The sequence below is a fragment of the Callithrix jacchus genome, chromosome 6, assembly GCF_049354715.1.
Source record: "Callithrix jacchus isolate 240 chromosome 6, calJac240_pri, whole genome shotgun sequence".
Lineage (NCBI taxonomy): Eukaryota > Metazoa > Chordata > Mammalia > Primates > Cebidae > Callithrix > Callithrix jacchus.
The window spans coordinates 36491067-36728817 of NC_133507.1; the positions used below are offsets into that span (position 1 = coordinate 36491067).

Genomic DNA, 237751 nt, shown 5'->3' on the forward strand with positions numbered 1-237751 from the left:
ATATTTCCCAATGGGATGAAGGAGAGCAGAGTATAGGACAATAAGAAGCCATCCAACTGAAAATCAATGCAGTCATCTCATCCCTCATGTATTGAAAGTTTTGCTTAGACCCAACCAGTGACCTGAGAAATTCTTGGCTAGAAAGGTGATACATCAAATGTTTCTGAGTAAAATAATTTTCAGCAAATATTATTGCCAAGCATAAGCACTGTACTAAGCAGGACACAACTGCAAACCAGATACAGATATTCTGTCACAAACGAGCTTAACGGGGAGATGAGTTCATGAGTAACCAAAACGTGTAGTGCTATGGGAAGGAATATTTGAGCGGGAGGAAAGAGCCAGAGCCATGGAACCATGGTGGGAAATGTCAGATGTGCACAGGAAACTGTAAGGTTAGCTTGGTCGGAAACTGGGTTGAAAGTATAGACTGGAGTCGGAAGCGGTTCATGATGCTTTTGTTACCACAGGCTGGAATGACATTAACCTTTTAAAAGCTAACATGTTGGCCTATCATATAGAGTTTTTGGGCTGGTGGAGGCCTCTGGTAGTCTGAAGGTCCCCAGGAGGCCATATCCTAGCTGGATTGTCTTTCAATAGTTTTGAGATACTTATTGAACACCTGTGCAAAAGTATTCTACAAGGCCTTACAAGAGACGGTAAAAGGAATCACTTTTGAGGATCTTGAAGTGTGGAAACAATTATAAGTATCTTAACAGAGGTCCAAGAGGCATTTGGTAAATGTCAATGTCTGTTTCTTTTATAATAAAACTCTTTGAACTAGAAAGAGAAGGATGGGTTTTTAATTTGATAAAGGATAATTATGGGGGGCATTCACTAATCCGCAGCAAGATCCTATAATAACTCTTCAATTCTGTGAAGGCTGAGAGTGGTGCGGACGCTGCCAAAGAAAACCCTGAAACTAGCAGAAACTGGTTCATGAGGTTTAAGGAAAGAAGCCATCTCCATGGCATAAACGCTCACGGTGGAACAGCAAATGCTGATGCGGAAGCCGCAGCCGTTACCCGGAGCATCTAGCTAAGATTACTGATGGAGGTGGCTACACTAAACCTCAGATTCTCCATGTAGACAAAACAGCCTCATAGAGGGAAAAGATGCCATCTAGCATAGCTAAAGAGAAGCCAGTGCCTGGCTTCAAAGCTTCAAAGGACAACCTGAGATTTGTTTTTTTTTTTTTTTTTTAGATGGAGTTTCACTGTTTTTGCCCAGGCTGGATTGCAATAGCGTGATCTCAGTCCACTGCAACCTCTGCCTCCTGGGTTCAAGCAATTCTCCTGCCTCAACCTCCCAAGTAGCTGGGATTATCTGTGAGCACTATCATGCCCAGCTGATTTTTTATTTTTAGTAGAGATGGGGTTTCACCACATTGGTGAGGCCGATCTTGAACTCCTGACATCAGGCAATCCACTCACCTCAGGCTCCCAAAGTGCTGGGATTACAGGCGTGAGCCACCCTGCCCAACTTTTCTTTCTTTTTTTGAAACAGGGTCTCACTGTGTCACCCAGTCTGGAGTGCAGTGGTGCAGCTGACCGTCTAGGTTCAAGTGATCCTCCTCCCTTAGCTTCCCAAGTAGCTGGGACTGCAGGCACACCACCGCCACACCTGGCTAATTTTTTGTATTATTTTGTAGAGACAGGGTTTCACCATGTTGCCCAGGTTGGTCTTGAGCCCAACGAGCTGAAGCGATCTGCCCATCTAGGCCTCCCAAAGTGCTTAGGATTACAGACGTGAGCCATGGTGCCCGGCCACGAAACAGTCATTTTGACTTTCAAGTCTTATTTGAGAAATACATTTCATAGGCTATAGCTGCCACGGATACTGATCGTCTGATGGATCTGGGCAAAGTAAATTGAAAACCTTCTGGAAAGGATTAAACATTCTAGATGCCATTAAGAATATTTTTGTTCATGGGAGGAGGTCAAAATATCAACAGCAACAGGATTTTGAAAGTAGTAGATGACTGAGAGGTTGGATGACGTTGAGAGGTTCAAGACTTCCGTGGAGGAAGTCATCAATTGCTGATGTGGTGGAAACAGCAAGAGAACTAGAATTAGACGTGGAGCCTGAAGATGTGACTGAATTACTGTAATCTCATCAGCAAACTGTATGGAGGGCTGGGCACGGCAGCTCACGCCTGTAATCCCAGCACTTTGGGAGGACAAGGTGGGTGGATCACTTGCGGTCAAGAGTTTGAGAACAGCCTGGCCAACATGGTGAAATCCCGTCTGAACCAAAATTGTAAAAAATTACCCAGGTGTGGTGTCCTGAGCCTGTAGTCCCAGCTATTCAAGAGACTGAGGCAGGAGAATCGCTTGAACCTGGGAGGCAGAGGTTGCCGTGAGCCGAGATCGTGCCACTGCTCTCTAGACTGGGTGACAGAGACTCTGTCTTAAAAAACAAAACAAGGCAAAACAAAACAAAAAAACCTGTATAGATGCCGGGCACAGTGGCTCACGCCTGTAATCTTAGCACTTTGGGAGGCCGAGGTGGGTGGATCACTTGAATCCAAGAATTCGAGACCAGCCTGGGTAACATGGTGAAAACCCATCTCCACAAAAAAAAACAAACAAACAAAAATTAGCTGGGCCTGGTGGTGCATGCCTGTAGTCCCAGCTACACAGAAGGCTGAGGTGGGAGGATCTCTTGAGTCTGGGAGGCAGAGGTTGCAGTGAGCTGAGACGGTGCCACTGCACTCCAGCCTGGGTGACAGAGCAAGACCCCCGTCTCAAAACAAAAATAAAAACAAAAACTGTATGGATGAGGAGTTGCTTCTTATGGAATAAGCAAAGAAAGAGCCTTTTTTTAAAAAAGCAAGATCTTGCTCTGTCACTCAAGCCAGAGTGCAGTGGTGTGATTACGGCTCCCTATAGCCTTTACCTCCTGGGTTCAAGTGATTCTCCTGCCTTAGCTTCCCAAGTAGCTGGGACTACAGGCACACCACCACCATTCCTGGCTAATTCTTTATTTTTCATAGAGACAGGGTCTCACTATGTTGCCCAGGCTACTCTCAAACTCCCAAGCAGTTCTCCCGCCTGAGTCTCCCAAAGTGCTGGAATTACAGACATGAGCCACTGAGCTTGGTCAAAAGTGGCTTCATGAGATGAAATCTACTCCCAGGGGGCTGGGCACGGTGGCTCACCCCTGTGATCCCTGCACTTTGGGAGTCCAAGGTGGGTGGATCACCTGAGGTCAGGAGTTTGAGACCAACCTGGTCAACATGATGAAACCCCATCTCTACTAAAAATACAAACAATTAGCCAGGCACGGTGGCGGGTGCCTGTAATCCCAGCTACTAGGAAGGCTGAGGCAGGAGGATCACTTGAACCCGGGAGATGGAGGTTGCAGTGAGTCACGATCGCGTCATTGCACTCCAGCCCGGACAACAAGAGCAAAACTCCATTTCAAAAAACAAAAAAAGAAAAATCTGCTCCCACGGAAGATGCTGTAAACATTGTTGAAATGATGAGAAAAGATTTAGAATATGACATAAACTTAGTTGATAGGGTTTGAGAGGATTGACTCCACTTTTGAAAGTTGTGCCACCATGGATAAAATGCTATCAAACTGCCTTGCATGTTGGAGAGAAATCTTTCACAAAAGGAAGAGTCCATCAGTGTTGTAAAAATTATTTGTCTAATTTTAAGAAATTGCTGCAGCCACCCCAGTTTTCAGCATCCACCACCCTGTTAAGTCAGCTGCTGTTAACAAGGCAGGACCCTCCAGCAGCAAAAAGATTGGGACTTACCGAAGGCTTAAACGATCACTAGCATTTTTTAGCAGTAAAGTATTTTTCATTAAGATATGTACATTGTGGTTTTTAGACATAATATTATTTCACACTTAATAGATTACAGTATAGTGAAAACAATTTTTTTGAGATCGGGTGTCTCTTTGTCATCCAGATGGAGTGCATTGGTGCAATCATAGCTTACTACAGCCTCAAACTCCTGGGCTCAAGTGATCTTCCTTCCTCAACCCCCTGAGTAGCTAGGACTACAGGCATGGACCACCACGCCTGGATAAGTTTTTCATTTTTTGTCCCACTGTGTTGCCTAGGCTGATCTTCAACAGCTGGCCTCAAGTAATCCTTCCATCTCGGCCTCCCAAATTGTTGGGATTACAGCCGTGAGCCACCACACCCAGCCAACATAACTTCTATATGTCTGGGAAACAACAAAAAATTATGTGACTCGCTCTATTCCAGTATTTGCTTTCTTGTGGTCGCCTGGAATGTGCAATGTCTCTGAAGTATGCCTGTACAGAGACATACAGCGGTGATTTCACACTAGTATATGAGGCTGAGTTATTGCTGTGCAGCTGTCTTTTTCACTGTACAATTTCTTTATCAGTGTGTAGAGATCTGCCTGGCTATTTTTCCCAGCTGTAGAGTTTTTCTTATATAAACACGTCATAGGTCCCCCGTGGTGGCTCACACCCATAATCCCAGCACTTTGGGAGGCCCAAGGGGGTGGATCACCTCAGGTCTGGAGTTCGAGACCAGCCTGCTAACATGGCGAAACCCTGTCTCTACTAAAAATACAAAAATTAGCCGGGCATGATGGTGGGTACCTGTAATCCCAGCTACTAGGGAGGCTGAGACAGAAGGATCTCTTGAACCTGGGAGGCGAAGGTTGCAGTGAGCCAAGATTGTGCCACTGCACTCCAGCCTGAGCAACAGAGAGAGACTCCATCTCAAAATTAGGGAAAAAAAATCAACACAAGAGTTTATTTTTTTCTTTTTATTAAAAAAAATCAAGTGGCAAAAATTCTTTTTGCATCACAAATAATGGTGCACCTGGTATTGATGTTTTGTGCACATATGCATGACAGCTAGAAGCAAGGTTGTGACAGCTCTCCAGAGGAAGCTGCTGTTAACAGCTGCTATATGTCCTTCCAGTCTTTTTTTTTTTTCCAAGCTGTGGCATCCGGACAGAAAGTACACAAAGAAATACATACACACAGAGGAATAGATCATAGTGTCTGTGTAGTACTGAAAGCAGAATCACGGTTGGATGTTGACAGATGTCACCAAGTTGCCTTCCAGAAAGGCCACACCACCGCTTCCCCACTTCTCCACGCTCCCTTACACCGGGAAGTGTCAATGGTTTTACCTTTCACCAGCCTAAGTTGGAAAAGTGTTCCAATTTACACCTTTCTGGTTGCCAAGAGGATCGGTCATCTTAGTGTAGTTTATTAGCCGTTAGCATTACTGGTGCTATGCATTGCCTATTCATGTGATGGGGAATTTCTTTTTTTTTTTTTTGTCTTATTGATTTGCAATCAATAATCTATAATCACTCTAGAGATTAACCTTTTGACTGTTAAAAATGTTGCAAATATATTTCCCAAGGTAGAACTTTCTCTTCAGCTGAGTTTTCCTAATAATTTTGCTCTGTCCTTTTAATTCACCATCGCGTTAGCAAACATTAACTATAATGCTATCATCTCACTTCAAGAAAAAACAAAAACTAAGTCCCTAATTTGCTGTCATTTAAAAATACCAGGTTCTCTTATGTCTGAATATGAAACATTCATGTAAGTTAGCACTTCCAAAAACCATTTCTTTTTTTGAGACGGAGTCTTACTCTGTTGCCAGTCTGAAGGGCAGTGGCCCAATCTCTGCTCACCGCAACCTTCACCTCCTAGGTTCAAGCGATTCCCCTGCCTCAGCCTCCCGAGTAGCTGGGACTACAGGTGTGTGTCACCACGACCAGCTAATTTTTTGTATTTTTAGTAGAGATGGGGTTTCACCGTGTTAGCCAGCATGGTCTAAATCTCCTGACTTGTGATCCACCCACCTCAGTCTCCCAAAGTGCTGGGATTACCGGCATGAGCCACCGCACCTGGCCTTCTTTTATCTTTTTTATGAAAGGATTTCACTCTGTTCCCTAGGCTGGAGTACAGCGGTGCAATCACAGCTCACTGCAACCTCAACCTCCTGGGGTAAGTGATCCTCACACTCAGCCTCTAGAATAGCTGGGACCACAGGTGTGCACCACCATGCCTGGTCATTTTTATTTTTGTGTAGACAGGGTCTTGGTGTGTTGCTCAGGTTCGTCTCAAACTCCCAAGCTTAAGTGATTGTCCCACTTCAGTCTCCCAAAGGCACGAGCCATTGTGCCCAGCCCTGAGACTGGGACAGTTCATTCTTGATCTCTAATGTGTGTATTTTGTGAGTGTATTACATTGACCTGATGTACCTAGCAAACGATGTGTGTGACCTCTTATCCCTTGCAGGACCACAGTGATGTGAGAGGGACAGGGGCTCCTCAGCACCTCTGGTGGCTAAACATATGAAATTATTGTTGAAGAAACATGTGGAGACTGCCTGCCATTATGTCTGCCTTCTAGCAGGACCTCAGCAAGTGACAGATGTCACTATTGTGCATGTTAATGTATATTTAATGTATTTTCATGAGAACTTAGTTGTATGATTTTACCTCCTCAAATTAACAATACAACTAATTGGCATCTGAATCTGCACATACATAATTTCCTGCTGACATGCATATCCACAATGGAGTACTAGTCAGCCATAAAAAAGAATGCGATCCCTTCGTTTACAAGAACAGGGATGGAACTGGAGGTCGCTATGTTAATTAGAATAATCCAGGCACAGAAAGACAAACTTCGAATGTTCTCACTTATTTGTGTAAGCTAAAAATTAAAATGATTGAGCTCGTGGAGATAGAGAACAGAATGCTGCTTACCAGGCTGGGTGCAGTGGCTGATGCCTGTAATCCCCACACTTTGGGAAACCAAGGTGGGCAGACTACTTGAGCCCAGGAGTTCGAGACCAGCCTGGGCAACATGGCAAAACTCTGTCTCTATCAAAAAACAACAACAATAAAAATTACCCAGGCATGGTGGTGCACACCTATAGTCCCAGCTACTCAGGAGGCTGAGGTGGGAGGATCACTTGAGCTTGGGAGGTTGAGGCTGTAGTGAGTGAGATGGCACCACTGCACTTCAACCTGGGCAACAGAGCAAGACCATGTCTCAAAAAAAAAAAAAAAGAGAGAGAGAGAAATAGAAATTTAAAAATAGTGTAATTGGATTGCCTGTAACACAGAAAAAGGATAAATGCTTAAGGTGATGGATACCCCATTTACCATTACACATTATATATCTGTATCAAGATACATCAGCTGGGCCCGGTGGCTCAAGTCTGTAATCCCAGCACCTTGGGAGGCCAAGGCAGGTGGATCACCTGAGGTCAGGAGTTCGAGACCAGCCTGGCCAACATGGTAAAACACCATCTTTACTAAAAATACAAAAATTAGCTGGGAGTGGTGGTGGGCGCCTGTAGTTCCAGCTACTAGGAAGGTTGAGGTGGGAGAATCACCTAAACCCAGGACATGGATGTTACAGTAAGCCAAGATCACACCATTGCACTCCAGCCTGGGTGACAAGAATGAAACTCCATCTCAAAAACAAAAACAAAAACAAATCTCATGTACCCTATACTATGTACCCACAAAAATTAAAAACAAAATTTCCTGCTGAGTTTCCTGAAATGTCCAGGATGAGATGTTGGCAGTTTATAGATAAGAACAGCTTCCATAAGACATAAAAATGCCATTAGCTTAATTTTCTTAAGGTCACTCAGGAAAACCATATTTGGCACCACTGTCTTGGCACCATCGTTACCAGCATTAAGCTTAATGTGAGGACATGGCAGCTGTAACTGCAAATGATTTCCTTGAAGGCAAATTGTGAACAGCGTTTCTTGGAGAGTTGGTGTTCTAGAGCAACGTGGAAAGCTTCAGCTGACAAATGCAGAGGGGTCAGGAGCTGTGGAGAGCCTTGCTTTGCAGCTGCCTGCTGACCATGCCAGTACGAGCCTGCCTGTCACATTGGCCATCACAGTTGAAGCCATGAATAGGTCCATTGGACGAGGCTGCCAACTGCAAGGCAATGGGGCTCCCACATCCTCACCACTGTGCTTACAGCTTGCTGAGCTGTCCCGTGTGTGCAGCTCCTTGGGTGCCCGGATGGCAGCTTCACATAGGTCATTTAATCTTGACAACTCACCTGTTAAACAGTCAGTCATTAATCAGATGAGGAGGCTGAAGCTCGGAGTGGTTAAGTGACCTGCCTGGTCAGTGGAAGAGCATAAATGCAAAGCCCCAATCTGTGCCCTTCTCTCCTGTCACCATTCTACTCTTCCCTGTGCACTGATGATTCTGTCCCTGCCCAGTGTGCTCCTTGGCATATTCACTTGGACTTTCCTCTTTTTTTGTTTTGTTTTTCGAGACAGAGTCTCACTCTGTTGCTTATGCTGGAGTGCAGTGATGCGATCTTGGCTCACCGCAACCTCTGCCTACTGAGTTCAAGCGATTCTCCCGTCTCAGCCTCCCAAGTAGCTGGGATTACTGGCACATGCCACCACACCTGGCTAATTGGCTAACTTTTATATTTTTAGTAGAGACGGGTTTTCACCGTGTTGGCCAGGCTGGTCTCAAACTCCTGACCTCAGGTGATCCGCCTGCCTCAGCCTCCCAAAGTGCTGGGATTACAGGCGTGAGCCTCTGCTCCTGGCCCTGGCCTTTCTTCTAATAGGCAGAGGAGACTTAGCAAACAGCTCTGAGAGTGTCCTCTGTGCTGAAATGTCAGGTGCCTCACATATGTGATCTAATCCTTGCAATTCTAATCGGTCACGTTTGAACTTTTAATGTAAATTGTTTATTTTTATGTATTTTTTTTTTTTTTTGAGATGGAGTTTCACTCTTGTTGCCCAGGCTGGAGTGCAATAGTGCAATCTTTGCTCACTGCAGCCTCTGCCCCTCAGGTTCAAGCAATTCTCCTGCCTCAGACTCTGGAGTAGCTGGAATTGCAGGCACCCACCACCACACCTGGCTAATTTTTTTGTATTTTTAGTAGAGACAGGGTTTCTCTATGTTGGTCAGGCTGGTCTCAAACTCCTGATCTCAGGTGATCCACCCACCTCTGCCTCCCAAAGTGCTGTGATTACAGTTGTAAGCTCATGACTGGCCATTATGTATGGGTTTTTTGTTTTATTTGAGATGGAGTTTCGATCCTGTTGCCCAGGCTGGAATGCATTGGTGTGATCTTGGCTCACCACAATCTCTGCCTCCCAGATTCAAGTGATTCTCCTGCCTCAGCCTTCCAAGTGGCTGGGATTACAGGCATGTGCCACCATGTTCGACTAAATTCATTTGTATTTTTAGTAGAGATGAAGTTTCTCCATGTTGGTCAGGCTGGTCTCAAACTCCCGATCTCGGGTGATCTGTCCGCCTCAGCCTCACAAAGTGCTGGGATTACAGGCATGAGTACTGCGCCCAGCCTATGTATGTATTTTTTAAGAGATAGTCTTGCTGTCACTCAGGCTGGAGTGCAGTCACACAGACATGGCTTACTGCAGCCTTGAACTCCTAGGTTCAAATGATCCTTCCACCTCTGCCTCCTGAGTAGCTCAGACTACAGGCACACACCACCACACCCAACTTTTGAAAAGGTTTTGCAAGGCCAGGCATGGTGGCTTACGCCTGTAATCCCAGCACTTTGGGAGGCCAAGTGAGGTCAGGAGTTCGAGACCAGCCTGGCCAACATGGCAAAACCTTGTGTCCACTAAAAATACAAAAAAAAAAAAAAAATTAGCTGGGTATGGTGGCACATGCCTACAATCCCAGCTGCTTGGGAGCCTGAGGCAAAAGAATTACTTGAACCCGGGCGGTGGAGGTTGCAATGAACCAAGATTGTGCCACTGCACTCCAGCCTAGGCAACAGAGCAAGACTCCACCTCAAAAAAAAAAAAATTAAAAAGAAGTTTTTTCTCTCACCATGTTACCCAGGCTGGTCTGCAGCTCCTGGGGTCCCGTGATCCTCCTGCCTTAGCCTCCAAAAGTACTTGGGATTACAGGTGGAAGGTATCATGTCCAGCCTGGATGTTGTTTATTTTGTGAGTAGTTACTACCTACATAAAAGAACACAAATCCTAAATATTCTGCCTGTTGGATTTTCACCAAGTGGACACACCTGTGTAATCACACCCAGCTCAAGAAACAGAACATTACCAACACTGCAGACACTCCCAGCCATTAGTCCCAGCTGCACCCCAAGGATAGCCACATACCTGGCCCTTAACACCGTAGATTTGATGCACCTGGTTTTTGAACTTTACGTAAAGTACAGTGTGTCTACCTCTTTTGTTCAACATTATATAAAATTCACCCATATTGTACATGTTATTTTATACTTTTGTCTCTTTTTTTCCCCCAGAGACAGGGTCTCTGTATGTTGCCCAGGCTGGTCTTGAACTCCTGGGCTCAAGTGATCCTCCTGCCTCGGCATTCCAAAGCACTGTGATTATAGGTGTGAGCCACCGCGCCCAGCACATTCTCGTTGCTTTTGTCCCATGTGTGAATATGCCACAAACAATCTACCCATTCCACTGCTGATGGGCATTTGGGTTATGAGATAGTATGCCTAATATTTGCTGGATGCTGTGTCCCCAGGACTTCTGTACTTCTGATGGACTGGGTACAAATCTGGGAGATGCCCGGGCATTTATCCTGATTTAAGGCCAAGGAAACCTGACACCCAAAAAGACTGAGCAATTTGGCGAAGGACCCAGAATAACTAGATTTGAATCCAGCTCTTCACATCATATCACAGCATTACCTCCCAGATGAATTCAGAAAGCACATTGAGCTAAAACTCTTGTCCAGGCGCGGTGCCTCACACCTGTAATCACTCTCAGCGCTTTGGTAGGCTGGGGTGGGTGCATCACTTGGGGTCAGGAGTTTGAGACCAGCCTGGCCAATGTGGTGAAACTCCGTCTCCACAAAAAATACCAAAAAAAAAAAAAAAAAAAAAATTAGCTGAGCATGGTAGTTTGCTTCTATAGTCCCAGCTACTTAGGAGGAGAGGCAAAGAATCACTTGAACCTGGGTGGCGGAGTTTGCAGTGAGCCAGATCATGTTATTGCACTCCATCCTGGGTGACAGCGAGACCCTGTCTCAAACAAAACAAAACAAAAAACTCTCTTTGCCTCTCAGGTACTCAGATTAGGTGTAAAGGAGAGTAGGAGTTTCTGTTAAACGAACTCTACATGTTATGAGTAGACTCCAGCGATGATCTCAAGCCTCTGGACGCCATCAGGTAAATTTGTGCCCTGCTGGACTTTTGTGGAGTTGACAGTCTTCCAACATCACCACCTATTCTGACAGCTTAGAGACAGCTCAGTGCCTGGCGTACTGCAACTCACTTCCGACACTAACCACCCACGGTAATGAGCATCAGCTCCACAGCTTTAAGAATATGGACCCTAATAAGACTTTCCCACTGCAGATGCCACCCACAAGCAGGGTACCCAGGACATCTGCACCTCTGACAGACTGAGTAAAATTCGGGAAGATTCCCGGGAACCCCATCAGGCTTCATAGTTCACTAGAATGACTCAGAACTCAGGAAAGCACTACACATACAGTTACAGTTCAATTATAAAAGATACAACAAGAACAGCAGAGTAAGGAGCCACGTGGGGAGAGGCCTAGGAGGTCCTGGATGTGGACCTTCCCTACCCTCTCCCTGTGGAGTCAGGATGCAGCGCCCTCCTGGCACACTGATGTGTTGACCAACCTGGAAGCTCCACCGAACTTGGGGTTGCACTGTGTAGGCACGATTGATTCATGATTGGCCACCGGAATGCTCATGCTCTACAGCCCCCTTGCCTCTGCAGAGTTCAGGCTGGATCAAACCCCAGCCCTCCAATCACATGATTGGTCTTCCTAGGGCCAGCCCCATCCTGAACCCTCTGCCTTTAGCATACACTCAGGTTGTTTCAAAGGGGCCCACAAATAACAAAGACATTCCTATTGCTGAGAAAATTCTGAAGATTTAGAGACTCCCTCCCACAAATTGTTTATTATACAATATTGTGTCTCGTGGGGTTTGTCCTGTCATGGGACCGCCCTGGTGTCATTTTTTCTAACAGAAGTGCCTGAGCCTCACTCAGTGGCTGTGGTTATGCTTATTGTTTTTGGCCAACCTGCCTCCCCACCCAAATTCACTTGTGGAATTCTCAGCCCCAGTACCTCACTATGTGATTGTATTTAGAGACAGGGGCTTTAAAGAGGTAAGGTAAGGCCAGGCGTGGTGACTCACGCCTGTAATCCCAGCACTTTGGGAGTCTGAGGTGGGCAGATCATGAGGTCAGAAGTTCAAGACCAGCCTGACCAACATGGTGAAACCCCGTCTCTACTAAAAATATAAAAATTAGCCGGGTGTGGTGGCGCACACCTATAATCTCAGCTACTCGAGAGGCTGAGGCAGGACAATTGCTTGAACCCAGGAGGCAGAGGTTGTGGTGAGCCAAGATTGCACCATTGCACTCCAGCCTGGGCAACGAGAACAAAACTCCGTCTCAAAAAAAGAAAAAAGAAAGAAAGATAAGGTCAAATGAGATCATGTGGGTGGGTCTGAGTCCAGTGTGGCTGGTGGCCTTGTAAGCAGAGGCGATTAGGACACAGACACCACAGAGATCCATGAGTGACTGTGTGAGGAACAGCAAGAAGGCACCAGCTGCAAGCCAAGGGTAGAGGCCTCGGGAGAAACCGGCCTGCTGGCACGGTGTTCTTTTACTTCCAGTCTCGGCAAATACATTTCTGCTGGTTAAACCACAGTAGCAAACAAGTACAGCTGTCCGATCCCACATCAGCGTTTTCCTGTCAGCTTGCCTAACATCTGCCAGGTGCTGTGGGCCCAGCACTGGGTGCCTGTGAACACCAGCTCAGCATTGGTTCAGGAGCTGCCCTCCCACGGGGCCATGAGTTGGATCACATTTCTCACGTTCTCCTGTTTTACCTCCATCTTCACTGGGCTTTTTTGGTTTTACTTTTTAGACAGCTACTCCCCCTAATTAGTTTGACTATCCCATAATTTGATTTTTCATTTCATTTATTTATTTAGAGATGGAGTCTCACTCTGTCACCCAGGCTGGAGTTCAGTAGCATAATCTTGGCTTACTGCAACCTCTGCCTCCCGGGTTCAAGTAATTCTCCTGCCTCAGCCGCCAGAATAGCTGGGATTACAGGCATGTGCGACCCTCCTGGCTAATTTTTGTTTTTAAAAAAATTTTTTTTTTTGAAACAGAGTCTTGCTCTGTCTTGCCAGACTGGAGTGCAGTGGTGCGATCCTGGCTCACTGCAACCTCTGTTTCCAGGTTCAAGTGATTCTCCTGCCTCAGCCTCCTGAGTAGCTGGGATTACAGGCACACACCACCACGCCCGGCTAATTTTTTGTATTTTTAGTAGAGATAGGGTTTCACCATGTTGACCAGGATGGTCTCGATCTCTTGACCTCATGATCCACCCCCCTTGGCCTCCCAAAGTGCTGGGATTACAGGCGTGAGCTACCACGCCCAGCCTTTTTGTATTTGTTTTTAGAGACAGTTTCACCATGTTGACCAGGCGGGTCTCAAACTCCTGACCTCAGGGGATCCGCCTGCCTCAGCCTCCCGAAGTGCTGGGATTATAGGTGTGAGCCACTGTGCCCGGCCCCCACAATTTATTTATAAATAAGGAGCAAGTGGGGGTTGTTGCTGTCACCTGCCCTTGCCTTGGGCATTCACTGTCACATCCGCTGCCTCCCACTTAGCTCCAGAGTCTGGAGCGCAGAGCGCCCTGCCCCTCCTTCCAGAGCCCTTCAGGCTCTGGGCCCTTCACGGTCTGGCAGGAACAGGTTCTCACACAGGCACAGCGTTTCTTCCTGGAGCACTCCTTTTTGTTTTAGAGACGGGGTTTCACTCTCTTACCCGGGCTGGAGTGCAGTGGCACAATGATAGCTCACTGCAGCCTCGAACTCCTGGGCTAAAGCAATCTTCCCGAGTCACTGGGACTACAGGTGCACGCCACCACACCTGGCCAATCTTTTAATTCTTTTGTAGAGATGAGGTCTCACTATTTTGCCTAGGCTGGTCTTGAACTTCTGGTATCAGGTGATCCTCCTGCCTCGGCCTCCCAAAGTGCTGGGCTTACGGGTGGGAGCCATCATGCCTAGCAGAGCACTTCTTTTAACTTCTTTCTGTTTTAAACTATTATAAATGTATGCCCATTATAGGAATGGAGAGGACAAATAAGCCTCTTAAAACCTCAGGAGAAACACTAGTAATATTTTATCGTCGCTCACAGCAATAGAGCTGCTATTACTTGTTATGTGTGCAGCCGGCACTGTTGTGATGTTTTGTCTCCATTACCACCCACACCCATTTTTCAGGTGCAAATACTGAGACTCACTGCGGTGAATTGACTTGCCCCAAGTCATACAACTAATATAATGGCAGAGATGGGGCTTTGACTTTGCATCTCCACAAAGCCCTTGTTTGTGGCCATTATTCTGTTTCCTTCTGTCTCTTTAAAATATGTATATGACTGGGCATAGTGGCTCACACCTGTAATTCCAGCACTTTAGGAGACCAAGGCGGGCAGATTGCTTGAGCCCAGGAGTTCAAAACCAGCATGGGCAACATAGCAAAACCCCATCTCTACAAAAAATTTTTAAAAATAGCCAGATTTGGTAGTTCACGCCTGTGGTCCCAGCTACTCAGGAGGCTGAGATAGGAGGATCACTTGAACCTGGGAGGCAGAGGTTGCAGTGAGCCAAGACTGGCCACTTGAGTCTGAGTGACACAGCCAGACCCTGTCCTTAAAAAAAAAAAAAAAAATATATATATATATATATATATATATATATATATATATATATATATGCCTCTTTTCTTTTCTTTCCTTTTTTTTTTTTTGAGATGGAGTCTCGCTCTGTCTCCCAGGCTGGAGCACAATAGTAGTGCGATCACGGCTCACTGCGACATCCATCTCCCAGGTTCAAGCGATTCTCCTGCCTCAGCCTCTCAAGTAGCTGGGATTAGCCACCACACCCAGCTAATTCTTGTATTATTAGTAGAGACAGGGTTTCACCACATTGGCCTCACTGGTCTCAAACTCCTGACAGGTGATCTGCCCGCCTCGGCCTCCTGAAGTGCTGGGATTACAGGTGTGAGCCACTGCACCCGGCCATAGATGCCTTTTTTCATAGTTGTGATCAAACTGTATATAAATTTTTTTATTTTTTCTTAACCTTACATCAAAGACACAGTTTTCTGTATCATAGAATGAGTCTTTCCAGCATAAGTTTTGATGGCTGAATAATGTGATGGAGGGAACACTTGTAATATCTTGAGGGTTTTTTATGTTTTTTACTTTGGGGCTTTATTCCTCTCTCTCTTTTGTTAGCTGACTCCTTTACAGTTAAGGGGAAGCTCAGCCATGTAGTTTTTCTTGAACTTGAGAGATTGGGTGTATTCTGGGGTTCCTTTCTCATCCAATAATAGCCAAGCCAACATGGGAAATGGCTGGCAGGCAGAGCAGGGCGCACACAGGATGATATCCTCTGCTGATATGATAGTGTCCACCCTGGGGGCTTTCAGAGTGGCGTGTGTATCATTCATCACTATTCCAGGACATTGGGCACCAGGCCAGCCTGCCCCGCCACAGGACATAGGAACGATTTCTCAGGAGCCCCCAGGTGCAGGAGACTGAGAAGCCTCCCCCCTCTCCCTTTTCTTCCCAGGAGGCTTGACTCTTAGTTGTTCACATCGGGAGTCCACAGAAGAGGGTTTTGCTTCTCCAGAGTTAAAAACCCTAAATTTAATCCAATTCCTTTATTCTGCAAATGAGGAGACTGAGATCAGAGCCGGAAAGAGTCTTATTTGAAGGCAAAGCAACAAAGCTCGGGCACAAATCCAGGCCTCCTGATGTGAAGGCCAGAGCGGTCTGTGCCAGAGCTGAAATTTCCCAGAGTTCTGGAAGCAAGGCTTCCAGAGAATGACCGTCATTGTCTGACCTTGAGGATGTGTTCTAAACACAGTATTGGGGAAATTAAACGGGAGTGCAGATTGGAGAGTCACGAGTCTAGAATGAGGGTCTCTTCTCCGTAGCTGATAGAGACCTTTTTCATTTCCAAAGCTGTCTTAGCCATCCCGGGCTGCTATGACAAAATCCACAGACTGGATAGTGAAACAACAGGCATCTGTTTCTTGAGGTTCTGGAGGCCAGCAGTCCAAGATCAGGGCGCTGGCCAACTCGGCTCTGCTGCAGACCCTCTTCCTGGCTTGCTGGTGGCAGCCTTTGCCCTGTGTGTCCCTGTGAGGATGGGCAGGACTGGGGTGGGGGGGGGACAAGAGAGAAACGGAGATATTCCTTCCTCTTTTTTTTTTGAGATGGAGTCCCACTTTGTCACCCAGGCTGGAGTGCAGTGGTAAGATCCCTACTCACTGCAACCTCTGCCTCTGTGATTTAAGTGATTCTCCTGCTTCAGCCTCCCAAGTAGTTGGGGCACCACCACTCTTGGCTAATTTTGTGTTTTTAGTAGAAACGGGGTTTCGCCATGTTGGCCAGGTTGGTCTCGAACTCCTGACCTCAGCCGATCCACCCACTTCACCCTCCCAAAGCGCTGGGATTACAGGCATGACCCACCATGCCCAGTCACCCCTTCCTCTTCTCATAAGGCACAGTCCTGTCAGATTAGAGGTCCACCCTGATGGCCTCATTTACCCTTAATTACCTCCTGAAGATCCTTCCTCCAGATACAGTTACATTGGGAGGGAGGGCTTTAACCGACAGATTGTGTGGTGCTGAGAAGACATAATTCCATCCATAACAGCAGCTCATGCTTCTCAAACCTTGGTGGCTTTAGAGTCCCCTGGACAGGCCAGGCATGGTGGCTCACGCCTGTAATTCCAACATTTTGGGAGGCTGAGACGGGTGGATTGCTTGAGCCCAGGAGCTCAAGACCAGCCTGGGCGACATGATGAGACCTGTGCCTATAAAAAATTACACACACACACACACACACACACACACACACACACATATGTTTCCGCCGGGCACAGTGGCTCACGCCTGTAATCCCAGCACTTTGGGAGGCCCAGGCAGGCAGATCAGGAGGTCACAAGGTCAAGAGATCGAGACCATCCTGGCCAGCCTGGTGAAACTCCGTCTCTACTAAAAATACAAAAATTAGCTAGGTGTGGTGACGCGTGCCTGTAGTCCCAGCCACTTGGGAGGTTGAGGCAGGAGAATTGATTGAACCCAGGAGGTGGAGATTGCAGTGAGCCGAGATCGCACCACTGCACTTCAGCCTGGCCACAGAGTGAGACACCATCTCAAAAAAAAAAAAAGGAGGGAGTTCTGAGGCATGCTTCAATACGGATGAAGCAGAACCTTGAGGACACATTATGCAACGTGAAATAAGCATATGATTTCACTTTGTGAGGTCCCTACTGCAGTCAAATTTGTAGTGACAGAAAGTAGAATGGTGGCTGTCAGAGGCTGGGGGCCTGGGGACAGGGAGTTAGTGTCCCATGGGTGCAGAGTTTCTGTTTCACAAGAGGGAAGGAGATCTGAAGGCAGAGGGTGGTGGTGGTTGCACAACATTGTAAATGTGCTTCACGCCACCAAACTGTACACTTAAGAACAGTGAAGATGGGCGAGGCGTGGTGGCTCACACCTATAATCCCAGCACTTTGGGAAGCCGAGGATAACCTGAGGTCAGGAGTTCGAGAACAGCCTGGCCAACATGGTGAAACCCCATCTCTACTAAACATACAAAAATTAGTCAGGCATAGTGGTACGTGCCTGTAGTCCCAGCTACTCGGGAGGATGAAGCAGGAGAACTGCTGGAACCCAGACGGCAGAGTCTGCAGTGAGCTGAGATCACACCACCGCATTCTAGCCTGGGCAACAGAGCAAGACTCCACTTCAAAAAAGAAATAGTTAAGAGGGTACATTGTACATTGTTTTTAATCATAATTTTTTTTTTTTTTGAGACGGAGTTTCGCTCTTGTTACCCAGGCTGGAGTGCAATGGCGTGATCTCAGCTCACCGCAACCTCCGCCTCCTGGGTTCAGGCAATTCTCCTGCCTCAGCCTCCCCAGTAGCTGGGACTACAGGCTTGCGCAACCATGCCCAGCTAATTTTTTGTATTTTTAGTAGAGACAGCGTTTCACCATGTTGACCAGGATGGTCTCCATCTCTTGACCTCGTGATCCACCCGCCTCGGCCTCCCAAAGTGCTGGGATTATAGGCGTGAGCCACCGCTCCCGGCTCCTTTTTTCTTTAAAAAAAAAAAAAAAAAATAGAGATGAGGTCTCACCATGTTGCCCAGGCTGGTCTCATGCTCTAGGCTTCAAGTGATCCTCCCACCTCAGCTTCCCAAAGTGCTGGGATTACAGGTGTGAGCCACAGTGCTCCGCCATGCAGAATCTTCTGTGATAGTTTTTGTTATCAGGAAGACAAGCCAGAACCCTCTCTTCATAGCCTTATCTGATTCTATGTGTCAGGGTTTTCTAAAACACAGGTGACTTCATTTTTCTCAATCATGCCACATGATTTTTATTTTTTATTTTATTTTTTCCTTTTTTTAATTTTAGGTTTCGGGGAACATGTGAAGAACATGTAAGATTGTTGCATAGGTACACACATGGCAGCGTGATTTGCTGCCTTCCTCCCCTTCACCTGTATCTGGTATTTCTCCCCATGCTATCTCTCCTCAACTCCCCACCCCCCGGTGTCCCTCCCCTATTTCCCCCCAACAGACCCCAGTGTGTGATGCTCCCCTCCCTGTGTCCATGTGTGCTCACTGTTCAACACCCACCTATGAGTGAGAATATGCGGTGTTTGATTTTCTGTTCTCGTGTCAGTTTGCTGAGAATGATGGTTTCCAGGTTCATCCATGTCCCTACAAAGGACACGAACTAATCCTTTTTGATGGCTGCATAATATTCCATGGTGTATATATGCCACATTTTCCCAGTCCAGTCTATCATCGATGGGCATTTGGGTTGGTTCCAGGTCTTTGCTATTGTAAACAGTGCTGCAATGAACATTTGTGTGCATGTGTCCTTATAGTAGAATGATTTATAGTCTTTTGGATATATACCCAGTAATGGGATTGCTGGGTCAAATGGAATTTCTACTTCTAGGTCCTTGAGGAATCACCACACTGTCTTCCACAATGGTTGAACTAATTTACACTCCCACCAGCAGTGTAAAAGTGTTTCTATTTCTCCACATCCTCTCCAGCATCAGTTGTCTCCAGATTTTTTAATGATCACCATTCTAACTGGCATGAGATGGTATCTCAATGTGGTTTTGATTTGCATTTCTCTAATGACCAGTGATGATGAACATTTTTTCATATGTTTGTTGGCCTCATGTATATCTTCTTTTGTAAGGTGTCTGTTCATATCCTTTACCCACTTTTGAATGGGCTTTTTTCTTGTAAATCTGTTTGAGTTCTTCATAAATGCTGGATATCAGCCCTTTGTCAGATGGGTAAACTGCAAAAATTTTTTCCCATTCTATTGGTTGCCGATTCACTCTAATGACTGTTTCGTTTGCCGTGCAGAAGCTGTGGAGTTTGATGAGGTCCCATTTGTCTATTTTGGCTTTTGTTGTCAATGCTTTTGGTGTTTTGGTCATGAAGTCCTTGCCTACTCTTATGTCCTGAATGGTTTTGCCTACATTTTCTTCTAGGGTTTTTATAGTGTGAGGTCTTAGGTTTAAGTCTTTAATCCATCTGGAGTTAATTTTAGTGTAAGGTGTCAGGAAGGGGTCCAGTTTCTGCTTTTTGCACATAGCTAGCCAGTTTTCCCAACACCATTTATTAAACAGGAAATCCTTTCCCCATTGCTTGTTTTTGTCAGGTTTATCGAAGATCGTATGGTTGTAGATATGCTGTGTTGCCTCCGAGGCCTCTGTTCTGTTCCATTGGTCTATATCTCTGTTTTGGTACCAGTACCATGCTGTTTTGATTACTGTAGCCTTGTAGTATAGTTTGAAGTCCGGTAGTGTAATGCCTTCAGCTTTGTTCTTTTTGCTTAGAATTGACTTGGCTATGCGGGCTCTCTTTTGGTTCCATATGAAGTTCAAGGTGGTTTTTTCCAGTTCTGTGAAGAAGGGCATTGGTAGCTTGATGAGGATAGTGTTGAATCTGTAAATTACTTTGGGCAGTACAGTCATTTTCACAATATTAATTCTTCCTAACCATGGACATGGAATGTTTTTCCATCTGTTTTGTCCTCTCTTATTTCGTTGAGCAGTGGTTTGTAGTTCTCCTTGAAGAGGTCCTTTATGTTCCTTGTGAGTTGTATTCCTAGGTATTTTATTCTCTTTGTAGCAATTATGAATGGCAGTTCGTTCTTGATTTGGCTCTCTTTAAGTCTCTTACTGGTGTATAGGAATGCTTGTGATTTTTGCACATTGATTTTGTAACCTGAGGCTTTGTTGAAGTTGCTTATCAGTTTCAGATTTGGGGCTGAGACAATGGGGTCTTCTAAATAAATAAATGATTTTTAATTACGCGTAAAGATCTAACATATCACCCAGAGACCACATGATTTTTATTTACGCATAAAGATCTAACATGTCACCCAGGGACCATTTCACCCCCTGCTCTGTTTGGCTGCCAGTCTTTTGTCTCTCTTTAGCAATGGTGAGGCAGATGCCCTTTCCTTGGGGAAGAGAAATCCATGGTTTGTTGCCCTTGCCAATAACAAAAATATTGGAAAGTCGAGTGGCAAAGCTGTCGCCATTGGCATCTTTCACATGAACTGCATCGAAAGATCCAGGGTGCCTCTCTCTGTGGGTGATCACACCAATTCTTCCCAAGTTAGCATCCCCAGTCACCATACACAGGTTACCAGTGTCAAACTTGATGAAATCAGCAATATTGCCAGTCTCCAAATCAATCTGAATGGTGTCATTCGCCTTGATGAGGGGATCAGGGTAGCAGATGGTGCGAGCCTCATGAGTCACCAGATGAGGGATTCCTTTTGTGCCCACAAAGATTTTTCATACTTTGCACAATTTGTACTTGGCTTCCTTACGTGTAATACGATGTACAGCAAAGCGATCCTTGGTGTCATAGATCAGACGGAAATTCTCTCCTGTCTTGTCAATGCTGCTGACATCCATGAAACCAGCAGGGTAGGTTATATCAGTTCAGACCTTGCCATCGATCTTAATGAACCGCTGCATGCGAATCTTCTTTACTTCATCTTCTGTCAGGGCATACTTAAGTCTGTTCCTTAGGAAAATGATGAGGGGAGACACTCTCTCAACTTGTGAGGACCAGTGGATGGACGAGGAGCAAACATACCAGTCAATTTACCCAGCATCCAGTGCTTTGGAGCTGCCACCCGCTTCAGATGCTTCTTGGGACCATGAGCCATGGCTGCGTTAGGCAAGGAAAGAGGACCTCCGTCTTCTGGTGAGTGTAGTGGTGACTTCATTTTTATCATGACAACTTTCACAGTACTAAAATCAGTATGAATAATAGAAAGCATAAAGTGTCAATTTTTGTAATCTTCTTTAAAAAGCCTTTTGATTGATGGCCAGGTGCAGTGGCTCACACCTGTAATCCAGTAGTTTGGGAGGCTGAAGCAGGCAGATCACCTGAGGTCAGAAGTTTGAGACCAGCCTGGCCAACATGGTGAAACCCTATCTCTACTAAAAATACAAAAATTAGGCTGGGCGCGGTGGCTCACAGCTGTAATTCCAGCATTTTGGGAGGCTGAGGCGGGTGGATCACAGGGTCAAGAGATCGAGACCATCCTGGCCAACATGGTGAAACCCCATCTCTATTAAAAATACAAAAATTAGATGGGTGTGGAGGCACGTTGGAGGTTGCAGTAAACCGAGAATGCGCCACTGCACTGCAGCCTGGCGACTAAGTGAAACTCTGTCTCAAAAAAAAAACTAGCCATGCATGGTGGTGGGTGCATGTAGTCCCAGCTACTCAGGAGGCTGAGGCAGGAGAATTGCCTGAACCCAGGAGGCAGGGGTTCTAGTCTGCTGGTGTCATGCCCCTGCACTCCAGCCTTGCTAACAGAGCAAGACTCCATCTGAAAAACAAAAGCCTTTTGAATTACTGAATCAATAAATAAGCAGGTGCTGAAACATATCTTCAATCTTGCCTCTTTTACTGTAATAAAGGAATTCAAGGGGTATTTATCTATTTATTTTGAAGCAAGGTCTTACTTTGTGTCCCAGCCTAGAGTGCAGTGGTGCAATCATGGTTCACCGCAGCCTGGAACTCCCAGGCCCAAGCAACTCTCCAACCTCAGCATCCTCTGGTAGCTGAGACTACAGGTGCACACCACCAAACCCGGCTCATGTTTAAATTTTCTGTAGAGATAAGGTCTCGCTATGTTGCCCATGCTGGTCTCAAACTCCTGGGTGCAAGCTACCCTCCCGCCTCAGCCTCCAAAAGTGCTGGGATTATAGGCCTGAGCCACGGCACTAGCCAGGGGATTTCTTTTCTTAGAATCACTTCTTTTATAATTATTCGATAAGGTGTTTAATTAGGATACCTTGGGACAATTTCCTCCCCCTGCTAAGGTTCCTGAAATAGATCAAGAAAAGCATCCCTTTGTAACAAGAATTTGAGGAGTAACTGTCTGCTAAAGTGGTTGAAGTCTATGGGACTTAAGTATAAAATCCACTGATACAGCTTGTTATAATACCGTAGTTTTAGGGGTGTCAAGGAGGAAAAGCTTTCCTCTCCTCTTAGGTTCAGTGTCTGCTGGCCTGTGGATTAAAATAACAAAAGGCAGATTAACAGGAGAAAAGGCACATCGTTTTTATTAATATTGTGTGTAAGGGAATTAACAGAAGTGAAACTCAAAGAAGTGGTTATACTGGAGGCTTTATACCCTTTCAGCAGAGGAAAGAAGATTTGGCCTTCAAGGCACAATAAGCTGTGGGAAAGTGACCAGGAAATAGATGAGGGAATTAAAGGAAGTTAAGGGCTTATTTATTTATTTAGAGACGAAGTTTTGCTCTTGTTGTCCAGGCTGGAGTGCAATGGCACCACCATCTCGGCTCACGGCAATCTCCGCCTATGGGCTTCAAGCGATTCTCTTGCCTCAACCTCCCGAGTAGCTGGGATTACAGGCATGAGTCACCATGCCCAGCTAATTTTGTATTTTTAGTAGAGTTGGGGTTTCTCCATGTTGGTCAAACTAGTCTCGAACTCCTGATCTCAGGTGATCTGCCCACCTTGGCCTCCTAAAGTGCTAGAATTACAGGTGTGAGCCACTGAGCCTAACAAGGGCTATTTTAATAAGGTCTGTTTATTTAAACTCATCTTGGTGTTAATTAATTTCCTACCCTCAATGATAAGAATTCCTCTGCTCTCCCTGGTACAAAGATGGGGCTGGGTGGCCTCACAATTTATATAGCCACTCCTACCTGACACCAATGCAAACTCCTTTTTTTTTTAAATTTTGCTTTTTGCTAAGTTTTTTTTTTCACTTTTTATTTAGAAATAATTATGGATTCACCGAAAGTTGCAAAGAAATAGCATTTTTTATTGGTCCCATGGGCCAACCCACTTTCCCCCATTGGTTATGTTTTCCATAACTATATCAAAAGCAGGAAATTGACACTGGCAGAAAGAGTATGTGTATTTCAGTGTAATTGCATCACATAGGTAGATCAGCGTGACTACCACCACAGCCAAAGATCTCCCTTGAGTAATGCCTCTACAGTCACACCTATACCCTCTTCTCCCTACCATCCCTAATTCCTGGCAACCACTAATCTGTTCTCCATTAATTTTGACCTTTCAAGAATGTTATATAAAGGAAATTACACCCTATGGGTGGAGATGTGCTTTTTCACTCAGCTTAATGCCCTTGAGATCCATCCAAGTTATTGGGTTTATCAAGAGTTTATTCCTTTTTGTTGCTGAATAGTATTCCATGGTGTGGATATACCAGCTTGTTTAACCACTCACCTGTTGAAGGACATCGGAGCCATTTTCAGTTTTCTGCTATTACAAATAAAGCTGCTATGAACAATTATGTAAGGGTTTCTCTGCAGACATAAGTTTTCATTGCTTTGCGGTAAGGGTCCAGAGGTGCAACTGCCAGGTCATATTGTAGTGTATGTTCAGGTTTTAAAAAAATGTTGGCCAGGCACAGTGGCTCACACGTGTAATCCCAGCACTTTGGGAGGTTGAGGAGGGTACATCACCTGAGGTCAGGAGTTTGAGACCAGCCTGGCCAACATGGTGAAACTTTGTCTCTACTAAAAATACAAAAATTAGCTGGGTATGACACTGAGCACCTGTAGTCCTAGCTACTTGGGAGGCTGAGACAGGACAATTGCTTGAACCTAGGATGTGAAGGTTGCAGTGAGCCAAGATGGCGCCATTGCACTCCAGCCTGGGCAACAGAGCAAGACTCCATCTCAAAAAAAGAAAAAGACCAGGCGTGGTGGCTCACGCCTGTAATCCCAGCACTTTGGGAGGCTGAGGCAGGCAGATCACAAGGTCAGGAGTTCGAGACCAACCTGGCCAGCACGCTGAAACCCCATCTTTACTAAAAGCACAAAAAAATTAGCTGGCGTGGTGGCATGCACCTGTAGTTCCAGCTACTTGGGAAGCTGAGGCAGGATAATTGCTTGAACCTGGCAGGTGGAGGTTGCAGTGAGCTGAGTTTGCACCACTGTACTCCAGCCTGGGCGACAGAGCAAGACTCCATCCCAAACAAAAACAAAAACAACAACAAAAAACAGCTGGCTGGGCAAGGCAGCTCATGCCTATAATCCCAGCACTTTGGGAGGCCAGCCTGGGAAACAGTGAGGCCTCATGTCTACTAAAAATTTAAAAATTAGCTAGATGTTGTGGCCCACACCTGTAGTCCCAGGTACTCAGGAGGCTAAGGCAGAAGGATCGCTTAAGCCCAGGAGTTCAAGGCTGCAGTGAGCTGTGATCAAGCCACTGTACTCCAGCCTAGGGGACAGAGATCAGGACCCTGTCTCTAAAAATAAGGCTGGGTGCACTTTACGAGGCCGAGGCAGGTGGATTACATGAGGTCAGGAGTTCTGGACCAGCCTGGCCAACCTAGCAAAACCTTGTTTCTACTAAAAATACAAAAATTATCTGGGTGAGGCAGCACATACTGGTAATCCCAGCTACTCGGGAGGCTAAGGAAGGAGAATTGCTTGAACCCGGGAGGCTGAGGTTGCAGTGAGCCCAGATCACACCACTGCACTGCAGCCTGGGAGACAGAGACTCTGTCTCAAAAAAAAAAAAAAGCCAAACAGTTTTCGAAAATGGTTGTACCATCTTACATTCTCATCAGCTGTCTATGAAGGATACAGTTTCTGCACATCCTTGCCAACACTCAGTATCACCAACGTTATTTCAGTTGTTCTGAAAGGTGTGTAGTAACATGTCAGTGTGATCTTAATTTGCATTTTGTTAATTGCTAGAGAAGCAACTTTTCACATGCTTCATTTTCTTCCATATATCCTCTTCAGTGAAATGTCTCTCCAAGCCTTTTGTCCATTCTCTTATTGGATCACTTGTTTTTTTACTGTTTTGAGAGTTCCTTTTTTTTATTATTGCATTTTAGGTTTTGGGGTACATGTGCAGAACATGCAAGATAGTTGCATAGGTACACACGTGGCAGTGTGATTTCCTCTCTTCCTCCCCTTCACCCACATCTGGCATTTCTCCCCATGCTATCCCTCCCCAGCTCCCCCCGCGCTGTCCCTCACCTATTCCCCCCAATAGACCCCAGTGTGTGGTGCTCCCCTCCCTGTGTCCATGTGTTCTCATTGTTCATCACCCACCTATGAGTGAGAATACGCAGTATTTCATTTTCTGTTTTCATGTCAGTTTGCTGAGATGATGTTCTCCAGATTCATCCATGCCCCTACAAAGGACACGAACTCATCCTTTTTGATGGCTGCATAATATTCCATGGTGTATATGTGCCACATTTTCCCAGTCCAGTCTATCATTGATGGGCATTTGAGTTGGTTCCAGGTCTTTGCTATTGTAAACAGTGCTGCAATGAACATTTGTGTGCATGTGTCCTTATAGTAGAAGGATTTATAGTCCTCTGGATATATACCCAGTAATGGGATTGCTGGGTCAAATGGAATTTCTATTTCTAGGTCTTTGAGGAATCGCCGCACTGTCTTCCACAATGGTTGAACTAATTTACACTCCCACCAGCAGTGTAAAAGTGTTCCTATTTCTCCACAACCTCTCCAGCATGTGTTGTCTCCAGATTTTTTAATGATCACCATTCTAACTGGCATGAGATGGTATCTCAATGTAGTTTTGATTTGCATTTCTCTGATGGCCAGTGATGATGAACATTTTTTCATGTGTTGTTGGCCTCATGTATGTCTTCTTTTGTAAAGTGTCTGTTCATATCCTTTGCCCATTTTTGAATGAGCTTGGTTTTTTTCTTGTAAATCTGTTTGAGTTCTTTGTAAATTCTGGATATCAGCCCTTTGTCAGATGGGTAAACTGCAAAAATTTTTTCCCATTCTGTTGGCTGCCAATTCACTCTAGTGACTGTTTCTTTTGCCGTGCAGAAGCTGTGGAGTTTCATTAGGTCCCATTTGTCTATTTTGGCTTTTGCTGCCAATGCTTTTGTTGTTTTGGTCATGAAGTCCTTGCCTACTCCTATGTCCTGAATGGTTTTGCCTACATTTTCTTCTAGGTTTTTATGGTGCCAGGTCTTGTGTTTAAGTCTTTAATCCATCTGGAGTTAACTTTAGTGTAAGGTGTCAGGAAGGGGTCCAGTTTCTGCTTTCTGCACATGGCTAGCCAGTTTTCCCAACACCATTTATTAAACAGGGAATCCTTTCCCCATTGCTTGTTTTTGTCAGGTTTATCAAAGACTGTATGTTGTAGATATGTTGTGTTGCCTCCGATGCCTCTGTTCTGTTCCATTGGTCTATATCTCTGTTTTGGTACCAGTACCATGCTGTTTTGATTACTGTAGCCTTGTAGTATAGTTTGAAGTCTGGTAGTGTAATGCCTCCTGCTGTGTTCTTTTTGCTTAGAATTGACTTGGCTATGCGGGCTCTCTTTTGGTTCCATATGAAGTTCAAGGTGGTTTTTTCTAGTTCTGTGAAGAAAGTCAATGGTAGCCCTTACGTTCCTTGTTAGTTGGATTCCTAGGTATTTTATTCTCTTTGTAGCAATTGTGAATGGCAGCTTGTTCTTGATTTGGCTCTCTTTAAGTCTATTATTGGTGTATAGGAAGGCTCGTGATTTTTGCACATTGATTTTATATCCTGAGATTTTGCTGAAGTTGCTTATCAGTTTCAGGAGTTTTGGGGCTGAGACAATGGGGTCTTCTAGATATACTATCATGTCGTCTGCAAATAGAGACAATTCGACTTCCACCTTTCCTATTTGTATACCCTTTATTTTTTTTTCTTACCTGATTGCTCTGGCTAGAACTTCCAATACTATATTGAATAGGAGTGGTGAGAGAGGGCATCCTTGTCTAGTGCCAGATTTCAAAGGGAATGCTTCCAGTGTTTGACCATTCAGTATGATATTGGCTGTTGGTTTGTCGTAAATAGCTTTTATTATTTTAAGATACGTTCCATCAATACCGAGTTTATTGAGGGTTTTAGCATAAAGGGCTGTTGAATTTTGTCAAAGGCCTTCTCTGTGTCGATCGAGATGATCATGTGGTTTTTGTTTTTGGTTCTGTTTATGTGGTGAATTACGTTTATAGACTTGCATATGTTGAACCAGCCTTGCATCCCCGGGATGAATCCTACTTAATCATGGTGGATAAGCTTTTTGATGTGCTGTTGCAATTGGCTTGCAGTATTTTATTGAAGATTTTTGCATCTATATTCATCATAGATATTGGCCTGAAGTTTTCCTTTCTTGTTGAGTCTCTGCCAGGTTTTGGTATCAGGATGATGTTGGTCTCATTAAATGATTTGGGAAGGATTCCCTCTTTTTGGATTATTTGGAATAATTTCAGAAGGAATGGTACCAGCTCCTCTTTGTGTGTCTGGTAGAATTCGGCTGTGAACCCATCTGGACCTGAGCTTTTTTTGTGCGGTAGGCTCTTAATTGCTGCCTCGACTTCAGACCTTGTTATTGGTCTATTCATAGTTTCGGCTTTTTCCTGGTTTAGGCTTGGGAGGACACAAGTGTCCAGGAATTTATCCATTCCTTCCAGGTTTACTAGTTTATGTGCATAGAGTTGTTTGTAATATTCTCTGATGATGGTTTGAATTTCTGTGGAATCTGTGGTGATTTCCCTTTTATTGTTTTTTTATTGCATCTATTTGGTTATTCTCTCTTTTCTTTTTTATCAATCTGGCTAGTGGTCTGTCTATTTTGATGATCTTTTCAAAAAGAAACCAGCTCTTGGATTTATTGATTTTTTGAAGGGTTATTCGTGTCTCTATCTCCTTCAGTTCTGCTCTGATCTTAGTTATTTCTTGTCTTCTGCTAGGTTTTGAGTTCTTTTGATCTTGCTCCTCCAGCTCTTTCAAGTTTGATGTTAGGGCATCAATTTTGGATCTCTCCACTCTTCTCATGTGGACACTTATAGCTATATATTTTCCTCTAGAGACTACTTTAAATGTGTCCCAGAGATTCTGGTACGTTGTGTCTTCATTCTCATTGGTTTCGAAGAACTTCTTTATTTCTGCCTTCATTTCATTGTTTATTCAGTCAACATTCAAGAGCCAGTTGTTCAGTTTCCATGAAGCTGTGCGGTTCTGAGTTGGTTTCTGAATTCTGAGTTCTAACTTGATTGCACTATGGTCTGAGAGACTGTTTGTTATGATTTCAGTTGTTTTGCATTTGCTGAGGAGTGATTTACTTCCAATTATGTGGTCAATTTTAGAGTAGGTTTGATGTGGTGCTGAGAAGAATGTATATTCTGTGGATTTGGGGTGGAGAGTTCTGTAAATGTCTATCAGGTCTGCTTGTTCCCAGTCTGAGTTCAAGTCCTGGATATCCTTGTTAATTTTCTCTCTGGTTGATTTGTCTAATATTGACAGTGGAGTGTTAAAGTCTCCCACTATTATTGTGTGGGAGTCTAAGTCTCTTTGTAAGTCATTAAGAACTTGCCTTATATATCTGGGTGCTCCTGTATTGGGTCCATATATATTTAGGATCATTAGCTCTTCTTGTTGTATCGATCCTTTTACCATTATGTAATGTCCTTCTTTGTCTCTTTTGCTCTTTGTTGCTTTAAAGTCTATTTTATCAGAGATGAGACATGCAACTCCTGCTTTTTTTTTGCTCTCCATTTGCTTGGTAAATCTTCTTCCATCCCTTTATTTTGAGCCTTTGTGTATCCTTGCATGTGAGATGGGTTTCCTGGATAGAGCACACCAATGGGTTTTGGCTTTTTATCCAATTTGCCAGTCTGTGTCTTTTGATTGGTGCATTTAGTCCATTTACATTTAGGGTTAATATTGTCATGTGTGAATTTGATACTGCCATTTTGATGCTAGCTGACTGTTTTGCCCATTAGTTGATGTAGATTCTTCATTTTGTTGATGCTCTTTAGCATTTGGTATGTTTTTGGAATGGCTGATACTGGTTGAACCTTTCTATGTGTAGTGCCTCTTTCAGGAGCTCTTGTAAAGCAGGCCTGGTGGTGACAAAATCTCTGAGTACTTGCTTGTTTGCGAAGGGTTTTATTCTTCCTTCACTTATGAAGCTCAGTTTGGCTGTATATGAAATTCTGGGTTGAAAGTTCTTTTCTTTAAGGATATTGAATATTGGCCCCCACTCTTTTCTGGCTTGCAGGGTTTCTGCCAAGAGATCTGCTGTGAGTCTGATGGGCTTCCCTTTGTGGGTGACCCGACCTTTCTCTCTGGCTGCCCTAAGCATTTTCTTCTTCATTTCAACCCTGGTGAATCTGACAATTATGTGCCTTGGAGTTGCTCTTCTTGCAAAATATCTTTGTGGTGTTCTCTGTATTTCCTGGACTTGAATATTGTCCTGTCTTGCTAGGTTGGGAAACAGTTCTTTGTATATTGGAGATATGTGTCCTTTATCAGTATTTTCTCTGTCTGCAGCCTGCATTTTTGTCCTCTTTTAGGGACTTTCACAGAGCAAAAGTTTTGATGAGGTCCCATTTAATGATTTTTTGTGTGTGTTGTGAATTGTGCTTTTGGCATCATGTTTAAGAACTATTCACTAGGCTACAGGTCCTGGAAACTTCCTGCTACATTGCTTTTCTAAAAGTTTCATAGTTTTGCTTTTTACATTTAAGACTACAATCCATTTTGAATTTTACAAAAGGTGTAAGGTTTAGGCCAGAGGTTTTGTTTTCCCCCTGTGGATTTCTAATGGCTCCAGCATTAGTTGTTGAAAAGACTCTTTTTGGTGGTGTGCGGTGGTTCATCCTTGTAATCCCGAGGACTTTGGGAGGCCGAGGTGGGCAGATCACCTGAGGTTGGGAGTTTGAGACCAGCCTGGCCAACATGGTGAAACTCCATCTCCCCTAAAAATACCAAAAAATATCCAGGTGTGGTGGTGGTGCCTGTAATCCCAGCTACCTGGGAGGCTGAGGCAGGATAATTGCTTGAACCTGGGAGGTGGAGGTTGCAGTGAGCTGAGATGGCCCAGCTGCACTCCAGCCTGAGCAACAAGAGCGAAACTCTACCTCTAAATAAATAAATAAATCTCTTTTTGACATTGAACAGTTTTTGCACCTTTATCAAAAAACGATTGGTAGCCAGGCACAGCGGCTCATGCCTATAATCCCAGCACTTTGGGAGGCCAAGGCAGGCAGATCCCTTGAGGACAGGAGTTCGAGACCAACCAAGCCCATGTGGGGAAACCCCATCTGTACTAAAAACAGAAAAAATAGCTGGGTGTGGTGGTGTACCTCTGTAGTCCCAGCTACTTGGGTGGTTGAGGTAGGACAATCACTTGAGCCTAGGAAGTAGAGGTTGCAGTGAGCTGAGATTGTGCCACTGCACTCTAGCCTGGGTGACAGAGGGAGACTGTCTCAAAAGAAACAAACAAACAACCCCCCTGCCCCAAAAAACGAATTGGCTGCACTAGCATGGGCTCTCTCTGGGCTCTATTCTGTGATCTCTGTGTCTGTCCCTCTGCCAATACTACACGGTCTTGCCTGCTACAGCTAGAGTGAGACTTAATATCAGGTAGAGTGAGTCTTCCCACTGCTCTTTTTTTTTCTTCCAAAATCATCTTAGCTATTATAGTTTCCATGTCTTTCCACAGGAATTTTAGAATAGCTTTTTTCTTTTTCTCTTTTTTTTTTTTGAGATGGAGTTTCACTCTTGTTGCCCAGGCTGGAGTGCAATCTCTGCTCACTGCAATCTCTGCCTCCCAGGTTCAAGCAATTTTCCTGCCTCAGCCTCCTGAGTAGCTGGGATTACAGGTGCCTGCCACCACACCCAGCTAATTTTTTGTAAAGACAGGGTTTCACCATGTTGGCCAGGCTGGTCTCAAACTCCTGACCTCAGGTGATCCACCTGCCTCAGTCTTCCAAAGTGCTAGGATTACAAGCATGAGACACTGCTCCTGGCAGAAAATCCTTGGTAGAATTTTGATAAAAAATGTGTTAAACATTTATGTAGATCAATTTGGGGAAATCCAACATCTTTATTACATTACCTTCCAATCCATGAACACAATGTCTCTTCCCTCTCTAGATCTTTTTTCAGTTCTTTCATCAGCATTTTGTAGTGTTCATTATATAAATATTTACATCTTTTGTTAGATTTATACCTGGATAACTTTTGAGAATTGTAACTGATACACATTTTTAATTTCAGCTTCCACATGTTCATGGCTAGTACAGCTAGCCCTCTGTATCTGTGGGTTATACATCCACGGATTTAACCAACCTTGGATTGAAGATATTCAGAAAATAAAATTGCATATGTACTGAACATTTACATACTTACCTTGTCATTATTCCCTCAACGATGCAGTATGGTCACTATTTACAAGGCATTTATATCTTATTAGGTATCATAAATAATCTAGAGATGACTTAAATTATACAGGAAGACGTGTGTAGATTATACACAATTACTGTGTCACTTTATGTCGGGGATGTGAGCATTCCTAGATTTTGGCATCACAGGAGGTTCTGGAAACAATCCTCCATGGATACCAAGGGACTACTGCAAACAATTGATTTTTGTGTCTTGTAGTTTTTTGGTTTGTTTTTTTTTTTTTTTTTTGAGACGGAGTCTTGTTCTGTCATGTAGGCTGGAGTGCAATGGCACGATCTTGGCTCACTGCAACCTTCACCTCCCGGGCTCAAGCAATTCTCCTGCCACAGCCTCTAGAGTAGCTGGGATTACAGGCATCCATCACACTCAGCCAATGTTTTGTAGTTTTAGTAGAGACAGGGTTTCACCATGTTAGTCAGGCTGGTCTCGAACTCCTGACCACAAGTGATCTGCCTGCCTTGGCTTCCCAAAGTGCTGCAATTACAGGTGTGAGCCACCACACCCAGTCTGTATCTTGTAGTCTTGCTGAACTCACTTATTATTTCTAGGAGGTTTTTTTGTAGACTTCTTGGGATATTCATGTGGATAGTCATATCATCTGCAAACAGGGACAGTTTTATTTATTGCTTTCCAATCTGTATTCCTTTTCTTTTCTTTCTTCTCTTTTTCTTTTTTTGTCATATTGCACTGGCTATTTCCAGCTCCATGTTGAATACATACTTTACTTTTAAAATAGAATTTTTTAAAATCTTTTCTTTCTTTTACAAGTTACAAAATACTTTCCTTCTAAACCATCTTCAGCATTTAAAAAATATATCTGTTAGGCCGGGCATGGTGGCTCATCCCTGTAATCCCAGCACTTTGGGAAACTGAGGCAAGCAGATCACCTGAGGTCAGGAGTGTGAGACCAGCCTGGCCAACATGGTGAAACCCCATCTCTACAAAAAATGGTGGTGGGTGCCTGTAATCCCAGCTACCTAGGAAGCTGAGATATGAGAATTACTTGAATCTGTGAGGCGGAGGTTGTAGCGAGCCAAGATCGTGCCACTGTACTCCAGCCTGAGTAACAAGAGCAAAACTTTGTCTCAAAAATAAATAAATAGGCCAGGTGTGGTGGCTTGCGCCTGTAATTCCAGCACTTTGGGAGGCCAAGGCGGGAAGATTACTTGAGGTCTGGAGTTTGAGGCCAGCCTGACCAACATGGTGAAACCCCATCTCTACTAAAAATACAAAAATTAGCCAGCTGTGGTGGCATGTACTGTGATCCCAGCTGCTTGGGAGGCTGAAGCAGGAGAATCGCTTGAACCTAGGAGGCCAAGGTTGCAGTGAGTCAAGATCACACCACTGCACTTCAGCCTGGGAGATGGAACAAGACTCTGTCTCAAAAAAAAAAAAAAATAAGGTAAAATAAATAAATAAAAAGGTTTACATTTACTGAGCATGTACTCTGTGCACACCTCTATGCTGACAGCTGAAGGATGGAGGTGAATGATCTCCTTCGTTTTGAAACAGCTCTTATTCCAGAAAGAGAAACAGACAAGAAAGCCCAAAATAGCCCTCCTGGAAAATACCAGGCCCCCAGACGGTAGATGCATGATAACTGCTCAAAGCATCCCATGCTCCCTCCTCTCCCCCTTCCTGGTGGGGTAAGAAGGGGTGGTGAGAAGTTGGACAAGAGGCCTGCCGAGTGACCTGGCTATTCCTCCTACCTCTACCGGGAACAGCTCTTCCACATGAACACAATGGATTCCATGGTCTTGGAAGCCCAAAGCCTTATTTGTTTGGGGTTCTTCAAGTAGTATAATTTTAAAAAATGAATAGAGGAAAACTCAGTTCCGTCTTGGGGGATTTTTAAGTCCTTCCTCTGAGTAGGGCAAGAGATAGAAATATGTAGTGAAGGTCTCGTGTCTAAATCAGGCAGCTGGCAGAAGCTGAGCTATTGTCGTCCCTCACGGTGCTGAGTCAAAAATACCTCTGTGCTTAGAAGGCTAGAAAAACCAGATTCATTCCCGGTGCAAACGGGACAATGGGCCCAGGGCTGCATGCACGTGTGCCTGTGCTCTCCTGCCCTGCTCCAAGCAGACACGGTCTGTCCCCAGTGCTCTCTGGGGCCTTGCTTCCTATGGCTGGTGCCAGTCAGAAGAAAGATGAGTGTGGACTTGGATGTCTGGGCTCTCTGTTTCTCCACAGAAATGTGTGTCAGGGTTCTAAGGCTCCAAGGCTTAGGAACTCCATTTCTCCAGAAGTTACGATCGCTGCCCTGGGAAGAAAATATTCCTGAGATGTTCATCAGCCCATGGAATTCACCCATTTATTCACTCTTAATCGAACAGCCTTGCTGTAGATCCACGGAGCTTCCCACTCTGATGTGTCCCACAAGCGTGGTGTGGTGGGAAAGCCTTCAAGTATTGTTTTTTTTTTTCTTTTTTGTGGAGACGTAATCTCCCTCTGTTGCCCAGGTTGGAGTGCAATGGCATGATCCCAGCTCACTGCAACCTCTGCTTCCCAGGTTCAAGTGATTCTCCTGCTCAGCCTCTCAAGTAGCTGGGATTACAGGCATGCGCCACCATGCCCAGCTAATTTTGTATTTTTAGTAGAGATGAGGTTTCACCTTGTTGGCCAGGCTGGTCTCGAACTCCTGACCTCAGGTGATTCGCCTACCTCAGCCTCCCAAAGTGCTGGGATTACAGGCATGAGCCACCACACCCAGCCAGCTTTCACGTATTCTGATGGGCTGGGGGAGACAGTGGGACCAGCGAGCCAGGAGTCCTGAGGCCACCAGGCAAACCCAGTTTCTTTCCCTTTGCCTTGGTGTCACCCTCAGTCACTGGACGGTTTCACTTTCTCTGTGACTGTTCAGTGATTTCCATTCAAAGGGTTACTCTCTGTTGTCCCCAAGAAACCTCAAAGCTTAGTGTGGCTGTCCTCTATACGTATCATGTCCATGCCTGCAGTTTGTGCTTCTCACCAGCCTCTTCCTTCTGGTCCCAGGTACTGGCTTTCCTTCGGGGGTTAGATGTCAATTGTTTATTCGCTCACACTGTTGCCCCATCGCGTCTGCACATCAAGGCCTCCTACCAACAGTGAGGGTGAATAAAAGTCTTGTTCTCATTTGTTTTCCCTTTTCTGAACTTAAACTCACTATATTAAGAGTCCTTGCAACATGTGTAAGGCATTAATTCTTGGAATGAACCTCATTGACCTCAGAGAGGGTTCCAAAGGGAAAGCATGGCTGAGACGGGCTCCTTCCTCCCCCTGCTGCATGCTAGGAACCAGGAGTCCAGGAGCACAGCAAGCCCTGAGCTGCCAAACAGTCTAGGGACGATGACAGTTTTCAGCATTATTAGGAGTAGGCCCAGAACTTCCAAGGTTTCAACCAAGCCCGAAGGAGCTGCTCCTGGCATATTGCCAGGAGAGCCAGATGCAATCTTCTCACTCTGGTCCCACCTTGAGGTGATGGCTGTGCCCTGATTCCCCTATTCTTGCTCAGGCCACACCCACTCTTCTCAACACTGGGCCAAGGAGTCTACAACTCCATTTCCCAGATACTCATGCCACCTGAGCTCCTTTTAGATTCCACCAGTGGGAGGTACTGGGGAAAGACCAGACAGTGGAAGCAGAAAAAAAAGGACATCTCTTCCCGATTTCAACGAAGGCACCCCTCCAGCAAGTGCAGGAAGTACCAGCTCCACTCCTCAGGCTCTTCCGCACTGGCCCAAGTTCCCAGGTGCCAGTAATGCCCGTTCTTCCTTTTTGTTCTCCCAGCCCTAAGGGTGCTAGCTGCTTCTTACAGTTGCTCCTTTTTGGGTTACCTCAACATCTCCTTCATTCTTTTAGACTTCTAACCATGTGACCAAAAATCTGCCTTTGTTTGAAATGCCTAATGCGGTTTGTTTTTCCAGGACCCTAACTGATACAGTACTTGGAATAAGAATTAGAGTTTATTTATCACCTTCTGGAATACATGCGGTTTTCTTTTTCTGTTTGTTTGGTTTTTTTTCCTGAGGTGGAGTCTTGTGCTATTGCCAGGCTGGAGTGCAGTAGCGCAATCTTGGCTCACTGCTATCTCCACTTCCCATGTTCAAGCGATTCTCCTGCCTCAGCCTCCTGAGTAGCTGGGATTACAGGTGTGCACCACCACACCCAACTAATTTTTGTATTTTTAGTAGCAACGAGGTTTCACCATGTTGGCCAGGATGGTCTTGATCTCCTGACCTCATGATCCGCCTGCCTCGGCCTCCCAAAGTGCTGGGATTACAGGCGTGAGCCACCACACCCGGCCACACGTGTGATTTTCTAATGAATCTAAGGTACTTACCATTTCCTGCTCATTGAGTCCATTGAACAACATGGCACCAATGTAATCAATCAATGTGATGTTTTGTGGGATGTCAGGAGGTTTAAAGTCTCTGCAGGTAAAAGGTGCATTGCTATCTCTGAAATAACTCCTTCTTGACTAGACCCTGGTGGATACAACAAGCATCTTTATTTATTTACTTATTTTTATAGAGATATTGTCTCACTATTTTCCAGGCTAGTCTCAAACTCCTGGCCTCAAGCAATCCTCCCATCTCAACCTCCCACACTTCAAAGGTATGATCAGTATTTATCTGATTAAAAGAAACGTTTGTATATACTGATGTCTACATGGGTTGAATACTTCAGAGATATAGTTATTTAAATTACTCTATAACTCTGAAATACCTCCAGTATTTTGTTAAGTCATATTACTCTGAGAAGTTTTTTTTTGAGACGGAGTATCATTCTGTCGCCCAGGCTGGAGTGTGATGGTGTGGTGTCAGCTCACTGCAACCTCCGCCTCTTGGGTTCAAGTGATTCTGCTGCCTCACCCTCCTGAGTAGCTGGGACTACAGGTGCATGCCACCACACCCAGCTATTTTTTTTTTTTTTGTATTTTTAGTAGAGATGGGTTTCACCATGTTAGCAAGGGTAGTCTCAATCTCCTGACTTCGTGATCCACCCATCTTGGCCTCCCAAAGTGCTAGGATTACATGGGTGAGCCACTGTGCCCGGCCTCAGCCCAGTATCTTTGATTTTGGAAATCTGAGAGTGATCTGCTACATTTAGTGTGCATGAAGGAACTGTATCTTTCCTACCTTCCATCTCAATCCTCTCACTGAGGGTGTAGAACAACGTGAGATCATGTAAAAAAGCTTAAATCTCTAGACTCAGGGATGAGAACAAGATTGCTTTAAAAATAATGCTGGATAAACAAATTGTGGCATATCGTTCAATGTGCATCGAATGGCATAGTATTCTGTGCATCAAAGAAAAAGAACTAACTATAGTTGCACATAAGCAAAGGGATGAATTTCCTAGACATGTTGAACAAAAGAAAGCAGGCACAGGCTGGACTCAGTGGCTCATGCCTGTAATCCCAGCACTTTGGAAGGTCAAGACAGGGAGACTCACCTCAGGTTAGGAGTTCAAGACCAGCCTGACCAACATGGAGAAACCCTGTCTTCACTAAAAATACAAAATTAGCCAGGCATGGTGGTGCACGCCTGTAATATCAGCTACTCGGGAGGCTGAGGCAAAAGAATCGCTTGAACCCAGGAGGCAGAGGTTACAGTGAGCCAAGATCATGCCACTGCACTCCAGCCTGGGCAACAAGAGCAAACTCTGTTCAAATAAAAAAAAAAGAAAGAAAGAAAGAAAGAAAGAAACCAGACACAAGAGTATAGGCAGTATGAGTCTATTTGCATGTCCATGAATTCAAGAGCAGGCAAAACTATACTAATAAAAGTCAGAATAACGGTTATCTTTTGAGGGGGGATTAGGAACTGGGAGAGGCACGAGAGCCTCCTGAGCTGCTAGAAATATTCCACATCTTAAATTGGATGGTGGTTACATGGATGGATACTAATGTAAGAATTGGTCAAGCTGTGTACACTTGAGATGTGTGAATTCTAAACATGTATGTCCTATCTCAATAAAAAAGCAATATAAAATGCCTGGTTACCGAGTAGCCATTTAGAGAGTATTTATAGAATAAAGGAAATGTGTGACTTGAGCTCTCCCACTCCGTTTCATTTATTTTATTGGTAGTACTGGAAGTTCAGAACTTTTTTAATGTTAAATTCCGTACCCAAATGACATACAAAGTTTAAAACACATCTTCTCAGGCTGGGCACAGTGGCTAATGCCTGCAATCCCAACACTTTGGGAAGCCAAGGTGGGAGGACTGTTTAAGCCCAGGAGTTTGGAGACCAGTCTGGGCAACATAAGGAAACCCCATTTTCTAAAAAAATACAAAAATTAGCTGGGTGTGGTCCTGTATACATGTGATCTCAGCTATTTGGGAGGCTAAGACAGGAGGATTGCTTGAGCAAGGGAGGTCAAGGCTGCAGTGAGCCATAGTTGTGCTGACGCTGTACTCCAGCCTGGGCAACAGAGCAAAACCCTGTGTCAAAAAAAAAAAAAAGCCAGGTACAGTGGCTCATGCCTGTAATCCCAGCACTTTAGGAGGCCAAGGCAAGCAGATCACGAGGTGAAGAGATCAAGACCATCCTGGCTAACATGGTGAAACCCGTCTCTACTGAAAATACAAAAAAAAAAAAAATAGCTGGTGCGGTTGCGCACACCTGTAGTCCCAGCTGCTGGGGAGGTTGACGCAAAAGAATCACTTGAACCTGGGAGGCAGAGGCTGCAGTAAGCCGAGATTGCGCCATTGCACTCCAGCCTAGACAACAGAGCAAGACTCTGTCTTTAAAAAAAAAAAAAAGAAAAAGAAAACCTTCTCAGAGTAACATGGCTTAACAAACAAAACACTGGAGGGCTTATTTGTTTATTTAAACTACTTTATACCTCTGAAAGATTCAACCTTTGTAGACATCTGTATATACAAAGATTTCTTTTAATCAGATAAGTACTGATCATACCTTTGAAGTGCCCAAGTGGACGAAGTGGTGGAGTACACACAGGAGACAGGTGCCATTTCTGGAGTCTCTCGGGGCCTGCCTTTTGTGGAAGGGAGAGCACAGATGCAGACCAAGGCCAGGCTTACTTCAAGTTGAGAAATGGGACAAATGGGACAGATAAAATCTACAACACCCACCAAAATCCTGTGTGAAACCTTATTTCATTCCTATTGGTTACCAAATGCCTTTAGCTTATCATGGAGCAAATCCAGAAGAATGTATATGCCCAGTATGCAGGCTACCTCATGCGGATCTCAACTGAGCTCACAAAGCTCAGTTACTGAGCATTTCTGCCATGCCAATCTGATAAGGTTTATAATGTACAGACTTATTGATATTTAAATCTCTTAACCTCCCTATGAGGCAGGAATGCTATAATCCCCATTTTACAGATGATAAGCCCGAGTCACTGATGAAGTTACATCAACTGAACAAGTTAGTTCACAGGTATTCACTATTAGGGCTGGAATTTGAAGCCACGCAGGTTGATTCCACAGTGGAGTCTCTTAACCATTACTACATATTCTTAACCATTCAAGATAGGAAATAATAAAAGCTGTATATAAGGGAGGCAGACAATTCATTTTGGGGTATTCTGATGAGTAGTACAGCTATGTCACAGCAGATTGGTGTGACATGTGAGGATCATGCAGAGGTCTTGAGCCACCCAGCTCCTTTGCAGTTCTCCTTTCCCAAGTATATTATCTGCCCGCTGCTTCTTGGTTTCCTTCTTCATGTATTCAGTCAGGCTACAAATAATATGCATGCCTATTACATACCAGGTTTCTGTATTATGCACAGGAAATGAGAAGATAAACAAGACACAGCCTCTTTCCTATTTATGGTAAAAACTACCCTCATTTTAGTTTCTTCCTCCTGTTCGTAATTTCATTGTTTATTTTTGCATCTGTTCAGACTGTTGCTTGCTGATGCGAGGTGACCTCTAAGTGACTTTCTGAAAAGTCCTGACCCTCTGCCTTTCAAAAACATTTAAGAACAGCAACAGCATCTAGGTATTTTCAGTAAAATGCCTTTTCAACAGCTCAAAGCAAGGCTTGTTTTTGCTTTAATTTGAGAATGTTTCAAGTGAAACTTAGTTCCATCATTTAGTTCCTGGCAGCCCAATAACCAGGGAGCAATAACTCCCTTATCTGTGGGCTGTTTAATGACTACATAGTACCACCCTGGGAGCAATAGACTAGGGCCTTCTTCCAGATGCCATGTTTTTTTTTTTTTTTTTTTTTTTTTCAATCAGTCAGCATTTATTGGTCAGCTCTCCCAAATAAGCCAGCCCTGGGGTTGGGGGTCTGGGCCTCCATGAGGAGTGGTCAGTCAGTGGGCCCGGGGTGGCTCATAATGTGCCCTGAGCCCTACGGGTGGTCCTGGGGTCTGTCAGTCCTTCCCCAGGCTTTCCAGGTCCAGAAGGGCTTTTGGGGTGTGGCGCTGTGTCAGGCTAAGGAAAGTTGCCTTGGTGGAGGAGAGGGCTTGTGGAGAGAGGTCAGACGTCACACATGCAGCCTTAGAACCTGCTAAGTCCAATGTCAGCATGTGACAGGAGGGGAAATGAGGCATGATGGCAGAACCCAGGGGAAAAGGTGGCAGGGGGTCTGAGAGTGAGATTGGGAGGACCAGCATCTTTCAGGCCCTGGGCAAGAAAGGGGTGATCAGTCTTCCAGGTGTCCCTCCCTCCTAGCTTCTGGAAAGGAGAGCAGGGGAGGGGGCTCCAGTCAGTCAGGGCTAAGTTCCATGCTATGGGGACTCTGCAGGACAGCCAGGCTTGGGGCGCCACTGTGCCTGGGAAGGTTCTGCAGGCTCCCGGGCTTGGTCCCTGCCCTGGAGGGGAGGCAGAGAAGGGGCTGGCAGCCTCATCCCCGCAGGACCTTCACTGAGTCTTCTTGGTCACCCTCTCACTCTTCAGCATCATGTAGGTGATGAACAGTCCCACAAACAGGAGTAGCAGGAGGCCTGCGGCCAGCGGGATGGCAACAGCATAGGCACGGGGCAGGAAATACTTGTGGATGACATGCTGGCTGTCGATGAATGGCAAGAGATCACCCAGGCGGTGTAGTAGGTGAAGATGATCTGGCTAACAGCGACGAGGCCGAGTCCCACCACCTGGTCTGTCCCTGTGGCCATTTCCCCCGGCGCTAAGTTACTGGAGCCACAAGCAACCCAGATGCCATGTTTTAAGGCTTTCAGCTGGAAAGACTTTCACTCTGTAAAATTTATTTTGATTATTTTAAGTCAGGATTTGGCCTTCTTATTCGGAAAAAAAAAAAAAATCGGCCTCTGGCTTTCTGCCTCCTGCACTTCTGGCTCTAGGCCACATGATCATCTAATTTCTAGTTTTTCAGGCGGACAGAGAAGGTTAGAAACTGGCAACCGTGGCCTCAACAGCAGATAAGCAGTTCAAGTCTGTGACAGGAATTAAGAAGACTGCCATAGAAAATTTTTTAAAAAGTCACCTCCTGTTCCACGAAGCATAGCTGTCTCTTCCTTCCTGTCCTCCTTGCCCGTTCTCTTTGAGAAGTCCAGGTCCCAGAAGCACCAGACACTCAATTGACTTGGGTTTTGCTTCCTATAGGTAATTATGCTAAAAGTCTGCAGAAGATCTTATTATGCTCGCATAATTATGCATTCTAGAGCAGAAGGTTTTTGCTGGAAAGCTTCACTGTTAGATATGATTTGCATTTTTTACTAGATACTTGTCTTTGGTCCTTGAGGACAAACATATTAAGTATTCCTTTGTGCATCAACAGAAAAGCAAAACACAAAACAGCCTGTGTGTGGGCTTTAGGCCATCTTTTTACACAAGAAAGGCATTGCTCTAGAACAGGGCTCACCTTGCTTCAGGGACTAAGTTTATTTTGGAGCCGTTTAAGAGTAAGGGAGTAGGTCAGAAACAACTTTTAGTGTAACCCCATCTGTAATTTAAAATGCTCTCATAAGACCAAGTCTTATCAAAAGTCAGTATTTAAATTTACCCCCAAATTTCTTTCAAAAACATTTTGTAAATTTACCCCCAAATTTCTTTCAAAAACATTTTGTAATGTTCTTTTTGAGAGAAGCCTTTGCCCTGCTAGAGGTGAAGAATGTGCTTAATCGGCCTGTTGAGTAATCCTGCAAAGTGGGTATTCCGCCGAAGCCACCTATAGCTGGGGGCTCGGGAGCGAAAGACACAGCTGGGCCCCTGCCGCCCCTCGAGCCGGGTGGGCGAGCCCGTTCCCGGTGCATTAGGAGGCAGGCCCGGCCAGGGGTGAGTGGCCAGCACCCAGCCCCGCGCATCTCCCCGCGGGCGGGGCCGGGCCTGGCTGTCATCGGCTCGATTTAAGGATGGTCTGAGCTGCCCCTTCCAGGCTGCTCTCGAAGGCTTTAGCAGGTCAGGCGAGGCGAGGCGAAGCGGCGTAAGCGAGGGTGCTTGGGGAGAACAGCCGTTGGCAGCTCAATGCTGGGTGGCTAACGCGCGACTGGGCCGAGCAACAGCCCGGCGGACAACTTAACCCGTATGCCGAGCTGCTTCGCGGACAAAGCCGCGCGCCCGGCCCGGACTACGACTCCCGGCGGGCTCTGCGACCGCTCCGGAGCGGCCCAGAGCGTACTGCACTGGCCAGCTTGACAGCCAGGTGCCCTGCTCGGCCAACTCTGCGCCCCGCCAGGGACGCTGGCCTTCTCGCGGTCTTCCCCGTGTCTCTTTACTCCAACTACCTGAAACTCGGCCCCACGAATGGCAGGAAGCGTCCGAAATTCAACCCCGTAGAGCTAGCGCCAGCCAATAAAGCGCACGGATGGAGGCCACGTGACAGCAGTGGGCCGGCGCTCCAGTTGAGCCCTGATCTCTATGGTTTCCGCGGCTCGCTAGGAGTGTGGTCCACTGGAGGACTCCCTACATTCTTCCTCCATTACCTCACTGCCTCCGGTGGCTGCTGGGATACCGGAGGACTCGGATCCCGGCTCGACTCAGTCCTCCAGCCGCCCGGGGAATACCTTTAGTTCTTCCCGGCCGCCGCCGCCCCGCCGCTTCCTCCTCCGCCCGCCGGCCTCCTTCGCCCCGCCCCGTCCGCGCCGCGCGTCCGGCCAGCCTGCGGGCCCGCTTCTCTCCGGAGCCCCCACCCAGGCGCATGGCTCCATGAAGCAGGAGGAGGAGGCAGAGCGCGAGAGGTCCCGTCCGCCCCAGCCGCGTCTGGGCCAGGAGAAAAGGTGGGAAACTCAGGCTGCGCCGCGCCCTCCGCCTCCTTGCTGCCGGGCCGGGCCTCCCTGGGGCCGCCACCGCCGGGCCCGCCTGGCCTGTTCTCGCTGGGGCGGGCGGCAGGGCCGGCAGGGAACCCCGCGGTCCTGGGGCGAGGGTCCCGGGGCAGCGTGGGGGAGGGGTCCTGGGTGGCGGGCAGGGCTTCGGGTCGTGTCCCGGCGGAGGGCAGGGGGTCGGGAGGCACTGCCGGGGAGGGGCGGGCGGCGCCGTACCCCGGGCCGCGAGGCTCGGCTCTGGCTCTTGCTCCTTGTCTGCACTCCCTCCAGGAAGCAGGCTTGCTCGTTGTAAAGTTTGGTGGTCTCCGGCGCCGCCTGGTGGCCCCCACCCATCGTCCCGCCGCCCCCTCCCCCGCCCGATGTCTGGATTCCACCCCCGCGGCTCGGCCCAAGCTGCTCTACCGGTCGCTCCATCCTCTCCCCAACTCCCCAACTCCCCAGCGCCCCAGCGCCCCGGACCCTCCTTCCTCACACCCTCGTTTCTCACCTTTCACCCTCTCCCTCGGCCTGCTTGCCCCCCCTACCCCCCCGCCCCGCTCTGGCCTGTCATTTTCTTGCTTAACACTCTTCACAAGCGCGCTCCCTCCGCCTCCTCCTTTTTTTTCCCACCCCTACCCTTGGGCCCCCCTTCCTTAACCTCCACTGGCCCCCAGTTCCGTGATCCGTCCACCTGACACTCTGGGTTTCATTCCTCTCTCTTTCCCAGGCTGTGGGTTTTGCCCTTCACTCCTTGCCCTCCTCCATTCCCTGTCCTGATCTGAACTCCTCTCCTTGCCACGCTCCCTCACCCTTATCCCTCTGGGCCTTATCCTCTTTCGCTGCCCTCTCCTAGGATAGAGTGGGTGGGGCCTCTCCCACCCACAGAAGATGTAAACAGTCTCCTGTTTACTTATATCTTTGGGAGTAGCTCAGTTCTCTAGTAGTGGGGAGAGTTGGTGAAGAGATCAGGAAGAGCTTTCTTCGATTCTAAGAGTAAGGATGGATGACTCTTAGCAACAATGATCTCTTCCTCCTGGCATAGCAAGATGGCCTGCCCTCAGGTCCCTGCCTCTGACATGCTGTCCAGTAATTCTTCAGTGCTATCTGTGCAGAGGATTGGGAAATTCGTTTGTGTTCTGAAACCGGCGGAGAACCTTTAAATGGTCTCTCCTGGCCTGAGAGCAACTCTTCCTCTGCATCGGTGGTGGGGAAGTTTTAATGTGCGTCTCATGCTCGAGTTCAATAAATAAAACCTTTGATTCTCAGTGTCCTCCCCTCTTGCTGATGACGCTAAGGATGAGATGATACAGGGAATGGGACTGCACTGCTGCCTCAGATTTAGAGTTTGAAAGGTTTGGAAATAAGAATCTGTTCTCTAGCTATATGTGCCACCCCCCTTCCCCCCCTCACGAAATTGCTCTGTCGAGTTGTGATTTTTCAGAAACCATATCTTACCTCTGCACTACCTGGGTGTGTGTTCACTGCACCTGCATTTCCGTCTTAGGTACAGGAAGAAGGAATGGAATCGGAAGGAAAAAAATTCATTCCAGAGACAAAATAGCTCCCCTCCTCTGTTGTAGCTGTTCCTCTGGCAATACAAACTTTCTGCTTTCAGTGAGTATTATCTCTGACATACGTAGAATAGAGCTTCATTGTTGTTTTTGGCTTTAGGACTTTGAGATGTCTGTGTATTTTGTTCGTTTGTATTTTTCTTCTTCCATGAGGGGGGTCCTAATGTTATTGAAGGTTTTCCACTTGTTCTCTTTTAAAGTAATTTAAATATGCAAAGACACGTTTGTTTTCCATACTCCCATTAGAGTGAGCTAGCTGGGTGGTGGTGTGGCATGATCTTTCCATTATATTTCTGGCTCCCCACCCTTCCCAAATTAGTTTCTCAATACAGCCAAAGAGATTGTTTTAACTTTTAGGGTAATTAAGTCAGAGGTTAATGCAGTTCCTGATCAAAGTCAATGATTGGTTCTCTTTTCTATAGTTTCAGTCCTCAGAGACTTTTGGAACATTTGTCCTAAATTCGCCATAGTGATAATATTTTCTTGAAAATCCCATCACAGATTTGAAAATAATTACAATTTTACACGGTAAACTTAAAACAAAGTTCTGAGGTAAAAATTATGACTGCTGTGTCCCCTTGAGTTGATTGATGATAGCATGCTGACACTTAGAAGAGAGTTTTCAGAGTGCTTCGCTTCTCAGTGGAGCTTCCCAGCCCCTCTGATGGATGCAGGGGATAAATGTTTTTATTTTACAAATGAAAGAACTGAGGCCCAGAAAAATCTGGCCACTTGCTACAGATCACATAGAAAACGGAGGGGAGGTGAAAAACAAAAGTTTCCACTGGTAGATACATGTTTTTCTTTAAGCTAAGTTGAAATGAAAATGTATAGTTGTATAGTTCTGGCTAGGCGTAGTGGCTCACGCCTGTAATCTCAGCACTTTGGGAGGCCGAGGCAGGTCGATCACGAGGTCTAGAGATCAAAACCATCCTGGCCAACATCTTGAAACCCTGTCTCTACTAAAAATACAAAAATTAGCTGGACGTGGTGACATGCGCCTGTAGCCCCAGCTACTCGGGAGGCTAAGAAAAGAGAATGCATAGTTCTGCATGTTTTTAAAAATCTGTAAAGCTGAAAAGCAGTTGTTGCCCGGCACGGTGACGTGCATCTGTAGCCCCAGCAACTTGAGAAGCTGAGGCAGGAGGATTGCTTGAGCCCTGTAAATAGTCGCTGCATCCTGGGCAACATAGCAAGTCTCCATCTCCTTAAAAGAGAAAAAGTCTGGGCTCAGTCGCTCATGCCTATAAATCCCAACACAGGGAATCCAAGGCAGGAGGATTGCTTGAAGCCAAATTGAACAAACCAACTTAGTCTCATACTGAGACCTGTCTCTACAAAAGGAAAAATTTTTAAAAAATTAGCCGTGTGGTGGTTGTAGTGTGTGGTGGCTGTAGTCCCACCTCAGTCTCCCACTTGGGAGACTGAGGCAGGAAGATCTCCGAACACAGAACTTCAAGGCTGCAGTGAGCAGTGATAGCACCACTGCACTCCAGCCTGGACAACTGAGGGAGAGGAGACCCTATTTCCAAAACAAAACAAAAAGGAACAATTGTATAGGTAGATCTGTGATTTGTGGGGAAATTTTTCACACACCAACTGTTTTGGATGTGTGTATAATGAGATTTCAAACATAAAGAAATGATTATTTGGTATGGTTACCAGAATGTGTGTGGGTTTTTCCGACTGCTTCCTGGAATAGTTCCATAAGTAGGACAGAATTATAGCTCAGGTGCCATTTCAGTACCCATAATGTAATTATTAAGTTGAATTTCAACTCAACTCTGTCACAAAGGAAACAACAGCTTATTCCCTTCTGTGGAAAGCTTGATTTGAACAAACATCTAAATGCTAAATGATAACAAAAGAAAATACAGAGACCCCCTTTTTCTTGGCCTCTTTCCCACCTCCCAAATCTTTATAAGGTCGTGCCCTGGAATAAGCTGTTTTGAGGCTTGTCTTCAAAATGTGAATCTAGATTTTTTCCCCCCACCTTTAGGCTTTCCTAGATATTTTAATCTGGTGTTGTTTGACGCTTACTACTTTGACAACAGTTTTATTGGTATTCAATACATATCAAGATGTCTGCAATAATAGCACATTTAGCAAGTTTAGTCTCTTTCTAGTGTATGTTTAGAAGCTTAAATGAGGACTCCAGTGGAATAAAACTGTACAACTCTCAAGACAGCCAAGTGTTTTTCTCTGTGTTTTCTGGCATCTCAGGATGAAAAGAAACAGTAGATAAGATTTATTAGAAGCTGTTGCTCTCCAAAGAGGTTATGAGATAAGTAATCCCATGTTAATAATGTGCTCTTTTAGATTACAAGGCCATTCTTAATGGAATCGCATTATGAGGGCATTTATTTCTCTAGAAATTGTAAGCACTCAGAGCTGTGTTATTTTTATAACCAACGTTACTTTTATCAGTGGGGTAGGGTAGTATTGGTAAGAGCAGACACTTAATAGATAGTAGTTATATGCCACAGAACTGCCAGGTGCTTTTCATGTCTTTCACAGCTCACAGATAAACCTCTGTGGCAGCAGGACCCCAAGTCCATGGAGATGTGAAAACTTGCCTGAGTTGTGTAGCTGGTACATGGCGAGTCAGATTTGGGATCAGAGATGAGACTGTAACCTCAGAATCTAGGCTCTGTACCCTGAAGAGGGGAGCTGCTCTGGGAAACTGTGAGCTTGTTTTCAGTGGACTTAGTAGCCTTGGAAGGGACCCACAGTGTGAGAGGAAGGTCCTTTTGCCCAGCCAGACAAATGAGTGAGAGCATCATCACATCTTCGTGTCAATACCAGTCTCAGTAGCTGGTTGGTAAATATTAGCTGTGGGAGAAATAGTCTGTATTAATCCCTGTAACCACAAATGGCCACACAGGCAAATAAGCTCTCTAGTGGGTAGTTCTTGTTCTTCCTTTTTTTATTTTTTATTTTATTTATTTATTTATTTATTTTTCTTTCTTTTTCTTTTTCTTTCTAGTGGGTAGTTCTGAAAGTGCTCCATCATTCAAAAAGGAAAAAATAATTCTTCCCAACTGCAGTTTAGATTGACCTATCAAAGGAAAGCCACCTAGAAGTGGCACCCGAAGCCAGTTCCAGAACTGACAGCTATTGGTATGTTTTAGCAAAGATGATAGCTACCAGCATACATTGGACCAAGAAGTTAATTTAGGTGATATTTGACCTAATTTTTAAAATGAATTATCCACAGTGGCTATCCATTTTGCTATGAATAATTATTAAACTATCCCAAGAGGGAAAAAAAAAACTATCCCTTGGTTTGAGTTGAGTAGATTGGAGATTGTTGATAAGAATAGGCACTTGTAATTCAGTCATCCCCAGGTTCTGCAGTACTCCACTGTTAGCCGGCAAACTTAAATAAAATTACTAGAGGCGTAGATAAGATTGTTGGTGACAGCAGTGTGTGTGTGTGTGTGTGTGAACGCATGTGTGTACTATATGTAGGGCACATGTTAGGTGCCATGAAAGATGAAACAGATGCCCCGCGGCTTCTCAGGATCAGGATGATGCCAGTTCAGTGCAGGCTGAAATTTTTAAGTTTTAAGCTGCCCCAGATAGCAGGCCAGTGCTCAGTGTCCCCACAGAGAGGGAGGAAGAGTTACTGAGGGGCCCTTGTTGTGGGCCCTAATGAAGTTCAGGGTCCCCTTGAGTGTTGTACATCAGGTGGAGAGGAGAGAACCTCCTGCAAGCACAGGGCAGATGAGGATGCCGCAGCATAACTGAGGAAGGCTGGTGACTTTAAGCACTAATGGCACATTTTATTTGGCACCTGCAAGGTTGAGAGGTCTTAAGAGGTAAAACAGTGGTTCCTATGATTTTGCCTGCTTTTTGTTGACGTATGAGTATTGTTTCCATCTAGTGGAAGCCTAGTTTTAACTAGCTTATTTTTATTGGTGGTCGTAATGGATGAACAGGAAGAAAAGGGGATTACTACTGCAGTCTCTCACCATAGCCCTTGACCTGAGCTTTGTACTAGTAACCAGCTGAAGGCCTGGAAGTGTCTTGGTTGTATATACACTTAATTTAAAACTTTGTCTTTTTCCTTCCCTTTTTGTAGAGAACGGGACCTTGTTATGTTGCCCAGGCAGGTCTCAAACTCCTGGACTCAAGCTGTCCACCCACCTCTGCCTCTAAGTGTAGAGATTACAGACATGAGCTTCTGCGCCTGGCTCCTCTTTATTTTGGATCAACCAGATTCACAGTAATTTGTACAATGCTCACAGTATCCTTGGTAGTTTTATGAGGTTTGGCAGGGAAGTTTGGTGGGCACAGATTTAGAAGAAGTAGAGTTTGTCATTGAGTGGAGCATTTGATTTTAGCTGGTCAGTTGGATAGTTAGTATGATCTATTAGAATGCTATTATTCTGAAGTATCTTACCCTGTACTCAAAAAGCCGGGCTGCTGGAGGACAAGGTGTCTCTTGATCCTTGTAGGGCAGTGCTGAGAGCTTAGTTGGGAAATACTTAGTTGTGATGAGATGCCTACTTTGTTGGAATAGAACTAAAGAATCTCAAACTGAAAGAGAAAATTCGGATGAAATTTGTTGATAGTGGTTGATATTTAAAAAGCCTTTGTTTATTACCAGTATCCTGGTTTACTGCACATTCTTTGCCTGTAGTTGTTATGTATTAGGTCATTCTTACATTGCTATAAATACCTGAGACTGGTAATTTATTAAAAAGAGAGAGATTTAATTGGCTCAGGGTTCTGCAGGCTGTACAGAGAGCTTAGCAGCATCTGCTTCTGGGTAGGCCTCGGAGCTTTGACTCATGGCGGAAGGCAAAGCGGGAGCAGGCATGTAACATGACCAAAGTAGGAGCAGGAGAGAGGTGGGGGGAGGTGCCGCACACTTTTAAATGACCAGATCCTGAGAGTACGCACTCACTATCATCATCACTATCAGGAGTACAGCACCAAAGGTCGGTGCTAAACCGTTCATGAGAAATCCACTCCCGTGATCCAGTCAGCTCCCACCAGGCCCCACAGCCAATGTTGGGGATTACAATTCAGCATGAGACTTGGGTGGCGACAAATTTGCAAACTATATCAAGCTAATATTTGGTGTATGTTGACAGGTAAGTAGAATATTAGCCCCCTCAAAAACCTGCTTTAAATAATTCTGTAGAAGGATGGGAGATGGAGCGAGTAGGTAATGCACAGAGGTATAGATGAAATAAGATTGGTCATAGGTTGGAAATCGTTAAATATTGGGCTCATTATACTATTTGTGGAGTATACTATTTTCTCCAGTTTGTTCACATTTGAAATTTTCTGCCAGGCGCAGTGGCTTACTCCTGTAGTCCCAGCACTTTGGGAGGCTGAGGCAGGCAGATCACCTGAGGTCAGGAGTTCGAGAACAGCCTGACCAATATATGGTGAAACCCTTTCTTTAAAAAAAAAAGAAAAGAAATGAAAAAAATTTTTCCATAGATTTTAATTTATGGAATCAGCTTTTGAAGAAATGCCTTCTAATATATTTTTGATGCAGAAAGTATCTAACTCTGCTTTTGGTCACTAAAACTCAACTGAGACTATCAGTTGAATTTATTACTTAGTGGCCTCCAGAGAAATGCTTGGGCCTAAAGAGCCAAGATTTTGGTTGGTTTTGTTCATTGCAAATCATAGTTGGAAGACGTGGGGGAACTGTAAGCGCTAGACATCAACTGTGGTTATGCTCCAGTGCGGATCAGTGACTGTATGTGGTGTGTAGGCAGAATCTTCTAGACTTGCACTGGTAGGGTTTGAAAATCCCTTCTGTTGCTCTGTTATAGGATGTTTCACCAGCCAGGTGATACCACCTGCCAGAGAACACCGGAGTTGTTACCTCCATCTCACAACATTTAGCTTTTCTTTCAGGCGTGGTGTGATGTAATAAGAATGATGAAAGGTTTTTTAGCTTTTGCATTTCATCCTTTCCCTTTGATTCTTTGAATTCTGAGGCTCTAGAGGTACAGAGCTGCAGGGCCCTGTTAAAACACCAGCTCTCTGGGGATATGGTCCTGCTGCTTTATTTAACCTGTATGTGTCTCTAGCTTGCCGTGCACAGTTCCTCACAAAGTAGAGGCAAGTGAGAACTTAGACCAGTGACACCCATTGTGGATTCAAATGACCCTGGGACTGGGGGATAATTTTCCAGGTGATGGCTGAGATGTTGACTTTGGGCTTGGTTTTTCATATTTTTTTCCCAGCTCCATTTTTGTTGGCAAGAGTCTATAAGTTGTTAGATTAGTTCTTAACATACCCTAGAATTAAAATTTTTATTTATTTATTTTGAGACAGGGTCTTGCTCTGTTACCCAGGCTGGAGTGCAGTGGTACAAACATGGCCCACTGTAGCCTCGACTTCTTGGACTCAAGTGATCCTCTTGCCTCAGCCTCCTGTGTAGCTGGGACCACAGGCACATGCCACCATGCCCAGCTACTTCTTTTATTTTTTGTAGAGACAGGTATCTCACTTTGTTGCCCAGGCTGGTCTCCAGCTCCTGGGCTCAAGCCATCCTCTCACCTCAGCCTCCCAAAGTGTTGGGATTATAGGTATGAGCCACCACACCCAGCCCAGAACTTGATTTTTTTAATCCCACCCTAAAGAAAGAGACTGAATCCAGTGGATATTATTAGAAGGATTCATTCTTCCTTGTGGTTGGTGAGAAGGCCCAGGCTATAGAGCCTGATGCATAGCTTGTGATCTAAATCCTAGCTCTGGCCCAGACGCAGTGGCTTATGCCTGTAATCCCAGCTCTTTGGGAGGCTGAGGTGGGCGGATCACCTGAGGTCAGGAGTTCAAGACCAACCTGGCCAACATGGTAAAACCCCATCTCTACTCAAAATAAAAAAATTAGCCGGGCATGGTGGCAAGCACCAGTAGTCCCAGCCACTCAGGAGACCAAGTAAGGAGAATCGCTTGAACTTGGGAGGCAGCGGTTGCAGTGAGCCAAGATCACCACTGCACTTCAGCCTGGCGACAGAGTGAGACTCTGTCTCAAAAAAAAAAAATTCCAGCTCTGCTACTTAGTGGCAGTGTGAACGATGTAAAATGATGGTGGCATCATCTGCCTTGCTGAGTGCTTTAGAGGATTCAGTGAAACCCTGTTTGAAGAGTGTATCCTCTGTGCAAGGCCTGCTTTGTTGACCTTGTGATCCACCGGCCTTGGCCTCCCAAAGTGCTGGGATTACAGGCATGAGCCACCACGCCCGGCCTAAGCTCTGTGCTCTAAGTCCAGAGTGCATGGCCAAATACTGGCCCCCCAGGAGTTGCCCTCCTAGACAGCAGTGGAACAAGATCCCAGATGATAAGAGCAGCTAAAAGTGTGGATGCTTAACACATACCAGTCACTGTTTTAAGTCGTGTGTGTGTGCGTGCACACGCGTGTATACTTTTATTTCTTTTTTGGTAGAGACTGGTTCTCCCTATGTTGCCTATGCTGCTCCCAAACTCCCAGGCTCAAGGGATCCTCCTGTCTCGGACACCCAACATGCTGGGATCTCAGGTGTGAGCCACTGTGTCCAGCCAGCGGCAGTGGTGGATGTGGGGGTTCCTCCCTTGTGGCCAGGAATTTGAGACCACCATGCTGGGCAACATAGCCAGACCCCCGTATCTTTAAAAAAAAAAAATTAGCTGGGCATAGTGCTGCCCACCTTCAGTCTCAGCATTTTGGGAGGATTACTTGAGTCCAAGAGTTGGAGGCTGCAGTGAGCTATGATAGAATGAGACCTGTCTATTAAAAAGAAGGAGAGAGAGAAAGAAAAGAAACAAGACCCTATTTCAAGCCAGAAAAAAAGAAAGAAAACAAACAAAAATAAATGAAACAAGCCTCTATTTCAAGCCAGACATTGAAGTGTACAAGCTATTATTCCTTGGCTACAGAGAGCTTTGATCTCAATCAGAAATGTCCTAGGTGTATATTTTGTTATGGATCAGCATATATGAAGAATATAAATAATCCTTGTAAAAAGTGTATATCATTCAACATGAAGTGACAAGTTGTTTAGAAATAATGGCATTGCAAATGGGTGTGTAAATATTTAATTTGAAATTTAAAAGGTTGAAGAATTTACAACTGAAATACTATTTGTAGATCAATGCCTAAAAAGATAATTATGTGTTACATGTCCAAATCACAGGGGAAAATTTACGTAGCACAATGCAGAACTCTCTCTCCCTCCCCCCGTCTCTTTCTGGCCAAAACAATAACATACAATGACTTGAGAGAAAACTTAGTTTTCTATACTTAGAAACTTCAGTGCAATCAACATTGAAATAACTAGGCTCTATTTTCCTGATTCTGTTGAGGAGTGACACTTTTCAGACAACAGAGACGACCTTGGTACTGTTATGGCTATACATTTTTACTTTGGGTTTTTAAAGACAAAGAACAATTTAAAACCCTTAGCATCATCAGCTAGGAGGAGGCTGTGGCTCCCCAGCCCATGTGATACCACATTTTGTTAAGCTGGGTAGCTTTGTATCTGTCTGCCTGGCTATGACAGGGCAGAAACTGCCACCTCACAAAAGGGCTGTGAAGCTTGGGTCATTCATGTGAATAAAGGTTTCTGCAAGGTTGCAGGTTTTTTGAATGGGGTCTTGAAAGGATAGGGAGATGTATAGAAATTGGAGTGAGTTCATGGGGAACCAAAGAGAATGAGGGGGCTGGAGGAGGAAAGCTGCAAAGAGAAAGGTGGGAGCTTTGTGTTAGAAGGTGTGCCCTCTTCAGAGTGACAGGCAACTGCTTTTCATCCTTGCTGTGGTTTGGGGCTGCAAGGACGAAGATAGATTGAAGTTAGTGATGAGGAAAATGCAGAAGGATGTGGTTAAGAAAGAAAAGCATGAAAGTTCCTCTTGAGTTCTTTAAAAATAGGATGGTCCAATTTGGAGCCTCTAAAAAAGGTAGAGACATCATGATGATGAGTCTGACAGGTCTTGTGCAGCCCTCCAGGCGGTCTGGAAATGTCCTCAGGCAGCTTGGTGCTGGTTGCTGCCCCACCCTGTCTTCTGCCCTGGGGAACCTTAGGGAACAGGGAGCTGCTTGGTGCCTGCCTCCATCCATGGTAGTCATATGGAAATTTTATGGAAAATGAAAATTATTTCCCCTTTAGGAAAAGGTTAGGGTTTTCTTCTCCTGGTCTGTGACCCTTTTTGACCCCATGACCTAGAGATGGCAGTGGGAGAAAGAATCTGACAGCTCTTAGCCTCTCCATGCACACTCTTTCTCTTTGATGTTTCTCTCCTTTTAACTAACCATCGAAATTAATGCTTAACTTCTCATTTTGGTTAGGGTTCTGCAGCATTCCAGACCTCGAGCACCGAATCAGGATGGGAAAAAGACGTTGTGTTCCTCCACTCGAGCCCAAGTTGGCAGCAGGCTGTTGTGGGGTCAAGAAGCCCAAATTATCTGGAAGTGGAACACACAGTCACGGGAATCAGTCCACAACTGTCCCCGGCTCTAGTTCAGGACCTCTTCAAAACCACCAGCATGTGGACAGCAGCAGTGGACGGGAGAATGTGTCAGACTTAACTCTGGGACCTGGAAACTCTCCCATTACACGAATGAATCCCGCATCGGGAGCACTGAGCCCTCTTCCCCGGCCTAATGGAACTGCCAACACCACTAAGAATCTGGTGGTGACTGCAGAGATGTGCTGCTACTGCTTTGACGTCCTCTACTGTCACCTCTATGGCTTCCCACAGCCACGGCTCCCCAGATTCACCAACGACCCCTAGTGAGTAGACCGGGTGCTGGGCTCACTGATGAAGGCATGGTGACATCTTGCTGGGATGATTCTCTCGAAAGGGTCTTCTGCTTGGAAAGCTTTATCATCATTTGAGGAAAGGGTAATGGGAAGAGAATGATGAAAAATGTCCAGACAATATTTAAAACACTGAGTGGATTCAGTAATGGAAGGGAGTAGTTCACATTTGGAGGAGGCTATAGGTTTGTTGTTAAAGGAGTGTTCTGGAAATCAAGTGATTTCATTCTTGGCTCTTCTGTTGTTTCACATGGCAGTGGGTAGGTCATTTAACCTCTCAAGTGGGGAAGTCACACCATACCACTGGGGACCCCAGTAGTGTTGAAGTCCAGGTGAGTTGGAAGTCTGAGGAGCAGGCTGGAGACCAGGAGCTCTCATTGACTGGGATCTGTGATTTTGTTAACAGGGGTTTCCCCTCACTTTGTTCATGAGCAATCCCTTGGTAAACCTGTAGGGTTACCGACGTCCCATTAAGAAAGTCAGAATCTGGGCCGAGTGCGGTGGCTCACACCTATAATCCCAGTACTTTGGGAGCCCGAGGCGGGTGGATCACGAGGTCAAGAGATCAAGACCATCCTGGTGAACAAGACGAAACCCCATCTCTACTAAAAATACAAAAAAATTAGCTGGGCATGGTGGTGTGTGCCTGTAGTCCCAGCTACTCAGGAGGCTGAGGCAGGAGAGTTGCTTGAACCCAGGAGGCAGAGGTTGCGGTGAGCTGAGATCGTGCCATTGCACTGCAGTCTGGGTAATAACAGCGAAACTCCCTCTCAAAAAAAAAAAGAAAGAGAGAGAGAGAGAGAGAGAGAGAGAGAGAGAGAGAGAGAGAGAGAGAGAAAGAAACTCAGAATCTGCTTCAGGATTTGTAATTCTAAATTCTTTGTTGCTTGTCCCAAGCCCTCTACTGGTCTCAGTGACTTAAATAAGCAGTATGTATAAAGTGAAGAAATCCATGCTAGCATTTTCGTCCTCAGAATTAGAAGCAGCTCTGAGCTGGCTTTGCAGAGCATTACTGCTTTTTTGTTTTCGTTTTTGGGTATGCTTTTGGAGCATTCATTGATGTGAAATTATTCATTCTCAATTGTTGGTTGCCATACGGAGGCTGTGCAAAACCTTGGCTGGGGCATGGAGAGAGTGTGAAGAAGAACCTCTTCCCCCTGGGAGACCTGTCAGGTTGGCACATGAGACATGCACAGAGCTAAGGGGAGTTGTTCCTCTGCGAGTATGTCAGAGAGAGGAGATGTGGAGGGAAGTTGTGCTCAGTGTTTAGGGAAGTGTCACCCTGGGGTAGCATGGTTAGGAAACACCTCACTGAGCAGGTGGAGATCCCAACCCTAATGAGATCCAGGCTGCCCCATGAAGACGGAGATGCAGTTGGGAAGAACAGGCGGTGATGTGGGTGTTTGGGGAGGGTTCAGGGCTTTGCGTTTCCATCCTCCAGGCAGTGGAGGCCTCGAAGGGTTTTTGAGTAGGCTTCGGGACTGCAGCTTTGGCCGGCGCTGCGCAGGTGCTTTATTGGAAGGAAGAAAATGGCTAGATGGGAGAACTGCTGTGGGAGCCTTTGTAACAGTGATCAAAGCAGATAACTTGGAAAACTTAAGTTACCTCTAGAAATGATTAACTCAAGAATCTAAGAGGTAAGGGCGTTAGGAGTGTGGAGGGGTTTCAGGAAGAGGGAACAGTCCTTGAAACTTCTTGTTAAAAAATCTGTGACTCTCAGTCTGATACAGCCTAATGAACTATGTTTTTTCTTTTTGAGACAGAGTCTCACTCTTGCCCAGGCTGGAGTACAGTGGCATGATCTCAGTTTACTGCAACCTCCACCTCTCAGGATCAAGTGATTCTCCCACTTCAGCCTCCTGAGTAGCTGGGATTACAGGTGCCTGCCACCACACCCAGCCAATGTTTATATTTTAAGTAGAGGTGGGGTTTTGCCATATTGGCCAGGCTGGTCTAGAACTCCTGGCCTCAAGTGATCTGCCCGCCTCAGCCTCCCAAAGTGCTGGGATTACAGGTAGGAGCCACCGTACCTGGCCTTTTAAAATCTTTTTAAAAAGCTTTCTTTAAAAAAAGGTTTTTTAAGGAAACTTCTTTTTTTCTGAAAATTTATAAGCAGAAATATTTGTACTTGTCTGGGGCAGACATGATCATGGAAGCAACGTGGGCTTGCAGATGAACGGGGGACTCTGCAGGTGAGGTATATGTCATGAAAGCTGGGGAGCATGGCTGCCTGGATAAATAGACTTCGGGAAGAAGAAACTGTAGAATTTGATGGAGAAGTTGAGTCTTGGGCAGAGGAAGAGGAAAGCAGCATGTAAATGTGGTGGCAAAGTGAATTAAAGCTGTCAGCACGGAACGTGGGAACCACTACACAGAACCTTTCCTGCTGCTTTTGTCGGTTTCCTGTTTCCAGCTGGAGTCTTTGCCATTTCCAGAAAGGCAGAGAGTCCTTTGGGTAGCTGGCAAGTCTAAAAACAGGGTTTTTGTCAATAACAGAAATGAATAGGGACAAAGCCAAAGGTTTTGTTCTTACCCACGATTAATTTGGGGCTGGAGAATGTTTTGTGTTTTGCTTTTTTTAGTCCGCTCTTTGTGACATGGAAGACAGGGCGGGACAAGCGGCTTCGTGGCTGCATTGGGACCTTCTCAGCCATGAATCTTCATTCAGGACTCAGGGAATACACGTTAACCAGGTAATGACCCCAGACATTAAGAACTGTAGATAAATTGGCTAGCATCAGAAATAGCTGCCTGACTTTATTTCTTCTAAGTGATGTATTTTGAGCATTTTCTTTTTTGGTAATCAGGAAATATAAGGGGCTTAATCTGGTGAGTCACTTATCAGTGCAAGTACAGACAGTTAATAGCATCAAGTTGTTTTTAATGTGTTAGTGTTGATGAACAATAGATACTCTCTGCATAGTTTAAGATTCATAAATATGTGGGCTCTATGGCACCTGATGTTGGCTCCTGACTCCAGAGCAGCCTTACCTGTGTTTTCTGTCCCTCCCCAGTGCACTTAAGGACAGCCGATTTCCCCCCTTGACCCGAGAGGAGCTGCCTAAACTTTTCTGCTCTGTCTCCCTCCTTACTAACTTTGAGGATGCCAGTGATTACCTGGACTGGGAGGTGAGAACAGCCGCATTTGGAACTCTGCATCTCTCGTTGCATTTGGGTTCGGGTTAGTACATGGCAATGTATCTCCTTCATTGAGAGAGAGGGCATAGGAATGTGAAGGCTGAGCTTGGAACCAATTGTGGGCAACATAGGTGACAGAAGAGGTGCTGCTATACCAGGTGTAGGCAGAAATGTCAATGTAAAGGCTTTCTTCGTCTGTTTCTCCCTAGTCTGCTTGGTTTACATCCTTCTCCCGTGTCTAATAAGAAATAATGGGGTAAAAGAAAATATTGCAGATTCCTCTTAGCAAGCCCTGGAGTAAAAGTTTTTATTAAGAATCAGATACGAAGAATCATGACCCCAGATAAAAACCTTGTGGCATGCTTATTTAATGGGATAGGGTCAAGGTAACATACTTGCAATTCCTGGATGAGTTACTTAAAGAATTCATTTCTACTACCTTCATATTCTCAGAGGTGGCTACACATACTCTCGACCCTTCCCTAAAGCAGAACTTTCTTTGGCCTCTGTACCTCCTGAGATAGAATTAGTCGTGAAATGCAAGAAGCTCTCCCTTTTCCAGGCTTGTGTTAAGCTGGTCAGGGGACAGTGTTGATTTATATGTGGGGACTGAAGTTCCATTAGAGTAAGTAAATGCCATTTACTTAGTTGTGTTTTTTTCTGTAGGTAGGGGTCCATGGGATTCGAATTGAATTCATTAATGAAAAAGGTGTCAAACGCACAGCCACTTATTTACCTGAGGTTGCTAAGGAACAAGGTGAGTTGGATGAATGGGATTTTAATGACAAGTATCATTCACACTGGTGCCAATTAAAGGGCAAGAAAGTGAAATGTATCATCTTTAAGCCCAACTACAAATAAGAATGAGGGCCTTTCTTCCTCTTAATACCTGTCAAATTCCTATTGAACCAACAATAAACTTCCGAAAAGGTCTAGGAGCTAGGAAAAGAAAAAGGGTAAATAGTTCACTTACTCTCCTTCAAACACTTCAATGAGTAGTTTTGTTTCTTGGCCTCTTGAACTACAGTGGCAGTTGTAGCAAAATACCACCAGTCAACCTGACCATATTGTAGAATTCCGTAGGTATCAAACTTCGGATCACAAGTAGTTAAACAATGTTATACATGGCAAAGGGTGTAAACATAATCCCTACTGTTTTTTAAAGAACTCAGTAGTCAGCCAGGCGCGGTGGCTAACGCCTGTAATCCCAGCACTTTGGGAGGCCGAGATGGGCAGATCATAAGGTCAAGAGATTGAGACCATCCTGGCCAACATGGTGAAACCTTGTCTCTACTAAAAATCCCAGGTTCAAGTGATTCTCCTGCCGAGTAGCTGGGATTACAGGCGTGTGCCATGATGCCCAGCTAATTTGTATTGTTAATAGAGATGGTTTCTCCCTGTTGGTCAGGCTGGTCTCAAACTCCCAACCTCAGGTGATCTGCCTCCCTTGCCCTCCCAAAGTGCTGGGATTACAGGTATGAGCCACCACACCCGGCCTGATGAAGTTGGTTTCATCTGTCAAGAATGATACTGGGCATGGTGGCTCATGTGTGTGATTCCAGCACTTTGGGAGGCCAAGGAAGGTAGATCACTGGAGCCCAGGAGTTCAAGACCAGTCTGGGCAACATGGCAAAACCTCCTCTCTCCAAAAAGTACAAAAATCAGCTGGGCATGGTGGCATACACCTCATAGTCTCAGCTACTTGGGTGGCTGAGGTGGGAGGTGGGATCACATGAGCCTAGGAGGTGGAGGTTGCAGTGTGTTGAGATCGCACCACTGCACTTCAGCCTGGGTAACAGGAGTGAGACCCTGTCTCAAAAAAAAAATGTGGCAGAATAACAATAGTATATGCACAAACAACTTCCTCTTCCTCTCTTTCTCTTCTCTTTTCATTTCTTTCTTAAGATGAAATGCATCTTATCACCCAGGCTGGAGTGCAGTGGTGTGACCTGGCTCACTGCAGTCTTGCCCTCCTGGGCTCAGATTGATTCTCTCACCTTAGCCTCCTGAGTAGCTGGGACTACAGTCACATGCCACCACACTCAGTTAATTTTTGCATTTTTAGTAGGGATAAGGTTTAACCATGTTGCCCAGGCTGGCCTCGAAATCCTGGGCTCAAGCGATCCTCCCGCCTCAGCCTCCCGAAGTGCTGGGATTACAGGCGTGAGTCACTGCACCTGGCCAGCTTCTTTCTCACTGTTAATTTTTTGCCATAGAAAACAGAACTCCTAGAAATCATTAAATTGGAGGAAGGTCACACAAAGGAATATAAGTTGCAGAATTTAAATTCCTCTCTTCTCACAAAGCAGCCTTGGGTACCAGCACTAGGCCAATAGGCTGGTCTAAGTTGGAACCATGTTTGTTCCTAGATAATTATATTGGGGTAACATCTGACAGGAAGGACACAGGAGCAGGGAGCCTGGGGACAGCCATTATGGCATGTTTTGGGCTGTCGTCTCATGTCTCAGAGTCTCCACGGGGCTGTCAGACAGACTGGACGCCAGGTACGTGGGGGTCAGTGCCCAGGGCTTCCTCTGCCCTACCCTTAGCAGACTCAGCTGCTTCTTGAGTCCCATTTCTCCTCTTGCACCGGCCACGTGAGAGCATGCCTTACTCTTGCATGTGTGCTGACCTCAGTATGGTCTCTCTCCTCAGACTGGGATCAGATCCAGACAATAGACTCCTTGCTCAGGAAAGGTGGCTTTAAAGCTCCAATTACCAGTGAATTCAGAAAAACGATCAAACTCACCAGGTATGCCATTGTCTTGTTTTCCTTGTCATTTCAATTTAGTTGGGGTTGAATGGAGGATAATTTTGATGGGATGAGGAAGAAGAAGTTTTCTCTATGAATGTCCCTAAATCAAAGTAGTATGGGTGAAGTTCAAGTTTTGAGGAAGCAGCAGCAGCAAAGACAGAGACTCTCCCAGCATCCTGTGCGTCTCCACAGCTGAGCTGGGGGCACGGTTGGAGCCTGGCAGGCCTGCTGAGCAGGCTGTGGATGGCTTTGCCAGACCCACGTGGTTGGGAGGCTGACGGGGAGATTGTGGTTAGGAGACAGGGCTCTCTGGAAGTCCAGGGTCAGTTGGGGTGCTGCTTTCTGACCACACATGCAGTCAGGCGGCAGGAGATGCAGGAGAGTCAGATAATGCTTTTTACAAAAAGCTAAAAGGAAACGCCTCTCATTTGGGGGGAATACTTCTAGGAGGAGGCTGCCTAGTATAGTAGAATGCACATGGACTTGGAGTCGGAATCCCAGCTCAACCTTTACTAGCTGTGTGACCTGAGCCAGTTATTCTACTGCCTGAGCCTGTTCCCTGTCTGGAAGATGTGAATGATAAATACCTTAGAGTTGTTTGAGGCTGTGCTAAGGTAATGTATGGAACATTTCTAGCCTGGGGCCAGGCAACATTGTAGGTGATCAGTAGACGTTAGTTCTCTTCTCATCCTTACTGAAAGCTAAACTGAGTGGTTTAGCTTCTATGGGCTTTTGTGGGCCTCTTTTGGGCCCTCATCTATAAAGTGCCGAATAATCATGTAATAATCTCACAGGTCTGTTTGGAAGATGACCCAGTGTTTTTTAAATGCTTTGGATTCCAAAAATTTTTAAACAGCAACAAAAAACTCTTCAAATACAAAGCATTATTATTATTATTATAATTTATTTGAACAGCCATTTCCCTGTCAAAATTCAGGAATAATCACCTTGCAGTGGAGGAGTGATTACAGTGGGAAAGAGATGGCTCTGGGTAAGGATTGTCACACCCAGCTCCTGTGGTCTGTAGTAGGCTCCATAGGTTTGTAACACCCCATGCTTCGCATCCTGACTCATGGCTCTTTCCAGAGCAAAGCCAAAGTGCTATGAATTCTGTTATGACGACCCTGTGATACGGCATATTCATCTGGGGAGTGAAACCTATCCTATATAGCCCCAAGGATCCTTTCACCTGCTTCAGCAGAGTTTGACCCAGAATTAGGTATCTGTGTCCCTTTTAGTTATAAAAACTTGTTTGTTGCTCTTATGCAAATGGAGGTTGCATTTCTGTTAAATTTATCACCTTTAATCTGAAAGTAGATATGCAGTTTGCACTGGGTTTTGGTGCAGCCATCTTCCAATCTGCCACCCGTGTAATTTGACCTTGAAATTCTTCATCCAGACCCCAGTAGCTGATTGCTTACGAGCAGCCTGATGATGAGCACGTGTAGTGTTTCAAGGTGGGATGTGCTGAAACACATTCTCAGGGGTGAATTGTGATTGTGCTTTTTCATCTTGTTCATTTGTAATAACAACATTGTTTTCTCGTGCTGTCTTTCATTTTCTGTAAGTAAGATTGCTCTTGGTCTTCCATTTTATTCTTTCAAAATGTGGAATAAGCTTTTGGTTTTTCTCTGCTGAGTGACTTTACAAAATGAAGCGTTTGGGGTTCCTAATACTCTTTCCTGTTTCCTCATACAGGTACCGAAGTGAGAAGGTGACAATCAGTTACGCAGAGTATATTGCTTCCCGACAGCACTGTTTCCAGAACGGCACTCTTCATGCCCCACCCCTCTACAATCATTACTCCTGACACACGGCTGCATGACCAGTCTCACCCCCCTGTGGCCACCAATGGCTATGACATCATTGGAGCAGATGCCTCCTCTTCCTGGTCCAGTTACTTCTATTACTGCACCATTTTATGATGCTAGCTTCCGTTGCCAAGTCTGCCTCCCGCTGACTGAGGGAGGGTAGGGTTACCTTGAATGAAACAGAACTTGAGGGGCCCAAGCCTTATCTCAGCCTTTCCTCAATATGGGGTTCCGTTGGATTGGGGCTCCTCCGTGACTAGTGAGAATTACTGTGTGGGTTCAGAAGACCCTTGTCTGGTATTTGCCACATGGGTGTTGGCCACACACTGGAAGCTGAAATTGATGATCCCTGAAGGTTGAACCCACACACACCCCTGCAGCCTCCCCAGATGAAGTAGGTGTATTCCCCTGGCAGTCTGGGCAACGGAGACCAACAAGAAACATTTTTAGGTTGTTTTAAATTCCTTTTTTTAAACTTCCAGTTTATTGCGTACCAAGTTGATTAAAACCTCCATGCTTCACAAGTGGACGCCACGTCAGGGTTGGACGTGGGCACCGTGAGTCCTTCGAGGCTCCTGGACAGAGACCCACATCAAGATCGGAAGCCCTTTGGATGGCGTTGCAGATCTCGTTGTCAGTAAGCCGTGAAGATTTTCATTCTCATCCCACTCTCAGTTGGACTTTCTGGCACTCTTCCTGCATTGAGTCTCCTGATTACTGAACAGAGCTCCGTGATGTAGCCCACTGAGGAATGGAATGGAGCTACCCATGGGAGGTCCTGATGTCATCACTGCACACAGGTGTGAAAGGAGAGCCCTCTTCTGCACCACCTGGCTACCTCACTCCTCTGCTGGTAGCAGTGCCTATAGCTGGACCTAGGTTCTCAGAAGCACAGATGTGCAAACAAGCGATTGAGTTGGGCTTCAGGGGAGACACATCATAGGAAAGAATCCAGGGCCTCTAAGCTGGTTTTCTTTTCAGGCAAACATCCTGAGCGGGATGCTGTAAGCAGGGGAGTTCCTTTTTCTAGTTTGCCTGTAGAAGTGGGAAGACTGATGTTTCTGTCCTTTACAGGACTTCAGAAAACAGTTGTATAATTACACAAGGTGGATCTTTATCTTGCCTAACATGCTGGGAATCTTCACCCCACCAGGGCAAATTTCCAAATAGCTCATTTTATTGTAGGTCTTTCAAACTTTCATGTGACATACTTCCCTTTCCCATTGTTGCTGATTTCCAAATAGCTGTCAGCAAGTTTTTCCTCTCCCCTTGCCTATTCTTCACTCATTTGGTGGCAAAGTTAATAGAACTAGGGGTCTTGGAAGATGCTTTGAAAACATTGTTACAAAGGCACTGCTGAAATGATTCACAGGAAGGGTGGCCAGTGGAAGAAGGATCCTGAGGATGTGACACTGGTTATCAACAACATGCTTAGAGAACTCTTGAAGTGGATTGGGTGTCAACCCAGTGAACATAGTGTTTTGATTTAATTTATTTTTTCAAGTTTATGTGGTGATGGTGTGGCTTTCCAAAATGGGAAAATATTCAAAAGATCGTTTGCATTTTCTTCTGCCAGGAATGGGGGAGGGGAGCGGGGGCACAATCTGAGAAAGAACACCTGTGCTGTTCTATGCATCGCTGGCAAGTTTGTGGGAAGGGATGGGCGAGGGTGAGTGGGTTTGCTCCACACTGTCCTGTGCTGCTTGAGAGGACCTGGGACGTGCGAGGGAAATGTGGGTGACAGGGTGCCCAGGCTGTGGTCCCTCACTGCTGTGCTGGGTTCCTGCAGCCTGCCACGTTTCCCTTGGGAGTGTAAATGAAGATGGAGGGGTCATTTCATGATTTCCTGCTGCTGAGAATAAATGTCTTGTTAAAAACGTGGCAGCGGTTACTTGTAGGTGCCATGGATCGATGTCGGGGGTGGTCAGCTCCGGACTAAGCCACCCACCTCCAATTTGTACAACAGTATTGATACATAGGGCTACACTCATTACTGTTCAAGTGTTCTATGTTAAAAGTTGTGTTTAATTTCTAAAGATTAAAAAAAAGCAAAAAAATTGGTGCTAAACCTTCACCCCTGAGCACGCTCAGTGAGACTGGTCATGCAAGCATTTACAGTGCCATGCTCCTCAAGCCGATTTTTTCTTGTGGAAATGTTGCCCTATTTGTCTTCCCCAAGGTATGGTATTTATTTTATTTTATTTTATTGAGGGGGGTAGGATACCTGCCATTTAAAAAAATGAATAGAAAACTTTAAAACCCAAGAAATGGGGAAAAAGAATCAGTGCACAAGAATTGGGCTGGTTAGGCCCAGCACCACACTGAAGTGGGCTCAGTGGTTTTTGGAGTGAAGAAGCCTTACTCCCTGCACATTCCCTCATGCTCCCACACGAGTCCAGCAGTGGAAATGCTTGGGTTCCTCTTGCCGTGTCAAGGGGACTCAGGAATTGACCAAGGGAAACCATTTGGCCCCAGGAGGAATGGGCATTGTCAGTATCCGTCCTGAACGGGGCCTAGTCAGGAAGCAGTCTAGAAGTGTATGGTCATGGTCGCCTCATGAAAGTGTGTGGTAGGTGGCTCTCAGGAAAAATACCAAGTCTGGATCATCCATGTGGCAGCTTTGCATAGGGAGAGGACAGCTCCGAACTGCTACTGAACTGCCTTCTGCACGCTTGACCAAAGCAGTGATGAGGGTGGCCAGTACCTTTGGTGTGAATGGTAGATTTAAAGAAAAGGGAATGTTTTCTGCTGAGTGTTTCCTTTGTCCTTGGGCTGCTCAAGCTGGACAGTAGGTAACCACTGTTTTCAAGGAACCAGCCCAACTTCTCTGGCTTGGTTCGGAGTTTGTTTCATCCCTAGCTGTGAGTGCCTTTTGGTCTGGAAAGTTGGCTTGTCTCATAATACCCACAGCTAGGACATTCTCTCTGTAATTATGAATTGTCCTTGTTTTACATTAAAAGAGGATGTCTTTGATCACTAGAGTTCTTCAGTGTTGGATTATTTCCACTGTGAGATTCTTAAAACTTTTTCGCTTCATAAAATAATAAAACAACTCATGTTAGAGACCCTTTCAATATGAAAGGTTTGTAGTTGAGACATTACATATATTTTATTGTTTATAATAAAAAATCATCTATACAAAAGAAGTCCTGGGTGTTAATATTTTGCACAAGATCTGTTTTCCATGATGTGTTGACATCTACAATTTCACTAACTGTTGATGTTATTTTCTATTGAGATTCTGGAGCCTAGGGAGCTATGTGTTCTTTTTGTTCATTTCGTTCTTTTTTTCCCTGAAGCAAGAGACTATATGGCCTTCAGTGCAAAGACTTCAGACCAATTCTTTGTATTACACTTGGTTGCCTCTTGGCTATATAACTTCTGAGTGCAAATCATTGAACTCTTTAATGAAGTATTGTAGAGAATAAATCATAATGGATAAAAATCTTTTTGTCCTGCCTCTTTTTTAAACCTGTGGCTTGATTCATATGGAATGTTGGTAACAGTTGTCTTATTTTTTGAAGATAGCCGACAAGATAGTATTTGGTCAGCTTGGATATTTTGTGTGGTGCTCATAGCCCCACCCTTGTGTATATTTTTGTGGTTGGTAGCAATGCCACCGGTGGCATAGAGCTAAGTTTCGTGAGAAATCATTCATTAGCCGTGAGCAATCATTCATTAGCCCTTTAAGATTTGGGTTTTTCCAAAAAGGTTCATTGTTTTCATTCGATTTTCAGAGACTGACCTTGCCAAAAAAGCCAAAATCTCTTGAAGAGGGGGGAAAAAACCCATTAAAATATGTATCATATATATATATGTATATATATATGTAATAATTAATGGTGATATGAATTAATTCAGTCAAAGACCCTGGGACATACTGGTGCAGTCTGACCTAACCAGTGAAGTTTTGTTTTTGGATGGCCCAGGAAAGATGAGATGTGTTTGGAAAAAAGGACATATTCAGTTTACACTTTTTTTTTTTTTTAACTTGGTAAAAATAATTCAGTATTCCATTTGGGCAGCACTCTGGGGTCTGCTTGTCCCTCCCTGGCTTCAGTCCCCTAGCCCAACCCATCCAAAGATCCCCAGTTGACACTATTTGCAGAGAAGTAGAGTTTCTTTTCTTTTTTTTAGGGTACTCAATTCTGAGGCCCTTAGCACTTAGCAAAGCTCAAAAACATGGCTACAGATAAAAACGTGCTGTCAGGGTTAGGTGATTTCAGAAATTGACTACAGGCAGCTGATTAGATGTTTATATGCTTGGTTAATAACTGGTGTGTGTGAAGAGGAATTCTTTGTTCAAGAGAAATTGATGTTTTAGAGATTGATGTTTTAGTTTACATTCCATAGTACTTGTAATAGTACCTGTAATTAAACAGCGTGGAATTCCCTATGACTGATTTGGGGGGAATGGGGAAGGTTTGTTAATAAGGCAAAATTTTCAATTTTAGCCATCACTGTTGACTTCTGGAGTGTGAAATAAACCATCTGATCAGAGATCAGTGGTGCTAATTCTTGTGGGAGTGGGATTGGGAGAGGTGCTCTACAGCTGCTTCTAGATAAATCTAGACTGAAAAACTAAGTGGGCTGGTTGAAGGGCTTGACTGAATCAATACTGTACGAGAATCAGAGTAGCAGCCTCAGGAATGTAATGCAAGTCCTATCCCTTCTGTGTCTGCTTTCCTCACTAAAAAGACAAGGATTCGAGGGTCTCTTCCTGCTGCTTATGCATTGTTTCTACTCATACAGGTTCTGTATGCCCTGGAAAATTGGGGGGAAAACCTCCTATTTCAAAACAATGAGAGAGGTCTCCAGTTCACCATTGGTCCTTCAAGTTCCTGCTGCCAATCAGATCCCCTGCCCCCAGTAAGGCCATTCTGTGATCACATCCTGGCTCCCAACCAAAGAAATAACCCAGGGCGGGTGACAACTGGAATCTTCTCTGGCTGGCAGTCCCTCAGGCCTAATCTTGGTCCTGTCATTTATAGAGCATTTCCTGCTTTGTGACAGGACTGTGAATCTTCAAGGTAACCTGACCTTGGAGAGGTCATATGTAAAAATAGTAAACGTTGTCCAGGTGGAACATCAAGCATCTAACCCTCCGGAACCTTCAGTTTCTCTGGGCACATGAAAGGGGGTGTGGTCAGCCCTTCAGGTCTGGACATGTTCCCTAGAGAAGCAGTGCTGAAGCAAACAGCATGCTCTGGAGCAGGGAGCTTCTCAGGTGGAGGGAGACCACGGTGCTGGCACAGCAAGATGGCAAGACGCGGTGGATGAGCCCTCCCAGGAGGTCAGACTGCACTGGCCAGACACTATTCCCAGGACAGCCTTCTAAAGGTTTTCTTTTTCTTCAGTTTTAAATTTTTAACTTAATTTTTAAGGCTTTTTTTTGGGGGGGGGCAGGGTATCTCTCTGTTGCCCAGAGAGTACAGTGCCACTGGAGTATAGTGGCGCGATCATAGTTCACTGCATCCCTTAAGCGATTCACCCACCTCGGCCTCCCTAATAGCTGGGACTACAGACGCGGCACGCCCCGCTTTCTTTTTTTTTTTTTTTTTTTTGAGATGGAGTCTTGCTCTGTCGCCCAGGCTGGAGTGAAGTGGAGTGATCTTGGCTCACTGCAACCTCTGCCTTCTGGGTTCAAGCGATTCTGCTTCACCCTCCCCAGTAGCTGGGACTACAGGTGCGTGACACCACACCGGGCTAATATTTGAATTTTTGGTAGAGGTGGGGTTTCGCCATATTGGCCAGGCTGGTCTCGAACTCCTGACCTCGTGATCCACCCGCCTCAGCCTCCCCAAGTGCTAGGATTACAGGTATGAGCCACCGCGCCGAGCCGATTTCTATAGTTTTTAGAGGTGAGGTCTCACCGTGTTATCCAGGCAGGTCTTGAACTCTGGAGCTCAAGCCATCCTCCAGGCTCGGCCTCCCAAAGTGCTGGAATTACGGGCCTGAGCCACCGTGCCCAGCCCAATTCATTTTTTATTAAATCAACAGAGTTTACAATATGACCATCTAAATAAACATTGTTGACTAATGAGCCGAGATTGTTGACTAATAAGCTATGATTATTTCCTTTATTGTACAGCCTTTTGCCCTTTCTCCAGTGTTGAAAACAGCATCACTTTTCATTTGCTTTTTCTTTTTTTTTTTTGAGACAGAGTTTCGCTCACTCGCCCAAACTGGAGTGCAGTGTCGCAACCTCCACCTCCCGGGTTCAAGCGATTTTCTTGCTTCAGCCTCCCGAGTAGCTGGGATCACAGGCGCCCACCACCACGCCCGCCTAATTTTTGTATTTGTAGTAGAGATGGGGTTTCACCCCGTTGGCCAGGCTGGTCTCAAACTCCTGACCTCAGGTGATCCGCCCGCCTCGCCCTCCCAAAGTGCTGCGATAACAGGCGTGAGCCACCGCGCTCAGCCGTCATTTGCTTAATTTTCTACGCATCATCCAAATGTTCCAACAGACGTGTGGTTAAAGCCTTCGAATATCATTGTCCGCATGCTCAGAAGTATCAAATATCCCCCAGAAATCAATACAGTTTTAAAAGTTTAAGTCAGTAAAGGAAATTGGACCGGGCGCGTTCTGAGGCGCCAATCCTGCTTTCCATCAGCAGGCGTTCCTGCATCTCATCTGACCCTCTCTGCCCAGAAAGGCTTAGGGGCTGCCCCAGGACGTCCGCGCGGTGAGGCGCATTGGAGAAGAGAGAGAGAGAGTGCGGCGGACCCCAATCCCGCGCAGGGTACCCCTCGGCGGCTAGGAGTTTCCCAGACCTCACCAACCCGTCCTCTAGTCGCGCCGGGCCAGGCCCACCCTCGGCGCCCCGCCCACCCCTCGGTGCCCCGCCTGAGGCCACGCCCCTTCTGCTGCCGTTCTCCGCGCTTCCGCTTCCGGCAGCGTGGGTGGTGGCGGGCCGTGCGGTGATGGCGGCTGGCGGCAGCGATCCGCGGGCTGGCGACGTAGAGGAGGACGCCTCACAGCTCATCTTTCCTAAAGGTTGGGCTCGGGCTGCCAGACTCTCCCGCGCCACTTTGCGTGGTCCCCGCAGGCCTGGCGTTAGCCACGCTTCGCCCGAGGCCTGGCCTCAGCGGCGGCTCAGGCAAACCCTGGCGCGTTGTAGTGCTGGGGAGGAAACATGGAACCGGGAGGGGCCGCCTGGCCAAGTGGGTTATTTTATGTGATAGCAGACTGCGAAGTTCCGGCGGGTTGTGTTAAAGATAAATAAAGCCGGACACTCAGGTGGTAAGGTCAGATTTTAAACTAACTGTTGCGCTATGGAAAAGAGTCCAGCGTGAAGCGAACTCAGCTTCGATTAGTACAAAACCTCTGGGCGTTTTAAGGGAGAATTAGGGAATAGGTTGTGGTGAGCGGGGGCTCAGGGGAGTCAGGGAAGTGAGATATTTAAAAAACCGGGAAGACGAGGCTTGGTCCGTGTGAACCCACAGTGGTTTGTTTACTGGCGCACCTATCGAAGTTAGGCCCCTACCTTCCCCCTGAGACGGAGAGACAGGGCTGTCTTCAGCTGTTGGGTAGAACAAAAAATTATTTTGGTAGCCTTCAGTTTTCTCAGGCACGCACTTTAAGCGGTTTATGGTGATCAAGGGGAGGCTATTCTTAGGGATGAGGTCTTCAGCTCAAGAACTTTACAGTATATTGTATACAGCTATCTTACTCTTTATTGATTGTTTGAGATAGGGTCTCGCCCTGTTGTCTAGGCTGTAATGTAGTGGCAAGATCAGAGCTCACTGCAGCCTCAACCTCTCTGGCTCAAGCGATCCTCTCACCTCAGCCTCCCAAGTAGCTAGGACCACAGGTACATGCCCCCATACCTGGCTCATTAAATTTTTTTTTTTTTTGTAAAGGCAAGGTCTCACTATGTTTCCCAGGCTGGTCTCAAACTCCTGAGCTCAAGTGAGCCACAGCACCTGACCTATCTTATTCTTTTTTTATTTTTCCCCCACCCGAGACGGAGTTTCGCTCTTGTTACCCAGGCTGGAGTGCAATGGCGCGATCTCGGCTCACCGCAAGCTCCGCTTCCTGGGTTCAGGCAATTCTCCTGCCTCAGCCTCCGGAGTAGCTGGGATTACAGGCATGCACTATCATGCCCAGCTAATTTTTTGTATTTAGTAGAGACGGGGTTTCACCATGTTGACCAGGATCTCGATCTCTCGACCTCGTGATCCCACCCGTCTAGGCCTCCCAAAGTGCTGGGATTACAGGCTTGAGCCACCACGCCCGGCCCTAACTTACTCTTTTTTTTTTTGGAGACAGTCTCGCTCTGTTGACCAGGCTGGAGTGCAATGGTGCGATCTCGGTTCACTGCAACCTCCACCTCCTGAGTTCAAGCATATCTCCTTCCTTAGCCTCTGGAGTAGCTGGGATTTCAGGTGCGCCCAAGCCCTGCTAATTTTTGTATTTTTAATAGAGATGGGATTTCACCATGTTGGCCAGGCTGATCTTGAACTCCTGACCTCGTGATCCGCCCACCTTGGCCTCCTAAAGTGCTGGGAGTACAGGTGTGACCTACTGCGCGCACCCTCTTACTCTTTTAATGGGCTAGGTAGTACTTATTGATTGTACCTTAATGCTGTTTTTTTGTTGTTAGAGATAGAAGTTACTTCCAGTGTTTGGAGGGTTTTCTGGGTTTTTTTGATTTTTTGTTTTTTGTTTTTTTTTTGAGACCGAGTTTCGCTGTTGTTACCCAGACTGGAGTGCAATGGCACGATCTCGGCTTACCGCAACCTCCGCCTTCTGGGTTCAAGCAATTCTCCTGCCTCACCCTCCCGAGTAGCTGGGATTACAGGCACGCGCCACCATGCCCAGCTAATTTTTGTATTTTTAGTAGAGACGGGGTTTCACCTTGTTGACCAGCATGGTCTCGGTCTCTTTTTTTTTGAGACGGAGTTTCGCTCTTGTTACCCAGGCTGGAGTGCAATGGCGCAATCTCGGCTCACCGCAACCTCCGCCCCCTGGGTTCAGGCAATTCTGCCTCAGCCTCCCGAGTAGCTGGGACTACAGGCACGCGCCACCGTGCCCAGCCAATTTTTTGTAATTTTTAGTAGAGATGGGGTTTCACCATGTTGACCAGGATGGTCTCGATCTCTTGACCTCGTGATCCACCCGCCTCGGCCTCCCAAAGTGCTGGCATTATAGGCGCGAGCCACCGCGCCGGGCCGGTTTTCTGTTTTTTTTTTTAAGAGACAGGGTCTCACTGTGTTTCCCAGGTTGGACTGCAGTGGTTATTCACAGGCTCAGTAATAGCACAGCCTCAGACTCCTGGGCTTAAGCAGTTCTTCCGCAGCCTCCCAATAGCTGGGACTGGTGGTGCCCAGCCTCCTTTCAGTTTTTTATTTATGGAATGAGGGTCATATGTTTCCATAGGTAGATTTATGAAAGTTTTTGGCATGATAGAAATAATAGTTTCTTTTTTAAGGGATAACTAAAAAGATGCTTTTCTTAATTTGATGATACACAGATTTTTTTGTACTTGGGTTTTGTGTAGGTACTTTTTGCTTAGTGAGTTTATTACACTCTGCATATAATTTTTGATGAAATCAGGTAGTGTCTGGTACACATGAAAATTTTGCTGAATTGGATACAGTTGACTGTGAACAACACAGGCTTGAACTGCACGGTCCACTTATACGCAGGGCTTTTTCCAACCAAACTTGGATCAGGCTGTGAAACTGAGGATACAGAGGGCAGGCAGGCTTTTTGTATGCGAGTTCTGCAGGGCCAACTGTGGGACCCCTGTATGCTTAGAATTTGGTATGTGTAGAGGTCCTGGAACCAATCCCCTGATTAGACTGAGGGCCAACTGTGGGACCCCTGTATGCTTAGAATTTGGTATGTGTAGAGGTCCTGGAACCAATCCCCTGATTAGACTGAGGGACAACTGTAATTGGACCTTAGATCCTATTGAGTAACAGTGCCAGAGTTCTGTCTATCTCTCTTTAGTGTCTCATCTGATATAGACATATGAAATGTTTATTATATAAAGTAAAGACGGGGCATTGGTGTTGGATAAGCCTAGGCAACACAGGAAGACCCAGTCTCTAAAAGAAAGTGAGTGGTGGCATGCGCCTATGGGCCCAGTTCCTCAGGAGGCTGAAGCAAGAGGATCACTTGAGCCCAGGAGTTGGAGGCTGCAATGAGCTCTGACCACACTAGTGCATTCCAGGCTGAGTAACTGAGACCCCTGTCTCTAGAGAAAAAAAAGAAAAAATATATGTGTAGTTAGTTATAAGAGATGGAGTCTTGCTCTGTGGCCCAGGCTGGAGTGCAGTGGTGCAATCTTGGCTCATGTCAACCTCTGCCTCCTGGGTTCAAGTTATTCTGCCTCAGCTTCCCAAGTTGCTGGGACTACAGGCATGCACAACCATGCCCAGCTAATTTTTTGTATTTTTAGTAGAGATGGGGTTTCACTATATGTTGGCCCGCCTGGTCTTGAACTCCTGACCTCAGGTGGTCTGCCTGCCATGGTCTCCCAAAGTGCTGGGATTACAAGTGCAAGCCATCATGCCTGGCCATCAAGTGATTCTTGATTCTCCTGTCTCAGCCTCCCAAGTAGCTGGGATTACAGGTGCGCACCACCACACCCGGCTAATTTTTGAATTTTCAGTAGAGCTGGGCTTTCAGCATGTTGGCCAGGCTGCTTTTGAACTACTGACGTTTTGAACTACTGCTTTTGAACTACTGACTATCTACCCAGCTCGGCCTCCCAGAGTGCTGAGATTACAGGTATGAGTCACCACACCTGGGAAAATAATTTTAAGATTAAAACATTTCTGCCCTCTAAAATAAAAATATAAAAATGAAAAAAGGTTATGTATTTTTTAGATTTTATAGTTTAGTACTTTATAACTCACTTTTTTAGTTTTTAATTTATTTAATTTATTTTTAAAATATTTATGGCTGGGTGCGGTGGCTCACGCCTATAATCCCAGCACTTTGAGAGGCCAAGGCGGGTGGATCACGAGGTCAAGAGATCGAGACCATCCTGGTCAACAAGGTGAAACACCGTCTCTACTAAAAATACAAAAATTAGCTGGGCATGGTGGCACGTGCCTGTAGTCCCAGCTACTCAGGAGGCTGAGGCAGGAGAATTGCTTGAACCCAGAAGGCAGAGGTTGCGGTGAGCCGAGATCGTGCCATTGCATTTCAGCCTGGGTAACAAGAGCGAAACTCCGTCTCAAAACAACAACAACAAAAAAAATATTTATTTATTTGAGACAATGTCTCACTCTGTCACCCGGGCGGGCTGGAGTGCAGTGGCACAATCTCGGCTTACTGCAACCTATGCCTCCTGGGTTCAGACAATCTTGCCTCAGCCTCCCCAGTAGCTAGGACTATAGGCACCCCCCACCCACGCCCAGCTAAGTTTTTTTATTTGTTTGTTTGTTTGTTTTTTTAATTGAGTCGGAGTTTCACTCTTGTTGCCCAGGCTGAGTGGGGCATGATCAGCCGACATGATCTCAGCTTACTGCACCCTCCACCTCCCGGGTTCAAGCGATTCTCCTGCCTCAGCCTCCTGAGTAGCTGGGATAACAGGCCTGTGCCACCACACCTGGCTAATTTTTGTGGGTTTTTTGTTTGTTTGTTTGTTTGTTTGTTTGTTTTTTGAGACTGAGTCTTACTCTGTCGCCAGGCTGGAGCACAGTGGTGCAATCTTGGCTCACTGCAACCTCTGCCTGGGTTCAAGCGATTCTTCCGCCTCAGCCCCGGAGTAGCTGGGACCACAGGCTCGTGCCACCACGCCTGGCTAATTTTTGTATTTTTAGTAGAGACGGGGTTTCACCATGTTAGGCTGGTCTTGAACACCCAACCTCAGGTGAACCACCCACCTCGGCCTCCCAAAGTGCTGAGATTACAGGCATGAGCCACTGCGCCCGGCCTGGGAGGCATCTCTTAACATTGATTTTTCCAGGACCTGTAAAAGCATCAAAGTTCCAACAAATGGATTTATAACTGATTAGCTGCTGCTTCCACTTTTTTGTGGCCTGATGTCATTTGTTACTGTCACTTCAGAGTTTGGATGTCCTGCAGTCCTGATAGAGAATGCCTTTTCCTCTACTCATTGCTGTGAGGCAGTTGTTTCTTCTGTACCTACACTGCCTCAGTGTTAAAGATTAAAAGAGGTAACTTTCCTGGTGTACAAATAGGTATTCACTGTCGTACATCCCCTATTGCAAGCTAGAAAACTGAAAAAGAAGATATTCTGAGGTTTTTTATTTTGAGACGGAGTTTCGCTCTTGTTACCCAGGCTGGAGTGCAATGGCGATCTCGGCTCACCGCAAGCTCCACCTCCTGGGTTCAGGCAATTCTCCTGCCTCAGCCTCCTGAGTAGCTGGAACTACAGGCACGCGCCACCATGCCCAGCTAATTTTTTTTTTGTATTTTTAGTAGAGACGGGGTTTCACCATGTTGACCATGGTCTCAATCTCTTGACCTCGTGATCCACCCACCTTGGCCTCCCAAAGTGCTGGGATTACAGGCTTGAGCCACCACACCTGGCCCAACATTTTTGTTTAAACTCTCCTGCACTTGGATAGAAAATAGCTTTTGGTTGTCTTTTTTTTTTTTTGAGATGGAGTTTTGCTCTTACTGCCCAGGCTGGAGTGCAATGGCTTGATCTTGGTTCACCCCACGACCTCCGCCTCCCAGGTTCAAGCAATCTTGATTTAGCCTCCCAAGTGGGATTACAAGCATGTGCCCCCATGCCCTGCTAACTATGTATTTTTAGTAAAGACAGGGTTCCTCCATGTTGGTCAGGCTCGTCTCGACCTCAGGTGATCCACCCACCTCGGCTTCCCAAAGTGCTGGGATTACGGGCGAGAGCCACCGCACCCAGCCTAATTTTTGAATTTATAGTTTAATTTTATTTCAATAGTGCTTCATCTGTATTGGTAGCCTATTATATTCAGTAGCAATGAGTACCTTTCAAATAAAAATACTGGGCTGGGTGCAGTGGCTGAGGCCTGTAATCCCAACACTTTGGGAGGCCAAGGTGAGCAGATTACTTGAGGTTTCCTGACCAGCCTGGCCAACCTGGTAAAACCTCTCTCTACTGAAAATACAGAAAAAATTAGTCGGGTGTGGTGGCGCATGCCTGTAATCCCAGCTATTCAGGAGGCTGAGGCAGGAGAGTCGCCTGAACCCGAGAGGGGAGGTTGCAATGAGCTGAGAAAGTGCTATTGCACTCCAGCTTGGGCAACAAGAGTGAAGCTCCCTCTCTAAATACATACATACATGTATGCATACGTTTTCTCCTGACCCACCACCAAACCTGTCTGTGTTCTGAAAGTAGAATGAAGCTCTTGTCAGTTACCTGGCTTGAGAAATGGGAAGGCATTACTCTGAGGGAGGTGTTAGTGATTTCCCCAAAAGAAAACAGACCCATAGCACATGTGAATGTGAAATTGAAAGTCATTTTGGCTTTTCCTCTGTTGCTTCCTCTTCAGTGTGGGAGTATAAACATGAATTCATGTTTTTGAATGGTGCCTACTCTAGGGGAACTCATTGTTAAGGGAAAGGCAGATAAAAACTCTCTCTGATACTTTGAGACAAGCCTTAGGAACATAAGATTCTGCAGTACCATAAGGGAGAGAATGATTTTCCCAAGGGGTAACTGCATTTTTTCACAGAACTATTCTGGAAATGTAGAAGGTAGCCAGCCATATATTATGAAAAGGAGTCATGGGTTTCTTTTTCTCAAACCAAATTCTTAAAAATTGCTTATAACATTTGTGTGGGTACAAATAGAATTTAGGATACGTTATTAATATTTGTTTCCAGACACTTGGCCCTATTTAATATGTAACAATTCTTAAAATTGAGAGTATAATATTAGCTTTATTGAAATAGGAAGATGATGAGCTGATACAGGCTAGAGGGAAGTAATTGTCAGTATACTCTTGAAATAAGTAACTAGTCTGTGTCATTATTTAATTGCATGTCTAGGTCAGGTTTTTGGTCAGAAACTGGCTCAGACAAGCTAAAAGGAACAAAATCCTGTCTTGTAGCAACATGGTTGGAGCTGGAGGCCATTAACTTAAGCAAATGAACACAGGAACTAAAAACCAAATACCTCACATTATTTTATAAGGGGGAGTTAAACTTTGAGTACATGTGGACACAAAGAAGGGAACAACAGACACTGAGGCCTAGTTGGGGGAATGGGTGGTATGGATTGAAAAATTACCTATCAGTACTATGCTTATCACTTGGATGACGAAATAGTCTACACCAAACCCTCATAACACCCATTTCCCCTATATTACAAACCTGTACCTGTACCCTGAACCTAAAATCAAATAAAAGCTGGGAGCAGTGGCTCACACCTGTAATCCCAGCACTTCGAGGCTGAGGCGGGTGGATCACAATGTCAGGGGTTCGAGACCAGCCTGAGTAACATGATGAAACCCTGTCCTACTAAAAAAAAAAATTAGCTGAGCGTGGTGGCACACACTTGTAATCCCAACTACTCAGGAGGCTGAGAGAGGAGAATTGCTTGAACCTGGGAGGCAGAGGTTGCAATGAGCCAATCTCAGGCTACTACACTCCAGCCCGGGTGACAAAGTGAGACTCTATCTCAAAAAAAAATAAAGTTTAAAAAAAAATGTGGAGTGGGAAACCACTGGATTTCTGCAGGGCAGAGAAATGTTCAAATGCAAAATGAACATTTAGAAACAAACTTTCGAAGGAGTATTTTCAGCTGCCATTTATGCTTCTCACAAATAGAGTTTGAAACAGCTGAGACACTTCTAAATTCAGAAGTTCATATGCTTCTGGAACATCGAAAGCAGCAGAATGAGAGCGCAGAGGATGAACAAGAACTCTCAGAAGTCTTCATGAAAACATTAAACTACACAGCCCGTTTCAGTCGTTTCAAAAATAGAGAGACCATTGCCAGTGTTCGTAGGTGAGTGCTTAAAGGAAATTTTTATTAATTCATACCATTAGACAGCTGCATGTAGAATGCTATCCCCTTGCCCTTTCCCAGGTGTCACCTGTGAATTTAAGTAAAATAATGTTGGGCTGGGCATGGTAGCTCACACCTATAATCCCAGCACTTTGGGAGGCTGAGGCAGCAGGTCACTTGAGGACAGGTGTTCAAGACCAGCCTGGCCAACATCACAAAAACCTCTGCTAAAAATACAAAAAATTAGCTAGGTGTGGTGGTACACACCATTAATCCCACCTACTCAGGAAACTGAGGCGGGAGAATCGCTTGAACCTGCAGGCCAAGGTTACAGTGAGCTGAGATTGTACCACTGCACTCCAGCATGGGCAACTCTCAAAAAAAAAGTCTTAAAAATCTAAAAATTGCTTTTAAGACCAAAATTTCAGCCAGGTGTGGTGGCTTACACCTGCAATTCACACTTTGTGGGGCTGAGGTGGGCCAGTCAGTTGAGGCCAGGAGTTAGAGACAAACATGGGCAACATGGTAAAACTCCTCTCTATAAAAAAATACCAAAATTATACAGGTGTGGTGGCAAGTACCTGTGGTCCTAGTTACTTGGGAGGCTGAAGTGGAGGACCATCCGAGCCTGGGAGGTTGAGGCTGCAGTGAGCTGTGATTGTGCCACTGCCTTCTAGTCTGGAAGCAGACTCAAATGTGAATCTGTCACATAAGTCCAGTATGTGTGATCTAAATGGTACTATTAGTAGGTAAAAGTTTTTTTGTTGTTATTTTTTTTGTAGAGATGGGGAGACTTACTATTTTGCCCAGGCTGGTCTCAAGCTCCTGGCCTCAGTTGATCTTCCCACCTTAGCCTCCCAAAGTTCTGGGATTAACTGGATGTAGTGGCTCATACCTGTAATTCCAGCACTTTGGGAGACCAAGACGGGCAGAGCACTTGAGGTCAGGAGTTTGAGGCCAGCCTGACCAACATGGTGAAACTTCATCTCTACTAAAAATACAAACATCACTTAGCTGGGCATGATAGCACATGCCTGTAGTCCCAGGTACTCAGGAGACTGAAACAGGAGAATTGCTTGAACCCAGGAGGCAGAGGTAGCAGGGAGCTGAGATTGCTCTATTGCACTCCAGACTGGGTGACAGAGTGAGACTCCATTTAAAAAAAAAAAACCCAAAAAACAAAGCACTGGGATTAGAGGTGAGCCACCACGCCCAGCCTACATTTTTTTAAATAATAGTATTTGTACATAGGTATGAGGTACATGTGATACTTTGTTACTTAGAATGTACAATGAGTATGTTAGGGTGTTTAGGGTATTGATTATGTATTAGGAACATTTCAAGACTTCTCCTGTAGCTATTTTTATTTTATGTATGTATTTATTTATTTTAGAGACCATGTTGCCCAGGCTGGTCTTGAACTCCTGGGCTCAAGTGATCCTCCCATCTTGGCCTCCCAAACTGCTAGGATTACAGGCACAAGCCACTATGCCCAGCCTCCTCTACCTTTTTACATTTTTGAGACAGAATCTTACTTCATCACCCAGATTGGAGTGCAGTGGTGCAATCTCGGCTCGCTGCAACCTCCGCCTCACAGGTTCAAGCGATTCTCATGCCTCAGCCTCCCAAGTAGCTGGGACTACAGACACATATCACCACACCCGGCTAATTTTTGTATTTTTAGTAGAGATGGGGTATTGCCATGGTGCTCAGGCTGGTCTCGAACTCCTCATTCAAGTGATCCGCCCACCTTGGCTTCTCAAAGTGCTGGAATTATAGGCGTGAGCCACTACACCCAGCCGTCTAGCTATTTTTAAATGCTAGCTACATTTGATCCCTTTTTTCCTGTTGATTATTATTTGATTTTTGTTGTTTATTTGGTTTTAATTTGTTTCGGTATTTTTTTTTTCCCCTGTTGATCAGCTTGCTACTCCAGAAAAAGCTTCATAAGTTTGAGTTGGCCTGTTTGGCCAACCTTTGCCCAGAGACTGCTGAGGAGTCCAAGGCTTTAATCCCAAGGTTAGTACCAGTTGTAATCAGTTCTCTGTATACTGGATAAATTTCTGCAAATATAATTGGTGTATCTAAAATGTTTATGCATTTTCTCGGGCGTGGTGGCTCACGCCTATAATCCCAGCACTTTGGGAGGCTGAGGTGGGTGGATCACGAGGTCAAGAGATCAAGACCATCCTGGTCAAGGAGGTGAAATCCCGTCTCTACTAAAAATACAAAAATTAGCTGGGCATGGTGGTGCGCACCTGTAGTCCCATCTACTCAGGAGGCTGAGGCAGGAGAATTGCTTGAACCCAGAAGGTGGAGGTTGCGGTGAGCTGAGATTATGCTATTGTACTCCAGTCTGGGTAACAACAGCGAAACTCCGTCTCAAAAAATAAAAATTAAAAAAAATAATAAAATGCATAAGCATTTTATATTTGCATACATAATTGCCAATATTGAATTAAAGTGCCGTTTTAACAGTGAGAGTGATACCAAGTGATAGTAAAAATGAGGAACAGCTGGACTTCCGTATACTGATGGTAGGAGCATTAATTAGAACAACCATTTTGGAGAGCAATTTGGCTATGTCTAGTAAAGACGAATGTACTCCATGTTCCAAAAATCCATTCCTGGGTATGTATCTTTTTTTTTTTTTAGACAGAGTCTCACTCTGTCACCCAGGCTGGAGTGCAGTGGTGCAATCTCAGCTCACTTTAACCTCTACCTCCGGGGTTCCAGTGATTCTCCTGCCTCAGTCTCCTGAGTAACTGGGATTACAGGTGCCTGCCACCACACCTGTCTAGTTTTTGCATTTTTAGTAGAGATGGGGGTTTCACCATCTTGGCCAAGCTGCCTGGGTACATATCCTAAAGGTAACTCACACAAGTTTACAAGGATATGTATATTCCAGTGTTCATTGCTGCATTTTTTTTAAGTAGACATGGGGTTTTGCCATGTTGGCCGGGCTGATCTCAAACTCTTGGTCTCAGGTGATCTGCCTGTTTTGGCCTCTCGAAGTGCTGGGATTACAGGCATAAGCCATGGCGCCCAGCCTTATGCTGCATTGTTAATGATAGCAGAAATTTGATAATCTCTTGATCAATAAGAAAATGCATAAATGAATCATTGTATAGTCATAACAGTGTTTATTGTACAGCAGTGAAAAAAATGCACTAGAACAACATGGAATAATATCAACACATGCCAGAATGAATTTTGAGGAAAAAAAATTGCAGAAGGATAAATACAGTATAGTGCCATTTCTTTTCTTTTCTTTTTTTTTTTGAGACGGAGTTTTGCTGTAGTTACCCAGACTGGAGTGCAATGGCACAATCTCGGCTCACCGCAACCTCTGCCTCCTGGGTTCAGGCAATTCTCCTGCCTCAGCCTCCCGAGTAGCTGCGACTACAGGCATGCACCAGCATGCCCAGCTAATTTTTGTATTTTTAGTAGAAACGGGGTTTTACCTTGTTGACCAGGATGGTCTCGATCTCTTGACCTTGTGATCTACCCACCTCGGCCTCCCAAAGTGCTAGGATTATAGGCGTGAGCTACCGCACCCAGCCAATGCCATTTCTTATAAAGTTTGAAGCTACTGCATATTATATATCCATAAATGTGTAGTAAATATAAATATATATGTGGCAAGTAAAAATTTAAATGTAAGGCAATGATAAATTGTGGTTATTCCTGGGGGAGAAGGGAAGGTATAGGTCTAGGGTAGTATACATAGCCAACGACTTTTCCTGCTTGTTAAAGAACTCTGGCCAGGCGGGGTGGCTCACGCCTGCCATCTTAGCACTTTGGGAGGCTGAGGCGAGCAGATCACCTGAGGTCAGGACTTTCATACCAGCCTGGCCAACAGGGTAAAACCCTGTCTCTACTAAAATCATAAAAATTAGCTGGGCGTGGTGGCGGTTTTCTGTAATCCCAGCTACTCAATAGGCTGAGGTAGGAAAATCACTTGAACCCAGAAGGGGAGGTTTCGGTGAGCCAAGATCACGCCACTGCATTCCAGGCTGGGGGACGAGTGAAACTCCCTCTCAAAAAATAAATAAAAATTTAAAAATAAATAAATAAAATAACTCTTAAGAATTGCCTGAACCTGGGAGGCAGAGGTTGCAGTGAGCAGAGATCACGCCATTGCACTACAGCTTGAGTGACAGAGCGAGACTCCATCTCAAAAAAAAAACACTCTAAGTCAAGTGGGGCTAACTGTAAAGGTTTATTTTTTATAGCTTTTATCTTTTACATGTTGGAAATATTTTGTAATGTTTTTTCAGGAAAAGTGGAAAAGAAATACAGATGAAAGGTAAAGGTGTTAGAGATATAGGCAGATTATCACGCCTCAAAGAAGAGTGTGAGGAAATTGCCAGTTGCCAAGTCACTCATTCTTTCGGTTTTCTTGTTGTAGCTTGGAGGGGCGGTTTGAAGATGAGGAGCTGCAGCAGATTCTTGACGATATCCAGACGAAGCGCAGCTTTCAGTATTAATCTCCAGATGTCACTGCTTCTCAGAGAAACCATGTCCCCAGGCGTACCACCACCTTCCCAGGGGCTGGGGCTGACTTGCACAGAAATTCTACTGCAGAAGACAGTTGAGAATTCCTTTGGAGAAAATAGCCCAGCTTGGCATTGGGTTAGGTTGCTGTTTCAAATAACTCATAGGTCCAGGTGACAGGTAATCTTGGAGCAGCCTTGTGCAGTGGCTGCTAGTGGCTTTCCTGAATGTGCCTCTGGGAAGTGTGAGGTGGGTGTGTCACATAAGCCACACTATTGACTACCTCATTCATGGTTTTTGGCCTCCACGTCATCTTTTCTTAATATTTCCCTTTTTTTTTTTTTTTTTTGAGACGGAGTCTTACTCTGTCGCCGGGTGCCAGGGTGGAATGCAGTGGCACAATCTCGGCTCACTGCAACCTCCACCTCCAGGTTCAAGCAATTCTCTTGCCTCAGCCTCCCGAGTAGCTGGGACTACAGGTGCATGCCACCACACCCAGCTAATTTTTGTATTTTTAGTAAGATGGGGTTTCACCATGTTGGCCAGGATGGTCTCGATCTCTTGACCTTGTGATCCGCCTGCCTTGGCCTCCCAAAGTGCTGGGATTACAGGCTTGAGCCACCGCCCGGCCAATATTTCACGTTTTAATTTCAGTATGTTTATACTTTTTGAAACTAGACCAGAGCATAGTAGACTTTATAGAGAAAGACCTGTTTTACATAGATGCAAAAGGAATAATTAAACCGCTGTTATTGTTTGAAATGCCTGTTTTTGTCTTAATGGAATTAGGGTCTTAACTCTTGCCCAGGCTAGAGGAGTGCAGTGGTATAGTCGCAGCTCACTGCAGCCTTGACCCCCTGCCTCAGCCTCCCAAATAGCTGGGGCCACAGGTGTGCACCACCTTAAAAGATGAGAGTGTTCATGACAGAATGCCCTGGTATTATTGTGCCTAACCTAGGGGACAGGGAAGAAGCATGCCATGGGAAGTGTTTACACTTGGGGACAACTGTGCTAAGTATTGTGGAGCCCATAGCCTTGAGCGAGATGGCTACTTTGCCTTTTTTCTTGAACTGTCTTGCAGAATGTGGATTTGGGGCAAGTGGTCTTGAAGGACTCATTTAGTCACCCTCAAATTAAGATTCTACTTCATCTTTCTTGGGCCTGTACCTCAAACATAACAAAGAAAAGAAGAAACAGTGGTCATGCCAAAGAGGGCTGCAGCCAGGTGTACGCTGTGCACTCCAACCTATTTGCTGCATGAACTATGCCCATTGTGTGCCCAATGACAAGGCTTTTAAGAAATATATCATTTGACATGTAGAGGCTGCAGCAATTAGCAATGTTTCTGAAGCGGGCGTCCTTGACGCCTGTGTACTTCATAGGCTGAATGTGAGATTACACAACTGTGTGAGTTGTGCCATTCATAGCCCGGTAGTCAGGAATCAAGCTCATGAAACCCGCAAGGACCAAACACCTCCACCAATGTAGACCTGCAGGTGCTGCCCCTGACCCCCACCAAAGCCCATGTAAGGAGCGGAGTTCTGAAGGACTGAAGAAAAACTATTCTTTGGAGAAAAATAAAATTGCAGTTGTACTTAAAAAAATTTTTGCTTCATAGGCCAGGCTTGAAGTTCTGAAGACTTTGAAGTCTCCAATCTAAGCCTCTGGCTTGCTACTTAGCAATAGGTGTTCTATGATGGGCTGATTTGGAAGGAGGGAGTCAGCTACTCTTGAGCCACTGCAATGAAGTCACTTGATCTCAGTCTGGGGGGAAACACTTTAATAGCTAAACATTCTAGCTTTGATTTTTCTGAAGGAAAGACACCTCTTGAATTCTGGGATTTTTCTTTGGGGCATTTGCTTGACTGTATATGAACTTGGGGTCCAAGGAAAAAGGAGAAAGAATAGTGTTGGCTTTTATAGTCAGCATAGTTTTATGTTTGCTACTAGATAAGGCAAAAATAAAAACATTTTTATAAATACAGTTTCTGAAAACTGATTTCTTTCCTTTTTTTCTCTTTTGAGACAGAATCTGGGTCTGTTGCCCAGGCTGGAGTACGATGGCACAATCTTGGCTCACTGCAGCCTCTGCCTCCCAGGTTCAAGCAGTTCTCTGCCTCAGCCTCCCCAAGTAGCTGGGATTATAGGTGCCCGCGACCACACATGACTAATTTTTTGCATTTATAGGAGAGACAGGGTTTCGCCATGTTGACCGGGTTCGTCTCGAACTCCTGACCTCAGGTGATCTACCCACCTCGGCTTCCCAAAGTGCTGGGATTATAGGCATGAGTCACTGCGCCTAGCTGACATTTCTAAATAATTAATATTCTTGATCAATGTTTGAAGGAAATAATTTTTTTTTTTTTTTTTTTTGTGGCGGAGTTCGCTCTTGTTACCCAGGCTGGAGTGCAATGGCGCGATCTTGACTCACCACAACCTCTGCCTGCTGGGTTCAGGCAATTCTCCTGCCTCAGCCTCCGGAATAGCTGGGATTACAGGCACACACCACCATGCCCAGCTAATTTTTTGTATTTTTAGTAGAGACGGGGTTTCACCATGTTGACCAGGATGGTCTCACTCTCTTGACCTCGTGATCCACCGACCTCAGCCTCCCAAAGTGCTGGGATTACAGGCGTGAGCCACCGAGCACGGCTGGAAATAATCTTTTTATCCTTAAGCAACTTCACTTCTTTGAGCCTCATTGGTGTTCTCAGTTAAGAAATGTGGATAATAATAGTATCTCCCCATGGATATTTTGAGAAGGTTGAATGAAGAGGAAATTATGAAGAGCCTAGAGGTGTCTGACTTACAGTATGTTCCAGTAAATGTTCACTATTCTTAGTATCTCAGGCAGATGAGCTAGTATAGACAGATAGCTAAGTCAGCTTGCTTCATAGAAATCAGTGCAAGAATTTGGTAGCATACCAACTGATAGTATCAGTTGAAAATAAATGAAATTGCTTACTCCTTGAACCTGCAGAGTTAACTTTTATTTTTTAATGCTTGATACATTTGCATGTCATTCTTGGGCAGTGGCCATGCTGTCTTCTCCGTATTGTTCCAGTTTGGGTGTGCCTACTGCTGAAGTGAGTACTGCAGAGTTGGATCCTGAGGCACTTACATGTGCTGATTGGCACTAATGTGGAATGGAAAGAGACTTGGAAGGCAGCCCAGAGTCACGATCCAGGCATGTGCTAGATGGCAACTGAGGAGCACAGTACCATCTTTACTGGCATTTCCACGTATGTGCCAGGGGTTCTGTGAGCCACCCGAGAAGTATGTAATGCCCCAGCACATAGTTAGGCACTAATCAGTGGTAGTTATCAAGGTGTTTAAAAGCAGATTTAAAATGACTCATGCTAGGGAATTACTTGGCTAAAGCAACCTCATGCTGTTACAGATTAAAAGCCTGGTCAGCAATTCTGTTAGACAGTCAAAAATTGTTTTCTACGGGGCTGAATAGCATATTGCTGTTGAAAATAGCCACCAGGAGACCTTGCACAATCTGTGAAACATTGTTAGGCTCATTGTATTATGTTTGCAAAATCAGGAAAGAATTTGGGAACATAATGAAACAACAAAAAGATGGGTTGTCAAACCCTCACTTCACCAGAAAGCTAAATGAATTTGAAAGTTTTAGGGTCTTAGTTTGTTCCTGCTGCTGTAACAGAATACCTTAGATACTGGGTACCTATAAATAATAGGAATTTATTTCTCACAGTTGTGGAGGCTGGCAAATGCAAGATCCAGATGCTGGTAGGTTCAGTGTCTGGCAAGGGCAGCTCTCTGGTCTGAGATGGTACCTTTTTTCTGCGTCTTCTGTAGGGAATGAACAGTGGCCTTATGGTAGAAGGATGGAAGGGCCAGGCAGCTGTTTTTTTATTTTTAATTTTTTGGATACAGGGTCTTGCTCTGTCGTCCAGGCATCATGATCAAAGTTCACTGCCTCAACCTCCCAGGCTCAAGTGATCCTCCCACCTCAGCCTCTTGAATAGCTGGAACCACAGGCGCAAGCAACCATGCCTAGCTAATTGTGTCTTGTAGAGATGGGGTTTCACCATGTTGCCCAGGCTGGCCTTGAATTCCTGACCTGAAGCAGTCCACCTGTTTCTGCATCCCAAATGCTGAGATTACAGGCATGAGTCATTGTGCCAGGCCTGAAGCCTCTTATTTTTATTTTTTAAAGTTTATTTGTTTATTTATTCATTTTTGAGACAGAGTCTCGCTCTGTTGCCAGGCTGGAGTGCAGTGGCACGATCTCAGCTCACTGCCACCTCCACCTCGGGTTCAAGCAATTCTGCCTCAGCTTCCCAAGTAGCTGGGACTACAGACACCACATCCAACTAATTTTTGTATTTTTAGTAGAGACGAAGTTTCACCATGTTGGCCAGGATGGTCTTGATCTCTTGACCTTGTGATTCCCCCCTCACCACCACCACCACCCCTGCCATGCCACGCCTCAGCCTCTCAAAATGCTGGGGTTACAGGTGTGAGCCACTGCACCTGGCCCTGAAGCCTCTTAATAAGGGCATTGATCCCCTTCATGAGGGATGTTCTCTCATGACTTAATCACCGGCTGAAGACTCCACCTCTTAATACTGTCACATCAGTGAAGGGTTCAGTGTATGAATTGGGTGGGAGGGTGCACATTCAGACCATAGCATCTAGTCATTCTGGTTTTAATAAAATTTATTAGACCTGAGGCATGACAAATAGCATTACTAGATGGGACCTGAGCATCAATAAGCTGCTTCAGTGATACTGTTAGTGTTTTAGGTTTATATATAAAAAGTGGTAAATATGCCAGTGGTGTGAGATTTCAGTTTTTGGTTTTTGAGTTTTTTTGTTTTTTTAGGCAGAGTTTCACTCTTGTTGCCCAGGCTGGAGTTCAGTGGCACAATTTCGGCTCACTGCAACCTCCACCTCCCAGGTTCAAGCAATTCTCCTGCCTCAGCCTCTTGAGTAGCTGGGATTACAGGCATGTGCCCCCACATCTGGCTAATTTTGTATTTTTAGTAGAGGTGGGGTTTCTCCATGTTGGTCAGGCTGGTCTTGAACTCCCGACGTCAGGTGATCTGCCCACCTTGGCCTCCCAAAGTGCTTGGATTACAGGCATAAGCCACCGCGCCTGGCCATTTCAAGTTTGTTTTTTTTTTTTTTACGAAAAAGTTTATACTTACAGAAAACCTAGAAGGACTAGTACATTGATACCTATGTGTTTACCACCTTGATGTAAAAGATACGCTATTTGCTTTATCTGTATTTCATTGCTAGGAAGCATTTGAAAGCAGTCAACATAATACTTGATTCTGAAATAAGTATGTGTTTCGAAAATATACTTCGCTCTATAATGGGCACTATAGCACTTCGGAACATTGACAAATATTTCCTGTTACTGAATATCCAGTTCATATTGAAGTTTTCCTTGGGGAGAATTCTGGGTCCAGGGTCGGTCCCAGTAGTGGTGTAGTTTAGTTGTCATTAGGGTCTAAAAATTTCTATATTGAGGAAATACCTGTGTTTATAGCGCTCAGGCTTCTGTAAAGCTCTTCGACTAGATAAAAGTACCTATTTGCAACTCCTGGATAGAAGATGGGACTAGGTAGATTCCGATCAGTATTTGTGCCTGCACCAGGCTCTCCTCTTCATCAGCGGAAGAGCAGTTTCGAACTAAATAAAGAGAATGCACATTGGACAGCAGCAGGGTGGGGGCAGATCTGCTAGAATCTATCAGACATGGCGCAGGTTCAAACTTGAGCTGTGTGTGCCTCCCTTCCGTTGTGTGGCACTTAGTGTGTACTTGCTTGCAAAAGTTTATTGAGCCCCCATCTTGAGAAGCGTCAATGTGGAGCTACAAGGAGAAAGAAGAATACCTGAAATCACAGAATTTGAGGAGAGGGTTCCATGAGATGGGTGAGGGAAACAGCCTAGGAGACAACTGGGAATTTTGAAAGACCCATAGGCAGCGCTCTCAGACAACTGCCTTTGAGATGGGCACATTCCAAACCTGGACTATCCCGTGTGCTAGCCACTGGCTGCATGGAGCTTCTGCATATGGGAGGCTAGTATGAGGATTTTAAGTTCAAATTTTATTTATTTTTGAGACAGTCTCCCTCTGTCACCTAGACTGGTACAGTGGCACAATCCTGGTTCACTCCAACCTACGCCTCCCAGGTTCAAGTGATTCTCCTGCCTTAGCCTCCAGAATAGCTTGGATTATAGGTGCCCACCACCACACCCAGCTGATTTTTGTATTTTTTGGTAGAGATGGGGTTTCACCATGTTGACCAGGCTGGTCTTTAACTTCTCACCTCAGGTGATCCTCCTGCCTCAACCTCCCAAAGTGCTGGGATTATAGGTGTGAGCCACCATGCCTGGCCATAAGTTTAACATTTTCATTGTCACATATGATGGTGGCTAATGTACTGAACAGTGCAGCTCTTAGCTACCAACAATGTTCTGCAGGCCACTGAGATCAAAGAGAATTTCAGCAAGATGAACAATGGTCGCAAGAGCAGCAGTAGTATCAATCAAACGTTGATCTCCCAAATTCTGAGATCTATAAGATGCATGTCATTTTCACTGAGTCCTGTGTTTGTGTACCCTAAATTCTGTTTTTAGAAGTCTGCCTCTTTGGCCAAGGCAGCTCCAGAGGAGTCCCACAACAATGTCCCCCTGAGGTGGCAGTGGCACCTGTGGGGACCACTAGCAGCCATGGGCTTAGGGAAAGTGGGGATCAAGGCCCAGCTTCTGTGTCCTGTCAGAGAAAGGCTGAGCACCCCCTCAGGGGAGGATTAACTTCCATGTGAGGCCTCCTGACGTCACCAGGCAGCAGCCCCAGGCCGTAAAATCCCTGTCTCCAATTCAGGAAGAAGAGTCTTGAGATTCCTATGCCTAGAAAAAGTAACAACTGGATGGGGCACGGTGGCTCATACCTGTAATCCCAGCACTTTGGGAAGGCGAGGTGGGTGGATAATGAGGTCAGGTGTTCAAGACCAGCCTGACCAACAAGGTGAAACACTGTCTCTACTAAAAATACAAAAAAAAAAAAAAATTAACTGGGTGTGGTGGCGTGTGCCTGTAATCCCAGGTACTCGGGAAGCTGAGGCAGGAGAATCGCTTGAACCCAGGAGGCAGAGGTTGCAGTAAACTGAGATTGCACCGCTGCACTCCAGCCTGGGCAACAGAGATGACTCTGTCTCAAAAAAAAAAAAAGGAAAAGTAACAACTGATACAGATCCCAAATAAGAAAAAGAGGAAGACAATTCTGCCCTCCCTCAGGAAGTTTCCATTGCTGCATCTAGACCTAGGCCAGGATGGCACAGTAGAAGCAGGACACCTGTTTCTTGTCGTGGTAATACAGCAAACACCTGAAGCTCTCAGGGCAAGACCAGTTCATTGCAACTCATCTGCAAGTCAGAACCGAATACAGACCAGCTCGGTGATGACACTGGAGAAGAGCATCAGTCTCCAGGTGGCATTAGTGAGGACAAAGAAGAGACATTGATCAGTGAAGAGGAGACATTCAAAGATGACCCAAGAGATGAGACCTACAAACCCCTCTTAGAAAGGGAAACCCCAGGGCTGGGCACGGTGGCTCACGCCTGTAATCCCAGCACTTTGGGAGGCCGAGGCAGATGGATCACCTGAGGTCAGGAGTTCGGGACCAGCCTGGCTAACATGGTGAAACCCCATCTAACATGGTGAAACCCTGTCTCTACTAAAAATACAAAAAAATTAGCCGAGTGTGGGGGCAGGCACCTGCATGCAGTCCAGCTACTTGGGAGGCAGAGGCAGGAGAATCACTTGAACCCAGGAGGCAGAGGTTGCAGTGAGCCGAGGGAGGCCACACCAGCCTGGGCAACAAAAACAAAAATCTGTGTCCCTGCTCCCCAAAAAAATAGCATGATGTAGAATCTTCCTACCAGTTTTCCTGCAACATCTGTGGCAAAAGATTTGAGAAGGACATCGTAGTGGCACACAAAGCAAAAAGCCACCCTGAGGTGCTGATTGAAGAAGCTCTGGCTGCCAACACAAGTACCCTCATCATCAGCACAGATATTTTGGGCACTAACCCAGAGTCCTTGACACAGCCTTCAGATGGTCAGGGTTTTCCTTTTCTTCCTGAGCCCTTGGGAAACTCAACCTCTGAAGGATGCCTACCACTAGAAGCTGAAAGGATGTCAGGGTCATACTGCAGTGGGATGGGACAGGTGAGCCTGATGGCTGATGGGAAAAGCTTTGTGGGAAGCAGTCCCAGTGAGGGCACCGAAGGGCTGCTCATGAACTCGGATGCTATCACAGAGGCTCTGATTGAAGATTCAGACTACCGGAACTTAGTGAAAGATAAGGTCTACCGGACCTTAGTGGAAGGGAAGACTTGGAGCACTGGGACAGTTCAGACTTTGTATTTAAAAGTAAAAAGAACCAAAAAACAATTTTTTTTTTTCTGAGACGGAGTTTCGCTCTTGTTACCCAGACTGGAGTGCAATGGCGTGATCTCGGCTCACTGCAACCTTCGCCTCCTGGGTTCAGGCAATTCTCCTGCCTCAGCCTCCTGAGTAGCTGGGATTACAGGCACGCACCACCATGCCCAGCTAATTTTTTATATTTTTAGTAGAGACGGGGTTTCACCATGTTGACCAGGATGGTCTCGATCTCTTGACCTCATGATCCACCTGCCTTGGCCTCCCAAAGTGCTGGGATTACAGGCTTGAGCCACCGCGCCCAGCCCCCAAAAATTTTTTTAAGCATTTAAAATCTAGTAGCCAGATGCAGTGGCTCACGCCTGTAATCCCAGCACTTTAGGAGGCCAAGGTGGGCAGATCACCTGAGGTCTGGAGTTCAAGACCAGCTTGACCAAAGTGAAGAAACCCCATCTCTACTAAAAATACAAAATTAGCTGGATGTGATGGCACATGCCTGTAATCCCAACTACTCGGGAGGCTGAGGCAGAATTGCTTGAATCAGGGAGATGGAGGTTGTGGTGAGTCAAGATCGCACCATTGCACTCCAGCCTGGGCAACAAAAGCGAAACTGCATCTCAAAAATAAAATAAAATCTAGTAAAAATAAAAATAAACCAAAAAAGTTTGCCTCTTGTATCACTTGAGCTCAGGAGTTTGAGACCAGCCTGGCCAACATGGTGAAACCTGGTCTCTACTAAAAATACAAAAATTAGTCAGATGTGGTGAACCATGCCTATGGTACCCAGCTGCTCGGGAGGCAGAGGTGGGAGAATCGCTTGAACCCAGGAAAAAGAGGTTGTAGTGCGCTGAGATTGTGCCACTGCCCTCCAGACTGGGGGACAGAGTGAGACTGTCTCAAAAAAAAATTAATAAATAGGCCGGGAGTGGTGGCTCATGCCTGTAATCCCAGCACTTTGGGAGGCCAAGGCGGGTGGATCACAAGGTCAGAAGTTTGAAACCAGCCTTGCCAACATAGTGAAACCTCATCTCTACTAAAAATACAAAAAAGTTTAAAAATATGTAAAAAATAAAATAAAATAAATTAGCCAGGGGTGGTGGCAGGCGCTTGTAATCTCAGGTACTTGGGAGGCTGAGGCAGGAGAATTGCTTGAACCCAGTCGGTGAAGGTTGCAGTAGCCAAGATCGGACCATTGCACTCCAGCCCCAGTGACAGTGCGAGACTCTCTCAATAAATAAATAAATAAAAATTAAAGTCTGCCTCTGTATCACTAATGCTCTTAAACAAAATTACGAAAACTGTTTTAAGGAAACATTGGGGAATAGTGAAAATATTAATCTATTGATGAGAACCTCTTTCTTTCTTTTCTTTCTCTTTCTTTTTTCTTTTCTTTTCTTTTTTCTTTCTTTGATGGAGTTTCTCTCTGTTGCCAGGCTGGAGTGCAGTGGTGCAATCTTGGCTCACTGCAACCTCTGCCTGGCTAATTTTTTAATTTTAGTAGAGATGGGGTTTCACCATATTGGCCATGCTGATCTCAAACTCCTGACTTTGTGATCTGCCCACCTCAGCCTCCCAAAGTGCTGGGATTACAGGAGCGAGCCACCATGCCTGGCCTATTTTTATTCTTTTTTTTGAGACAGAGTCTTGCCTCCTGGGTTCAAGCTTCTGGAGTAACTAGGATTACAGGCACACACCATCACACCCAGCCAATTTTTATATTTTTGGTTGAGACAGGGTTTTCCCATGTTGGCGAGGCTAGTCTTGAACTCCTGGCCTCAAGTGATCCGTGTACCTTGGCCTCCCAAAGTGCTGGTGTGAGCCACCACACTCGGCTGAAAACCTAATTCCTAATTAAGTTTGCCTTTTCAGTGGACATATAACCTATATGTTGAATTTAGAAAACAGTCTGGGCGCCATGGCTCATGCCTGTAATTCCAGCACTTTTAGAGGTGAAGGCAAGAGTATTGTTGAGCCCAGAAGTTGGAGACCAGCTTGGGAAGCATAGCAAGACCCTGTCTGATTAAAAAGCAAAAAGAGGTTGGGCGCGGTGGCTCACGCCTGTAATCCCAGCACTTTGGGAGGCCGAGGCGGGCGGATCATGAAATCAAGAGATCGAGACCATCCTGGCCAACACGGTGAAACCCTGTCTCTACTAAATATACGAAAATTAGCTGGGTGTGGTGGCACGTGCCTGTAGTCCCAGTTACTTGGGAAGCTGAGGCAGGAGAATTGCTTGAACCCAGGAGGCGGAGGCTGCAGTGAGCTGACATTGCACCACTGCACTCCAGCCTGGCACCTGGCAATGGAGAAATACTGTCTCAAAAAAAAAAAAAAAAAAAAAGCAGAAAGAAAGTAAGATAGAAGATGAAGAAAAAAAACTCAACATGTTCACCTTTTAGGTTTGCAATATTTATATTTTGTAATGCTACTAATGTGGGCCCTGCACAGGAATACTTCCGGTCTGTTTGTAAATTCAGACCAACTTCTGTTTCCCAAGTCATATAAACATGCTGACACCATGCATGTCCCAAATGCATTCTCCTTATGAATACAGAGTTTAACACATCTTCATATTCAAAGGGAACAGGGAACAGGAAGTTTTGAGATATTTGAAAAACAATACTTTTTAAACTTAGCAGTGACAGAAGAAATAAACGATGGAAAGACTTGATCATGTAAAAATTTAAAACTTAAAAATCACTTCTTTTTGGAGATGGCCTTGCTCTGTTGTCCAAGCTGTTCTCAAACTCCTGAGAGATCACCCATTTCGGTCTCCCAAAGAACTGGGATTACAGGCATGAGCCACCACGCCTGGTCACCATTTTCTTTCTTGCACCATTTTGGACATTTTATGTCTTCTATATGTTTTTACCAGCTATTGTAAAATTTTTAACACTCATAATTTTTAATTTTTTTTGTTTTTTTGAGACAGGGTCTCACTCTGTCACCCAGGGAGTGCAGGGACATGATTGTGGCTCACTGCAGCCTTGACCTCCCTGGGCTTAGACGATCCTCCCACCTTGGCCTTTCAAGTAGCTGGGACTACAGGTGCATGCCACCATGCTCAGCTAATTTTTGTATTTTTTGTAGAGTTTTTTTTGTTTTGTTTTGTTTTGAAAGAGGGTCTCCCTCTGTCGCCCAGGCTGGAGTGCAGTGGCATGATCATGGCTTACTGCAACCTTTGCCTCCTGGGTTCATGCGATTCTCCTACCTCACCCTCCCGAGTAGCTGGGATGGCGGCTGTATACCACCTCACCCAGCTATTTTTTTTTTTTTTAGTAGAGGCAGGGTTTCACTGTGTTGACCAGACTGGTTTCAAACTCCTGACCTTGTGATCCACCTGCCTCGGCCTCCCAAAGTGCTGGGATTACAGGCGTGAGCCTTTTCTTAATATAAGGAAGCACATCCATCTATTTTCCTTATATTCCACCCCCTAGGCCGAGGGAGACATAAGTTTTGGGCACACAGGCTTCACATAAGTCTGGGCACACAGGCCTGATACACAGGCTTGGCACACAGGGCTGGGACACACAGGTCTGACACATAGACTTTATACATAGGTTACAGCCATACAGGGAGCAACAACTCCAGGTTATGGTGGGCAACCACCCATGTCTTCATTACCCTAGTGCTGCTTTATACATTAAGCCAGATGTTTTTGTTCCCCTCCCTTTGAGGGTATTGAGGCAGGCAACAACAGGTTACCATTCTTCCCATATCTGGTCAAAGGAGGTCATCCTTTCTCCTATAGGTCTTGCCACATGGCTTGGCCCTACATGGGCCGGTGACCAACTGGCCACTTCCTTAACTTCTAGGTAGTTAACCACAAGATTAAGCCTCAAAAAACTGCCCAGTTATTGGTGCAGATTACCACAGGTGTCACCTCTTCGGTGATCACCATCCAGCTCTGAGTTCAGCCCATTGGCCACTTTGTCCACACCTGGCATCAAACCATATGGTGTCAGTACTAGGCTGGACTGCGACAGCAGCCCAGACAGCAGTAGCACCTCAGATAGACCCATTTGTATGCCATGCCTCAGCAGGAATGGGGGCATCCTTCCTTAAACAGTGAAGGCTCAGGGTCTAGGGGTACCTCAGGCCCCACAGCCTTATCTTGCATTAGGACTACAGGTCCCAAGACCTCTTGCGACTTTGCTACTTAGGGGCTTGTACTAAGCATACTCTGCTGCTCTAAGTAGGTGCCCCCCCTTTGCCAAAGTGGATGTCTGTGATGTCCCAGTCCAGGAGTTGTTACCCATGAACATATCCACCTCAGTATTAGGTAAATCATCTGCATGATGACTGTAGCCTGTCCTGCATGCTCTCATGGGCCTGAAGGGTGGCATATACAGCTGCCAGCTGTTTCTGTATCAAAGAATACTGGAGCTCAGCTCCCTTCCATAGTTGGGACCAAAAACCTACTGACATTCTCAGGTGTTCTGCGTGCTACCACAGGCCCCAACTAAAACCATCTGTGGTCACATGCACATCCAGCTCAAATGGGCACCCCTGGCCAACTGCCCATAGGGCTTGTGCCTGCTGAATAGCCCGCCTGGCTGCTAGGAAGGCGGTCTCAGCCACATCCCACTCTCACGCAAGAGGGTCATTGCCACTTCTAAATCTTCAAGAGAATCAGAGGTTAACATAATATTATCAATGATACCATGACATATGATGGGGCTATAGCCCTGTGGCAACACTGAAATTTCATTGTCACCCTTCCATGAAGGCAAACTGGTCTTGGCTCTCTGGAAAAGAATGCATTAGCCAAGTCCACCACATAGCATTACTGTCCCAATTCTGCTGTCAGGCAGTCAATCTAGTCTGTGATAGATGGCACAGCTGCCAAGCCATGCAAGATATCCACCTCTAGAATGTATTTACATAAGCGGCCGATGCCAAGGTACAAACATACAGGTTTCACTTTCATTGATCAGTTTTCATAGCTGTCTCTGCAGCCTTGCCTAGAAACTTATCCAGGTTCCATAGACAAGGGTATAATCTTAAAAAATAAAAAAAGGGTATAATCTACACTGGTACCTACTAGCACCAGCACCCACTGTACAAATTAAACAGAGGGGGCTCTATACCCCTGCCTGGCTGCAGCATGTAGTCTGAGCCGAAGTGCCTGGGTGGGATGAAGCTGTGCATCAATGCCCTTCTCCCCATTGGGCATTTTCTGGAATTGCTGCTCAGGAGACAACTGTTTTCACAAAGTTAAGAGAACTTCAGGCCAGGCGTGGTGACTTACACCTGGAATCCCAGCACTTTGGGAGGCTGAGGCAGGCAGATCATGAGGTCAGGAGTTTGAGACTAGCCTGGCCAACATGGTAAAACCCTGCCTCTAAAAATATAAAAATTAGCTGGGCACAGTGGTGCGCACCTGTAGTCCCATCTACTTGGGAAGCTGAGGCAGAAGAATCCCTTGAACTTGGGAAGCAGAGGTTGCAGTGAGCCAAGATCATGCCACTGCATTCCAGCCTGGGTGACAGAGTGAGACTCCATCTCAAAAAAAAAAAAAAAAAAAAAACTGGCCGGGCGTGGTGGCTCACGCGTGTAATCCAAGCACTTTGGAGGCCAAGGCGGGCGGATCACCTGACGTCAGGAGTTCAAGGCCAGCCTGACCAACATGGTGAAACCCCATCTTTAAAAAAAAAGAACTAGCCGGGCGCAGTGGCTCACGCCTATAATCCCAGCACTTTGGGAGGCTGAGGCGGGTGGATCACAAGGTCAAGAAATCGAGACCATCCTGGTCAACAATGTGAAACCCCGTCTCTACTAAAAATACAAAAAAAATTAGCCGGGCATGGTGGCGCACGCCTGTAGTCCCAGCTACTCGGGAGGCTGAGGCAGGAGAATTGCTTGAACCCAGAAGGCGGAGGTTGCAGTGAGCTGAGATCTCAAAAAAAAAAAAAAGAACTTCATTGGGCTGCTTATAGATTTTTTTCTTGGTCAATCCTGGCCAAAATCAAAGCTATCCACATCTATGAGCATGTCACTCTTTTTGGGTCCCCCTTTCTCCCATTAGGAAGCCCCTTGTGGGTGGGGCATCTTCCCCTTCTTTATGGCATGGACCCGTGGGTCCTGCTGATGACCTTCTGATGGACCACTGGGCAAGCCCGCATCAGGGGTTCTTCCTCCTCGGTATCAGGCCAATTGGAGGTCTCTGGCCAAGATCACGGACCCAGGCCTGCAGTTACAGCAGCCTCTAATTCTTTTTCCAAGCTCTGTAGCTGGGCCTCCAGGAACCTGCCTGCGCCTGGAGGTCCCCATTCATAGCAGCTTCTAACTCATTTTCCAAGCTGTGTAGCTGGGCCTCTAGGTGCCCTGCCTGCACCTGGAGGGCCCTCACCTGCACTGCATTTCTCAGGGTCTGGGTGTGTACTTCTCGTAGCACAGTAAAAAATGCTCATCCAACTCTGCTGGCAAAAGCTCACTCCTTCTCAGTGCTCCATGCTTCCAGCCGCCCCAGTGCCTTCTCCATGCTTGCAGATGGACCCATCCATTGCTGCCCAGCTTACCACTGGAGCCCATCTGAGTAGCAAAGCTGCCAGCGGGTACCACAGCCCATGCTGCAGCCACACGGCAGACTCAAAATCAGCGGGGACCAAAGGCTGACTCACCCCAGGATCCTGTTTGGATGTCAGGTTCTAGCCCAAATTGACATCTGAAGGGTGATGGGTAGCTGGGAAAGCACTTGAGTAAGTGTAGACAGTTTGATATGGCTTTACTCTTCCTCTAAGTGTGAGTGAGTCATATGTACAGTGTCAGAAGGGTAGTTATGCCTTTTACAGACAATAGGGTCTCCAAGCCAAGCACAAACTTTCGTGGGTAATCACATAATGCACCTCACATGGTGTGGTTACATAACAAGTGGATTTTGCGCCTGTGCTCCAAACTTACTGAGTCACGCTGTACTGGTTCTGCCTTGGCCTATTCTTGACCACAGCACGTCCTTTTTCCTTAGACCACTGCACTCCAGCCTCAGCCTAGGCAACATACAAAGACATAGAAGACTTAATCTCAAAAAAAAAAAAAAAGGCAGGGGGGAGCTAGTTTAAATAATAATAGGTTGTCACCCTATATAAGATTCTACAGTGGGCATGGTGGCTTACACCTGTAATCCTAGCACTTTGGGAGGCCAAGGTGGGTGGATCACTTGAGGCCAGGAGTTCGAGACCAGCTTGGTCAACGTGGTGAAACGCCATCTCTACTAAAAATACAAAAATTAGCTGGGCATGGTGGCATGCACCTATAATCCCAGCTACTCTGGAGGTTGAGGCAGAGATTGTAGTGAGATGAGATCGCACCACTGCACTCTAGCCTGGGTGACAGAGTGAGACTCCATCTCAATTAAAAAAAAAAGATCCTATGAAGCGGCTGTTGGCAAGTCTTGGGTTCTTCAGGGTCTAGTCCAAACTGACCTTTTTCTGAAACTTGCTTCTGCCAGTAAACGAATTCTCAGAAAGCAGAGGTGGTTTTCAAGATATTTAACAACCTAGGGGCTGCTGGCCTTAGTAAGGCCAGGCATTAGCCCTCCAATTGCTGGATGTGAGACCCTGAGACGGGTGGTCAGAGGTTACTTAGGCAAATATTTCAATATTGTAATAACTGTTATAGCCCCCAGGGAACTCCCTGGCTGAATCTCTCTCTCACACAGGCTGAGGCCCTGTTACTCCCAGATTCATTTGCATTGGAAATAGAGGAGGAGTGGCGCCCATGATCATTGAGCCCAGGTGTTTGTGGTTAGCCACTGTCAAGTGTTTCATGTATCTGATTGAAACTTCACTCGCAATCCTTGGGGAATTTTAAAAAACACTCTAAGGGCCGGGTGCGGTGGCTCATGCCTGTAATCCCAGCACTTTGGGAAGCTGAGGTGGGGGGATCACAAGGTCAAGAGATCAAGACTATCCTGGCCAACACAGTGAAACCCCATCTCCACAAAAATCAGCTGGGTGTGGTGGTGCACGCCTGTAGTCCCAGCTACTCGGGAGGCTGAGGCAGGAAAATTGCTTGAATCTCCGGGAGGTGAAGATTACAGTGAGCCGAGATCGTACCACTGTACTCCAGACTGGTGCCTGGCGACACAGCGAGACTCTGTCTCAAAAAGTTAAAAAAAAAAAAACCGCTCTAAGACAGGCCTTCCTGCTTTTACGGTCTAGTGCTCTTATAACCTTCTTATAATTTGGATATTTCATGAATTAAACAAAGTTTATTGAGTACTCACCATATCGACTGTGACAAAAACAGAGAACAAGGCTGGTGCAAGTGCAGTAGTGTTTACAATTGCTTGATTATCACCAGTTACAGATTTATTTGTTCCTTCTCCATTCCCATTGCTTCACTTGACTAGCCTGTAAAAAAGAAGTATAAGATGACAAGGTTCCAGATCTCCCACAGCCTATATTCTGGTCAGGACATACAGACCTAAAAAAAAGCAGCCTGGGAACATGTGTTAAATTAGATATGGCATATATTAGTCTGTTTTCATGCTGCTGATAAAGACATTCCCAAGACTGGGCAATTTACAAAATATAGAGCTTTATTGTACTTACAGTTCCACATGGCTGGGAGGCCTCACAAACATGGCAGAAGGTAAAGAGGATCGAGTCACATCTTACATGGATGGTGGCAGGCAAACAGAGAGCTTGTGCAGGGAAACTCCCATTCTTAAAACCATCTGATCTCGTGAGACTCATTATCATGAGAACAGCATAGTCCTACCCCATCATTCAATCACCTCCCACCAGGTTCCTTCTATGACACATGGGAATCATAGGAGTTACAATTCAAGATGAAATTTGAGTGGGGACACAGGCAAACCACATCATTCCACACCTGGCTCCTCCCAAATCTCATGTCCTCATGTTTCAAAACCAGTCATGCCTTCCCAACAGTCCCCCTAAGTCTTAACTCATTTCAGCATTAACTCAAAAGTCCACAGTCCAAAGTCTCATCTGAGACAAGGCAAATTCCTTCCACCTATGAGCCTGTAAAATCAAAAGCAAGCTAGTTACTTCCTAGATACAATGGGGGTACAAGTATTGGGTAAATACAGCCATCCCAAATGGGAGAAATTGACCAAAACAAAGGGGTTACAGGGCCCATGCAAGTCCAAAATCCAGCGAGGCAGTCAATTTTTTTTTTTTAATTCAGTCTCCATGGAGACTGCCAAAAATTGCCAACGCTGATTATATTCAAGTCGTCATAGCGGGATATTGGGAAAAGTTTTCAATTAGCAATAATCGCACCTTGGGTAAACCTCATTGGCTACAATACTGTCACTGTGCAAAGCTGGCAGTCAAATTTTAAAGGTCCAAAATGATCTCCTTTGATTCCTAGTCTCACATCCAGGTCTTGCTAATGCAAGAGGTGGGTTCCCACAGTCTTGGGCAGCTCCACCCCTGTGGCTTTGCAAGGTACAGCCTTCCTCCTGGCTGCTTTCATGGGCTAGTGTTGAGTGCCTGCAGCTTTTCCAGGTGCATGGTTCAAGCTGTTGGTGGATCTACGTGCAGCCTTTCCAGGTGCATAGTGCAACCTGTCAGTGGGTCTGGAAGACAGTGGTCCTCTTCTCACAGCTTCACTAGGGATTCTGTGAGGGGGGCTCCTACCTCATGTTTCCCGTCAACACTGCCCTAGCAGAGGTTCTCCATGAGGGCCCCGCCCCTGCAGCAAACTTCTGCCTGGGTATCCAGGCATTTACATACATCCTCTGAAATCTAGACAGAGGTTTCCAAACCTCAATTTGTAACTTCTGTGCACCCAAAGGCTCAACACCAAGTGGAAGCTGCCAAGGCTTGGGGTTCTGCCCTCTGAAGCAACAGCTTGAACTGTACCTTGGCCTCTTTTAGTCATGGATGCACTGGCTGGGACTCAGGGCACCAAGTCCCTAGACTACACACAGCAGAGGGACCCTGGGCCTGGTCCACAAAAATGTTTTCATGGACCAGGCCCAGGGTTAGAATATAGCATTTAAATAGGAGTATTAATATTGCCACTATTATTGAGGACACTATAGGCCACAACCACAACAGTAGAGTTTGTTTGATACCTGCTAGCCATTCTGATGGGTTATACTACTGGTTTGCCTTCAGCAGGTGTTACTGTACTTTACCAGAAGCATTAGTATAAAAGTAACTTTTTTTGGCCGGGCGCGGTAGCTCACCCCTATAATCCCAGCACTTTGGGAGGCCGAGGCAGGTGGATCATGAGGTCAAGAGATCGAGACCATCCTGGTCAACATGGTGAAACCCCAACTCTACTAAAAATACAAAAATTAGCTGGGCATGTGGTGTGCGCCTGTAGTCCCAGCTACTCGGGAGGCTGAGGCAGGAGAATTGCTTGAATCCAGGAGGTGGAGGTTGCAGTGAACTGAGATCGTGCCATTGCACTCCAGCCTGGGTAACAAGAGCGAAACTCCGTCTCCAAAAAAAAAAAAAAAAAAAAAGTAACTTTTTTTATGGCTAAGTGGCATTAGATTGAATGGCTAGAGTAACTTTATATTTTATTTATTTATTTTTATCATTAATTTTTGAGACAGAGTGTTACTCTGTTGCCTAGGCTGGAGTACACTGGTGGGATCTCAGCTCACTGCAACCTCCACCTCCCAGGTTCAATTGATTCTCCTGCCTCAGCCTCCCAAAAAGCTGGAATTACAGGTGTGTGCCACCATGCCTGGCTGTTTTTTGCATTTTTAGTAGAGCTGGGGTTTCACCATGTAGAACAGGCTGATCTCGAACTTCAGACCTCAGGTGATTCACCATCCTTGGTATCCCAAAGTGCTAGGATTACAGGCATGTGCCTGGCCAAGGTGATTACTTTTAAGAAAGACTTCACAAGCATTAACAACCTGTTTGACTGTTTTTATTAAGTTCTCTCTTGAAAAATATCTCTGAGCACACTGATAAGTTTTATCCTTTCCTAAGTGAAAAGCTTGGTGAAGGATTTTTAAGAATTTTCCACGGGCTGGAGGCTGACAAGCTTGCTATCCTCTGTAGCCATCCTGAGGGCTGGAAAGTGTACCCTTGACAGATGGCCCATTCTGTCTCTGCAGGGGAGTACTGAGGCTTAATTTCTCTTATGGAACCTTCCCGGATTAGAGGGGCTTTAAGTGTGTCGATACCCTGAGGCTTCCTTGCTGCTGACTTGGCTGCCTGATGAGCTAACTTGTTTCCTTTGGCTATTTAATTTGTTCCCTTCTGATGTCCCTTACAATGCATTACTGCTACCTCTCTTGGAAGGAATATTGAGGATAATAAGCTGTCAATTTCCTGGCTATATATATATATATATATTTTTTTTTTTTTTTTGAGATGGAGTTTCGCTCTTGTTACTCAGGCTGGAGTGCAATGGCGCGATCTCGGCTCATCGCAACCTCCGCCTCTTGGGTTCAGGCAATTCTCCTGCTTCAGCCTCCCCAGTAGCTGGGATTACAGGTACATGCCACCATGCCCAGCTAATTTTTTGTATTTTTAGTAGAGACGGGGTTTCACCATGTTGACCAGGATGGTCTCGATCTCTTGACCTCGTGATCCACCTGCCTCGGCCTCCCAAAGTGCTCCTGGCAGTACTTTATAGGGGATCCATTAGCAGTAAGAAAGTGTCTTTCTTTCCAAATGGCAGCATGAGCATGAAGAACCAAGAAAGTATACTTGGAGTCAGTGTAAATGTTGGCTAGCTTTCCCTTGCTTAACTCAAGGGCTCTTGTAAGAGCTATCAAGTTAGCTAGCTGAGCCCTTGTGCCTGGAGAGAGGGGTGCACTTTTAATAATATCATTCAGAGTGACTACTGCATATCCTGCTTTATGGACTCCCTGCTTCAGAATGGAACTTCCATCCATGAAGAAGGTCCAATCTGGATGTATTGGGACTACAGCCTCATTAATGAGGTAGAGGTCCTGAATTAATCTCCATTCCTCATTGGGTTTTTGCACTCCTAATATTGGGGTGTTGTGGGACCCGTTACAGGGTTTGAGGAGGCCCTGCATCTTTAGGTTAATAATGGCTTCTAGCTGGGCACGGTGGCTCAAGCCTGTAATCCCAGCATTTTGGGAGGCCGAGGTGGGTGGATCACGAGGTCAAGAGATCGAGACCATCCTGGTCAACAAGGTGAAACTCTGTCTCTACTAAAAACACAAAAATTAGCTGGGCATGGTGGTGCGCGCCTGTAGTCCCAGCTACTCGGGAGACTGAGGCAGGAGAATTGCTTGAACCCAGAAGGCGGAGGTTGCAGTGAGCCGAGATCGTGCCATTGCACTCCAGTCTGGGTAACAACAGCGAAGCTCCGTCTCAAAAATAAAAATTAAATAAATAAATAAATAATAATGGCTTCTAGCACTTTCCTAGCTTCTGGCTTTAGGGGATATTGTTTCTGGTTAGGAAGAAGTAGAATCCTTATGATGGATCTGAACTGGCCTATCCTTCCTTGAATTGCCCACACTTTGGATTAATATTAGCTTCCACCAGCGGGAAGAGTTTGTCTGGGGCCATAAGGATGCTGGCCCCCATGCAAGCTAACTGTCTTTACCCAATAAAGGAGTGGGATTTTTTAGGCATTATTAAAAAGACATGTGTAAATAATAGGTTCCCCAGCTACGACTAAGGGGTTGAGAAAAATATCAGGTTAGAACCTTTCCTGAGATGCCCATCATGGTTGTGCTATGGGAAGAGGGGAGTCTTATATTAGAGAGAAGAGAGAGGCTGGCTCCAGTGTCCAGAAGGAGGTCCACCCTCCTTTCTTCAATTTCCAGAATCACCTGGAGTTCCTATGCAGTAATGGCAGTTCGAGCTGGTGGAGCATCTGTGAGACTGGTTCTGAATCCAGTGACCTCCATCTCCAGGGGCAGTCCAATTTCCAACAGTCTCTGCCACAGGTTGAACAGGGTCGAGGTGGCTTCCTCTTACTGCCTGGGTACTCCTTCTTAAAGCACCCTCACTTGCCACACCAGTAGCAACTAGCAGATGTACCTTGGGGATCCTGGACTTTGCAAGGCTGCAAAGCAGCTGCTAGAGCCTCTGTCCTTCTCTCGTGTTTACTTTTTTTCTCCTGTGTCTCCTCCTGGTCTCCATTATGAAAGACCGAAATGGCCTCCTACAGGAGGTTTACCAAGGTGCTAACTGGCCCTATAACCTGCTTCTTCAATTTCCTTCTAATATTGGGAGCTGCCTATATAATAAACTTGTCCTTTAGGATGAGCTGTCCCTTGACTGAATCAGGGAATAAAGAGGTGTGTTTTATGAGTGCCTCTCTTAGTCCTTCCACAAAGGCTGTGGGATTCTTATATGGCTCTTTGTCTATCACGAATAGTTTAGAGTAATTAAGAGGTTTGGCCTGGCTGGGCACAGTGGCTCATGCCTCTAATCCCAGCATTCTGGGAGGTTGAGGCAGAGAGATCACAGGGTCAGGAGTTTGAGAACAGCCTGAGCAACATGGTGAAACCCTGTCTCTACTAAAAATACAAAAATTAGCCAGGTGTGGTGGTGTGTGCCTGTATTCCCAGCTACTCAGGAGGCTGAGGCAGGAGAATAACTTGAACCCGGGAGGCGGAGGTTGCAGTGAGCCAAGAATGAGCCACTACACTCTAGCCTGGGTGACAGCAACACTTTGTCTCAAAAAAAAAAAAAAAAAAGAGGTTTGGCCCTAGTTTTTCATAGGCCCTCCAATATGCACATTAAAAAGTGTTTCCTTTTCCAAATTGAAAAGGGGTTCCATTCTGTGGAGTTATTGGGGTTCCAATCAGGGTTGTCAAAAGGTACTATCTCTCTTCCTATTGGGAATGATGGTTCCCCTATTTCTTAACATTCCTATTTTCTCTTTCCTTTCCTGGCCTACTACAGGAGACATATTGCTCATCTCTGAACTTACCTGCTGCCTGCAGAGTTGCTGTTTTTCAGCTGTGGTCAGGTTTTGGCTTAAGAGCAGCATAACATCTCTCTATGAGAGATAAAATACCTGAGTTAAATTTTGGAAAGCTTCTTATTTTTATTTTTTTTTGAGATGGAGTTTTGCTCTTGTTGCCCAGGCTGGAGTGCAATGGTATGATCTCGGCTCATTGCAACTTCCACCTCCTGGGTTAAGTGATTCTCCTGCCTCAGCCTTCTGAGTGGCTGGGATTACATGCATGCACCACCACACCTGGCTAATTTTGTATTTTTAGTAGAGACAGGGTTTCTTCATGTTGGTCAGGCTGGTCTTGAACTCCCTACCTCAGGTGATCTGCCCATCTCAGCCTCCTAAAGTGCTGGGATTACAGGTGTGAGCCACTGTGCCCAGCAGAATTTTGGAAAGCTTCTATATACCTATTGGGGTCATCAGAAAATCAGCCTAAGCCTCTCTTTATTTGCCTAAGGAGGTCTTGCAATAAGAAAGGAACTTGAACCCTAATGGTATTACCTCCATTGGGCATTTCCTGTAGAGGTAAGAGTGAAGCTGGGGGAGTGCAGAGTTTTGGAGGTGGTGGAGCTGGAGGGGCTTATGGTGCAGTTGGAGGGGGCCCCAAAAGGGGGAAAAAGTGGCTCAGACACTCACTAGCTGCCTCAGATGGTTGCCTGGAAGTTGCTTCTCTAGTTTTGGAGAATCATTTCCTTTGGGCCTGCCTGATATGATTGCTAAAAAAGTGGGGTCAATTGTGTAACACCTCCAGAGGTCTAGCAAGAAGGCCATTCCCATGTGCAAAAGAAAATGAGCCAATGTTTTCTCAAAGTCTTTGAGTTAAAGCAGTCCCAGTGCTTCAGTATGCACTCCAGAGGAGTACAGGCTGAAGATGGTCTGTTATCCAACTAAAAAGAAAAGTGAGAAGATGGTGTTGCTTTGGTCTCCTTCCTTTCCTTTGGAATGGCCCAGGGTGGATGATAAGACTGGGTGTGTTCCCTTAACTGTTTTCTTTCCTTAGTTCCTGAGCCCAGGCATCTGTGAAAGGTGCTGTCCATGGATGCATGTGTGACCCTCTGCCATGGAACCAGAGGAACTAAGAGATTGGCATTTGTCATGCTCACCCTGGCAGCACTAGTCCTCCACTTGTGATTTTCCTTTGACTTCTTAGACTTGTGTGTTCTGTATGATTCCCTGATAAATGGATCTTGGGAGAGACTTACATAAGTTGTATTTGGGCAAGGCCCCTTAATGGACAGAGTGTGCTGGTTTGAGCTCTGTATTTGTAATTATGGCTTGGACTAAAGTATTTATTCTTAGGCAATGGCTGTGGTTAACTTCTGGACATAAAATTCCCTTACTATGGAAGTTCCATTTTGATTGGAGATAGAGTAGATGCCTTAAAAGAATGTAGGGACTGACTGGCAGTTTTCCTGCTGATGGGACAGTATTGAGACCAAAATTTGGTTTTGGAGGACATTTTTCTCCTCATTGTTGAAGACAGAGTTTTCCTGTTCACAGAAGGGGGCAAAAAGCCCAGTCTAGTAGAGGAGCGCAAAAAGGGAGGAGAATTGGGAAGCTAGAGTGTTTTGGCAAAGGACCAACAATGTGCTTCTTGGAGAGGATTCCTGTTCCACTAGATGGCTCTGTTGACCTTAAAATGCCATGTGCTCTGTGGGCCAAGGGTAAAGAAAGACATATTCACTGGGGTGGTAGTTTCCTAAAAAAAATCTCAAAAATGGCAATCCTTTGAGCTATATTCCCAGTTACTATGGCATTTGCTTATCCTGCCTAACAGAATTATTTCCCTGAACTGTAAAAATTCCCTCAGCACTGCAGACAGTGCTGTCACAAACAGGAAGGGAGGAAAATTATGATAGAAAAAGCTGGAGATCCTGTTGCTGACACCCAACAAAGTCAGGGGCTGAAGTTAGTCCAGAAGCCTTGGGGTAACACCAGGGTGTTGCCCTGGCCAGGAACCATGGATTGCCTCTGGACCTCTTCCAGCCCCACATTATGGCTAGGTTCTCTATTAAAGGAAACCAGTTTAAAACAGCCAACATGCACAGCACCCTGAAGGCACTGAAGGATTCACCAAGTTCTCCCCAGAAAGCGTCCTGCCTGAGGCATGAGAATGGTGGCATGCCCTAAAGGCATCTAGATGGCCATCAGATGCCGAGTATTTTGTTTAATTTTAAAATGGAGGATGAGAGGTTTTGAAATAAAAGGAAAGGGTTGGGGTCTGTTCTTATACTCACCCTTCCAATGAATCTACCTTGGATCTCTGATGAGCCTCTGCAATGAAGCAGGGTTGTTGGCTGGGGCAAATACCTGAGATTCATTGTCTTACAGCCACAGAGCACTAGGGTGCAGACACACAGAATGAGGTTCATAGCAGAAGTTTAATTAGTGAATGACAGAGAAGAGCTCTCTGCGCGTAGGTGTCCTGGAGAAAATGGGTTGCTGCTTCTGCAATGAAGGGCAGGAGATTTTATAGATGAGCTTGAGGAGGTGGTGTTCGATTTACATAGGGCATGAAAGATTGGGCTAGGCATGGTGGATCATGCCTGTAATCCAGCACTTTGGGAGGCTGAGGCAGGTGGATCGTCTATTGGATACAGTGAGTTCTAAAGTTCTCTTCAAAGAATGTCAGCATGTTCAGCTCTCTTATTCTTTAATTCTCTATTTTAAAGTTTAACTTCCTTGTAATTCCTTCTCCACAGATTCAGTAGTTCACATCTGCTCCCCACTCCATCTTGACTCATCCCGGTCACCTGATCACCCCTGGCTACCTGTTCTGACACGCCTTTAACCGTCCTTCCGCCAAAACACCAACCCTGCCACTCCAGTTCAGACCCCTGCTCTTTTTAAAATAGCCAATCGGGATTGGTCTAGCTTGTGCTGTCTAACCCTAGCCAATAGGGGACAACACAGCAGTAGAGATGACCCCTGTCAGGCATAAGTACCCCTTCTCCCCTTGTCCAAGTGTGCAGTGGCCACCATTGCTCCATCCATGTGCCCTGCACCCTTCTACAGAAGTAAACTGCCTTGCTGGGAGGATTCATCTTTGAATGATATTTCTTTTGCACTATTGAAGTTTACTTATAACAACCTGAAGTCGGGAGATCAAGACCAGCCTGAGCAACATGAAGAAATCGTGTCTCTACTAAAAATACAAAATGAGCTGGGCATGGTGGCATATGCCTGTAATCCCAGATACTCAGGAGGCTGAGGCAGATGAATCACTTGAACCCGGGAGGTAGAGGTTGCGGTGAGCCCAGATCCTGACGTTGCACTCCAGCCTGGACAACAAGAGTAAGACTCTGTCTCATTAAAAAAAAAAAAAAAAAAAAAAAAAAACAGAAAGATTGGTCAGACCAGGTGTGCCATTTGCATAGTGTGTGAAGAGGCTGGCAGCCCCACCCTAATCTTTTATTATGCAGATGATTCTCTATCTGACACCATGTTGGTGACAAAGAAACGGGAAGACAGAGCTTCTATGTGGAACATTCTTGGCTTCCAGGTAGCCGTTTTCTATTGGCACAACTGTTGGCATTTACCTGTGCAAGCTTCTGGCTTATCTATGGCTGCAGCTCAATTTTTCAGGCTGCTCTTTGTCAGAAATGATCTTGGGGCTGCTTTTTGTTAAAAGAAAAGCCTTTCCAAGGACTCCTTTACCCTCACTATCTGCCTAAATAATTCCTTTCTAGCTCCTGTATCACAGGATCCAGTTATGAGAAAAGCTACCGGGGGGAGGGAGGTGAGGAAGGTAGAGTTGGGGAGGGGGTCAGAAGTGTGAGTGCAGAAGAAACAAGCTGGAGTGGCTGGAGCTTCTTGAGTCAGGAAAAAATTTAAACACCTGTTTCTGGTGTAAACAGACCTGGATTATGGCTCATGAGGTTTGGATTTCATATCCAGCACGTTGGTACGTTGTTTGGAGGTTCTAAACAAGAAGAATGAGATCTGATTTTTCTTGAGATTGAATCTTGCTCCGCCACTCAGGCTGGAGTGTAGGGGCACGATCTAGGCTCATTGTAACCTCCATCTCCCAGGTTCAAGCAATTCTCCTGCTTCAGCCTCCCAAGTAGCTGGAATTACAGGCGCATGCTGCCACGCTCAGCTAATTTTTTGTATTTTTGGTAGAGATGGGGTTTTGCCATGCTGGCCAGGCTGGTCTCCGACTCCTGACCTCAAGTGATTCAGCCACCTTGGCCTCCCGAAGTGCTGGGATTACAGTTGTGAGCCACTGTGCCCAGCCAATTTTTGCATTTTTATTAGAGATGGGGTTTTGCCATGTTGGCCAGCTGGTCTCAAGTGACCTACCAGCCTTGCCCTCCTAAAGTGTTAGGATTACAGGCAGAGCCACCGCACCCGACCTGATTTTGTTTTGAACAGGTCATTCTGACTGCGGTGTAGAAAGTACATTGCAGGTGGGTGGGAGGGGAAACAGATGAAAGGGAATCGGGGAGGATAGGTGACCATTACCGCAGTAAGCACGAATGGATTGGATTAGAGCAGGGCTCAACACACCTTTCTTTCGTAAAGGGTCAGAGAACATTTCAGGCTTTGTGGGCTACTTAATGCTTTCTGTCATATGCACTTAGTCTTTTTTTTTTTTTTTTTTTTTTTAGTTTTTAGGAATGGAGGTCTTGCTATGTCACCTGGGCTGGTGTCAAACTCTTGGATGGAAGGAATCTCTGTGACTCAGTCTTCTGAGTAGCTGGGACTACAGCTGCAGATCACCATACCCAACTTCTTTTTCTTTCTATAAATAACCCTTCAAAAATGTAAAAGCCTTCTTAACTAGACTTCAGGCATAGTCTGTTGATATCCAGATCAGAATGATAGCAGTACAGGTGAAATATGATCGGGTTAGCAATTTACTTTTTTCCTTTTTTTTTGAGATGCCCAGGCTGGTGTGCAGTGGCACGATCTCGGCTCACTGCAACCTCCATCTTCCAGGTTCAAGCAATTCTCCTGCCTCAATATCCTGAGAAGCTGGTACTATCGGAGCACACCACCATACCTGGCTAATTTTTGTAGTTTTGTAGAGACAGGGTTTGTCATGTTGGCCAGGCTGGTCTTGAACTCCTGACCTCAGGTGATCTACCTGCCTTGACCTCCCAAAGTGCTAGGATTACAGGCATGAGCCACTGCACCTGGCCTTAGTTTCAAGACTGAACCATATTATTAAATTTTACCAAGTAGGAAGATAAAACTCGGAAAAATCAGTATCATGCAATCAGTAAGTTACAAGTAAGATGAAAATTCTGGAAAAGATTTGAACCCAGGATTGTAAGACAAATGGAATTCCTAGAGATGGAAAAGTATTTAGAACACATGGGGATGGGGCTTTAATGGGAGCATTAACGTATTCCCAAAGCCTAAGGCAAACCCTGGGCTGGGTATTTGAATTTGCCAAGTGTTCCTAGAATTTCTGTAACATCATTGTTATGGAGTTAAGGAAGGCCAACCTCAGTTTACAGGTGGCAAACCCAGGAGTCTGATCTGGGTCTACTGACGTGTCCAGTGTTCCTTTTTTTCCTCAACTTGCTTTGCAGTCTAGACATGTAGTTGTGTATGCGGTGTTCTAATACACATTTTTTGTTTTCTTGAAGTATCTGAACTGCATGTTTAAAGAAACTCTATGTACTGTCTTCTTTGACCTTTAATTCAGACTCTTTTTTTTTTTTTGAGACGGAGTTTCGCTCTTGTTACCCAGACTGGAGTGCAATGGCTCGATCTCGGCTCACCGCAACCTCCGCCTCCTGGGTTCAGGCAATTCTCCTGCGTCAGCCTCCTGAGTAGCTGGGATTACAGGCACGGGCCACCATGCCCAGCTAATTTTTTGTATTTTTACTAGAGACAGGGTTTCACCATGTTGACCAGGATGGTCTTGGTCTTTTGACCTCGTGATCCACCTGCCTCGGCCTCCCAAAGTGCTGGGATTACAGGCTTGAGCCACTGCGCCCGGCCTTAATTCAGACTCTTTAGTTGCTTTAGTTCGTTCTTTTCTTTTTAAAGACAGTCTTGCTCTGTCGCCCAGGCTGGAGTGCAGTGGCACAATCTCGGCTCACTGCAACCTCTGCCTCCTGGGTTCAAGCGACTCTCCTGCCTCAGCTTCCCAAGTAGCTGGGACTACAGGTGCGCACCACCATGCCCAGCTAATTTTTGTATTTTTTGTTCTTTTTTTAAATATGGAACTCTTCACAAATTTGCGTGTCATCCTTGCGCAGGGGCCATGCTAATCTTCTCTGTATTGTTCCAATTTTAGTATATGTGCTGCTGAAGCGAGCACTAATTTTTGTATTTTTTAGTAGAGATCACGTTTCACTATATGCTTGCCAGGCTGGTCTCAAACTCCTGACCTTAGCTGATCTGCCCGCCTTGGCCTCCCAAAGTGCTGGGATTACAGGTTTGAGCCACTGCACCTGGCCTAGTTTGTTTCTGATTTTTGTTGTTGTTGTTGTTAGCAGGCTTGCTTTCTTTGCCTCTAGAAAGAGGGGGAGAAAGCTGCATTACGTAGAGATGATGGGAACAGTATGCGTTGAAATAGTCTATGCTAATCTGGTGGGAGGTGGCATATTCAGCTGTATTTACATGTATAAAGAAGGCACAGGGATGGTGATTGAAGCATTGTTTGTATTAGCTGGTTTTGATTTCCTGAGCTCAAGTGATCCTCCCACATAGGTCTCCCAAAGTGCTGGGATTACAGGCTTGAGCCACCTTCTTTGGCCTGAGAAGCTGCTAAAAAGAACAAAGATATGTCTACTTGTGAACTGAGAAGGAAAAGTACTAAGATATATTGCCCAAAGAGTACAGTTTGAATAGTATCCTATTTGTGTAGGAAAAATGTACTTGTTATACAATATTTTCACATATGCGTTAAGATATAGTGGCTGGGTGCTATGGCTAATCCCAGTAATCCCAGTACTTTGAGAGGCTGAGCTGGGAGGATCACTTAAGGATAGGAGTTCAAGATCACCTAGGCAAAACAGTGAGACCTCATCTCTACAAAAAATTAAGAAAATTTTTTTTGAGATGGAGTTTCGCTCTTGTTACCCAGGCTGGAGTGCAATGGCACGATCTCGGCTCACTGCAACCTCCACCTCCTGGGTTGAAGCAATTCTCCTGCCTCAGCCTCCCAAGTAGCTGGGACTACAGGCAAGTGCCACCATGCCCAGCTAATTTTTGTATTGTTAGTAGAGACGGGGTTTCACCATGTTGACCAAGATGGTCTCGATCTCTTGACCTCGTGATCCACCCGCCTCGGCCTCCCAAAGTGCTGGGATTATAGGTGTGAGCCATTGCGCCCGTCCTAAAATTGAGAAAATTAACCAGGTGTGGTGGCTCACCCCTGTAGTCCCAGCTATTTGGAAGGCTCAAATGGGAGGATCACTGGAGGCCAAGAGTTCAAGGCCAGCCTGGGCAATGTAGGGAGACGCTATGTCCCTAAACAAATAAATAAATCAGCACAGTGAACTGTTATTTACTTATTACCTAGCCAATCTTGTCTATGTCCCTCTCTCATCCCTTGTCACTTTATGAAGATTGAGCCTTTTTTTTTCTTGAATAAACAATCCTTATCTTGTTGAAAGACCTTGGTTAATTTCTGAAAACCGAAAAAGTTGATTGTGACAAAATTTCGCCAGTGTTTTTGTGGCTTTTATGGAGAAGATTTTCAGATGTCTTTAATCAACCATTTTTGCTGATGTGCTTGGGGGGAATCACTTAAAGCAATTCCAGACATAATATCACTTAACTCATTCATCAGGATGTAACAGGTAAAAATTTTATTTTATTTATTTATTTATTTAGAGATGGTGTCTTGCCCTGTTGCCCAGGCTGGAGTAAAGTGATATCATCTTGGCTCACTGCAACCTCCTGGGTTCAAATGATTCTCCTGTCTCAGCCACCTGAATAGCTCGGATTACAGGTGGATGCTATCACGCCCCGCTAATTTCTTTTCTTGTATTTTTTGTTGAGATGGGGTTTCACGATGATGACTAGGTTGGTCTTGAAATCCTAACCTCAGGTGATTGCTCACCTTGGCCTCCCAGACACGGTGCCTGGCCAACAGGTAACGATTTTAAAAAATTAATCAAAATAAACAAATTTAAAAATTCTTTAATGTCACCTAATATCCACTCAGTCTATGTTCAAATGTCCATATTTTCTCAAAAATGTCTTTTTTCCCCAAGTTTGCTCAGTCGGGATCCAAACATGGAATACACATTGCATTTGGTTGATATGCCTCTTAAGCCTCTAACCTGTAACAGATAATCTCTAACAGTTTCTTTCCTCTATTTTTTAGTCATTTTTTTTTTTTGAGATGGAGTTTCGCTGTTGTTACCCAGACTGGAATGCAATGGCACGATCTCAGCTCACCGCAACCTCCGCCTCCTGGGCTCAAGCAATTCTCCTGCCTCAGCCTCCCAAGTAGCTGGGATTATAGGCACCCACCACCAGGCCCAGCTAATTTTTTGTATTTTTAGTAGAGACGGGGTTTCATCTTGTTGACCAGGATGGTCTCGATCTCTTGACCTCGTGATCTACCTGCCTCGGCCTCCCAAAGTGCTGGGATTATAGGCATGAGCCACCGCACCTGGCCTTTAATCATTTTTTTGGAAGAAAATGTACCACATGTAAAATTTTATGAAATATAGATTATGGCTGATTGCATCCTTGCAGTATATTTAACAGGTTCATCTGTCTCCTGGTCAATTTAAAAAACAATTTTCCGCCGGGCGCGGTGGCTCATGCCTATAATCCCAGCACTTTGGGAGGCCGAGGCGGGTGGATCACGAGGTCAAGAGATTGAGACCATCCTGGTCAACAAGGTGAAACCCCGTCTCTACTAAAAATACAAAAATTAGCTAGGCATGGTGGTACACGCCTGTAGTCCCAGCTACTCAGGAGGCTGAGGCAGGAGAATTGCTTGAACCCAGAAGGCGGAGATTGCGGTGAGCTGAGATCGTGCCATTGCACTCCAGTCTGGGTAACAACAGTGAAACTCCATCTCAAAAAAACAAAAACAAAAACAAACAAACAATTTTCCATGAAGGGGCCCGTGAAGTTACAGATGTGAAGGATTTTTGCCCTTGATTAGACTGCTCCTCCAATTCACATTTTAAAGATTTCCAGGGGTCAGGACACTGCTGAATGCCTCCTCTACCACTCCCAGCTATAATTTCTAGGAAATGACCACCTGTTTGTCTTCTCTGTCTAACCGTCAAACCCAATTTATGAGTGGATTTCTTAGGGTTATCTTCCTGACCCCATTCCTTACCTTCAGGCCATGAGAATCCTATTTTCTATCCTGGCATTCCTGCCTTGCTCTCAGGGTGTCTGTGGATTCCTTCCATCCTATCCTAAACTCATCACATGGAACTGGAATTGTCTGGCCTCCTTACATATTTCTTGGTACATACCAAAATAAGATTATAGGGACTGGGCCCGGTGGCTTATACCTGTAATTCCAGCACTTTGGAAGGCTGAGGCAGGAGGATTGCTTGAACCCAGGAGTTTGAGAACATAAAATCAGCTGGGTATGGGTGTCCTGGCAGAGAGCATTAGTCTGAGCCACTAGGGAGCTGAGGTGAGAGGATCACTTGAGCCTGGGAGGTTGAGGCTGCATTATTATCACCATGGGTGACAGAAAGACCTTGTCTCAAAACAAAGACAAAATATATAAGATTGTAAACATTTCTGATATCATTACAATGATATAAGATTATAAATATTTCTTTTTTTTTTTTGAGACGGAGTTTCGCTCTTGTTACCCAGGCTGGAGTGCAATGGCGCGATCTCGGCTCACCGCAACCTCTGCCTCCTGGGTTCAGGCAATTCTCCTGCCTCAGCCTCCTGAGAAGCTGGGATTACAGGCACGCGCCACCATGTCCAGCTAATTTTTTGTATTTTTAGTAGAGACGGGGTTTCACCATGTTGACCAGGATGGTCTCGATCTCTTGACCTCGTGATCCACCCGCCTCGGCCTCCCAAAGTGCTGGGATTACAGGTGTGAGCCACCGCACCCGGCTTCTTTCTTTCTTTCTTTTTTTTTTTTTTTTTGAGCCGGAGTTACGCTGTTGTTACCCAGACTGGAGTGCAATGGCACGATCTCGGCTCACCGCAACCTCCACCTTCTGGGTTCAAGCAATTCTCCTGCCTCAGCCTCCCGAATAGCTGGGACTACAGGCGCGCACCACCATGCCCAACTAATTTTTGTGTTTTTAGTAGAGACGGGGTTTCACCTTGTTGACCAGGATGGTCTCGGTCTCTTGACCTCGTGATCTACCCGCCTCGGCCTCCCAAAGTGCTGGGATTATAGGAGTGAGCCACAGCGCCCGGCCGATTATAAATATTTCTGATATCATCATTACAATGATTAAGTAATGGCACAACCATAGAGTATCATGTAGTATCTAGATACTGTGTAATGTCTGCATGATACTTTAAGTACGGATGTGCCATTACTTAATTACTTAATCATTGTCTACTACTGTGTTTCCTTTTTTGGGGGGGAGGCTATCATTAATGCCTCAAATGTTAGTACAAAAATCTTATTCACACTTCTGAGGCTATCCTTAGAATAGATTCTTGGAAGGGGATTATGGAGTCAAAAGTAAGACTTCTTTGAGACAGGCTCTTATTCTGTTGCCGAGATGGAAGTGCAGTGGCGCGATCTTGGCTCACTGTAGTGTTCAACTCCTGGGCTCAGATATCCTCCCACCTCAGCCTCCTAAGTACCTGGGATCACAGGAACGCGCCACCATGCGTAAAGATGGGGTCTTACCACGTTCCCTAGGCTGGCTGGTATGATTCTTGACTCATACTGGGGAACAACTTGTTTTGCAGTTCTATTTTGAACCTCATAAAAGTGGAATCATACAGCGTCCTCCTCTTTGTGCCTGAGTTAACATTGTCTGATATTCGTTCAGGCTGTGGCGTTTATCCGTAACCTCCTATTGCTCTGAGAAATTCGCTGTATGACTGTAACACAATTTAGCCACTCAAGTGCTGAGGGACATTTGGGTTATCAGTTTTTTATTACCACGCATAATTGTGGTATGGACATTCTTGCGCATGCCTATGGTGGACGTATACACTCATTCCTCCAGAAGTGAAATTTCTGGGTCACAAGGTAAGTGTACACTTAGCTTTCGCAGAAACTGAAGCGGTTTTCCAAAGTGGTTGCACCGTGGGGCTGTTTTTCTATCTTGGTCGCTCGACTTTAAGCGACGCGTAATCTAGAGGCACAACAGGCTCGGGTAAGGTGTGGAGCCTGACTGTGTGCCGGGCTTTGCCAGGGCGGCCACCAGCTTGACGGGTGAACAGATTCAGCAACGTCACACGGCGGCTTCCCACACATCCACTCTCGGTGGGCTCTGTCCAACGGCCCGCTGTGTCTGCCGCCCCGGCCCCGTACAAACATTCACATTTTGGAAAACGGTGTTTTTCAGAGCAGCCAGGTTAGCTCACACTGTAAAAAAAAGGCAGCACTGCGAAACGCAGTCGCTATCTTCATCCGGGAGGCAGCACAACCGTACTTGCTCCGAACAAAGGAAGCGCCGGGCAGGGTCTTAGGGCCCGGCCCCTCACCTAAGCACAGGCGCAGATCGAGTCTCACCGAGGCCCGCGGCCAGGCGCGAGTGACGTAGCAGCGTCCGCCGGTGCGTGATGACTCCAGAGCGTGCGTTCGGTGGTTCCTAGGGGAAGATGGCGGCTGCTCCTTTGGAGGAGCGGGATTGAGAGGAACGGAGAGGGGAGACCAAACAGAAGAGACATTCCGGGCTCTAAAGACTAACGCTGCGCTGGCCGTTAGGAGCTCTGCTCTACGCCAGACGGTGAGTCTGGCGGCGACACGGGACTGCTCGCCTGCAGCAGGCAGTGGCACTCTCCGCCATTTTCAGGCTCGGCCGTTGCGTGCTTTGGGGGCCTGGACCCGCGCCTGGGCAGTTTGGAGGAGCTGGGAGGATCGACCTCGGGGCGGCTCGTCGAGGCAGATTCGAGCCTTATGGGAGGAGGCTGGAGGCTTGAGGCCAACCGGGAAAGGGGCATGGTAGAACTAAGGTCCTGACTGGGAGCGGTGGGGACGAGAAGTAAGTCAGGCCACGGTTAAGACGCGAAGTTTGGAGGGAAACGCATTTTATCTGAGGTTTAGGGCGGGAGCGGAAGGAGGTGGGCCGAGTTGAAGCGGTTTGTTGAAAGGGTCACGGGAAGTTAACGTGAAGCCTGCAAAACAGGTGAAGGGTTAGCCTTGATGTTATTGTGGCTTGAAATCGGTGTTGATGATAAGGATAAAGCTACACCTTGACAGGCAAAGCCCTGCTCTTTTGGAATAGTTATATTTCTATTTGGTTTGTGCTAGATCCCTATCTCCAATTTTAAGTTGTCTTCTGACTGCTAAATAGTGAGGATCTTAGAAAGCATGCCTTTTAAAAATAAATGACAATGAATTAGTACTTGGTTGTAACCCTTGTGATTAGTGGCCCCTTCCGGAGTGGGCTGGAGGAGGCGGCGGCGGCGGCGGCTGGTCCGTAGGGCATTCGGTAATTGGATCTATTTAAATCAAATCAGAAAAATCTGGGCTACTCGTAGAAAGCCTGTCAAGAATGTTTTAAAGTAGTTTCCACACGCATGACCTTAAGTTAACTGTTCAGGGACTTTGGAAGACATTAGAATATGAACAAAAAGCCTGTACTGCAAGGAACAACTACGGGGAGCGTAGAGTTGACTTATAAGTACACTCTGGAGATCTAAAGTACGCAGTATTTATTTTTTTCCTGAACGTGGTGCAGTGGTAAACCTACTTAATTCAAACAAAACTTTTAGTGACAGTTGAAACATGCTAGTTGTTCCTCTTGTGGCATTTTTCCTCACCTTAATTGCATTTGACCCATTTTTTTTTTTACTTTTTTGTCTCCTTGACCAGAAAAAGGTAAAATACTGTATGCTTTGAGCTTTTTCTGAGACTTGACCTTCCATATGTAGCCTATTTTCCTGAAACTTGGGGATACATTTTAACTTGTCTTTTCTGTACTCCTGGGAAGAATTTTTGTTAGAAAGTTGGCTTACCGCCGGGGGCGGTGGCTCACGCCTGTAATCCCAGCACTTTGGGAGGCCAAGGCGGGCCAATCACCTGAGGTCAGGAGTTCGAGACCAGCCTGACCAACATGGCGACCTTTTGTAATTTTTGTAAAAATACAAAAATTAGCAGGGCGTGGTGGTGGGCGCCTGTGATCCCAACTACTGGGGAGGCTGAGGCAGGAGAATCGCTTGAACCTAAAAGGTGGAGGTTGCAGTGAGCCAAGGTAGCGCCATTGCACTCCAGCCTGGACAGAGAGGGATTCCGTCTCAAAAAAAAAAAAAAGAAAAAAAATTGGCTTGTATCACAATGCTTTAGGCAAAAATAAATCTTTATGAAGCTGATGGCCTAAGTTTCGTTATTTTCTTTGGCTGGTGAAATATACTAAAACAACAGATTTTGCCATCACGGTTTTATATTGACGTAATATAAATTATATTTTTACTAAACACTTATTTACTTTAATTTTTACTAAGCACTTAAGATATTTATTCAGAGCTCTCTTTGCTAAGTAATAAGTCCATATGCTTTCCCCATTACTTTGAGGGGGGAATGTAATTTGATTATGGCTGGTTTGAACTTCTTTCTTTCTTTCTTTCTTTTTTTTTTTTTTTTGAGACGGAGTGTCGCTCTTGTTACCCAGGCTGGAGTACAATGGCACGATCTCGGCTCACCGCAACCTCCGCCTCCTGGGTTCAGGCAATTCTCCTGCCTCAGCCTCCCGAGTAGCTGGGACTACAGGCATGTGCCACCATGCCCAACTAATTTTTGTATTTTTAGTAGAGACGGGGTTTCACCGTGTTGACCAGGATGGTGTCGATCTCTTGACCTCGTGATCCACCTGCCTCGGCCTCCCAAAGTGCTGGGATTATAGGCGTGAGCCACCGCGCCCGGCCTGAACTTACTTCAAAATAGGAATTTGAACATATTTCAGAATAGGAAAGTAAGGTTACAGTAAAGCTTTACGGTTATGATAAAGATATTAGTGAAAAAGTTTCACTTATAAATGTGTTTTCACCAGGAGCAGTGGCTCACGCCTGTAATCCTAGCACTTCGGGAGGCCGAGGTGGGTGGATCACCTGAGGTCAGGAGTTCAAGACCAGCCTGGCCATCATGGTGAAGCCCCATCTTTAAAAAAAGAAAAATGTGGCCGGGCACGGTGGCTCACGCCTGTAATCCCAGTACTTTGGGAGGCCGAGGCGGGTGGATCACGAGGTCAAGAGGTCGAGACCATCCCAGTCAACATGGTGAAACCCTGTCTCTACTAAAAATACAAAAAATTAGCTGGGCACGGTGGTGCGTTCCTGTAATCCCAGCTACTCAGGAGGCTGAGGCAGGAGAATTGCCTGAACCCAGGAGGCGGAGGTTGCGGTGAGCCGAGATTGCGCCATTGCACTCCAGTCTGGGTAACTAGAGCGAAACTCCGCCTCAAAAAAAAAAAAAAAGAAAAAGAAAAAGAAAAATGTGTTTTCTAGTTCTTTTGAAATTGGCAAAAAATTTAGAATTTTGGATGTATTTTTACTACAGTATTATTCAGTTGAAGTCTATAAATTACCAAAGTATGTTTAATTGTCATAAACTGGTAAGTTGTTTAAGCATGGATTCCAGATTGTGTACTAGGTTTCTACAAAACATTATTCCAAGAATTTATTGCTGTTGAAACTTGTTGGTAAGAGATGTTAACTGTTTTGTTGGGATGATGAACGTTTCTCTTGCTACAATGTCTTACAAGCTAGCTGCCTGACCCTAGGTTTTTTTGTTTGTTTTGTTTCTGAGGCATGGTCTAGCTTTGTCAACCTTGCTGGAGTGCTGTGGTGAGATCTCGGCTCACTGACATCCCAACTTGGCAGCTGGAGTTATTCTCCCACCTCAGCCTCCCTAGCAGCTAGGCCTAGGCGTGGCCACCATTTCTGGCTAATATTGTATTTTTTTTTTTTGTGGGGACTGGTCATGAGCGTGAACTCCAGGGCTCAAGTGATCTCTCTCTGCCTCTGCCTCCCAAAATGTTGGGACTGCAGGAGTGAGCCATCATGCCTGACCAAATGACCATAGTTTTAATACTTAAAAGTATTTTGTCTCTAGCAGTGATTTAGGTTCAAAGCTTTTCTTTGTGAAAATGATCTTTCTTTTCTTTTTTGTTTTTTTGATACGGAGTTTTGCTCTTGTTACCCAGGCTGGAGTGCAATGGCGTGATCTCAGCTCACCGTAACCTCCGCCTCCTGGGTTCAGGCAATTCTCCTGCCTCAGCCTCCTGAGTAGCTGGGATTACGGGCACGTGCCACCATGCCCAGCTAAGTTTTTGTATTTTTAGTAGAGACGAGGTTTCATGTTGACCAGGATGGTCTCGATCTCTTGACCTCGTGATCCACCCACCTTGGCGTCCCAAAGTGCTGGGATTACAGGCTTGAGCCACTGCGCCCGGCCCTTCTTTTCTTTTTTTCTTTTTCTTTCCTTTCTTTCTTGACTGAGTGTTGCTCTGTCACCCAGGCTAGAGTACAGTGGTGCAATCTCGGCTCATTGCAACTGGCTTGAAGGGATTCTCCTGTCTCTACCTCCCGAGTAGCTGGGATGCGCCACCACACCTGGCATGTGCCACCACACCTGCCTAAGTTTTGTATTTTTTTAGTAGAGAAAAACTACTAAAACTTTCACCAAGTTGGCCACGCCGGTCTCAAACTCCTGACCTCAAGTGACCCACCTGCCTGGGCCTCCCATAGTGTTGGGATTACAAGCCTGAGCCATCTTGCTTGGCTGAAAATGATTTTTCTTCAGTAACATTTATCTTCCCATTTCAAACCATTTACATTAGTCCTAGAGACTGAAGCTGTTCTGTGTTTTGGAAAATCTGAGCAGTGCTACTCCTGTCCTGTCTGGCCCTTAAACATTTTACCAATTTTCTGGTAGTGATTGACTTTCTAAAGTTGTGTTGCACCTTATACTCATGATTAGTGTTCTTATAAATTCCCAGAGCTAGGTAGTATTGGAGAGGTCACACATGAGTTTCAGCAACAGACGAACCTAGGTTTGAATGCCAGGTTCAGCATTAACTAATTTTTTTTTTTTTAAGATGCGGTTTCACCATGATGGTGGTGACGGGGGTTTTAGTAGAGACGGGGTTTCATCATGTTGACCAGGCTGGTCTTGAACTCCTGACCTCAGGTGATCTACCCACCTCAGCCTCCCAAAGTGCTAGGATTATAGGGATGAGCTACCGCGCCCAGCCTACTGCGTTTCTTATATTGGGTCAGTTAATTAAACTCTAAACTTCGGTTTCTTTATATATAAGAATGTTAATTATAAAACCTAAAGGTAAAAGTGCCTCATATATAGTAGGTAATCCTTAAGTGTTAACTTTTTTTTCCTTTCTGTGACTGGAATTTAAATGGTGACATCATTTTGAGTTTTTTGTTTTTCGCTCTTGTTGCCCACGTTGGAGTGCAATGGCGTGATCTTGGGTCACCACAACCGCCTCCTGGGTTCAAGCGATTCTCCTGCCTCAGTGTCCTGAGTAGCTGGGATTACAGGCATGCGCCACTACACCCAGCTAATTTTGTATTTTTAGTAGATATGGGGTTGCTCCATGTTGGTCAATCTGGTCTTGAACTTCCGACTTCATGTGATCCACCTGCCTCAGCCTCCCAAAGTGCTGGGATTACAGGCGGGAGCCACTGCGCCCAGCCCATTTTCAATTTTTAAACATTAATTCAAATGTCTTTGTTGAAATTTACTGACAATCTCATTCCTCTGGTATATTAATCACTCCTTTCTCTGTTATTAAAGCATTTCGTGTATATCTTTAATTAATGTATTTTGACTATACCTTCTCCACTTTGTGAGCACTTTGGTTTTTAGTTTGTTGGTTTTCTGAGACAGGGTCTCACTTTGTCACCCAGGTGGGAATACAGTGGCATGATCACAGCATACTGCAGCCTCAAACTCCTGGGCTCAAGTGATCTTCCTGCTTCAGCCTTCCAGAGTATTGGGATTATACTCATGAGCCACTGTCCCCAGCTCTTTGTGAGCACGTTGAAGACATACTGTAGATCTTATATTTTTGTATTCCTAAAACCCAGGCATTATACAAATTGAAGAATGAATGAATTTTTTTACAAAAATTTCTCTCATAACTCTACTGGGATCCAGATTTCAATACAGACCTGGTTTATTTCTGATCTTTGGCTATCACTTATGAACTTTTTGCCTGGATTGTCTTCTGCTTCCTTTCATACTGTTCAGATTCTGTTCATTCCTCAAAATCCAGCTAAATCCAATTAATCAGGTCTTCACTGTCTCTGATTTATACATGACTTGTTTATCTAGTTAGTCTAGTGTCTGTGTGACTGCCTTCTGCTGTTACTTCATGTCTCAGTAGTACCTGCCTCTATGCCAAGGAGGCATTTTACCAGATCCTTGAGTGGGATGATAAATGCAGAACTGTGCTTTAGGTTGTTTGTAGGCACCTGCTCTCTACTCTATTTGCTATTCAACTTAGTAGGTTGAGGAGCAATTTTCCTGTTTTGGTATATGGAATATTCTGATAACTTTTTTGCAACTTTATATTAGAAATTTCAAGCTGGGTGCAGTGGCTCACACCTGTAATCCCAGCACTTTGGGAGGCTGAGGTGGGTGGTACAACCCCATATCTACTAAAAGACCAGCCTGACCAACATGGTGAAACCCCGTTTCTACTAAATACAAAAAAAATTAGCCAGGCATGGTGGCACATGCCTGTAATCCCAGCTACCTGGGAGGCCAAGGCAGGAGAATTACTTGAACCCTGGAGCCAGAGATTGCAGTGAGCTGACATTGCTTGTTGCACTCCAGCCTGGGCAAACAAGAGTGAAACTCTGTCTAAAAAGAAAGAAAAAGAAATTTCAAACATGCCGAAAAGGTGAAAGAATAATATGGTGAACACCCATGATGTACCTTCTGTTTGGATTTGACGGTTAACCAACATTTAGCCATTTTGCTTTAACTCTATATCCTCCCCTCCTTGAATGATTTGAAATTAAATCGCAGATATACTGCTTCTCCCTTTAATACCTCAGGATGCAGCATCTGTTTGAAATAACGCTTTTTTCCCACACTTTTCTGCATTTTTTTTTTTTTTTTGAGACAGAGTTTCACTCTTGTTACCTAGGCTGGAGTGCAATGGCGCGATCTCGGCTCACCGCAACCTCCGCCTCTTGGGTTCAGGCAATTCTCCTGCCTCAGCCTCCTGAGTAGCTGGGATTACAGGCACGTGTCACCGTGCCCAGCTAATTTTTTGTATTTTTAGTAGAGATGGGGTTTCACCATGTTGACCAGGATGGTCTCGATCTCTTGACCTCGTGATCCACCCGCCTCGGCCTCCCAAAGTGCTGGGATTACAGGCTTGAGCAACCATGCTCGGCACTTTTCTGCATTTTTATTTCAAGCCAGTCTCCAGCTAAAAACATATAAAATTGTTATCATACCTGAGGCAATTTGCATGAAATCTTTAGCATTATCTTTCTTTTTTCCCCAAATGAGTTGGTATAATTCTGTTTTTTTTCTTGCCCTGTCCCACAGTTGTTGAAGAGTTGGTTTAATTCTAGGTTATACAGAGTTTAGAGTAAAACAAAGACCAAAGAGCAGTCTCTGGCCAGATTCTGGGCTGGTTTTACTTTAAATTCACGGCTAAGGTAGGAATTGCTGAGTGAATACAACTAAAGAGAGGCTGGGTTCGGTGGCTTATGCCTGTATTTCCAGCATTTCGGGAGGCCAAGGCAGGCAGATCACCTGAGGTCAGGAGTTTGAGACCAGCTTGGCCAACATGGCGAAACCTTGTCTCTACTGAAAATACAAAAATTAGCTGAGTGTGGTGGTGTGTACCTGTAGTCCCAGCTACTTGGGAGGCTGAGGCACCCAAGAATTGCTTGAACCTAGGAGTCAGAGGTTGCCGTCAGCTTAAATTGCACCACTGCACTCCAGCTTGGGTGACTGTCTTTTTTTTTTTTTACTCATTTATTTATTTTAAAGGCAGGGTTTCACCATGTTGGTCAGTCTGGTCTTGAACTCCCGACCTCAGGTGATCCGCCCGCCTTGGCCTCCAAAGTGTTTGGATTACAGGCATGAGCCACCACGCCTGGCCTGAGACTGTCTTAAAAGAAATGAAAAGAGGTGGCGTGGGGTTGCAAAAAAAAAAAAAAGAAAAAAAAGCTAAAGAGATGATGAGCCAGTGTAAGCTTTTTATTTTATTAGTATTTTTCATTGTTAAAAATTTAAAAATTTTATTTATTTTGAGACAGGGTCTTATTCTGTCATCCAGGTTGGAGTGCAGTAGCGCAGTCATGGCTCACTGTAGCTTTAACCTCCCAGCTCAAGCAGTCTGCCTGCCTTGGGGATTACAGGTGTGAGCCACCATACCTTTTTTTTAAACAAAAGTTTATTTTAAAATGTACAACAGGCTTCAGCTTCAAGACAACACTTCATTTCAGCTATGGGTGGCAAAAGATATTATGGCAGGGAATGCAGATGTTTAAATACGAATGAAATCAAGGATCACTCTCGCTTCAGGCACAAGGCACAGCTTGCTTTTTGCCAGATTTTTAAATTCACCTGTGACTAGAGCCCCTTTTCGGAGGCTTTTGCTTTTAGCTCCTTGTGTTTCTTCTGTTCTTCTTGTTTGTGCTTGAAAACTTTATTCATCTTCTCAGCTTGCTTTTTGGGCTGTTTCAGGGGGTTCTTCTTGCCACCTTTGAGGCCGGACCTGGCACCTGCTGCCCCTTCCTGACTGCCACCACAAATGGCTAGCCTCATCTTTTTAAAGAATATTCCATATTTTGGAATTTCTTATTGTATGCTTAAAATGTCATGCTATTTTGTTTCTTAATTCCTTTTGGTAGAAAATGTTATTTATAAACCAGGACTTAGGCTGGGCACGGTTACCCACACCTGTTATCCCAGTACTTTGGGAGGCCGAGGAGGGCGGATCGCCTGAGGTTAGGGCTTTGAGACCAGCCTGGCCAATGTGGTGAAACCCATCTCTACTAAAAATAAAAAAAGTGGCATGCACCTGTAATCCCAGCTACTCAGGAGGCTGAGGCAGGAGAGTTGTTTGAACCTGGGAGGTGGCGGTTGCAGTTAGCTGAGATCTGAGATCGCGCCATTGCACTCCATCCAGCCTGGGCAACTCTATCTCAGAAACAACAACAACAAAAAAGAAACAACAAAAAAAATAGGATCTGGATGCTTGGTGGTATAGGCATTTGTTTGTAGGCCCTTTTCGGTGGACAGAGCTAGAAAACATGATTTAAAAAATCATCAGCTTGCCGGGTGCGGTGGTTCACGCCTGTAATCCCAGCACTTTGGAAGGCCGGGGCAGGTGGATAACGAGGTCAGGAGTTCAAGACCAGCCTGGCCAACATGGTAAAACCTCATCCCTATTAAAAACTACAAAAATTAGCCGGGCACAGTGGCAGGCGCCTGTAATCCCAGCTATTCAGGAGGCTGAGGCAGGAGAATCGCTTGAACCCGGGCAGCAGAAGTTGCAGTGAGCTGAGATGGCATGACTATATTCTAGCCTGGGCGACAAAGTGAGACTCCATCTCAAAAAAAAAAAAAATTAGCTTACATTGGTATTTTGTTGTTGTTATTGTTAGTTCATGTCTTTTATTAATTTACACAGCTACTTGTCTTCTGGTTTGTTGAATCAATAAATCAGACAACATTTGCCACAATAATGTCTGTCAAAGTGGCTTGCCATAAACCCTCCAGCACCATATTGATCAGAAGGGCACTCTCGATGAAGGGGACTGATTTTGCCATTCTTATCTACCTTATAATAGTTTAGGACAGCCAGTGTATCTTTTCTCTTGTGCTTATTCTTGGGAGTGGTGTAAGACTTCTTCCTTTTCTTAGCACCACCATGAAGTCTCGACGTAAGGTGAAGAGTAGACTCCTTTTGAATGTTGTAGTCAGGCAGAGTATGTCCGTCTTCCAGTTGCTTGCCAGCAAAGGTCAGTCTTTGCTGATCAGGAGGAATTCCTTCCTTATTCTTGATCTTGTTCTTAAGGGTTTCTTTTCTTTTCTTTTCTTTCTTTCTTTCTCTTTGTTTCTCTTTTTTTTTTTTTTTTTTTTTGAGACGGAGTTTCGCTGTTGTTACCCAGGCTGGAGTGCAGTGGCACGATCTCGGCTCACCGCAACCTCCACCTTCTGGGTTCAAGCAATTCTCCTGCCTCAGCCTCCGGAGTAGCTGGGACTACAGGCACACACCACCATGCCCAGCTAATTTTTTATTTTTAGTAGAGACGGGGTTTCACCTTGTTGACAAGGATGGTCTCAATCTCTTGACCTTGTGATCCATCCGCCTTAGCCTCCCAAAGTGCTGGGATTATGGGCGTGAGCAACTGCACCTGGCCTGTTCTTTACATTTTCTATTGTTCAGCCTCGAGGGTGATGGTCTTCCCCTTAATGGGTTTTCTCAAAAATCTGAATTTTGGTGGCAGCTCCATCACAGGTGGCAGGTGGCAGATCAAAAAGGAAGTGGTATTTTATTTATTTTTGAGACTGTTTCCCTCTGTCACCCAGGCTAGAGTATAGTTGTGCAATCTTAGCTCACTGCAACCTCTGCCTCCTGGGTTTAAGCAATTCTTGTGCCTGAGTCTCCTGAGAAGCTGGGATTACAGGCCTCTGGCTGATTTTTATATTTTTAGTAGAGATGGAGTTTTACCATGTTGGCCAGGCTGGCCTTGAACTCCTGGCCTTAAGCGATCCACCTACTTTGGCCTCCCAAAGTGCTGGGATTACAGGCATGAGTCACTGTGCCTGGCGTACATTATTATTTTAAATTCCAAATCAAAGTTAACATTATGGGCATTTCCTAGACAGAAAACAGGTTCAGATTTTTAATTTTAATTTTAATTTTTTGAGATGGAGTTTCTCTCTTGTTGCCCAGGCTGGAGTGCAGTGACACGATCTCAGCTCACTGCAACTTCTGCTCCCTGGGTTCAAGCAATTCTCCTGCCTCAGCCTCCCAAGTAGCTGGGATTATAGGCATGTGCCACCGTACTTGACTAATTTTGTATTTTTAGTAGAAATGGTGTTTCACCATGTTGGTCAGGCTGGTTTTTAACTCCTGACCTCAGATGATCTGCCCTTCTCAGCCTCCCAAAGTGATGGGATTACAGGTGTGAGCCGCTGTGCCCAGCCAGATTCATATTTATAATGCCAGTATTTTACTAACAATAACCCTACCAAGTATTGTTTTTTTTTTTTTTTTCAGTGCTTTTTTTCTTAGATCATATTGCACTAAAGATGAACTTTGTTCAAAAGTTACTGGAAGTAACATGTTTCTGCTTATTTGTTGAATTTGTTTATTTTGATTATCAGTTTTAACAGTTTTTGTTTGTATTCATTATTAGGGTTTGGATTTCCTCCCTCTTAATTTAGTTTTTTTGTTTTTGAGACAAATCTGTTGTCCAGGCTGGAGTATAGTAGTGCAGACTCAGCTCCCTGTAGCCTCAACCTCCCAGGTTTGGGTGATCCTCCCACCTCAGCCACCCAAGTAGCTGGAACTACAGGTGTGTACCATCACACCTGACTAATTTTTTGTATATTTTGGTGTAGACTGAGTTTTGCCAAGTTGCCCAGTCTGGGCTCGAACTTTTGGGCTCAACAGATCCTCCCTCCTCAGCCTCTCAAAATGCTAGGATTACAAGAACTGAGCCACTGCACCCAGCCATAATTTGAGTTTTTAAAAATATGTTATTTACATGGTTTAAAATTTACTTTTTTTTTTTTTGAGATGAAGTCTCACTCTGTCATCAGACTGGAGTTCAGTGGCTGGCTGCAATCTTGGCTCACTGCAACCTCTGCCTCGTGGGCTCAAGCAATTCTCTTGCCTCAGCCTTTGGAGTAGCTGGGACTATAGGCGCTAACCACCACACCCGGCTAATTTTTTTGTATTTTTGGTAGAGACAGTTTTACCATATTGGCCAGGAAGGTCTCCATCTCTTGACCTCATGATCTTCCTGCCTTGGCCTCCCAAAGTGCTGGTGTGAGCCACTGTGCCTGGCCTAAATTTTTTTTTAGGTGTCTGTGACCCAGAAAGAATAAAATGAAATACTGTATTGAAAAAGTACTGGCCAGGCATGGTGGCTCATGCCTGTTATCCAAGCATTTTGGGAGGCCAAGGTGGGCATATTACCTGTGGTCAGGAGTTTGAGACCAGCCTGGCCAACATGGTAAAACCCCATCTGTACTAAAAGTACAAAAATTAGCCAGATGTGGTGGTGTGTGCTTGTAATTCCAATGACTCGGAAGGCTGAGGCAGGAGAATCACTTGAACCAGGGAGGTGGAGGCTGAAGAAAAAGCAGTTAAGTTTTGCTTCTGTGTCTGAGCTCTGGAGTCCACTCCTGTTGTTATTGCATGAATTCTTATTTTCACGTTCTTTTTTCTTTGAGACGGAGTTTCGCTGTTGTTACCCAGACTGGAGTGCAATGGCGCGATCTCGGCTCACTGCAACCTCCACCTTCTGGGGTCAAGCAGTTCTCCTGCCTCAGTCTTCCTAGTAGCTGGGACTACAAGCGCGCACCACCATGCCCAGCTAATTTTTTATTTTTAGTAGAGATGGGGTTTCACTTTGTTGACCAGGATGATCTCGATCTCTTGACCTCATGATCCACCCGCCTCGGCCTCCCAGTATTATTTTTTTTAGTTGGAGTCTTGTTCTCTCCTCCAGACTGGAGTGTAATGGCATGATCTCAGCTTACTCTTGGGTTACAGTGATTCTCCTGCCTCAGCCTCCTGAGTAGCTGGGACTACAGGCTCGTGCCATCATGCCTGGCTGATTTTTGTACTTTTAGTAGAGACGGGGTTTCACCATGTTGGCCAGGGTGGTCTTGAACGCCTGACCTCAGGTGATCCACCCGCCTCAGCCTCCCAAAGGGCTGGGATTACAGGCATGAGCCACCATGCCTGGTCTTTTTTTTTTTTTTTGAGATGGAGTTTTGCTCTTGTTACCCAGGCTGGAGTGCAATGGCACGATCTCGGCTCACCGCAACCTCCGCCTCCTGGGTTCAGGCAATTCTCCTGCGTCAGCCTCCTGAGTAGCTGGGATTACAGGCATGTGCCACCGTGCCTAGCTAATTTTTGGTAATTTTTAGTAGAGACAGGGTTTCACCATGTTGACCAGGATGGTCTCGATCTCTTGACCTCGTGATCCACCCGCCTTGGCCTCCCAAAGTGCTGGGATTACAGGCTTGAACCACCGCACCCGGCCCATGCCTGGTCTTAACCATTTTTTTTTTTTTTTTTTTTTTTGAGATGGAGTCTTGCCCTGTAGCCCAGGCTGGAGAGCAGTGGCATGATCTTGTGCTCTCAGCTCACTGCAACCTTTGCTTCCCGGTTCAAGCGAGTAGCTGGTGCCACAGGTGTGCACGCCACCATGCCTTTAAGCCACCCTACAGTTTTACAACCCTGTAATAGTAATAGTCTATCACTACAGCTGTCAGTGAGTTTCAGAAGTTAGCATATTAAAAGTTTCAGTAAAGAGCTTTAACCAGTTTATTGTGGAATACTGTGTATGCAAGTTTTTGTAAAAGGAAGGAGATTTCTGTCTTAGTTTTAACAAAGTTTCAGTTTCATATACGGGAATAGATTCATATTAAATAAAACTCAGGGCCAAGTACAGTTTACAAAAATAGGCTTTGTAAGTTCTGCAATTTTTGAACTTAAAGGCACTGGGACATTTGAATTACTGTTTTAATTTTGTTTTTTTTCCCTCTGCAATTCGTTTGAATTTTTTTGTTTCTTGTTTTTAAGGAAAAAGATTATTTTTGTCAAGTGTTTATGGTGATTTGGGATCAGAAGCTGTAATTGTTATGATTTCCATCTCAGTTGATGGACATTAAGATTGTTTTCACTTTTTGATTGTTATGAATAATGCTGCTGTGAACATTCATGTCCAAATGTTTCTGTATTTATAATGCTTTCAGTTCCCTTGGGGATTTACCTAGAGTAGAATTGCGGGGTCACATGCTAATTCGACATTTAACATTTGAGGAAATTCTTTACTATTTCCCCACCTAACTTCCAGTTTATTTTATGCCTATAACCACTATTCTTTTGTAATCTAGGCAGACTTGTTATGAGGGTTCCTGTTTCTCCACATTATCACTAGCACTTATTATTTTCCCTCTTTTTGACCATAGCCATCCCAGTGGATGTGAAGTGTTACCTCACTGTTGTATTCATTTATGTATATATTTTAGAGATGGAGTCTCACTCTGTTTCCTAGGCTGGATGGAGTGCAGTTACGATCACAGTGCACTGCAGCCTTGAACCGTTGGGCTCAAGTGATCCTCCTGCCTGAACTTCCCCAGTAGCTGGAACCACTGTTGCTGGTGCTCATTGTGGTTTTGTTTTGCATTTTTCTAGTGATACTGAACATCTGTTCCTGTGCTTATTGACATTTTTATACATATATTTTTCTTTTCTTTAGAAACAGTCTCTCACTCTGTTGCCCAGGGCAGAGTGCAGTGGCATGATCTCACTGCAGCCTCCGCCTCCTAGGTTCGAGTGATTCTCCTGCACCAGCTTCCTGAGTAGCTGGGATTACAGGTGTGTGCCACCACGCCTAGCTAATCTTTGTAGTTTTAGTGGAGATGGGGTTTTGCCATGTTGACTAGGCTGGTTTCGAATTCCTGACCCCAAGTGATCCGCCCCTTTGGCCTCCCAAAGTGCTGGGATTATGAGCCACCATGCCCGTCTTGTATATCTTTGGAGAAATAGCTATTCACATTCTTTGCTAACCTAAGAAATTGGGTTATTTCTTGTTATTTATTGAGTTTTAAGAGTTCTTTATATATTCTGGATGCAAGTCTTATCAGATAAATGATTTGCAGAAATTTCCCCCCTTTTTGTGGATTTGTTTTACTTTTTTTAACTTTTTTTTTCCAAGTCATGTGTAGAAAGAGAATGTTTTGCTCTGTTTATAATGTCATTGAAGCAAGGAAGTTTCTCATTTTGATTGTGTCCAATTTATCTACTTTTTACTTTGTTTATTGTGCATTGATATCATATCTAAGGCAGTTTTGCCTTACCCAAGGTCATGAATGTATTTGTTGTATTTAATGCACTTAGCAATAGGTTAAGCAATTGATTTTTCTCATCTGAGATGTGGATTCTTGTCCACATCTCAGTGTAAATGTGAATCTTGGTGTAAATGTGAATATGAGTTTGACTTTCTTTTTTTTTGAGACGGGAGTTTTGCTTTTGTTGCCCAGGCTGGAGTGCAATGGTACAATCTCAGCTCACTGCAACCTCTGCCTCCCAGAATTCAAGCAGTTCTCCTGCCTTGGCCTTGCTAGTAGCTAGGATTACAGGCACCTGCCAGCACACCCAGCTAATTTTTTGTATTTTTAGTTGGGACAGGGTTTTACTATGTCGGTCAGGCTGGTCTCGAACTCCTGACCTCAGGCTATCCACCCACGTCAGCCTCCCAAAGTGCTGGGATTACTGGTGTGAGCCACCATGCCCAGCTCGAGTTTGACTTTTTTATTAGAAAGCAGCTATAGTGAGTTTGACCTTGTGGTTAGAAAGTTGTAAGATTTTTGCCTGGCACAGTGGCTCACACCTGTAATCCCAACACTTTGGGAGGGTGAGGTGGCAGATCACCTGAGGTTGGGAGCTCGAGACTAGCCTGACCAACATGGAGAAACTCCATTTCTAGTGAAAATACAAAATTAGCCAGGTGTGGTGGCGCATGCCTGTAATCCTAGTAACTCAGGAGGCTGAGGCAGGAGAATCGCTTGAACCCGGGAGGCAGAGGTTGCGGTGAGCCGAGATCACACCATTACACTCCAGTTTGGGCAACAAGAGCTAAACTCCGTCTCAAAAAAAAAAAAAAAAGCCTTGGCTGGTTCGATGATTGTGGGTTATCTGAACTTACTAACATTAGTGTCACTAAAGTTGATATACAACCCCAACTGATAAATTTGACTGGCTTAAAAAAGCAGTAAGCTTTAGTTTGGTTCTAATAAAAGCAGTTTTCAATAACTATATTAAATTTTACTTTGTAAAGGGAGGTTCAAGTAAAAATTAATGAAGGACAGGTTTTGTTGGTGAATTTTTTTCATGACTTTTTTAGATATTTAACTTTCAGTTCATCATATCCCTTATAAACACTGTTTTTTCTGAAATCCAAACTGACTTTTTTGGCACAAAATATCAAACTGTTAAGATGATATGTGTTATAAGGTAATTAAAAGGTACCGTAAATTCCAAATATACTGAGGAACTAGTTAACTAGCTAGGCTTTTAAGTCAGTGTGGATAGTAGAACTAGAACCTGAGAACTACATTTCTGAAATCAAGAGGTTCATAAAAACTTAAGTTTATCATTTTTTCTTGCTATTGACACATTTGAAATATTCAGGACCAATCAGCTCTTTAAGATTGTCCCTTTGGGAATGATTGTCTTTTTCTATTTTGTTATGCTTTTACATTCATTTGTTAAGCCAGGTTTAAGAAAGGAATTTTGGAAATTTCTTACCTACTTTCTATGTAATCTTTTTTTTTTTTTTTTTTGAGATGGGGTCTCACTCTGTCACCCAGGTTGATGTGCAGTGGCTTAATCTCGGCTCACTGCAACCTTGACTCCTGGGCTGCAATGATCCTCCTGCCTCAGTCCCCTGAGTAGCTGGGACCCACAGGTGTGTACCACCATGTCCGGCTAATTTTTTTGTGTTTTTGATAGAGACAGGGTTTCACCATGTTGCCCAGGCTGGTCTCGAACACCTGAGCTCAGGTGATCTACCTGCCTCAGCCTCCTGAAGTGTTGGGATTACTGGTTTGAGCCACTGTGCCCGGCCTGTAATCTTGAAATTATGAAATAATTTTGCCTCTAGAGATCATTAAATCTAGACCCTTTAATTTGAAGATAAGCAAACAACACTGGAGAGATTAAATTTGTTCATAGTTAGGCTGGGTGTGGTGGCTCATGCCTGTAATCCCAGCACTTTGGGAGGCTGAGGCAGGCGGATCATGAGGTCTGGAGATCGAGACCATCCTGGCCAACATGGTGAAACCCTGTCTCTACTAAAAATACAAAAATTAGCTGGGCATGGTGGCAGGCACCTGTAGTCCCAGCTACTCTATAGGCTGAGGCAGGAGAATCACTTGAACCTAGGCGGCGGAGGTTGCAGTGAGCCAAGATCATACCACTGTACTCCAGCCTGGCGACAGAGCAAGACTCTGTCTCAAAAAAAAATTGTTCATAGTTTCATACTTAGTGGTGGAATTCAGGTCACCTGAATACCAGTTTATTGTTCTTTCTGCCACTTTAATAAAAAAAGCCACCTAAAACATTTCATAATATAGCTTGGAAGGGCTTTTTAATGTCTTTGAGAGAGAGCTAAGGTTTATTAGTTATATTGTGTAACTAAAAGGTCTAAAATAGGAAAATGATCCATCAGGAATCACCCGGTTACATTAATTATTTTGTGGTTTGCAAGTGTTGTCATATCTAACTGTGTTCAAAATGGATTTACCAAGTAGGGCCTTGTTCTGCTTTAATTCTAGTAACCTAGTGATTTTTAGCATTTAACTCTGTCAGATAACCATGGGAATTGGCAGAATTTTTCTTGGTAGATTTAAAATGTCTATGTACATACATGTGTATATAAACATATTTGTATATACTAAGTGTGTAGCTCAGTGCCTCCCTCATATATATCAGGCACTTAAATTGTAGTTAATATTACTAGGGACTGGAATACAGTGGCATGATCATGGCTCACTGCACATCAGCCTTCTTGCACTTGGGAATACTAGACAGCACCTCAGCACTAGCTGGGGGACTAGTTGAAATAGTGAAATCACCAACAAAAAATACAAACATGTGAAAAATGTAACAGTAGACTGGAAAAAAGACACTTGTTTACAGTATGAGAGCTGAAATAAGAAGGTAGAGTGTTGCCTTGTTTGACCTCAGATGGTAACTTGTGCTCTGAGCAGATAAAAATTTTCCCTGCCATAGTGATCGTTCATGGACTTTCATGTATTCATGTACTTTGTGTGGTGGAATGACTGCCAGAGACTCTGAGTATTGATTTTGGGGTCAATTTTAGCAAGTAGGTAAATTTGCAAATGAGGAATCTGGGACTAATGAGGATCGATTATAGTTTGAGCTCAGGGAAGCAGACAGTTTTTCTGGTTAAATTATTTTTTGTTATTAACTCAAGGGATATAAGAAGTATGCTTTTTAATTCAAAATTCAAACACCCAAAATGTGTACTGAAATTTTTTCCCTGACTCTAATCATTTAGAAGACAAAAATACAAAGGCATTAATGTAGATTGTTTTCCCTGAAGGCAGTATACAAAGGACATGAAGACAGTGTACATAAAAGGTGGGAATAAAACTGGCTAATAAAATGAAATAAAAAAGCACGTAATGAAGAAAACTAAAATTGAAGCAGGAAAGAGGAAATAAGAGAGATACAGAGCATATGTATGTTTGCTGGGGAAAGAGCCCAATAATTGATTTTATTTTTTTTGGTAGAGAGAGGATCTCATTGTTTTGCTCAGGCTGGGTTTGAACTTGAACTCCTGACCTCAAGTGATGGAATCCACCTTGGTTTCCCAATGTTGGCAACTGTGCTCAACTGCAATAGAGATTTTCCTTAACCACAATAGTGCTGTCTCTCACACACATAAGAAAATTGACAGCCAGGTGTGGTGGTTTTTGCCTATAATCCCAGCCCTTTGGGAGGCTGAATTGGGCAGATCCCTTGGGGCCAGGAGTTTGAGACTATGTGTTGAAACCCTGCCTCTAAAAAAAAAAAAATAATAATAATACAAAAATTAACTGGATGTGGTGACACATGCTGTATAGTCCCAGCTACTCAGGAGGCTGAGGTGGGAGGATTGCTTGAGCCCAGGAGGTTGAGGTTGCAGTGAGCTGTGATGGTGTCACTGTACTCCAGTCTAGGTGACAAAGTGAGACTGTTTCAAAAAAGAAAGGAAAGAAAATGAGTAATAATCATCTAATACTAATGCCTGTTTACCTAATTTACCTAGGTAAATCTAGTCTGTATACCAAGTTTACCTAATTGGCCCAAAATGGGTAACTTAAAAAAAAACAAAAAAAACCCCACGGGACTGGGTGGCTCATACCTGTAATCCCAGCACTTTGGGAGGCTGAGGCGGGCGAATCACCTGAGGTTGGGAGTTTGAGACCAGCCTGACCAACATGGAGAAACCTGTCTCTACAAAAAAATATGAAATTAGCCAGCTGTAGTAGTAGCTGTAGCCCCAGCTACTTGGGAGGCTGAGGCAGGAGAATTGCTTGAACCTGGGAGGTGGAGGTTGCGGTGAGCTGAGATCGTGCCATGCACTTCAGTCTGGGCAATAAGAGCAAAACTACATCTCAAAAAAAAAAAAAAACCCAAAAGAAAAACCAAGATTCCATATCAGGGTTGCTTTTACCTATTAGTCTCACCTAGAATAGCTCTCCCCTTAACTTCTGGAGGTTTCAAGACAGTTACCGTTTTTTCTTCTTTTCGGAGACAGAAGTCTTGCTGTGTCATCCAGGCTAGAGTGCAGTGGCTCCATCTCGTGCAGTGTCTACCTCCTGTGCACAAGTGGTTCTCTCCATCTCAGCCTATGGAGTAGCTGTGACGACAGGCCCAAGTCACCATGCCTGGCTGTTTTTTTTTTTTGTATTTTTTATAGAGAGGAGGTTTTGCCATCTTGCTTAGCCTGTTAGCTTTTAGAATGTCTTGTATGTTTGTATATCCTGTGGTTTGGTAACTTTTTCTCTGTATTTTCTTTAAACTGGAGTATATAAGTCTACAGATCTAACTAATTGCTCCATTGTTATGGACTACAAAATGGTAATTCTGCCTGCCTGACAGAGATAGTTGTGTTCTACAGATTGGGACCCATCAGGGTATTAGGGCCTTTGGCATTAAAAGTTACTGTTTCAGGCTGGGCACAGTGGCTAATGCCTGTAATCCCAACACTTTGGGAGGCCAAGGCGGGTGGATCGCGAGGTCATGAGTTCGAGACCAGCCTGGTCAGCATAGTGAAACTTTGTCTGTAGTAAAAATACAAAAATTAGCCTGGCATGGTGGCACTTGCCTATAGTCCCAGCTACTTGGGAGGCTGAGGCAGAAGAATTGCTTGAACCCTGGAGGTGGAGGTTGCAGTGAGCAGAGATCGTGCCACTGCACTCCAGCCTGGCAACAGAGAGAGAGAGACTCTGTCTCAAAATACAACAAAAAAGTTATTGTTTTATAGTTTACTTCCTTATACTGATCCCATGTTCACCATCAACCTACAGATTAGTAGCAGGCAGTTTAGGAATAGAGAGTATTTTATTTTTATTTCTTGACATCAGGGTCTTACCATGTTGCTCAGGACTTGAACTCCTGGGCTCAAGTGATCCTCCCACCTCAGCCCCCCAGTAGCTAGGATTGCAGGTGCACACCACCACACCCAGCCTGAAAGTATTTCTTAAGCACATATGAAAGGACAGCTGTCCTCTTAGCAGTTTTCTCATTTAAAATTGATTTTGAGCTGGGCGCGGTGGCTCACGCTTATAATCCCAGCACTTTGGGAGGCCGAGGCGGGTGGATCACGAGGTCAAGAGATCGAGACCATCCTGGTCAACATGGTGAAACCCCGTCTCTACTAAAAATACAAAAAATTAGCTGCATGGTGGCGTGTGCCTGTAGTCCCAGCTACTCAGGAGGCTGAGGGAGGAGAATTGTCTTAACCCAGGAGGTGGAGGTTGTGGTGAGCCGAGATCGCGCCATTGCACTCCAGCCTGAGTAACAAGAGCGACACTCTGTCTCAAAAAATAAAATAAAATAAAATAAAATTGATTTTGTGTCAGATACACTCGAGATTAATATCAGATGTGATTTATTTACTTATTTAAAAAAATAATGGTCTGGAAATAGTATACTGGGCTGAATTCTCCATTTGGAAGGACCAATAAAATGTGGCTTATATACCGTGTTTTGCTTTTACAAAGCTTCCAACTAAAACTAGCCTAGATTTTTCATCGAATCCAAGATAGAACTAGCAACTGTATTTATATTTTTATCTTTTTATAAGTTAATACTCTTTAGTTATGAAAGGAGATTCATTGGGATCTTTATTGCTTTGGAAAGATTTTACCTATATTATATACTGGAGTAGAAAATATAGTTTCTTTCTTTTTTTTTTTTTGAGATGGAGTCTCGCTCTGTTGACCAGGCTGCAGTGCAGTGGTGCGAACTTGGCTCACTGCAACCTTTGCCTCCTGGGTTCAAGTGACTCTCCTGCCTCAGCCTTTTGAGTAGCTGGAACTACAGGTGTCCGCCACTATACCTGGCTAATTTTTGTATTTTTACTAGAGACAGGGTTTCACCATATTGGCCAGGTTGTTCTTGAACTCTTGACCTCAAGTGATCTGCTCTCCTTGACCTCCCAAAGTGCTAGGATTATAGGCATGACCTGCTGCACCTGACCTCTTTCTTTCTTTCTTTCCTTTTCTTTTTTGAGGCAAGATCTCGCTGTGTCACTTAGGCTGGAGTGCAGTGGCATGATCTTGGCTCACTGCAGCCTTGACCACTGCAGCCTCGACATCCTGGGCTCAAATGATTCTTCCCACCTCAGCCCCCCAAGTAGCTGGGGTCACAGGTGTGTGCCACCACTCCTTGCTGAGTTTTGTATTTTTGGAAGAGACAGGGTTTCACCATGTTGCCCAGGCCTATCTTCCCGCCTTGGCTTCCCAAAATTTTGGGATTATGAATGTGAGCCTGCCCGAAAAATGCAGTTTCTTAAATCTGAATTCTGGCTTCTATTTCCCAAATTGAGTAAGATGGTGAAATTTCACACTGTTTTAAATTGAGTCTTTTTGTTCTTGTGTTTTTTGAGACAAGGTCTTGCTTTGTCACCCATGCTGGAGTATAGTGGCATGATCATAACTCACTTCAGCCTCAAACACCTGGGTTCAGGTGATTCTGCTTCCTCCAAGTGCATGACCACAAGTGCATGCCACCATGCCTGGCTAATTTATTTTATTTTTGTAGAGATGGGGTCTCAGTATGTTGCTCAGGGTGATCTTGAACTCCTGGCCTCAAGTGATCCTCCTGCCTTGGCCTCCCAGAGCGCTGGAATTACATGCTTGACCCACCTTGCCTGGACTAAATTGAGTTTTCTTTTTTCTTTTTTTTCCTTTTCTTGAGACGGAGTGTTGCTCTGTTGGCCAGGCGAGAGTACAGTGGTGTGATCTCAGCTCACTGCAACCTCCGCCTCCTGGGTTCAAGTGATTCTCCTGCCTCAGCTTCCTGAGTAGCTGGGATTACAGGCATGCTACCACGCCCAGCTAATTTTTATATTTTTAGTAGAGATGAGGTTTGACATGTTGGCCAGGCTGGTCTCGAACTCCTGACCTCAGGTGATCCACCAGCCTTGGCTTCTCAAAGTGCTGGGATTACAGGTGTGAACCACCACGCCTGGTGTACCACTGGCCTGCTTTATTTGTTTGTTTCATCACAACCCAGGTTCCCTAATCAAGGTAGTTTTTCTTTTCCTTTTTAGACCCCATGGAATTTTGTATTTTCTCCTAAGATACGGAGTAATCAAGTGAAAAGTATCGCTTGATCATTTACTTAATTTACTAATTAATAATAAAATTTGGAAAGTTTATAACTGGATCAAGTTTTACTATCTCTTGTGATTTATTTGTAGTAATATATATTTTTTTCTTTTTGAGATGGAGTCTCACTCTTTTTTGCCCAGGCTGGAGTGTAGTAGCAGTCTTGGCTCTGCAACCTCTGCCTTCCAGGTTCAAGCAGTTCTCCTGCCTCAGCCTCCTGAGTAGCTAGGATTACAGGCACACACTACCATGCCCAGCTACTTTTTGTATTTTTTAGTAGAGACAGGGTTTCACCATGTTAGCCAAGCTGGTCTCGAACTTCTGACTTCACGTGATTCACCTGCTTTGGCCTCTCAAGGTGTTGGGATTACAGGTGTGAGCCACCATGCCCTGCCAAGAATACTTTAAATTGCTAATACATATCTCAGTTTGGAAAATTTTTTTCTGTGTTGAACTTAATTCTGTAAGGCAGTGGTGAGTTCTCAAAGTGAGATCAGAACTGTTTCATACTGCTGCTAAGATACTAAGACATTATCAGGCCTTTTACTGTTGATGCTTGTGGTTATGTTATAAAAGCAGTAATGGGTAAACTGCTAGCTCCTTAGTGTGATTCAAGGCAGTGCTACCAAACTGTAGTGGGTAGTCATTTATGTTACTTTTACCTCATACTGGTAGTTAAAAAGAAAGAAGACAATTTCACTTAAGAATGTCATTGATGAAGTGGCAAATGTGATTTTATTTTATCACCTCTCGAGCATATGATTTCTAATATAGGATGCTTTGAATTGAGTTGTGTCCCGTTATATTTATATGCTGAAGTAGTAACCCCCAGTGTGATGGCATTTGGAGATGGGGCCTCTGAGACATCACTAGGTTTAGCTGAGGTCCTGAGGTTGGGGGCCCTCATGATGGGAATAGTACCTTTAATAGCAGAAACATCAGAGGGTTTGCTGTTTCTCTTTTCATCAAGCCAGAAAGAGAGCTCTCACTTGGACCTGGCTATTCTGGCACCTTGATCTTGGACTTCCAGCTTCCAGAACTGTGAAAAATTAAATTTCTGTGGTTTAAGCCACCCAGTCTATGGCATTTTTATGGCATCCAAGCAGACTAATACATAGCATACGGTGAAATTGAAGTGTGGGTGGGTGCAGTGGCTCATGTGTGTAATCACAGTACTTAGGGAGGCCGACATGGGAGGATTGCTTGAGTCCAGAAGTTCAGGGCCAGTCCAGGTAGCATAGTTAGACCCGTCTCTACAAAACAAAAAACAAAAACAAAACACACACACACACACCCATAAAATCTATCCATGTGTGGTGGCATGTCCCTGTGGTCCCATCTATTTGGGAGGCTGAGGTTGGAGGATCGCTTGAGCCCAGGAGTTTGAGGCTGCATTGAGCTATGATTGTGCCACTGCATTATAGCCTTGGTAACAGAGTGAGACCCTGTTGCTTAGGGGGGCGGGAGGGGGAAGAGTATGGATAAAGCACTTTTGCTATTTGTAGAAGTAGGGCAGTTTTCTTGAGAGAAAGCACTTATATAATTATACTATTTACTTTATCCATGGAACCCAGTTTTGACTTGAAAGGATGACAGACTGTTTGGAGAGAGATAGAGGAGGAGAGGATAAGGAGGGGGGCCCAAGTTAACAATATCAGGAATGAATGAGGGGGAGTATTACTACAGATTTTACATTAAAATAATAATAAGGGAATATCATGAACAATTCTTTGCCCCCAAATTTGATGACTTAGGATAAATTAATCAATTTTCAAAGACACAAACTACTAAAACTCATTCAAGAAGGACTATATAACTTGAATAGTCTTATATCTATTAAAGAAATCAAATTCAAGCTGGGTCATGTGTTTACAGTCCCAGCCACCAGGGAGGCTGAGACAGGAGGATCACTTGAGCCCAGGAGTTCGAGGCTGCAGTGAGCTGTGTCCCTCTGGCCATGTACTGCAGCCTGGGCAATGGAGTGAGACTTAGTTTCAAAAATAAAATTAAATTGACTTCACAGTTAAAAATCTTCCAAAGGAAACTTGAGGTTGAGATGGTTTCACTGGCCACTTCTACCAAATATTTAAGAATCATAGCAATTCTACATATCTCATCCAGGAAATATTAGAAGGCATACCTCTCAAATTATCTTAAGAGGTTTGATAAAAAACCAGATAAGGATACTACAAGAAAAGAAAAACACACCAATAGCCCTCATGAACATAGATTCAGAAGTCACAACAAAATATCAGTAACTCAAATCTAGCAATATATAATATAAAAAGGATAATACATTGTGATTAATAAGGTTTATTCTGGGAATTCAAGGCTAGCTCAAAATTTGAAAATCAGTCAGGATAATTTAGTCTGTTGATAGACTAAGGAAAACCATATGATCATCTCTGTAGATGGAGAATAAGCATTTGTCAAACTCCAGTACACTTTTCATGATGACCATTCTTACAGGCCAGGCGTGGTGGCTCACGCCTGTAATCCCATCACTTTGGGAGGCTGAGGCAGGGAGGATCACTTGAGCTTAGGGTTGGAAACCAGCCATGGCAACATGGTAAAACCCTGTCTCTACTAAAAATACAAAAAATTAGCCACTTGTGGTGGCATGTGCCTGTAGTCCCAGCTATTCGAGAGGCTGAGGTGAAAGGATTGCTTGAGCCTGGGAGGCAGAGGTTGCAGTGAACCAAGATCATGCCACTGCACTCCAGCCTGGGTGACAGAGTGAGACCCTGGCTCAAAAAAATTTTTTTTTAACAAACCAGGAATAGAAGTCCGATAAAGGACATCTACAAAAATCTGTAGTTATGTCATATTTAATAATAAAGGAGAAATTGCAGCGCCTCCTTTCTAAAGTTTGAAACAGTGCAATAAGGGAAGAAAAATAAATGAAAAGACTTTTAGAACAGAAAGGAAGAAATGAAATTATGGCTCTTTGCAGATGATACATTGTCTGTAGAGAATCCCAAGGAATCTACAAGAAAGCTTCTAGAATAAGTTGAATTTATCAAGGTTATAGGATATATGGACAACATATTTTAAAAATTGTTTTTTTTTTTCTTTTTTTGAGACAAGGTCTTGCTCTGTTGCCCAGACTGGAGTGCAGTGGCATGATCTTGGCTTATTGCAATCTCTGACCTTTCAGGTTGAAGCAATTCTCAATGCCTTAGCCTCCTGTGTAGCTGGGATCATAGGCGTGCACCACCATGCCCAGCTACTTTTTGTATTTTTAGTAGAGATGAGGTTTTGCCATGTTGGCTGAGCTGGTCTTGAACTCCTGGCTACAAGTGATCCTTCTGCCTCATATTCCCATCTGCCGCATCTGTATGCTGAGAGTACAGGCATGAGCCACCACGTCCGACCAAAATATTGTATTTCTATGTACTAATAGTTAACAGCTGGATGTGGAATAAGAGAAAAACAGTATCAGCTGGGCATTGTGGCTTATGCTTGTAATCACAGCACTTTGGAAAGCCAAAGCGGGAGGATTGCTTGAGCTCAGGAGTTCAAGAGTAGCCTAGACAACACAGTGAGACCCTGTCTCTACAAAAAAAAAAATAACAATTTAGCCACTCAGGGTGACACACACCTGTGGTCTCAGCTATTCAGGAGGCTGAGATGGGAGGGTTGTTTGAGCCTAGGAATTTGAAACTGCAGTGAGCTGTGATTGTGCTACTGTACTTCAGGCTAGGTGACAGAGGGAGACTCTCTCAAAAAATAGGATAAAACAAACAAGATAATACTACATACCTATTAGAATGGCTAAAATTCAAAGTAGCTGCCACACCAAATACTGTCGGTTATATGGAGCAACAACTCTCACTTTGTCCGTTGGAATGCACAGTGGTACACCCACTTGAGAATATAGTTTGGCAGTTTCTTACAAAACCACGCACACCCTCGTCATGTGATCTAGCAATCTTGCTTCTTGGTGTTTACCCACGAGTTGAAAATAACATCTATACAAAACTTGCACATGAATGCTTATAGTTTTGTTCATAATTGCCAAAACTTGGAAGCAACCCAGATGTCTTTCAGTAGGGGAATGGATAAAGTTTGGTATATCCATAGAGTGATAAAAGTAATAGTAGTCAAAAAAAAAAAAAAAAAAAAAAGAGCTATTAAGACCTGAAAAGACATGCAGGAACCTTAAATGCACAGTTTCAAAATGCTCCATGCTTGTATGGTTCCAACTCTATGACATTCTGGAAAGGGCAAAACTATGGCGACAGTAAAAAGATTAGTAAATAGCCACGCGTTTGGGGAAGGGAAGGATGAATAGGTAGAGCAGAGGATTTTTAGGTCAGCAGAAATTATTCTGTGTGGATACATGTCATTATACATTTGTCACAACCCAAGAGAATGCATATCAAGAGTGAGCCTATGTATACTAATACATAGGTATGTATACTATGGACTTCGGGTGATAATGATGCATCAGTGTTGGTTCATTGATTCTAACAGTTGTACCCTACTATTTGGGATATTAGGGGTGGGGAGGGCTGTGTGTGTTGAGAGAGGGGAGAGAGAGTGTATGGGAACTTCATACTTTCTTTTCAGTTTTGCTGTGAACCTAAAACTACTCTAAATGACAAAACCCATAGCAAAAAAAATTAAAATAATGACAAACTACGGCATTCATACCTGGCCACGTGGCAAATATTTTTCTTGAAAATGAATGGAGGCAACCTGTTGATTCAAGGAAAACAGTATTTGTTGCCAGTGATAAAAATCTAAGTTTTCACGATAAGAATTTTGGAAAGCTTGTATCTGTCATTGTGAAGTTGAGGTTCTTAATAATTAATACATTATAAGATGAGACCAATGGTGATTTTAAGGAAAGTGATGTTTATAAGGAATGTGATAAAAATTGGATCCAGGTCCCGGTGAGTGGATAGATTGAGCCCAGGAGCTTGAGACCAGCTGGGGCAACATGATGAAACCCCATCTTTACAAAATACAAAAATTGGGCTGGCGAGGTGTCACATACTTGTAGTCCCAGCTACTCTGGAGACTGAGATGGGAAGATGACCTGAGCCTGCAGGATTAACCAACAGGGTACCATGACTGCACCACAGTGACAGAGTGAGTCTCTGTCTCAAAAAACAAAAAAGAATAAAAAATACGATTTTAGATGACATATTGCAGTTAGTATTTCATAAACTAGTACTTGTTTTTGGGAGGGAGTATCAAAGAATATCTACAATTATCTGAGAAAGCTATGAAAATACCCATCTTTTTTCTAGATATATAAATATGTGGATCCAGATGTTTTTTCATATATACTTAGCCACTTTTCATATTTTTTTAACCCAAATAACATATTCCAGCAGACTGAATGCAGAAGCAGACATGAGAAAGCAGCTCATTTCAATTCAGCTAGGCACTAAAAAAGAGAGAAATGTGAAAAACAGTGCTACTCCTCTCACTAATTGTTTTTGGGAAGGGAAAGATAATGAGTTTATCATTATTTAAAAATTAATATTTTAAAAACATTTTGTTTTCATTTCTAATGTGGCAAGTATCCAATACCACAGTAAACGAAATTTGGGGGAATCTTCAGTGTTTAAGAGTAAAAAAGTGCTGTCTGAATGCGGTGGGTCACACCTGTAATCCCAGCACTTCCGGAAACCGAGGCAGGATCATTTGAGGTCATCCTGTTAAAGACCAGCCTGGCCAACATGGTGAAATCCTGACCCTACTAAAATTAGCTGGGAGTGATGGTGCATGCTTGTAACTCAGCTACTTGGGAGGCTGAGGCAGGAGAATCACTTGAGCCTGGGAGGCAGAGGTTGCAGTAAGCTGAGATCACTACACTGCACTCCAGCCTGGGCACCAGAACGAGACTTTTCTCAAAAAAAAAAAAAGTAAGGGAGTCCTGAAGTAAAATAATCAAAGAACTTGCTTCTGTAAGGAAGCTGTTTTAGAAGTAAGCTGTCCAAATTACTTGATCCGCTTGTTCCCAAATTTTGTTGCAGTTTAAAATCACCAGGGTAGGAAAACCCTTTTGCTTTGTTTGTTGATGAAGGGCAAAAAAACCACATCCAGTAACCCCTGACTTTAGTCTTCACTGAAACTTGATGGTGCTGGTTTCTCTATCCTAGTATCACACTTTTGAAATACCAAGTTATTGCTTCTAAGAGGAAGACCTATTTTTGTGGTTATGTGCTTTATTATGTTAAAATTAGCTTTTGAAATGGCACAAAAAACTGAATGTAAATGCCCAGTATATTATCAGGTAACTAAAATACTTCAGTAATTTTATAGCTTAGTGGTCCCTTATTATCCATGGGGGAGTAGTACTAGGAATCCCCAACAATATCAAAATCCATGTATGCTCAAATCCTTTAAATAAAATGGTGTAGCATTTGCATATAACATACATCCTGCTATATACTTTAAATTTTCTTTAGATTGCTTATAATAGTATGTGAATGCTATGTAAATAGTTGTTATACTGTATTGTTTAGGGAGTAATGACAAGAAAAAGAAGTCTGTACTTGTTCAGTACAGATGGAATCATTCATTAATTCACCTCAGATATTTTTCTTCTTTGGTTGAATACACAAATGCAAAACTGATAGATATAGAGAGCCTACTATACACAGTGGAAGCTGCTTCCCCAAAGTTTGTGAAAAATTATGCAACTAAGGTTGTACCTGAAAGCTGGAAATCTGGAACACTACTACAATTGGTTAATGAAAATTGATTTTTTTTTTTGTGGCAGAGTCTTGCTCTGGTGCACAGGCTGGAGTGCAGTAATGCGATCTCGGCTCACTGAAACCTTTGCCTCCCAGGTTCAAGCAATTATCTTGCCTCAGCCTCCCGAGTAGCTAAGATTACAGATGTGCACCACCAACCCTGGCTAATTTTTTGTATTTTTAGTAGAGACAGGGTTTCATCATCATGATCAGGCTGGTCTTGAACTGAACTCCTGACCTCAAATGACCCTCCCGCCTTGATCTTGAAAAGTTCTGGGATTATAGGCCTGAGCCACTGTGCCCAGCTGAAAATTGATCTTTATTGTCAAGTTTAGTCATCAACAAATTTATAGCAGCAGTTGTAAAACACTTGACTTTGAATATTCCATATGTGCGTTCTCAGCATGGATTTTTTTTTTTAACCAGCTAGTGAATAACTCATGGTAACTTTTAAAGTAGAAATTTTTATTGAGGTAATTGTAGATTCACATGCATTTTAAAGAAATAAAACAGCCAGGCGCGGTGGCTCAAGCCTGTAATCCCAGCACTTTGGGAGGCCGAGGCGGGTGGATCACGAGGTCAAGAGATTGAGACCATCCTGGTCAACATGGTGAAACCCTATCTCTACTAAAAAATACAAAAAATTAGCTGGGCATGGTGGCGTGTGCCTGTAATCCCAGCTACTCAGGAGGCTGAGGCAGGAGAATTGCCTGAACCCAGGAGGCAGAGGTTGCGGTGAGCTGAGATTGTGCCATTGCACTCCAGCCTGGGTAACAGGAGCGAAACTTCGTCTCAAAAAAAAAAAAAAGAAATAAAACAGAGAGATTCTTAATACAGAGATTCTGTGTATGTTACCCAGTTTCTCCCAATGATAACAAATTGTAAAACTGTAGTACATTGTCACAAGTGGAGCATTGATAGTGATATGATCTGCAGATCTTATTTAGATTTCCTCCAGTTTTACTGTACTTATTTGTGTATCTGTAGTTTTCTGCAATCTTATTATATGTTTATGTTCCTGTATGCACCACCACGGATAGTCAAGATATTAACAGTTTATCACTACAGGAGTTACCTTTTTATAACCACACCCATGCACCTTCTCTCACCCCCATTCCTGACTCTTGGCAGTCATTTCTATTGTTTTGTCATTTTAAGAATATCATATAAATAAAGCATACAATATGTAATCTCTTGGATACATTCATGTATCTGTTACCACAGTCAAGATATAGAATCTTGAACTTTAAAAAGCTATTAATTGGGCCAGGTGTGGCGGCCCATGCCTGTAATTACAGCACTTTGGGAGGCCAGATCACTTGGGGTCAGGAGTTGAAAACCAGCCTGGCCAACATGGTGAAACCCCATCTCTACTAGAGATACAAAGGAAAAAAAAAAAAAAAAGGCTGGGGCATTGTGGGGCACATCTATATAATCCCAGCAACTTGGGAGACTGAGGTGGGAGAATTGCTTGAACTTGGGAGATGGAGGTTGTAGTCAGCCGAGATGGTGCTACTGTACTCCAGCCTAGGTAACAGAGTGAGACTCTGTAGCAAAAAGTAAAAAAATAAAAAGCTATTAATTATTTTGAGATGGGATCACATTCTGCTACCTGGGCTGGAGTGCAGTGGTATGATTATGGCTCACTGCAGCCTCAAACTCCTGGGCTCAATGGATCCTCCTGCTCAGCCTTTTGAGTAGATGGATCGCAGATGCAAGTTTGAAGTAGGATGGTCTCACTATGTTGGCGGGTCGCCAATTTCTGGCCTCAAATGATCTCCTACCTTGGCCACCCAAAGTGCGAGGTTATAGGCATGAGCCACAGTGCCTGGCCAAAACCTACTTATTTAAACAACTTCACTGATTATTCTTTAGCGGATTGAATGGTCTCCATGTAATTTCTCCTGATTTTTCAGGATTCACATTAATTAAAGTTGGACAGTGAAAAGAGCATGTTGATCATTTTGTTACTGGTCAGTCTACTGCTCATGTAGATCCTCAAAGTTCAATGACAGATTGGGTATCAGATTTCTTGTAGAGTAGATTATGTATCTTAGAACCTAGTGAAATATAAGTATCTAAAACAGAGGTTTCCAGGCTGAGGTTTGACTTGGGGAGTCAAAACACTTCCAGGAGTGTTAACGGAGGTGGGAATCTTCAAACTTTTTAATGTATTTTAAAGTTCTATATTATTTGCTAGTTAATGCATCAATAATTTGCTTTTGGTTAGCATTCCGTTTTCACAGTTTGGGAAAACAAGCTTTCTTGTTCTTATCAGAAGCTCTGATTAGTGGCTGACATGGTAGGAATTGTTGGATTTGATAATTGGATCAGATTCTGGTGCTATAGCTGCTGTGGCCAGACACAATATCCATACTGGACAGATGACATAAGTGATCTTCTTTGGCTGTGGATATGCAGTGGCAGCAGACCTTAGGTGATAATAAGCAGAAAATACATAGGAAGGTAACAACTCATGGTATTGTTAACATCAAGCCTTTGGCTTTCACTTGACAGATTCCCAGAAAAATATTGTAAATATTGTGACCCTGTATGCATACACACAAACACAATGGAAGCAGAAGTTGCACAAAAACAGTTCTTTCAATGTGCAATTCCATCATATATTGTATTTTTTTTTTTTTAACTTTTTTTTGTGACACAGTCTTGCTTTGTTGCCCAGGCTAGAGTGCAGTGGCATGATCTTGGCTTACTGCAACCTCTGCCTCCAAGTTTCAAGCGATTCTCCTGCCTCAACCTCCCAAGTAGCTGAGAATACAGGTGCACGCCACCATACATGGTTCATTTTTCTATTTTTAGTAGAGATGGGGTTTTACCATATTAGCCAGGCTGGTCTCAAATTCCTGACCTCAAGTGATCCTCTGCCTTGGCCTCCCAAAGTGTTGGGATTACAGGCATGAGCCACCACCTTGCCCCTATTTTTTTTTTTTTTTTTTTTTTTTGAGACAGAGTCTCTGTTGCCAGGCTGGAGTGTGGTGGCATGATCTCGGCTCACTGCAACCTCTGCCTCCTGGGTTCAAGCAATTCTTCTGCCTCAGCCTTCTGAGTAGCTGGGACTACAGGGGTACACCACCATGCCCAGCTAATTTTTGTATTTTTAGTAGAGATGAGGTTTCACCATGTTGGACAGGATGGTCTCCATCTCTTGATCTTGTGATACCCCTTCCTTGGCCTCCCAAAGTGCTGGGATTACAGTCATGAGCCACCTCGTCTGGCCTATTTTTTTTTTTTTTAATCATTAAAATAATCCTGCTTGTCAACCACATTGATTTTAGGAACTATCGATAAGATGCGATTTCTGGTTTAAAGAAAAAGCATTGCTTTAGGCCCATTCATGATGTTTCGTGTCATAGCATTTTTTTGATGCCAGAGCCTCACTCTACCCCCTGAATCTTAGTTTAAAACTCTTTTTACTCATTTGTAGGAAGCATTCAGTAAATTCATTTTGTATTCAAGTTGCAAAATTAGTTGAGTTTTAGCTAGGTCATTTTCCTATGTGTTTTAGAGATCTATTGTGGTAAAATATTTTGAATGGTAGTCAGAAATATTTGGTTTATTTGGTATATTTTTGATTATGTTTGGTTGGGGAAAAATTACATTGGCCTTGGTATGCTGAGTGAATTAGAGAGCTTTATTTACTTTCTTCTCTCAAGTGTTTCTTCCCCACACCCCCTGCTCCTACTTGCCTCACTTCACCCAGAATTTAAGCTTCTTAAGGCTGACTGATGCTATAAGCTTCCTGTGCTATATCCCTTGTAATAGTGCCTGGCACACAGCATATTAGTATCTTAGTATAGTAGTAGCTTCTCACATTACTCTCTTTCTGAGCTCTTTTGTACTGATAAACGCTCTGTCGTCCAGGCTGGAGTACAGTGGCATGATCTCAGCTCACTGCAGTCTGTGCCTCTTGTGTTCAAGTGATTATCCTGCCTCAGCCTCCTGAGTGGCTGGGATTACAGGTGCCAGCCCAGTAAAAATAAATTTTTGTATTTTTAGTAGAGAGTTTTGCCATGTTGGCCAGGCTAGTCTTGGACTCTTGACCTCAGGTTATCTACCGACCTTGGCCTCCCAAAGTGCTGGGATTACAGGTGTGAGCCACTGCACCCAGCCAATAATTAAAACATTTTTTTTTGTAGAGATGGGGGTCTTGCTATTCTGCCTAGGCTTGTCTGGAACTCCTGGCCTCAAGAGATCCTCCTGCGTTGGCCTCTCAAAGTTTTGGGATTACAAGCATGAGCTACCGCATCCGGCCCTATATCTTCAACTATAATTTCAGTATCATCACATGACTGAGGTTATACAATAAGTTATCTTGTGAGCATTTGGGAGAAGAAACAGAATAGGCCAGGCGCAGTGGCTCATGCCTGTAGTCCCAACACTTTGAGAAGCTGAAGTGGAAGGATCGCTTGAGCCTAGAAGTTCTGGACCAGCTTGGGCAACAATGTGAGATGCTGTCTCTATAAAAAAATGAAAAACTTAGCTGAGTCCAGGTGGAATACACCTGTAGTCCTACCTACTTGGGAAACTGATACAGGAGGATCACTTGAGCTGCAGTGAGCTGTGATGATGCCACTGTATTCCATCCTGGGCAACAGAGTGAGATCCTGTCTCAAGAAAAGCAGAATTATAACGTTGGTATGGACTTGTGCGTACCAACATTGGCAAACCAAGTCTGAGTGTTCCATTCTGTTCAATAGTATAGTCACTACATTGTTGAAAGATATAAATTTAATGCAAAATAGTGTTTTTGAGACATAGAACTCATTCTACAGGTTGAAAAAACAGAAATTGAGTGGCTTTCCCGATTTTCTTGAGCAGTTGAAAGCCTAAGGCTAAGGATGTGATGCAAACTTTTGTATACTCAGGATCTTTATATTTGCTAAAAATAGAGAAGGGGACCAGGCACTGCAAAGTCTGAAAACTACTGTTCTATGAAATTAGGAGTGATATTTAGTGAATCAGAATTGTGTGCGCTGTACCTGAGGCAATGTATGTATGTAAAGTAGACTCGATAAAATTGTGCTGATTTCTTTAAACATTGAAGGTTTGTGTATAGGAGAGGCTTGATGAATTTAATGTTTCAGGCTGGGCACAGTGGCTCACGTCTGTAATCCCAGCACTTTGGGAGGCCGAGGTGGGTGGATCACAAGATCAGGAGATAGAGACCACCCTGGCCAACATAATGAAACCCTATCTCTACCAAAAATACAAAATTTAACTGGGCATGGTGGCGGGCACCTGTAATCTCAGCTACTCAGGAGGCTGAGGCAGAATTGTTTTGAACCAGGGAGTCGGAGGTTGCAGTGAGCCAAGATCACGCCACTGCACTCCAGCCTGGCCACAGAGGGAGAGTTCATCTTAAAGAAAAAAAAAGTTTCAGACAGATTTTTGTCTTTGGCACTTTGGTTCTATTGTTAGTATATATGGAAAAACAATAGGCAAATTACTTGTCCTCTCTCTACCTCAGTTTCTCTTTCTTACACCCTCCTTTCCCAAACTCTGTGTCTCTTCCTCTCTACCCTAGATATGAGATGAATATGTTTTGGGGACTAAGTAGTTTAAATTGTGGTGTTCTATTAGCATACCTTAAGTCAATACTGCAGTGTGTACAAATCACAGTAATTACTTTTGCAAAGGGCAAAGCTCTTCTTTCTTCTTTGCATTTGGTCATAAATCTAGATCTTTGCAGTTTAATCCTAAGTAAAGCCTAGAGATAATTGTAATGACTTTTTTGAGAATTGGTTTTTTTCTATTGTGGTCACTAACTTTTCAGTCTCACATGTCAAGTTTTCTGCTATCAGAGAAAGCTGTTGTATCATTATTGCTCAAATATTTTTTCTTTTTTTGAGACTGGAGTGCAGTGGTGTAATCATGGTTCACTGCAGTTCACTTCCCAGGTTGAGGTGATTCTGCCATCTCAGCTTCCCCAGTAGCTGGGACTACAGGTGTGCACCACCAGGCCTGGGTAATTTTGCATTTTTTGTTGCACTTGTTTCGGATCACCCAAAGTGCTGGGATTACAGGCATGAGTCACCATGCCCAGCCCAAAAGCCTTTTTTTTTTTTGGAGACAGAGTCTCACTCTGTCACCTTGGCTGGAGTACAGTGGCACTATCTTGGCTCATTGTAACCTCCACTTAATTTTGTATTTTTTGTAGAGACAGGGTCTTACCTGGTGGTTTTGAACTCCTGGGCTCAAGCAGTCCACCTGTCTGAGCCTCCCAAAGTGCTCAGATTACAGGTGTCATTGCTCAGTGTTTTTTGACAATCTATGTTGAAGGAGAGTCCAGAGGTGGTATGCTTTGACTGCCACTCTCTTAGTTAGCTAGGGCTGCCATAACAAAGTACCATAGAGTGGGGAGGGGGAGCGAATTAAACAGTAGAAATACATCTTTTCACAGTTGTGGAGGCTGAAAGTCCAAGATGAGGATGTGAGCAGGGCTGGTTCCTGGAGAGCCTCTCCTCTCTTGTTTGTAGATGGCTGCTCCTTCTCTGTGTCCTCGCATGGTCATCCTTCTGTGTTGTCTGTATCCTCATCTTTTTAACGGATACCAGTCAAGATTGAATTAGGACTCTATATCTAAATAGAATCACATTGTGAGGTACTGGAGGTTAGGACTTAAACTTAGGAATTTTGAGGGGGACACATTTCAGCCCTTAACAGCCACCAAGAGACTCTGTTGTGATTTTGGCCAGGTAACTTTATAGTTTGCAGGATGTGAAGCTGAAGTGTATAAGGTATAGGTGAAGCCTGGTCACTGTATTGCGAAGAGATCTTTGTTTTAGTTTTATTTTAGGTGGATGTTCATTTGAAATATACTTGTACTTATTTTTTCTCGTTTTCTTCATGCTTGACCTTTGATTCTGAAACACGAGTGATACTTGACCATTCAAGGAAAAGTTAAAAGCCCCTTTTCAGAGCCAGTTTTACTTAACAGATTTGTAAATGGAAAGATTATTTTCCCATCTTCTATAAGTTCTTTTTTTTTTTGAGACGGAGTTTCGCTCTTGTTACCTAGGCTGGAGTGCAATAGCGCGATCTCAGCTCTCCGCAACCTCTGCCTCCTGGGTTCAAGCAATTCTCCTGCCTCAGCCTCCCTAGTAGCTGGGACTACAGGCGTGTGCCACCATGCCCAGCTAATTTTTGTATTTTTAGTAGAGACAGGGTTTCACCATGTTGACCAGGATGGTCTCGATCTCTTGACCTTGTGATCCACCCGCCTTGGCCTCCCAAAGTGCTGGGATCGCAGGCATGAGCCACCATGCCTGGCTCTTCTATAAGTTCTTAAATGAAGGATTGATATTTTTCTGAATCTTTAACATATGAATTATTCCAAAGAGTGTAAGTAACAATATTTTTTTGCATTTGACTTAAGTCATTTCCCACGCATTGTAGAGTGTATCCTTGATGTGGCTCTTGGTTAGTGCTATGTATCCACGTACTCACCACCCAGCTTTTACAGTCACCAACTTTCTCTTGTTTCATTTGCTGTCCCTTAAAAATTTTTTTGCAGTGGGCCGGTTGTGATGGCTTACACCTGTAATCCCAGCACCTTGGGAGGTCGAGGTGGATCGGATCCCCTGAGATCAGGAGTTCGAAACCATCCTGACCATCATGGACAAACCCCGGCTCTGCTAAAAAGACAAAAATTAGCTGGACATGGTGGTGTGTGGTTACACAGCTACTTTTGAGGCGAAGGCAGGAGAATCGCTTGAACCTGGGAGGCAGAGGTTGCAGTGAGTTGAGTTCGCACTACTGTACTCTCACCTGGGCAATACGGTGAGACTGTCTCAAAAAAAAAAAAAAAGAAAAAAATTTTTTTTTTTTTTTGGTATATTAAGCTCATTTTTTAACTGAGGTAAAAGTCATATAACAAAGAATTCACTCTTGTAACCATTTTAAAGTGTATAATTCAGTGAGATTTGGTAAATTCACAGTGTTTTGCTGCTACCACCTCCGTGTAGTTGCAAGACATTTTCATCATTGCAAAAGGAAATTCTGTTTTCATCAAGCAGTCATTCTCCATTCCTTTTATTCTCCAGCCCATGGCAAACACTAATCTTTTAGCTTTTTGTCTGTGTGTATTATCATGTTCTGGATTTTTCATGTAAATGCAATCACACAATATGTGACCTTTTTGTGGCTGACTTCTTTCACTTAGGATACTATTTTTGATATTCATCCATGTTTATATCAACTTAATTTCTTTTTGGGGGCAGAATAATATTTAAATCCCTTTGACTTGTGAAAAAAAATCTGTATTCTCATTTTATGGTAAAAACATTAGAAACTTAGCGGGGCATGGTGGTGCATGCCTGTAATTCCAGTGACTTGGGAGGCTGAGGCAGAATTGCTTGAACCTGGGAGATGGTGGTTGCAGTGAGCCGAAATCATGCCATTACACTTCAGCCTGGGCAATAAGAGTGCAACTCCATCTCAAAAAAAAAAAAAAAGTTAGAAACTATACTGTTAGAATAATTTTATTCTAATATAATTAGATACTTGATTGGGAAGTAAAAAAGTCATAACTTTACGGTTTTGGGCCAGGCACTGTGACTCATGCCTGTAACCCCAGCACTTTGGGAGGCTGAGGTGGGCCAATCACCTGAGTTTGGAAGTTTGAGACTAGCCTGGCTAACATGGTGAAACCTTGTCTCTACTAAAAGTACAAAAATTAGCTGGACATGGTGGCAGATGCCTGGGATCCCAGCTATTCAGGAGGCTAAGGGAGGAGAATTGCTTGAACTTGGGAGGTGGAGGTTACAGTGAGCTGAGATAGTGCCACTGTACTCCAGCCAAGGTGACAGAGTGAGACTCTGTCTCCAAAAAAAAAAAAAAAAAAAAGGCTTTTGGGCTGGGCATGGTGACTCATGCCTGCAATCCCAGCATTTTGGGTGACCCGAAACAAGTGGATTGCTTGGTCTCAGATGTTCAAGACCAGCCTACTAAAATACAAAAAAACTTAGCTGGGTGTGGGGCATTCGCCTAATGGTCAGGAGGCTGAGGTGGGAAGGTTGCTTAGGCCTGTGAGGCAGAGGTTGCAGTGAGCTGAGATCGCAGCACTCCACTCTAGCCTGGGCAACAGAGGGAGACCCCTATCTCAAAAATAAAAATGCTTTTCAACACTGCCTTCTTTTAGAATTACTGGCCCAGGTATCTAAATTAAAGCTGGCGATTGAAATTGGAATGCTGAAACTTAATTGGATTCATGGAATAACTGAGTTAACAGATTCCTCCATTAGCTTCATTAAATCAACTGCTTAGTGCTTTTGTGCAGTTTAATTCACACACACCTCTAAGACATAGAATATTTTTCATCTTATTTCAAGCTAACATTTGCCGAGGACCCTCTGGGATTGCTTCAGAGTGGTGGAAATAACACAGGTTTAATGCCTATGTTATTGCACCATTCATTTTTGGTGTGTGAAAGTCAGGATTTCTTTTCCCTTCACCTCTCCTCCTTGTTACTGTCTTATTATTCAAATTTGATGGTCTTAGAAAGGACCAAAGTGACAAGGGTGAATGAAGTAATGCTGAGAATATTTCATCCAAAGGGAACAATACATTTTTTAGGCTCATTATTTAGTGTGTAGAGAGTGAAATAAGGCAGTTTTAAGAATACAGACAAATAATGGTGGCTACAGTTTTTTCTGCTTTTGAAACAACAACAATTGTAGATGTGTTTCCAATGTCTCTCCTTTATTGTGTTTGTAATAGTGTTTTTTTTTTTGTGGAGATGGAGTCTTAGTCTGTTGCCAGAATGGAGTGTAATGGCGTGATCTCGGCTCACTGCAACCTCCGCCTCCTGGGTTCAAGTGATTCTCCTGCCTCAGCCTCCTGAGTAGCTGGGATTATAGAACTGCACCACCACACCCAGCTAATTTTTATATTTTTTAGTAGAGACGGGGTTTTACCATGTTGGTCAGGCTGGTCTTGAATTCCTGACCTCAGGTGATCTGCCCTCCTCTGCCTCCCAAAGTACTGGGATTACTTGTACTGGCCTGCACCTGGCCTGTAGTAGTTTATTTTTTTATTTTATTTTTGAGACAGGGTCTTGTTCTGTCACCCAGATTGGAGTGCAGTGGTGCTATCATGGTTCACTGCAGCTTTGACTTCCCAGGCTCAACTGATCTTTTCACCTCAGCTTCCTGAGTAGTTGGGACTACAGGTCTCCCTAGCACACTGGGCTAATTAAAACTTTTTTTTTTTCTTTTTTTGGTAGAGATGGAATCTTGCTATGTTGCCCAGGCTGGTCTTGAACTTCTGGCCTCAAGTGCAGTCCTCCTGCTTGGCCTACCAAAGTGCTGGGATTACAGATGTGAGCCACCATGCCTGGCTTGATTTTTAAAATGTCCTTAAAATTTATTTTAAAATAATGCATATTTGTATTATTGACATGTAAGTTTAAATGCAGAGCATTGAATTTGAAAACTATAAGGTCTTGACAGTTTTCAGATATGAACTTAATGTTGCCTTTATAAATATGTAAATACACATACTGAGAAATAAGTTTCTGTGGTATTTTGCTCCTGAAATTTGGGCATACGTACTTTTTTTGTTCATTATAGGTATAAAAGAAGACAGTTTCTTTTTCTGTACTATTCCTTGGAAACTTAAAAGGACAAAAATCAAATTTTAAAGAGCATTTAAGGAATCTTGTAGAAAATGGAGTCTTAACAATAAATATAAAAATAGTAAGTTTTACTGTCAAAAATCTAAGTGAAATTTTAATTTAAAAAATATAAGTCCAGGCTTGGTGGCTCATGGCCTGTAATCCCAACACTTTGGGAGGCCAAAGTATGAGGATCTCTTGAGCCCCAGAATTTGAGACCAGCTTAGGCAACATGTGAGATCTTACCGCTAGAAAAAAGAAAAAAGGAGTGAACAGTTCCCATTGATTCTGCCTTCTTTTATTCCATAAACATAAACATAATACCCATCCATTAACTCATACATACACACCCTGCCCGAAGCTGTTATGAGTTGTGCTTTTTTTCTTCCATCAGGCATACTTTGACAACAAATACCTATTAGCACTTACTCTGTGAATTAGTCTTTCCCTGTCCTCTCCCTCCCTCCTTCCTTCTTTCCAACAGGGTCTCTGTCACTCAGGCTGGAGTGCAGTGGCACGATCATGGCTCACTGCAACCTCAAAATTCTGGACTCAAGCGATCCTCCTGTCTCAGTCTCCAGAGTAGCTAGGACTACAGGTGCATGCTATCAGGCCCAGCTAATGTTTTAATTTTTTTGTAGAGATCGGGTCTCACTGCGTTCCCAGACTGATCTTAAACTCCTGGCCTCAAGCGAGCCTTCTGCCTTGACGTTAGTCTTTTTCAAAATGTAACTGGTCTGTCATTGATCTAATATAGTCATGCACCACAAAATGACATTGTGGTCAGTGTCAATGTGCGTATGATGGTGGTCTCATAAGATTATACTACAGCATTTTTATCATAATTTTCTATGGTGTCTTTTCTATGTTTAGATATGTTTAGACACATGATTACTTAACTTTGTGTTACAGTTGCCACTAGCATTCAGTATAGTAACATGTTGTGCACCTTTGCAACCTAGGAGCATTAGGCTGTACCATGTAGCCTAGGGATTAATAGTAAGCTATACCATCTAGGTTTGTGTAAGTACAACTCGGTGACGTTTGTACAATGATGAAATTGCCTAAGGATGCATTTCAGAACATATGCCTGTTGTTAAGTGATGCATGACTGTAGTTTATGTTGCATAAGGGAAAAGAAGTATAAAAAAATGTCAGTTTAAAAATGTTTTCAGGCATATTGCAGTGCTGATATTTGTAGTGAAAGTGCTTTTTCCTTATCCTAGTATCCTAGAAGGAAAACATCACCATGGCTACAGAAATTGGTTCTCCTCCTCGTTTTTTCCATATGCCAAGGTTCCAACACCAGGCACCTCGACAGCTGTTTTATAAGCGACCCGATTTTGCACAACAGCAAGCAATGCAACAGCTTACGTTTGATGGAAAACGAATGAGAAAAGCTGTAAACCGAAAAACCATAGACTACAATCCGTCTGTAATTAAGTATTTGGAGGTAAGCCTAATCAGTGTACTTCAGATGACCAAACTTTGGTTATTTATTTATTTATATTTTTATATTTTTTGAGACAGAATTTTTCTCTTGTTGCTCGGTCTGGGGAGTGCTGTGGTGCAGTTTCAGGTCCGGTGGTTGCAACCTCTGCCGCCTGGGTTCAAGTGATTCTCTTGTTTTAGCTTCCCAAGTAGCTGGGATTATAGGCACCTGCTGCTATGCCTGACTAATTTTTGTAGTTTTAGTAGAGACAGAGTTTTACCATGTTGGCCAGGCTGGTTTCAAACTCCTAACCTCAGGTGATCTGCCCGCCTCTGCCTCCCAGAGTGCTGGGATTACAGGCATGAGCCACCGCACCCAGCCAAGAAGATAATTTTTTAGATGTAGTGTAATAAGTATGTATACCTTTGTTAGTTGAATTAGTGGGATGAGGTGGAATTTCAAATTGGCTCATTTAGGGAGAACCTCAAGCCACTAGTACTGTGTGAAATTCTGTGCCTATATCATCTTCTAAAAAATCATTAAAGTTAGACTCCATTTCGGAAATAGGATTTGCTCTAAAAGTTCACAAATTAGAAGAGAGTACTTTAATTGCTAGGCAAACCTTAAAACCCTTGTTAAACCTGCAGTGTATATGAAATAATGCAAGACTACCAACATAGGAATATTTTTGTGGGAACGTATGTTCAGAACTGCAGCTTTGGGTTTCAGAGACAGGGAAGGAGTACATGGATTCTCCCGCTTCCAAGTCCTGGTGGTAGGTACTTCTTAGAGACAGGAAAAGGGCTTTCCGTTCAAGAGTATTGAACGCTTGATGCAGTTTTATAGGTTAAAAGCAACTTCGGCTTACTAAGTAAAGGCAAGCAGGGGCCTACCTACAGTTTCCCTTTAGAGTTCTTTATTTACTTGTCTTAACGTAGGAATTAGCATTATTAGTAATGCTACCCTATTAAGTTCACTGGGTTTAGGTCTGTTCTATGAAAATTTGTCTGCTTTTCATTACCTATTTGCATATTGGGCCTAATTAGTATGTTGCAGGCATACAGGAGAAAGAGATTCACAGATAAAGACAGATTTTGATTTTTCTGGAAATTTCAATTGCAAAAGTAGACTCGGAAAGAGGTTGAGAGAGATCAAGAAAACCAAGGGCAAGATAGGAAGAATTGTTTTGTGCTAAGGGCTTTGAAGAAATTGGGGACGTCTGTCTAACCCCTCTGCCGTTTCCTTTTCTTAAGGTAGATACTGTTGGGGCCAACAGTTTGATAAGTGGGTAGGGGCTAATATGATAAAGTGAGGAGGCAAGGTTTTTTTTTTTTTTTTGAGATGGAATGTTGCTCTCTTGCCTAGGCTGGAGTGCCATGGTACCACCTCGGCTCACTACAACCTCCGCCTCCCTGGTTCAAGCAATTTCCAGCTAATTTTTGTATTTTTAGTAGAGACAGGGTTTCACCATGTTGGCCAGGCTGGTCTCAAACTCCAAACTCCTGACCTCAAGTGATCCGCCTGCCTCGGCCTCCCAAAGTGCTGGGATTATAAGTGTGAGCCACTGGGCCTGGCGAGGAGGAAGGTTCTAAGCAATGTTAGTAGGATAAGAAGGGAAAGCTCTCTAAGGCACCCACTATTTGTTTTAGAAAACAATATTTTAAAATTCTGTTTGCTATCCATTTAATAGCTTATGTTTCGTTAATAATTTCAAATTGAGTATAATTAGACCATCTAGTCAGTAATTGATATATTTATTTATTTAACAGAACAGAATATGGCAAAGAGACCAGAGAGATATGCGGGCAATTCAGCCTGATGCAGGTTATTACAATGATGTAAGTATATGATGTGTCATGCTAGCTTAATAAATACTTCCTTGCTTGAATATTTTATCCTAAAAATATGTGGCTTCAAGTCCAAAATGGTCTTCTCTTTTTACATTTTTATAATTAAAATATTCCCAAAGGGATACTGTAACACGTATGTATAACCATAGGTGATATTTTTGTCTCAATTTAGATTTTCCTTTTAATCTAATGATGGGTAAATTTTTGATTTGGGACTTAAAGCAGTGTCCAATAAGAAGTTGAATAATCTAAAATCTTATAATGGAAAGTTAATTTTAACTTTCTTAAAACTTAAATTTGAACTTAATTAGCTTTATGTGAGCATACTTAATTATGTTAACTGAGTACTAACTGGGGAAGTCTGGTGATTTTCTTGTTTGTTTAGTTATAATGGGTATTTAACTTTCCTGTATCTTACATTTCTTCACTTAATAGACTAATTGTTTTTAAATTAAATTTTATTTGTGTGTGTGTGTGTGTGTGTGTTTTGGTTTTTTCTTTTTTTGTTTTTAATTAATAGACTAATTGTAATAATCCTTTATAATTGTTTTTATGGGAAAGTTTTATATAGTCCCCAGTTTGTCTTAAATGTTGAAATCATTACCTTGCCACATTTCTGGTTTCTGCCTTGTATGTAATCAGGAATTCTAAGAACCCAATTTTCCTTTTTTGTAGCTGGTCCCACCTATAGGAATGTTGAATAATCCTATGAATGCAGTAACAACAAAATTTGTTCGGACATCAACAAATAAAGTAAAGTGTCCGGTATTTGTTGTTAGGGTAAGTATTGTGTTGGATATTTGGGGGGAAAATTAATCTTGAGTTATACAGCAAATGTATTTGACAGGGCAAAGAAACTAAAATATTATTTTAAAAGTATATCTGGGCTAATAATTGGTTTATTCCTAGTAACTTTATTTTGAAATATCCAGTTGTTTATCTGCTTTATCACTATTGAGTGAGATACCACTTTGGGATTGTTTTTCTTCATGTGGTAATTTCTGTAGAATTCTCTCTGAATACATGGATACATATTGGAGCAGGTCTCAGAGTTGTCTTTGAATAGGAATGCTTTTGTTACTGTATAGAAAGCAGCATCCCAAGATAAATGAAAAATACTTAGGAGTTACTAGGTAGGAAAATATCTGAGAGAGCTGAAGAACTGTGGTGTACCATAAGTTTTAGTTCTATGATGGTACCTAGTAGGCACTAAATACATTTAAACTGAAATTTTAAAAATATAATTTTTAATTATAAACCTGATTTTTATAGATGGTAATGTAATCATTTTCTTTGTGTTTCTGTTATTCTACTTCCTAGCTAATGGACTTGTTAGTTAACAGTATCCAGAGGTGTAGAATGGTTAACAGTCTAAGTTGAGCAAATAACAGTTGGAAAAAAAAAATGAGACTGAGAAAAGACAATTGTGGCAAACATTAGTGGCAGATGAGGAAAATAAGCAGAGCTTCTGATATCAGAGGAGTATGATAGCAAGGAGAACCAAAAGGTCTTGGGAGAGAGGTATCAGTCTGAACTCCATGGAAATAGCTGCATTTAGTGTTAGGCCTCCTATTTGCCTCAGTGGCTTTAGGCAATAGAAACATAAGGGCCAGGCATGGTGGATCACACCTGTAATCCCAGCACTTTGGGAGGCAGAGGTGGGTGGATCACCTGAGGGCGGGAGTTTGAGACCAGTCTGACCAATAGGATGAAACCTCATCTCTACTAAAAATACAAAAATTAGCCAGGCGTGGTGGCGTGCACCTGTAATCCTAGCTACTTGGGAGGCTGAGACAGAAGAATTGCTTGAACCCAGGAGGCGAAGGTTGCAGTGAGGTGAGATCGTGCCACTGCACTCCAGTCTGGGCAACAAGAGCTAAAGTCCGACTCAAAAAAAAAAGAAACATCAGTAAAGAAACATTGTGGCCAGGCATGGTGTCTCACGCCTATAATCCCTGCACTTTGGGAGGCTGAGGCGGGCAGATCATGAGGTCGGGAGTTTGAGATCAGCCTGGCCAATATGGTGAAACCCCGTCTACTAAAAATACAAAAAATTAGTTAGGTGTGGTGGCGTGCACCTGTAGTCCCAGCTACTCAGGATGCTGAGGTAGGAGAATCACTTGAACCCTAGAGGAGGAGGTTGCAGTGAGCCAAGATTGCACCACTGCCCTCTGGCCAGGGCAACAGAGCAAGACTCCGTCTCAAAAAAGAAAGAAAGAAAGAAAGAAACATTGTTATGTGAGTACAGGCAACCAATGTATAGTATAATTTTTTTTCTAATCAGGGGAATTTGGTCAAAGGGTTATCATGTGCAGCTAATTTTAATATCCTCTTAACATAACATGGCAAACCTTTATGGAAAGAATAAAATCCAAGCATGCCATATCTGGTAAGGTGGGTAAATGCTCTCATGTGGGGATTACGCTATAAGGTTTTAGAAAGAATTTGTACATAGTAGAGGCACAGTCACAAAAGATAGTAAGGTATAAAGACCGTGGGCTGTGTGTCTATAGTTTGGTTGTCTGTAGTATTGACTGGGTCAGGATCCATATCAGATAACAGAAACTAGAAAGGGAGGAGGCTTTTATCTGATAATCAAAACTGTGACTTACAGGTAAACAATAAAAAGCCAAACTGTCATATATATTTGTGTAATTTAAGAAATAACCTTTATATATCCTAGCCTGCTGTTTCTTTACGCACATACATATTTTTCTACTTTGTCACAGTTTTCATTTTGGAAAATAGGTTTGTTGTGTTAACATTTTGTATGTTTACGTCTTTTAAGGAAAATCTGTGTGTGATCCATTTTAGAAACTTGAAAATAAAAAGTTAAAAAAAAAAAAAGGTTTCAAATTAACCAGCAGGTATGTCACAGATTTCCTTTAGGATGCAAATTGTAATATTAAAATAATGATGTAAAAATATTTAAAGGGCTTTAAGTACAACAAGTAAAAAAGGGTTTTAAGTGTAATTTGAAGGAGAAAAGGGTTTAAGTGAAAAAAAAATTACTGGTATAGTCATTCCCTGAAAGTATGTACCTCTATTGTGTATCAATAAAAAGTTAAAAATATTGTTGTAGTGTTAATTAGTCATGGCACTATTTATGTTTTTTTTTGAGAGTAGATCAGTATAAGACTTATCACTGCTTGGTACTTTGGATGGAGGAGAGCTTACAATTTTATTTTGAAGTATGTTTAGCTGCAGGAAGAGTTTGATAGCTTCAGTTTCCTTAAATTGGTACTTGTTATTATCTTGTTTTTTTAATTGAATATTGGTAACTTTTCTTTCTAGATTTGTCCCCTAGTACTTGTAAGCACCAAATTCTTTATTCAGTCTTTGAGTTGTGGTGGTGACTGATCACCTTATTTATGTTAGTCTCTCATATAGCCTAGGAAATGAGGTCTTTGCATATTGTATTTTGAAATGGTCTTTAGCATTCATAAGTGTGTGTAATTTAGTGAGTAGGTGCATGTACTCTTCATGTGCTTAGTATCTTTAATTTAGCTAATAAGCCAAAGTACTAGAGCTTTCCCTGCACTGCATTAGGTTCTTTTCTGACAAAGTACTTCTGATAAAGCTGAGCTACATTTAAGTGAAAGTATCATCTACTTAGTGTCAGTAATTGCATGTTTTATAAATATCTTTAAGATGTTTTCAAAGTTAGCGAAGTTGGAGGATATGCCCTTGTGTAACCTGTCTTTTTTTCTCTCTTAGTGGACCCCAGAAGGAAGACGCTTGGTCACTGGAGCTTCTAGTGGGGAGTTCACCTTGTGGAATGGACTTACTTTTAATTTTGAAACAATATTACAGGTAATAGTAATCACCAGATGATAGCATCATCCTGTGGTACTGTGAAGAACTTGAGATATAGTCACTTCATTGGCATTGTTAAGCTTAGAATTGGACGAGGCATTACCTCGAGTCAGTATATGCTTTTGTAAGCCTTTAGTCATATATTCTTTGAAGCAGCACCTTACTAATTAATGTTTTCTGTTTTCATAGGCTCACGACAGCCCAGTGAGGGCCATGACGTGGTCACATAATGACATGTGGATGTTGACAGCAGACCACGGAGGATATGTGAAATACTGGCAGTCGAACATGAACAACGTCAAGATGTTCCAGGCACATAAGGAGGCGATTAGAGAGGCCAGGTTTATACACAATATACCATTTTCTGTAGTCCCTATTGTCATGGTTAAATTATTCTCTAAGTGTATTCTGGGTGCAGAGATGCATGGGCTCTGTCAGATTCTGGGAAACTTTCTGCACCCTATAAGCACAATATTTTTCTTTGTTTTCACACATTCACCATTTTGCTGGCACCTTTCTGAAGTAGTGTTGTCCCGGTATCAGCCTTTGCAATATGTTAGAGATGTATTGTCTGCCGCATTTTGCACTGGTTTTCTCTTTTCATTTATGATTAATAATGTGTATACTTTATTCCTTTTTATTATCTACTGTGTAAGACAAGAATATTTCATTCCAAATAAAGAATTCAGTCTTTAAGTATGCAACTGAATAAAATCTAAAGCCTACAGAAAACAACTTCAGAATTCACACAAAGTGGAAAAAGGCTTAAGTGAAGACCTGGTTGGCTTGGTTATGCCACGACTTTCCAAAGGAAAGTATAGGACTAAAACCCCTCACAGATAAATGGATGTGGCAAACATTAACGGATTAATGAATGGGTTCTTCAAGCTTTGCAGCTGTAAGCAGATCATTGTGAAGAAGACTCTAGGACTTTTCTTCTGATTCATTGTTGATAACATCACTTATGCAAATGTATACAATAAGTGGAGTTTAAATATTTTCAGTGAGTTGTATATTTTTACATATCAGTGAGATATGTATAGTAAAACTGGGGGAAAAAGTTCCAAATACAAGCCTGAAGAATTGCTGCAGCCTCAGAATAAAGCTAAGCAGCATTCTTTAAGGTTGTGCCACCCATGTGTGGGAGGAGGTTGACATCTTTATAGAAACATCATCCACTGTAGTCATTTGCTTATACTTGCAGAATCTTAACAGAAATTGTTGGATGAACATGCTTCTGTTTTGTAGATTTTGCCTTAGTGCCATGCCCATACATTGAGTTTACACAGTTGATCCTTTCTTAGTCATAGGATTCCAAAGTTCAAGGGAGTTCTTAGTGTTAGTTGAGAAACTTGATCGTTTTTCACTACTGGGAAAAACTGGCTCCTTCTTGCAGTGGATTCTTTGGCTTTAAACACAAGTCTGAATGTCATTATTTTAAAGTTTTCCTCAAAAGGTGCAACATCCATGGAATAGCTTACTAGGAAGATGTGAAAGTTTTCTACCGACCTTTAGGATAGATGAGAAACATCATATATAGGGATGGTTAGCAATCAGTCTTCTAGTAGACTGCCCACATGGTTTCAGCTTGTCATTTCATGAAGTGTTTCAGGCAGAAGCTGATGATAATTTTGGGAGCAGTATTCGTGTGCGATTTAAAAGACTGCAGGAATACTGCAGAAATATAATCCATTTAGTTTCACCGCTTAAGGCAGCGTCATATGATTTCCTGGTATGATAGGAAATGAAGAAGGAACATGGATAGCATTAGCACTAATAATACACACGTGAAGTTCTCAGAATACTGATGGTTGAAAACTCAGAAACAACTGCTCTGATGAAGTCTTCTTTTGATGAGATGCCTGTGTTAGTTGACAACATTCGCTTTAAGGGCTTCTTCACTGGATTCTGCCCTCTCCTGTTTATAATGCAGCACCGTGTTTTTATTTTTCCCTGTCTGAGAAGCACAGATTATCTGTTAAATGCTGACTTCTTTCCCCTGCTGTGTGTCTTCATGTAACAGTTTCTCACCCACGGATAATAAATTTGCTACATGCTCTGATGACGGCACTGTTAGAATCTGGGACTTTCTTCGTTGCCATGAGGAAAGAATTCTCCGAGGTATGTGTACTAACAGTACTGATTGGAATATTTAAATAGGGAAGACATTTGTGGTTAAATCATCACAAAACCACAATACTGGCTTACATCTCCATTCAATTTTTTTACATATACACACCGTCTCAGACTCTTCAAAAAAACCAAGACTTTCTCTGATTCACAGTCATTTTGTAGGTTTTTTACTACCAGTATCATCTTTGAATTTTTCAGCTATAAATTAAATACAAGAGCCCCCTCTCCTTACTCGTTTATCTGTATGCATCTTTTAGGCTGTTTCTTTTCCTTTCCTGTAGCCAGAGTACTTACTCCCAACATATTGACAGTGTGGTTTGATTTAGATAGTGCTCATTCTCCTGGCGGTCCTTTCATGATATGAAGTAACCAACAAGATAGAGGTATCAAAGCTACACTTCTTAGCGTTACTATTTCTGAAAGCAGTTGGTTTTGCAGTACACCACATTTGTACTACATGGCCTGCTTGTTACTAAGTTCGGGAGGCATTGCTTGTTTACTTTGTTGATTTCATAATTAATAAAGAAACCTCTATGAATTCATTCTATAACTGAAGTCCATATTCTCCCTTCGATTATTTTAGATTATGATTAGAATATTGGACCCTGTAAAGTGGGCCTGTTGAAATACTAACAGTCTATCAATGTGAGTTACATGGGTTCAGTGGTGGTAGAGTTTAGGAATTTGTTGTATATGTGCAATACAAACATCACAACGAAGAGACTTCTAACTGGATCCTATTAGTTTATTAAGTAGGAAGGTACTTTTCTGAAGTGCTTAATTTGAACCTGTTAAATGTACTGTTTAACAAACAGTACCTTCTTCTCCATATCCTTGATTCTAGGATGCCACAAAAGCACCATCTTTCTCTGACACATAAATGCAGGGTGGGAGAATGGGTGCTATAGGTGTTGGGTGTCAAATTGTTATTCAGAGCTTTTCCCTATGTTCAAGAGTCAGCAGAGATCGTTGTCTTGGTGAATCACAAGTTTCAGAGCTTTATCTGTAGCATGTAATGTTGATGCTTTGGAGACAGGAAAGACTCTTGAGATACTTTAACCTTATTTCAGTCCATATTTCAAGCCAGTATCTTCAATCACATTTGCTTCAACACTCCTGACTTTGCACATTTTGTTTGGGTTTATCCACAGTAGTGTATGACTGTAGCTTTCATAAGGATAGGGAACCTGTCACATTGAGGAAGTACACTCACTATAAAGGTCATAATATTGTATAACTTCAGAATGAGACAAAGACTTTGAGATCATCTTGTCAGAGTCATTTTCTGGATGAGCACCATGACCCCACGGGTGTAAGTGACATATTCAAAACCAGATAGATTCAGAGCCAGGACTAGAATCTTATTTGACACCCAGCCCAGTGCCACACTTACGTTGAATCTTTCCTCACTATTAGTCTTAGCTGTTAAACAGAAATAAGTTAAATATTTTCTAAGTTTTTAAAATCCTAGAATCTTACAGAAAATGAAATAATTTTATTTATTAAAACTAATTCTAGAGAATTAAAACAACTAATTTCACAGTGGACTGTACTAACTGAAGTCTGATCTAAAACCACTTTGCAGCTTGGATTTTAAGAAGAAGGAAATCTGTGTGGTAATGTTTTTCAATCCTATGATCCAGTGAAGCATTATTCCATTTTGGTAATGAAAGTGTTTTATTAAGAATTTTCTTCTGGAATTTAGAGTGTGCAGGGGATATTAACTAGCAGTTATATATTTTCAAATAAGTCCAGGTAAATTTAGATGAAGCTAAGTATTATAAATGAGAGTTGAGATTTTTGTATGGGGGCTCATTATTTTAGGTTTTTACTATGGAAATTTCAAACATGCACAAAGGTATAATGAGCCTTCACATACTTTGAGGATTTACATTCTAGCTTTTTAATATTGTGTGATTCTTTTAAAAAATATTCTACTTGCTTTATAGTCACAATATTTTTAGTACCCCAAGATACTTCAGTATGTGAGGCAGATATGAATATATTGAACTAAGTTGATTATACCACCCAAGCAGTAATTCTGATAGCAGGTCTGGTGTAGGAGAAGAGTTATTAGATTCCAATTGTGTGTTTTCTGTCATTTCTCACTTTTCCAAATTTTCTGCATCTAAGAGCTTCCCAACCTCCCCTTGGTGAGTTGTGGGGTCAGAGGGATGGTGGATCGGCAGTTCTTTCAAGGGATAATGAAAAGTTCTTCAAATGGGAAGTGAACTTACTTAGCTCTACTCAGAAAATTGGATCACAAAGTCAAACAAATAGGGACAGGATATTCAGACCTCTAAAATATCAGTTGCCCTTTATTAAGGATGATGTTCATTTAACGCACATAGACTCTATGGCATCAGGCAGATAAGCATACTCCTTTGCTTTGTTAGTGTTGTGTGTCAGGACATTACTTTTGGAGTTAACTGTTAAGAAAATACAAGAATAGTCTATTTAAGGGGAGTTTGTGATCATATAGTTGAACTCTATCAAATACTTTTGTACAGCATTCCTAAAAAACAGTCTTCTATTCACAAACATTTTCAGTGATGCAGTATTCCCTACTTCACATCAATTACTTTTAATTTTAGGCAGCTCTACTTTTCAGGGAGTTCGTGATGTATATCAGAAATCTGCTTCCTTACAAGGTGTCTGGCTTACAGGAATACCAAAAATTAAGTCAGCACTTCAGTCACATGGCAAGCCATTAAGTATTAAAAGACAGCTGTAGGCCAGGCTTATGGCTCTAATCCCAGCACTTTGGGAGGCTGAGGCAGGCGAATTATGAGGTCAGGAGATCGACACCATCCTGGCTAGCATGATGAAACCCCGTTTCTACTAAAAATGCAAAAATTAGCCAGGTGTGGTGGTGGGCACCTGTAGCCCAGGTACTTGGGAGGCTGAGGCTGGAGAATCGCTGGAACTCAGTGGGTAGAGGTTGTAGTGAGCCAAGATTGCACCACTGCACTCCAGCCTGGGTGACAGAGCGAGACTCCATCTAAAAAAAAAAGACAGCTGTAGGATCTTCTTAACTGAGTTTTTTTAGCTTTAAGTATACAGTGTGCCTGTGCATAATAGAAGCCATTGTTTTTTAAAAATTATTATTATTTTAAACAGAGACACACTCTGTGTTGCCCAGGCTGGTCTCAAACTCCTGGGCTCAAGGGATCCTCCTGCCTCAGCCTCCCAAAGTGCTAGGATTATAGTGAGGGCCACCACACTGGACCTGTACTTTTGAATGCAGAGTTTATAGTTGCTTTTTATTTTTACTTTTTTATTATTTTAAAAATATTTTTGAGACCAAGTCTTGCTCTGTCACCCAGGCTGGGGAGTACAGTGGTACAATCTTGACTCACTCTAACCTCTGCCTCCCATGTTCAAGCGATTTTCCTGCCTCAGCCTCCTGAGTAGCTGGGATTACAGGTGTGCATCAGCATGCCCAGCTTACTTTTGTATTTTTAGTAGAGACTGGGTTTCACCATGTTGGCCCAGGCTGGTCTGTAACTCCTGACCTCACGTGATCCACATGACTCGGCCTCCCAAAGTGCTGGGATTACAGGCATGAGCCACTGTGCCTGGCCTGTAGTTGCTTTTTATAATAGTATCATTCTGAGATTGCTCTTATGCCTAGAAAAGGATGAAGTTACAGGAGAGAAAAATAATCACTATTTTCTGAGATTTAAAATGAGCACAGATAGGTCTGTTGTTGGTGGATTTATTATATAAAAGTCCTTGATTGGCTCATGAGTTGAAAAAAACAGACATTTATGAAATAGAATATACTGCAGCATTGAGAAGCACTATGTATATGTCCACCATTCCAAAGGATGTGTAAGTCACCATAATTTATACACATTTTCTCCTTTTTTTTCTAGTGTTGATTATCGCGATTTATGGACTGGGATTAAAATAACATTTTTTTACAGTTTTTATTAAAAATTGAAAAAAAATTTCCCCTAGCTTCCCAGCTTATGATAAAATAACATTGTACACACCAGAAATATGTGAGCCTAAATGAGCCTATAAGTTATGTTCACACATTTGACTCCAACTGAAATAATACCATTAAAATCGATTTAATAAACAATGAGTATCCTGTATGCAAGTTACCTAGTAGACTGTTCTATGAGATATAACCCTATCCTCATGTTGAGGGAGGGTAAGATATTTTCACAATCGCTGAAGATGTCTGATAGTACGGGAGGAGAGCCATGTGAGCGCTTGGAGCGTATCGGCATGTGGAAGCAGATCACTTAATTACTGGAAATAAATTTTACTGAGAGGCATTATGTTCTTTTAATTTTTTTCCCACAGCCTCACCCCTCCCTATTATACCCATAAAGAGAATCGGTTAACAAATTTCAGGGTGCTTTAATTTTGTATTACCTTCTTGATTGTAACAATAATAGCTGACACATTATACCTACAGTATATCAGGCATATTGTAAGTAGTTTGTTTAGTCTTCCCAGTAGCCCTATGAGAGCAGTACTGGTTGTTCTCCATTTTACAGATGAGTAAACCAAGGTACCAGAAAGTTAAATAAACCTGTCAAAGGTCATATAGCTTGTAAGAGTTGAGGCTGGATTTGAAGTCTGTTTGTTTGGCTCCAGTATTCATGCTCTTAACTATGTTAAACTGTCTCTTTGATGTTTTAAATGTATGCCAGCCACAGTGCCTTCCTAAGCTGTAATGACATAATTGTGAAGTAAAGATGTTTTGGGGGGAGAAGGGTGTAGGTGGAGGAAACAAGGTACTCAAGTTCATTTTATAACATTCTTTAAAATGTAGAGGTTATATAGTGAATGTAACAAAAATATTAAACCATAGCTAATGATTCCCAATACAAATGGGTTATAAGGTTTATTAAATAGAACATGGACAGAAGCAGTTCTGTTGAGACTTACGCAGGAGTTTTTAGTTTTCAAATAGAATACTAATGGAATGGAAATGAACACTTCAGTACTCATCCCACAGATTAAGAAAAATAATATTATTACTAATACTTTTGATAAGTCTCTGTGTGCCCCTTCAGGATTGCATTTCACTGTGGTTTATACTAAATGAGATGACCGCTGTCTACACGAAGATCTTTTGGTTTGGCGGTGTGGTTTTGAACTGTGTGAAGACACATTTACAGAGTTTGAGTGTACCAAAATATGGGTGCTTTTCATTGAAATGCCTGTGTTATTGAAGTAAAATTGGTAAGCCATGAAGTTTATTATAATGAACCTAATTTATTTCTATAAGGTTTTATAAAACACTCTCCAGAATTGTTTACCCCCAAGACAAAAAACAGAAACACCTTTAAAGTAGTCCAGAGCAGAAAAATTCCTTACGTTGGCTTAGCATGCTTTTAATATTAAAAACACTTCAAGCATATCTCATTTAACCGTCCAAACAACCAACTGGACCCATTTTACATACAGCTACCTGTATTTTCTACCCAGTTTCTTTCTTTGAGGAAGTGTTTCTTTAAGGCTCTCTGCTATTCTAAAAAGACTGGACCATGGTAGGTTGTCTTGTTTTGTAAATAATTATCTGGTTATATTAAGAGAGGGAAAAAGGCTTTATGTTTAACACCTAAAGCACATTATTTAAAAAAATTTGTGTAGTAGGGTTCTGAAATACTAATTTTACATGATGTATTCATATTTTTCAGGAACTGTTTAAAATTTTATGCTGGGCTTTGTTCTTTTAATCTCTGTGCTGATTTAAAATACTGTATATAATATGACCAAAACTTGTTGAATGTAAATCTTTACCTTTCTTGGGGTACAGAGTTGCATGCTGCTGGTATTACATTTAGTGTCTTAATTAAGAGTCAAGAGCCACACTCCCAGGCATTCTTTTGTATATGAAGATTCAATTATTGTTTTGTTTTGTTTTGTTTTTTGAGACAGGATTTTGCTGTCACCCAGGCTGGAGTGCAGTGGCCCAATACTGGCTCACTGCAGCCTCTGCCTCCTGGGTTCAAGCAATTCTTCCACCTCAGCCTCCCCAGTAGCTGGGACTACAAGCATGTGCCACCACACCCAGCCTATTTTTGTATTTTTTGGTGGAGATGGGGTTTCACCATGTTGGACAGGCTGGTCTCTTGACCTCAGGTGGTCCACCCACCTCAGCCTCCCAAAGTGCTGGGATTACAGCCGTGAGCCACCATGCTTGGCTAAAGATTCAAATTTTTTAACAGTAACAAATCCCTATGATTAATAATTTAGGCAGTAATTTTTCAGAAAAAGCCTTTATATCTTTATATTGATTAAAGATACAAATTTTCTATAGTTGTCTATTCTGTAGTTGTATGCTTCTGTTAGTTTTGAGTGAGGCTTAAATTTTTCTTCTGATGAATTAGTTCCCCTGTTCTATTACAGATCTCAGCTTATCAGGTCTTTGATAGTTTTTTTGTTTTTTTTGAGACGGAGTTTCGCTCTTTTTTTACCCAGGCTGGAGTGCAATGGCGCGATCTCGGCTCACTGCAACCTCCGCCTCTTGGGTTCAGGCAATTCTCCTGCCTCAGCCTCCTGAGTAGCTGGGATTACAGGCACGCGTCACCGTGCCCAGCTAATTTTTTGTATTTTTTAGTAGAGACGGGGTTTCACCATGTTGACCAGATGGTCTCGATCTCTTGACCTCTCGTGATCCACCTGCCTTGGCCTCCCAAAGTGCTGGGATTACAGGCTTGAGCCACTGAGCCCAGCGATAGTTTTTAAAGTTAAAATTCTGAGCTTTGGAAAGGCTGATACAATTAGATAAATATATAATATGTCTTGGCTTTTTCATTTTTGGTGAGTAGATTCTTTAATAAAGTATATCATTAAAATATGGTATAACATAGTAAGTTTAGTCAGTGAGGGAAGTATGGAGACAGGGTTTCACCGTGTTGGTCAGGCAGGTCTTTTTTTTTTTTTTTTTTTTGAGATGGAGTTTCTCTCTTGTTACCCAGGCTGGAGTGCAATGGCATGATCTCGGCTCACTGCAACCTCCGCCTTCTGGGTTCAGGCGATTCTCCTGCCTCAGCCTCCTTAGTAGCTGGGATTACAGGCACGCACCACTGTGCCCAACTAATTTTTTGTATTTTTAGTAGAGACGGGGTTTCACCATGTTGACCAGGATGGTCTTGATCTCTTGACCTCGTGAGCCACCGTGCCCGGCTAGGCTGGTCTTAAACTCCTGACTTCAAGTGATCTGCTTGCCTCAACCTCCCAAAGTGTTGGGATTACAGGCATGAGCCACTTGTGCCTGACTACTTTTTTATATTACACCAGAAAACTATCTCAGCAATTTCTGAGAAGTACATATAGTGCTGTGATCTCTTTAATTGTAAAGAGACCAGAGTGAGGATTTTCATTTAAAGAAATAAATGGTAGTTTCTGGGTCAGTTATTCTTTTTTACAGGTTGTTTCATAAAATAACCTTAATTTCTCCACATGTACATTAAAACCCCCAAAGCCGATTTGCCAAGGCCTTTCTCTGTTTTTTCTCTTTGAATGTATTTTGGTACTTGGTAGACCTCACGGTGAGAGAACAGGGTTAATACTGAGGATGGCCTCCTTAGTCTGGCCATCTCCCTATGCCTGTTGGAGACTGTGGGAGACCTCTCAGTTTCCATGTTTGTTTTGTCACACATGGAAATTATAAGTATCTTACCATATTGAAACAATTAGAAAATAGGGAAGTCAGCATGAATGCAGATACAAGGAGTAAAAGGGTGGGTTCTAGGAACTCCTTGTCAGGGAGCTCAATATTTTATCTGCAACAGAAAATTTTAATGTTATTAAATAAAAGTGGTCTATGATGCCATGAGTCATTCAGGTTAGATTAGTAGTTCTTAATCCCATCAGGCCTGATGACTGCTTTTTTGAATAAATCATTTATAATCTATACAATTCTGAAGTGAACTTTATTGATGACTGCCATACATAACTTTCTAAAAAAGTCACTAACACAGTTATGCACACATGCATGCATGTGCAGGCTTGGAGAAAGAAATCCTTCCAGAGTGCTTATTAAGGGGGCTTACTGTATTGAGAAATAGTATTCTGGAATAAATCATGCTAAAATAATCCTGTTTTTTATAGGATTATTGGAGGGGTCAAGGACATTGTAGCCGGAGCAATATAGGCAATCTTTTAAACCAATTTGTGGATCATAATAGAGTAATGTGGCTTTTTAGCTGCATGAGTGAAAGGTCATTGCCAAAGAAAGTCTTCCCTGAATGTTTGTTACCTGTGAGACGAGTATTCAGAGAGTGCTGTAAGATTCTTTACTTGTCCCCTGTCCTGTTTAACATTTTATATTAATGTAGATGGATAGGCTTGCTTTGTAGATTTACAGCTGATTCAAATCTACAAGTGGACGTTCACTAGATTTCAGGATTTGAGAAGATGTTGCAAAGTTAATCAATAGAAACTTAAAATGTAAAATATAAATAAAGATAAATATGAAGTTCTGTCCTTTGTTCAACCTCAGTTCCAGGGTTTGCTAGACTGGTTAATTAGAGTTCATATAAAAACAATCCTAAGATTTGATTGGTGTGAACTCTTGAGCTTCTTCCCCACTTAATAGAATACTTAATAGATGTTCAGAGTGGTGGAACTTCATTTTTGAGGGGAGTTTACTGGAATGGAGAATGGTAGAAAAGAGACTTAAGATTATAGTTATTTTCATATATTTAAAGAATATTTTTTGCAAGTAGGATTGGATTTATTTTATATAGGTGTAGAATATAGGGGATGGGGAGGATATAGGACATCATATTTGGATTTCATTGTGGAAATTCTTTTTCTGTGGAAAGATAAGAGAATGTGGCCAGGTACAGTGACTCATACCTATAATCCCAGTTCTTTGGGAGGTCGAGGTAGGAGGGTTGTTTGAAGTCAGGAGTTTGAGACCAGCCTGAGTGAGAAAGTGAAAAACGTAGTGGCATGCATATGTAGTCCTAGCTACTCAGAAAGCTGAGGCAGGAGGATTGCTCGAGACTAGGTGTTAGAAGCTATAGTGAGCTTAGATTGTGCCACTGCACTCCGGCCTGGACGACATAGGGGAGTTGCTGTATTTTTTTCCCTCCATAAAAGAGAAGAAAAGAGAACGGACTGTTGTGAGCTTTTGGGCTTCCATTTCATGAAATTTTGCAACATTTAGCTTGCCACCTTCCTGTCAGGGAAGTTATAGAAAGCATTACCTTTTCAGATGGATGGTTGGATTTGATAATATTAACTGGAATTAGGTTAGTTTTGTTTCAGGGCAGACCTAAAGTTTGAAAGTCAAGCATTGCAAAGAGTTAAATGTCTAGGATGTATCTCATAAGGAGATGTTGCCAGCCTCTGTTGAGACACTGGATGATGTTATTAACACTATTGTTTGAAGTAGTGGAGTCTCAAAATTATCTAATCTTTCAAAATGTTTTGAGATATTTATGCCTTTTAATTGTATATATAAAGTAAGTGCACAAATCTTAAATGTATAATATAATGTATTTTTTATATTTATGTGCTTGCCTTAACTATCTCTGGATAAGATGCAGAATAATTTTAGCCGTCAAAGATTTCTTCATGTTCCTTTCCCACCTTAGCTTTTTACTAGGTAGGTTAGACTTTGAAAGATGTTTTCATTAAGTTATTTTTTCTTTATATATATTTTTGAGACGGAGTCTCACTCTGTTGCCCAGGCTGAAGTGCAGTGAAGGTTGCTCACTGCAACCTCTACCTCCCAGGTTCAAGCGATTCTTCTGACTCAGCCTCACGAGTAGCTGGGACTACAGGGTGTGCCACTACGCCTGGCTTATTTTCTGTTATTAGTAGAGGCGGGGGTTTAACCTTATTGTTCAGGCTGGTCTTGAACTTCTGACCTCACGATCTGTGCTTGCTTCAGCTTCTCAAAGTGCTGGGCTTACAGGTGTGAGTCACCACGCCCGGCATTTTTCTTTTTCTTTACTACTATTCTTTACGTTTTGTGATATTGTGGTTTTTATCTCACCTTCCAGTGTGTAGAATTGTCTTAATTACCTTTCATTGATTTTTGTCTATATTCTTTTAAAAAAAAATACATGTAGTTCTGAGTCTAGATGCCTCCATATTCTTTTAAAAATACTGTTTTGTTACTTTTTCTGATCAGCTTCATCTGGCAGTCTCCTGCTACTAAAACCAATTCATTGGAAGTATATGAAAAGACACTATTGCATATGATTATAACCACAAGCTCTAGAAGCTGAATGTTAGTCACAGTTTCAGCTCTTAGCAGCCATGTGTTTCTGGGGCAAGTTATAATACTTTGTGTCCTCATCTATGAAATGAGGTATTCACCTCATTGAGCTGTCATTTCCAAAGTGAATTTCAGAGCCTGCTTCCAGATCTCTGGACTTTTAAGGATAAAAGTGGTTTTTTGAGAACTTTTTTCATTTAAATATTTTTTAGCCATTGTTATTACAGTAGTACAGGTTTTTATATTTACAAGCAGTCTATAACTATGACTACTTGTTTAAACAAAGCTGTCATTTTTAAATGTTTTTAGACATAAAAAATTCAGATATTAACTTAGAATTGACCTTTTTAAAGTATTATAAAAGGGCTGGGCATGGTGGCTCACTCCTGTAATCCCAGCACCTTGGGAGGCCAAGGCAGGTGGATCACTTGAGGGCAGGAGTTCGAGACCAGCCTGGGCAACATGGTGAAACCCTATCTCTACCAAAAATAAGTTAGCTGGACATGGTGGCATGTGACTGTAGTCCTAGATTCTTGGTAAGCTAAGGCAGGAGAATTGCTTGAACCCAAGAGGCAGAGGAGGTTGCAGTGAACCAATACCACGCCATTGCACTCCAGCCTAGTTAACAAGAGCAAAACTCCATCACAAAAATAAATAAATAAATAAAGTCTTATAAAAGGATTTAAAGATTTTATCTTAGTTGTTAGATGCATCAGATAATTAAATCATGACACGCTGTGGCAAATGTGCTGTCATTGTTTCTTTTGCTGATATAAATTTAGAAGACATGGTGTCTCCCTTTAGCACCATGTCCAACATTTTCGTGGTTCTCTCATTTCTTCAGAAATGTTTTGTAAATTGATGAAGTACCACATTAAGCAGGAATGATACTACATTGACAGTGAATAGTCTTCACTGTCAGCAGCAGCAGGCCATGGCCATTGGTGTCCAGACTGTTTCATCAGGACAGCATTTTGTTTTCTTCAGGGGAAGAGCAGGCTTTTTCCTACTGACCAACCTTAATCACAAGAATTAATCCCTACTCCATTTAGTGATAAGTAAGTTAGATGAACAAGTGATAACTCTGGTAAAATGTTACTTCTTTTTGCCATCTTGGATGAATAATGTGTCAGCAGTAAGTTATGAGTCTTGGGGAAAATGTACTTTACGTACATTTTTGTTGCAGTCGACAAGATTTAAATACAGAGATCTAATGTCATTTTTTGGGCTCTCGTTACTCTTTGCTTCCACTCCATCATACTTGTCAGTTTGACCAAATGTACTAGCTGAATTTCCTCTGCCCACATTCTTCAATGTAGTTTGTTGCAAGATAGGAAGCCTAATCCTTACCTGTGACATAGCAGATGTGGGCCTGATGCAGTGATTCTAAGATCAGACAGGTGACATCTAGAATAAAAGAGCATTTTAAGTTTAGTGATTTCTGAACTAAAATCCTGCTCCTTTCTTGAGGTCATTATAGTACAGCACTCAGTTTTCTTCTTCTTACTGTAGGCCCTGAATATTAAATAACTCAAAAATTTGGTAGTGGTGGCTGGGTGCGGTGGCTTACGCCTGTAATCCCAGCACTTTGGGAGGCTGAGGTGGGTGGATCACACGAGGTCAGGAGATTGAGACCATCCTGGCCAACATGGTGAAACCCCACCTCTACTTAAGATAGAAAAATTAGCCAGACGTGCTGGTGTGTGCCTGTAGTCCCAGCTACTCGGGAGACTGAGGCAGGGGAATCACTTGAACCTGGGAGATGGAGATTGCAGTGAGCCGAGATTCTGCCACTGCACTCCAGCCTGGGTGACAGAGCAAGACTCTGTCTCCAAAAAAAAAAAATTGGTAGTGGTAATATTAAAATTTTTTTTTTTGTAATGGTTAAATCAGATCATTTTGTTTCCTGAAATCTATACAGATTATTCCACTTATATCTTTTTTAAGTGTATTCTGATTTTAAAATTTATTATTCAGAGACAGGACCTCACTCTGTTGCCCACGTTGGAGTACATCGTCATGATCATAGCTCACTATAACCTCAAACTGCTAGCCTTAAGCCATCCTCCTGCCCAATCTGTTTTTTTTTAAATAGAGTTTCTTCACTCTAAATATCAATATAATATTATTAATTTGAGACAGGCTCTTGGTCTGTCACTCAGGCTGCAATGCAGTGGCATGATCTTGGCTTACTGCCACCTCTACCTGCCAGGCTCGAGTGATCCTCCCACCTCAACCTCCTAAGAAGCTGGGGCTACAGGTGTGTGCCACTGTGCGTGGCTAATTTTTGTATTTTTAGTAGAGTCAGGGTTTCACCGTGTTGTCCAGGCTGGTCTTGAACTCTAGGCTCAAGTGATCTGCCCACCTCTGCCTCCCAAAGTACTGAGCCACCATGCTTGGCCATTAATCAGATTTTTTAGAACATTTTTAGTTTTACAGCTTTTATGTTTTAATGTGCTTGCAAATTTAAGTTCCCAAGGATCTTCTGGGAGGAAATAAAATGTTTATTAAAACAACAATTTGTCAAGAGTATTCACTAGACGTTTAGTTTATTAAATTCTAGCAGGTAAATCATTAAGCCAATTAATGTAAAATATCTTCAGTTTTTGAATTAGGTGTTTTATTTATTTATTTATTTTTACGTTTTAACCTCTGAAAGAAATAAAATTAGCTGTCTTGTTGCCCAGGTTGGAGTGCAATGGTGCAATCTTGGCTCATTGCAACTTCCAACTCCCAGGTTCAAGCAATTTTTGTGCCTCAGTCTCCTGGGTATCTGGGATTACAGGCACACACCACCATGCCTGGCTAATTTTTGTATTTTCAATAGAGATGGCGTTTCACCAAGTTGCCCAGGCTGGTCTTGAACTCCTGACCTCAAGTGATCCACCCGCCTTGGCCATCCAGAGTTCTGAGATTACAGGCATGAGCCACTGTGCCTGGCTTTCCCTTGTATTCTTGACTTAAAGTCTGTTCTAGGTGGGGCGTAGTAGCTCACTCCAGTAATCCCAGCACTTTGGGAGGGCGAAGGCAGGCAGTTCACGACCCCAGGAGTTTGAGATCAGCCTTGGCAACATGGCAAAACCCCATTTATACAAAAAAAAATTCAAAAAATTAGCTGGGTGTGTTGGTGTGTGTCTCTTGTCCCCGCTACCAGGGAGACTGAGGTAAGATGATCTCTTGAACCTGGGAAATCCAAGCCTTCAGTGAGCCGAGATTTTGCCACTGCACTCAGGCCTGGGTGACAGAGTAAGACCCTTTCCCTCCTGTCCCTGCCAAAAGTCTGTTTTCCTGTAGTGAGAAATAAGCTGATATATTTTTGACTTAAGAAGAATCAGATATTAGAAATTTCAGCCTGTGAAATGAAAGGTATTTTAAAGACAGTGTTTTGGAGAGTTTCAGTTCTTGCTAAGGGGAAACACTGAGGACTGTGATAATTGTAAAGGTTAAGGTTTGGCACAGTTACTGAGGGCGTGTCTTGAAAGAGAAAGTAGTCAACACTATGGTGTTTCTTTTTTCTTTTTTTTTTTTGAGACGTAGTCCTGCTCTGTCACCCAGGCTGGAGTGTGTGGTGCAATCCTAGCTCACTGTTATCTCTGCCTCTCAGGCTCATGTGATTCTCCTAACTCAGCCTCCCGAATAGCTGGGATTATAGGCATGTACTACCATGCTAGACTAATTTCGGGTATTTTTAGTAGAGACAGAGTTTCATCATGTTGGCCAGGCTGGTCTTGAAACCCTGACCTCAGATGATCCGCCCGCCTCAGCCTCCCAAAGTGTGGGGATTACAAACCTGAGCCACCACGCCTGGGCTTATGGTGTTTCCTCATTATCATTTTATTTATTTTGTTTTATTGAGAGCGGTTCACTTGGTCACCCAGGTTGGAGTGCAGTGGCACGATCACAACTCACTGGAGCCTCAACTGCCTGGGGTTATGTGATCCACCTGAGCTTTCTGAGTAGCTGGGACTGCAGGTGCATGCCACTATGCCTGTATAATTTTAACTTATTTTTAATAGAAACAAGATATCACTATGTTGTCTAGGCTTGTCTCGAACTCCTGGGCTGAAGAAATTCTCCCATCATGACCCAAAGTGTTGGGATTACAGGTGTGAGCCACCACACCCGGCCACATTTTTGGTTTTGTACTTGTAGATATGATTAATACTTAGAACTATAAAAATCTTTCATCAAAAGACTGCATATGAAAATCTTGTTTTATTTTCTTACAGCTTGTATACTATCCAGATAATTCCAGTAGTTAAGGTGAGCTCTGTTTTTTTAGTTTCAGCTACCTAGGAAGCTGTGGTAGAAGGATCACTTGAGTTCAGGAGATCAAGACAGCAGTGAGCCATGCACCACTGCACCCAGGCCTGGGTGACCGAATGAGACCCTGTCTCAGGAAAAAAGATATTACCCTTTTTCATGTTTTCCTTATAGCTTCAGCTTTGTTATTGCTGAGCATTTTCCTGGAGCCCTTGTTTTAAAGTACCTCTAAACTTAGGCATGACCCAGATACTTGGACATGTTGCCACCAATTAAAATGACCCTCGATTAACTCCAGCTTATTCAACTTGGCTATAAAAGCTTCTCCTCTGTCTTATTTTTTTTTATTTTTTGAGATGGAGTTTCGCTCTTGTTACCCAGGCTGGAGTGCAATGGTGCGATCTTGGCTCACTGCAACCTCCACCTCCTGGGTTCAGGCAATTCTCCTGCCTCAGCCTCCTGAGTAGCTGGAATTACAGGCATGCACCACCGTGCCCAGCTAATTTTTTGTATTTTTAGTAGAGATGGTGTTTCACCTTGTTGACCAGGATGGTCTCGATCTCTTGACCTCGTGATCCACCTGCCCCGGCCTCCCAAAGTGCTGGGATTATAGGCGTGAGCCACCGCGCCCGGCCTCTTCTCTGCCTTAACAGTTTTAAATGCTTTTTACTTTACCTCAGCCATTTAAAACATTTTACCATGGTCTTGACATTAAAAGTAAAACTGAAGAAATCTTCATACCAGCATCATCCAAAGCTGCCCTCCTGTGAATGATGTATTAATAAGCTGTGTTTTAGAGTCATTTTCTAAGCCTAGAACATTTACTCTATTTTTATTTCACTGTTCATATTCACAAGTGTGAATACCCTTCAGCTAAAGACCACTAGAGTACACCTGTGGTTAAGTTGGATTTATTACTCATTGCAGCAAAGAACACAGACCACAGGGAATCATGGGGTGTCCCTAGTAAGAGGGCGTTATAATGTGTTATAGGATTTAGGCTTTGGGTAGTTTTTTGGACATGAGTGCTTGCTCTGGATAGGGTGCTGTCAAAAAACAGGCAATTCGATGATTGGGTATCAACAGATCTTATAGAGAGGGTCACCTAGATTGAGGATAAAGCTGTAATTGTTGAAGAAATAGCTGTCACTCATTTGGTGAGAAAGAATTTTGTATTTTGTGGATTGTACAGTGACCTTGTTTTGTCTCACTTTGCCATGGTCTTGGAGTGACTACTTTCGTTATCGTGTTATCGATGTTCAGTGAGTGTTCAACAGGAGCATGAAATGTTTAAGCTGTAGATGTCAGAACAGTTTGTAGTAACACCAGGGCTTAGCTTAAACCTCACATTAGTTCTCAGAGGTCAGGATTTGCTGCTTTTTATTTTCTCAAAAGTATTCAAATCCAGACAGTTGAGGTCAGGATTTAGTCGCAGTGACATGCTAGGCAGGCACAGGTTGGAACAAGCTGAAGTGATAACCAGCAATATGGTTTTACAAAACAGAGCAATTGGGGAGAATTTGGTGGCATGTTAACCAGCATGTGCCAGTTTTCAGCTGGCTATAGTAAGTAGTGGGTGAAGTAGGAACATACTCTTTTTAAGAAGTAACATGAGTTTTCTTCTGGGGATCCTGGGGTTTAACCTCACTGAATTTAGTGTCCAGGAATTAGTTTTTAGTGCCTCAGTTGTTTCTTAACAGCTGGGAAGAGTCAACTGCTCATTTTGTATATGGTCTCTGCTAATAGAAAGCAGTAAATATCAAAGAGATTTTAAAGATTTTAAAGACTTATGAATTGCTACCTTCCTTACAAAAACAAATTATAATAAATAATTGTAAAATTCCTTATGAACTGTGAGATTGACAGTAGGCAAAGAAAAAAACATGTTTTTAAACAGTTCTGCTCCCCAGCTTGGTTATGGGCATCAAAGATCACTGAGAAGTTTTGTGTTTATGTATTTGTTCAAATAATTCCTGTGTGCAGTGAGCCAGTAGAGGTTCCTGGCACTGGGCATGGAGGAGGTGGCTGGGCATTCCTGTCTTTATTGACAGTGCAAGCAATGGCAGGAAACTTTGTGGTTTTAGAGTATCACTGAATGGTGTCTTCATTTCATGTAACATATTCTAAAATAAGCACTGCATCCTTGCATTATAGTACAGAGAATAATAATCCTACAATGAATGAAATGATTTTTGTTACTTTTTTTTTTCCGAGACAGAGTCTTGCTCTGTTGCCCAGGCCAGAGTATAGTGGTGCTATCTTGGCTCACTGTAACCTCCATTTTCTGGACTCAGGCAGTCCTCCTATTTCAGCCTCCTGTGTAGCGGGGACTACAGGCATCTACCACCATGCTTAACTAAATTTTGTATTTTTTGGTAGAGGCAGTTGGTCTCAAACTGAGGGGCTCAAGCAGTCCATCCTCCTCAACCTCCCAAAATGATGGGATTACAGGTGTGAGCCACCATGCCTGGCCAGTTTTTGTGACTTCAAAAATGGTAACTGTTTTCTTTTTGGGACAGGGTCTCACTGTTGCACAGTTGGAGTGCACGGGTATGATCTCAGCTCACTGTAGCCTTGACTTCCTGGGGCTCAAGCAGTCCTCCCACCTCAGCCACCTTAGCTGGGACTACAGGTGCATGCCACCATGCCTGGTTAATTTTTGGTATTTTTTGCAGAGATGGAGTTTTGCCATGTTGCCCAGGCTAGTCTTGAACTCCTGGGTTCAAGCAATACTCCCACCTTGGCCTCCATAGTATTAGGATTAGAGGTGTGAGCCACCGAGCCTGGCTGGTAATTATTTTTAAAGTCAGATATTACTGAGTTCATACAAGAGTGGCAGTATTTTTAAAACATGGTGGACTTCAGAACAAAATTTAATATCTAGCAAACTACAAGGTAGGCTGCTCCTATTGGATATTCACCTTGAATAATATTAATTGAGGGTATTCTTCTTAATACTGAATCCTTTCATCATTTGGTGAAAGCTAAGTATAGGTTTGTAGTTAACACTGAACTATGAGTACTTATTAAAACTCTAGAGCTCATTTGGAGTGTCACATGATTAGAGAATTTAACGTGTCTAGCTGCATTAGACAAGCAGGACACATTATAGGCAAAACCAGCCTCTTCAAATAATATTGCTAATTTTGCCACTGGTGTATAGAATTTTCCCACAGAAATAAAGAATTTCACCATGTATCATCATTGAAATCTTCGTAGCTGCTTTTTCGCTAACATCAAGTGCTCATAGGAACCTCAGAATCTTTAAAAAAGGTTTTAGATTGTAAAAGCTTTTACTTGTTTTTTTTTTCAGTAGAGCAGTGGTAGCCTTAAAATATTGTTGATTTAGATCAAACTGAGGATAAAATATTTTCACAATAAGATTTTTCTCCTAAAGACTATTTCACACAGAAATATTTGTTCATTTTAGATTTTAAACACTGTATGTTTTTATTTTATTTATTAAGTCAGGACATAATTTTATATGGAAAAAAACAGCATATTCCAGAGTTACCACAGATTTCAGGATTGGTAGAGAAATTATGTAACCATTCGTGCCTATGTCTAAATTGTGTAGATGCCAGAATTAATTTTCATATAGTTTAGACACAGATTTGTGGTGTATTCTCTTGGTTGAAGTGCCTTGATAATAAGTCTTTGTATTTTGAAACTAAATCTGTTTGGGCAGAAACCCACTTTTTTGATCTCCACAAAATTCACTGGTTTTAATCATCTTCTATAATCATATTTACATTTATGTTTTTTTATAACCATCCATTTACCAGGATTGATGTTGAATAGTACCAGTTTACAGTGTCTCTTTATAGTCAGTGATGAGTGCAAGTCTATTTGTAATTAGTATTTTTTTTCTATAAAAAGAGAAGGATAACTTCTGTGTATTGTTAACTTTAAAATGTAATGATAGAAGAATATAGTGCAATTACTGTTTACAATGGTCAAGTGACAAAAAAGAAATTATTAATGTTAAACCTCCTCTTTAGCTGCTTCTAATGACAAGCTACAGTCGTAGTTTCTGCTTGGCAAAATCTTTTTTTTTCCTCTGGGGAACTTTAAACACCACTCATTTGAGAATCAGTAGGTTTGGCTTTGGATCCCCGATTTGCCACTGGTCAAGTTAGTCTTTCTCAGCTTGCCTTTCCTTGTCTGTAAAGCAGAGTTAATAATACCTACCTCACAGGGCTGTTGTGAGGACCACAAACATACTCCCCACAGTGCAGGATGAAGCAAATGTTTGTTGCTAAAGTAAAACATGTCAAGGAAAGACGCTAAAAGACAAGGTAGGAGTACAGAAAATAACATGTTTTACTTAATTTAAGAGGAGATTGGAATTGATTAGAAGAGGCATTAAAGGAAAGGTATTAAAGGAAAGGCATTTATGGGAGGATATTATTGGATCAAGAATTAGGATTGGAATATGATTATCTTATTTTCAGTAGTGATTTTTAGGTTTAAAAGTGTCATTGATAAAATGTAAGCCACATTTAAATAGATAACATTATATTGAAATAGAACTATGACTACTTTTTAAAGCTTTATTTATGTAAGTCTTCATATTTTATTTCCACTATCATCTCAGAGCCACAGGAGTTCCAGAAGGCAATCCTTCACACTCTGCATTCCCCATGCACCCAGAGTGCTCTTCATTGCCTTTGCTTGCTTTTTTTTTTTTTTTTTTTAACTATTTTATGTTTGAGAGACAGGGTCTTACTCTGTCTCCCAGGCTGGAGTGCAGTGGTATAATCATAGTTCACTACAACCTTGAACTCCAGAGCTCAAGTGATTCTCCTGCTTCAGCCTCCCGAGTATCTGGGACTTCTGGAGCTTGCCACCATGCCCAGCTGCAGATTGTTTTTTGAGTAGATAATATATTTGAATATTTCCTGAGAATCGTGCTGTTTTTTGAGTTCTGGTTAGGTAAATTCATGTTTGATGTTACAGAGTAACATATCGAGTTGCTCTGTAGATTTGGAGCAGAGTATTCTTTCTGTTGGTACTTTTTGCTAGGTTTACAATATCTTGAAAAAATATGAAGACCAGAAAATGATATGTCTGTCGTATGAGCTGTTTATTTGGACATTTTTAGTAGGCATTTTAAGTTGGATCAAAATCAGTAATACTTCATTGTTAGAAATATTTATATAACCAAACTGCTTTACAAGTCCTCATTTAATCTGTTTTTATTCAGTCTTTGAATTTCATTGTTGTTGTTTCTATAAAGGAGTAATGAAAGAAAAACTGTTCTTTAGGTAAAGTTAAGGGTGAGAAACCTTCACTCTGCCACATTGCTTTGATTTTGTGTTCAGTGTGTTGGTTGAAGATGAGAAGTATGGACCAGACACTGGGAACTTCATGGTCCCACATATTCCAGCGTCACATTGGTCCCAAAGAGCACAGAGAATGCTGCTGCAGGTATCTGGCTAACCAGAAGTCTCTCTGGGAAGGAACAATAGCACAGTTTTGTGATTTCTGTGTGCTTGACTGGGTTGTACAAATAAACTCTGGGTCGTACATATACACAAATGTGTTCTTCAAAATGCAGCAACCATGCCACTGAAGGATGCTTTCAGTATGTATTTTAAAGAAGTGTTTCCACTAGTGAAAATGGATTTACTTTGATCTTTCTGTATCTGATCCTGTGATCAGGAAGATAAATACAAAGGCAAGCTGACTGCGTAACAATAACTGATGTATGTGGGGATCTCACTTGCAACCTGGCTTCATTAGCAGTGCCATTCTCTAACCAATCAAGCCGAAGACCAAGTGAAACACTGAGATGCATTTTTTTTCATCAGTCATGCATGGCGAAAGGTACATTCTATGAATTGCATGGAATTAAGAATTGGAGACAGTTTTAAGGTGAATTTACACCTACACAATATGCCATATGGAAGGCTGAGATCTGTGGTGCAAGAGTACTGGGGGAATGGAAGGGTGGAAAGGTAAGGAAATAATTGGGTGGGATTAACTTAAGGGTTGTTTTTCTTGAGAATTTCTTTCTTTTACAGAGTTAATAAACATTCATAAAAGGTTCAATTAGAAGCAAGAAGTCAATTTCTTTCCCCTCTTACTTCCCAATTTTACTTTCAGAGGTAAACACTGTTCTGTTAATAGCTTGGCATGTATCTTTTTAGACCTCCTATATATATACACACACACACAAAAAGATACTTTTAAAAATCACTACATGAAAGGAGATTATGCTACATATACTCTTTTGCTATTTGCTTTTCTCACTACACTGTATGTTAAGGTGATTTTTCTGTATCATTACTACTCTAACCTTTTTGATTGTATGTATTTACTGTAATTTATTTAACCATTCCTTGCTGATAGGCCTTTGGGATTTTCAGTAAGTTTTTTACCAAGACACAGTTGTGCACTAAGTGTCCTCATACCTTTGTATTTGTGCCACTTATGTAAATTTTCCTTTTGGGTAGGCTCCTAAGAATAAACTCAATGAAGTGAAGAATATAAACATTTAAACTTTTGGAAGATGAGTTGTCTTCATTGTCCAGGAAGCCATTAATGATGAAGTTTAAGAAAGTCGTCTAGCTAAACTGAAAATGACACAGGTTTAACATTTTAGGAAATGGTCACCACCTAAATATTTAACCTTATTATTAAAAATTACTAATAATATGCACACATGGTAAAAAGTCTTTCCTCCTGCACCACAGAGGGATGGAATTTGAAATTTAAAAATCTGCCAATTTTTTTTACCTCTCCCTAGAGGTGATTTCTTAAAACTAATTGTTTCTATTCTTATGGTTATCAGAATTTCACATACTATTTTGGTATATCTGTCTGACGCAGTGTCTCTTTCTGTCATGAAAGGTGAGGAAATTAGTGTTGTTCACACCACTGACCATGCCTCCTCCTTCCTCATTTTTGTCATAATGAACTGTAGTTTCACTGGTTTCCTTTATTGCCTTAAATGTTCTTAAACCTTTATTTTTAAGGGGCCCACCAACTTCAGCCAATATTCCTTGGCTCACCGTTAGGTTACAGAAGGAAATCTGTGTCTCTCAGTGTGTTTCCACTTCTGCCATTTGAATTGTCAGGGATTTTAAGCCACTTTTATTCTGTTCTTGAATTATGGTTACTTTCTGTTTTCTTCATATTTTAAAATTCTAAACAATGAGAACAAAGAAGATAGCATTTCTGCTATGAATGATACTATGATAACAGAACCAAGTAGTATAATGGGGCCTTACAGAAAGAATGATAATCTTGTGGCAGTTAAAGAAAAGCTGTTCTTCGTGGAAGTGTCGAGATCAAGTAAGCTGCTTTTTTGTGAAGTCTGTGATGCTATCAACTGTTGAAAATAATGCGATAGTTTAATTCACGTTAGTTTGTCTTGCAATTTCTAGTTACATTTTCTTTTTAAAAAATTAATGTCACTAAAGTCTTTATCATAGCAAATTTTTAGGTTTTCAGTAAACCTATTTACTTCAATTTGAGTAAATAGTTTTTGTTTTTAAAGTCATTCTTCTAAGTTCACTCATTTTTTTTCAGTTCAGTTGAAAAATCTTCAAATAGATTTCTCAGAAACAGCATGTACGTGGTAAATAAAAATTACTGAGTCTGGAAAGGTATTTAATTACCATCATACTCGACTCATAGTTTGGGTTTGAATTCTTGGTTTGAGATCCTTTGCCCTCTGAATTTTTACATCCTTCATTATCTTCTATCAGTTTTATTGGTAAAAAGTCAGATATAATCCTGAGTCTCATTATTTTGTGTGTATCTTGATTTTCCTCACTGAATGTTTTCTGAATGATCTCTGAGGTTTTTTTTTTTAAACTGGGTATAGGTACGAATATTTTAAACTTTATCTTTCTTGGCATAGCATCATCTGCAGTCTTATCCTTTTTCCATTCAAAGGATTTTTCTTGCTTTGATTATTGTTTCCATTGTCTCTGCTTGTCTTACGGAATTCTTAGGAGATGACTGTTGGGCTGTTTGGAGCTGTCTTATCTATCATTATTTTTTCTTACATGTTTTGTGTTCTGCCCTTTCTCTAAGTATTGGGAGATTTCTGTTTGTCTTCCGGAATACTAATTTAGTTTTCATTCATGCCCAGTCTGGTTTTCAGCCTGTCTGGTGATTTCTTTTCTTTCTTCTCTTTTCTTTCTTTGATACAGGGTCTCCTTCTGTCTCCTGGGTGGGAGTGCAGTGGTGCAGTCATGGCTTACTGTAGCCGTGACCTCCTGGGCTCAAGCAATCCTCCCACCTCAGTTTCCTTAGTACCTGGAACTACAGGTGTGAGCCACCATGCATAAATAATTTTATTTTTAATTTTTTGTTGCCTAGGCTGTTCTCAGACTACCTGTGCTCAAGCAATTCACCTACCTCGGCCTCCCAAAGTGCTGGGATTACAGGCTTGAGCCACTGGCCAGCCAAAATTTTTATTTTTATTTATTTTTATTTTTTTGAGATGGAGTTTCACTCTTGTTACCCAGGCTGGAGTGCAGTGGCGCAATCTTGGCTCACGGCTCTCGAGTAGCTGGCATTATGCCCGCCAATCATGCCTGGCTAATTTTTTGTATTTTTAGTAGAGACAGGGTTTTGTCATGTTGGCCAGGCTGATTTCAAACTCCTGACTTCAGGTAATCCACCCGCCTCAGCCTCCCAAAGTGCTGGGATTACAGGCATGAGCCACCGTGCCTGGGCCGAAATTTTTATTTTTATCAATTTTCAAGAATTTCTAGTGGTTCTCTGGTCTTTTCGTTTTTCATAAAGAGGCCTGTTTGTAGTGGGTTTGCTTTTAAGGAATATGCCCTTTAAAACCTTGGATATAGTATTTGAGATGCTTGTGTGTATGTGTGGTTTGATCTTTCGTTCTTGTTTGTTTTCCCTAAAGTCATATAATCTGTTTCTTTGTCTTTCCTGGTATTTGCTTTTTCTCAAATGCCCAGCGACCCTTGATTGTCTAGATATTTGAATAGTGGTTTGTATTGGTTAGTACAAGTAGCTATCTTGCATTCTTTTGCAGTTAAGTTTGCTTACCTATGAAGGTCCTCTCCTGGATCGAACACTTCACTGTGGATTTGTGTGTCTATGTGTGTGCTTGTACATGTGTACACACATGTGCATGTTTTTGTGTGTTTAATGAAGTGAGTGGAGAAGCACAGGCCACTGCCACATTTGTCAAGTAAGTGGGTTGTGGGTTGTACTCTGAGGTGGAGTACTTAGTCTTACTCTCCTTCCTCCCTCCCTCCCCTTTCCTCTTTTTTCTCCTTCTCCCATTCTGCACCCCCACCCCCTACTTTTTTGCATTTTCAGGGTCATCCTGTGGTATTTCCACAAACTTTGTGCTGCTTTACTTTTCAGCCTCAAATCCTACTCTGGGGTTTCCTCACAGACTGAAATGCGCTTTGTGTAACAAATGTGCTTTGTGTAATTTGCTTTGGCTGGCTGATAGCAGCTGTTCTACAGAAACAGGAAGTCAGGAGGGACAACCTGGACAATCCTCCTGTCATTACCTTCATTATTTCATCACAGCCTTTGTCACTGAGCCTTTGCCACAACCTTTGTTGCTGACAGCTATAGTCTTCTGTGTATTTTGGGTTTCATTTTTCTCTACTCTGGTAGGGCCCATCTGTTTTTAGAGAATGCCCATGTTTTGGTTGAAGTGTTTTCAAAATTTTCTAAAATTTGTGGTCAGTATATATCAGTCTTGAGAAATAAGTGCATCCTCTGTAAACCTTTGAAAGTAATTTAGGAAGAGGCTTGCATATTTCATTTTACTTGGTATTATTAAATCATTATTTTATCCTGAAGCACAATTCCCGTTTCACATTAGTGACCTTGAAACAATTTTCTTACCTGTCCTTATATTCTCCTTACTTCGATCATTTTTCCATTTCTTAGTAAGTCTTTCATAGTGAAATTTTAATTGTATACTTGAAGCTTAAGGTAATCCATGGCATTGGGGGATTTAGAGATAAGTAATCAATTAAAATAATTGAAAGATTGTGTTGAACCCAGCTCTTTTTCTTTTTTCAAGGCAGGGTCTCACTCTGTCACATAGGCTGGAGTGTGGTGGCATGATCTCAGCTTACTGCAGCCTTGACCTCCTGGGCTCAAGCCTGCATCATCAGCCCCTGCCCGTGTATCATTGGGCAGCATGACACTCTGCTACTAATTCGTGTGTGTGTGTGTGTAAAGTGCATGGATTATAGACATGTGCCACCACAGCTTTCCTGGCATTTTTCCTGTAGGTTTTTTGCCCCTTTGAAATGAGTTAATGATCTTTAACAACACAGAAAATGTAGAGGGAACTGTAAAAAGGAAGTGATTGGGGTATCATCTTCTCAGTGTTGGAGACGGCGTTGTAGTCTAGTGGAATCAATAGTTACATTAGAGTATTACGTTAAGTACTTTGACTTAAATACTAAGTCTTAGTATTGTCTTTCTTAAAAAAAAAGCATACTCAACATAGTGAATGTAATGGTGGTCTCTCATTTTAAGTTTTCTAGTTCTGAGAGGTAAATGGCATTTATATCAAGTGTATTATTTGGGGGTGAATGTTCATAATCAGAATTCAGAGTTATTTTTTCCAGAGTCATTTGAAAACTGAAATTTAACAGTTTTACAGATGTTTCACTTTGGGAACACGCTCTCACATCGAACCATTTTCTGCTTTCCCATACTCTGTTCATAGTAGTAATAGCTCTTACTGGATAAATACGTCTGTATGGAAATAGCTGTCCGCGTGGTGAACTTTTTCAGGGCAGAGATTGGATCACAATGAAGGCTTTTATTCATTAAATGTTCAAAATATACGCTAGGCATGAAGCTAAGTGCTTCATATATTTTATTCTTGAAACAACCCAATAATTTTTGGTAAGAATCTTCATTTTATACATGTAAATATTAAGGCTTAACAAGAGTTAAGTAGATGACATAAGGACATAACTAGTAACATCTGAGATTTAAACACATCCAGTTTATTAGAAATTTTTTACTATTAGCCATTTTGTAGCATATAAGCACTGAACCTAATACCTATTTGAATTATATTTAACGTACTGTTTTCTTGATTCCAAATGTAACTGACTCGACACTGTACTTCTGCTTTCATTGGACACAGCTACTTTCATCCTTTGGTTATTCTCTTCTTAAGGGGGAAAATTATAGTAGAAAGTGGAAATGAGAATTTTTGTGATTTACTCTTGGTCCTGGCTCATAGAGGAAAGTGGAATAAACCATTAGTCTGTTTTCCTGAATAACATAGTTTTAGATTTTAAATGATGTGTATATAGGTCTATTTTTTTTTTTTTTTTTTTTTTTTTTTGCTCTCTCATCATTTTCTCATTCATTCAATAAAGAACAAGAACATGGCAGATTTTAAACACCTTCACAAGGAGATACTGGTATTGTTAAGATATGTTAAGTTTAATTTGAACTGGTTTGGATTTTCCTAATATGTATTCCTTGATTTTTCATATTTCTGGAATGGTAAGATCTTTTTTCTGAGATCTGTGGGCAAAAATTTTTAAGGTTCTTATGTGTCTTTTATTTCGTGTTTACATTTTTTAAAAAAAGTTATTAGAGATAGGGTTTCACCATGTTGGTCAGGAGGCTGGTCTCAAACTCCTGACCTTGTGATCTGCCCACCTTGACCTCCCAAAGTGTTGGGATTGTAGGCAAGAGCCACCGAGCCTGGCTCATGTTTACATTATAACGGGACTGGTTAGATTTTTAATGCTTGATTCAAATCTTTTCCTCCCATTTCAGCACTTTGAAGATTATATTCCCTTCTCCTCTTCTTTTTAATCAAGAAAATTATTTACAGAGTGACTGCTTGCAGAGCAGGACTAGTCAACCCATAGGCAGTATGCCCTGAGTAGCCCCACTCTCTTCTTGCAGCTAGTGTGTTGATGAGAAGTGCTATAGTATATTGCAGAATGCCCCTCAGTTGGGATTTATCTACCATTTTTCTCGTGAGTAGCCTGGGGATTGTCGGTTTTGAGAGGAAGATCACAGAGGTAAAGTGCCATTTTCATCATACCATGTCATGGGTGTATACTATCTATGACTTGATGTTGATCTTGATCATCTGCTAGAGAATAGAGTTTGTCAAATTTCTTCAACAACAGCTACTCTTGTTTCCCTCTTTTCATGCTGTACTCTGGAATAAAGTCATGATATTAATATATAGCCCACACTTAAGGAGTGGAGTGTTACACCCCTCTTTTCAGGTGGCATAACTGTGTAAATTATATGGAATTCTTATGCATGGGAGACTTGACTGTTCTCCATTTATTTATATTTTATTTATTTATTTTTTGACACAGTCTTACTCTGTCACCCAGGCTGGAGTACAGTGGCACAATCTCGGCTCACTGCAGCCTCTGCCCCGCCCCAGGTTCCAGCAATTCTCCTGCCTCTGCCTCCTGGGTAGCTAGGATTACACGTGCATGCCACTACACCCAGCTAATTTTTGTATTTTTAGTAGAGACAGGGTTTTCCCATGTTGGCTGGGCTGGTCTTGAACTCCTGACCTCAGGTGATCCACCTGCCTCAGCCTCCCAAAGCACTGGGATTGCAGGCATGAGCCACTGTGCCTGGCCCACTTACTTGTTTATTGTTATTTGCTTATATCAGTAGGGACTAAATGGATATTTTATGGGAATTTTTATTATGGTGGGAATTTTTTAACATAACCAGCTCCCAGTTGGAAGTTTTCTCAGATTACATTTTTCTTTGAAGCAGAAATGGAGATGTTTGTCAAGATCCAGTTGGAGCATGTGTTATCTCCGATTACTCATTAATAGAAAAATCTTAGTTTTAGCTGGAAATTATGCAGTCTGCTAGGGCTCATATGATAGATAGATACCTGCCTCCACAGTATTTAAGAGTTCATGTACTCTTCTTGTTTTGATAGAGATAGGTTTTCATCACTGCTATTGTTACTTCCTTTTCTCCCAAGAGGGGAGTAGGTGGACAAGGTTTAGGGAGGCTCATTTACCAACAGTGTGTGAATACGCCCAAGAAGATTCTGGCAAAACACAGATTCAAAGTACAGTTGATGCTCTGGATGGCTGTGGGATCACTACCCTTCTGCTTTGACAAGGATTATTTGTTGCTTTTATGTTTCTAAACTCTCAAAAAGAACTGTATCCTTAATCTGGCCAACTGAAAGTGAACTTGTTTACCTCTTTACCTTGCTTTCAGAAGGACTGCCTACTGTGGAAGTGCTCCATAAGTATCACTTAAAACATCTTTTGTTTCTGTTCTTGTTTCTGTGTTTTCTTCTTTACTAGGGCCGTCAGTCTTGGCTTCTCTTTATTCTTGGTCTGGGTTGTCTGCTGGCACTAATACCTCTATTATTAATGTAGCATAGGTGCTGGCCTTTTTGATAGTCTTGGTATTGCCAAACTCCCATCAGTCTTTTGAATGTCTTTTCTTTTTGCATTTTTCTAGTTTTTCAAGTGATGACTATATGCTGCTTTCCTTGACTGTATATATTGCTACTGAATTATGAATATCTGCAGAAATATTTACTAGAGAACCTGTGACTGTTGAATTACTTGTGCCTGAACATACACACATATGTATACACGCATACCTCAGAGTGCTTTTTCTTACAATGGACTTTGCTGCTGGTTTCTGCACATGGAACACTGGTATCTCCTGTCTCAGACAAATGGCTGAAGTTCTCTATATGATATTGATGTGAACATCAAGGAATTGAACGAATACAACAGAAATGAGGTTGAAAAATATTTGGTTGCTCCATTCCTTTAAGCATCTTTGATGAATACTCTGCAAAGTAGCCTTTAAAAAACATAAATTAAAAAGGAGAATTTGCTGGTTAGCACAAAAACACACTGCAAAATTACTTCTATCTGGTTATTATAACTGAAGAATATAGAAGATTGACACACATTTTTTACACCCTCAGGCAGTGTTTTGGAAATATATCGATTACCTGCTTTTCTACATTTCCTTATCCTCAAGATTTTTCTAAATACAGCCTTTAAACTTGACTCAAATGGAAATTGTGCACTTCCCCTTTATACCCTTCCTCACATTATTCTAAGAGTTTAACAGCAGCCTGATATGTAAGTTTCAGCAAAACTTATACCTGTATATCTTTTTATTTGACCCAACAGTTACATATTTTACCATAGAGTCGTAAGAATTTGCTCACTTTGATGCCAGAAGTACTTAAGTAGTTACATGGCACTAATCTTATGAGTTGTATACCTAATTTCAATTTCTAACCAACTTGACCGTTTCTTTTAGGTTAGTCTTTGTTGGTCTTCCATGTAAATACAAGTTGTTACAAATCAATAGAAACCATTTTACTTGCATATGCAAGGTAAATATGTGACTTAAATAGAGACTGGCAGATGGATGGTGCATCTACCACTATCCATTTGAGCTTGCTGTTTTATGTTTGTGTATTGGTTGCTCCTGACACTATACATTTCAAAATTTTTTATAACTTGAAAAACACTTACATGCTACCACTCTGTTCTCATCAAATCCTTATATTTTGCCACACTCATTTCTGAATTTTCAGTGAGGAAACACACATTACAGATGAAAGGTTAAAGGCCCCTTTACATGCCCTTCCCTAGTCTCCTCCTCCTCCCCCAGAGGTGTCCACTCTCCTGAATTTAGGTTTATCATTGCCAGACAAATGTAGGAAACTAGTGTTTCACATTTCCAAAATCAGCCTTCTGGCGGACTTGAAAGAACTCTGAGAAAAGAAGACTTGTGACCAAATTCTCCCACAGATTTGTAATAATGGACATATTGAAGGGACTGAAGGCTCTCAGACTGGGAAAGAAACTTATTTTAAAATTCAGCATTGCTCAGCTTCTTTGCCGAACCCCTTCACCTGTGATTCTATGCACTGTTGCTTGAAACATACGTTGTGAAAACACTGCCCTGCTTAGACATACCCACTTTCCGGAATTAACTTCCCATTTAATTCTATAGTTTTTCACTGATGTAACTTTCTAGATTTGGACAACAAAGATGACTAATAGTAATCACTCCAAGTTGCTGTTGACTGTTGGGTCGTGGTGAAAATCATTTTGCATTAAAGGAGGTTAAAATGCTAATAAATTGCTTATTCCTTGACCTACACAGATTACGTATGCTTTTTTAAAATCTTAAATCCTCTGTCCAACTGGATTGTCTGGCTATGGACCATGGGTACTCATATACCCTTTGCCTTAAACTGATCTGTTACATTTTATGTTCCTGTGGCTGGAAGTCGCCTGAGTTTGCTGTTAATGTTTAACACATTTTGTTGAGTAAGAGTTCTGTTAATGTTGTACAAGATGGTACTTGAATTCTTTGTTTGCCTTTTTTCTTCCTGTATTAGAGAATCTTGGTGCTTTTTGTAAGTTTTGTATAAAAGAAATTTTTCTTAAGATTTGTTCATAAAATGGCCTGATCCAGGAAAAATAAAATGGGAACATGAACACTATTTCTGACCTTCAAATAAAACTTATTATGTATTGGTTTTCAGACTGTTCACCGAGCTTTGGGATCCTATGGACTCTCTCAAGACAGGGTTATTTACCTGTTTGGGGTGACAGGTTCCTTAGCTTCCGTGAGGTGGAGGGGTCAGGACCTGAGAAAAATGCACAGGGCACAACGTTTACATCCAGTTTCACAGAAGCCAGGGAACCTCCTTTAAGGGAATAGTAAACAAAACCTACCTTTTGCCCTTACTGGTTCTAGCCTTCACTGCACTGCACTTTATAGTTCTGGGATAGGAAATAATGAACAACAAGGCTTCCCTGTCTACAAAGCAAGTCTAGAATGTATGTTCACGAAGTATCTAATGCCTAAACCATTTATCATGTTATTCTTAGCATTTTATTTCTAGAATTTCTTTTTCTTTTTAACACATTAAGCATTTTTTCATTAGGAAAATTATCTTGTTTGCATTCTATACCTTGCTATTTCAAGGGTGATTACATAGCATATTTTAAAAGGGAGAGAGAGTTTTTTGTTTTTATTTTGTGGAGAAAGGTCTTTAAAAATGCATTAGTGTTTTTTCAAAGCTTAATTTCAATCGTGTTTCAAAAGACTTTTATTCTAAGTATTTCTTAAAAAGCTATTGTTCTAGCACTATGTAACCCTACAAATACTCCTCCGATATTCAGGCCTCATTTTGTTTGGTGACCACATATTTGAGAGGTTGAGCACCTATAATAGAAACTCAATAAATGGCATCATGCACATTTATTTTGAATTAATGAATGAGTGGAAGAGTACATAAATATATGAAGGAATGAACAAGTAGAATCCGTGAAATAGTTTACTTCCTGTTTTCTGTACATTTTAATGCATTAATGGTCGCTTTCTGCAAATAATTATTATAAAGTAGTAAGTTAACATTTCTGGCATATTAGATACAGGTCACCTGTCTCCAGGAGATGCTAATTCTGTCATTGGTCATTTAGCTAGGACCCTGAGGGAATGCTTTGCTAGATAGCTAAGAAATGATGCACACTCATTGTTCTGAATGCTTACTATCTAAAAGTAACTCAATATGTGGAATATCTTTTGATGGAGATAGGTTATGGTTGCCACTTTCCTTTATTCTGAACAAGACTCTGGTCTTCAGAAACAATGTTTACTTATTAAATAGTCAAAATCATTATGTATTTATCCCTAAATTATTTTCTTGTATAGTTCTAAGGTGGAAAGGAGTACAGAAGTTGTTGTGTACAAGCTCTTCAGTTACAGTTGAGAAAGTGAAAGTTGATTTGTGATTGGAACAAAAGGGACTATCCACTTCATTTGGATGTTATATTTAGTGAGGTGAAGATAGGATTGGATGAGGAGGAAGACAGTCTGGCCCCCTCCCACCACTGCCTTAATCCTTTCCAGCTTGTGTTTTCATCTGCAGAGTTAGAGGTCTGGATAGTTTTGCAGGTCTTCCCAAACTCCAATATCATTTAAAGATAATTTTTTGTTGTTGCTGTTTATTGTACAACTGAGATAAAATAAGATTGTGGAAATTTGAAGGGACAGTTTTTAAAGGCCAGTTATTGTCCAATAGGGTTTTTTTCTTGTGTGCGATGATGGAAGTATTCTGTATCTCTCCAGTCTGATATTCTAGCTGCTAGTCATATGTGACTATCGCGTACTTGAAATGTCACTGATACGACTTAGAAACAAAAATTTTAACTCTAAAACGAATTTACACAGTCACATATGGCTAAAAGGTGCCGTATGGTACAATGCAGGTTAAGTTCTTAGGTATTTGCCTCCTGAGGGAATACCACACAGATTTATAATGGTCTTTTCTTTATATAGTGATCTACAACTGGAATCTTAATTATAGAATTTTGCAGTTGTACCTCCAAGTCTTACTGCTGAATCTTACATGTGCCCATGTCACTGGCTTCTTTGAGCTCCGCCATCCTAGTGAGGATTGTGCACACCCACCGCACTCTACCTGTAGACTCCTGTCAGTCCCCTGCAGGGCCACACTTTGTGCCTGTGGTGGACTTTGTAGTGCCTGAAGCAGATTTGGTGCTGTTCAGAATTTTATCTTCCCTTTTTTTTCCCTTTCTTTCTTTTCTTCTATTTTTAAAGGGGCTTGATTCTGAGAAGTTTAATTATTTGAAAAAATGCTTAGTCTTTCATCAGCAAGAAATTTTTAGTACTAAAATCTTGAGCCTTTAGGGAGATGTTTGTAGTACTATAACGTCTAGGAACTAGGCTACAAAAACTCTTGTTACCTGGGTGAATTTTCCATTCAGTCCACATTAATTCTTTCAGTATTACAAATACTACATTCTTGGAATTTTCACATTTGGGGAATCACAAAGAGCCTGGAATGATTGTATCCTGAAATTCTGTACCTCAGAAATGAAATCATCAAATTTAGTGTAGCGGCATTCTTTACGCATATATTTGGAATTAATAAACCACGTGTTTGGCACTTAATGATTTTTCTATGAAATAATAATTGAGATTAAATTTTTATTTATGGTTTGCCACTTTACAGAACCCACAATATCCTCAAACTTAATGCATCCATACCATGTGTGAGAGCTATCAGTGAAAACCTCCCTGCTGACTATCTGAGGTACATTTTCTGGGACCACAGGCACTGGTTTGTTCTACTGGCAAATGAAGGCATTAATTGATATCAATCATTCCCTTGAGTTTTGAATAGAGGGACACCAAAAGTAGGTGCCATTAAATGAAATTATAAAAGCACATGTTAAGAAGTATTTGACCAGCCTGGACAACAGGGAGACTCCATTTCTACAAAAAATAAAAAGATTAGCCACACATGGTAGTGCATGCCTGTAGTCCCAGCTACTGGGAAGCCTGGCTCAAACAATCACAGTTCACTACAGCCTCCACCTCCTGTGCTCAAATTCCCACTGCACTCACCCAGGCAATCGAGTGAGACCCTGTCTCAAATAAAAAGGTTCAGGAGTATAGAAGGGTAAATGCCACTTTCTTATTCCCATACCATTTCTTCTTTCTAAAAAACTGTTACTAGCTTAAGTTTTATTTTATACAAATGGAACCATATTACACTTTGTTTTTGCGCTTATATTTTAAAAAGGCAGGCTTACTGAGGGTGTGTGTGTGTGTTGTATATATGTTGTTTATTTTATTTTATCTTATTTTTGAGACAAGATCTCCCTCTGTCACCCAGGCTGGAATGCAGTCCAGCTGCACAGTCACAACTCACTGCAGCTCTGACCTCCCAGGCTCAAGCAGTGCTCCCACATCAGCCACCTGAGAAGCTGGGAGCACAGGTTTGCACCACCATATTCAGCTAATTTTTAAGTTTTTCTTGTAGAGACAGAGTCTCACTGTATTACCCAGGCTGGTCTGTACCTCCTGGGCTCAAGCACTTCTCCAGCCTCAGCATCCCAAAGTACTGGGATTATAGGTGTGAGCACTGTGCCTGGCCCTGAGGTATAATTTACATAAGGTAACATTGCCCTTTTTAGGTGTATAATCCTATAAAATTTGACAAGTAATTATACTATAATCTAAATAACAACATTTCCAACACCCCTAAAAGGTTCATATTTCTGCCTCAGTTTTAAGAGCTAGATTGTATTCAGTTATATGTCTTTACCTTAATTTTCCTAAATAACCTCTCCTTGATTCATGTTTAGGTTATTTCCAGTTTTGGCAATTCAAACAAGGTGCAGTAAATATCTTTGTACATAAATTTTGGTGTGCTTTTGCAGTCATAGGGTAAATTCCTACCAGAGGATTGATAGAATCAATGGTTATGTACCTTTAAGATTGTGATAGAGATGGCCATATGGCCTTGCCCAAAAATAGTCCTAATTTGCTTCCCAACCAATTACACATGAGACTGCCTATTACTCTCTCTCTCATTAGTATTGAGTGCCAACAAATTTAATTTTTGCTTTCCTTTTTTTTTGAGGCAGGGTCTTGCTCTGTTGCCCAGGCTGGAGTGCAGTGTTACGATCTTGGCTTACTGCAACCTCCGCCTCCCTGGGCTCAGGCGATCCTCCCACCTTTGCTTCCTGAACAACTGGGACTATAGGTGTGCACCACAATGCCCAACTAATTTTTGTATTTTTTTAAAGATAGGGGTCTCACTATGTTTCCCAGGCTGGTCTCAAACTTCTGGATTCAACCAATCCACCTGTCTTGGCCTCCCAAAGTGCTGGAATTACAGGCATGTGCCACCATGCCTGATCAATTTTCGTTAATTTGATGGGAAAATATTACCTAGCAAAGTAACTTGCATTCAGTGGTGTTTCTTTTCTTCGTATTAAAAATATACCTATACAAAAAACAAAAACATGCCAGAGTTCACACACACACAAAATATTATCCATGTTGTTTCTTCTTAAAACCACCATATTATACTAGAGGAAATGGGGATAGAAAAATTTCATCTTTGTTTCCATTATTCTCAACATGATTTTCATATTCTGCTTATCTATATCTACATTTTGGTAATCATACCAAAATGTTCCTGAACAAAATGTACATGTACAAAATGTACATACATAGGTTATGTTAAGATGATTATAAAAATATGTATGTGCATGTATAATTTGTGTGTTGTTTTGCTTGCTTTTTCGTTCACATTATTTCATGAACTTTTTTTGTTTTGGAAATCTTTATTTTAATAGTTTTTGGCTGTGGTGAAGTTTGTTTAATAATTTCACTCTAAAATTTGTTTCCAATATTTTTGCTATTATTAATAAGACTTCAAATGCCATCTTTTACATATCAAAGGTTTTTTTTTAATCCACTTAAATTATTAGGATAAAACTCTACTGGTCTTATTCCTCTTAATCTAAATATTAACATTGACATGTGAGGGTAGAATTTTATCATTTGAATTTTTTTTCACTTCACTAGAAATTCAGCCACTTTTCCCTGAAGAAGGAAGCAATTGCATGTCAATTTTCTTCTATTCCAGATTAATCTATTTATTTTTCTCCTTACATTAAAACATTCTAGGCTGAATGCAGTGGCTCACACCTGTAGTACCAGCACCCTGGGAGGCCGAGGTGGGTGGATCACCTGAGGTCAGGATTTCAAGACCAGCCTGGCCAACATGGCGAAACCCCATCTCTACTAATAATACAAAAATTAGCCAGACATGGTGGTACACACGTGTAATCCCAGCTACTTGGGAGGCTGAGGCAGGAGAATTGCTCCAACCCAGGAGGCAGTGGTTGCAGTGAGCCAAGATTGCACCACTGCACTCCAGCCTGGTGAGAGAGTAAGACTTTGTCTCAAAAAGTAAAATAAATAAAATAAATCTTTTAATGTATGCTGTTTGTAAAGATTTCACACTCACTTTCCAGAGGTAATCCACTGTTATGTAGTAAGTTTAGTAAATTTTTTTTTTTTTTTTTTTTTGAGATGGAGTTTTGCTCTTGTTACCCAGGCTGGAGTGCAATGGTACGATCTCGGCTCACCGTAACCTCCACCTCCTGGGTTCAGGCAATTCTCCTGCCTCAGCCTCCTGAGTAGCTGGGATTACAGGCACGCTCCACCATGCCCATTTTTTGTATTTTTAGTAGAGACGGGGTTTCACCGTGTTGACCAGGATGGTCTCGATCTCTTGACCTCGTGATCCACCCGCCTCGGCCTCCCAAAGTGCTGGGATTACAGGCGTGAGCCACCACTCCAGGCCCAGTAATTTTTTTTTTAATGAAATTTTCTCAATAGGTCATTAATGTGTTTCAAAGCTGAAAAATTACAAAACAGTGTATAGTGAAAAGTCTCTTTCTTTCCCTTGTGTCCCAAGCTACCTAGTTCTTGGAGCCAGTTGATATGATCAGATTCTTTTGTATTCTTTCAGACATACATGGTATGCATTTTTGAGCAAAGGTGTGTTGGTGTATGTCCTCCGTTTTAAAGTCATAAATGTTATGCTACAAATGCTTTTTTCATATATTTTCTTAACTTTATTTCATTTATTTGTATTTAATTTTGAAAAATTAGATACTGCATGCACATGATTCAAAAATAAAATGATGTAAAGGCTAAAAAATGAATAGTCTCTCCTCCCCTGTTCCCTTTCACCGTCTGCTAGGTACCATCTTTCACTGAGTGTTTATGTATAGAGAAGCGAATAGGAAGTGACACAGCTTTGTTTTTTTCTGCTCTCATAACTCTTACACTAACCATTTCATACCTAAGAAAGCAGTATCACATAGTTCTTAAGAGCAGGGGCTCTGGGGCCAGCTCCCTGCGGTCAGATCTCTGCTCTGCCTCGTATCATCATTGTGGTCCCAAACAAATGTTTTATTCTGCCTGTGCTTTACAGTCTTCAGACGTAAAATGAGTCGCTACGTATACTTCACTTAGAATAGTACTATACATACATATATGTGTTTGTTAGCATAACTAGTTTTATTAAGAACAAGGATGAATAAAATTATATCCAAGAATCACTGCCAATCAGTTTGATTTATATTTGTGATGTGTATGGATGTGGGTAAATTCATGGGATTTCTCACTTAAATTTTACTTAAATACATTTTAGAGAACATTAGAAAATAATGTAGCTGAAATTTATTTTGTGGTTCTTTTTTTGGTTCATAGTTTTTTTGTTTTTACATATACTTCTTTAAATATATATTAAAACTAAACATATACATTCTTTATATAATAAACATGTCCTAGAGAAGATGAGGGTAGATAGATATGGCTGTTAAGAATATGAACTTTTTGTATAGTGCATTGTAATTTGAAACTGCTTTCTCCTGCATTTTTCATAATCTCAAATTTGATTGATTAATGATTACATAGCTATATATAATATTTGTTTTTTTGACAGTGGCCCATAGAGTTTTAAAATTCCCTGGCCATACCTTTTTAGGACCAAATCATTAATTAAAGTTTCTTAAGTCAAACAAGGGGCAAGGGGGACTGAAGTATATTTATGTTTCAATTATTCCATCTTCAGTTATTTTTAAAAGACAAAGCAACAGCAAAACCTCTCTTCTCCCTTCCCACCCTCAGATCCCAGTTACAAAATATGTTCATTGTAGAAAATATAAAAATATAGAGTAAACACGAGGAAAGAGAATCACCTTAGTACCACCTTCCAGCTTAATATTATTTCTGTTAACAGTTTGGTGTCTAGACTTCTTGGCTTTTTTCTTTTATTTAGATAAGCTCACACAGTCATTCATGTTATTGACTGTCTTTTACAGTGATGGTATACACTGATTGGTGTATTTAAAAAAAAAAAACAGGCCTGGTGCAGTGGCTCATGCTTGTAATCCTAGCACTTTGGGAGGCCGAGGTGGGTGGATCACCTGAGGTCAGGAGATCAAGACCAGCCTGGCCATCATGGTGAAACCCCATCTTTAAAAAAATTAAAAAATAAATAAACAGTATCATGAACATTTCAATCATGCCATTAAATCATCTATAGAATCATTTATGATAGGTGCATCACATTCCTTTGAGTACATATGACACTGCAATTTATTTTGTAACATTTGTGTTCTGTTAAAACTAAATTGCATCAGTATGCAATTGTTCTTCTAGACAAATCCTTTTGCATACCCATTATTTCCTAATGTTAAAATTCTGAGACATGAGATTATTGGGTTGTAGGAGATGCATTTTCTCATACTTTTGGTACATACAGCCAAACTGTTCTCCAGATAGTTGTTACCTCCCTACATGCTTGCCAGTATGGGATATTTTGTTGGGATAAACCCATGCGCATTTGAGACCCAAATGTCTCCCCTTATGCACTGGTGCAGATCACTTACAGTGCCTCTACCCCATCTCTTCTTTCCCACTTTCACTTCCCTTTGTCCCCGTTCTTCTGTATCCTTCCTTGTTTCCACCTCAGAACTTCACAGAAGCTGGATTTAATGCAGGGTAGAAAAGGAAGCTCTTTTGAATGCTCTTCCTCACTCCTCACCTCCTGCTTAGTTCATTTGTTATGTAAAATATTCTTGGGGCTTTGTACAACATCCAGTTTTTAAAAATCATACCCTTTTATTCAGTTTTCACGTTTCACATTTGTGACTTTAAGTAAGTTCTCTGTTACACTCGTGAAGTGAGCTCATGCTTTAGTATGGTGGTTACTGAAGTAACCGTCTCTGGAATCCCGCAGACCAGGGTCAGGTTCTTGCTCCTGTTCTTGCTGACTGGCCTTGGGATCTAGGATATGTTATTTAACCCCGACAACCTTTCTGTTTCTTCACTTGTAAAATGGAGATAATGCTAATGTTTTCCTCAGGATTTTGTGGGGATTTACAAAGGTGATGCTTATAAGTGGTCAATACACTCCCTAAATTAGTAAGCCTGCAGTAGGATAGCTGTTATTGTTACCTCATCTGACCGTCACAACATGTGTGAATCAAGCGAAGAGTTTATTTCTCCTGCATTTCAGTAAACAGGAGCTGAAAGCTGGAATTCTCTTCCTGTCTTTCCATCTAATAAGTGGTGTCCTAAATTCCTAAATGGTGGTCCCAGAGTCCTAAATTCAGGTTGAATCAAGTTCATCTGTAAGGACTATCACAAAGTGGGATAACGGAAGTTAGTGCAGGGATTGTGCCTCATATTCAGTAATCTGGAACAACATGAGAAGTTTCAAAAGCTTTACATAAGGGTCTTGAGAGGTGCAGCTTCCAAAAGCCTCAACAGACTCCCAGCAAGTAGGTGAGAAGATGCACTTAGTTCCAGGAGAAGAGGACTGGCTTTTGTGTATCTTGACATAGGAGGAGAGGATATTGTATCTGAGAAATTTCCAGACACAGAGGCCAAAGAGTCTTCACAGAAAACATTTCAAGTTGACTGAGCACTGAGAGCAAAACATTGAATAGGTTTTTCTACTTTGGTTTAAATTGCTTTAAATGCATATGGCTAATTAGGTTTTAATCCTAACTTGTTTCCAACAGGGCATGGTGCTGATGTGAAATGTGTAGACTGGCATCCAACCAAAGGGTTAGTTGTTTCAGGAAGTAAAGATAGTCAACAGCCAATCAAGTTCTGGGATCCCAAGACTGGGCAGAGTCTTGCAACACTGTAAGTGGTAGGAACCTCACCTTAGCCCCTGAACAAAGGGGAGCAAAGCAGTGTATCCTTTAACTTTTAGCTTTATTTTCTCTTATGTATTTCTGAAAAAGTCATTTAGGCAACAGATGGACTTGGATCTATAGACTTCTTATTAATTATGATTCATCTCTGAACTCTTAATGAAGTAAGGCTTGTTTTTGTCCTGCCACATAGACCTAACTTTAATTTGGTTGCTAAATGAGGGTGGGGAGGAGGATGAGGAAAGAGGTAGTTACTATTCTAGCCTATTGTCTTTCATCAGAATACCTGTGGTACTGTGAGGAGTTGGTGTGTGCCCCTTACTAGACACATCCTAGCCTTCTCCATGTTACAACATCTATTTCGAGAGGGTTTCCTCTGTTTTTGAACCAGTTCTCATATTTTTTGACGTGCTTACCTATGATGCAGCTGTGTAATCTAGTTTTCTCTTTCAGTTATTTGTGAACATCCACAGCTACATGAATCTGTGGATGTTCATGTTAACTTTTTTTGACCAACTAGCTCTATCCTGGTCTTTGTGATTGGGAAGAGAGCTATATACAAAGTGAATTGGTTGGAGCAAGCCTCCTTTGTTGTGCAACCCCAATGGCCATGTCAACCTGGAATGCCTTGTGAATGGTCCCTTGGAGATGTGCAAGCCAGGGGCTGTTGCATTGTTTTTAGTTCAAATTAACCTTCAGACTTTCCAGTGTCCATTTTTATGCCTTGTCTTAATTAGAGAAAGTTCATTGAATTTTTGAAATGTAATGAGCTTTATTGAATATTAATTTCTGTGTTCATGTGCTTTCCTGCTTCACGGATAAACTTTACTGTCCAGTGGAAGCTTTGCTGCTGTTCTATTTATTTATTTATTTATTATTTTGAGACAGAGTCTCTCTCTGTTACCCAGGCTGGACTGCACTGGTACAATCTTGGCTCACTGCAACCTTCACCTCCCAGGTTTCAAGTGATTCTCCTGCCTCAGCCTCACAAGTAGCTGGGATTACAGTGGTACACTATTACGACTGGCTAATGTTTGTATTTTTAGTAGAGATGGGGTTTCACTATGTTGGCCAGGCTGGTCTTAAACTCCTGACGTCAGGTGATCCACCCACCTTGGTCTCTCAGAGCGCTAGGATTGCAGGCGTGAGCCACCACACTCGGCCTCTGCTGCTGTTTTAACTGAGACAGATGAGAGCTGTCTGTTGAGGCAGTGCGTATTATTTCTGTCATTGCCCTGTTACTTTCAAGTGTTTTTAACTGTGATTCTGTAATGTTACATGCTTTATCATTCTAGGTCCTACCACTTGCCATGTTGATCCATTCGCTTTTCAACAAAAATGGCCATTATATTTACACTTGTTTTGAATTCTGACCTTTTTTTCTTTGTTTCTAGTCATGCCCATAAAAACACAGTAATGGAAGTGAAATTAAATCTCAATGGCAATTGGCTGCTCACAGCATCACGTGACCATCTCTGTAAACTTTTTGATATCAGAAACCTAAAAGAAGAGCTTCAAGTCTTCCGAGGGCATAAGAAAGAAGCCACAGGTTAGCAGTTGTGATATGATTCTCATTGACAACTGTTACCTGTAGATTCTCAGATCCTGATAATTGTGTCTTTTCCCATGTTTTTGTTTTGCAGCTGTGGCCTGGCATCCTGTTCATGAAGGACTTTTTGCCAGTGGAGGGTCTGATGGTTCTTTGTTATTCTGGCATGTTGGGTATGTAAGATTTATGATGTGAAAAAGTAGTGTATTTTTTGAAGAGAGCACCTGAATGTGTGCAGACAAGATAGTTTTATAATTTTTTTGTGTTCATATGTCCCATATTAGAGACTGCTTGCAGTTTTCAATTCTGTAAATCCAGCTTGGAATAAAAAATGTACCTCTGTTGGTAGATATGGAAGTCATTAAGGAGGATTCAATTGGTTTCCTAGTTTCTGTTAGTGAAATAATGCTTGCACCCTTTTCTCTTGTGAAGTGCTCTTTGGATGAAAGGGTAAATGTCCTTTGGCAATGGCAAGCCAATACCCCTGTGACATGTGGAATTCACCAGAGTCCAAGTCCAGGCTTTTTTAGCTTTGTTTTAAGGCTAACAGAAAATGTTTTTTTTTGAGGCAGAGGGAGGAGCTGGGTAACTTTTGTGAAAAAGTCTTCTTTCTTTGTTGCTGTTGCAGGGTAGAGAAGGAAGTGGGTGGGATGGAGATGGCCCACGAAGGGATGATCTGGAGTCTGGCTTGGCATCCTCTTGGGCATATTCTCTGCTCAGGCTCCAATGACCATACTAGGTAAGCTTTATATTGAAATAGCAAAGCTTTATATGGAGCAACACAAAATAAATACTGCATATGTTCATTTTTATTGGTTGATTGATATATTAATTTATATTCCAGCTTATTCTTGGCAACATTTTTGTAATGGTTTACAAATACTTATTTTGCAATAAAGAGATTGGATATTGAATATGGCTTTGGTTATTCAAATTTTGTTTTGCCTTCTTTTTAAAAGCAAAATTTTTCTATTTTTTTTTTTTTTGAGACAGGGTCTCTGCCCAGTCTGGTGTGCAGTGGCACAGTTTTGGCTCACTGTAGCCTCAACCTCCGTGGGCTCAGGTGATCCTCCTATCTCAGCCTCCTGAGTAGCTGGGACTATAGGTGCCACCAATAGTCCACACCAATTACCACACCTGGCTAATTTCTGCATTTTTTGTAGAGATGAGGTTTCACCATGTTGCCCAGGCTGATGTCGAACTCCTGGGCTCAAGCGATCCTCCTGCCTCAGCCTCCCAAGGTGCTGGGATTATAGGCATGAGCCACCTTGCCCAGCTCCACATTTTATTTTTATTTTTATTATTTTTTTTAAGAGACCGAATCTCACTCTGTCACCTAGACTGGAGTGCTTTGGTGAGATCACAGCTCACTGCAGCCTCAAACTCCTAGGCTCAAGCCATCTTCCCACCTTAGCCTCTTGAGTGACTGAGATTACAGGCGTGTGCCACCACACTCAGCTAACTTTAAAATTTTTATTTTGTAAAGACAAAGTTTCACTATGTTGCCCAGTCTAGGCTCGACTCCTGGACTCAGTCCTCCTGCCACAACCTCACATTTTTAATTTGTAGAAGAAATGAATTGTAAAAATTTGTTGTGTTTACCAAAGGTCTGCCTAGTACTGTTAAGTGCCCAGAAAAATACTGAAACCATGCTTTTCTTCTCTTCTCATTACTTTTACAGCAAATTCTGGACCCGAAATCGACCAGGTGATAAAATGAGAGATCGATATAATCTAAACCTTTTACCTGGAATGTCCGAAGATGGAGTAGAATATGGTGAGACTCTTGCACAGCTGTCCTTTGAAATCTGATAATATGTTATAGAAGTGTTTGATATTGGAAAGATTATACAAAATGAATTTTAATTTTATAGATTTATTTATAAATCATCAGTGACATTCATTTTTATAAAGCATTAATTTTATCAAGTCTCTACTTTTGTAAATTTTCTATTGACAATGGTGTATTACTATTTATAGATGACCTTGAACCTAATAGCCTGGCAGTAATACCAGGAATGGGAATACCAGAACAACTAAAATTAGCAATGGAACAAGAACAGATGGGTAAGAGAAGTTACACAGATATATTCTATTTGTATAATTTTTTTCTTTACGTGTTTCTTATTGTCCTGGTAAATATATTGAAATACCAAAATGATTTATATTGAGAAGTGTTGATAAAAATGATATAAACTGCATAATACTTAAAATGTATTCTTATAGTAATGTGTTCATTGATTAAGTGGCCAGTTTCTTTTATTTAAGAGGCAAACTACTTTTCTTTATGGTTACAGGGAAAGATGAATCAAATGAAATAGAAATGACAATTCCAGGTTTAGATTGGGGAATGGAGGAAGTGATGCAAAAGGACCAGAAAAAAGTACCTCAGAAGAAAGTTCCTTATGCAAAACCCATTCCTGCTCAGTTCCAGCAGGTGAGTAAAAGTGACTCCACCCCATCCATGCAGAGAGGTTTTGGTTGGTTAGTTTGACGTTTCTCTTGGATTATCTTGCTGTTGAAGGTGTTTCTGTACTGGAGTATTTTTCCCATATTCACTCACTCTTAGTCGTCCTCATCTCCTGCTTTGCAGTCATCTTGAGTTTGTTATGAATCTTCTCTGTTCTATCCTCATCATGAGAGGAAATAGAAGAAAGAGGCACGGAGCAGAGGGAGTATGTTGATTCCTTCTCCGTTGTTTATCTACATTCTGCTTTAGTTGTCCCCTCAACACAAAGTGCATGTGCCCTGTGAAGAGGCTGGCAAGCTTTGCATTCTTAATAACATGCAGTATCTTGCAGCTTTTATCACCATAGTAATTTCTTTCTTTTTTTTTTTTTTTAATTAAGATGAGCTTTCACCATATTGGCCAGGCTGGTCTTGAACTCCTGACTTCAGGTGATCCACTCACCTCGGCCTCTCAAAGTGCTGGGATTACAGGCGTGAGCCACCGCACCCGGCCCACCATAGTAATTTATACCTAGTAATATGTCTGCCTAAATTTATTCCCATGTCATTAAGAATTAGCATGAGTCATGTACTTGAGTCATGGGGAAAAAGTAAAAAGAAATAAAGACAGTTCAGAGGTTAGATTGAGCAGATGACACTGTAGAGTGGTTTTCTCATTCTATCACTGTGATTTTCATACTTAGGGTATAGTTTAATATTCTCTTATTTCCCAAGGCTTGGATGCAAAATAAAGTTCCAATTCCTGCTCCAAATGAGGTGCTGAATGACAGAAAAGAAGACATTAAATTGGAAGAGAAGAAAAAAACACAAGCAGAAATTGAGCAAGAAATGGCTACATTACAGTATACTAACCCACAACTTTTGGAGGTGTGTGAAGCTCTTTAGGGGGGAATTCAGGATGCTCTAAGAGGGTGGTGGTGACATTTTCATTGATATGCTCCTAAGGAAAAGGAAAGTGACTCTCTGATGGGTCTGACACATACCACCATTTCCTGTTGCTATGCTACAAGACTAGTTTCTAAAAGAATCCTGTTTCTTAAAATTTTTAAAAATATGGTAGGTATTTATTTTTATTTCTTTTATTTTTGAGACAGAGTCTTGTCCTGTCACCCAGGCTGGAATGCAATAGTTTGATCATGGCTCACTGCAATCTCTGCCTCCTGGGCTCAAGTGATCCTCCCATGTAAACCTCTTGAGTGGCAGGGACTGCAGGCACGCACCACCACGCCTAATTTTTTTTAGAATTGACTTCCTTAAGTCATATATTGGACTTCTAAAGACAAATTAGGGTCAGGCGTGGTGGCTTACACCTGTAATCTCAGCACTTTGGGAGGCCGAGGCGGGCAGATCACCTCAGATCAGGAGTTCGAGACCAGCCTGGCCAACATGGTAAAACTCTGCCTCTACTAAAAATAAAAAAATTAGCCAGGCATGGTGGTGCACGCCTGTAGTCCCAGCTACACGGGAGGCTGAGGCAGGAGAATTGCTTGAACTCTGGAGGCAGAGGTTGCAGTGAGCTGAGATTGCACCACTGCACTCCAGCTGGGGCGAAAAAGTGACACTCCATCTCAAAACAACAATAACAACATAAAACCAAATTAGTGGGGCAGTGAGTAGATCTAAGTTAAATATACATTTTTAATAGAAAAGATAAGGCAACATAGTTTTAATTTGAATTCACCTATTTATAAAAGAATTTTTCTTATCAGCTCATATAGCAGGTAGCTTGTTATTTTTCCTATCTATGTTAGCTACCAAAAATGATTAAATAGTGGTAAATTATTGGGCTTTCCCTGATCAAGTTGGATATTAAATAATCCTCACTAGGCCAGGCATGGTGGCTCACGTCTGTAATCCCAGCACTTTGGGAGACTGAGGCAAGAGGAACGGTTGCGACCAGGAGTTTGAGATCAGCCTGGACAATATAGCAAGACCATGTCTCTACAAATAATAATAATTAGCTGGATGTGGTGACACGTACCTGTAGTCCCAGCTACTCTGGAGGCCGAGGTGGGAGACTAACCTGAGCCCAGGAGGGTGAGGCTATACAGAACCATGATCATACCACTGCACTCCAGCCTGGGGGACAGAAAATAAAAAAAACATAAAACAAAACAAAAAAACCTTACTGCTGTGTTCCAGCACTTAATAAGAAAGGACCTAAAACTCCTCACAGTGCTTGAGTGTTTCATGGACTCTAATTACCATTGGAGCATGAAGAGTTGGAGGAATTTATATGTTTATTTTGAGGGTCCTCTAATGGAATACATGATAGCAATACTGGCATCTTCAAGGACTCTGGCTTATTTATTCAACATGCTTTTTTCTTTCTTTCTTTCCAGCAACTTAAAATTGAAAGACTTGCACAGAAACAGGTCGAGCAAATTCAGCCTCCTCCCTCATCTGGCACCCCTCTCCTCGGACCCCAGCCTTTTCAAGGACAAGGTCCAATGTCTCAGATTCCTCAAGGTTTTCAACAGCCCCACCCATCTCAGCAGATGCCAATGAACATGGCTCAAATGGGGCCTCCAGGTCCACAGGGACAGTTTAGGCCTCCTGGACCTCAGGGACAAATGGGACCACAAGGTCCTCCACTGCATCAGGGAGGTGGGGGGCCACAAGGATTCATGGGACCACAGGGACCCCAGGGCCCACCCCAGGGGTTGCCACGGCCTCAGGACATGCATGGGCCCCAGGGAATGCAGAGGCATCCTGGACCTCATGGCCCTTTGGGACCTCAAGGGCCGCCTGGACCACAAAATAGTTCTGGTCCTCAAGGTCATATGGGTCCTCAGGGTCCGCCTGGCCCACAGGGTCACATAGGCCCCCAAGGTCCGCCTGGTCCCCAGGGTCACTTGGGCCCACAGGGACCTCCTGGTACTCAAGGTATGCAGGGACCGCCTGGTCCCAGAGGAATGCAGGGACCTCCTCATCCTCATGGGATCCAAGGTGGGCCAGGATCTCAAGGGATCCAAGGTCCTGTGTCTCAGGGACCTCTGATGGGATTGAATCCAAGAGGAATGCAGGGGCCTCCAGGCCCCCGGGAGAACCAGGGTCCTGCTCCCCAAGGGATGATGATGGGCCACCCGCCTCAAGAGATGAGAGGACCTCACCCTCCAAGTGGACTACTGGGACATGGCCCTCAGGAAATGAGAGGTCCTCAAGAGATCCGAGGCATGCAGGGGCCTCCACCCCAAGGATCAATGCTGGGACCTCCCCAGGAATTGCGAGGGCCTCCAGGCTCACAAAGTCAGCAGGGGCCACCCCAGGGCTCTTTAGGACCTCCACCCCAGGGTGGCATGCAAGGACCCCCCGGACCTCAGGGACAGCAGAACCCAACAAGAGGGCCACATCCATCTCAAGGGCCAATACCATTCCAGCAACAGAAAACACCTCTGCTAGGTGATGGGCCCCGGGCCCCCTTCAACCAGGTATTATTCATTTCCAACTTACAGGCATTAATGCATTGGAAAAGTACACTCTTCACAGAAGTGATACTGCTGAGTATTGTGGAAAATGGTCACAGCTGGATAGAAATATTTATCAAGTAGTGGCAGTAGCTTAAGATACTAGCATCCTGGCAGAAGAGGGAAATCATAAGAATAATGAGTTAGGTTATACCCCCATTAAGTACATCTCAGTATTCGTTTTTACTTCTCACCTTTTTTCTCTTTTTGTAATAGAGCTTCTTCCAGAAAAGGTCCACTCTCATTTGAGTACAGTCGATCATTGTCCCAGGGCTCCAGGAGAGCTGTGACCCTGAGAAGGAGGCATGTTTTACATGGTGGTCAGCTCTGAGGCCGTCGTGCCCCCTTTTCCAGGCCCTTCACATTGCAGCCTGGTGTTCCATGGCCCTGCCAGCCACTGAGTCACCTCCTGTCTGCCAACTCTACTTTTGAAAGAAGATGGGATATTTAACTCATGAGTATACTATAGACTCTGTACCTCACTGTTTATTACAATGAATAGAAATCAAGAGACCTGTGATTTCAGAGTTGAGCATTCCGGAAATTGTGACCCTTTGGATGAAACTCTGCTCAAGTTGTTTTCAGCTCACAAATAAAAGTGTTGGCAGGAAGGAATATTTCTGTAGAAATTCTCCTTTTTTGAGGACTCTGTTTTTGTTGGCCAATTATTATTACTCATTCGCTGAGCTTGTGCTTGAGAGGTGGTATGAGGAGAGTTTGGGTTGCTTGGGGGAGTGAATTACAAAAAGAATTGCATGAGCAGAAATAGATTTAAATACTGTTCAGCTCTGTGGTTTTTATGTTTTTCTGAAGTTCTTAGTCTGGAGGCATTATTTGGGTCTGAATAATTGAGTTTTGTTCCTGCAAACTGACTTTTGGTCCAGTTGTGGACCAAAAGTGAGTGAGTGAGCTAACGTTGACTCCCTGAGATTCTTGGAGAAAGGGGATGCTGCAGATGTAGAAAGCAGTCTTATTTTGATTTTTCAGGTACCACCAGAAATCCCTAATGTAAAGGTAACCATTGGATTTCCTGAACTCAGCTAGCTCTCTAAGACAAATAAATTACGTGTTATTCTTCAGCAGATCTTCCAGAACTTAAAAGTGTCATGCCAATGGAGAATGTGATGGCATCTGAGTTATTTCCAGATTTTTATTAGGCAGTTCTCAGAAGTTAGGGTGAATTGAATTAAATATAGGATTGCCATTCTAAATTGCCCTAAAACTTGAAGTATTATATATTTTATTAATTTATTGCCCAGTTGTATGTATATATAATATTATTTATTATAAGTTATTTTCCCGACTTTCTGGTAGTAAATGAACAGTTCTCATTTGGGAGGATTAAGAAAATAATGAACTTGAGCTACTGTGTTATAGCTGAAATATTTATAAACATGTCAGAGTCACAAGGACAGGCCTGAGTTTCTGGGATTTTTTATTGTGCCATGTAGTAAAAACAAATTCAATGGGATTTTTTATTGTGCCATGTAGTAAAATATTTTATACGTGAAAAGCATGATTCTGAAATTTTAATTGACCTATAGAAATATTGGTAGGATGAGTGTGAAGATCTGATACTTTGTAGGGCATTTCAGATTTCAGAAGTTGTGTGATGAAAATCTGTGCTCTTACTTCTTTTATGCTGAAATCTAACTTGCTTCACTTTAATCAGACCAGTTACTTAAACCAGTTGTTTTAATTGGTTTAATTTAGTGTTTCTGTGTTAGGATTTCTGACTTTCCATTGATGGCTTTTTTTTTTTTTTTTGGCATTACAAGTAAAGATCTAATTTTAAATAGAAGTTGTCAACAGTTTTAAAATACAAGTGCTTTTTAAAAAATTCTAGTAAGAGAAGTTATCTCCTTTCTCCTGATTTAAGGACAATGTAGCTATCATCTCACTAGCTAAATATTTACTGGGTGTTTTTATCTTGTCATAATAAAATTGCTCTTTATGAAGCACAAGCCTGTGATTTCATACCCTTACTTTAAAAACCTATTTTCAGGAAGGACAGAGTGCAGGCCCCCCACCCCTGATACCAGGCCTAGGGCAGCAGGGAGCACAAGGTCGCATTCCTCCTCTGAACCCCGGACAAGGACCTGGCCCCAACAAAGGTAAATATCTGCTCAGCTGAATGAAAGATTATATTCTACCACCTTTGTGCACATTTTACAGTAAATAGTTTTGTTGGTCAGTCATTGATAGACTGGTCATTTGAACCTCTGGGCAAAATAAGGCCATGGTCATTCAGGTAAGAGCTTTGTCTTTGGTTGTTTTCTTAGATCTATTTAGTTAGGCAACAGCATTGGCCAGAGGAAGTAAGCACTCACCCCAGAAGCCAACAGTGAGGGCACCTGGACAGGCTCTGGCAGTTGTGCCTGTGACAGGCTGGCCTTGCCCATCTGTTGGCAATGCAGGTGGTTCCTGTGCTCATTGAGCGCAAGTGTGTTTCTCTCATCCTGAAGAGATGAATTGTTTCTGCTTCAAGTTTTTGAAAGTGTTTTTATTATCACACCCTTGTCCTCCCAAATCCTGTCATATATTGAATTCTTTAGCTGGTTATATAGTTGTGTACCATTTGAAAAGAAGAAAACACTCTACGCTTATGTGGTTCCTCAGGTTGTTGATATGAAAAGCAACGAGATGAGAATGATTAGAATGTAGATGTGGGGCTATTTGGAAGTTTAGAGTTAATCCTAGGGTTGAAGGAGAGCGCGCAGGGCACCATGGTCCCTGAGAACAGTGGGACACCCCCTGCCTTGCAGAGTTGGAGCAGGAGCATGGTGGGCAGCACGCTGTTGGGGAGAGTTGAAGGGGGCGACCCTGGGAGTGTGGATGGAGGGGAATGAGGAAACACTGTTATGTTCAACACACACTTTCATAGTGAAGAGAGACCACAACTCCAAGAATCAGGAGGACCACAGAGGTTGCCCTTCACAGAACGTTACTCTCTTAGTTTTAATTGGCTAAGCCCACAGCACTGTGTGGTACATGTTAAGATTCTTGCCCCCATTTTATCCAGTTAAGAAAAGTCCTTGTTAGCATTACAGTCCTAGGACTGTGTGAATTTAAGCTCAGTCTTGAATTTATGTGTGATACTAGAGGTAAGAAAGAGATAAGGGAACTAGAGAGAGTTTCTTGCTGTCCCACTGTGTAGAAGTGTTAGCAGAGGCTATACAGAAGGAAGGTGGCTCACAGGGAACAAGAGAAGCAAAAGGAGAGTCTTTTATCCCCCAAGTTATTGCCATCAGCAAACTGAGAGCTGCCTCTCTTCCTCTCCCTGCCCTGTGTCTGTCTCCACCCGCTTCCCTCTCATCCTTGCCCTTTCCCTTTTCTCTTTATCCCCCACCCTCTTTCTTTCTCTTCCTCCTTTCTCCTCCCAGGGACCAAAGGGAGAAGAGAGAGCTGAGAAAGTGGCCCTGCCATCCCCTACTGGATTAACCGCTTCCGCCACCCCATCACTGGTGGCCATATCCCTTCTCATTTGTAGTGGTGGGTTTCTTTCCTTGAAGAGCAGGGTACTTTTAAACAGATAGAGGTAATGGGAGGATTAATATTCATAGGATTAATAAGTCCAAACGGAATATGTTTACCTTCCTTACACCAAAGGTCTGCTGTGTCTGAGGTTACGCTAAGTTCAAGCAACATCATGTCAGGGAAGAAGCCATTAGCTGCAGGAACACACTGAGAAGTGAGGGAGCCTGTCTGCCAGAAGGAAATGGAGCTAGGATCTTCTCAAACTGCTGAATAGAGAGGAGAGGACTGGTAAAAGAGACAGATGGGACAGAAAGAGCTGGAGGAGAGAGACTCCTTTAATGGCACAGTGTTATCCTGAGATTTCCAAGTGTTTTGTATATGTTGTATGGTAAGCAGGAATTGAAACAGCCAATAGAAATTAATGAAAATGAAAGGGGAGGGGCCAGGTGCAGTGGTGCATGCCTGTAATCCCAGCACTTTGGTAGGCTGAGAGGGCCGATCACTTGAGGTCAAGAGTTCAAGACCAGCCTGGTCAACATGGTGAAACCCCATCTCTACTAAAAATACAAAAATTAGCCAGGTGTGGTCCTTGTAATTCATGCTACTTGGGAGGCTGAGGCAGGAGAACTGCTTGAATTTGGAAGGTGGAGGTTGCAGTGAACTGAGATCACGCCACTTCACCCCAGCCTGGATGACAGAGTAAGACTGTGTCTCTAAAAAAGATAAAAGAAAAAAGAAAAGAAAAAGAAGAAGGATGCTGGGAAGCTGAGAATTATGGCTGGCTGGGGTACAGGAGGGGTTCATCTTTGTTACCAGGGAAAAGGAGTAAAAGGCATGAGCTTTACTCAGTGGAGGAATTTCACTTAACACAGTTTTTGTTTTTAGAATCAAGAATATCCTTTCGCTTGATATCAAGAGTGCTCGATTTAAATTGTATGTTGACAAAAATAGGTAAACATTTATAAAAGCTGCAATAGTTCAGTAGCTGGGAAAACACTCCCTTCAAAGTTAGGAGGTGAACTAAGTTAACCATCACACATTTAACTGGCATCTTTCCATTTTATTCAGTACTTTTCGCTATAATACATATTTTCTTTCTTTCTTTTTTTTTTTTTTTTTGAGACGGAGTTTCGCTCTTGTTACCCAGGCTGGAGTGCGATGGCGCAATCTTGGCTCAACGCAACCTCCGCCTCCTGGGTTCAGGCAATTCTCCTGCCTCAGCCTCCTGAGTAGCTGGGATTACAGGCACGCGCCACCATGCCCAGCTAATTTTTTTTATATTTTTAATAGAGATGGGGTTTCACCATGTTGACCAGGATGGTCTCGATCTCTTGACCTCGTGATCCACCTGCCTTGGCCTCCCAAAGTGCTGGGATTACAGGCTTGAGCCACCGCGCCCGGCCCATATTTTCAAATATTTTAGAAACCTTTTGTGGGATTCCAAACACTGTCTTCAGAGAATGGTGAGAATATTGTAGGTGAGGAACAACATTCATAGATAGGTGCAGAAGACCCCGAAACTGAGGCCCAGCAGGGCTGTTTGGTCATCAGGCAGGTATTCGAGAGGCCAGTTATTCCATGCAACAAGGAATCAAGTGTAACAAGCCGGGGCTAGAGGAGGGATGTCGTGGGTGGTAGCAGTGGCGCCCTGTTGATGAGTTCTTGGTGCGCTTCCTGGCCTGCAGTATTAATTTCCTCTGTTGTGTCCTCCTTGGATGTGGAGCAGGTGGCCCTAATGAAATGCCTGAAAGAATAGGGGCAAAGGAAGCTCCTTCTGAAGCCCAGGAAGCTCTCTCATTTTCCAGTGTATAATAAGACATGGACAGACGCTGCTGATCTCATTTGAGATTAGTAATTTGCCCTAGCTAGTGGGTGATGACACTGAAGTCTGCACCCCAAAGCTCCTGTTCTTTCTATTGTACAATGCCTCCGGGACATGTGTCATATAACTAAACTGAGAACCAAGGAGGGAAAACATTTTCAATGAAGAATGCATTCTGAAATGTGAAGATGCTGCAGATCAGACCTATGTTAGCAGGTTTCCTGGAAGATGTGGTAAAGTCAGCTTTGTTTCCTTTAGGTGACTCCCGAGGCCCTCCAAACCATCACATGGGCCCGATGTCAGAGAGGCGGCATGAGCAGAGCGGCGGGCCTGAGCATGGGCCCGAGAGGGGGCCTTTCCGGGGTGGCCAAGACTGCAGGGGTCCCCCTGATAGGCGTGGCCCTCACCCAGACTTCCCCGATGACTTCAACAGACCAGATGACTTCCACCCTGACAAGCGCTTTGGCCACCGGTTACGTGAATTTGAGGGGCGAGGAGGACCTTTACCACAAGAAGAGAAGTGGAGGCGAGGGGGCCCTGGGCCTCCATTTCCTCCTGATCACAGGGAATTCAGCGAAGGGGATGGCCGGGGTGCAGCCCGAGGCCCTCCGGGGGCATGGGAAGGCCGCAGACCCGGAGACGAACGTTTCCCCCGGGATCCTGAGGACCCACGTTTCCGTGGGCGCAGAGAAGAAAGGTGGGACAGATACTTTGTGGGCCCATTCTGTCTTCAGTGGAGCTTTTTATCTGCTCTCTCCACAAAGGTCTCTTTCTTCTTTTTCTTGAGGAAAGAGAATTATGTCAATTACTAGCCCTACACTCTCTAGAGTTTGCATTTGGACTTTTATAAAAAGTGTGCTTTTTAACCTTAGTCTAGTTTTAATCTTTGCTGTTTAGAAGTCTTTTTCTTTTTGCTTATTTTTTAAATTTTTTGGTTCTTTTAAAGAGATGGGAGGATCAGTATACTATGAGACTTGCTGGGATCTGAGTTAAAGTTTCCAGGTTCTTCTTGATTAGAATGAGGAATGTGAGGTAGCTACCTAGATTGGAAATAAAGGGGTTGTGAAATAGATGCAATTTTTGTGTAATTGCCCAATAATCTTAACAAACTGAAAATAATCTTCCTGTTAAACTTAGATCAGGCTTGAACTCTCATCTCAGTTTGCTTGGGGAGTTTAAGGAACATTTAAGAAGAAATGTGGAGGAAGAAACAGGAATTAGCTCATGACCAGTGGCTCATGCCTGTAATCCCAGCACTTTGGGTGGCTGAGGCGGGAGGATTGCTTGAGGCCAGGAATTCAAGATCAGCCTGAGTAATGTAGTGAAACTCCTTCTCTACAAAGTAATGTAAAAATTAGCTGGGTTTGGTGGTGCATGCCTATAGTCCTAGCTACTCAGAAACCTGAGGTGGGAGGATCACCTGAAGCCAGGGGGCTGCAGTGAGTTATGTTTATGCCATTGCACTTCAGCCTAGGCTACAGAGCGAGATCCTGTCTGCTAAAAAGGAAAAAAAAAAACACCCAGGAATTAGTAAAATCTCAAGTAAGACTAAGAGTAATTGAAGATGATGATAATTGAGTGTTTACTTTGTGTCAGATGTTGTTACCTTATTTAATTCAAGGAATTTGTTTTAATACAGGAACTTAATGACCTCATTTTATTTAAAGAATTTGTGAGAATAGGTGCAAATGTCAGAGTCAGTTATAGATACAGGTTCAGACAAAATAAGAGCAGAGTCTTGACTTTCTGAGGTCTGGCAAGTGGTAGGTGTTGGAGCTGGGCTTCAGGCCCATGCTCTTCAGCACTAGCTTTTACTGCAGTCACTGACTGCTCCTTAGCCATCCATCTGTGTCCTTTCATCCTGTTTTTTTTTTCCTTGAGATGGAGTCTTGCTCTGTTGCCAGGCTGGAGTGCAGTGGAGCAATCTTGGTTCACCGCAGCCTCCACTATTCGGGTTCAAGTGATTCTCCTGCCTCAGCCTCCTGAAGAGCTGGGATACAGGTGGCACATTCCACTTTGCCTGGCTAATTTTTGCATTTTTAGAAGAGATGGGGTTTCACTGTGTTGGCTAGGCTGGTCTTGAACTCCTGACCTCAAGTGATTCACCCTCCTCAGCCTCCCAAAGTGTTAGGTTTACAGCATGAGCCACCGTGCCCAGCCCTTTCATCCCATTTCTTACTCCTCTTGTCAATAGGTAGTTGACTTAGGGTTGGCCATCCCACCCTCAGGGTGGTGAGAAAAGCATGGCTGATGACCTGCCCAGAAGCATGACATAGTGGGGGCTCAGGAAGCAATTGTTTTGGGGAGGGGAGGTACGGGTTAAAAATAAAGATGTAAGGGCTCCTGGTGTTCTTAAGACTCTTTCTCAGTGATATCCAAGCATTACCTTTGACGTGGCTTTTTATGACTACTAGAGCTTTACATCTACATAATTTTCACTGGTTTATTGAATCTCTGCATCTTGTGCAAAATGTTATATTTTACCTTGTCTTGTTTTCTTGTCTTTTTTTTTGAGAGGGAATCTTGCTCTGTCACCCAGGCCGGGGTGCAGTGGCACGATCTCTACTCACTGCAACCTCTGCCTCCTGGGTTGAAGCGAGTCTTGTTTTTCAGCCTCCCAAGTAGCTGGGATTATAGGCAAGCGCCACCACGCCTGGCTAATTTTTGTATTTTTAGTAAAGATGGGGTTTGGCCTTATTGGTCAGGCTGGTCTCGAACTCCTGACCTCAGGTCATCTGCCTGCCTCGCCCTCCCAAAGTGCTGAGATTACTGTCCCTGGCCACTCTGTCTTGATTTGTATTGTATTTCATCTGTCAGTGCAGACCCACAGCCTAGGCTGGTGTGCAGTCACAGCTTTGTGCTGTTGTTCAGATGTTCGACCCCTGCTCCTGCACCTGGGACACTGTGTTTGCTCTTCTCTTTGCCCAGAACACATGCTCCCAACTTTTTGAGGCTCATGCCAGTTAGATGCCTCCCCCTGCCACCTCCAGTTCCTTTGCTCTGCTTTATATTTCATCACGGCACTGTGCACTGCTTGACCTAAAGTAATAATGCTTGGAAATCATTATTGCCTGTAGCTTCTGCAAGCATATTGCCTTCTGGCTGATGGGGGCTTAGTTTCCTCACCACTGTGTAAACCCTCAGGATCTGAGCAACAGTGCAGCACTGCGGGTGTTTCTTGACTGTTGAATTAATGGATCTGTTAAATGAGAAGGAGAGATGAGAGGGGTCAGTCAGTCCATTACAAAGTGTATTACTTGGGCTGCTATAATAAAGTACCACAGACTGGGTGGCTTAAACAACAGGAATTTATTTTCTCACACTCCTGGAGGCTAGATATTCCTGATTGAGGTCCAGCAGGACTGGTGTCTGGTGAGGGCCCTCTTCCTGGCTGGCAGACAACTGCCTTTCTACTGTGTCCTCACATGGTGGGGTGGGGACATGAGGTCTCTCTGATGTCTCTTTTATAGGCGCTATAATCCCATAATCAGGGGTCCTGTTCATAATTATGACTTCAGTCCTAATTAACTCCAAAAGGCCCTACCTCCTAGTACATCACACTAGTGTTTAGGGTTTCAGCATATGAATTGGAGCAGTAGGGGGACAAAAACATTGAGTCCATAAAGGAGGTATTTTCTTATTAGGGCAGATTGGATTGTCTTTATCCCTTTGTAACTAGGGCAGTCATAATAGTGAGTTTAGGGAAGACATGCACCCTGCTGAGACCTCCTGGCTCAGCTGTCTTCCTCTTCTTGGCCAGCTCCAGTTTGTTATTTTGGCCAGTGTCTTCAGCACACACTCCTGACTTGTAGGAAGCATGATTTGGTCAAGTTACCTCGGGACCAAGAAGGGTATTAAAAAGGTAGCTGGAACTCAGGAGGCTGAGGCAAGAGAATCGCTTGAACCCAGAAGGCGGAGGTTGCAGTGACCCGAGATCACGCCATTGCACTCCAGTGTGGACAAGAGCGAAACACTGCCTTAAAAAAAAAGGCAGCTGGAGTGGGGGAGTAGAAAAGAGAGATCTCTTTTTTCTAGCAGAATGCCAAGTGACAATTGTAGGAGGAGTGGTAGAATGAGAAAATCATCTCTTTAATAAGCAATCCATGTCATAACTGATGCTGGCAAGGATCATCAGTGGGTGCTAAACCTATTGGGCAAAATATTGTGGGGAAGCCAGGTGTTCTCTCAGTGTCCCCACAGAGTGCTTAATAAAAAATGCACCTTTGTGACAGCAAACTTTGGTTGCCACACCACCCTTATGTCATAAACATGGAGACAAATGGGCTCACAAAAGGTCTAAGCAGGTTTTGCCAAAGTGTTCAACCTGAATCTAATCATGAGGAAACAATCAGATAAATTTAGAGTGTGAGGTACCATAAAACTCCTGGATAGAACCCTCAAAAGTGCCAAGCTCAGGGAAACAGAAATATAGGACGGAACCACTCTAGATAAAAGGAGACCAAAGGAACGTGGCCACTCAGTAACAGCCCGTGGTCATGATTGAATTCTGTATTTAAAACAGCCCACTGCAAAGGACATTTTGAAGACAGTTGGGGCAATTTGAATCGGGTCATTATTAAATAAAACCACATATTACTGAGAGTGTGAAGGTATTGTGGTTATATAGGAGAAAGTCCTTGTTCTTAGAAGAAATGTACTGAAACATTTAGGGGTGAAGCATCGTGTCGGCAGCTGATTTTCACATACTTCAGAAAACATGTTCGTGAGTAGCTGGACAGAGAAAATAAAGCATGTGTGGCAAAATATTAAGAAGGGACTGATCTGGGTGGAGGATCTGGGCTCTTCATTGTACTGTTCTTTCAGCCTTACTGTAGGTTTGAAAATCTAATCTTTTAAGTAGAAGGTTAGGGTAAAAGACAATGGAATGGAAACCAGAGGAAGAGCAGAGGCCTAGCTTGGGAGGAGGACACGCAGCTCCTGCAGAGGGGCCCTGCAGGGCAGCACCACCGCCTCTCAGTGTGCACTGTCAGAAGGCCACTTTGTCGTCTTCCATACAATCCTGCTGGTACCCTCTCTGCCTCAGCAATACTCCTAGTCAACGTAGTCTCCCAGCTCCAAAATTCCTGAGAGAGAGAAGGGGAAGCTGTTGACTAAGCAGGGCTCCAGGCTGCCAGCTAGTCAGTGGATGGCTTCCTGTAAGCCAGATGCTAGCCTGTGTGCCCCTCAGCTGTGGAGCAGGGCCATCAGTGCAGCTCATGGCCATGGAGGCCTGCCCCTAGGTGAAGGCTATGGGCTGGGGCAGATGGCAAAGCCCCTGCTTACAAACAGGTCCAGTATAGTTGGCAGACATGATCTGTGCCACCATTTTTCTGATTATGTAAGTTGTAAGTTTTTCTGATTATGTAAGTCATAAATGTTTATCATAGAAATGTAGATGATAATGACAAGTATTTGTGAGGCAGTGATATAGAGCCTGGGCCGAGGGTCAAGAGTGGCTGAGTTCAGATCACCAGTGCTTACTGTGTGTCCTTGAATAAATGACTTCAGCAATCTGGGCCTCAGTATTCTCATCAATGGAGCTGCTAATAATACCAGCTTCATGTGGTGGCTGTGAGAATGAAATGAAGTAGCAGCTGTACTTGTCATGGTATAGGCACTTTAAACTTGTTGATGTTATTATTATTCTTAAAAGCCTAAAAGAAGCTTAAATAACCCCACACTCTGGTATGCTTCCTTCCTGTTTTTGCCTCTGGTAGTATTAATAGGATTATAGTGTATCCTTTTAAAAATATATAGTTTTATTTTGTTTTCCTCCTAATTAGCATTGTATCGTGCTTTCTCATATCATATGCTTCTTTGAAACATGAACTTAGAGTGGCAGGGTGTTCCCCAAGATGGACATTCTGCTGTTTTCTCTATAGTTTCAGAAGAGGAGCCCCCCCAAGACATGAGGGTCGTGCTCCCCCCAGAGGAAGGGATGGTTTTCCTGGTCCTGAAGACTTTGGTCCAGAGGAGAATTTTGATGCTTCTGAGGAAGCAGCCCGAGGACGAGATCTAAGAGGCCGAGGCCGGGGAACCCCGCGAGGTGAGCACGTCACTGAGGACACCTGGTCTGGAAGGAGAGGGTGCAGTGTGGTGGGTGTGCACACACTGGGGACAGTCTGAGTGCAGCACTGTTTGCTCTGTTGTGCAGGAGGAAGGAAGGGTTTACTTCCCACTCCTGACGAGTTCCCTCGCTTTGAAGGAGGGCGGAAGCCAGATTCCTGGGATGGAAACAGAGAGTCAGGTAAGGAAAGGCAACACTTGTTGGGTAACTCTAGATGAGCAGTTCACATAGTGAGTTCTGAGGGCCCTCGCAGGGGTGCACTGGGTCCCCTTTTACCAGCTCATGTCTCCCGGGGGGCTGGGCTATCTCCTGTCCCGCAGCTGCAGCGTATGATCTCAACAGGTAGAACACAGAACAGAAGAATCTGCCTGACATTACAGGGATCTGTCTGAGTATAAAACAGGACCGCTCTGTCTACGATATTGTTTATGGAGAATAAAGTTAAATGAATTAAAATGTTCTCAGTCTCAATTGCTAATATGGTAAATATCCACAGATGTAACTCCCATTAACAAGATGTTAGGGGTCCTCAGTAACTTGAGACTGTAAAGACATCTTGATACAATGCCTGAGAAGCATTTCTCTGAATCTTACCTACCCACCTTACATGAGGAGGCACCCTGATGTCCAGCTGGCTTACCCCCTAGCCTGTGGTGGGCATTCGGCATGAGTGAACAGCGGATGTTGAGTTGCTCCCCACTCTAAACAGTGTCATTCCCATCTGCTTTTGGTTGCACCGTGCTTTCCTGTAAGGAGATTTGTTTCCTGTTTCAGGGCCGGGTCATGAACATTTTCGTGATGCTCCCCGCCCTGATCATCCACCTCACGATGGTCATTCCCCAGCCAGCAGAGAACGCTCCTCTTCTCTCCAAGGCATGGACATGGCATCCCTACCTCCCCGAAAGCGCCCCTGGCATGATGGCCCAGGCACGTCTGAGCACAGAGAGATGGAGGCCCCAGGGGGCCCTTCTGAGGACCGAGGAGGCAAAGGTAAGAGCAGGCCGATGGAGGCCTTGCCTGCATTTGCTACACGTACCCTCACGGCCTGGGCTGTGCAGAGGCACGTGCTCACAAATGTAGTGCCAGTGCCACACGAGCTGTCATCCGGTGGACTGCAACTTGGCCCCACACACGACTCCAGTTGCCTCCAGGAATCCCTGTTCACTTGAGGTTTTAATTCAGCCCTCTGCCAAGATGCCCCAGTACTCTCTGCTGGGCTTGCTACCTGGGAGCCCTGTTCTCATTGGCAGTCTGCCCTCCATGAAGGCTGCTTGGAACCCTCAAGGGCTCTCAGAGGGAGGGGAAGAGTTGGCCTCTCCTGGGTGCTCTGTTGGTTTTTTCAGCCTGGGTCTAGAGGAACACCGTTTGTGCCCAAGGTCACAAAGACTTTGGGAAACATGGTCTATGGGCAGTATTTCCAGGGACATAGTAGATTATCTCCCCAGTTGGAAACTGGAGCTTTATTTTATAGGCAGCACTAACTTTAGTAAGAATAGTCGCCTGTGAGGGCTGACTACAACTCTGTTTGCAGGACAGTGGGGCAGGTGCATAGGCTTCCGGGAAGGCTGCTCCTGCGTGCCCCAGCTTGTGCATTGCTTCTGGAGTTAGCCTGTCTGTATGGACAGTCCTTCTGGCACAGAGTTCTGCCATTTGGCCTTTTTGGTTGTTTTTGGAGACATAATCTTACTCTGTCACTCAGGCCAGAGTGCAGTGGTGTGATCTCCGACTCCCAGGTTCAAGTGATTTGTGTGCCTCAGCCTCCAGAGTAGCTGGGACTCTAGGTGTGTGCCACCATACCTGGCGAATATTTGTGTTTTTAGAGAGGTGGGGTTTTGCCATGTTGGCCAGGCTGGCTTCAAACTCCTGGCCTCAAGTGATCCACCTGCCTTGGCCTCTCAAAGTGCTGGCATTACAGGCATGAACTACCATGTCTGGCCTGCCGTTTGGTCTAGATAGTTGTTTTTCTCAACAAAACCCTCAGAAATTACCTCATGTATCATCAGTAGATCTCCCTGCATAAACACACTGTACTACTAGCCCGTGTGCCATGACCTTGGCTGACTTTCTTGGGCACTCGGCACACCGTGGTTAGGTCCCTCTGGCCAAGGACATGCGGTTAGCGTGGGAATGACGCAGTAGCTGACACTCTACCCAGCTGCCCTCAGGTGGGCTGAAGCTGCACTTCGTAATAAAAGAAGCCAAGATTGTTCCTTTGGCTGTCTCTCCCAACTTCACCTCAGCTAGGTTCATATTCTATTACAAAATAAATATAAGAGAGAGGACAGCTGGCAATAGTCTGAGAGTGCATTATAGGAGATGTGACCAAATCCTATCATTTCCTGAGGAAAACAATCTTACAAGGTAGAATTTTTTTTCTTTTGTTTTTAAAAAAAATATTCTCAAGCTCCAACAGAATGAAATAATTTTAATAGTACTTCAACTTTTGCGTGTACAAGTCTGAAGCAAGTTAAGCTATCCCTGGGTGATATAACATGAAAGCCAATGTATTGTGGGTTTTTTGTGCTTTTTGTTTTTTCAAGAAATATTTTATTTTACTAATTACGAAAAGGAAACCAAAAGTGCCGCATGTCATGGGACAGTCACAGAGAATACTTATCCTAGTTGGAGCACATTTTATTAACATCAACAGCATGTCCTTCCAAAGTTAAGTCAGTGTATTCAAACCTTCCCTCAGCATACTCTGGTGGCTAGGAGCAGGTAGACACTCACGATAGCCTGGGACATGGCCCAGGAGCGTGGTGCGGGTCTCCCTGAAGGTGCTCCACACTCATCTCCTGGCTTCCCGTCGTCCGTCACACAGCCCTGGGGATAATCTAGCTGATGTTCAGCCCACAGCCATGAGCCAGGAACAGAGTAAACAGGAACAGGCTCAGGAAAGGGTAGAGGCACACCTTTCAGTGCTCTGAATACCACTGCCAGTCTCCCCGACACTCACCAGAAGTGATCCACTGTCATCAGAGAGTAGAAGTTTGTACTGGGAGTTGTTGACAATACAATGTCCCATCTGAAATTTTCTTTGTTTCAGGCCGAGGGGGCCCAGGACCTGCCCAGAGAGTGCCCAAATCCGGGCGTTCCAGCTCCTTAGACGGAGAGCACCACGATGGATACCACAGAGATGAACCTTTCGGGGGCCCTCCAGGCAGTGGCACCCCGTCTCGAGGCGGCCGGAGTGGCAGTAACTGGGGTAGAGGGAGTAACATGAACTCTGGCCCACCGAGGCGAGGAGCTTCTCGGGGTGGTGGAAGGGGTCGGTAGAAGTTGGAACTGAGTAACCTGAAGCCTCTCTGGACAGTATTTAAGAACTTGTGGACTTACCAAGAGAAACAAAAGGAAGCCTGCACCATTGTAGCCCTGAACTCTTTTCTGGGCACCTGAATCCCAGGAACCCTCAATGAGGTCTTCAAGATGAAGAGACTGCTGCCGGCCACCAGCGTGGCTGGCCTTGTCCTGTCCTGTCCTGTCCCCCTCATTGCCCCAACTCCCATGTTGTTTTGTGAAGATAAAAAAGCTGGGATCTTTTTTTTTTTTTTTTTTTAAGTGTCACAAGACATGGGGCACGTCCACAAATTTAAGTTCCTGTCCATTTGGAAATTTGTTTCTATGTGTACAGTTTGTCAGAGAAAAACATAAAGTTTTTGTATGAATACAGAATGTGATTTACGCAAGAATTAACAGAAAACTAGTTGTGGAGTGCTTGCCTTAAGGAAATCTTTGGTTTCCATCGCATCCCATCTGCCAAGGAGTGCACAATTGAGCATATTAACTGCCAGGTCATTTAAATTAATCCCAGCTGTGAACTTTGTGGCTTTCAACAAATTGTGTTACACCATTTTGGTGATCGAGTGAGAAAGTCTTGAAAACTACTCGAATGTAGTTTGTAGTAGGTTCAAATTTTTACTCAGACTTGCCCTGACAGATGGAAAATTATACTCTGAAGAGAAAATGCAATCTTCTGGCTGTTCAGTGAGGGAGCTCCCCCTTGGATGTATCTCCTAGGAATCACTGTTTAGATTTGAATCTGCTTAATCAGAAATCCAGTCACATGCCCTTTAGATAACTTTAAATCACACATGGAGTTGATAAGAAATGGACCAAAATAGCTCCTAAAACAATTTTGCAACACTTAATCTTCCTCTTCCATACTAGTTATGTGAAAATAGGGCAGGGCATGCTTCTAACTCATAGTAAGCCAGACACATCTTGTCCATGGGAAATTCTTTGTTTGAAATAAACATAACATTTGGTCCAGTTTGGGTTGGAAGCCAAAAATTCAGTTTATTATACATACCCCATGATACTTTCTATACTGACCTTTATTTTGGTTTTACATGGAAGCTTTTATTATTAAAAGGACTGTCCTATGGCCACCTTAACATTTCATTACATTGACAGCTTTACTTTGGCATCAGTCGGATTTATTTGGCAGATTTAGTAGTGCTTGGTTTCTTTTTTTCTTGAGACAGGCTCGCTCCATCACCCAGCTTGGAGTGCAGTGGTGCAATCATGCCTCACTACAGCCTCAACCCTGCCTCAGCTTCCCTGTAGCTGGGACCACAGGCGCACACCACCATGCCCAGCTAATTTTTTTGTATTTTTGGTAGAGATGGGGTTTCACCATGTTGCCCATGCTGGTTTCAAACTCCTGGGCTCAAGCAATCCACCCACTGTGGCCTCCCAAAGTGCTGGGATTGCAGGGGTGAGCCACAGCAACTGGCCACTGGTGCTGGAAGTTTCAGTGGTCGCTTAGAAAAGGGATACTGACATAGTTTAACAATATATAAAGATCTAACCGGTTCTCTATGAACGTAAAAAACAGCAAAAGCTAATTGATTTCTGTGGAGAAAATGTCAGCCATGCACGCTGCTTTTCAGTGTTACAATCTAGAGGCTGAGTATTATTACTATTTTTTCACTTTGAAATTACAGCTTATTTATCAGCACCTCACCATAAACATATTAGGAGTCCCAAGACTGCTTTAGGTTATGGGTATTTCTTCACTCACCCCTAACCGGTATAGCTTAGAGCGAAACTGCAGTCAAATTTCAAGAAACTAAAACTGGATCCAGAGAACCCATATCAAGATTAGACATCTTTTCCTGAGATTCTAGTGTAAAGAATTTCATTATTTTGGGCTTTAACTTTAAAAATATAGTATCAGTAAGCAGATAACCAGATCACATTTAAAAAAATTTCATTTTACCATTTAACTCTACTGGACTTGACAGATCACACTTTGAGAAGAAAACAAAAACCTCTATATTACTTTTATTAAATATATATATATATCCTTTAAAAACATCACTGTCAGAATAGATACTAGATGTTGTGACTTGGAGCTTATAAAAACTGTATTTTCAATGTTTGAATTGAGAAAAAATATTTTGAGACAGTCTCATTCTGTTGCCCAGGCTGGGGTGCAGTGGTACACTGCAGCTCACTACAGCCCCGACCTTCTGGGCTCCAGCGATCTTCCCACTTCAGCCCTGCCCTGAGTAGCTGGGATCACAGTTGTGCTCCACCACAGCTGGCAACGTTTTTAAACATTTTTTTGTGGAGATGGAGTTTAACTATGTTGCCCAGGCTGGTCTTGAATTCCTGGCCTCAAGTGACCTCCTGCCTTGACCTCCCAAAATGCTAGGATTACAGGTGTGAGCCAACAGCTGAGAAATGTCAAAATTTTAAGTGTTTACAAAATAAACATTGTAAAAATTGTAAAACCCCCAACGATTGCAAATTCTAGAGAAATTTAAAACTAGAACAGAAATTTAGGGGACTAGAAAGAGCAGCCAATGGCATAAGTCTTTATAACTGAAAAAATAAATCATCCTGAAAATACTGCATTTGCTTTCTCAAGAGCAGCCTTTTGAGGTAGGTAACCTTGTTTACTGACAGGGAACAAGGCAGTGTTCTTGACCAAAACTCAGGGTGGGTAGCCTGCAAGCCTACAGTGTGAATGCTGGCCACTTGTGTCACTTCTTGGGACAGGGCTTAGGGACCTGACTTAGGAAAACACATTTTGGGGTTGGAGGGAGCAGCAGCACTGCAGGACAGACACCCTGTGAAGGCAACACTGGGATCCAGCTCAGTAAGATCATTATTTGCAAACTGTGCAAGCCAGTGCACAGAAAAAGTAGTGGTCCTCAACCTCAGGGAACACAGAATCACCTGTGGCGCTTTAAAAAGGTTCTGATGCATCCGAGTCACGGCACCAAGAAGAAAAAAATAAAGAAAAAAAGGTTCTGATGCCTGGGACCTAGTTCCCACGTTCTGACTGCATTGATCTGGAGGTGTGGCTCTTCAAGTAACTGATAAGCAGTCAAGTGTGAGAACCACTGGCACAGAATGTTTATATTCCAAATATATTCTACTTCCTAGTGTATTGCTACTGACAAGACGTAGTTTTCTGGACTCAAGAGTGTTAGGCTCATACTGGCAATAAATTAAGGTAGGTAAAAGTAAGTGCTGAACCTAAAATGAAGGAAACGGCAATTAGATATGAAAAGCATCTTAAGATCGGCCTGCGAATTGTAAACTAGTTTACAAAGCAGACCATAAAGTGAAGAGTAATTCGAGCTTGTAGAAATCCATGCTTTCCACCAGATACAGGAATTCCGGACGTAGAATTATCTTCCTATTTGCAGGATTTCTTCCGAGACCGCTATGCATGTACGTGCCCCTTCCTGGATCCCACGCTTCTTGGGGCAGGAAATTTCTTTGGTCCATCGCTTTCGACGTGAAATACAGAACTAATTTTCCCTTCATGTTATCAGGCACTATTTTATGATGGCGTTAACTGAAGAAAAAGCCCAAGATAAACCATCTTAAATAAGTACTTTTAAAAGTCCAGTGGCTGAATTCGGTGTTTAATCTGATACCCTTCCGGATTCGCTGACACGGAAGCATGAGATAACAACTTCCAAGTCTCGGTATAGTCAAAACAACAAAGTACCGTCACCAACCTACATCTACCACTGGATTTTTAAATGACAAAACAGCCTGAGAAAAGAACAGCTAATTCGAAGAAAAGCCATTTTTCTTTACTCAGCCGAACCTAAGACCACAGCTACTTCGAGAGCAACTTAATAACCGTCTCATATCCTGTCACCAGTTCAATGACAAAATCTCCAGAGCACGTTCCGAGTCCAGCACAAGACGCTGACATTCAAGAGCTCCCGACGCTGCTGTCGCCTCCCGTGCCAGCAGCCGCTCCCAACTTAGACTCGCAGGCGGTCGCGGAAGGGCCTTCGCCGCGGGGTCCCGACACCCGCGTGCAGTCCTCGGCTCTGCGGGCGCTGGCTCCGCGTCCTTCCCAGGTGGCGCGGGCGCGAGGTCCTCACACGGGCAGAGCCTTGGAGAGGCCGGCGCCGCGGCTCAGGCGACCCAGCGCGAGGCGCAACGCCGTGCCGCCGCCCCAGGGCAGCAGCCCGACCAGCGCGGCCAACAGTGCGGCCACCTGCGCGCCCGCGCCCAGCACCGTGAGCAGCGTGCTCCGCAGGCTCAGCGCCGCAAATAGCGTGGCGCCCAGCGCGGCCCCGTAGAGCAGCGCGGGCCGCGACGGCGCCTCTTCGCAGCGCAGCAGGCGCCCGCACGCCGCGCCGCCCCGCAGCAGCGCGCCTCCCGCCAGAGCCAGCGCCGAGCCCAGCGACCAGAGCAGCGCGAACTTGCGCGCGCGCAGCAGCAGCACCGGCGCGTAGAGCGCGGCCAGGCCGAAGCAGAGTGCCGCCAGCAGCAGGCACCCGCCGCCCGCCGCCAGCCGCTGCCCGCGCGTCACGCTCGGCAGGCACGCCGGGCCCGCAGCCGCCGACTCCGTCGAGCTCCGCGACCACGCCCAGCGCAGGCTCGCGCGGCCCAGCCACGCCCCCGCCGGCCCGTCTCCGGGCTCCTCCGCCTTCCCCGCGGCAAGTAACGGCTCCGTGGCCGCCTGGCCGCCCGCTTTCCCCTGCGCCAGGTACTCCTGCAGCTGACGGTGGAGGTCCGCCATCTTGGGTAAGGCGGTAGCTGGAGGAAAAAGCTACCGCTCATTTCCGGCCCTCCCCTGCCGCGGACGGAAGCGGCTCCGCCTTCGGGCGGCAATTGGTCGGCCGCGGCGAAAGGGGCAGGGCCGCAGCACTCGCGGAGGCGGGTGCTTCCTCGGCAGACCTCTGCTGTGTCCCGGAATACCGCGGGCTTGCGTGCTGCCAATCCGCCTTCAGTCGCCCTCCCATTCCCTGACCCTCTTCTTTGTCCCGAGTAGGAGTCCTTACGGTCTGGCTAAGTCCTGCCAGCATTAAGTTAGTTGGAAGGCCAGGGTGGATGTGGCTCTACGGGGGCACAAGAGGGTCCCTTCTGCTGATGGAAATGCCCTACGGCCTGTCCGCGTCTACCGTGGCGGTGATGTCGTGCTAGTTTTGCAACATGGAGGAATGGGTAAAGGGTACACAGGATCTCTCTTGTTTCTTACAACTGAACACAAACTTAGAGTGATCTCAAAATAAAAATTTAAAAAGTTCACACTTGTGTGACTCAGGTGGTTTGTTTTTTGGGAACGTCGCGTCCTGATTTGTCATTTCACTTTTAGTAATAGTGACCATCCTGATCACTTACCATGGGGTTGATAAAGGAAAGATTGACCCCCACCATGCTCAGCCTGCTTCTCTATTCGGTTCTCAGTTTCGGCCACAGACCTGGCAACATCCTTGACTCCTTTGCGCCCCGTGTCCAAGACTCGGTGCTGCTGTCCTGTGTTCGGTGTCACTCTTGTGCTCTGGACAGCGCCACGCCCAGGTTTCCTGACTTATCGTCAGGTCACTCAGACAAGCTGCCCCCGCCCCACGCTAGGCCAATCTTGATCTCTTCTCAGGCCACACCTACGTGCCCTGCTCTTTCTCAGAGCCTCCAAGCAGGTGTCTGCCTGAGATTCCTTTCACATTACATTCCTCCAGGCTTCCCTGGGCTTCTCTCTCCAGCTACCTTCACAGCTCCCCTCACCACCTTGTCTTCCTCTGGGTGGCCCTGTGTCCTTTGTCCTCTGCCCTAGGAGAATGGCTTCCTGTGGTTTGGCTTCTCAGCCTTTCCATCCCCTGTGTAACTAATCTCCCCCACTAAATTCCTTTTCATGGTCTTTGTTTTCTTGGTTTCATCCTGACAGATATAATTCGTTTTCGGAATACATTCTGATTTGTTACCTCACTTGATAATAACAGTGACCGTCCTGATCACTTAGCATGGGCTAAACCATTAGGATGACTACCATCAAAACAAAATAACAAACACACCAGAAGGTTACAAGTGCTGTCAAGAATGGAGGAATTGGAAGCCTTGTGCACTGTTGGTGGGAATGTAAATGCTACAGCCGCTGTGGAAAACAGTATGGAAGTTCCTGAAAATAAATACGCGTGCGCACACACACACACAAATACATATATGTGTGTATGTGTATATATAATTACAATCTGATCCAGCAATTCCACTCTGGGTATATACCCCAAAGAATTGAAAGCAGGGTCTCGGAGATTTGTACAACTCTTCACAGCAACGCTATTCACATCAGTCAAGAGGTGGAAGCCACCCAAGTGTCCATCAGCAGATAAATAAAATGTGATATATGCATACGATGGACTATCATTCAGCCTTAAAAAGGAAGGAAATTCTAACACATGGGTGAACCTTGAGGACACTATGCTCAGTGAAATAGGCCAGCCACAGAAAGAAACAATACTGCATGGCTCCTCTTCTATGAGGTACTTAGAGTCAAATACACAGAGCTAGAAAGTGGACTGGGGACAGGAATGCCCATCAGTGTTGTTACCTAATCATTTGTGCAGCTACCATATAGAAAAGGCAGGACTGTGCTGCTCATTTTATAGGTGAGGGAAATAGAAATACCAAGAAGTAAAGTGACCTACCCAAGGTAACCTACAAAATTGACAAGAGGGCAGGGTTAGGTTGATTTCTGGTTTCTAGCCTTGTGGGCTTCCCATTGCAGAAAGAGGCCTTCGCTGGGAGTCCCTCTGTGTGAGCCCTGGATGAGCTTTCTGCTCTGGTTTGGTTGCAGAGAGGGAAGATCATAACAAAACCCTCCCTTCCCCAGCACTGCAGCAAAACTCACCCTAACCATCTGAACTTGCTTCCCTGTCTCCCTTGAGGCCCTTCAAACAGGTCTTCACTCCACCGTGCCAGAAAATTATTCATCACAAAATCGCCAGACGCTATTGCCAAGTCTGGTGAGTTTCAGTCCTCAGCCCCAGCTTGGCTGTCCCTCCTCCTGAGTCCTCAGTGTGGCCGTGCCTGGGGTATCTCCTCTTTTCTCTCTTGGCATCCTCTCCCCAGCCTGTGTTGTTAAAACCATCTGTGTGCAGAGCCTCCCCACTTCTCCACCAGGCATCTAATAGGTGCCCTGGAGGTGATATGTGGAACCAGACACTTCACTCCTGACTTCCCCTCCTCATCCCCCAAAACCTGTAGCTACCACCTCCTTCCCCATCTCAGTAAATCGAATCCCATCAACAAGTCCCACCAGCTCTACCTTGGAAACAGATCCAGTACTAGCGCATTCTCTCCTCCACCACTAACCCCACATCTGGGCACCCGCCTTCATCCCACCACAGTGCCTGGTTTTTTGAGGGGTTTTTCTTTTTGAGACGGAGTTTCACTCTTGCTGCCCAGGCAGGAGTGCAGTGGTGCGATCTCAGCTTACTGCAACCTCTGCCTCCCAGGTTCGAGCAATTCTCCTGCTTCAGCCTCCCAAGTAGCTGGGATTACAGGTATGTGCCACCATGCCCGGCTAATTTTGCATTTTTAGTAGAGATGGGGTTTCTCCACATTGGTCGGGCTGGTCTTGAACTCCCGACCTCAGGTGATCGGCTTGCCTCGGCCTCCCAAAGTGCTGGGATTACAGGTGTGAGCTCCCTCCCTCTTCCCCCTCCCTCCTTCCCCCCTCCCCGCCTCCCTCCTGCCCCTCCCCCTCCCCTCTTTCCCTCCTTCCTCCCCCACTGCCCTCTTCCCTCCTCCCCTCACCCTCTCTCCCTCCCTTCTTTCCCTCCTTCCCTTGCTCCCTTCCTTCTTTTTTCATTCCTTCCTTCCTTCCTTTTCCTCCTTCCCTCCTTCCCTCCCTCGCTTCCTTTCCTCTCTCCCTCCCTCCCATCCTTCATTTTGAGCCTGTCCTTCCTTCTGAACTCCGTTTATAGTGGACATTGATATAGATGGAGAGGCAAAGGAGCCAGACTCACACAAATGCAACAGGGCCCTGGAAGGGTTTTTTTAAAAAAATTTCTTGTTCTGAAACCCTATTCTGTGTTCCTCTGTGTGGTGCTCAATGGCCTTGTCCCTGAGGGGGAAGCCTGGCTTTTCAGGAGCTTCAGATTTCACCGCCTCAGCACCAGGCAGAAGCTGGCCTCAGCTCTCACAACTGCATCTGCAAATCCTGGGCAGGGGTTTCTTGGAGGCCTGCGTCCTCCCTCACACTCTTGTCGAACTTGAGCACAAGGCTGGGGAGGCCCCAGCTCCACCTCCCCCAGGGGAAGGGACCAGAGCCAGCCTTTTCTTCTACTGAGGTCTTTCACCTTGACTTAAGGAAGCGGTACCCTTTGCAGCAAGTCCTGTCCCACCTGCAGGAAACACTATTTTCCCCCAGAGCCCAGCAAGTGTTATCCACATTTCTTTTGAGAAGTTTCGAGTGGTGTCTCCCTCCCTCCCGTCTGCCAGGGCCCTCTCTGTTCAGCTGGGTTTACTTGTTCCCTGCCAAGCCTCCTCCTGAACTATGTTCTCCCTTCAGTGTGGTGGGTCAGCCAACGCCAACTGGCCCTTCATTTTCGAGACAAGATCTTGCTCTGTTGCCCAGGCTGGAGTGCAATGGCATGATCTTGGCTCATTGCAACCTCTGCCTCCCGGGTTCAAGCGATTCTCCCACCTCAGCCTCCTGAGTAGCTGGGACTACAGGCACATGCCACCATTTTTGTAAAGACAGGGTTTCCACAGGTGGCTCAGGTGCACTCGACCTTCAGAGCTCAAGTGATCTGCCTGCCTCAGCCTCCCAGAGTGCTGGGATTACAAGCATAAGCCACCATGCCTGGCCCACCAGTACCCCTTTTCAAAACTGAAATCTAGTCATGTTCTCTTTGCCTAATATTCTTTAGCGGCCCCTTGTCTCTTACAGAATAAATTCTAATTCTCTGCCTGCCACCCAGCCTTCTAGGCCCTGCCTTAGGCCCCTGTGGCTCTTCCTGAAGCTCTGTGGGGTCCTTCTGGGCCTAGCAGTTTGGAGACTCCCTTCTTCTGTGGTTTTGCTGAGCCTGAGCTCTCTGTTGGGTGGAAGCCTGTCTACTGCTCCTTCCCCTCCCTCTCCCATGCTTCCTCTTCCTCCAGGTCACCTACCTCAGGGCCCACACAGCCCTGTCACTGGTGACATTGCCAATGCCTTGAGGAGTTTTGTTATCAAGTAAATGGGTTCACTGCGCAATGCACAGCAAAGCCAGTGACAACGGTACCAGCTCTTGAGAAAAGAAGGGCTTTATTGCAAAACTGACCAGCAAGGAGGCAGGAGCTGGGCTCGAATCTGCCTCCCCAATTTGAGGTCTGGGGCAAGCTTTAAGGGATCAGAGGGCAAGGGATTTTGGAATGTTGACTTGGCAGGGTCTGATGGTGGGGGAGGCTTCAAATTTGCCCATTTATGGATAGATTTGTTAAGGCAGATTTGAGCCCTAGTCTCCCAGGCCAATGAACCCCTTCTTCTGAAAGATGTCTGTGTTCAGGTTCCAGTCCCATCCTGGTCTTCTTGATTCCAAGGGGAGGAGTTATTGGTTCCGGGTGTGGTTAGGGACCCAAGCATGTTCCACTGCACATGCCCGGGCTACATGGCTTGCAGCTTTGGCTCTGTTGTGCCTTCAAAGCAATGCCACATTCTGTCATCAACAAGGTAGGCCCAGTATGGGCTGGTCTCACAGTTACAGTTTCTCCTTTTATGTATTCATTTTGTAAAGAATGCCTAAGTGCTTGCGTGGTGGTCTTCTCATGTCTCATTTCTCTGCGTTCTGCATCCCAGCCCAGTCACTGTCATCATTGCCTTGGCTTTTCCAGGTGACTCTGAGTTGTGTGGCTCAGGCTTTGTGGCAAGTGTTGGCTCACCCGGCTGATTCACCAGGGCGCAGTCACTGTCTGGGCTGGTGGCCTGGCCCTGGTGAGCTTCCTCAGGCAGCGTGCCGAAGCACTTGCCACAAAATGATGCCTTCTGCCCCACCACCTTGGCGGCAGCAGAGCCTCTCTGTGGCCACGGGCCCACAGAGCTTCTGCACTGAAGGAGATGCTCCGGCCAAGGCCATGCTGTGACCAGCAGCCACATGTAGCCTCTGCACCTGCAGGGCAGCTGAAGAACTGAATTTTAAATTTTAATTAACTGTAGTTAATTCATTATTTATATTGAATTATATTTAAAACACATAATGCACCCACGTTATATGTAACAAACACAATATACTATTAATATATATTTATCAGAGCCACTTGTAGCTACTGTATTCCCAGTGCCCCCTGGAGTGTGTTGGAGATAGAGGGCGCGGTTGCCGTCACCAAGCTGCGGGCACTTGGTGCTGAGGGCGAGTAAGCTGCTGCTTGAGCGCTGGTGGCGCGCGCGTGCGGCTGGGGATGCGCTGGTTCCGCTAGGGGCGCTGGCGGAAGGTTGGGCTCCGGGACGCGGGGGGCGGCGGGGGGCGGCGGGGGGCGGCGGGGGCGGCGGGGGCGGCGGGGGCGGCGGGCCCTCCCCCGGTTGTCTCCTTGCTCGTCCTGGGGAAACTGAGGACTCACACGCCCTCCCACAGAAGCGTCTGACGCAGGGGGCCTCCCAGGATGCCTCGCTTGCCCCAGGGCTTGGCAGCGTCGGCTTGCCCGGCTGGCACCGCCTGTCCCGCTCTCCAGGGTCCTGGCTCCTCCGCCCCGCGCGGGCCTGACCCGGGCGCGGGCCGCTCGCAGGCGCTTTTGGCTGCAGCCCTCCCCGGCCAGATTAGATTAGAAAATCGCTAAAGGGATCCTGCTCTGATTGCCTCAGAGTTAAATAAGCACCTTATATAAATGGAATAATCCCGAATTTTTCAGAAGCTAGAGAAATGTAACTTCTAATACTGTCAATGGTCAACAAGGAAAAGAGAATTATTTTTATGAAAACTAACTCAGAGGCTGGGCGCGATGGCTCACACCTGTAATCCCAGCACTTTGGGAGGCTGAGGCACGCGGATCACTTGAGGTCAGGAGTTCGAGACCAAACCGGCTAACATGGTGAAACCCCGTCTCCACTAAAAACACAAAAATTAGCGTGGCGTGCTGGCGGGCGCCTGTAATCCCAGCTACTGCGGAGGCTGAGGCAGAATTGCTTGAACCCAGAAGGCGGAAGTTGCAGTGAACCGAGATTGCCCCACTGCACTCCTCCCTGGGAGAGAGACTGAAACTCTGCCTCAAAAACAAAAACAAAAAAACTGACTCAGAAATGTTTTAAGAATTCAAAATCTTGGTATTTAGACAAATGTGAGTGGCTTAATATTTTTGGTTTAACAAAAACAGCTGTGGGCCAGGCACAGTGACTCATGCCTGTAATCCCAGCATTTGGAGAGGCTGAGGCCAGCAGATCATGAGCTCAGGAGTTCGAGACCAGCCTGGCCAATATGATGAAACACCATCTCTACAAAAATACAAGAAATTAGCCGGGCACGGTGGCATGTGCCTGTGGTCCCAGCTACTGGAGAGACTGAAGTGGGAGGACTGCTTGAGCTGGGGAGGTCAAGGCTGCAGTGAGCCTAGACCCCACCACTGCACTCCAGCCTGGATGACAGAATGAGACCCTAACTCAAAAAAAAAAAAAAAAAAAAAAAGAAAAGGCAAGAAAATAAAACCCATGTAGAAAGGGTAATTTCTTTACAATTATTTTCCTTCTTCGTTGATTTTAAACAAACATTTAAATATTTTATTGTCAGTTTGAAATGAATAGCCAAATAGTTTCTCAAAATTTGACTTCTGTCTTAAGTGGTTACATCTCTTGATAATTTTGCTTTTCACCTTCCCAATACTGAGTCCCAATGTAAAGTAAAATAAGATAAAATTCCCCAGGTTTTATCTGGAATGCATTTTTGAGAATGGCATTCATTTGGGATAACTTTGATGTCTAAACCGTCTTTGAATTTCCCAGAGGGCCCCTGAAAACCCTTGTTGTCTACTCTTTGAAAATGGGGTTAATCATGTTTATAATTATTTTGTCAAAATGAGTTTATTATCTCATTTTGCCGGATGCAGAAACAACTGAATTTCCCTGTCAGTTGCACTATTGTTGTAATGAACTGTCATCTAGTCTTCTGTATTCGAAAATTATCTGGCTCCATAAGGAATTCTGCTTTTCTATTTTTCTCATAAGTTATCTATAATTAATAACAATTTAGTAGACTACACTTTTTAAAACAGAAATGAACTGTTTGTAAAATGATTTCTTTCTGCCTGACCCCTCTATAATTCAAAACGCTTACTAAGTATTCTTATTTTCATGGAAATGTAAGTTACTGTCATAAATTCAGTAAGAATATGTCCCTCTTGTTAATGGGAAATAGTTGGAAACATTGGTGACAACCAAGGACTTGTTTGGTATGTCATATTTGAGGATGATGTTCATTTAATCAGATATGACCGGATAATTTTTTTTTTTTTTTTTTTTTTTGAGACAAAGTCTTGCCCTATGGCCCAGGCTGGAGAGCAATGGTGTCATCTTGGCTCACCACAACCTCCACTTCCTGGGTTCAAGCAATTCTCCTCCCTCAGCCTCCCAAGTTGCTGGGACTACAGGTGTGTGCCACCATGCCCAGATAATTTTTTGTGTTTTTAGTAGG

At 43.5% G+C, this 237751-nt stretch overlaps 4 protein-coding genes, 3 non-coding genes and 2 pseudogenes across 25 annotated transcripts; 3 read left to right on the forward strand and 6 right to left on the reverse strand.

The window, feature by feature from the left end:
• Positions 1–19108: 19108 nt before the first annotated feature.
• Positions 19109–21297, reverse strand: LOC144576748 (small ribosomal subunit protein eS4-like; annotated as a pseudogene).
• Positions 21298–40525: 19228 nt separating this feature from the next.
• LOC144576615 (dolichol phosphate-mannose biosynthesis regulatory protein pseudogene) lies at positions 40526–40925 on the reverse strand (annotated as a pseudogene).
• Positions 40926–42824: 1899 nt separating this feature from the next.
• AMMECR1L (AMMECR1 like) lies at positions 42825–65490 on the forward strand. Of its 14 annotated transcripts, none has more exons than XM_035304122.3 (10): positions 42825–42976; positions 44505–44614; positions 47558–47691; positions 53870–54314; positions 56924–57034; positions 57356–57470; positions 58146–58236; positions 59849–59983; positions 60135–60231; positions 61933–65490. In XM_035304122.3, the coding sequence occupies exons 4-10, from the start codon at positions 53908–53910 to the stop codon at positions 62042–62044; spliced, it is 1068 nt and encodes a 355-aa protein (XP_035160013.1). In that variant the 5' UTR covers positions 42825–42976; positions 44505–44614; positions 47558–47691; positions 53870–53907; the 3' UTR covers positions 62045–65490. The 14 variants fall into 14 exon arrangements, with proteins under 14 accessions (XP_035160013.1, XP_078183146.1, XP_035160015.1 ...); XM_078327020.1 differs by lacking the exon at positions 47558–47691 and adding an exon at positions 61150–61225; XM_035304124.3 differs by lacking the exon at positions 47558–47691 and adding an exon at positions 61321–61453 and having other exon boundaries at positions 61933–63922.
• Positions 65491–68946: 3456 nt separating this feature from the next.
• On the forward strand, positions 68947–82225 carry POLR2D (RNA polymerase II subunit D). The gene is made up of 4 exons (XM_035304135.3): positions 68947–69042; positions 76786–76966; positions 78890–78985; positions 81378–82225. Exons 1-4 carry the CDS (start codon positions 68970–68972, stop codon positions 81454–81456), a joined length of 429 nt encoding a protein of 142 aa, XP_035160026.1. The 5' UTR covers positions 68947–68969; the 3' UTR covers positions 81457–82225.
• Positions 82226–84451: 2226 nt separating this feature from the next.
• On the reverse strand, positions 84452–84553 carry LOC118154963 (U6 spliceosomal RNA). The gene has a single exon (XR_004745208.1). It is a non-coding gene; the product is annotated as a U6 spliceosomal RNA (small nuclear RNA).
• A 14492-nt stretch (positions 84554–99045) lies between these two features.
• LOC118154835 (U4 spliceosomal RNA) lies at positions 99046–99185 on the reverse strand. The gene has a single exon (XR_004745093.3). It is a non-coding gene; the product is annotated as a U4 spliceosomal RNA (small nuclear RNA).
• A 10764-nt stretch (positions 99186–109949) lies between these two features.
• LOC118154858 (U6 spliceosomal RNA) lies at positions 109950–110056 on the reverse strand. The gene has a single exon (XR_004745110.1). It is a non-coding gene; the product is annotated as a U6 spliceosomal RNA (small nuclear RNA).
• Positions 110057–115450: 5394 nt separating this feature from the next.
• On the forward strand, positions 115451–225594 carry WDR33 (WD repeat domain 33). 6 transcript variants are annotated; one of them, XM_035304136.3, is made up of 22 exons: positions 115451–115859; positions 156031–156257; positions 158006–158074; positions 158762–158866; positions 161804–161899; positions 162092–162243; positions 163926–164023; positions 202907–203033; positions 204439–204593; positions 204688–204766; positions 205222–205332; positions 206275–206369; positions 206573–206659; positions 206890–207029; positions 207776–207928; positions 209404–210492; positions 212534–212642; positions 216086–216524; positions 221710–221873; positions 221982–222074; positions 222669–222884; positions 224941–225594. In XM_035304136.3, exons 2-22 carry the CDS (start codon positions 156054–156056, stop codon positions 225168–225170), a joined length of 4011 nt encoding a protein of 1336 aa, XP_035160027.1. In that variant the 5' UTR covers positions 115451–115859; positions 156031–156053; the 3' UTR covers positions 225171–225594. The 6 variants fall into 6 exon arrangements, with proteins under 6 accessions (XP_035160027.1, XP_002749278.1, XP_035160031.1 ...); XM_002749232.6 differs by having other exon boundaries at positions 115451–115604; XM_035304140.3 differs by lacking the exons at positions 202907–203033; positions 204439–204593; positions 204688–204766; ... (10 more) ...; positions 222669–222884; positions 224941–225594 and adding an exon at positions 191955–193997 and having other exon boundaries at positions 115451–115604.
• Positions 225595–226164: 570 nt separating this feature from the next.
• SFT2D3 (SFT2 domain containing 3) lies at positions 226165–229928 on the reverse strand. Its single transcript, XM_078327028.1, has one exon. The coding sequence runs from the start codon at positions 229894–229896 to the stop codon at positions 229249–229251; it is 648 nt and encodes a 215-aa protein (XP_078183154.1). The 5' UTR covers positions 229897–229928; the 3' UTR covers positions 226165–229248.
• Positions 229929–237751: the final 7823 nt, after the last annotated feature.

What these genes read in the sequence shown, in the direction of transcription:
- AMMECR1L (XM_035304122.3), top strand. Translation starts at nt 53,908, where the DNA reads ATGGGAAAAAGACGTTGTGTTCCTCCACTCGAGCCCAAGTTGGCAGCA. An exon ending in AGGGAATACACGTTAACCAG is followed by an intron (nt 57,035 to 57,355) that starts GTAATGACCCCA and finishes GTCCCTCCCCAG; the next exon opens with TGCACTTAAGGACAGCCGAT. An exon ending in AAAACGATCAAACTCACCAG is followed by an intron (nt 60,232 to 61,932) that starts GTATGCCATTGT and finishes TTCCTCATACAG; the next exon opens with GTACCGAAGTGAGAAGGTGA.
- WDR33 (XM_035304136.3), top strand. Translation starts at nt 156,054, where the DNA reads ATGGCTACAGAAATTGGTTCTCCTCCTCGTTTTTTCCATATGCCAAGG. An exon ending in GGGCAGAGTCTTGCAACACT is followed by an intron (nt 203,034 to 204,438) that starts GTAAGTGGTAGG and finishes CTTTGTTTCTAG; the next exon opens with TCATGCCCATAAAAACACAG. An exon ending in GGATGGAAACAGAGAGTCAG is followed by an intron (nt 222,075 to 222,668) that starts GTAAGGAAAGGC and finishes TTCCTGTTTCAG; the next exon opens with GGCCGGGTCATGAACATTTT.
- SFT2D3 (XM_078327028.1), bottom strand. Translation starts at nt 229,896, where the DNA reads ATGGCGGACCTCCACCGTCAGCTGCAGGAGTACCTGGCGCAGGGGAAA.
- POLR2D (XM_035304135.3), top strand. Translation starts at nt 68,970, where the DNA reads ATGGCGGCTGGCGGCAGCGATCCGCGGGCTGGCGACGTAGAGGAGGAC. An exon ending in ACAGCTCATCTTTCCTAAAG is followed by an intron (nt 69,043 to 76,785) that starts GTTGGGCTCGGG and finishes TCTCACAAATAG; the next exon opens with AGTTTGAAACAGCTGAGACA. An exon ending in TCCAAGGCTTTAATCCCAAG is followed by an intron (nt 78,986 to 81,377) that starts GTTAGTACCAGT and finishes TTCTTGTTGTAG; the next exon opens with CTTGGAGGGGCGGTTTGAAG.